Here is a 223,819-nt window from a genome sequence, read left to right as displayed (position 1 = left end):
CCCTCATCCTTGGTTAAAGACGAAGGTTGTACGGACGGTCTCGCCGATGGTTGCCTTGTCCGAGTCGATCTCTTGGTCTTCTTGGACGAAAGCTTGGACGAAGTGATTAATCTTGTGCTTGGATGTTCTGGCCGAGCTCTTCGAGCGAGTGGTTGCACCGGGAGTTATCCTAGGCATGCTGGTCCGGAGTTGTCCTGCGGGTGATCCGAGTGTTCCAATGGTGTCCGGGTCTTGTGCGAGTGTTCCTGGTCGGATGTCCGATCCGGTGCTCACATCAGTTAGGGTCTCTCCACTTATTGCCAATTGGTTTTGAGTTGGAAGCCCACAGTAAAACCCGAATTTAACATGGTATCAGAGCAGGTTGATTCTTGGACCACCCGTGGATGTTGTTCACACATATTCCCACGCTTCAGATGGTAATGCCTGACCCACATATTCCCACGCTTCAGATGGTCATGTCTGAGCGTGAGGAGGAGTGTTAGTGTAAAATATCTCACATTGAAAAAATGTGAAGGGATTTAAATAATATATAAAAGGTTAGGGTCTCTCCACTTATTGCCAATTGGTTTTGAGTTGGAAGCCCACGATAAAACCCGAATTTAACATTTAGCATCAACTATTCGAATTCTTCCAACACGACCGACCTATTAGTGGTGGAGATGAGCATAATTTTGAATACATAAAAGCCCAAATCCATAATTGGCATAACGCTCATTTTAACCCAATCAGTTATGTTAAAACGCCGTCCTGTGTAGTATGAGGTTAAAAATTAAAATTCTGCTATAGGGAATGGGCGAGTGATACAGTTTGATATGGACATGGAAAAGTGAAAAAACAAAAAAAAAAAATCGTTTGTGTGTGGCTCACACATTGAAAAAGCTATATATGATGTTCAAATTTGCTTTTCACATTAATTTTTATTCCATTTTAGGTCCATATAAACTTAGCGGTACAGAAAGATATCGACTTCAATCACATCTAAAACCAATAATATTTACTTAAGGAAAAAGTTGATGATTCTAAATCTCAATCATGAAAAAGATGCTAAAAATCTAACAGTCAAGCTGTATAATGGAGGAGGTCCTTTCTTATTGATAAAAATAGAGGGAATAAAATTTTGATTTTTTGGTGTAATCACATCGATAGGCTTTACTTTTTACTTTTTCTGGCTTTTGCTTTTTTACCCTAAAAGTGAAAAAACAGAGATTCGAAAGATCTTTGATATGTCTTCATGATACGACAATCATCATCGTCTTCTTGCATGAATCCCATGTACTGCTGATTCTGTGCCTCCAAGTTTAAATACAAAAAAAACTTTAAAGAATAATTCAAGCCTTCAAGGGTCACGAATATCATTATCATCATCATGATGATTCATGATCGTAAGTTTCTCTACTTTTCTTAGTCAATCATTTTCTTAACTTCTTGTCTCTCCTAATTTGTTTGTAAAGGCTTATGTATATCCAATAGGTAATATGGTGATTTAGACTCTGACTGGTGTTTTTATATGTGTCGATGCATAACGATATAATATGAAAAACAATTGCTCACTAATTTTTTTTGGCTCTATATAATTAAGAAAAGAAAATCATAAGTCAGACAAAACTTTAATCATGTTAAAACGGTGGATTAAGGTGAAATAATAAACCAACAACCATTTTTTTAATTCTAAGAAACTTTTGCCAAAATTAACATTTAAACACTTTGTTTGTAGGGTATATTTAATGTAGAAGTTTGTGCAAAATAAATTACTATCTACCTTAACAATAATAAAAATAACCTCCTCGGTGAAATTAAAATTACTAAAACCAAATTTCAACTGATTGGCATGCAAAACAGGAAAAACGGGTAAGAGACTGCATGAGTGCATGAAACTAGCTCATACGAGCAAAGTACTCGCGATGATGTGGATCTGACTCGCTTTGGTAATATTTATATTCGAATAATAATCGATGAGACAGGAAATGCCAAAGTAGAATTATCGTTAAAGTGAATGCAAACCATTCAATTCAGTAAACAAACAATCATGAGAAAGCTTGAAGTCATCGAAGCAAATCATATTTCATTATTCTTTACAGAATTTATATTTTCCTACAAAGACATCATTCTCCATGAGACATAAAATAACAAATATGTTTTGTTAAATTATATGAAACTTATTTTTTATTTGGCTTTAGTTTTAAGGAAATTATTTTACTAAAGAAATTAAAGAGGACAACATTAAATAACCTACCTTACCAATATTATTATACTACAGGGTAAAGACTTACCAATGTTGCTTATTTTTTTCTTCCACAAAATTACCGATAATGTAAATGTAGGTTCCATCATCATCAAATTCTAATATATAGGAGTATTCTGTAGTTTTCGAAGTACTTATTATCTGAAACGGATAATACCAGTCTTATATGCATGTAGTATACTATTAGTAGGCTAGATGTGGGCATGTGGCAGTACTAAAATTAAAAAGGAAGACAGTGTTGTTGAAACAAAATCTCGACTGATGGAATAGAGCTTGGAACATGGAATACTTAAGCACGTGAGGATTTATTAATCAGAGAAGAAATTGGTATGTGGCAAGGACATAGAATAAGTTTAGAAATTTAAGGAAAAAAAAAGTTACAAATATTCAGTGGGCGTTTTTGTTGGTTTGGGTGTAAGAAAGAAAAAATATTTGAGAATTTAATTTTCATGTGATGTGATAATTAATGCAACTAGGTTTGGTATTAATTAAGAATAAGCTAGACAGACTTTTCAATGAGTTTCTTTGAAAATGGATTCCTTCTTTTATGAATGCACAAAAATAGCTGAAACTAGTACTATGTTTGCTTACCAAAAAACTAGTGGCGGATTCAGTCAGACAAAGTCCCTCCAATTAGAATTAGCCAATTAGGTGTTCGACGACCTCCTTCACATGACTCATACCTTACGATAATTGGTTGAAATGTTTTCAGCTATATATCTCACAACTAATCAATTGCTTAATTAAGGTTTATAAGCTACTTCCTCTTTTGTTATTAGGTTTGAATTAAGGCCATCACACACAAATCCTCTATATGTTTTAGTTATTTTTTTGCATTACAACGCTAATTAACAAAAAAGAAAGTAGAATTTTATTTTATTTTTATTTAGTTTAATATGAAAAAAGAGAGTAAAAAGATCACACATGAAAAATTAGAGTTTCTCTAAATGTGTCATAACTAAAAGTTCAACTATATTAGCTAGAGGATGACTCTTCTTCGATCCTCCTTAGGATTTGATTCACAGCTGCTGCAATATCTTCCACTGTATTCAATTGGCTACCTTCTTCAACCTGAATAAACCCATTATTTTTTAAGTTAGAAAAAAATGATTATTAAGTTACACGAAAAAGGTTGATATAGTAACTCAAAAAGTAAAATTATAATAAAAGAAAATGTTATATATTTCGAGGAAGAAGCTTATGAATGTGTCCTAAAACAAGTGGCGTCATTTCGTTCTGCCGTGCACAGTGCATCCACAGTTCTGTGACCACCAAACTTCCACAGTACACACATATATATACACATACATTCACACATGTGTAGGCATATGTCATCTTTTTGGTCCCTGATTCTTACAAGAATCAATGTTATGATAGTACTCATTGTTTTCTTTTTTTTTTTAATAAATAAGAAACGATGATTTTGACCCCCCAATAATTGAGGGCAGCCCTAACCAAGTAAAACAGAACAATTTTTATTATTGTTCCTCGAAAACCTTTTCTGGCCCAGACAAATAAATCACAAAATGTACTAATGAGAGACACATTAAATGAACAAAAACATTTGTGACTGGGAAAAGAATCATTGAATCATATATTGACCCAAAACTAACAATGACAATAATGATTAGTCTCCCATTAATACCACTTTTATTCGGATATGCAAAATCAACCCACTAACCCTAAAAAACGGTATTATATAATCACTCTAATCTCGTTAGTTAGTAAAAAAAATGACGAAAAAGAGAGAGAAAAAAAAAACATTGTACCTTGACGCTGATGGAGTAGAGGACGGAGTCATCTCGAGTGGTGACGTTGAGATGAAGAAGAGTGAGCCTTAGGCTCTGTATTGATGCGACCAGTTTAAGAAGCTGCTTCGGTCGCTTCTTCGCAAGTATCTTCAGACTTGCATGGCTCTCCACCATTGTCACCTCTATCTCCGCCATCCCTTCAGCCGCTGCCGCTGACGTAGGCTGGCTCGAGTACTGAGGAAATGCAAAGAAATCCGAAAATGGTCCCGATGAGCTAGCAGCGACGATTGTGTTGGTCTGGTCGCGGCCGGTTTCGTTGTCTTCTGCGGCGGTCTTCACCGGAGGCTCAATTGATTGTAAATGATGCTCAAGCTCCTTTAAGTAGCTAATGGCTCCGCCTACGATTGACGCTTGATCTCCCTTTAACCACCAACCATAGGTTAGCTTAGCCCATAGAAATTGCTAAAGGTTTTGCAAAAACAATCAAACATTTCTACTATATTTCGTACCTTATTTTTTATATATTTAAATATTATGTCACCATTTCATCATACATCTATAATCTGTATAGTCCTTTTTGGGTGCAATGATGTTCAAGACTTTATTTATGCTCCCACAATTCCACTAACTAAATTTTCATTTTAGAGACTACATGATCTAATATTATGAAAAAAGAAATAACGACTAACTTTGTATATATTTTTTTTTTTGTTTGTCATCATATATAACGGCTTTCATTCATCCATCATCATTCTCAAATTTATGTTTAAAGCAAATAAACATGCATACATGCATAGCTATATATATGAACATATAGCCTATCTGCCTATGTATGTCCTAATTAGCTAGAAGTCTAGAACATAGGCTTTGCCTTTTTTTTTTTTTTAATCTTTGACACGTCAAGAAATTACAGCTAAAGCTAAAGCACTACTGAAGATATCACGCGCTCACACACTTATATACATATAAATGTTGTATGTAGAGACTAACCCTTTGAGCGTAAGAAGGTGGCATGAGAGAACGGAGAACGGCGAGGTACTCATTCATCTGTTTCCGGCGATTTCTCTCAACGGCGATGTGAGTCATCCTCTGGTTCTCGATCTCTTCCTTGTTCTTGCAAGACCTCGTCCTTCTCCTCTTCCTCCTCCCTCCTACCGCCACATCCAACGGCGGAGGCTGGTTCTTGGTATCGACGGCAGATCCATAAGGAAGGTCGTCTCGTGGCCATTGAAGATCCTCTTCGTTGAAGTTATAATCATCACTGTTATCTCCGCTTTTACCGTTGTAATTATTACTTGCAAACCCATGTTCTTGTCCTTGCCCTAGCTTAATGTTGTTCTTGGTGTCTTGTGGATCTAGATCTTCTTCTTCTTGAAAGTACAAATCGTAAAACGGGAAATCTTTGCAAGAGATGTAGGAGAATGGATCTTGCGGGTAAACAACAGCCTCCAAGGCCATAGTTAGCTAGAAAAAATTATTGAAATATACACTTGAATATGAAAAGGGTCTGAGCGAGAGAAAGAGAGGAAAAAAAAAGAAGACAGAAAGTGTTTGTCTTTCTCTTTTTGTCTCGAGAGGGAGACAAGGCAAAAGGTAAAGATACACTAGGGAAATCAAACTTGTTATTATCCCTCTACAAGATTTTATTTATAAAAAAAGAAATTCAGAAATTGAAGAAGAAAGGAAACAGAAAAAACTCAAAAAGTGTGGTTTTGATCTATGGAAGAGACGAGAAGCTTGTGAGGGTTATAAAGCTGATATATTTTTTAACAATAGAAGCTCTGAAGAAAATCGAAAAAACAATTGAGTTCAGAAAAAGTAGAGATATAGAGAGAGGTTGTGTATTATTTGGTTTTGCACGTGAGATTGTAGACCGGTCCACAAAACCAAAGAAAAGATTCTGTGTGTTTTTGCAGGCTCTGGGGTTCGTCTTGTTACACTCATATTCGATGAGAGAGAAAATTATAACATGTTTAAGTCTCAACTTTATACGTTGCCATGTATTTAATGTTTTTTTCGCCGTATATGATCACATGTGAGTCAATGTAATAGAGAATGAAAGCTCTTCATTACCCCTTTTAATCCCAAAGTTTGGAATGATGATAATTCTGTTGTATATCACTTTTTTAAGTGTTCAAATAATATTTTGCTTCTATACGGTACGGTGCGTGTGTAATGCGTTATTGATCGACAGAGAGAGAGGGGGAGAGAGCTTGATGACAAAGTTTGTTTTTTTTTTATTGTTTCTATGTATCAGCCGACGTCAAAGCTTTATAAATTCGAAATCTTAAAGGCTTATTTATACGAGTATTTTTCCCCGAACCATGCGGAGACAATGACCGCTGATTTATTCTTTTTATGAAATCATATCGTTTATCACATAACCCTACCCGTAATGGAATAACCGTAAAAAACATCAAAAACCATGCATGGGTCCGAAAGCATATTTGCCTTTACAACTCTTGGAAGCTAACGATTTATAGAGTGAAAATTAATTATAAATGAATACATTTGCTTAATTAATTGTACAATCTAGCTACTTGTTTTGATTTGTAAATCATACTGTAGTAACTTTTAGTTTTCGATTTATTTTTTCACAAAACAACAAAGTATTTTTGCTTTATATATTTTCGATTATTCATAATATACAAGGTTTCATCGTATGAACGGAAACATTATACATGGGCCGCACTCGTATCTGTATTTCTTTTTCTGTAGAAATACACTATATTGCATAAAACGATAACACTTTTTCACTGCAGAACATGTATGAATTATACGTGCCATTTTTTAAAACACTGGCTGTACCAACTTTTGTTAACGCCAGTTTTTAAAAAAACATTCAAAGAATATATTAGATTAGAAGACATTAAAAATATGTAAATTCGTCTAAAGAGAATATACTTTTAACCATGTCTGGTTCAAACGTCTTTAATAACAAGAAATATTATATACTTAGCTAAACCGAAAACAACACTAAAATCATATAAGTATATACCCAGATTGAAACAACCTACTTGCATATTAATTAAGAAAAAAATTGGATATAAAACTTACCTTTTCACCGTTTTCGACTCCCTAATACTGGCCGCCACATACTTCCTTTTACGTTTTATTTTTCATTTAAAACAAAAGCAATATGATTTTTGTTCGTTACATCAAAATTACTCGACTATATATCTACGTTTCGAATGTTCGTAAAACAATTAAATTAAAAACCTACCCTCCAAAAGTGATAAGAATTAAACACGTCTCACATTTGCCATCCGATCCATTTACTCGGTCAAATTTATCACAGAAAAAATCACGGAAAAAAAATTAGAAAAACATTTCGGCGTGTGGGGTATATGCTTTATCAATGTAATCATGTCATGTTTTAAACAAAGTATTCTTGATGTTGACATATGTGATAACTAAGAGATGATAGCCCAACTTAATTTGTCTATTAACTAGGTGGCATCTTTCTATTAGTCTGATTAAGCACAGTATCATTAATTATGACCGAACTTTTATGCGGAAGAGAAGATATTAGAGTTGGATGGCTATGATATGACTTAGGGTTGCTGTGTAACAAAGTTGGTTGGTCGCTTGAGCCAATAGAGAGAAACAACAACTTAAATGTGATCCAAAACGTACAAAATCTCAGATAAAAAATCATCTGATCAAGAATCCTATTTAGAAACACGGTGGAAAATAAAATCTAAGGCTATGATACTCTTGTCTCCTTTAAGTCCGTGTAACCTATAGTTTTTTTTGGGACACAAAAGATACCACAATTTCGAAACCATCCAAAGGTGTACTATAGTAGGAAAAATAGTCCCTCGACTGTAAATTTCGGCAAAATACTTTAGATACTTTTTCAAGGAAGCATTTACAAGAATTAGTGCAACGTTAATTTGAAAACAAAAAGAAAGTCAAGTAATGATTTAACTTATAAAGCAATAATAAGGAAAAGACTACTAGCTCTCATAACAAAAAAAAAGATTGATTTTATAAGTCCTATGACTCGAAAACAATTACAATTATATATATATATATATATATATATTGATAATACTGAAACAATGTTAATAGAAAAGTATAAGAAACACTTGTTCCACTCACATATTTTTCTATCCAATTAATCAATTAGTTGTTTTATTTACCAAATTTAATTAAATGCGAAGAAGATGCCAGTTCCTCTCGCTTGAATTCCAATTAGTAGTGTTATATTGAAAAATCATACTGATTAAAATTTTATTTTTAATTCATATCTAATTTTTAAATAATAGCCTTTAATCAGTTTCTAATAATTTTTATAATTAAATAACTACTTGTACTGGTTTTAAAATTCCAATTCGGTCGAGAATACCTTATTAATTTATATGTTATTTATGAGTAATATGTATTGATTAAGTGAATTAAAACTTTGGTAATGACATAATAATGGTACTAGCAATAAAAATAATATACTGGTCAATGCATGAGTAGTTTCATGTCCAAACAATTGATAAAGATTTGTCCCGACGATATGGAGGGATGAATTATTTCTAAAATAGTTTTCGATTCATCTAAGATAAATGATCAGCCCGACCAAAAAAAAGATAAATGATCAATCCCGGCATATAATATATACATAAACGATCCAACATATAATATCTAAAAGGGCCCTATGCAAAATCATGACACACAACGACACAATTAAACCCGTGGCATAAAAGAACTTGCAAGAAAAGAACTAAAACAACATATAATCATTGTTTACACATATTAAAATATTATAATGACGCATGCATTAGATATTTTAAACACTTCATATAATATATTGTGTTAGTTTGTTATAAATTTATCACCAAACTTTTTTTTCTATGAAGTTAAACTAGATATAGTTATATTATTAATTGATCAATATATGACCTCATTGTTTTTGTATTAGTGTTTCAAGTTGTATTGCAACGTTTTAATTTAGTGTCTAGTTATGTTTTTTTCTGTGGGATTACAAAACTTCCAATATACTAATCATATATCAAATAATTGAATAATACGAAAACCATCCAGAAATAAATTGAGTTGCTTTTGATAATTCAAAAAAAAATCAAAGCATCAATTTAAACGATTCTTTAACAAAATGAAGTCTACCTTATGTAAGAATGATATGGCGGTGAGGGTCAAAGAAGTAAAATTGAAACAAGAATGGGACGAGACTGAGCCATGTGACCTCACAACACGCTTCGCCTCTCTCTCTCTCTCTCTCTCTCTATTGATCTCAAACATTGGCTTCTCTCTTTTCGATAACACAATCCAAAGCTCTCTCTCTCTTTCTCCCTCTCTCCTCTCTCTCTCTATTTCCGATCAAAAAGTTGAGTAGCTTTCTGCAGCAGTACCATTTCCAATGTCTTTGTTTCCCATTTACTTTTATCTCATCCTTCGGTTCCATTATACTCCTACTTGATCAAATCATGCTCAGTTAATATTGATTCACATTAAAAGTAAATGTTTTTTTTTTCTTACAGCAAATGGCGTAAGTATCTCAAAGAAAGATTAATGCCTTCCGCCTTACACTCTCTCATGTAATTTTTATTTAGATTTTTTCACATATATCAAAAAATGAAAATATAATTTTTTTTTCTAAATTTTAATTTAATTTAAAATGGAAATTAAGTTATTTGGAAATTCTCAAAATATAATATACGGCACAACAAAAATACAAGACATGCTATCATAGTACCAAAACCAGTTGTTTCAGTAATCGGTACATGTAAATATCGTCACCCGACAGCGTGAATACATTATACATATATCGTTTTCAATCGGCTCGATACATTTGAAATTTTCGATAATGACTCTATTTTCCAACAAGACATTCCATACGGTATTTTGGTTTTCTGATGGTTTTGGGGGTTTAATATTTATAGTATACAATTTCCATGCACATTTTTTTACTAAGAACGAAGAGGTTTTTTCTTGGAGAATGTAATAGTTTCTGGTATATATGGTGATTACTTTATTAATGCAAATTTATCAGATTCTTGTCCAACTTGAATTAAATTATATAGTATACTACTATGATTTAACCAAAAAATAATCTAGGGACAAGCTCAAATAACACGTCGCAAGTTCTCCTTTGTCGTAATGTAGTTAGATGCACGCTCTTCTACAACATTTGCATGTCCTTATTAGTGAAAAATATAACGACGTACTTAATTATTTAAGTTAATTAATACATGTTCGTACATGATTCTTGATGCCCTGGCCATATCTTCGTCGGATTATGGCACGCATATGTTTAGAATTAATTATTTATTTATCGAGTCTGACTATATGCTTTTTTGTTGGTCTTACTGCACTTTGTAAAAAAGTGAAATGATCTGCTAAAAGTCAAGTTTTACACTAGTCTGATAGGTTTTGACCATTTTTTTTTTTCCAAAATACTTCTTAGGATAAAAATTTCGTATATACACACCAATGACCTATCAATTTTCAATTCATATCAAGATATGGGTTAAAACTTTTAAAAATTTGAGATAATTTTGCCGTTTAGTAACATTTATTTATGAAGGAAAACAAATAAAATATTGCTGTCTTATTATAGAAACCTGTGTTTTTTCAAATCAAAGTTTTGTAGCAAGATAACTCTGGCAACGTCATAAGCCCGAAAATGCTAGAATTTGCAATTTGCTGTCATTAATATATCGGAGCATCCATTTTTATACTTTTGTGGTGATAATTAAAAAAAAAAAAAAAACTAAATAGCTTACAACTAAGCAATACTGGCAACAAAATTAACACCCTAATCTATCTACATTATAAAACAAACCTCTGAAATTAGCATGTGGTTGAAGCGGAAACCCCGCTACCTGAAATTCTAACTCGAGGACTGTACTTGTTCAAAGCATATGTTCGTAATATTCTAAACCTTAATTATTATATATATATATATCCTTTGTCTTAAGACTAGCTAGATTGCGATAGATATGAATCATCGTGTTAAAGTTCTAATTTGCTCTGGCCCATACGTACTAGAGCGTTTGTTTTTAATTTCGAGATTTTAGAAAAACACATTCTCTATTTCTGAATTTGGTGTTTCGTTTTGTTATTCAAGATACAACAATAGTTCATTAACAATTCCACAATGTATCCCTTTTAAGCTCAAAACAAAAGGAAAACAACAAGAATATTATCGATAGTACGTAAAGCTAAAAACAGTTGCTTGTAGCGAAAATCATCAACATAACACATATACGAATTCAACTTTTTCCTACCACTTTATTGAATATGATGGATGGTGTGATCGTGGGAAGATTAGGATTCAATGGATCTTAACTTCCTATTATTAAGAGTGAAAATGAATTCAAATGTTAAGACGACTTAGGAGGGAACACTAATTATAGTTTTTTTTAGAGAGTGTGATGTTATGAAGTTTTGTGCATATTAATAAAATCTAAAACAGAGAATCTCTCTTATATCTTTAAAAATATATATATCATTATAACCAACCAATAGTTCTATATTTGAAAATATTGTGTAACTTACATAAAAAAAGAAGAAGACCAATCTGTATAGAGAACTCTAACATCAATTTAAATAGTGAAGTGAACATTAATCAACTACTAGTATACCGTGAAGCAGGTAATTAAAAGGCTAAGATGTGTCCCCTATGCCTACGTATTTATTTAATCGGTCCATGATTTTGTTAAATTTAATTTTCCTCTTATTTATTTAACCAACAAAGAATATATTGTCATTATTTAAATTTATTTTCTTGATAGGAAAATTCAGATATAATTAATCATATTTACGACTAATATTATTAACTTAGCGGAACATACTATAATTAATATCTTCGGGTCAACTAACTTTTCTGCACGGATTTGATTCGTATATATGAGACTGCTTGTTGCAGCTAAATTAGCTTATGAAGCTTACTTTATTAAGAATTTTCAAAATTACAATACTAATTGTTTTCCTTGGAGAAACAGTTTATGTCTCCACCCTACAAACTTTTTATGTCATAAGTGAAATTGACACACTTATAGATTTACATGACTATACATATATAGACCCTTCAATTATTCGTAAGTAAAATGTTCGTATAAGCGTTTCTTTAGAAAATTCGAGAGCCAAAGTGGATTTTCTTTTTACGCTTTATCTATCTTTTTAAGTTCTCATATATAAAAAAGAAGAAATTGGCCATTATGAAATTCTCATATTAAGCTTAGTCTATACCAAAAAAAATAAGGGTAATATAGCTTGCTTAGCTGTCTCGGCGGATGTATGATGTATCATATGTCGATATGTAGTAAACAAAAGTACATGTACATGGAGTCATCACATGCTATAATAAATCAATGGAGTCCAATGATACGATGGTGGACTAATGATCTTCGTAGTTCAATATTCTACAAGCTTAGGAATTGTAGGAATCTTATTCTAAAACTATATGATATACGAATAGTACAGATCATGGTTATAGCATGAGAGTTTAGGTAGCTATAAAGCGAGAGAAAATCATTCTTAATTTATATTATATATTTTCCTTGAAACAGGACATGTGTAACTATAAGTCTATAATAAATAGATTTGTAGGGTTTGTGTTTCTTAGCTGAAGAGCAGACCATAGTTCTGCACTTCTATTACACGGTCTTATATAAAAATGAGTGAATCAGTAAGAAAAAGATATTGGTAAATATTATGTGCGTGTCTTCTCTGTGTCACATAATACCATAGATATATCAGACATCAACCCATGTGAATGTGATTTCAAAAGACGCTAAGCGAGGCTCACACGGTTGAGTAATGGGGCTTGACTGATACAAAACTTAGAACTAAATGGGCCTCTCAGTATATAATCTGGAACAATTCTTAGAGGTTGTTTATCGGGGGCTCATAAGAGAGTTTTTAGTGTTTTGTTGGAAAAAAATTAATCAGAAAAAAAGAAAAAATGCAAGGGAGCCTCTTATATAGAAACCCCAATTCTGTTCTAAGAGACGAAACGTGTTAACCTGTTGTTGGCCAGGAAAAATAATAGAGAAGGGGAAAAAAATTTGGCTTGCAATTAATTTTAGATTTTATTTGTTTCGTCTCTCTCCCTCTTTCTCTCGCTATCGAAGACTCGAAACGACAAAGGCGAGAATTTGGAGTCGAAGGTTCTGGAGGAAGAGGAGATGCGTAACGGAGGCGAAGGAATGACTCGGCCGTGTCCCATCGTGATGCTTGAATCGTCTCCGTGACATGAAGCAGGCGATTTGAATTCGGAGTCCACTCAATCAGAAGAGATTGAGTCAATTGGAATCAGAGGGTAAGTTTCTCAATACAATAGATTGTAATCCCGATTAGTGTTTTATGATTAGGGTTCTTTGATTTCGGATCCCAATTTATGGTTATTTTAAGTGATGCCTTTGATCGATGATCACGATCTCCTTGGAAGAGACAGTTTTTGATATTCTTGTGATCGCCTTATATTATTAGCAAATGATGTTCTCTCTTTGGTGTTGTTGTTGATGGTTCTGTTCTGATATGGGTGTGTGTTAATGTTATGATCTCGTTTTGATTATGTCTTTCATGTGTGTTGATGCTATCTGATTGATTTATCATCAGTGTCTTGTGGGGACTTCCTTTTCTCCTTGTTTTTTGTCAACCGGTGGTCTTCATGGTTAACCTCCTGGTCATCTCGGATGCAGAGGGATTTGAAGTTCTCCTCAAGAAAACGATCAATGTCGGACAAGGTGGCGGCGTGAGCGGAGTCCTGGTAAACGGGTTTGTCTTTGTTGAACCTGGTCTTGCTGTTGCGTCGTCTGTGCTTGAAGGAGAAGGAGAGCTTCTTGGGATGCTTACTAAGCACCCAATTCTTAGAGGATGAGAAAGAATGGGAAGACGAGAGTTGCAGCTTCTCTGTCTCTCGTTTGATCTTTGACAGGTAACCATGCAGCGATTTCTGCAACGGGTTTGGCATATCTATCCTCGGATTGGTTTGCTCTACAAACAACTACGCATGATGAAAACAATCTCTCAGATTCTATTCTCTTTTTCTTTGGTGATTGATATACGCAGGAAGGGAGGAATGGTAGCAGGGTTAATTAGTCAAAATCTGAAACTGTTGTTCAACGCTTTTACGTTGTTGGTAATCTCATTAATTAATAGCAAGTTATTTTCTTCATTCTTTGTGGTGCATATGTCTACTCTAATGATATGCGCAGGAAGGGAGGAATGATCAATGCAACGTCTCCCTCGTCTCCAGCCTAATTAGTGTCTTCTCTTAATACTTTACTCTAATGATCTCTTTTAAACTCTTTGCTTGTAAAGAAGAGGAAACATGTAGTTGTTGGTTTTATTGGGCTTATTCTGTTATCAAGTTTGCATATTCTCATTTGTATAAGTTAGAGAAAACAAAAAATGAGAGTAGTAAAAAAAAACATAAATGGCCGCCCATACATCTCTCCACCAAAATTTACTTATTTCTTTCTTCACAACAATAGTCAAGAAATCTCAAATATTGCTAAACCATTGTCAATTCGTGGTTTTCTATAAACATTGTTAATGTTGCTGTAATGTTTTCTCACCATTTTGTGTAATATATGTGCTCCATATTAGTTGCCTATGATTCTCATTTACAAATCTTTAACAAAACAGATGAAGAACCTCTGTTTTCAAAGTTTTTCAGAAACAAAAAATATAATTCTAGTTTTGTATCTTTGAAAATTAATTAAAATGCAATATTTTTAAATTTTATAAAATCTTAAATGTTTACACATTTATACCATTTCTGTTCTATTTAAAATTTTAAAAAACAATATTTTTAAAAATAAGAGACCCAAAATAAGAACCTACCAATAAAAGAGAAAATTTTATCTAAGAGATCATGGATTCTTATATTCCAAACAGTACACAATTAATTCATAAAAAAATTAAGAACTCCCCTTATATGAACCTCCCAATAAACTTGCTCTTATAGGTTAGAACTTACGGAACATCTCTTTTTTTATCACATATCCAATCAGTATCCCATAGAAATAGAGGCTCTAAAAACCTTTTATCATTTTTATAGATAATCTACAACAATGAGATGCAGCCTATAGACTTATTCCCTAATATACATAAGAAGTTCATAACCTATAATTGGAAAACGACGTGATGACGACATGGGACGACGCACGATGCGAAGACAAATTAGTGATCACTTTCACGTATTAAATTTATTTTGTTCGTCAACGTGAAACTTTCATGCGTGATTGCGTTATAAACCCATAGTGCATAATGCAAAATTCTCTGCCAGACATACAACTTTTAAAAACTTATTTGACCAAATAGCCACCATCTCACACACCCCACTGGTTTTATCTAGAGGTTACCATAATGGTTTTTTTTTTTGTAAAACTACCATAATGGTTTTATACGATACATCAATATCTCTGTAATGACATTATTGTTCCTTATATCGAATTGATTCACTTATATTATTGTTCGTTTAAAATATTTAAAGGCATTGACATTAAACTGAGATAAGCCTAAAATATTTTGGAATATAGGAAGGAACTGCAAAACTACGTAGAAACTAACAATTATAGAACCATCACATTAACAACAAATCTTAGCGATATTTGCACTAACCGGTTGCTTCGTTGAAAGATACATCCCAACTTCTTGACGGAAACATCACAATCACATCGTATATTTTAAACAAATCTGTTAATAAAATATTCATTAGTTATGCCGTCAACATAAAAAACCAAAAACATATTCATTAGTTATATGATGCATCATCTTTTAAATAGTGCCATGGTTCAAACTTCAAAGTCAACCTACCAACCCACAAACCCTTTGCAACCATTGAGCAACCTCAAATCACATTATCTCTTTATGTTCCTAAAGTTTTGATGAGTTCATATCATATCCACTTACTTTGATCATACCAAACAAGAAAAAGAAATATATAGACAAGGTTATTGGTTTTTTTTTTCATTGCATGGACCGACGAAAGTTTGGTCCTCATGAACACCAAAGGTATAATTAATCTCAACCGTTCAATCATCGGTGGTCATGATCATGGTTCCATCCTCCAAGTACTCCTCCTTTTTCTACTCCTCTTCTCCAACCACGGGGGCTTTCAAATCGCCGCGGGTCAAGCCAATCCCGGTGGTTCAGACGTTACCGGGGATAGCTCTCGGTTTGACCCAACCATGGCAATACTCATGATCATCCTCGTCAGCATCTTCTTCTTTCTCGGGTTTTTCTCCGTCTACATCCGAAGATGTCTCGAGCGAGTCATGGGGATGGACTACGGAAACACAGAGGACGCCGCTAACTGGCTTACCCTGAACCGTCAACCGGCGCGTGGACTGGACGCGTCGGTCATCGAGACGTTTCCTACCTTTCAGTACTCAACCGTGAAAACGCTTAGGATCGGTAAAGAAGCGCTCGAGTGTCCTGTTTGCTTAAACGAGTTTGAAGACGATGAAACGCTGCGTTTGATACCTAAATGCTGCCACGTGTTTCATCCTGGTTGCATCGACGCTTGGCTCCGCTCTCACGCTACGTGTCCTCTCTGCCGCGCTGATCTTATTCCCGTACCGGGAGAATCTATAATTCAAATACCTGGTTTAACCAACGACCCTCCCGGTTCTGATCCGACCGGTGATCGGGTTAGAGTTTTGGGTTCACCAGACGCGCGGTTGCTTGATTCAGTGGCGTTGACCTGTAACCAGAGCATGCCACGTAGGTCAATGTCTACCGGATGGAGTTTAGCCGGAATATTTACCAATCCTGATTGGACCGGTCATCATTCAGAAAATCTCGACCGGTTCACACTTAAATTACCACAAGATATTCACAATAAGATCGTGAATCCTAGCCTTTCAAAAGGCCACATGTTACCTCAGGTAATGAGTTCAGCGAGAGGATACAGAACCGGAAGCTTAGGAAGCGAGAGAAATTATTTCTACTATGAACGGTTCGACCACCAAGATGGCCGGTTAGACCGTAGACCATTCTCGATAACTCCTCCGTACCGGACAGGCTCGATCAATAATAACACGTCTCCTCCAGACGGCAGTATTGATCAGGTGCGTGCTGCTTCACCCAAAAGTTTGCTTCTAGCGATGAAATCACCGTTCGATCGGTTGTTTCTTGGAAAGAACAACAACAACAACAATAACGTCGGTGAACGTTCGTCGGATCATCTCCGCTCCGGCGATGCTACTCCGTCACATACTGTGTAAATTGGTTATTAAGAACGTCTCTTGTACATAATTTTTGTTTTTTCTGCATTCTTCGTTTTCGTTTTTTTAAACGTTACGTTACGGAACAATCGAACATACGAGGTCCAGCTCCGTGTTTTTTTTTTCCCAATTTCATTAGGGTTTAATATGATAATTTATGAAATGTTGGGGTTAAATTGTAATAAACTATTTATACGGGAAATGACTTGAAATTATGTAAAAGTTTTAATCAAAATAATTAGCGTTTGCAAAATTGTGTGATCTTGAGAGTGATGATGACGATAATGTACAAAATCGCCAAAGCTACCTTACGAAACAGGAACTCAAGCTTCGCTTCGCTACTCTACTCTCTCCAGGCTCGTTCTATCTCCAGGTGAATCAAAAAAATTCAACCTTTGTTCTCGAATCTTAACGGCTTCACTATGAATTTGTAGATCTATTACATCAATTTTGGATGTTTTGTGATGTTGGTTCAGGCAAAGTAAGCCTGAGAGAATGGTTGAGACAAATGAGATGAATGTAACTCGTGTTCTATGTTGCGGTCCTTATTTTCCTGATGCCTGCAATTTCACCAGAGAATATTTGCAACCTTACCCTTTTGTTCAGGTATAAACTATTTTGATTCCTTCTAAGTTGTACCAATAGTTAAAGTTGAAAACTTTACTCTCCTAGACGAGTTTATTGTTGTGTAGGTGCTACTGTTTGAGATTTGGTTTTAAACTGTGTAAATTAAGCTCCTTTAGTTCTGTAGGACCGTGCGTAAGAATCCTTTGTTGGTGTTATTGTAGTAAAAGTTCTTATCTTGAGATGGTTGTTGTTTATTTTTTTATGGTTTGGTTTTACATATAGGTCGATATTGTCCATTACCGTGATGTCCCTGAGGTTATTAAGAACTATCATATATGTGTGGCAATGACGATGAAAATGGATTCATATGTTATATCTCGTGCGAGCAAGATGAAGCTTATTATGCAGTTTGGTGTTGGTCTCGATGGTATCTTTCTCTGTTTTCTTATGCATTATTAATACATGATTAAGCTCAAGTATTATACCTCATAGACGGACCGTTTATTTAAATATTTTTCATGTAATTTACTTCTGGCAGGTGTTGACATTGATGCTGCAACTAAACATGGGATTAAGGTGGCTAGAATTCCCAGTGAGGGTAATGGAAATGCAGCATCTTGTTCTGAAATGGCTATATATCTTATGCTGGGCCTTCTGAAGAAACAGGTGGCTTATTTATTTGATTTGCCTCTGTATGGTTTCGTTAGTATATCTCTTAATTCCCCAAGTGCTAGTTCTGATATTGCTTTCTTCGTTATAATTACTTCGTAACGAAATGTTATTTTATTGCAGAACGAAATGCAAGTATCTCTGAGAAGCAGACTACTTGGAGAACCAACCGGTGACACGCTTCTCGGTAAAACAGTGAGTCTCAGTGTGTCTTAAATCTGCATTTGATATCTTTGGTGTGTATCCACTTACAAAAAAGTTTTCTTCTTTCTTTCTATTATACAGGTTTTTATCTTAGGATATGGAAACATTGGAATAGAGCTGGCTAAACGGTTGAAGCCATTTGGGTCGAGAGTAATAGCCACGAAAAGAAGCTGGCCTGCTTCTATCACTGACTCAGACTGTATGGGCTCTCTGTTAACTCCTCTGTTTGCCTTGACAAACCCAATCCTGAGGTCTAGTAATTTGTTAACTTGTATCTTCAGCCAGCCTTCTTGATGAGAAAGGTAGCCATGAAGACATTTACACATTCGCTGGCAAAGCTGATATAGTTGTTGTTTGTTTGAGGCTCAACAAAGAAACGGTAATGTTACCACTTCTCCTTCATTATAAACTTATCAAGTACATGGCTATATATGCAAGAATTGTTCTTGGCTATATATACATTGACTATAATTTCTGGATGATGATCTTATAACTTTCAGGCGGAGATCGTGAACAAAAAGTTCATATGTTCAATGAAAAAGGTGATTACTAAGAGCTATTCATATATGAAAAAAACGAGTTGGATTAGATTGTAATGACTGATTACTGTTGATGTCTCTTTTGTTGTTTCAGGGTGCTTTTCTTGTAAATATTGCCCGAGGTGGTCTGATAAACTATGAATCAGCTTACCAGAATCTGGAGTCCGGTCATCTAGGAGGCCTTGGAATTGATGTGGCATGGTCTGAGCCATTTGATCCAAACGATCCTATCTTGAAGTTTAAAAACGTTATTATAACCCCTCATGTCGCTGGCGTTACCGAATACTCATATAGGTCCATGGCCAAGGTAAAACTATCCAAGGAAAAGATCCACTCTTTTTGATACGTCATTCGGTTGAGAATGGATACTAAACTCTTACTGTTTGTAAAATGTAGATTGTGGGAGACCTCGCTCTTCAGTTGCATGAAGGACTTCCTCTCACTGGAATCGAAATCGTTAATTGATGAGATTGCATTTTCGTCACAATGTGATTTAATAGTATCGTTTATTATGTTTACTGAAGAACTTATACTTAATCCATGTCTCGTTATGATAGATAACTCTTGACATTTCACTGCAAATTTATAAATATGAAAAAACTAGTCTCTCGAGTTTTGAACAAACCCATACTCTTGTGAACAGGTAACCAACTTAACCCGTCTATATATAACTAATTAACTAACCTATACTGTAATCTTCCCTGTTCTGTCAATAGAATTGGAAACACAGGGATCAGCGTCGTCAAGCTTTCTCACGACCTCTCTCATGCTCGGTCTGAGATTCGGGAGCTTTGTAGTGCAGAGAAGACCCATCTTCAGAACTCTAATCATGCTTTCTTCTACGTAAGACGACAAAACTTGATTGTCCAAGACGTTTCGGAGGTTCCTCCGATCTTGTTGAATCTGAGAGTAGACATAGTCAACAATGTCTTTCCCCTCTCCAAACTTGTCTTCCGTCGGCCGGAGACCGGTAACTAGCTCTAAAAGAACCACACCGAAGCTGTACACGTCACTCTTCTCTGTCGCTTTGAAGGAGTAAGCCAGCTCTACAGTCATTACATCACAACAAAAAAGAATCAGTTCCAGCTATCATCACGTGAGACAAAGTTGAAAGAAAGGTAAAACTCACCGGGAGCCATATAGCCATGAGTTCCAGCAACACAGCTCCACTCGTATCCCTTGTCTGCAACTTTAGCAACTCCAAAGTCTGCGATTTTCGACTCGTAATCTCCATTAAGCAAAATGTTGCTGGACTTAATATCTCTGTGAATGATCGGTGGACAACAATCATGATGCAAATAGGTGATTCCTTTAGCCGCTCCCACCGCGATTTTATATCTGTTTATTGACAAGAAGAGGCAAAACAGTTATAGGTGATCCATAACTTGAACCATTTGGAATGGTTGTTAGAGAACAAAACATTTACCTCTTGTACCAATCCAGTTCCGGTAATCCACCTTTGATAGTCTGGCGAAGAGCATGGTACAAGTTCCCATTCTCCATGAACTCAAACACCAAATAGCTAGAACCTCTTCCAACTAGACAAGCGTAGAGCTTCAGCACGTTTCTATGTCTGATCTTCCCAAGAATCTCCATTTCCGCAACAGAGACCTCTGCTCCATCAACTTGCTCATCTCCTCCTCTCCGCAACCACTTAACCGCCACTGTCCCGCGACCCTTTTTCAAATCAACACGGTACACTTTTCCCGCGCTTCCAGCTCCAATCACATGATCTTCATCCAACCTACATATCTCCTCAGCATCAAGCTCCATTTGATGAAAAGACGCGATCTTCCATTTCGCATCCGCTTTGCTAACATCTCCGTTTTCTGATTCAAGCTCACGTATCTTCGCCACTCTGTAACGCAACGCTAACAAACCAGTCACAAGCACTACCACAACGATCGCAAGAGCCAAGAACAAGAGTGTTCCATCCATTGAACCATTCCTCCGCACATGTTGGTAGCCACTGCAAACACTCAGCCCCAAGTTCTGACTTGTTCTGGCGTTTTGGCTATCAACACAAAGCTTCTCGTTATTAGTGAACGCGGTGGATCCTCCCACCGCTAAAAGATCCGGTGGTATTCTTCCTGAAAGTTGATTTTTAGACAAATCTATGAAACTCAGCTTCAACTTCACAAGACTCGCTGGAATCTCACCCGTTAGCTTGTTCCCTGAGAAGTCCAACGAGTTTAAAGAAGCAACCTGAGATAAACTGTTCGGTATTTCACCAGTCAAGAAGTTCTTGGCGAGATTCAGATCAACAAGTTTGACACAACTCATCAATCCAAGAGGGATAGATCCTGTTAACGAATTGTTTTCAAGATGCAGAGATGACAACTCTTTCAACTCTCCCACTTCTGTCGGAATGCCTCCGGAGAAGTTGTTGTCGCTCAGATAAATCCTCTCTATATTGGTCAGTTTACCAAGCTCACGAGGAATCTTGCCGGAGAATCTATTGTTCTGCAAAATGAGCTGGCTCAGTTCAGTTGAACGTCCAATCACTGGAGAGATCTCTCCGGTGAGTTCGTTCTCGCTGAGATCAATCATCTTAGCAAGTGGTAGATCCCAAAACCCTTCAACAACATGACCACTAAGACGGTTCTTGTTAATCCTTAGTCTCAAGAGAGACTTACACTCAGCGTATGATCTCGGAATCTCGCCGGAGAAACCGTTCTGCAAGGCGAGCAAGAATAGTAGTTTCTTGTTTTGGCATAAGAATCTTGGAAACGGACCTGTAAACACGTTTTCAGATATATCAACCGTGTCCAACGGCGAGAACTTGCCGATGTTAACAGGGAAGTCACCGGAGAAGTTGTTTCTGTAAATGGAAAGAGAAGTGAGGTGAAGAAGTTGGCCGAAGCCAGAAGGGAACTCGCCGGTAAAGTTGTTTTCATGGCAGTGGAAAACTCTGAGCTCTTTCAAGAATCCGAGTTCTTGAGGTAAAGAACCGTTCAACTGATTTGAAGAAACATCGAATTCGCGTAAACGAGTCAAGTTCTTAATCTCCGGAGGGATTTCACCGGTTAATCTGTTGTTGAACAGCTCAATCTTTGTGAGGTTTACTAATCTTGTGATCAAGAATGGGAAATCACCGGAAACTGCGTTGTTGGCGACGTCGAAAGTGTCGAGACCGTTGAGATCAAAGATGGAGTTTGGTATCTGTCCTGTCAAGTTGGAGCGAGCTAAGAAGAGCCAAGTTAGTTTCTTTAAACGTCCAAGACTCTCTGGAATCGTACCTTCATGGTAGTGGTTGTTTCCGAGACCGAGAGATACCAACTGAGTCATATTACCAATCCAGCTTTGAAACTCTCCGGTGAGAAAGTTTCCGGAGATGTCGAGAGTCTCTAAGGTTTTTAGAGGAGAAAGGTTTGGGATTGTTCCGGAGAGTCGGTTTGAGGTGAGATTGAGGACTTTGAGGTTTGTGCAGTTGGTTATCTCCGGCGGGATTGTTCCGGAGATGAAGTTGGATGGAAGTGATAACGTAGTTAGCTTTGTGAGAGCTGAGATTGATGGAGAGATGGTTCCCGAGAGGTTGGCGTTGGCTAGTGATATACCGGTGACTTCGCCGGAGATAGGATCGCATGTGACGCCGCGAAAGACGCAAGGGGAATCGGATGGTTTCCAAGATTGTAGAACGTTGTGAGGGTCGTCGAGGCGGTTTTTGAAGCGGAACAGAGCTTGTTTCTCAACGGTCGATTCTACTACATTTGGCGGGAAAACTGAGAGGAGGAGTGTGACGACCACAATGGTCATCATCATGCCTCGTCGGAGGTCCGGTCTTCTCGACATTCTACGGTGATATCCGAGGGTCAATTCGAAGCTTAGGTCTTCATCATGGTTGATGGACTGTAATCACTTACCTACATAGACAATTATTTGAAATCAACAAACCAAACCATTATATATTTCTCTTGATATGAAAAGAATATAATTAGTCGCAAATTGCGACTCGCAGTAATCATCCACTCAGTCAGGCCTCAGGGACTCACTTTAAAAATAGATTAAAAAAATAACAGTGGGATAAAGACAATTTAATAGGAAAATCTATCAATGTCTATGTGGTAATTGTATTATGATGATTTTGCCAATTGTGTTTGTGTGTATTTTTCTATTCCGTACATACATATATGAATTATTAATTATTATTATTATGCAAAAATAATGCAGGTTTTGTAAAAAAAAAAATGGGGTCATGTGATTCTTCCATAATTTTCTATAATTAATAAATTGAATTTTGTAATATAGTTATAGATTAGGTATAAAATAATCATTTCTATCTCAAAAAACTGATTGGTATTATACAAAGAATATATAATTATAAGTAAATGGACAGATTAGGTACTAAAACATACAGAAACTCCATAAGTGAGCTTTAAAGGTACTCATTACAGTGCAGAAAGAAAAAAAATGACTAATTTAATTATTTGGTTTGGAAGTAAAGCAAATGATCTATCTTTCACTCTCTCCATCTAAATATGTGAATAAAAACTTCAAAAACATTGAACCTTTACTGAAAAAAAGAAAAGAAAAAAGAAGAACCCAACATTGAGTATAGATTAAGGATTAATGATTATAAAGTAAATAAAAGGGAAACAAAGTTTAAAATTATTCATACAGATTGTAGTTAGTGGATAAAGTAATTATGTTATTAGTACAACTACTAACCTACACATTTTGAAAGTTAGAAATTCATAGTAACTTTTTTTACAGAATCTATCCTTTAAAGAAAACAAAGAGTGTGAGGCTTAAAGATTCAAAACATAAAACCAAGAAAAAAAAGCAACAAATTAAACAAAAGATTAATGAAAATACGTACCTAATAATAGTCGAAAACAATCCAGAATCACTCAGGTTATGATGAAGGTAAATCTGTGAGAGGATTCAAAGAAACAGAATCCAAAAGAGAGTAATTGAAAAGATTTTGATTTGTGGTTTCCAGAGACCTTTTTGTTGTGATTTTCTTGGACCACTTTCTAGGAGAAAATCTCTAGGTAACAAGAAAAAGCACAAGAAGTTTTGATCTCGAGGGGTTTGCTTCGATTACCAACTGATTTTGTAGATAACTTGAATGAAGAATTATATATAAATATTCACTTTTGTTTCTCTCAAAAGAACAATTACAGAGAGAGATGTCTCCAAGAAATTACGAGAGAAAGAGAGAGAGAGACTGATTAGAGAAGATGGAGAGAAGAAGAGAGAGGAAGAGACAGACAAGATAGAGTTGTCGTTGAGACTTGGAGCCAAAAAGGTTTCATCATTTATCTAATCGACTACTCTCTCCTTCTCTCACCATACAATTCATGTTTCGTGAATATTATAAATATATGTTTTAAAAGTTTAATAAAAAAAAAATCATCTGACTAATACTGATTTTGACATATGTTTGTGATGATCTTTCTTAATTGTCCGATTCTATAATTAGTTAGTACAAAAACATTCAACAAAAAAAAGTTTCATCGATGTAAAAACATTCAACTTTCGGTTAATGTTTCTAGATGGATTTGATACTATAATAAGTGGAGACTTATTGTAATAAACATTATTCGTCGTAATACGTGAAACATTTACATTCATATTGTAGTTCCTACTGTTACTAATGGTAACAAGAAACTATGGCAGTAGTTGAAAACTTGGAAGAAAACACAAATGAAGGTTATTAGAGTTATAATAAAGAACGAATCGAATTGATCCATAATATATAGTTAGGCAGATGAAAAGAACCATTTGGTTTCTTTATATATGTACTGTTAATATTCCATTATAGCCTGGCAAAAGAGGTTAAAGAACCTAAGAAATAAAGGGAAATGAAATTGTTGTTGCGTGGATTACCCTTTTAAGTGAAGTTTGATAAGAATCGTCTAACCGCATCAATGTCCTTTTCTTTCTATATTCCTCTCTCTCTGATTGTTATCCTCTTTGATCTGAATCAATTCTAAATTATCTCCAATTTTATATCACACATTTAGTTTATTATGAAAACTAATCATTGGTTAATTCTCTTTCTGATTGAGATATCGAAGAATGCCTATGACATTGTTTAATCATTAAAAGTTACAACATAATAAACTATTTAACTAATTTGGAAAAATAGATTACGATACGTAATTAGGAAAATAGTAAATCAAGAAAATATAGAAAAATATTCCATGAAATCTTTCTTAGAAATACAAAAATAATAGATGGTAATATTACTATCCATATTATCGTTTTCCGTTGCACAAAAAAAAAAAAAAAAATTATCGTTTTCCTTATGTAATTTTGTTTTCATGCTTACTCTATTGGGTTATTCAATCGTACATACCATATCGAAGTTACCAATTATAGTAATAGTCCTTTAGAGAGTTATTATTTATCCTACATGATATTTTTATATATTTTTACGACAATATGGTATTTCTTATTTTATCGAAAGAAGATCTAAGATAACTATTTCAAAGTGAGACAATACACGAGAAAGAAATCAGAGAAAATAAAAATTTATATAAAAAAAGACAATAATTGTAGGAGAAACACTAAAAAAAAACCTCTCCCCATACTATTTGGCCAAAATCAATAATGGTACTAGTACACTTGATCATCAATAATAATATTGTTTGCGTAAATGAATTTTAATAAAACACTAATGTATATAAAACGTTGCATTAGATTTAGAGTTCAATGAGGAAAATACCTGGGCCTCCCTGAGTTGTTTGGGAAGAAGAAGAAAGATCTTTTTACCCAGATAATAGACCGCATTCACCAACGAGCCATTAGCTGGTCTTCTCGTTTCCTCTCTTCGGCTGGGAAACTCACACTGCTAAAATCAGTACTTGCTTCCATGCCTACCTACACCATGACTTGCTTCAAACTCCCAAATGGCCTTTGTAAAAGAATCCAATCTGCTCTGACTAGATTCTGGTGGGACTCAAATTCAGGAAAGAAAAAGATGTGCTGGATATCCTGGAGAAGGATGACACGATCTTTTAAGAATGGCGGATTAGGTTTCAGAGAAATTAAAACTTTCAATGATGCCTTACTTGCCAAGCTCAGCTGGAGAATCCTCACTAACCCGAAGTGCCTACTCGCGCGAGTGCTACTAGGGAAATACTGCTCAACTGACCCGTTCCTGGAATGCTCAGTTACAGGATCGGCGTCTCACGGTTGGCGAGGGATTTGTACAGGTCGAGACCTCCTAAAGCAACGTTTGGGACGCGTGATAGGCAATGGATTGACTACCTCTGTATGGTACAGCCCTTAGTTATCTTTAGCTACTCCAAAATGCCCAATGGGACCACCTACGGCCTCTACTTGCAACCTGCAGGTTACAGATCTGATTCTGCAGGAGACCAGAGATTGGAACCTGCCCCTGATCAGAGAAATTTTACCAAGTTATGAGAATGATATCCTGAAAATCAGACCAAGTACAACAGGGGGAGAAGATACCTGGGCCTGGCTCCCAACAACTTCTGGAACATACACAACAAAATCAGGATACTACGAAACATTAAACCAACGAGAGAGAGGAGACAATGCTCAAGTACCCCCACCATTAACAGACTTTCAGTGGCATTCAGCAATATGGTCTCTCAAGTGCTCACCAAAGATCAAAATGTTCCTGTGGAAGCTAGCACAAAAAGCATTGCCCCTGGGATCTAAACTAGTACAGAAGCATATAACTGACAATGCTAATTGCCCTCACTGTGGGGCGGAGGAGACACCACTGCATCTATTTTTCCATTGCCCTTTCGCGAATCAGGTATGGAGACTCGCACCTCTGTCCTCTCGTATTGTGGCAACAGAGGCTACAACAGTCAAATCGGGCATCACCGCTTACAATAAACTGGCTTCTCTCCCACCCACGGGTATTAGTTTGGGTCCGCTTGCTCCTTGGATCTTCTGGATAATCTGGACAACAAGAAACCGGCTTCTATTTAACAAGGAAAGAACCCTGGCTTCAGACGCCATGACTATGGCTGTAGTGCGTTGTCGTGAGTGGCAAGAAGCACAGGGCACCTCCAAGATTGTCCCTTCCTGTTCACGGCAGAGATTAGGCTTCCCAAATCGTGATTCAGCTATTCTAGCTTGCTCGGACGCCGCATGGAGAGCAGATGGACACGCGGGATTTGGTTGGGTATTTAGTAATCCATCTGACCTCCCACTCCTGGAAGGGGCGACGTCGTCTATGAAGGTCACCTCTCCGCTGATGGCCGAAGCAATAGCAACTCTGGCGACAGTGAGAGTTGCCATTGAATCGGGTTTCACCAACATCATCTTCGCTTCTGACTCGTTAAACCTTGTCAAAGCACTCAATCGGGAGACTCAATCAAAGGAGCTCCATGGGATTCTACATGATATCCTGAATCTATCGATGCAATTTACTTTCTGCTCTTTCAATTTCTTGCCTAGAGACCTTAATCGTCGGGCTGATTTCCTTGCAAAGGAAGCCCTCTTGTATTATGAACCCTAATTGAGAAATGAGAAATTAAATGTTTGACCAAAAAAAAAAAAGATTTAGAGTTCAATGTAGGAAGATTTGATAATTTTCAGTGGTTTTGCTCTATACATAACACATCTATATATTTCATAAGGCTTTCTTGTTTGAACTAATACTTTCTAGCTAGTTTAAATAAGAGAATGAAGTATTGGCCGTGAGGAAGTTTAAGTTACCTACTAATAAATTATCTTGCGATATGTAGTAGGTGTCGGTTTAATGGGAAGAGATACGGCTTAATAAACTATGCAAAGTGAGAATCAAAGAAAGATCTTGGATTTGGATGTTGACTTCCCCAGCTGTATCCCTTCCCCTTTCTCATTTGGCTCCTTTCTTCGCCCAGTCTCTTTCCATATGACAAAAAAAAATTCTATTGGTGGAGACATTTGAGAAGTTTAAAGTTAATGTCACTAGATACAAACACTAGACTATATTATACTCATTCATCTTGGACTAAAACATTATTTATATATGTATATACTACTTAGATATTCGTTAAAAGATCGACACTTTACAAAAGTTCACGAAACTTTTTATCTCGATATCAATCTACAGAATTACAACAATAGAGATCAGTGATCCTTACAAACATCAAGTGAAGGGTGTTTCCGTTAGAACGTTTTTTTTGTGTACCAAAATATATGTTCATAGTCTATCGAACATAACATTGAATTGTTGAGGTCTCAGTTTGAAGAATAGCTAAGCTAATAGTGAGAGTAGGTCCTGAAGGTAGCTAATAATATAAATATTTACAATAACGTAAACGTGGGTGTCTATAATTTGTCGAGTAGGACCGTCCAGCAATGATAATAATATTGATCGGTCGAGAGAAGCTGATAAGAAGAGCATATCTGTCCTCCATACCTGTATATAATAACTCAACGTCACGTCAAAGCATTATTATACATTTGTTCACAAGACAAGAAGATTATGCAACTTCATGGGCAATTTTGCGTATTTTACTATTTATATACTTCTGTGTAATACCCCATAACACCAAATTCAACTCCATTAACATTCTTTTTGTTTCTTTCTGAAAATGTGTTTGCCTTAAAGTGACAAGGAATGCTAATGAAGCTGAATGATGAAGAAGAAAAATAAGCGAGAATTTGGTGAGCAGTGCATTTATATTGATGGCCAGGACAAACGATGGATTTAGGCGGTGAGTTCTCAGTGGAGCAACGTCAATTTCGGAACATGCACATGAAAAAGATGAGTCTATCACGCGTATATGTGTTTTTGGGTGTATACATGTGAATAGAATCCACGAGCTGTACGTGTCTACGCACGTGTGACCGTGTTAAGACAAAATATTTGTGGTTCTATCTTGTGGTCCACTCATCTATGACACATTGTGTTGTCTCTCTATGAATGGAAAATATGTTCAACGGTTCAACACTTGGGAGACTACTAATAATAAGTATTTTAGGCGAAACCATCAAAAAGACCTTTTGAAAATAAACCAAATTTTATACGTTGATGAAACTTGTGGTCTTGTGGACATAGATTCTTGTAATACCAAAACAAAATAGAGTAAATTGCAAAGTTGCGTGTGAGAATCTCTAATGAACTACTTAAAAATCTACACAACAACAGTTTTGGCCAATAAAGATTATGGGATATATTCAACTATCAATGAATGTGAAGATCGTAATAACCCGTGAAGACTTTTCAGCAGCTACTGAATTAACACCTATCACGGTTTATAGAAGAGGACCACTAAATTACTGATCTGTGGATGAGAGAATTGAGATTGAAATAAAGTATCTGTTCTATTAGTATGATCCCATCACCATCACCCATGTCAGAGTTTCTCAGTCAAATGGTCAAACCATAATAAACAAATTTGAGTGGAAGGGTCAAAAAGACTAGCGTAGAGGAAGTGGTAGGAAGATGATTGATATGTGGTTCAAACCTTTTTTTGTGCTGTGATCCTATCATCACACATTTCAGTTTTCCTTAGCCAAACAGAACAATTGTGTATTTGTAAAGAGAAGGGATAAAGACAGAGGAAAAGGTAAGCACATCTCTTAAGGGCGACACATTATGTTGAAAACATTCTTTGATTCATGAACCGGCATGACGGAAGTAGAGAACAGAGCGGTACAGGGCAGCAACATGGAGGAAACAAATCAGGGCTATGAGAAGATCATCAAGCAAACCGACTATCCCCAAAACTCCTATAAGAAGTTAGTTAAAGAAAGGATTTGTGAGAAGACAGTGAGACAAACCTAAGATAGGATTTATGGGATTAGAAAGATGAATCACCTTCTGGAATGATATCTATTGGACTGACTATGTAAATAGCACTGAGAAACATCTGCACCCAATGCAAAGAAACTGCGTTACTCCCAACGGTTTAACTCCAAATGGAACAGTAACAACCTAGAACATGAATAATCACATAGTAATCAGAGAGAGATCAAGATCGAACTTAACTGCGATATAAACCCGAGCCCGAATCACAAGTGGAAGCGTTCTTTGTGGATCCATCATTTCCCGCAACAACCTTCGTAGTAAGAAGGGAAGGTCTTGCATCCTCTGTCAAGTAAACAAGAATTCCTTATGAGAGATTTGACATTACAGCTCTACATATCTGGATTCAAGGATCTCTTATCTATCTCAAAAAGTTAACTTTTCCACAAAGACCAAAACAAAGCAACTTTAAAAACAAAGAGATAAAAAGACACACCTGAACTAAACTACTTGAATGCCCGCCAAAGAGTCGGTTGTACGTTTCAAGCTTACCAAGAACCTCCGCAACTGAACGGTCTCTGATTGTGTCCTCTGAAGGAACCAGTAAACTAATTGGACGACGACACAAGGGGCATTTACATGGCAGTAATGTAGATCCATGCGTCCACACCAGCATAATGCAATCTCCTAAACATAAATTGAAAAAGAGTTAGAGAGACAGAACAACCCCAAAAAAAAAAAAAATCTCCCCATGCTGCAATGCAATGGAACTGTGAACATGAAGAACAGACTAACCACAAAGATCATTGCCTCACAAACTCAGGGTAAACAAAACACACAGCATCGACCATACAGAGATTGAAACCAAGATAAAAAGTAAAGGGTATGTAGATAAAGGTCCAAAAACTCTGAAACCACCGAGTCAACCCAAATACAAGAATCTGTTAAAACAGAGAGGGTTCACAAAAATTGTTAAAGTTTGGAAATTTAAAGATTTAGGATAAATCTCCTAAATCCCAGTTGAAATAATCATATTTCATTCCAAATTCTGCAGTTGGATTCTAAATGCAAAACGATCAGGATAGAGTTCTTAGGCAATAACGGTTAATAACGGATACGTTCAGGTCAAAATCGTCCGATCTCATTGAACCGACTTAGCAAAAACACAAGAGAAACCTAATCAAGATACTAAGGAAAAAAAAAGACTAGTAAGGATTGATCAAAGAGAGAGAGAGAGAGAGATGACCGCAGAACCAATGGGAGCAATTGGCTTGACAAGGAGCGGTGAAGTGGGAATGACATATCGAACAAAGATCGTTCTCCGGTGGACTACTCATCTCTGACTCTTTGAGTTTCTTCTTCCGTTAATTCTTCTTCTTCTCCTCTGGTTCGTCGCAGGCTTTTTGTTTAGTCGGTGACTATGGCGGTCCATCGGAACTCGGATTGGTTCGCTCTTTTTTTAATTAGCACTTCTTCGCATGTAGGACCGACCGGTTATTTCCGGTTTTGCAAATTTTCAACGCGGAAGATAACGACATCGCTTGGCTTGTGAATAACAGAATAAATGACGCCCAAATCAGAGTAACCAACCTTTTTGATGTAACATCTTGAATTTAGTTGTTCAAAAACCACCGTGAGTAAGAGATAGAACAATTTTCTTACAAAAGGAAGGTGTTTACATGTGAAATCAACTTAAATGACTTGTCCTTACAGGTTTAAGGAAACAATTTAACAATCATTGCGTGATTCAAAAGCTCTGTTTCTAGATACCCAGATCTTTGCATGCGTTACTAACTTCCGCTTTTATAGTCATTTGTCTACTCGTCCGCAGCCTGCAACAAAAAGTAAATAAGATTTGATTGTTCAGAGATAAACCAGACGAACGGTATCTATATCTTTACTCAATGGACACTGATCATTAATGAACCATTAGGAGGTCTGCACTTGCCACCCATCACCCACACATTCAAAACTAAATTTATCCTTCTACTTTTTGTTGTTGTTGTTGTTGTGTTATTCTACTTAATCGCACATTACAAATTTGTGGACATTAATAATGGAAGTTGTAAGAGAGAACTGCTTTTGTACCAAAGTTACCACTATATGCAAAGGGTAGAGAAACCTAAGCTCCATATGTTGTATTCACCAATCTTTAGTTCAATAGCAATCACTACGAAAGTCATGTAATGTTTTTATCTAATGGGAAAACCACAACACTGTCACTATGAACAATGCGCAGAATGTGGAATTAGCGACCCCTGCTCGATTTACTATTACTGTCACCATAGGCAAAGATATTTTGGTTCTTCTATCCTTCAGCTACACTCAAAACATTTGCTTCTTCCTAGTATCAATTTTTTACCCAAACTAATAATGTATTGATTCCCCTCAAAACAAAATGCATATACCAAAAGAGATTACAACTAACCTGATCATGATCATCAAGAAGTCTCTGTAGTAGTACTCTTGGGAGCTGCTAGATTGGCTGAAGGCGAAGAAGGTGCGTCGAAAGAACGAGAGCAATCAGTGTAAGCAGAGCCAATACCGATTCCAGCACCCAAAGCTATCGATGACCATCTTGTAACCGGACTCCCTAAACAAAATCAGAAACTAGGTTATAATATAATATATATATCAATCTCAGTATAAGGGAGAGAATACAAACTCAAACAACAATTGGGACAACATATGATTCAAATTGTTGAGAAATTAAACACTCTTAAAACCCTATTTCAACTCAATTCTCAGAATCTAACTCCGTAATCACACTACGTATCTAATCCTCAAACAATCACAAGTAATCATCATCAAACTGAGAATCTATATGATTAAAATTGGAGAAATCAAACACTCTAAAACCCTGTGTAGTCATCATATATCTCCATTTATTCTAAGTTTGTGACTACGAATCTAATCTCAAAACAGATAAAAAAAAAGTAATCAGAAGACGAGAATCGAGTAATAAGGGGATAGTGGAGAACCGAACTGAAGAGAAGAAGACCGGCGAATGCGCCGCCGAGGGAAGAGTAAACGAAGCGACGGACGGTGAGATCGAGGCATGCGTCCCACTTAGCATTCACATCGTACTCCGGTGGCACAGTCTCCTTTTTCTCTGTCATAGCTCCGATTGATTTGATTTGGTCGCTCTCAGAGATTTTCTTTTTTTTTTTGTTCTTCCGTTTGTTCGTGAAGTTTCCTTTCTCAGCTTTTTTACCACACAAGAAACTTGGGCTTCTAATTGGGCTCAGTTGATGAGACAGTATCACTATTAGGCCCAAATCTTTTTTTTTCTTTTACATACGATCTTGTTTTTCTGTTTGGTGAGAAAGACTGAAAAGTGAAAATTACATACTAGTATTTAGTATTTACAGAGAGACAAAATAGAAGAATTGTTTTATTACAGTGTTTGATAGATACGTGGAGGCGGTGTCAGAACGTCAAAAGAAACAAACGAAAATATCACCAAAAATATGAAATTTTCACGTGGATCTGTTCTGTTTTTATTCTTCTTTCAAAAAAATTGAAAAGATAAAAAGGCATTATTCGTGAATTATCATTGGATTCCAATTTCAGCCCGGTTGTTTTGTCTTTGTCACACACTAAAACAAGAAAAATAATCAATGTTTAATATACTATATATTTTTCTAAATTAAAAACCAAACCACAGTTGAACTAGTGTCGCATACTGTAAATGTCGCATGCTGATGACAACAACAAAAACAAAACAAAAAAAAAAACCGGTTCAATCGGCGTGACCAATATACCCTTTTGTACTTCGACTAGTCTCATCATGTCTCAACAACAACACTATAAACCCAAAACTCAATTTGGCCCAAATTTAGGAACAAATAATCACAGAACAGAACAAAGACGGCAAAGTAAAAAAAAAACATGGCGGAGGAACCTATCACCACCACCACCACTCTCGTTACACCGGAAAAGGAACCATCATCAGAAGCATCTGCCTCTACTCAAGAAGTCCTACCGAAAGAAACCGAAGCTCCAAAGAGTGTGACTGAGACTGATCTACCGGAGACGGCCACCAAGCCGGAAGAGCATCATCCGCCGACGGTGACGGAAACAGAAACTGCATCGACGGAGAAGAAAGAGCTCGGAGATGAAGAAGCATCGAAGAAGGAAGTAGCTGAAGAGAAGAAGAACATGATTCCACTGAATCTTGGTTCATTCAAAGAAGAAAGCAGCAAACTTTCCGATCTATCGGACTCCGAGAAGAAGTCACTCGACGAACTGAAGCGTCTCGTGCGTGATGCTTTAGACAATCACCAATTCGGCTCAACACCTAAACCCGAAAACGCCGCCGCTAACACCACCACAACGCCAGAAGAAGTCAAGATTTGGGGAATCCCGTTGCTTGAAGACGATAGAAGCGACGTCGTATTGCTGAAGTTCCTTAGAGCTAGGGATTTCAAAGTGAAAGACTCGTTGGCTATGCTCAAGAACACGATTAAGTGGAGAAGAGAGTTCAAGATCGACGAACTTGTTGAGGAAGATCTTGTGGATGATCTTGACAAGGTTGTGTTTATGCATGGACATGACCGAGAAGGTCACCCTGTGTGTTATAATGTCTATGGTGAGTTTCAGAATAAGGAGCTTTACAACAAGACGTTTTCTGATGAGGAGAAGAGGAAACATTTCTTGAGGACTAGGATTCAGTTCTTGGAGAGGAGTATTAGGAAGCTTGATTTTAGCTCTGGTGGGGTTTCTACTATTTTTCAGGTTAATGATATGAAGAACTCACCTGGATTAGGGAAGAAAGAGCTTAGATCGGCTACTAAGCAAGCTGTTGAGTTGCTTCAAGACAATTACCCTGAGTTTGTCTTCAAACAGGTATACATTTTCTAGATTTGTTTCCTTAGGATCCTGTACTTATGAAACAAGGAACATGGTTCTGCTTGTCCTGTTTTATTGTCTTTCATTGGTATCTGAGCATCTTGTCTTTTTGGCCCTTCTTATTAAGACATGATTGAATTTTGTTTCAGGCTTTTATCAATGTTCCTTGGTGGTACCTTGTGTTTTACACTGTGATTGGTCCGTTCATGACACCACGATCAAAGAGCAAGCTAGTGTTTTCTGGTCCTTCACGTTCTGCTGAAACCCTTTTCAAGTAACTTTTAGAACTATTTTTATTGAGCCTTTACTTAAACCGTTTATGTTTAGTCTCTTATCTGAACTGTTTGGAAAAATGTGGACTGTAGATATATTTCACCCGAGCAAGTTCCTGTACAGTACGGAGGATTGAGTGTAGATCCTTGCGACTGTAATCCAGACTTTTCTTTGGAAGATGCAGCTTCAGAGATCACTGTTAAGCCCGGAACAAAACAAACTGTTGAGATCATAATCTACGAGGTTAGTGTTGTCCTTACATTTAACAATTGCAAGATGAAACAAAGGTCATCATTAAGTCATGATGCTTAGTAAAATCCTGTAAGTCTGATTTCAAGCTGTTGTTGGCGCAGAAATGTGAACTTGTGTGGGAGATAAGGGTAATTGGATGGGAAGTGAGCTACAAAGCAGAGTTTGTGCCAGAAGAGAAAGATGCTTACACGGTTGTTATACAAAAACCAAGGAAGATGAGACCATCCGATGAACCGGTGTTAACCCATAGCTTCAAAGTGAACGAGCTTGGTAAAGTTTTACTTACAGTAGACAACCCAACCTCTAAGAAGAAGAAGCTCGTTTACAGGTTCAATGTCAAACCTCTCTAAGTTTAAAAACAAACAACAAATCTTTCCAAACTTGTTTTTTTTTTTTTTTTTTTTACAAAAATATGGTTTCTTTAAACAGAAGTGAGATACGTCTTATGTGTGGTTGTTGTATATGTGGAGAGTGTTTGTTTTATCATCATATATCATGTAATTTATGTGTGGTTTATAATACAATGGAGCTTCTGCATCTTTTGCTCTTGTAATCATTTGAGGAGAATAATAATTTACATGACTTTCTGAAATAAAGATTTCTTTTTAAAAAAAATCTCAACCAATTTATTGATTGTGTCTGTTTATGAAATCAAGTGTATACGTCTTATTAGGTGTCGTGCAAACATCAAGTGTATAAATCACGAGGTTTAATATATATTGAATTTCACTTCAAATAAAAGATTCGTAAAGGCTGTTGATTTACACGTTGGAACAACTTCTCCGACACTGACATAATGTTGTTGTCTCAAGACTGGAGTGGGTGGAAGAGGTTCCATTTGTGTCTTGTTTACACTAAATCTGTTGGCTGTTGCATCATTCAAAATAACAATTATGGGTTGGGATTACTAATTCAAGATTTCAAAGAGCTTTAATTATGAATAAAGACCATTATTTCCACCTATTAATTAAAACACACGAAATGTAGTTTATCTGTAATTACTAATCAAGATTTAACAGAGTTTTGAAGAATAATATCGATGAAAATTGAAACAATACTTGTCAACGTTTATCACTTTTTATAGTCGCTCGTTGCTAAAACTAAAAATGGTCAAATGAACAAATCTATGCATATGAATGAACATGCAAACCCTTATTCAGTCATAAACATATATGTATACTTTACCACTATATTTATGGAAGTGATCAACTAACCACAAGTATTGTGTAATTCAATTGTGTGAAAGTGATATATTATTATTTTCTTTTTAAGAATTATAATAGAAAAAAACAAAAAAAAGCAAATAGAAAGTGAATGAGGATTGAGGAATTGATGAAGAAGCACATGCGAAGACTAGGGCAGTAGTGAATGAGCCTGTTCGTTTCGTCGTCGCAAGTACCTGCGGCTGCGGCAGCCGCATGTGTTGTTGTTCGTTTGGTTGCCGCAGGTGCTTGCGGCAAGACGCTGCGGCGAACGCTGATTCTAATTTTGGACGTCGATTAGTTGCGGCGATCAAAAAAGTTGTGTTTGCCGCAGTCGCAGCCGCCTGCGTCAGACAAACGAACACGCTCAATATGTTCAAATTGCATTCATGGCTGTTTGTGTTGTGTCGGTCCACGCATGTCCCTCCCTTTTCTATTGCTAGATTATTTATGCATTTTTTCATACGAACTCCGAACTGTCTTCGGACCAGACATTATGATCACTCCCATTTCTTTTTACATCATATTTTATATTTACATAGTATTATTTAATTACGTAAAACCATTACAAATTCATGCTTTCTACCAAACAATAAAACCCAACTTGAGCTGTTTTCAGGTTTGACACTCTGTATTCTTTTCAACTTTCAATGTTGTTGGTGGATCTTGTTAAAAAAATCCAAATTCTGAAGACACGATGTTGGCATCTATTTTTGGTAGCTTTCAAAAATTAGATGATATTCTATTTAGAATATTTCGAAGAAAAAAGTTGGCCATTTTTAGTATCCTCATCTCATTATGAATATATTTACTATCATTTTCAAAATGAATGACGCAAAGTTGATGAAGAAAAATAAATAAATAAAGGAAATTGACATGTATACAGTATACAGTTTAGTTTATAAATTAAGATGAAAAGATTTGTTTTGATCATCAGGGTAATAAGGGCCGTGGTTGATATTTGTTTAACTATAACTTTGATAAAACATGCGGATTAGACTTGACAAGTCACATGATGTTAACTTTAGACTTATTTGGATTTTTAAAGAATGAGTAGGCCATGGACAATTTAGCCATTATTAGTTTGCATTTTGTCAACATTCACACCTATCCCAGCTATTATTTATGTGTGTGTTTTCTTATGTTTTAAGTAATATTCCAATTTCCACGATTTGAAACTACTTGTTAATCTCCATTTGCTTGTCAATGGTTTTTGTTTCTTACTTAACTTTGCACCATCATCCTTTTTCAAAAGATATTTATAAACCATATCGTGAAGATGATAATTTAGGAGGCATGTGAAACGAATCTATCAATATCAGCCAGTTTAACTAGCGATTTATATTCGTTGACTAGATTGGGCAACTTCACATGATAAAGAAACTATTGTATACATTGAGATATTTATGTTTAGGTCAATTCGAGGTTCGACCATAAATCATTTATTACAAACTTCTTTTTTAAAATTGTCATACGTACGGACCATTGTCAATCTAGACTCTAGAGGTCATTATTCTGAACAGACTAAATTATTTCATTCTAATCCGATCTTTATGGGTTGATACACAAATTTCAAACTATAGATATACATCTTTATATTGAAATAACTCACCTAAGAGATTGTCTTTGCCTCTTTTGTCTTCCCAATCCCAAGAGAATTAGATTCGTAAAAGAAAATATACAAATAAAATAGAGTTTACAGTTGAATATCGTTGTTTCTCTTAATGGCCAAATCTAATGTGTGCTTTGGTTCCGTGATCCGTGTCTTATCCACGACTATTAGTCCATATTTGTCAACAAAGAGGGTCCATTCTCATAATATCTCGTCCTTAATGTCTCATTCAGTGTTATCCACTTCAATCTATTTTTATACACAGAGGGATCTTTTTCATATTTATATTCATATCTCTCTATCAATTACTTGATATAACAACAAATCTACAAATCAGCCGTGACACGTCTCTTCTTATCTCTTAAACTATATATATCCACTGAATATATCTATAAACATATGGTATGATATATTATGAACAATAATATCCAATGTAACTTTCAACTCAACTTTTTTCCGAATACTTTATACCAAGAAAACATTAGTTTCAGAATCAATTTCATGAACAGAAGTAAAGAGAAAAGATAGAAAAAAGAAAAGGAATTATGAATTCATAAAGATTTACACAATTTTACAAACAAAAGTAAGGAACAAAAAAGTTAAAGGTAAAAAAAAAAAAAACGAAACAAAGAGTTCTTTTTCTTTTGAACTGTAATCACATATTCTTCTTCACACACAAAAAACAACCCCCAATATCAAAACAAAGCAAAAAAAAAAAAAAACACAACCACTTCTTGAGATTTCAAAATTACATAATAAATAAACAAACTAAATTAATTAATTAAAGTTTGTTTTCCCCAAATAACAAAATAACATTTCTTTTCTTTTGTTTTGCTTCTTCCTTGGATTTCGATAAGATCAGACCTTTGGTTGAGTTTTGAACCTGTAAAGCACTTTCTTCTTCTTGGAAGTCTGGTTATCGATTGTGATCACAATCTTGCCCGGTTCACCCACCTTAAAAGAATCGGTTATCACCGGTTCGTCAGTTGACCCAATCTTCCTGGTTTTAGAGACGATCACAGCATAGCTTCCTTCGGTGGTTGGCTCAAACTGAGCTCCGTAGCTCACGTCTGCACCCAAAACCCTAAGCTCCCATGAGAGCGTACAAGCCTGCCATACGATTTACATTCTTAGTAAACATTCTTAGTAAACAATATTTTTACAAAACCAACTCATAAATTAGTAATCAAATTTCTGAACGTATATACCTCAGAAGCAGGCAATTCAATGGTGTAGTTTCCTGCCGGTTTAACGATGGCCTCGGTTACGGTTTCTACAGTGGTTGCAGCAACCTCTTTGCTAAGTCCGCCATATTTAACCGGGACTTGTTCAGGAGCTATGTATCTATTTCAACCAACATATATAACCGTTAGTAAGAAACATGATAAAAAAATATGAACCATCATATGGTTAAAAGTGAGAGAATGTTTAATTACTTGAAAATTGTATCGGCAGATTTGGATGGACCAGCAAGGACCATCTTGTTCCTAGTCCTTGGCGATGTGATGATAGATCCGAATGTTTTGTAGTATGGAATGTACCACCATGGGACATTGATGAATAGCTGCAACAACAACAACAAGAAAAACAAAAAGTTCTAAATTAAAGAAATAAAAGAAGAATATAACTTATAATATGCAATTTCGGCGTGACCAAATTATACTATATCATCTTTAATTATTATTCTAAAATTTTAATGTTATAACCAGGTTCAAATCTGCATATTGCATGTTGTGTGTGACGGATACGGAAAAATATGATACCTCTCTAGCGGCGAATTCAGGGTAATTGTCTTCAAATTGTTTAACAGCACGTCTGATGAATTGCCACAACGCTCTCTTGCCAAGTCCTGGAGCGTTCCTGAAGTCACTGACGAACACAAACGAAGACTTCGCTTCAGGGTTGCTGAAGTCAATAGCTCTCACACACTTCTCTTGTAGCTGAATCCTCCAGTTGAGGAACTTGTTAAGCTTCTCCTTGTCGGAGAATAGCTCTTTGTTCTGGAACTCACCGTATGAGCTGTAGATCACGGCGTGTCCTTCTTTATCGACACCGTGAGCGAACACCATCTTCTCGAACTCGTTTGCTTCTTCTTCTCCTCCTGATTCGACGAGCTCGTCGATCTTGTTTTCTTTACGCCACTGGACTGTGTTTTTGAGCATGGTTAAAGCTTCTTTGACCTTGAAGTCTCTTGCACGGAGAAATTTCGTGAGGATCACGTCGGATCTCTCGTCTTGGAGTAGTGGGACTCCCCAGATCGAGACTTCTTCCGGCTCAACTGGCTCAGCCTCGGTGACGGCTACGGTCTCTTCCACGACCGGTGCAGCGGCTGATTCAGGTGGTGAAACAGAGACGATCGATTCTTCGATTGCTTCAACGGTCTTTGTTCCATCTTCGTCAGCACCAGAGGCTTTCTCGGTTGTTTCAGTTGCTGCTTTCTCTTCAGTTTTGGTCTCTGCCGGAGCCGCCGCCGCCTCTGATGATGGTTTCTCCTCCGCCGCTGGAACCGCAGGTTTCTCTTCTTCAACCTTCACCTCAGTGGAGGTCTCTTCTTTCTTTTCCTCTGTTTTCTCCTCTGTTTTAGTTTCCTCCTCTGGTTTCTTCTCTTCAGGTTTCTCTTCCTTCACCGGCGTCGGGGGAGCAGTGAATTCTCGTTTGTTCAAAGCCTCCCTTACAAGCTCCTTGAACTCTTCGAGTGCCTTCTTCTGAACTTCCTCAGCCGTTAGAACAATCACCTTCTCAGCAGCTACAACAACCGTCTCTTCCTCCTTCACTGGAACAGATTTCTCCGCTTCCACCACGGGGGACTCCTCCTTCTCCGGAACCGCCTTCTCATCCGAGGCAGGAGTAGCAGCCACTTCCTCCTTCTTCTCAGCCACAGGGGTAGGAATAGTAGTAACCTCCTTATCAGTCATAGGTTTCTCCGTCACCGGAACGGCCACATCAGCTGATTTCTGTACCTCTTCTTGAGCCATCTTTCAAAATTCAAGAAAAAGAGAGAGAGAGAGAGAGAGAGAGAGAGAGAGAGAGAGAGAGACTTGGGAAAAGTGAAAGAGAGAGAGAGAGGGTTTGTGAGGAGAGAGAAGAGAAGGAAGAAGTTTTTATAAGGAAAAAAAGAAACAGAGGAATTTGGCAAAAGGGAACAGACTGGTCGGAGCTGTTTTGACAGCTCATTCTAACACACCTCTCTCTCTCTCTATGGGTCCTCTTTATTTTCTCCCAACGGCCGTCTTTTGTTTTCACTGTAAACCTCTCTTTTAAAACTTCCATTTTGATTCCTTAATTTACCTTATTATATGGGTTCTTTCCATAATTAACATTACATTAGTTACTATAACTACATATTTTGATGATTCTCCTTGATCTGAAGATATTCTACAGCTTTTCTCCTCTTTTAGTCGTCTAGATTCTTCTTTTCTATGTGCATAATTAATGTTTTCTTATAGTCATTTAGTTAAAATAATATCATCAAATCTTTAAAATTAAAGATGATATTTTCAAATTAGATTCAGAAATTAAAGAAAATAGAGAAAAAAAAAAAAGTGGAATCATTTGCCAAACGGTAAAGAGAAAAGGCAGTAGCATGCTAGTCATGTTTTTAATAATTTTTATTTTTAAAAAGTAAAGTGTGCTTCAAATCATGACACCATGTTATATTTCACCACATATGTTAATAAACATACAATTTCTTGTTACATGTTTAAAGACATTTTTTTCTTTCTCTACTTATATTTTAAAGGATATAATTTTATCATGTACGAATAAGATAATCTAAGAATAGTAATCTAAACCAATTTCAAGTTGAATCTGACCGTATCCCATAAGTTTAGTACACAATTCAAACTTAAATTATCAATGTTTGCATGTATTCTAGTACAAAAGCAATAAGTTCATGAAGATTTCAAAAATTAATTCGAAAAAATTTAATGTGTCGAGTAGTAACTAAGCTTAATTGTAACAGTAAAATATGTAACCGCGTTTGAAATGAATAGTTAATAAGTCACGATAGTTTTGTTTTTGTACATTCTTCGAAAGTGTAACCGCCATAATATCAAGTCCCAGTGCCAGAGTCTTGAGGCATGAGAATCCAACTAGTGATGAATGATGTAGACGTTTGATTTTGTCAGGTTTTTCAAAAAGGATTAAACCGCAATTATATATAATCAACGTACTTATTAGTGTGATGATGCCTAAAAATTACATCTAGACACCACTTCGCACGTAATGGAATCCTCAAATAATTGTATTTGGTCATCTCATCTGTAACATATATTGGAACCGTTGTTTGATGCGTTGTAATTATAAACTGAACGCAAAATCTGATATTTAGGGGAAAATTGCAATAGAGACTAGAGCTGTACGTCAACCCTACCGTGGCATATATATATATATATATATATATATATAACCAAGTTCCATTCATGTCATACTACTTTATACTATTTTCTATTGGTCATCAGACATTATTTCTGCCACCTAATCTGAATTCAATTTACATTCTAAAGACTAAATGAATGAATAAATATATTCTGATTACATATTTTAAAAAGTAAAGTTGGTACAATGGCAGAGGACCCAGTGGAATGATCCGTTAAAAATCCTATCATCGGTTTGCTTTTGTCAAAAAAAAAAAAAGAAAAAGAAGAAAGAAAGCTGTTCTTGTTGTTGGTTTGGTTTTTATGTTAATCGCTGTTGCCATCTTATTATTATACATACATTCTTACATTGTATTTAGCTGTTTTTTTATTTTATTTTCCTTATTATTTTCTTTCTTAACCCACTTTAACAATGATTGATCCTAGTTTGCAGTATCCTAATGAAGAATTTCTTATACTTATTTTAGGTGGGGGCTAATTATAACATTATTAGTCTTTTTTCTTTTAGATGTTAAGATCATCGCATCTGACTTTTCTTATTTTATCTACCTATACATATTGAGCATATATTTTTATTTTAGTTAAATTTTATGTTACTGTGTAACAATTGGAGACGTTACAAAAATGGATTTTAACGTTAACAATTAGGGGCAAATTTGCAAATAGCCAAAAACCATTTTCTCTTTTTTCGGGAAAATGGCATCCGACAAATTATACGTTCTCGTAAGTTTTCAGATAAAAAAAATTCGAAAAGAACACAAATATAATCAAACACAATTTTTCTCCATAAATGTACTGTATTTGTTTCTATCTTAGCATTTAAGCTGTAACGATAGAATCTTAGAGTTGACCGAATCTTTTTGAAGCTTGAAAATCTCTTTCTAATTCTGAATTTCTCGTCCTTCTAACCACCTCAGCACCCGACCCGAACTCATCCCGAGTCTTCACTTCCAAAGTGTTAGAACCCCCACACCGCTGGTGACACTTGTAGGATCCAGCTCCCACACTCGATATCCATAATGGTCGAAATGAGTCGGATCTCAAAACCAAATTATGGAGAAAATATGTGTATTATTGAGCTTATGTCTTGAGTAAATATGGAGAAAATGTTACATATTTATACTAAAATATACAATTAATTTCATGATTTATACAATCATTTAACTTAAACGCATCTGTTTTAATATTTGCATTAAAACCATATCGTCCGAATTTCTTAGTTGACTCAATCTCCTTTGAGGCCCAAGAATATCTTTTCAGCTCCTGACTTCTCGTCTTTCTCTCCACCTCATGGTCCCAAGCTCCCTCGATCTTTCGAGATGAACGATTCCGAATTGAGTTCCTTGTCATTGGAGTTTTCACTTTTTAACTACATGTGTCACAAGTGTCTCCTCTAGTCTATGTGTCAACTCTTGACCTCAGACCCAAACCGAGAGGGGTCTTGGGCCCAACAACACATGTCATAAAGGAAGACTCTAAGTCAATACTCTGACCGTTAACTTAGAACCCGAGCGCGAAGGGGTTTTAATCTCAACAATATATTAAATTAATTAATAAAAATAGATTATAATAAAATTTTGTTTTAATATATTTCTGATTTTTATATGCTTGAAAACTAATTAAGTAGAGTGCAATAGTTGCTTGACAACAAATTTTAGTTACAATTGTCTTTCAAAAATGGTACCCCTCCATTTTTTTAAAGTGTATTATAGATGAAAATTTTTTGAGTTCATCCCTAGGAGTGAATCTCTCTTGTTCATCCCATCTTTATTAACCAATAAAAATATAATAATTTTTGGGTTCACCATAGGGGTAAGTTGAACCATTTTGTTCACCTCTCCATATACATTTAAGAATCTGACATGTCATAATACATTTAAGAACCTATTCATTCACCTCTTTATAAGATAATGAAACAAAATCAGTATACATTATAATAAAATTAAAAATTCAAACCGTTCTTTTATAAACCTAAACCGATATATAATTTCATTCTAATTGTAAAATCTAAATCCTAACTATCTCATTTGTAAACCCAAACCGACATAAAATGTCATTCTACTTGTAAAATTTAAACTCTAATCATCTCATTTGTAAACCCAAACCGACATATAATTTCGTTCTAATTGTAAAATCTAAACCCTAACCATCTCATTTGTAAACCAAAACCGACATATAATTTTGTTTTAATTATAAAATATAAACCTTAACCACTTCTTTTGTAAACCCAAACCGATATATAATTTTGTTTTAATTATAAAATCTAAATCTTAACCACTTCATTTGTAAACCCAAACCGACATATAATTTCGTTTTAATTGTAAAATCTAAACCAAGCAACATTTAACTTTCCTTAATTAAAATTATACAGAATTTGCTTTTAAATTTTATTGTGATTTATTTTTTAAATAAAATAATGTATAGAAGATTCTGATTGGTTGAAAAGAAGGAAGTGAACAAAGGGGTTCACCTAAAGAGTGAACCTCAGTATTAATAACAATACTAGGTAGAGGACCCGCAACTACAAATTATATTACGAATGTCACTCTTTGTTATTTAATTTATTTTAACATATATTTATATCATTATTATTAATATTTTTAAGTCATAGAATATCTAGACGGTTATTTTTTTTTCTATTTGTAAATTTTGGTTTTGATTTTATCTGTATATATTTATTCCGCACATAGGGGATGTCATGTCATATCATATTTATAAAATAAATATATAAAAAGACAAAACAAATCAAGGAAATAAATTTTGTAGATTTTTTATTAAAGAAATTATGTTAGTTTGGGTTTATAAAAGAGGATTAGGGTTTAATTTTTATAAGAAAAAACTATATCTCGGTTTGGGTTTAGATTTTACAATGGTTAGGATTTAGATTTTACAATTAAACGAAATTATATGTCGGTTTGGGTTTACAAAATAGTGGTTAGGGTTTAGATTTTACAATTAAACCTCGTTTAATTGTAAAATCTAAATCAAACCAATATTTAACTTTCCTTAAATAAAAGTATTCAGAATTTGTTCATCTTGAAATATACGATGAAATCAAATGTTGAGATCAAATATAAATTTAGAAGATACTCTAATGACGTAGTATGTAAATATGATGAGATCAAATGTTGTGTTCAATCAAATCTTCCCATACATATTGACGACCAAAAATTCATATTTATAAAATATTCATTATGTGTGGTTCATCGTAATTTTGTATCGTCATTTTAATTGTAAAATCTAAAACATAATTTTCATTTATAAACCCAAACTGATATATAACCTTATTTAATTGTAAAATCTAAACCAAACCAATATTTAACTTTCCTTAAATAAAAGTATACAAAATTTGTTTTGCTTTTAATTAATTTGATTTATTTTTAAAATAAAATATTATATAGAACATTCTGATTGGTTGAGAGAGAAGGGGGTGAATATAAAGGTTAAAATTAAGGAAACAAATCTTAATTAAGGAAACAAATTTTGTAGATCAATCAATTTTAAAATTGTTAATACTAATATTATATTACAATTTTTCATTATCACATCTAAACCCTAACCATTTTTTATACATCCAAACTAACATATAATTTTGTTTAACTGTAAAATCTAAACTCTAACCACTCTTTTATAAACCCAAACCGACGTATAATTTTGTTTAATTGTAAAATCTAAACCCTAACCACTCTTTTGTAAACCCAAACCAATATTTAATGTGTTTAATTGTAAAATCTAAACCCTAACCACTCTTTTGTAAACCCAAACCGACATATAATTTCGTTTAATTGTAAAATCTAAACCCTAACCACTCTTTTGTAAACCCAAACCGACATATAATTTCGTTTAATTGTAAAATCTAAACTCTAACCACTCTTTTGTAAACCCAAACCAACATATAATTTTGTTTAATTATAAATCTAAATCCTAACCACTCTTTGTAAACTCAACCCGACATATAATTTTAAAAATTATAAATTTAAACCCTAATCCTTTTTTTTTAAAACCAAACCCGACATAATTTCTTAAATAAAAGATCTACATAATTTGTTTCCTTAATTTGTTTTATCTTTTTATCTTAATTTTGATTTATTTTTTTAAATATGATATGACATGTCATATTGTATTCTGATTGGTTAATTAAGAGAGGTTGAATGAGAATTGTCACCTCCCGGGGTGAACCCAATAATTTTTATGTTTGGAGTATAAGGCATAGTGGACCATGCAGATTATCAAGTCAGGAAATATGTTTCCAATGGAATGTTATTGTTGGTCAGCATTTTTTTTTTCTTTCTAAAAATAAAAGATATTTCCATTTTCTTTTTTTTTGTCAAAAAATAAAAAAATAAAAAAAAAAGATTTTTCCATCATATCTAAAAGATATTTCCATTTTTTTCTAAAATAAATAAATAAGTAATTTCCATTTACGAGAGTAAATAATATTACCATATCTTTGACTATTTAATCATTCTTCAAATGTGATGGAGTATAAATAGATGAGATGTCATAATTTTAAAGTTCATTTTTATAAAACATATACAGTTATTATTGGAAAAATTCATTCATAATGTATGGCTCATCATCATTTCACTTAATATTTTGTGTTATATTCATAGTTTTTCTTTTTGGTGGTTTATGCGAAGCTAGTGTGAATATAGATGTGGATATCATCAATGATATTGGTCAGAATATTCAATTAGGACTACACTGCAAATCAAAAAACAAAGATCTCGGATCACAATCTTTAGCTCCTCATCAACACTGGGGATTTAGAGGATCTTTTAACTTTTGGAGAAGAACTTTATTCTTTTGTCACTTTGTATGGGAAAATCAGTCTAAATGGTTCGATATTCTTAGTTCTGACGATATAAAGAAATGTAAACATCAACCTTGTGTTTGGAGCATAAGACCTTATGGTCCATGTAGAATAACAGGTGGTGAAACATGTTTCCGATGGAATGTTGGTGTTTGAATACCGTTGTAACAAGATTTCATATTTATAAGCCAAATAATAAAAAGTGTTATTTTCTTTTTACTAAACCAACACTTTTCGTCTCTTAAGCCCATCATAAAATGTCAAAACTTTGGACTGTAGAACTTCCCTGCTAGGTCAATTTGAATGAGCTCCTAAGACCACTAAAGAGAAAGAATCTTAGAAGCAAGCTCTAAGTTTGAAGATAATTAACGATTAAATGAAAGATGCACCAAAACAGTTTAGTCAACAAAAAACATCTAATGAAAAATCTCATTATTTTATGTAGCCAAACCGAGATAATTTAGAGATTTGAAAAGACCGTATAGAAATTTGGTTATTTGGCAAATTCACCAATGTCTTGGAACAATACTATGATTATTATGATGTGAAAGGAAGAATTGAATATTAAGGGCAGCCCTATCGGGGGTTGCTCATGTAAATACATTTATTAAAAAAATAATAAAAAGAAGAGAGAGAACAAAAAAGAAGGAGGATCGTTGCTTCTGTGAGAAACTTGAGAAACGTTTCTACGAGTAAATTAGACAGGTATCATTTATCCAATAGTACACATATTAAAAAAAAAAAGTGTAGTAAAAATATATTTTTTTAGTTTTCTGAGAAACGTATCATCGTTCCTCCATTAAAGATGGTCTAAAGGCACAATGTTTTTGTTGTCATTTAATAAATAATATATAATGATAAAGGCACGAATGGGGTGTATTCAACTTGACATTTTAAGTGATTTGTGTAAAATTTGCAAATTCTATGTTATTCAATCATAAATTTTAAAAACTCGATTATAATCTATTGTTATTGAACTAATGATTTAAAAATCAACTTTAGAATCCACTGTTCTTAAACTGATGATTTAAAAATTTACTTTAAAATCCACATTTATTCAAAACAGTTTGTGCATTTGGATTTTAATGATTTTTAGGGATTTTGAAGGATTTGATACTAAGCTATCAATATAAAGGCGCTCAGTCACAACATTAGAAGTCAGATTCGTTAGGCCTAAACATTTAGAGTATATTTTTTTGAGGATAAGGTTTAATATTTTTATAGTTTTGGGTTTAATTTTTAAAATTTTCAGAAATAGCACTACTTACATAATTTTAATATTTTAAGAATTTTTTGAGTTTGGGTTATCTACTTTACATTTAGAGTATGTTTTAAAGGGGGTAAGGTTTAGCATTTAGAGTTTCAGGTTTAATTTCGAAAGTTTAATTTTGATCTACAATAAAACCTCTATAAATTAATAATGTTGGGACCAAGACATTTTATTAATTTATAGTGATATTAATTTATCTATAAATTAATAATTATTATTTTATAATGTAAATTAATAATTATTAATTTATAGGTATATTTTTAATTGTTTAATTTTTAAAAAAATAAATTGAGACAATTGTTGCAAAATAAAATTAGAATTTTGGATGTTGTAATTTTTATAGTATTAGAATTGAATTTGAAATAATTAAAAAATATTATTGACAACGAATTACAAATATTATAGACAAATTCACTTATATACATGACATAAATATTCAAATATATGAATAAGAATATCCATTATCGTATTTTAATAGTTTATCAAACTATCAAAATGTAAATGATGCATATTTAGAAAGTGAAAACTTTAAAAAGTTTTAGCTGATTTATGAAATGTTATAGAATATGGGTTCGAGTATATGGTTTCTCCCAAGGGATGATCGGTTCGAGTTCTAACATAAATTTGTTTTTGGCAAGCTGTTAACGTTGACTTAACTTCTCCGTCAGATAATTTGAAGATGTGTTTATTTTGGTAAAGTCAATAATAATTAACGATCTAATTGGAAAGTCAACTAAAGTTAGCTAATATTTCACTTCAAATAAAGTTTATGCTTTTTTCAATATTTTTGATAAGTTCAGGATTTTTATGACATTTTTCTTAATATAGTTTTACTGCATCCATGTTTTCTATTTTCCAAAAACAGAATTACTATTCTAATAGAACCCAAAAGAAAAAGCTGATCAAAATCTTCTAAAAAATAAAATAAAATTAAAGGTACATTATTTGTATAAAACTCAAACTCAACAAAAAACCGAAAACTATACCATACCAAATCATAAATGATATCTTTCGTTTTCAACATTTAAATCAATTATCAATCCCTATAACCAAAATATTATCACAAAACGTATAAATAATGATTTTAATATCAAAATAAATCGTAAATACCATCTCTCAACGTAACCTTATTCCTCAAGATGGCTAGAGTTTACTTTGGGCTTTTGTAGACATACGACTTGGCGAGATGGACAATGAAAACGAAGGAGATGGAGCTGAGACAAGCAAGTAGCCAATAGAAGTAATCAAGATGTGCTTGGTTCAGGTTATTATCGAACCAGCTCGCTTGACCGGACTGGCTTGTGGCTTTCTCGATGACCGATACCATGAAACTACTCAGGAAGTTTCCTATGCCTATTATGCTTAGGTATAGAGCCAGTCCCATGCTCCTAAGCTCGACCGGGATCTGTCCATAGAAAAACTCTTGTAATCCAACCATAGTGAAAACGTCAGACACTCCAAAGAGAACGTATTGTGGAATGAGCCAGCAAACACTCATTGGGACCGTGGCGTCAGGCGAGTCAACTAGCCCGTGGTCTCGAGCGACCTTGAGTCTTTTCATCTCGACCAAAGCAGCTGTCACCATTGAAATAATTGAGAGGAAAATGCCGGTGGAAATTCTCTGAAGCGTTGTGATTCCTGCTGGTTTATGAGTGAATGATCGTACAATTGGGACGAATAAACGGTCATAGATTGGGATGAAGAAGATAATTCCTAGGCTTATGAAGCATTGGAGTGTAGCAGCAGGGACTATGAGTGTTGATGAGATTGATCTGTCCATTGTAGATCCTTGCTTTGTGAAGAAAGTAGGAGATTGCCCATACACAATGCCAAACACTAAACTACACATCCATATTGGAATGAGACTCAACACAGCTTTTGCTTCCTCAACTTCATGTGAACCGCACGAAATTACCGCTCTATCCAAGAATCTGCATTTGCAAAAAGATTATATTCATTTTTATTATCTTTCAACATGTGAGGCAAGTAACTCACAAATTAAATACAAAAACCCGAAGCTGTGAGAGTTTTTCGAAGATACATATAGTTTTTTAACTTTATTTTCTAGTTCTTTGTAAAATGTAAATTTAAACACTTTTGCTGTGGTACGTATAACGTATGAAATTGAAAAGAGGAAGTTGAATAAAATTTAAAGGATAAGCTGTATAAATAAATAAATATATGCTCGAGCATTTATAGTAAACAAACTAGATAAAAGTGAAAAGGAAAAAAAAATGTTAAAACATGCCACATGAGACGAATAAATATTTAATTTATAGATTGAAAAAGTTTCAACCTTTTTAGTTCGATGATTTATTTTGTCTATGCATTTATATACTATTTAAAGAAAAAGGAGTATTATATTAGGTTTACGGTTTAACTAAGTTTAGATAAGCATATTGACATTAAAAAATACGCAAACCACAGTGTACCAAAGAAACGAAAAAACAAATCAACACACGTATAAACCTAGTATTACCTGAATTTGTTCGAAGTTTTTTCGTTAGGCAGAAGAAGGCTAGTCTCATCAGAAGGAGTTTGTCGTCGGTTTTTGGCTGCAGCTATTAAAACACGGCCAATTCTAACGAAAGGGTTATTATGTTTTTGCCCTTGTCTTTTTTCTCCTTTAGTGTTGAAGCGGTAAGTTTTGATTCCAAGTAAGAACAAGAACAGAGAAAGCATCATGGAGAGACATGGAATCCCATATCCTAAAGCCCAACTTAGATTTTCTTGGACATAATTGATGACCAACCGAGTGGTGAATATACCGGTTGATATCGCAAAATACAACCAGTTAAAGTAAGAGCTCTTGGCTTTGGACTCTATAGGGTCTTGTTCGTCAAACTGATCTGCTCCGAAAGTTCTTAGACATACCTTGAAGCCTCCTTCCCCTAACGCAATCAGATAAAGAGCACAAAAGAAGACTCCTACTTTGACCTGAGAAACGCACGAAACATGTGTTTCTTGATCTCCACAGATATCAGGAATCGTCGCTGAATACGTAAGCAGCCCAAGTCCCTAACATTCAAGATCACACAAAATACAAATATTTGAGATTTTCAAGAATTGTGAGACGATCCGAGCTCAAGAATGAACTAGAAAAAGCTTTTGAGTTAAATTATTACCATTATGTAGAAAGAGGAGGTTACGAGGATGGTACGGAAACGTCCGAGAAACGAGTCGGCGATAGAACCCCATACGAGAGGCAAAAAAGCTGCTGTTCCGAGCCAGAGGTTAACGTTTGACGCAGCAACCGCCGTTGACTCTTGTAGCGGCCCCGTGAAGTAGGTCATCAGATTTGAAGCTACCCCGAAGTAGGCGAATTTCTCCGCCATAAAATTAAGTTATATATATAGTACATAAAATTAACCAAAACTAGTGTTCATATGATATTGTTTAGCACGTGAGTCACGACGATCTAGAACTTTATATTGATTGGTCCATTGATAAATGCGACGCTATAAACTTCTTAGGTGTCAGGGAATGACACACCATATCGAAGTGGTTGGGAACGAGGAGAAATTTGCACAATAGAGTGGTTATTATAATTAATTAAAATAAATGGAAGATTTTTATTTTTTTTGGTCAACAATATATAGGAAGATTAGATTTCAGATATGATGATGATTACGGCCGATAGCCGTGCATGCCTGTCATGGAGTTCACATTAACCAAAATCAGAATGACCAAAATATACTCTAGGCTTTTCATATTATATAACCTGCCAGCGTTTTCCACGTGAGTCACGACGAAAACGCTATTTGGTCAATTAATTGATTAAGCTAATAGCGACTAGACGCTAGAAAAGTCTACGGTTACAGGATTCGCGTAGATGAAGTGGTTGGGGAGGAGCTAGGGATAGTTGTCAAAATTATTAGATTTGAGAGGTCCGATCCGATCTCCAGTTGTTTAATGCATCCTATATTCAAGATTTTCTAGCAGACGCCAGATGAATGATTGATTGTACTCTTCTCATTTATATTATTTTTGTAGAAATTTGAAAACTACATTTTCTTTGACTAACACCATCTTTATAGGGAGAACACCAAGAGTATTCTAAGCTCAAAAAATTAGTAAAATAATGAATAGTAGTTTAAGAATAATTTTTTTGATTTTGAATAAGAACTGATTTAAGCTCAGTTCTTATTGGTCGTGGCTTCACGTGATTGGCCGAAATTTTTTGCAAAGAAAGAAAAAATAAAATGTTTGTATGTTTAATTAATTAAGTAATATGTTTGTGTGTTTAATTAAATAAAATGTTTGTGTGTTTACTTAATTAAGTAATATGTTTGTTTAGTTTTTTTTTTAATTTTATTTACAATGTTTTTTTGTTTCATAAAAATTTGGTATTGTATTTTGAATTTTAGTAAAAATTTTATAAGTTTGCAATTTAAATGTTATTTTATAAGTTTTTATAATTGTAATATATTTAAGAATATTATATTATTAAATCTTATGATCTTAAACATGTTCTTCCAATAATTAACTTCTTAACAAAAGAGCTTAACTAATGATATTATATTATTTTCATAATATTTTTATTTTAAGAATACCCAAAATAGTTCTCCCTACAAAAATACTTTGCCTAAAGCAAATCATTTTTTTTCCTTTTCTTTTCGCTATTGACAAAAATGAGTAAATCATCTAGTTTGTTTGTAGCGGCGACAAGAAAAATCAAAAAAGTTAAATTTCTTATTTGTACAGCTACAGTATATACAAAGAATTTCTATATCGATTTAAAAGAAAATCAAATTCATCAATTTAAAACTTATTAAGTCATTATTGTAATAAACTTTTTTTTTAATAGTTAAGTACCTTTTTGACCTTTTTGATTGTTAAGTAAGATATATTTTATAATAAATTTAAAAATATATGTCGACGGACTGACGATGATGGAGGCAGACACGTCTCATCATTCATCACGATGCCATGTGTGGGTTAATTAATATGTCACACAGCGTAATTAAGAGCTGTATCGCAGTTAATACTTTTAGGTCCAGGGCGCCGGATAACGTTGCATGGGAGAGTTGTGTGAGATAAACATTTTTTTTGGGCAAGCTTTATCCGAGATAATTAAAGGAAACACTGTGTCAAAGCATTACTGAAAATTTAACTTCAAAGCATTTGTAATTGCTCTTTTATTTGCTTTGATAAACTTTGTCAAAGCATTGTTAATTAATTGCTCTTTTATTGCCTTTTAGTTGAGTTCACTTATAATATGATACTCCCTCCGTTCTAGTTTAACTGTCGTTTAAGATTTTTGCAAACTATTAAATTTTATGTTTTGCCCTTTATTAATATATTTTATAATTTTTTCATTGGTTGAAACTTTAAAACAGTAGGGATAAAATTGAAATATTCATCAAACATCTGCATTAAAAATCTAAAACGACAACTAATATGAAACAAAAATTAAATCTTAGAACGACAGCTAAATTAGAACGGATGGAGTACTAAGTAAGAAACACTGGTTCCATTATTATTTTTGATATTTTTAAATAACAGTTTAGTATAGTTATGAAGTATCTTTACAAAATTTTAAAAATCAATTTAGAATTATCTAAATGTTATTTATCTAAAATTATTTATAGTTATCCGAGATATTGGAACATGAATTCAATTATTTTCTGACACTGATTTGTATTATTTGATTTATTTAAAAAAAAAAAAAATTTGACGTGTAAGTTTTAGAATAGTTGACTTTTGTAGTGTGTAATATTTGGAACTTTTTCCATATATAGTTAGTATGCCGATGTGGACTTATTTAGTCATGAAGCCATATCAGAAATGGAAAAAGCTTTTTTCTTTGGACAAAGACTACAAATGGAAAAAACAATTCAGTGTTTTTTAATAAAGCAAGAAAACCATTTACACCTAGATACCGAATATGCTATCACAATTCTCAAAAGCAAATTCAGTTAAAGAAGACTGATGAGTGATGACTATATGACGTTTTTAGAAGTGTTTGGTCTATTGTAGACATACGACTTAGCGAACCACAAGTAGGAGGCTAAACCAGTGGAGCTAAGACAAGCGAGTAGCCAGTAGAAATAATCTAGATGAGCCTGGTTTAAGTCGTTATCGAACCAACTCGTTTGACCAGATTGGCTCGTGACTTTGTCAATGATTGATATCATGAAGCTGCTTAAAAAATTGCCGACCCCGTATATGCTTAGATTTAGAGCCATGCCAACACTTCTAAGCTCACTAGGGACTTGGTCGTAGAAGAACTCTTGCAAACCCACCATAGTGAACACGTCTGCGGCTCCAAAGATAACGTATTGCGGAACCAACCACCACACACTCATCAGTATTTTGACATCATCCCGAGCGGTCTGGAGCCTTTGAGTCTCAACCAAGGCGGCTACTACTATAGCAAGAATGGAGAGGAAGATCCCTGTGCCAATCCTTTGAAGCATTGTGATTCCTGATGGGTTCTGAGTGAAAGATCTTGCCACCGGGACGAGTAGACGGTCGTAAAGTGGGATGAAAATGACCATTGTTAGGCTTATGAAACATTGGAGTGTAGCTGCAGGGACTAAGAGTCCTGGTAATATTGACCTGTCCATTTTGGCTCCTTGCTTTGTGAAGAAAGTATGGGACTGTGCACATATAACAGCGTAGACTAAGCAAGTCATCCATATGGGAACAAGCTTAAGCACTGCTTTGGCATCTTCGATTTCAGCCAAACTACACGAAATCGCTGCCTTGTCGAGGAATCTGCCATAGTAGTAACATATACATTCAGAGAAACCAAGATGGTATAAGCACAAATGTAGCCTTAAAGACTATAAAGAAAGCGAACAGTTCTCTGTAGTGTTACCTGAATTGCTTGGAACTCTGGTCAGCAAGGAGAAGGAAGGTTTCGTTCGGGTTATAAAGATCTAAAGTTTGTTGTCCTCTGTTCTTTAAAGCCTCAATGAAAACATGAATGATTCTAGCAAAAGGGTTCTTCTTTCCTACTCTTGTAGTGTTATAGCGGTAACTCTTAGTTCCAATGAGGAAGAGAAACAGAGAAAGTAGCATGAAAACACTTGGAATACCAAAACCTAAGAACCAATTTAGGTACTCTTGAATGTAGCTAGAGACCAAACGAGTGCTCAATATGCTAACACAACTTCCAAACATCAACCAGTTAAAGTAAGAACTCTTGGCTTTTGCCTCTTTTACATCATTTCCATCCAACTGATCAGCTCCAAATACCTTAATACACGGTTTGTAACCGCCTTGTCCTATTGCTATAAGATACAGAGAACAGAAAAAGAGAATTACTCGGAACTGATTTGAATCTTTGGTGTTTGAAGTAGTCATGGCTGAAAAAGACAGCAACCCAAGTCCCTGTTTGTTTCATGATCAAAACCATCTTAAGAAACAAATAATGAATGACAGATTCTAAAAAAGTTGTTTGAGAGGAAATGGTTATATATATATATATATATATATCATACCAAGATATAGAGAGAAGACGAGATCACAATGGTACGAAAACGTCCGAGGAACGAGTCAGCAATAAAGCCCCAGAGAAGAGGCAAAAACGACACCGTTCCAGTCCATGCGTTGACATTGGCCGCAGCTGCAGCTGTTGACTCCCCCAATGGTCCCGTCAAGTACGTTATCAGGTTCGACGATATACCGCAAAAGGCAAACTGCTCCGCCATTTCAACACCTTTATACAAACAAACAAAACGGATTAGTCTCTAGGATAAGAGTTTAGCAAAGCTAATTTGGTGTAATCAGACTTAATTTACTAACCGATGATAAGCCTAGCCGATTTCCATCCTCCAGAGGATGATCTGCCGGCTGTTTTGTCCATGGAACTCTCAGTGTTGACCTGATGAAGAGTACCTTCAAGCTCATCGCAGGCGATCACCATTTGTCTTTTACAAATTAAAGTTGTCTTTTATGTACAAGAAGATATATAATTGAGTAAGTAGTATATGTCTTTTGTTATATTGAATTTAAATATTAGAAAGTGGCAGGACTTTGTAGTAGTAGGTGGTGCTCTGGTCATTGTTATATTTATTTGGTTCCATTTAAAAGTTCAAGTGTTTATAGATATTTCAATTTATCTGGTTCAAGATATTTTTAAAACATGTGTTACTCAATCCAAGTAGGCACCATTCGATGAAATATATGTTTAAAGAACGACTTTTCAAATTATAAAATTAATTTTATTATAAAAAAAAATCAAACTAATTAACATCAATTTATCGATTTGATTATCATCAATTTCTCTAGTTTGACTGTAGTTATTATTATTTTTCATTTGATATACTTTTATAGGGCAACATAACATTATCATAGAATGATTATTATGTTTTACATGACTAATTTTTCTAAACTAGTTGTATTCAATAAAAGTAACTCCAGCATTGGCTTTGTTTATCCTTATTTGCTTGGTTGTGAAGTTAATTTCAGAAATACAATAATTAAGACTAGTTTAAATGGCAGAACAGAGAAAACAATGCTTTAGAAGGTGTTTGGTCTGTTGTAGACATATGCCTTGGCGAACCACATGTAGGAGGCGAAACCAATAAAGCTAAAACAAGCTAGTAGCCAGTAGAAGTAATCTAAATGAGCTTTGTTCAGGTCGTTATCGAACCAGCTCGTTTGACCAGACTGGCTCGTGATTTTATCAATAACTGATACCATGATGCTGCTTAGAATGTTTCCTGCCCCGTATATGCTTAGGTTTAGAGCCATACCAACGCTCCTAAGCTCACAAGGGACTTGGTCGTAGAAGAACTCTTGCAAACCCACCATTGTGAACACGTCCGCGACTCCATAAATAACGTATTGTGGAACGAGCCACAACACGCTCATCAACATTAGTTCATCGTCCCGAGCAGTTTGGAGCCTTTTGGTCTCGACCAAGGCGGCTATTACTATAGCAAGATTGGAGAGAAATATCCCTGTGCCAATCCTTTGTAGCATTGTGATTCCTGATGGGTTTTGAGTGATGGACCTTGCGAACGGGACGAGTAAACGGTCGTAGATTGGGATGAAAACGCCTATTGCGATGTTTATGAAACTTTGAAGTGTAGCTGCAGGGACTAAGAGTCCTGGTGAGATTGACCTGTTCATTGTGGCTCCTTGCTTTGTAAAGAATGTAGGGGCTTGTGCATATACAATGGCGTAGACTACACAACTTGTCCATATTGGAATAAGCCTAAGAACCGCCTTTGCTTCTTCGATTTCAGCCATTTCACATGAAACAGCTGCCTTGTCAAGGAATCTGCATAGTATCCAAGAGAAAGAAACTATAAACTTTTTCTTTCTTATAACTTTTCACATCTCTGTTAATTATGTTACCTAAACTGTTTGGAACTTTGGTGAGCTTGGAGAAGGAGAGTCTCGTTCGCGTCAGCCATATCATCGAAATCAGGTTGTCTTCTGTTCTTTAAAGCCTCCATGAAAACACGACTGATTCTAGAGAAAGGGTTTTTCTTTCCTCCTCTCTCAGTACTAAAACGGTAAGAGGTAGTTCCAAGGAGGAAGAGAGACAGAGCAAGCAACATGGAAACACTTGTGATACCAAAACCTATTGACCAGCTTAAGTTCTCTTGAATGTAGGCAGAGACCAAACGAGTCGTCAATATGCTAGTACAGTTTCCAAAGAACATCCAGTTGAAGAACGAACTCTTGGCTTTTCTCTCTCTTAGATCGTTACCATCAAACTGATCAGCCCCAAATACTTTAATACACGGTTTGTAACCGCCTAGTCCTATTGCTACAAGATACAGAGAGCAGAAGAAGAATGTCACTTGGAACTGATTCGTCGAATCTTTGTTGTTTGAAGGAGTCATGGCTGAAAAAGACAGCAACCCAAGTCCCTGTTTGTTTTGTTTCATTATAATTATTCATCAAAATCTCTAGTAATAGAAATGTTTTGAGAGGAGAGTATTTTTTATATACCAAGATATATAGAGAAGATGCGATGACAATGGTGCGGAAACGACCAAGAAACGAGTCAGCGATAAAGCCTCCAAGTAGCGGCATAAACGAAACCGTTCCAATCCAAGCATTAACATTTGCTGCTGCTGTAGCTGTTGACTCACCTAATGGTCCGGTCAAATACATTATTAGGTTTGACGATATCCCGAAGTAAGCGAATCGCTCCGCCATCTCCACACCTACAAAAATATTGTAAACAAAAAAAACAAAGAGAATTATCAAATATTATATGGTGACTGTGAGTGTGTGAGTAAAAGGAACTCAGCTGTGCTTACTTACCGATGATGAGCCTCGCGGATCTCCATCCACCAATGTTATTTCCTCGGTTATTAAGAGAACCCTCAGTGGTACTTCCGAGCTCATCTTCAGTGGAGGAGCCGGTGATAGCCATTGTATATGGGATTGATTGGTTCTGATAATATTAAAATATATGTTAATTATTGTAGGAATTATGTTAGTTTGTTTTATTCCTTTCTTTTCAAAAGTTTAAAGACAAGAAAGCTCACACGCCTCACGTTATATGTCTTTCGTTCATGGCCACAAAAATATATCTCTTTTTTAGAAATATCTTATGTTACTTACTACAGGTATATCTGGTATTTATTCCAAAGACAGAGCCGGCTCTAGCATTGAATAGGGCTACAAACAGAGAAATAGTTACAAATGGCATTTATATAGAAACTACACTCCGTCCACACGACGATAGATGTACGACCTGGAAATGAATAGGAACGTAAAGAACCCAACGGCGCTAACAACGGCAAGTAACCAATAGAAGTAATCGAGATGGGCTCTGTTCAGATTACTATTGAACCAGCTGTCTCCAGCGTCTCTTCCAGTGGTTAAGTCGATCAGAGAGATGAGTAAGCTGCTCAATAAGCTTCCCACGCCGAACGCACTTAAGTAAAGAGCCATACCGATACTTCTCATCTCAGTGGGGACTTGGCTGTAGAAGAACTCTTGCATTCCCACTAAAGTGTGCACGTCGGCTAATCCCAGCAATATATACTGAGGGAATAACCACCAGATCGATTTTGGAACAGTTGTGTTCGGTTGGTCTATAAGTCCGTGTTCTTTTGCAGTCTTGAGCCGTTTTGACTCAACCAGAGCTGCAACCACCATAGTGAGAGTCGCTAGTACCATTCCAGTTCCAATTCTTTTGAGTGTTGTGATGCCACGAGGGTCTTTGGTTATTGTCTTTCCCATTGGGACCAAAACACGGTCGTAGATGGGGACAAAGACTATAATTGATAAGCTGATAAGGGCTTGAAGAGAAGCAGGTGGGATCTCTACACCTGGAAACATTGTTCTTTCCATAGTGACACCTTGCTTTGTGAAGAAAGTCATGTACTGTGCGTATGGTATGGCGTAAGACAGAGTTGTAAGCCATACTGGAATAAGCCTAATAAGAGCTGTGGCATCTTCTACATCTCCAGACTTGCATGCAACTTCTCCATCAAGGCAATCATTGGGAACAAGCAATGCTTTGTTGAGACAACTGTCACAAGAAAGTGTATTTAAATTCATAAATCAAGCAAGTATGCAACAAGTAACACTTATGATTGCTATATGTCAAACATACCTCAGCTCCTCTGGAGAATCTTGAGATGGATTTGCCTCAAGCTCAGCTTTGCACAATTCCGAAGAACTCAAGCTTTGGTTCTTGAAAGCTACAAAGAAGACTCTACCTATCCTTGTAAAAGGGTTGGCTTCTTCTTCTTGTCTTCTTTTACTGTACCTATAACTTCTTCTCCCGAACACGAAAAGAGCAAGAGAGATCACCATGAACACACATGGGATTCCAAATCCAAGCGCCCAGCTAACGTATTCCTGGATGTAAACAACCACTAAAATCGCCAGGCTGATTCCTGCACATATAGTAAGAAACCACCAATTGAAGAAAGAGCTTCTGTCACTGTACTCTTGGAGGTTCTTCTCATCGAACTGGTCAGCACCAAAAGCCTGAACACAAGGCTTGTGACCACTTTGTCCAATAGCCACCAAATACAGAGAAAAGAAGAAGAATGCATTGACAAAAGACGATGGTGAAGAGGTCACTTCAGTAGTGTTGGGAATCATAAACGCAGATAAAGTCAGAAATGCTAGTCCCTGTCATCAAAATCCAAATTATGCTCAAGTCAGTTCCTACTTCTAATATGATCGACAAAATCGAAAAAGAAGAGACAGAACAAAGACGAACCAGTACGTAGACAAGAGAAGCAATGATAATTGTTCGGTACCGACCAAGAAAAGCGTCAGCGACAAAAGCTCCAAGAACAGGAAGAATAGTGGAAATACCCGACCAAGCGTTGACATTAGCAGCGGCGACAGCCGTAGATTGACAAAGTGGTCCAGTCAAGTAACTTATTAGGTTTGATCCGATCCCATAGTGCGCAAACCTCTCCGCCACCTCCACACCTGCACCAAAAAAAAAATGTCCTCAAGAGAGATTCAAAAAAGGAGGTCTAAAAAAAATTGTGAAACAGAGCAGCTCGTGATTATAATGATGGAGCTTACCGATTATGAACCATGCAGCTCTCCATCTACCGGTCTTGGATCTTCTAGCGTCGAATCCACGGTGGTCAACGGCGTCGATCACGCATTCTTTTCCAGAACTAGCCATTTGGAGAGAGACTAGAAATAAGAACTTTTTTGTAACGCCTAACAATTTACAAAATATCAAAATACATTTGATATATATATATATATATTCCAATACTATAACACTTGGACTGCAGAATTTGAATTTTCTTGTCTCTTTTTGTATGAGTCTTTATTTCTATTTTATTCTGTATACATAGTTTCTGTATGAGACATGTGTTCCGAATGTCTTTTAAAATTCATGAATAAGCCTAATAAGAGCTGTGGCGTCTTCGACATCTCTAGACTTGCATGCGCTTTCTCCATCATTGGGAACAAGCAATGCTTTGTTGAGAAACCTGTGACAAGATAATGGATTATAACCTCATAATCATTACAAACAAAGCCTAACGTATATATTGAAACATACCTCAGCTTCTTTGGAGATCTTTGAGATGGATTTGCCTCCAACTCAACTCTGCACAATTCCGAAGAACTCAATCTTTGGTTCTTGAATGCTACAAAGAAGACTCTAGCTATCCTTGTAAAAGGGTTGGTTTCCTCATCTCCATGTCCCTAACACAGACTGGTCACCACAAAAAGAGTCTTTCTCATCAAACTGGTCACCACAAAAAGAGTCTTTCTCATCAAACTGGTCACCACAAAAAGCCTGAACACAAGGCTTGTGTCCACTTTGTCCAATAGCCACCAAATACAGAGAGAAGAAGAAGAGCGCATTGAGTAAAGAAGGAGATCACTTCAGAAGTATTTGGAATCAGAAACGCAGATAAAGTCAGAAATGCCAATCCCTGACACCAAATTCAAACTCTTTCTCAATCTCCTTGTTGAAGAACAAGTAAAACCCAAAACCCCATCATAAAGATTCGATTTTTTTTTTTTTTGGTATCAAAGATTCGATTTTTTATAAATCAGATCGAAAGAGAATGAGACGAACCAGAACGTAGATAAGAGAAGCGACGATAATTGTTCGATACCGACCTAGAAAAGCTCCAAGAAGAGTAGCGATTCCAGACCAAGCGTTGACATTAGCGGCGGCCGCTGCCGTGGATTGACCAAGTGGTCCGGTCAAATAGCTAATTAGGTTTGATGGCTCTCCATCTACAAGTGTTAGATCTTCTGGCGGCGAGTCCACGGCGGTCAACGGCGTCGGTGAATTATTCTTCTTTGAGATGACAAGTTTCTCTTAGAAGTCGGCATTTACTTCCTTGTCTCCAACGAAAGAGACAACGAACGAGGTACTGATTTGAGCTGTTCACCTTTGAAATTTAATTTCTCTGTCCTTTACTTTTTTTTGTTTTATTTTTAATTAGTAACTGTAGTATAGTACTTTTCACATGTGAATTTTTAAAGATCTAGTGACAGCACTCAGCAGCCACAGTATATAAAATGAATTGATGTGATAATTGGAGAAAAAATAGTAATTATATGTACATGAATAAAGAAGGATTCACAATCTTGAAGTTGAAACATCTCTTTTAGTTGCTCATAGAAACCATCTAGGATTTGATTATAAGAGGATGATCAATCACCTTACGGAGATATTCTGCATGCTTCCATGGAGTCTCGTTAATATGGATTAAGATAGTACGTAGTATGGAAGTTCATGGGAAGCCTTGGCGTCACGCAAAAATTAACAGTTAGTGTATCGTCAAAATGAATAACAATCTTTGGTAGACTAAAAGTCCATAGCTTTTGTGTACTTCTACAGTATTATTTCACATGACGAAAACAAAAGAAAAAAGTACGCTTTCATCGACCAACTAATTAACTATCAAACATTGACGTATAGGCGGATAGGCCCATTACTATTTCTTACCACATGAATAGTACTGTTATGTCGATTTCGAAAGGCGTGGATACTTTCTCGACAGACACAAGAGTCACTAAACCTTACGTGTACTATTCTTTCACGTCGAGGTCGAGTACTATTAACTTCTGTCTTATTTCATTTTTCTTTGATACCGATCTCTCTTAAATTTTTGGTACAAGAAATATATCTCATGAATCTACTAAAACATAGTTCAGGGTTTAAAAACTGATCCACCCAATCGTAAGGGTTTTTTTCCAGTTAAATTTCGTACCTCAGTTGAGAAACGTATCTCTTTCTTTTTTGTTTTCTCCCTTCTTTTTTTATTTTTAAATTTTATTTATTTTTATGAGGGGTATAGATAGGGCAACTCTTAGCTCCTCAACAACCTCAATTAACTACAACAGTGTCAAATGTATACACATATTTTAATAGCTATGTGTATATAAATAAGCCATTTGCATGTGTACTTAGTAGACTAGTACCATAAAACCGGATATTTAATAAGAGATATGGCAATAGATAGGCAAGTGACGGAAGGAGAGGAGCCGGTAAGTCCATTTGCGCGGTTGTTTAGCTTGCCAGGTCTTGATGTCTTCAACATTGTAACCATTGGATTCAAAACCGAAACCAATCCACCAATCGTTGTGGAAGGCTTAAAGAACACACTGATCAACCATCCACGCTTCTCTAGCATACTGGTGGGTAATTAACTTACACGCATATACACGTTTTTATTTTTTGTATATTAAGTTTCATGACTTCCAACTCAAAAAATATAAGATGAGTGGATCAATCCATATATAATAGATTACGTTAGGGTTCCTTCTAACATCATATGATACATGTAGGTGACTGGTCATGGTGAGCACAAAAGAAAAGCTAAATGGATTCCAACGAAAGTAATAGTAGAAGAGCACATAATTGTTCCGGATATAGATCCCAACATTGAGAATCCTGATGAATTTCTAGAGGATTATACATCTAAGATGGCTCTTTCTCCAATGGATATGTCCAAACCTTTATGGGAGTTTCATTTATTGAAACTTAAAACATCACATGCCGAATCTGTGGTTGTGGCTAGGTTCCATCACTCTTTGGGAGATGGGATGTCTCTTATGTCTCTTTTACTCGCTTGTACTCGGAAAACATGTGATCCCGAAGCGTTGCCTACTTTTGTGGCTCCTAAGAAAAACAAAGCAAAGAATGTTTGTTTTGCTTTGGTTGCTTGGTTATGGTTCATAGTAAGATTTATGTTCCACACTTGTGTTGAAGTTATCAAATCAATGGTTTTTATTTGTTGTGCGAGGGACACCTCAGCTCATATAATGGGTAAACCAGGAGCTACACTCGGTAATAATAAGTTTATTCATCAAATCATTAGTTTGGATGATGTCAAAATGGTGAAGAACGCCATGAATATGGTACGTTTGCTTAATTAGTTTTTTTTCTACAAAGATGAGTTTTTTAAATGATTTCCCTCCTTTCTTTTTTTTTTACATCTTTCATTTCTCTTTTTTTTATTAGACTATAAATGACGTTCTTGTTGGTATGGTACAAGCTGGTCTTTCTCGATATTTGAATGAAAGATATGGTAAATCATTTACTCTTGTTGAATATCATAATATCACATATATAACAATATTCTTACATTTTGTCTCGAATCTGTAAACAGATCTTGAAGACAAACTACATTTTCATGGTGTTGTTTTTTTTAATCTAAGGCCAAACAGAAATATTGAGGTGCTGAACAAGATACCCCAAACGTTTTTTGCTTCCTTTAATGTTTTTTCTTATTCAAAATAATAAGAATTCTAACACATAATTAAGTTTAAATCAGGAATTGGCAAATATGATGGCAAAAGGTTCGAAGTGTAGATGGGGAAACTCAATAGGTTATGTTCTGATCCCCTTGGACATGAAATCGAACGATGATGTATTTGAATATGTTCGACAATCCAAAACTATTATGGATCGTAAGAAACATTCCCTCGAACCTCTATTTTCCCATGTGTTGCTCAAGTTAACATTGGAGGTTTTTGGATTTAAGGTAAGATTTTAAATCAAACATTATCTTAAGATATGCAGTTCCAAATATATATAATTAATGTATCTTGTGTTCTTATCGACATAATTATATGTATCTGTGCATGGGGTGGAAAATAGGCACTCGAAACTCTTATAAAGAGAATTTTTGGAAGCACAACAATGATATTCACTAATGTGGTTGGTCCAGCGGAAGAAATTAGCTTTTTCGGCCATGTGATATCTTACATTGCTGCAAGTACCTTTGGTGTTCCACAGGTACTCTCTTACACAAACACATTCTTCAAAGTTGAAACCATCATAAAAAATCACATTACTTCAGTTGCTTTTGCAGAAGTTAGGCTAATATTAGATTATCTCACCATTATAAATGGATTTGGTATGGGAGATTCAAAGGGAATGAGGAATTTGGTTCGAGAATCATCTCATGGAGTGTGTTATATTCCTTTCGTTTTATAAAAAGTGTCGATTTAATATTTTATTTTTGTTTTACAAAGAGTGTTCTTTCATGTTTCTTTTCAAACAAAATATATTTTATCTATATATATATACTGCATATTAATTTAACTTATTAATTGAGAAAAATGTACAGTATTTTTTTTTTTAAATTTGTATATATATGATTTTAGTTTTTAATTTGTTCAAACATGTAAGAATGAAATTTTTGCATTGTGAAACTTAATTCCATGCCTTTTTTTTTTTAAACAAGGGACTCATTATCGGTACTCAAAGCTATGTGGACAAACTCATAATCAACATCGGAGTTGATGTAGACGTGATTCCAGACCCTCATCACCTCCGCGATCTCATCATCGAAGCTCTCCACATGATGAAGTCTGCTGTTGTTCCACAAACGACTTTTCATGCTTCAGAGGTGTAAACGAAATGGTCGGCGTGCATATCTATGGATGAAACCTATTTACAACGTATAATTTTCAATAGATTGTCTATTTACGTCTCATCCTTTGTTTATCATCTTTATAAGTCCTACACTATCATTGGTTTGTTGTATGTCATCCTTAGTTTATCATCTTATAAGTCCTACATTATCAATAATAATTCATCCATAAATGTTTGTACGAATGTGTTGGATCATTTTACATCTCCGCTACTTAATATGAAATTTTAATTCATAGGCGGCATATAGAAATATACGAATGTTTGTAAAATTTCTTGTACGGATGTTTGTACCGTTAAGAGACTGAAGAAGCTTTGGTGTTGGACAAGGTCTACTTTGCTTCCTTTGATTTCCTGCTGGACCAAGGGTTTAGTGCTTTTTACAGCCACCATCCCCTGACCCGAAATCACTCAACGCATTCTTAACTCTCTGTCACCTTTTCTCTAGTTTTATGAGACACACTCTCTTTCACATCACTTGCCGCATTGTGGAAAGTGATGAAGTAAACAAAATACAACTATATACATAATTATTGTTACTTTCACATCACTTAATGAGTCTTTCTTATATTACATAGTATAATATAATTCTGTTTCCGAAGGTCTTTAAAAAATAATAATTCTGTTTTAATTAAGAGAATATGTCACACAGTACTACAACAAATTTAGAAACTACACTTGGTCCACCTGGCGATAGATATATGACCTGGATATGAACCAGAACGTAAGGAACCCAACGGCACTGAGAACCGCAAGTAACCAATAGAAGTAATCGAGATGGGCTTTGTTCAGATTACTGTTGAACCAGCTGTTTCCAGCATCTCCTCCAGTGGCTAAGTCGATCACAGAGATGAGTAAGCTGCTCAATAAGCTTCCGACGCCCAACGCACTTAAGTATAGCGCAAGACCGATGCTTCTCAGCTCAGTGGGGACTTGGCTGTAGAAGAACTCTTGCATTCCCACTAAAGTGTGTACGTCGGCCAATCCCAGCAACAGATACTGAGGGATTAACCACCATATCGACATTGGAACAGTAGCTTGCGGTTGGTCTATAAGCCCGTGTTCTTTAGCAGTCTCTAGCCGTTTTGACTCAACCAGAGCTGCAATAACCATAGTGAGAGCTGACAGTACCATTCCAACTCCAATTCTTCTGAGCATTGTAAGGCCACAAGGGTCTTTAGTTATCGACCTGGCGATTGGGACCAGAACACGGTCGTAGATGGGGACAAAGATGACAATTGATATGCCAATAAGAACCTGAAGAGAAGCAGGTGGGATCTTCACACCTGGAAATATTGTTCTTTCCATTGTGACACCTTGCTTTGTGAAGAAAGTCAAGTACTGCGCATAGGGTATGGCGTAAGCCAGAGTTGTAAGCCATACTGGAATAAGCCTGATAAGAGCTGTGGCGTCCTCGACGTCTTTAGACTTGCATGCGCTTTCTCCTTCAGCAGAATCATTGGGGACAAGCAAGGATTTGTTCAGAAACCTGTCACAAGATAATGGATTATAACCTCATAACCATACCAAAAAAGGCTTTCTAACCATAGCCTAACGTATACATTGAAACATACCTCAGCTTCTTTGGAGAATCTTGAGATGGATTTGCCTCCAGCTCAACTCTGCACAATTCCGAAGAACTCAATCTTGGGTTCTTGAATGCTACAAAGAAGACTCTAGCTATCCTTGTAAAAGGGTTGGTTTCCTCATCTCCATGTCTTTTTTTACTGTACCTATAACTTATTCTCCCTAACACGAAAAGAACAAGAGAGATCACCATGAACACACACGGGATACCAAACCCAAATGCCCAGCTGAACTCTTGTTGGATGTACACAACCACAAGAATCGCCAGGCAGATTCCTGCAGACATACTAAGGTACCACCAGTTAAAGAAGGAGCTTCTGTCAGATCTCTCTTGAGAGTCTTTCTCATCAAACTGGTCAGCACCAAAAGCCTGAACACAAGGCTTGTGTCCACTTTGTCCAATAGCCACCAAATACAGAGAGAAGAAGAAGAGTGCATTGAGTAAAGATGAAGGTGAAGAAGATGTCACTTCACCTTCATCACTGTTGGGAATCATAAACGCAGATAAAGTCAGAAATGCCAGTCCCTGACACCAAATTCAAACTCTTTCTCAGTCAAAAACCAAAACCCATCATAAAGATTCGATTTTTATCATTTCTCAATCTCCTTCATGAAGAACAAGTAAAGATTCGATTTTTATGATTCAAACCGAAAGAGAATGGGACTAACCAGAACGTAGATAAGAGAAGCGACGATAATAGTTCGATACCGACCAAGAAAAGCGTCGGCGACGAAAGCTCCAAGAAGAGGAAGAAGAGTAGCGATACCAGACCAAGCGTTGACATTAGCGGCGGCGGCCGCCGTGGATTGACCAAGTGGTCCGGTCAAATAGCTAATTAGGTTTGATGCGATTCCATAGTAAGCAAACCTCTCCGCCACTTCCACACCTACAATTCCATAGTATTAAATTTCAGAAGTAGTGTTTGTAAACAGAGAGAGAGAGAGAAGCAGCTCCCAATCTCATCCGGCTTACCGATGATGAACCAGGCGGCTCTCCATCTACCGGTATTAGATCTTCTGGCGGAGATTCCACGGTGGTCAACGGCGTCGGTGACGTATTCTTCTTCCTTGAGAAGAGAAGTTTCTCCACAAGTCGTCATTGTCTTCTCTGTCTCCAACGAAAGCGACAAGGAACGAGATACTCGTTTGAGTTGTTTAACCTTTATTAAAGCTTTTCTCTTTAGTCTTTTTGATTTTTTTTTTTTTTCTAATTAATCAATTTTGTAACTAATAAGTACTTTTCACGTGTGTTTTTAAAGAATTGTGGTATGATAATGTGGTTTCCATGGAGTCTGATTAATAATAATAATATGGGACTATGGGTCAGTTCCGCAAACGAGAAACCAGATAATTCTTTGGATTGATCGGCAGATCCGGAACCGGAACCAACTCTTGGCAATACAGCTCACTGGTGATGGGAGATATACAGAGGGTGTCTATTACTCTGGCTTGCTTCTCGTCCACGTAAATGAACTCTTTTGGTTTTAATCTCTAAGTTTTAATTTGTCTTTCAAACAAATGTTGCACTTCATGTAAAAACGCTAATTTTTCATTTGAATCTAATTAACATTATATTCAAGAAAATAATAATAATATGGGTCAAGCTAGTATTGGATGTAAGGAGGAGGAAGTAGTTCATGGGAAGTTAACTGTGTGAATATGGAAATTGGAAAGCCTTGGGCATCACACAAAATCAACAGTTAGTGTGTCGTCAAAATGACTACCACTCTTTACGTCTTTCACCTACCAACTCCAAACTACCAAACATTGACGTATAGGCCGGACCATTATGCTATTTCTTGCCACGTAAACAGATAAATGCGTGGATTCTCGACACACACTAACGCACCTTTCTGTCTTGTTTCCATTTTTCTTTCTTTTTTTTGATAACGATCTCTCTTAAATTTTTGTTACAAGAAATATACTGTATCTTATGAATCTACTAGACTACTACTTTACAAGAGATAGAAAATGCATAAAAAAAATAACTCCTATGAATAATCTTGTAAATATTTCCAGAATAACGAGAAAATAATCTATCCATAAAATTCATACTACCACGTTGTACTCTGTGTAGGTTATAATAGATGCCATAGAATAGTAGAATATTTTGATGTTTAAGAATGAATATCGTTCATTTAAGATTGGCGCGTGTTGATCTGGATCACTAAATTCTGTTACCATTTTACCCTTTCAGATAATTATTTAATGGTTTTCTAATTGTAAAAATACAATAACATTTTTCTTATATCCATTTATACAGTTAGATAGAAAACGCCAAAAAAAATTAGTTCCATTCATTCAGAAAAAAAAAAACGAAAAAATATGGTTTCATTATATACACACAGCTTATCTTTGTCACTTAATTTAAGGATATATGTCGTTTTTAAAAACCGAAACCATATTTTTTCGTTTTTTTCTGAATGAATGAACAATTTTTTTTAATTGCCGGTTTTAATTGCTGTTTGTATATAAATATGAAATCTGCTGTTGTTCCAAATTTTTTTTTTCATGCTTCAGAGGTTTAAACGAAATGCTCGGCGTGCATATCATATCTATCCAGACAACCTATTTACAACAATTATTCAATATTTTGAGCGTGTCACTAATTTGATGTATTTTAATTTTACCGGTTTTGTGTGTTTGTGTTAGCTGTACAGCCTGTACTCTTGGGTTGGTACACATAACACATACATGCAATCAAAAACATTTTGCGACGAAGCAGACCCTTCGTTCATTACCCTAAAAGAAGAGATGCTAACGGCGTCGGTGACGTATTCTTCTTTAAGATGACAAGTTTCTCTACAAGTCTCATTTTCTTCTCTGTCTCTTAACGAAAGCGACAACGAACGAGATACTGCTTTGAAAGCTAATTTCTCTGTCCTTTTCATTTTTTTTTTAATTAATGAATTAGTAACTAGTATAGTACTTTTCACATGTGAATTTTTAAAGACCTAGAGAGAGCCACAGTATATAAAATGAATTGATATGATAATAGGAGAAAAATAGTAATTATGTGTACACGACTAAAGAGAGATTCACAATTTTGAAGTTGAAAACATCTCTCAGTTGCTCGAAGAACCATCTAGGATTTTTATGAGAGGATGACACAAAGTTTGGAGGCCAGATGATCTTAGCCGGAGAACCAAAGTTGCATCATCATCTCCGCGACTAATGGTTTCCTATGCTCGAGACTCTGTTTCTTATGATCAATCACCTTACGGAGAGATTCTGCATGCTTCCATTGAGTCGTCTCTCGTTAGTTAATATGGATTAAGATAGTATTGGATGTGTGATATATGGACGAGTTCATGGGAAGTTAACTATATAGGTTAGCACTGTGTAAATATGAAAAGCCTTGGCATCACACAAAATTATCAGTTAGTGTATCGTAAAAATGTATACCAATCTTTGGTAGACCAAAGTCAATAGCTTTGTACTTCTCCAGAGTACTGAATCTTTCTCCAAAATGTATACCAATCTTTGGTAGACTAAAGTCAATAGCTTTGTATTTCTCTAAAGTACTGAATCTTTCTACAGTATTACGAAAACAAAAAAGTACGTACCCTTCATCGACCAACTATAAAAAATTGACGTATAGGCGGATAGGCCCATTACTATCTCTTGCCACATAAAATAGAAATGTTATGTCATGTTTCGAAGTTATGAGTGTCACCATCTATTCTCGACAATTGTGAGTGTCACCATCTCTTGAACCCGTCGTCATACCTATATACTATAGTGAGGTAAAAAACATTTAGAGCAGGTTCATCGGCAAGACACGTGACAGTACTCTCTCTAATTTTATTACTGGAATAAATATTTTTTACTAATTGCACTATTAGTTAGGTAGACATGTGTCAATTCAGTCTTAGAATTCTCCGTTCTCTCACCTATTTCATTGGGAATTTAATGAAAAGTTCCCTCAACATTAGTCTAATATTTCCTCCGTTCTAATTTAACTGTCGTTTAAGGTTTTTGCACACAAATTAAGAAAACTATTAAATTTTATGTTTTGCCCTTCATTAATATATTTTATAATTTTTTCATTGGTTAAAATTTTAAAGCAGCAGGGATAAGATTAGAATATTCATCAAACATCTGCATTGAAAATCTAAAACGACAACTAATATGAAACAAAAATTAAATCCTAAAACAACAGCTAAATTAGAACGGAGGGAATATATTTTTGAATGTTCAATTATTTTTTAATAAATAAAACTCTGACCTAAAAACCGCTAATAAATTTAACCTTTTGTCTATATAAGGGGATGGTATTGGATTCTGATTTATGAAGATTTTTGAAGAGTTCTTCAAAATCATTAACAGTGAATAAGTGAAAGATTGATAGAGAGTTTTGTTGATTAATTTTCTAAAATCTTGTAAAGTCCTCCAAACAATCCTTGTATTTTTGTGATACTTTCCATGACTTTATTTTGTAAAGAAAGTGTCTAAAATCATGAACCAATAACATAATAATTAAACTCATTAACAATCCTAAATTCTTTTGTTTTAATTGAATAACACAAAACTTTTAATGACTTTATAAAAGTCTGAATACAATAACCCAAATTTGTTAAGATTTTAAATGACTTTTTACAAATCACAAACTAATAACACTGAACTTTAAGAGAGTTTAAGAAAATCTTGATCTAATAACAACAGATTCTACATAACATTTAAAATCTTTAAAACTCTATTCAAATCTCAAACCAATAACCCCCACTAAACGTTTATATTCTTAATGATTATGTTTACTCTAGTCGAGAATTAAAACAAAACGACTAGACATATATTTTTGCGATCACAACACAATTATTTTGATTATAGTCTTCTTCTATTCCTAAAAGAAATATGAAAATTTACTCATATTTTTTGTAGGTTGTCCAAAAAAAAAAAAAAAACTCATATTTTCTGTAGAACTCTCATTCTGAACCATATTTACAACAATGAAACAAAAGAATTCGATTTACCTTAACATCTTACAAAAATTCAAACCAGATAAACTAGACATATGCTCTCTCAATTCCTCACTCGATTATGGCGACTGATTGAGTAAGGGGGGGTTATTGGATCCTTGATTTTAATGGATTTAGAAATCCTTATAAGATTTGGAAATCCACATGGAATCCATGGATTTTTAAATCAAATAATATGGATTTGAAAATCAAATATGTGGATTTGAAAGTCAAAGAAAGTGGATTTGAAAATCCTAGAGAATAGAATTCAAAATTTATAAAAGGAAAATAGAATTTATAAAAATAATCTCTCACGTATCACTCTCAAGTGAATCAGTCAACATGTTTGATGTTATTGTCTCTCTCCACTAATTGGCATATTTTCTTTGTTGTTCTTGGGTTGTAAGAACAAAGAGAGGTTTGAAAAAAAAGTTCCTAATTTGAAAAAAAATGTTCGTTACGACGCAGTTAAAGTGATTCACCAGTTAGGAATGAAAGAAGTCTTTGTTAGCATGTTGACTGATGAGCGTTATGGTTGGATTAAGCGTAACGTGATGGTGCTAATTATTATTACTGACTATCACTGGCCGAAGAACACCTTTTCTGCTTTCTCATTAAAGAATTTCTTTCTCTCAGTATTGTTATGTCTGGTCTTATAGGTTAAATTCTTCATGATCTTTTTGTCGTTGGTTTGCTATTACAATAATGCAGAAATATTACGTTTAATATTACGATAATATTATGTTTAATATTACATTTCATGATCTGTATGCTTTTACGTTTCATTATCGTTGGTTTAATATTATGTCAATTGTATATAGGCGTACAATGTCCTTATGTTCAATTATTAACAATTGTCTGCATTTGGTTTTGCAGAGCTGTTGCATCTGCTTGACTAGATATGGAGATGACGAAGATGTAAGAGAGCTGCCATGCGCACATGTCTTCCATGTAGACTGTGTAGATAAATGGCTTAAAATCAATATTACGATAATGCAGAGAGGAAAAATATGTTTGCTATTATGATAATTCTGTATGGTTTGCTATTATACGTAGGGGGTGTTTTTTTTTTTTCCAAATCCACCCAAATAACTAGGTGGAGACCAAGGATTTCCAATTCCTATATTTACAAGTAAAACATCTTTTCAAATCCATCCAAATCCAATATGAAATCAAATCCATACTCAAATCTTTAATAATGAATAAGGGGTCATTTTAATTAGGATTTAGAATTCATAGATCCAATAACACAGAATTTTAAAAAATATTTTAAAATGAATGATTGAATAACACATGATTTAACTTGGATTTCTAAATCCATTAAAATCAAGGATCCAATAACCCCCCCTAAGTGTCATTTGTCTTCGAATATAGTTCTGCCCCTCACCCTCGATTAATCATATCTCTCTCGCCTCTACCAAGCATATTTCAGTTTCTCTTTTACAATTTATTCAACATCTTGGGATTTCTGAGGTTTTAGGGTTTCACGATTTGAGTTTTTTTTGTGTGTGTTAAAGTTAGCTTGATTTGTTGTTTTTGTGTTTAAAAATTAACGTGTAATCGCTTTTATTTTTTAAAAAAGCAAATTTTGGTTGCATAGACAAAATCGTTAAGGGTATAAATATTTATATAGATGGAGAGTTAAATTCCCTAAATTTATTAACTGTTTTTAATTCAGAGTTTTATTTACTAAAAACATAAAAATAGATCCAACCAGTGCTAAGGGTTTTCCTATTAAATTTCCTATCTCAGTTGAAAAATATATTTTTCTTTCTTTTATTTTTAACTAGGTGCTTCCCCACGCAACGCGTGGGTTGTGGTGTAGTTGGCACTTTCTTGTTTTTTTTTTTTGTCTTTTTCGTTTTCTCTTTTGTATTATTTTGTTTTAATTAGGCATATACGGGCTTTGCCGTCACTTTTATTTATACACTATATGTTTATACCATTTCGTTCTGATGTGTATAATTGTGGCGTTTATTTTTTATGAATTATGAAGATGTTGTTTCTTGCTTTTGAGGATCTAATCTTATCATTGACTGATATTGTTTCCAATACATTTATTGTATTATAGATTTTCTAATTAACTGCTTATGTAAACTCTTCATACGTTGATGTTGTAATAATAAGTTATTTTTTTAAAATATCTTCTGTGTAAGTGATTATGTTTGTATGCCCATGTTTTGGTCTAATATCAATAAGATCGTTTCTGTTTTTCTTTAGTTGGCTTTGAAACCAATATTGAGTTAAGCAAATAATGTCGAATTATGGTGTTAATAAGTAATATAAATTCTTATGTATATATATTGTATATATGTGACTATAAATTTAGCTAACTAAAAAATTATGTAATATTTAAATACAATCTTGAACATATATATATATTTTTTTATTTGTGGGAGGAATGTATGAAATTATTGGATAGAAGTTATTTTTGAGTTAAATGACCTTTAATGTCTTTAAAGTGAGTTAAATATTAATAAATTTTTATATGTGTCTTGACTTTTTTTTAAAAGAATACCAAGTGTTTCCTTCCAAATTAATTTGAAGTGATATAGTATTTTAGTTTTCTTAAATGATTTTATGAACTTCAATGTAAAAGTTTTTCAAAGTAATAAGTACACTCACTGATTGAATTATAAAATTTTGAGAAATGTTTATTTCGTTTAATCATCTGCTCTTTTAAATTAATTAGATAAGTATGTTGTTATTCCTACAAATAGAACAACATATATTATAGTTTAACCATGGAGTTAAGCAATGGAAATGGAACTTGTGGTTGCAAGACAAAATGCTTATATGTTACACATTGATCGTTTAAAAATGAATAGGAACATCTAATTCTCAAATAAAGTTGATTGTTTTGTTAAAACCAACATATGTGAATTTAAATTTAACTATGCAAATTTAAAAAATAAATATGAATAGATTAGAAAGGCAAGAAATATAAAAGAAATATTTTTATATATAAATAAAATAAAAATTGAAAACAATATTAAATATATATAATACTTTCTACATTAAAATATAGAATCAAACTCTTACAAGTTACAACACATATGAGATATAACAACATTTGATATTGGTAGGAGAGGAGGGGAGAATGTTTATTATAAGATGGTAATCCAAATTAGATAATGGAGATGAATCTTTAAAAAATAGAACAATGTAATATTTATATATATATAATATTTTCTAAATTAAAATATAGAATCAAACTCTTACAACACATATGAGATATAACAACATTTGATATTGGTGGGAGAGGAAGAGATAATGATTACTTATAAGATAATAATCCAAATTAGATAAAGGAGATAAATCTTTTAAAATAAGAACAATGTAAAATATATATCATGTAGTCTCTAAAATTAAAATTTAGCATTAACAATTTACAATGATATTTCATTTTTTTTTTTACAACCCATACAACAAAAATAAGAAATAAAAAATAACAAAAAAAAATGAAAAATGATTTGAGGTATTGTAAAAGAGAATGAGAGAATGTGAAAATGAGATAGTAAAAGAATGTCAATATGAGAGAATGATAGATTGAGAGAATACTTATTTATATGATAAGAAATGATGGAAGTTACATTTAGAACTATGGAGTTACAATAGTAATTTATTGTGTTTGAATAAAATTGAGTGGTAGAATATGATTAATGCATAATTTATTTTATTTTCAGTTATAATTTTATTTTAATGTGTGAGTTAAATGTATTGTGTTTATTGGATCTTAAATATTGTTAAAAGCAATTAGAAAGCAAATAAAAAATAAAAAAAAAAATTAGAAAACATTAAATGAAAATCAACCAATAAGGAGAGACCAAACCTTACTTTTATATATATGATATATTGCTTTAAACTTTGAAATGAGAAATATATTATAAACAATAATTTTACATGAGAAATATATTAATTTAGCCAACCAAAATATGAATATAAGTTTAGCCAACCAAAATAAATAAAAAATATTAAAATTTAACCAAAAATAATTTCTCTTGAAAGATAATAAGTTAGTAAGAGGAATGAATTAATGTATAATTATTGGATAGGAGTTACATTTGAGTTAAATGAAGTTACATGTCTTTAATTATAAATAAATATTTTAATTTTTTATAACCTAAAATAAAAGGAATACCAAGTGGCTGAATCAAAATTCACATGATTTGGTTGTTTGTTGATATAAACTCAACACTTACACATAATATTTCAAAATAAAAAATATTACTTTTTAAGTGACAAACTAAATTAGTTTTCCTATAAAATTATATGAATTCTTCAATCTCAATAATTTTTAAAATCCCAAGGATAACTTATATTTTTTTGGTTTTCACTCATCAATTTAATTTATAGTGCTAGATTTCATACTAATGGTTTCATCTTTAGAGAATTTAGTGAAATGATATTTTTAAAATTATATTTTATTTTTATATTTAAGTTCCAGTTGAATATGTTTTGTTTTTTGGATCATTTTTTATTTTGATTAAAGACACAAAAAAACCAATTGTTTAATTATATTCTTTTTGTTTTCAAAAACCTCAAATCATAAAAAAATAATATATATATATTATATTGATATCTGCAGATTTAACAATTGGATCACAAAACAAAATAGGCTTTATAAATGGATAAATGGATAATTATATTAATCTTTAAATATTATATTGATCTTTATAAATTATTAAAAATGATACATGAATATGTGAGATAACCAGAGACATAATAGATATATTACATATGGATCATTTCAACTTTATAATCTTATTGTGTGGTGAATATTGTAAGGAAGTATGAAAATAATGAAAGATGTTAATATAAAATAGAAAATGGAGATAAACATTTTAAAAGATTAAAATAAATATATAAGATATACATATCATACAAACTCTAAAACTAAGCTTTTACAATGATATTTGATTTGATTTTTTATAACCCATATAACAACAATAACAAAAACAAAACAAAACAAAACAAAAAAGAGATTTGAGAGTAGTGGAAGAAGATGAGAGAATGAAAGAGTGATAGACTAAGAGAATAAGATAATGAGTATTTATAGGAAGAGAAATAATGAAAAATTACATTTAGAAAAATGAGAGTTACAATTCTAATTTATTGTTTTGTTTTAATACAATTGATTTATACAACTTAGTGGAGAAATAAAGTTAATGCATAATTTATAGGGAGAAGGTATAAAGATTTCAGTTTTATATTATGTGAGTTAAATGTGAAATTAATTGTTTTAAATTTGTGTTTTAATATAAATTTTTTTGTTGTTGAAATTGCATTGCCAAATGGACCAATAAAGGGAGACTGAAACTCTACTTTTAAGGGGTATCGATTGAGCTGCTCCTCAACAACCTTAATTAATTACAACAGTGTCAATGTATACACATATTAATAGCTATTTGTATATAAATAACCATTTGCATGTGTACTTAGTAGACGGCTAAAACCAGAAATTAAATAAGAGATATGGCAATAGAAAGGCAAGTGACGGAAGGAGAGGAGCCGGTAAGTCCATTTGCGCGGTTGTTTAGTTTGCCGGGTCACGGTGTCTTCAACATTGTAACCATTGGATGCAAAACCGAAGGCAATCCATCAACCATTGTTGAAGGCTTAAAAAACACATTGATCAACCATCCACGCTTCTCTAGCATACTGGTAGGTAATTAACATTTTTATTGTTTATATGTTAAGTTTCCTGACTTCCTAACTCAGAATAAATATAAGATTATCAATGTATCAATCCATATAATTTATACATTACGTTAGGGTTCCTCCTAATATCACGTGATACATGTAGGTGACTGGTCATGGTGAGTACAAAGGAAAAGCTAAATGGATTCCAACGAAAGTAAAAGTAGAAGATCATGTAATTGTTCCGGATATAGATCCCAACATTGAGAATCCTGATGAATATCTAGAAAATTATACATCAAGGATGGCTCTTTCTCCCATGGATATGTCCAAACCTTTATGGGAGTTTCATTTATTGAAACTTAAAACATCACATGCTGAATATGTGTTCTTGGCTAGGTTCCATCACTCTTTGGGCGATGGGATGTCTCTTATGTCTCTTTTACTCGCTTGTGCTCGGAAAATATATGATCCCGAGGCGTTGCCTACTTTTGTGGCTCCGAAGAAAAGCAAAGCGAAGAACGTTTGTTTTGCTTTGGTTGCTTGGTTATGGTTCATAGTAAGAGTAATGTTCCACACTTGTGTTGAAGTTATTAAGTCTATGGTTTTTATCTGTTGTGCGAGGGGTGCCTCAGCTCATATAATAGCTAAACCAGGGGCTACACTTAGCACTAATAAGTTCATTCATCAAATCATTAAGTTGGATGATGTCAAAATGGTGAAGAACGCCATGAATATGGTACATTTGGTTGATTAGTTCTTTTTTTTTTCCTATTGAAAGATGGATATATTTATGTTTTTTTTTCTCTGCTTTTTTTTTTTATAGACGGTAAATGATGTTCTTTTTGGGATGGTGCAAGCTGGTCTTTTTCAATATTTGAATCAAAGATTTGGTAAATATCATTTACTCTTGTTTAATATCGTAAAATAATATATGTAACATATTCTTACATTTTGTCTCGAATTTATGAACAGATCTTCAAACATCTTCAAAGTCAAGAAAAATTCTAGACAAACAATGTCTTCATGGTGTTGTTTTTTTTAATCTAAGGCCAAATAGAGATATTGAGGTGCTGAATAACATACCCCAAACGATCTTTACTATATAGTTTATTTTTTTCTTGTTTAAAACAGTAAGAATCTAAGCCATAAGTCTATATCAGGATTTGGCAAATATGATGGCAAAAGGTTCAAAGTGTAGATGGGGGAACTCAATAGGTTATGTTCTGATTCCCTTGGAGATGAAGTCAAGCGCTAATGTATTTGAATATGTTCGACAATCCAAAACTATTATGGATCGTAAAAAACATTCTTTCGAACCTCTATTTTCCCATGGGTTGCTCAAATTAACGATGGAGGTTTTCGGATTTAAGGTATATATGTTAAATCAAACAATATCTTAACATGCATGCAGTTACAAATATAATAAATGTATTTTGTGCATCTGATCGACATATATGGATGTGTGGGGGTGGAAAACAGGCACTCACAATTCTTTTAAAGAGAATTTTTGGAAGCACAACGATGATATTCTCTAATGTGGTTGGTCCAACCGAAGAAATTAGCCTTTTCGGCCATCAAATATGTTACATTGGTGCAAGTAGCTATGGTATTCCACAGGTACTCTCTTACACATAAACACATTCTTGAAACCATCATCAAATTAAAAATCACGTTATTTCAAATTCTTGCGCATAAATTAGACTACTAATGTTAGATTATCTCACATTACAAATGTATTTGATAACCAAGATTTAGAGGGAATTGGGAATTGGGTTCGAGAGTCATCTCGAGGAGCGTATTAGAATATTTCATATCAAAGACGGATATAAATCAACCTGTTATTATATGTTCCTTCCATTTCACAAACTATAGTTTAAAAACATTATTTTTATTACTAAGAGTGTTATCTCGTATATTCAATGTAATTATTAAAATTAAAACTTTTTAATTTATTTATCAGTTTATTTAATAAGGAAAATGATATAATTTTCTTAATTTGTATAAAACATGTAAAAATGATAAATTTTTGTGTAACAAAGTAAATGTACCGTACATCCATCCATTAGTTGGGAACCTATTGATAAAACTTATTATTATTATTACTTTTTTGTCAACAAATTGATGAAAACAAAAAAAACCTCAATTGATGAAACTTTATTCTGATGGGTTGTTTTTGCCTTTTTTGAACAAGGAACTCATTATCAATGTTCAAAGCTATGTGGACAAACTCATAATCAACATCGGAGTTGATGTAGAGGTGATTCCAGACCCTCATCACCTTTGCGATCTCATCATCGAAGCTCTCCACAAGATGAAGTCTGCTGCTCCACAAAAGATTTTTCATGCTTCAGAGGTTTAAATGAAATGCTCAGCGTGCATATCATCTATCCAGGAAACCTATTTTTACAACAATTATTTAATATTTGAGCGTGTCACTATTTTTATAAGATTGTCTATTTACGTCTCATCCATGAATTTATCATCTTTACAACACTTCTACTAGACTATTATTGATTTAGTTCACTTCTACAATAATGTATCCGCCGAAACTTTGATCATGGACCTGCTATTTTTAATATGAGATTTTAATACATAGATGGCATAAAAACAACCTCCAACCCAAAAGTGAAGGCATGAAGAGTACGTCAGAAACAAAGACAACAACAACAACAACAACAACAACAAAAATATAGGGTTTCAGACAGCAAAAGTATGGATCAACATGCGGCGCCAAGATAATAAACTATTGGAGTGTCTAGTGTGTGATATACGGAGGTTGTTCATGGGAAGTTAACTGTGTGAATATAGAAAGCCTTGGCAACACACAAAATTAATTTTTGAGAAACTGTGAGAGTTTGTCACCACTGCTTATGCTTTTAGTGTATCGTCAAAATGAAATGCCCACTCATTTGCGTCTTTCACTTACCAACTACAACCTACCCAACATTGACGTATAGGCAGGCCCCTTATGCTATTTCTTGCCACGTATACAGAAAATGCGTGGACTCTCGACAGTCGACACACACTAACGCACATTTTAGCCGTGTCATATTCTTTCACGTGGAGTATTAACTTCTGTTCTATTTTTATGATAACGATCTCTCTTAAATTTTTGTTACCAAAAATAGTACATCTCATGAATAATTTTGTAAATATTTCCAGAATAGCAAGAAAATAATATATATACATCAAATTCATACTACCACGTTGTACTCCATTTATATAGTTAGATAGAAAACGCAAAAAAATTATTGTTCATTCATTCATTCAAAAAAAAAGAACGGAAAAATGTGATTTCGATTTTGTAAACGACATCTATTTTTAAATTAGTCACAAAAATTAGCCATGTATACTAGAAGAAAACCTTTTTTTTTAATCTTAGTATTGTCAATATGAATGAAATTGATCGAGAAGACGCAAGAGCAAGACAGAGAATATGCAAATAATTAGAGACAATCTATGACTGAGTATATGTTGAAAGATGCTACAGATTTAGAAATTCATTAACAGATAAATTTTAGATTTCAAGTTTTGCATTTAATAAAATTGGTACAACTAATAAACTATTGTAGTGTTTGTTTCTGTTGAATTTTTAATAAAATTGCTACGAGCAGCTTTCGTGGATAAAGATGAGGATGGAAGAGAGAAGTGGGTCTTCTTATTTATGGTTTGGGACTAGTCTACTCTTTTATTATATTTATTAGAATTGGATCCGTGCTAGAGCATGGATTGAAATTTCTTCGGTTTATTTTGTAATTTTTATTTAAATCACTATATATGTAATTGTTTTATTTGTTTTAAAAGTCTTTTCTTTTGGGATGAATGAAACAATATGCCATGAAATCATGTTCTGAATATGACTTATGAAATAATATCTATTTTGTTAGATCTAGTATAGTAGATTTAGATTTTGATATGTGGTATACTGCGGGTTAAGTTATTTGTTAAAAAAATAATTTTTGTTGGTTAATTTTTATTTGATTTGTTTAGTTTTTAAAATTAAATATTGTATTTTGATTGTTATTCTATGACTTAACCCACAATATACCACATATTAATTTTAGGACCAAATATGTAACATATGTTTGTCAAAATCATCTTAACCGAGAAAGCTTCTACCACACAACATTATTCCAAATTTAACATTTAATCTGAGAAATCATATTTCTTGAAATTTCAACCCGTTCTCTAGCAAAAAATCATATTTCTTGAATTTTTTTTTCATATTATTGACCCATGCTATAACAAATCAAATTAGAGTGTTTATAATTTTAAAATTTTGATCTATCATATATTTATGATATTCTTAAAAATATCAAATTAAAATATTTTTAAATACTTCAAATTAAATTATTTTAAAAGTTTATTATAGTATATAAAATTATACAATTCAAGAAACGAAATATATGAAATTGAATTTTAATATTCAGATTTTTACTCGCTATTCAGTCAAAAATTTAGTTTGATAGATATTTTTTAAAAGAATAATATTATTAATGCTTGAATATTTTATAGATTGAACAATTTATATTAGTTTTAATAGTATGACTTTGAAGTATGACTTTATAGTTTATAGTATGATTTCAATGCATGATAAATTAAAGTTCATGCCCATTCGTATTTAGAATCATTTTAGTCATTTTTTTATAGTATGACTTTGAATCTTTGCCTAGTTTTCTTTGGCAATATGGTTGAGACATTTTATACATTTTTTTATTCATCAGTTGAGCACAATATGTCTGTTTTAAAAAGTTTAAATTACATCATATGCAGAAAAAATCATAAATTTTATTAACTAAATATATTACATAATTATTTAAAATAATTTAAATATAAAATCAAATAAAAGTGAAAGAAGAATCACATATGTTTGTTTTAATTAGGTTGAAAGATTTCCTTATCTTTTAAATGTTATTTATAATTGATTTTATATGTTACTATATTAACTAAATGCATCTTGTCCCTAATTACCAAAAATCAAACTAACTTGTATATTATGATACACCTAAATCATGAATGTCATAAGTCTATAACCAAAAAATTATATATATCTATTATATAGTCTAAAAGAAAAGTCATGAACTTCCGAAATATTAAATAGGGGATAACTATTTTTCTACGGTAGAGAAAAACTAGAAGAATTTATCCATTTTCAATTCTATTAAAATTCTACTCAAATCTAAAAAAATTATACAAATCATAGTCGTTAGAATCACAAAAAAAAAATTGGAAATCTTTTACGGTACAAAAAGTCTATGAATTAACCACATGGTAGTGGGCTTCCCATCTGTTGGAAAAGTTGTCATGTTGATCCAGGCCAGGGATCAATTCTTTCCAGATGCGTAATTGCTACTCATTTAAAATTTAAAATCAAAAAGAGATGATAAAAGAATAATTTTTTTAAATCTGGAATAAATCTTCTAAATATCTATATTAATTATATTATATATATGGATATTGATATGCTCAAATTTAACCCTGAGCTACTTTTGCAAATTAAGAGATCAATTGTAGTACTTAGGGATCGAATCCACAAGAACTCTAGATTCACACAATATATTTAATATCTTTTAATTATGCTAAACAGAAATATTTTAATTAAATTGCAAAATAAAACAGAAAATAAAAGAGATGTAAATTCAAATGGATTAAACGCTAGGCCTAGGGAAATTCTCAGGAAATCTTGGAAAATCAGATCAATTAATTAAACAAGCAGGATTCAACAATTAAGCACTGTTCTTGAACTCTAAACACAATTGTAAAATAAATCAATTCTCACTGCAAATATTATCTAAGTTTTAAAACCCAAAAATCCAAATCTCTTTGCAAAATTCAAGTTAAAAACCAGCAATAAAATCAAGTTTAGATAAGTTCACAAAATCACTAATCCAAATCTCTTTGCAAAAAGTAATTTTGCTCACCAAAGGTTTTTGTCAGGAAAATCAATTATATTCTCATATCAATCAATAATCCTAAGATCTAAATCCAGATGACTAATCAAAGATCTAGCATTAAGAACAACATATGATGAAGAACAAGAAAGATAATGAATCCTAATTTAACAGATCTAACAATCCATGAAATCCCTAATGAGAAACCCTAAACCTAACAAGCAGATCTACTCAGACATAATTGTATGAACACAAATCATGAGTAAAATAGATAGCATTAAGAGATTAAAGGGAGAAGAAAAGGAGTTCTGAATCTTCTCTGAAGGAGTCTTGATTCTTTTCTCCAAAAGCTCTCTAAAAATCTCTCACAGGGTTTTGCTCTCAAAGTTGTAGGGAAAAATAAAGTTTAGGTCTAAACAATGACCATAAAAATCATATTTATATTCCTAAACACGTCCAGTGACTAATGATGCAAATATGGAAAACTTTGGGGCAGCTTTGTAAATCTTCAAAACTTGTGAGGAAAACTTCCGATTTTGTCTTTGGCCTAGCATCGATCGATGCATATGTTGTGTCGATCGATGCACCCTTCTGAACATGTCTCCCAACTTCGTAGCTCAGCCTCAATGCTTGATTATGCTCCAAATCTTCTTATTTAGCTCCATTATGCTCCCATCCATGTTAAATCCTATAAAGACTCAAAAAAACTCTAAAAATACCAAAAAGACTCTACAAATAAGACTTATATCATGGCTAAAAACACCTAAAAACCATGATATATCAGATATTTAAAATATTTTAATTGTGTTTGGTTATAAAGATAGTAGATAAAGTTAACTAAACTTGTTTGGATATGAATATAAGCATTTAATGGTATTCAATGGTAAATGTTTCAAAAAACATATTTTAGAGCAAAAAATATTACAAAAATACTAGTTTAGATTCCATAAAACCGGAAATAATATAAGCATGTACCATAAAAATCATATATATATATATATATTTATAACTATCTCTCTATAGTTTTTTGGTAAAAGAAAAATATTTCATGAATCTACCTACTTACAACTACAAGAGATAGAAAATGCATAAAACTTCTATGAAATCTTGTAAAATTTTTATTAAAAAAAATCTTGTAAATATGCGATATGTAGAAAATGATACTTATTGAAGGAAATTTCAGAGTATCGAGCAAGGAAACATTAGCTTGACTATTCTTGACAATACAATTGTCACCATTTCTCACTACAAGAAAATAATTTTATTAAGACGAAAGATTTAGTCACAATAAAAAGTATTTAGTCACAATATAAACATTGTTACGAATTTGTGACGATTTTTGAATTGTTGCAATACAATGGTCACAAATTTTTATTTGTAATAAAAACGTCACAAGAGTTGCAACGAATATATTAGTAACAATTTTGTCATCAATAATTACGACACAAAAAGTAACAAAATTGTCTCAATTACAGACTAACAAAACGTCTTTAAATCGTCACAATTCATGTTTCAAATAACGTTTTAATTATGTATCTTATTATTACGAAACTATAGTCTCAAAAAGTCAACACATGATAATTAAAAATTTGTCGCAAAATTTTAACAAATACTCAAAAATCATGATATTTTGTGACTATCATAATGTCCAATCTTATCATTAGAAGTAAGTTTCAAATGGTAAGTTATTACTAAAAAATTCATTGCATATGATAAAAATTATAACTAAAAAATTAATCTCAAAACAATATTATTTTTTAAAATTTATTATCATACAAATTTTTTATAATCATAAACATTAGATATACATTATAAGCTATCTTTATTCTTACAAAGAAAATAAATCACAAATTCGACCAGCTGCACATATTCGATCAGAACTTTCATATTATAACTCCTATAGAAACGATTTTAGGCTCTCTAGAAAGGTAAGACTCAGATCTTTCTAACGGCGGATAGATCAGCTTCTGGTTCAATTTGTAGCAGTGGGAAACGATTTCATAAGATGACTGATGTTAATTCGCGGATCTGCGCAGAATAGGTTTGAGAAATCATGTATAACTTTTAATTTACAAAAAAGGTTACAAAATCCTTTGGGAAAAACTTACATATATGGGTTGGGAAATTGCTCACCAAAATTCGTCCATAAAAGAGTTCGTTTACCCTTTCTTTTCCACCATCTACTAGGACATGTAAGATCTGTCTTTAATCTCAATTGTGGCTCTTTGTTCTCTTTTTCTCAAATGGTTTACTCTCTCTCTCTAGATTTTAGAGGCACGAAAATGTAAAGAATAAAATCCTAATCATCTCTTAAATAAGTCTTATTAAATTAGGGTTAGAGATTTGGTTTAATGGGCTTTGCATAAATTACATAACAATTTACACTATTTTATGACTAATGTTTACTCATTTTAATATCACAAATTGTGACTTGCATATTTGTTATAAGTTCATAACTAATTTGCAACAACATATTGGTCACAATGTAGTTATAAGAGTGACGATTAATATTATTGTAGCATATTCGTCACTATGTGTGACAAACTTTCGTTACTGATTTTTTCCGTCATAATATAGTGATGAAAATACTATGAATTTGTGACAAATAAATTTAGTCATAATATCGTATTTAAAGTGTCACAAATTTGTGATGAAACTTTTTTGTCTCAAAAATACGTCTCAATAAAATTATTTTCTTGTAGTGTCTTGGACCCATCATACATATATAGTGAGATTAAGAAGGATGTAGCTTCTCAACAACCGCATTTAATTAACTACAAACGTCAATGAATCATATATTAATAGTTGTGTGTCTATAAATAAACCATTTGCATATGTACATATTGTAGAATAATACAATAAAACCGGAAGCCAAAATAAGAGATATGGCAATAGAAAGGCAAGTGACGGAAGGAGAGGAGCCAGTAAGTCCATTTGCGCGGTTGTTCAGCTTGCCGGGTCTCGATGTCTTGAACATTATAACCATTGGATGCAAAACCGAAGGCAATGCATCAACAGTTGTTGAAGGCTTAAAGAACACACTGATCAACCATCCACGCTTCTCTAGCATACTGGTCGGTTATTAACGTACACACACAAAAACACGTTTTTATTGTTTATATTTGAAGTTTCATGAATTCCAACTCAAAATAAATATAAGATGAGTGTGTTATTCCATATACCGTATATTACGTTTGGGTTCCTCCTAACATCATGTGATACATGTAGGTGAATGGTCATGGTGAGCACAAAGGAAAAGCTAAATGGATTCCAACGAAAGTAAATGTAGAAGAACATGTAATTGTTCCGGATATAGATCCCAACATTGAGAATCCTGATCAATTTCTAGAGGATTATACATCTAATATGGCTCTTTCTCAGATGGATATGTCTAAACCTTTATGGGAGTTTCATTTATTGAAACTTAAAACATCACATGCCAAGTCTGTGGCCGTGGCTAGGTTCCATCACTCTTTGGGCGATGGGATGTCTCTTATGTCTCTTTTACTCGCTTGTACTCGGAAAACATGTGATCCGGCCGGAGGCATTGCCTACTTTTGTGGCTCTGAAGAAAAGCAAAGCGAAGAACGTTTGTTTTGCTTTGGTTGCTTGGTTATGGTTCATAGTTAGAGTTATGTTCCACACTTGTGTTGAAGTTATCAAGTCTATGGTTTTTATTTGTAGTGTGAGGGACATCTCAGCTCATGTAATGGGTAAACCAGGGGCTACACTTAGGGCTAATAAGTCTATTCATCGAATAATTAGTTTGGATGATATCAAAATGGTGAAGAACGCCTTGAATATGGTATGTTTGCTTTATTAGTTCTTTTTTCTATTAAAAGATAAATTTTTATGAATTTTCTCTTTTTTGTTGACATCCTTTTTTCCTTTTCTCATGCATAGACGGTAAATGATGTTCTTCTTGGGATGGTACAAGCTGGTCTTTCTCAATATTTGAATCAAAAATTCGGTAAATCATTCACTCTGATTTAATGTCATAAATATTCTTAATATATTTCTAATTTTTTTTTCGAACTTGTAAACAGATCCTAAAACATATTCAAAGTTAAGAAAAATTCTAGGAAAGTTATGCATTCATGGTCTTGTTTTCTTCAATCTAAGGCCAAGTAAAAATATCGAGGTGCTAAATAACATACACCAAACCATCTTTGTAAGAATCTAACACATAGTTAAGTCAATATATATGCAGGAATTGGCAAATATGATGGCAAAAAGTTCAAAGTGTAGATGGGGGAACTTAGTAGGTCATGTTCTGATTTCCTTGGAGATGAAGTTAAACGATGATGTATTTGAATATGTTCGACAATCCAAAACTATGATGAATCTTAAAAAAGATTCTCTCGAACCTGTATTTTCCCATGGGTTGTTCAAATTGACATTGGCGGTTTTTGGATTTAAGGTAAGATGTTAAATCAAAAATATATTATCTTAATATATGCAGTTCCAAATATATATAATCAATGTATCTTGTGTTCTTATCAATATAATTATATGGATGTGTGTGGGGTGGAAAACAGGCACTCAAAACTCTTATTAAGAGAACGTTTGAAAGCACAATAATGACATCAAATATCTTACATTGCTGCAAATACCTTTGGTATTCCACAGGTACTCTCTAACACATATAGATTCTTGAAACCATCATAAAGGCTACTAATGTTAGATTATCCCACATTTTAAAAAGATTTGATAACCATGATTCAAAGATGGAGAATTTGGTTCGAGAATCATCTCGAGGAATGTGTTGAATATAGCATATCAAAGACAGAGATTAATCAACAACACTGATACACTACTATATACTCCCTCTGTTTCACAAAAAGAGTCATTTTGGGAGCTTTTCTTTGTTTCACAAAGACTGTCATTTTGTATTTTCAATGTGATTTTTAACATCAAATTTTCTAATTTATCCTTAACCCAAAGCTTTTCTTATTGAATTTCAATTATAAACTACTCATTAAATAGGAGCATATATGTATAATTCAATTTTTTCTTAATTTGTGTGTAGTTGGTCAAAATGACACTCTTTGTGAAACAGAGGGAGTATATTTCTTTCGTTAAATACAATTTATTGTCGTTTGAACTCTTTACTTTGTCACAAAGAGTGTCTTTTCGTATTACTAGTGCAGTTTGTATTTTTTTAATATATATATATATATATATATCATATTATTAATTAGAAAAATATATGTATAGAACGTAATAAAAAAAATTATACTAGAATTTTTCTTAGTTTATGTAAAACATTTTAAAATGATAGTAATTTTTTTGTGTAAGAAACTAAATGTACGAGTTCCTCCACCGTGTACATCCAATTAGTTGGGAACCTTAATTGTTGAAACTTAATTATGATGTCTCTATTTTTTTTCTTTTTCCTTTTTGGGAACAAGGGACTCGTTATCTCTGTTCAAAGCTATGTGGACAAACTTATAATTAACATCGCGGTTGATGTAGACGTGATTCCAGACCCTCATCACCTCTGTGATCTCATCGTCGAAGCTCTCCGCATGATGAAGTCTGCTGCTCCACAAAGATCTTTCAAGCTTCAGAGGTTTAAACAAAATGCTGATCAGCGTGCGTATCCAAGAAACCTATTTACAACATAATCAGTTATTCAATATTTGAGCGTGTCACTATTTTTATTAGATTGTCTATTTACGTCTCATCTTTATAAACACTAGACTATTATTGATCTAGAGCACTTCTACAATAATTTATCCATAAATGTTTGTACCAACGTGTATTGAATCCAGTGCCGGCGCTGACCCAGTGCACAAAGTGCATTTGCACCATGTCACAATATTTTGGAAAAAATTATAAGGTTTTTAGGCTCTTCAATGTTTCATATTTTGATTAAAAAAATCCCAAAATACTGAAAATTTATAAATAAGACCTGTAAATTAGGAGAAAAAAAAAATTTGACACAAGGTGCAAGAAAAGTTTGAGCCGGCCCTGATTGAATCAATGTATATTTCCTCACGTCTCAAACGTGACGTCGCCGAAACTTATAATTAATCATGGACCCGCTATTTTTAATATGAAATTTTGATACATAGACGGCATAATAACAACCTCTAACCCAAAAGTGAAGGCATGACCTAATTACAAATTAAAATATATTACATATAAAATTCAACAATAACACAAAACCATGCTACCGTGAAGAATACATCAAGAAAACAACAACAACAAAAAGTTAGGGTTTCAGAAAGCAAAAGTATGGATCAACAAGCGGCGCCAAGACTCTGGCCGAGATAAACAAAATGCCATGTTAGAGATATGAGCGTCAATCTATTTAACCAAGACCACTAGACAATAATACTTTGTATATATATATTTTTTATCTTATTTTAGAAACTACAGTTGATCCACCTGGCGATAGATATACGACCTGGAAATGAACCAGAGCATAATGACCCCAACGGCACTAAGAACCGCAAGTAACCAATAGAAGTAATCGAGATGGGCTCTGTTCAGATTACTGTTGAACCAGCTGTCTCCAGCATTTCCTCCAGTGGCTAAGTCGATCAGAGAGATGAGTAAGCTGCTCAATAAGCTTCCCACGCCCAACACACTTAAGTAAAGCGCAAGACCGATGCTTCTCAGCTCAGTGGGGACTTGGCTGTAGAAGAACTCTTGCAGTCCCACTATAGTGTGTACGTCGGCCAATCCCAGCAACAGATACTGGGGGACTAACCACCATATCGACATTGGAACAGTAGCTTTCGGTTGGTCTATAAGACCGTGTTCTTTAGCAGTCTCGAGCCGTTTTGACTCAACCAGAGCTGCAATCACCATAGTGAGAGCTGACAGTACCATTCCAACTCCAATTCTTCTGAGCATTGTAAGGCCACAAGGGTCTTTAGTTATCAACCTGGCGATTGGGACCAAAACACGGTCGTAGATGGGGACAAAGATGACAATTGATATGCCAATAAGAATCTGAAGAGAAGCAGGTGGGATCTTCACACCTGGAAAAATTGTTCTTTCCATAGTGACACCTTGCTTTGTGAAGAAAGTCAAGGACTGCGCACATGGTATGGCGTAGGCGAGAGTTGCAAGCCATACTGGAATAAGTCTAATAAGAGCTGTGGCGTCACCTACATCTCTAGACTTGCATGTCATATCTCCATCGATGGGAATAAGCAATGCTTTGTTGAGAAAACTGTCACAAGAAAGTGGATTAACTTCATAATCATGCAAGTATGCAACAAGACTCTCCGAACCGTAACACCTACGAATGCTATATGTCAAACATACCTCGACTCCTCTGGAGAATCTTGAGATGGATTTCCCTCCAACTCAACTTTGCACAATTCTGAGGAACTCAAGCTTTGGTTCTTGAATGCTACAAAGAAGACTCTACCTATCCTGGTAAAAGGGTTGGTTTCTTCTTCTTGTCTTCTTTTACTGTACCTATAACATCTTCTCCCTAGCAAGAAAAGAACAAGAGAGATCACCATGAACACACATGGTATTCCAAATCCAAGCGCCCAACTAAAGTATTCCTGGATGTACACAACCACTAGAATCGCCAGGCCGATTCCTGCAGACATACTAAGGTACCACCAGTTAAAGAAGGAGCTTCTGTCAGATCTCTCTTGAGAATCTTTCTCATCAAACTGGTCAGCACCAAAAGCCTGAACACAAGGCTTGTGTCCACTCTGTCCAATAGCCACCAAATACAGAGAGAAGAAGAAGAACGCATTGAGTAAAGAAGAAGGTGAAGAGCTCCCTTCAGTAGTGTTGGGAATCAGAAACGCAGATAAAGTCAAAAATGCCAAACCCTGACACCAAATCCAAACTCTTTTCTCAGTCAAAAGCCAAAACCCATTATAAAGATTCTATTTTTATTAATCAAATCGAAAGAGAGGAGACGAACCAGAACGTAGATAAAAGAAGAGATGATAATAGTTCGATACCGACCGAGAAAAGCGTCAGCGACGAAAGCTCCAAGAAGAGGAAGAAGAGTAGCGATTCCAGACCAAGCGTTGACATTAACGGCGGCCACCGCCGTGGATTGACCAAGTGGTCCAGTCAAATAGCTAATTAGGTTTGATGCGATTCCAAAGTAAGCAAACCTCTCCGCCACCTCCACACCTACGATTACAAAAAAAATGTTCCTCGTAAATTTCAGAAATAGTGTTGGAAACAGAGAGAGAAGTAACTTACCGATGATGAACCAGGCAGCTCTCCATCTACCGGTATTAGATCTTCTGGCGGCGATTCCACGGTGGTCAACGGCGCCGGTGACGTATTCTTCTGTGAGAAGAGTAGCTTCTCCACAAGTCGTCATTTTTTCCTCTGTCTCCGACGGAAATAGACAAGGAACGATATATGGTTTCTTTGTTTTGTTTGTTTGGAAGACGAATCTGGACAAGTCTTCGTCGGAAAATTGAAACAGTCATCATACTCATAACAATAAAAAGGATTCCCAGATCTAAGGCCTTATTTATCGGGGGTTTCAGGGAAGAGCTCTTAGTCTTTTGTTAAAAAAAAAATAATCAGAAATGAAGAAAAATGGTAAGATCTTCCCTTATATAAGAGACTGAATCTTGGTTTAAGGGGCGGTATGTGTCACCATTCGGTTGGTTGAAAGAATAATACAAAAAGGAAAAAAAAAACATTTCCCCTTCGATTTTTTTCTTTTTTCCTCTCTTTCTCTCTCGCTCTCGCGCTCTCTCTCTCTCTCTCTGTTGCGATTGAATCTAGATTCATGAGGATGCATGAGAGGCGATTTGAATTTGGATTCCACTCAATCAGAAGTTTTTCTTTTTTCCTCTCTCTCTCCGTCGATTGAATCGACGATGCCTCGTCTCCGAGAGGATCTATGAGAGGCGATTTGAATTTGGATCCCACTCAATCAGAAGAGATTGAAGCAATTTGAATCATATGGTAAGTTTATCAATACAATTAGTGATTGAATCAGTCCCGATTAGTGTTTTATGATTAGGGTACTTTGATTTTTGATCGCAATTTAGGGAGTTTTTATGTTTGTTAGAAAATTAGGGTTCTTGGTGTTCATGTGTTCTGATATGATCCATATGTTTAGTAGATGTTGTCTTCTTAATCTCCGATTATGATGAATTTGAAAAGATTTGGCCTTCATGTCTCGCCGATTTAACTGATTTTGTCAAAACAATATCTCTTTCAATATCACTGTTTTTGTAACTGTTTGTGTTCTTGACACATGATTGTATAATTTAAGAGTACATTGCTCTTGTTTGATTTAGCTTGTAGTAATATCAAATAAGCTTGTTTAATTGTTTCTTTTGGTTAGGTGAAACGATTACTTATGGTAACTCTATGGTTCCTGATCATGGTTGGGTTGATACTTTGAAGAACCATAAATGGGATTTGGGTATTGTCAAAGAAGAAGCTTGCAAGTTTTCTGAGTTGAAGCTTCAGGTACTCACTCTCTCACTGGTTTTACAAAAGTTTCTTTATCTCTCTCTAGTGGTTTACTCAATGGTTACTCAATTGCTGATTTGTAGGCTGAAACTGAGCAGAGGCCACACAAGGTTAGCTTTTATGTTGATAAGAGTAAGGCTCAGGAAGTTACTAAGGAGTTATCACGACGGTTTGAGAAACGTGGGGTGAGTTTTTGATTTGATAATGCTATTGTAGCATCTGCAGCTTTTGTGTTGTTCTCTATTGAGGTTTTGTTACTTAACAGATTGTTTATGTTGGTTGTTTCAGTTGGATGTCAAAATCATTTACAGTGGAGGTATGGATTTGGATATTTTACCACAAGGTGCTGGAAAGGGACAAGCGCTTGCGTATCTGCTTAAGAAGCTGAAGACTGAAGGAAAGCTCTCTGTTAATACTCTTGCTTGTGGCGACTCAAGAAACGATGCTGAACTGTTTAGCATTCCTGATGTTTATGGCGTCATGGTTGGTTTTTTTGTTTTCAAATCATGTTCAGCCATCTCTCTGCATTTTCGTTTTCATATCGATGTTGAGAATTGTTAGTTTGTTCTCCCAGGTAAGCAATGCTCAAGAAGAGCTGTTGAAGTGGCATGCTGAAAATGCAAAAGACAACCCAAAAGTGATCCATGCAAAGGAGAGGTGTGCAAGTGGGATTATAGAAGCCATTGGTCACTTCAAGCTTGGTCCAAACCTTTCTCCAAGGGATGTCTCTGACTTCTTAGAGTGCAAGACGGAGAATGTGAACCTCGGTCACGAGGTTGTGAAGTTCTTTTTGTTCTATGAGAGATGGAGACGGGGTGAGGTTGAGAACTGTGAGGCGTACACTGCTAGCCTCAAAGCTTCATGTGTAAGTATTGTAACATAGTACAAAATGATATGTTTCAGTGGCATAATAATATATCTGACTCTTGTTGTAATATGTATTAATGTTTTATTATGTTTTGTATGTTTGAAAATTAATAAAAATGAAATATTTTTTTTATTTTTATAAAATCTTAAATGTTTACACATTTATACCACTTCTATTCTATTTAAAATTTTAAAATTTTAAAAAACAATATTTTCAAAAATAAGAAACAATATTTTCAAAAATAAGAGACCTAAAATAAGAACCTACCAATAAAAGAGAAAATTTTATCTAAGAGATCATAGGTTCTTATATTCCAAACAGTACACAATTAATTCATAAAAAATTTAAGAACTCCCCTTATATGAACCTCCCAAACAGTACACAAATAATCAACAATGGAGTTTTTTTAAAAATTCTATTTTTATGAGTATGATGACTGTTTCAATTTTCCGACGCCTACATAACCGCCTAAACCGCTTAAAATTACATTAATTTAATTTTAATATTTATTTTTGATTTTTAATTATATATATTAAAATTATTAAGTTTTATATCTATATACGTAATTATAAATGTTTATATGTTGTTAATATAACTTAAATAAATGTATTTTTCTTAATTTTGTATATAATTTATATTTATTTTTATTTTTCTAACATATATTTATACATAATTTTATATATATAATGTTTTATGTTGTAGACGCCTAAACCGCCTAAAAACCGTCTAGGCCCCGATTAGACGTTCTAGACGCTAGGCGCTGGATCATCGCCCAGATACCGCCTAGCGCTTTCTTGAACAGAACACTGATATAAATATGTAACACGTTTTGGCGCCTACTGTAGAAGAAACCAGTCGATGCCTCCGAAAAGGAGCCGGTTTAACCGGACGACTAGATTGAATCACAAGAAGAACTTTATAAATAACCGGAGCCGGTACATGTGTTGTTTGCTCATTTTTTATTTAACCGTAGCCGGTACACGTGTTGTTTGCTCATTTCTGAATTTACATTCTTACTAAAGTTCATCTCAACAAAAATAAAATAAACTATAAACGAGAATAGTTGCATACTTGCAGTTGCATCATCATCTTGGAGACGAGAATTCGGCTGCTGATAAAATCACCTTACGGAGAGATTTTGCATGCTTCCATGGAGTGTGTATGGTTAACATGGATTAACTATATGGAGGAAGTTGTTCACCGACGGGAAGTTAACTATAGGTTAGTACTGTCAGTGATTCTGAAAAGACTGAAGAAGACGAATATGGGTGGTTTGGAAGTCTGACGTTCGTCTTACACCGTGTTACACTAGTAGTCAACTAATTACATGCTCGGTTTTGTTGGAAGGTGCAAAAGCGGAATTCTTTGTTTCCTTTGTGTATGCTGCTAATGGTGTTGAAGACAGGAAAGCACTATGGGAGGATTTGAAATTCCATCAAGATTCTCCTCTGTTTCGTAATAAAGCATGGATGGTTTTTGGGGACTTTAATGAAATACTGAAAGGGGATGAGCATTCACTTTCAGATTCTCAACCTATAATATCACAGGGAATGCGTGATTTTCAGGAGGTTGTGCAGCATTGCTCGTTTAGTGATTTGCACTCTCATGGTCCGCTATACACTTGGTGTAACAAGCGTGAATTTAGTCTGATCTGTAAGAAGCTTGATAGAGTTCTTGTCAATGATGTTTGGCTTGCTGAGTATCTGCAGTCCTATGGAGTTTTTGAGGCAGGAGGTTGTTCTGATCATTTAAGATGCCGTATTCGAATTGGAGGTGAGGCACCTCGACTGAGACGACCATTTAAATTCTGCAATGTTTTGGCAGAGGATGATAAATTTTTACCAATGGTCAAGGATTTCTGGGATGGTACGGAGGGTTTATTTCACTCGACTTCAGCAATGTATAAGTTTTCAAAAAAACTAAAAGCTTTGAAACCGCATATAAAGCAGTTAAGTCGTGATCGCTTGGGTAACCTCCAGAAAAGAGCTAAAGAGGCATTTGCACATCTCTGTACTTGTCAGACTAGACTGAAACACTGCAGAGCCCAACTGATCAAGCAATTAAGAAGGAAGCGGATGCTTATAGTCGTTGGTTGTTTGTAGTAGGTTTGGAGGAAAAGTTTTTAAAACAAAAATCAAAACTACACTGGCTAAAGGTTGGCGATGGGAATAATAAGGTGTTTCACCGAGCAGCTAAAGCCCGTGAAACTCGTAATGCAATAAAGGAGATTCGTTGTTTGGATGGTAGCATAGCAGACACACAAGAGACAATTAAGCAGGAGGCGGAGAGGTTCTTCCGTGAATTCTTGGGATATAAGCTACCTAATTATCAAGCAATCGATGAAACAGAGCTCGCAACTCTGTTACCATTTCGGTGCTCGGAACAGGATCAGACATTGTTAGTTAAAGAGGTCACGGAGGTTGAAATACGGGATGTCCTCTTCTCTATGCCCAAGGATAAGAGTCCTGGTCCTGATGGATACACTGTGGAGTTCCTAAAGGCGACATGGCCAGTTATCAAAAGAGATTTTGTTACCTCTGTCCAGTCTTTTTTCCAGTTTGGATTCTTACCTAAAGGAGTCAACACCACTATTCTAGCTCTTATTCCCAAGAAGAAAGTAGTGACGGAGATGAAGGACTACAGACCTATCTCCTGCTGTAATGTGACATATAAGGTGATCTCAAAGCTCCTTGCAAATAGACTCAAGCGACTCTTACCTGCTTTTATCTCTCCAAATCAGTCTGCTTTCGTCAGGGACAGGCTGTTAATGGAGAATGTACTCTTGGCGTCAGAGATTGTTGCTAACTATCACAAAGACACAGTGTCGTCTCGAAGCTCTATTAAGATTGACATCTCCAAGGCCTTCGACTCTGTTCAATGGCCATTTTTGCTTATTATCTTTCGCACTCTGTCTTTCCCGGAACAATTTATCCAGTGGATAGAGCTTTGTGTTACTACTGCTTCTTTCTCGGTCCAAGTTAATGGGGAACTGTCTGGTCTTTTCCGCAGTGCGAGAGGGCTGAGACAAGGCTGCTCATTGTCTCCTTACCTATTTGTGATGTGCATGCAAGTTTTGTCTGCTTTGCTAGATAGAGAAGCTACGGAGAGACGTATAGGATACCACCCACGTTGTAAGAACATCAGTCTTACACATTTGTGTTTTGCTGATGACTTATTGGTATTTACAGATGGAACTAAGACGTCTATTGAGGGCATTCTTCAGACGTTTCATCACTTCGCAGGAGTGTCAGGACTGAATATCAGTTTAGAGAAATCAACGCTGTACATGGCCGGAGTCACGACCACTGAACAAGCAGAGATCCTTCAATCGTTCCCCTTTGCATCAGGCACACTCCCGGTTCGCTACCTTGGTCTGCCCCTCCTAACAAAGCGCATGACAACCACTGATTATACACCGCTTCTTGAACGCATTAGAGAAAAATTCAGTAGCTGGACTGGGCGATATTTATCTTTTGCGGGGCGTTTACAGCTGATTAGTTCAGTCATACAGAGTTTAACGAGTTTCTGGATGTCAGCTTTCCGTTTGCCGATAGCTTGCACTAAGGAAATAGACAGTATGTGCTCTGCTTTTCTGTGGTCGGGTCCATCTCTTAATACAAACAAGGCCAAGGTAACCTGGTCTGATGTCTGCTCACCCAAGGAAGAGGGTGGATTAGGGTTGCGTTCCTTACAAGAAATAAATAAGGTTAGCTGCCTTAAACTCGTCTGGAGACTGCTGACGAAAACATCCATGTGGGCGGATTGGATTCGAGTTTACCTACTTAACAAAGGTTCTTTCTGGTCTATTAACGCCAACACACCATCTGGTTCTTGGATGTGGAGAAAGCTGCTTAAGTACCGAGACTTGGCGGCTAATTTTGTTCGGTATGAGGTTAAAAATGGTGAGAGTATCTCTTTCTGGCATGATAATTGGTCACCACTAGGCCGTCTACTTGATATTGCAGGCCCTCGGGGCACTATTGATATGGGGATTGGCCTTCATGCGACTGTTGCAGAAGCGCTGAACCATCGCCAACGCCATCATCGAGTTGACCACTTGAATCAGTTTGAAGCAGCTTTAATGACAATCCGGAACAGAGGACTCTCTGACTCCTCAGACGTAGTTCTTTGGCGAGGAAAAGGAGACCTTTTTAAACAAAAATTCAACACAAAAGACACTTGGGAGCATATACGGACGACCAGAGACAGGCAGCCATGGGCAACTGGTATCTGGTTTTCCCAAGGCACTCCTAAGTTTTCTTTTATAGTGTGGTTAGCAACACTCAACCGCTTGACAACCGGTGATCGTATGCTTTCCTGGAACTCACGCATTGACGCATCATGCTCTTTCTGCTCTGCAACTCAAGAAAGCCGAAGCCATTTGTTCTTTGAATGCTCTTATTCCTCGGGGGTTTGGACAGGACTTGTCTCTAAGTTACTAGAAGCTAAGTTTTCTACAGACTGGAATAGCTCTCTGCAACTTCTAATTGACACATCTTTGGAACCTGCAACTCTCCTCCTTCTCCGCTACGCATTTCAGTCGACGGTCTACTCACTCTGGCAGGAGCGAAATCGACGTCGACACGGGGAGCAGCCAGTATCCTCGGCTCAGCTCATCAAAAATCTAGACCGACAAGTTCGAGACAGGCTACTCTCACTTCCGCCGGGAGGGAAGCACACCGGCTACATGGAGAAATGGTTGGGCTCACGCTAATGCACCAGACTCTTTTAACATAGTTCTTTCGATCAACTATTAAAAGTTTAATCCCATGTTGCACTTGATGTAAAAACTATATTTTTTTTTAAATAAATTTTACATTTTATTAAAAAAAAAAAAAAAAGACTGAAAAGCCTTTAGCATCACACAAAGTTAACACAGTTAAGTGTATCGTCAAATATGAATACCATTCTTTGCCGATCTCTTTGGTAGACTAATGTCCGTAGATTTGTTTTGGGAACTATGAAAACGTAAAGGCTGTATTTCTCGAAGTATCTTTCTACAGTGTTATTAATAAAAAAATCACATGACGAAAACAATTAAAAAACACGCTTCAACTACCAACTACCAACCAATTAACATTGACGTACTTAGACCCATATGCATGCATTATGCTATTTCTATTTTCTTGCCACATAGATAGAAATGCGTGAATAGCAACGGCAGAGACAAGTGTAATGGAGGGAGTGGTCAACTGACCCCAACAAAATTTAATAACCGCTTACGTTTTTTGTTTTCGAAAACTATAAGATTGACCCCATTAAATTTTGTATATATATTATTGACCCATGCTTTACTTGAAATGAAGATCCAAAACTTACAACTTTTAGCTAAAAGTATATATTTGATTCTGTTAAACTGAACCCAAATCCATAATACAATAATTCATGCCATGTAAACCTTTTAAAATTTGGACTTATAATTATTATAAGAAACATATTTAAAAGAGTGTTTTTTATCTATATAATTTTGACCCAACAAAATTTTGTTATACCTCAGCCACTACTAGTGTGAATAGTTAAGTTTCTCGACACACGCGCTGTGTTCTATCCTTTCGCGTAGAGTATTAACTTAGGGATGTCTTATATTATAATTTTGTTTAACGCGATCCGATCTCCCTCAAACTTTTGTAGAAGAAAATGTATCTCATGAGTTTACTTACAAGAAATATATAGAAAATGCATGGAATTCCTATGAATAATCTTGTAACTATTTCAAGATCAACCTCTTAGTTATATATATTAAGAGAATAAATTATGCATCGTATTCATACTACCATGTTTTACTCTATATATATATATATATAGAGAGAGAGAGAGAACTAAATAGCTTATTAGGTTTGATGCGATTCTATAATAAGCAAACCTCTCCGCCACTTCCACACCCTACCGGTATTAGATCTTCTGGCGACTCCACGGTGGTCAACGGTGTCGGTGACGACTTCTTATTTGAGAAGAGAAGTTTAATTTCTCTAGAAGTCGTCATTTTCTTCTCTGTCACCAACGAAAGAGATTAAGAGACTGCAGGTTTGATAGTACGCTTTACATGTGAGCTACATAAAATTATTTTTTATATAAAAGAAAAAAAAAAAAGACAATTTTTATAAATATTCCTAAAATAAGGTTTTCTCAAAAAATATTATTCTTAATTTTTCTTTTCCAAAAATACCATAAAATTGAAACTAACTTACTAAGATTTAATATTCAATATTAAACTTTAAATCCCAAATACTAAACTTTATCCCTTAAAACCTACTCCTTCCGTTTCAAAATATAGGATGTTTTAACTAAAGCACGCAGATTAAAAAAAATTTACTTTTAACAAGTTCAACCAATTAGAAACAATAATGCATAATATAAAATACTAAACTAATCTAAAAGTTGCATAAAAACTTGAAAACATCCTATATTGTGAAACAAAAAACTTTTCTAAACATTTTATATTTTGAAACGGAGGGAGTATATTCTAAATCTTAAAATGAAAAAAATTACCATCTTTAAAAGTCAACTTTTTATGATTATGGTAATTTGAAAAAAAAAAATCTAAAATAATAATTTTGGTATTTTTGGAAAGTAAAAAAAAACTGAAAGTATAATATTTCGAGGATATCGAACACACAAAGTCAAGAAAAATCAGAAATTCAGAAGTCGACAAAATAAAATAAAAGAGTTCCTTCACTAACCAACAAACAAATATTAACGTATATATATATATATATATATATATATATATATATGCCTATTATGCTATTTCTTGCCATATAAATAGAAGCGTTACGACTGATTGTCAAAAAAAAAAAAAAAGTGTTACGACAATTCCGAAATGAGTGGATAGTTTTTGTTGTGGAGTACATTATATTTTTTTGTCAACCAAACGTATAATTAGAAATATGTTTTTATTTAGAAAGTGGTTTCTCAAACCGGAGTACTTCTGTCTTAATTATATCAAGTTTTTAATTTTATTTTAATATATATTTTTTTCTTGTAACGATCTCATGAATCTCTACATACTTACAACTACAAGAGATAAAAAGTTCTTATGCGATAGATAGAAAGTATGATATCTATTGAAGGAAATTTCAGAGAATTGAGGAAGGAAACATTTAGCTTGACACCATTAATAATTTAATAGGTATGCGATATGTAGAAAATATGATATTTATTTAAGGAAATTTCAGAACCATTAATAATTAAATAGCTACGTCACCATCTCAATTATTTACTAGTCATTTCTTGAACCCAGTGAGGTAAAGAAGCATGTAGCTTCTCAACAACCTCATCTAACTACAATAATGTCAATGACTCGTATATTAATAGCTGTGTGTCTATACATTGTGGAGCAATACAATGTGGAGCAATACAATAAAACCGGAGGTCGTCAAATAATAAGAGATATGGCAATAGAAAGGCAAGTGATGGAAGGAGAGGCGCCAGTAAGTCCATTTGCGCGGTTGTTTAGCTTGCCGGGTCTCGATGTCTTCAACATTGTAACCATTGGATGCAAAACCGAAGGCAATCCATCAACCATTGTAGAAGGCTTAAAAAACACATTGATCAACCATCCACGCTTCTTTAGCATACTGGTAGGTAATTAACGTACACACACATACACACGTTTTTATTGTTTATAAGTTAAGTTTCATGACTTCCAACTCAAAATAAATTTAAGAAGAGTATATCAATCCATATACAATATATTACGTTAGGGTTCCTCTCATTCAGATGTAGTATTACTAACATCATATGATACATGTAGGTGACTGGTCATGGTGAGCACAAAGGAAAAGCTAAATGGATTCCAACAAAAGTAAAAGTAGAAGAACACGTAATTGTTCCGGATATAGATCCCAACATTGAGAATCCTGATGAATTTCTAGAGGATTATACATCAAGGATGGCTCTTTCTCCAATGGATATGTCCAAACCTTTATGGGAGTTTCATTTACTGAAACTTAAAACATCACATGCCGAATCTGTGGCTGTGGCTAGGTTCCATCACTCTTTGGGCGATGGGATGTCTCTTATGTCTCTATTACTCGCTTGTACTCGGAAAACATGTGATCCTGAGGCATTGCCTACTTTTGTGGCTCCGAAGAAAAGCAAAGACAAGAACGTTTGCTTTGTTGTGGTAGCTTGGTTATGGTTCATAGTAAGAGTTATGTTTCACACTTGTGTTGAAGTTATCAAGTCTGTGGTTTTTATTTGTTGTGCGAGGGACACTTCAGCTCATATAATGGGTAAACCAGGAGCTACACTTCGCAATAATAAATTTATTCATCAAATCATTAGTTTGGATGATGTCAAAATGGTGAAGAACGCTATGAATATGGTACATTTGCTTAATCAGTTTTTCTTTTTTTCTATTGAAAGATGAGGTTCTTATGTTTTTCCCCTTATTAAAATTTCTTTTACATCTTTTTTTTCCTCTTTTCTATTAGACAGTAAATGATGTTCTTTTTGGGATGGTACAAGCTGGTCTTTCTCGATATTTGAATCAAAGATATGGTAAATCATTTACTCTTGTTTAATAGTATCATATTTTTAACAATATTCTTACATTTTGTCTCGAATTTGGTAACAGATCTTGAAGACAAACTACGTCTTCATGGTGTTGTTTTTTTCAATCTAAGGCCAAACAGAAATATTGAGGTACTAAACAACATACTCCAAACGATTTCTACTTCTTTTATTGTCTTGTTTAAATAGTAAGAATCTACGAGGGGGTAATGAAACTAGGATTTTAAAAGATTTTGGAGTTTTTCTAAATCAGGATTTGGCAAATATGATGGCGAAAGGTTCAAAGTGTAGATGGGGGAACTCAATAGGTTATGTTCTGATTCCCTTGGAGATGAAGTCATACGATGATGTATTTGAATATGTTCGACAATCCAAAACTATGATGAATCGTAAAAAATATTCCCTCGAGCCTCTCTTTTCCCATGTGTTGCTCAAATTGACATTGGATGTTTTTGGATTTAAGGTAAGATGTTAAATCCAACTTATCGTAATATATGTCGTTCCAAATATAATACATGTATTTCGTACATCTGATTGACATATATGGATGTGTGGGGGTGGAAACCAGGCACTCAAAACTCTTGTAACTAAGATTTTTGGAAGCACAACGATGATATTTTCTAATGTGGTTGGTCCAGCGGAAGAAATTAGCTTTTTCGGCCATGTGATCTCTTACATTGCTGCAAGTACCTTTGGTGTTCCACAGGTACATGACTCTCGATCTTATACACAAACACATTCTTGAAATCGTCATCAAAAATAGTAATACTTTTATCTCTTGCGCATCAGTTAGGCAACTAAGGTTAATTAAATAGATTATCCCACATTATGGATAGTTCGAGAATATATCATCTGGAAGAGAGTGTTAAAATAACTCCTATCAAGTTATGAAATATATTCTTTTTGTTAATTAACTATAGTATTTTTGTTTTACTAATAGTGTCGTTTGAATGTCTTGTCACATTTTCAATGAAAACCAAATCGCTTTTTATCTAAGTATATTATTTCAATTTATTAATTAGAAAATTATTTATATAGTGTACTTATAAATAACATAATTGAAATGTAATATTCCCTGAAAACATGTAAAATTTATGTGAAACAAAATAGATAGTATATAAGTTTATCCACCGTGAATTAGTTGGGAACCTTAATTGATATGAAACTTAATTCTGATGGTTTGTTTTTTCATTTTTGGAACAAGGGACTAATTATCGGTGTTCAAAGCTATGTGGACAAACTCATAATCAACGTCGGAGTTGATGTAGACGTGATTCCAGACCCTCATCACCTCTGTGATCTCATCATCGAAGCTCTTTCAATGATGAAGTCTGCTGCTCCACAAAAGATCTTCCATGCTTCAGAGGTTTAAAACAAAATGCTCGGCGTGCGTTATCATCTTGCTATTTCCAATAAATTGTCTATTCACGTCTAATCCTGAGTTTATCATCTTGTTGTATGTCGGTCCACTTCTACAATAATTCTTCATTCATAAATGTTTGCACGAACATGTTGGGTCACTTCATATCTCCTCATCATGAGGTATACAACGTGAGGATGCCGGAACCTATAATTGATAATGGACCCGCTATTTAATATAAAATTTTAATCCATAGGCGGCATAAAAACAAGCTTTAAGTCTCTTAACCCAAAAGTGAAGGCATGGCCTAATTACAAAATATATTACATAAAAATTTCAACAACAAAACACAAAAACCATGCTACCAAAGACAACAACAACAACAACAAAAAGTTAGGTTTTCAGACAGCAAAAGTACAGATCAACAAGCGTTGCCAAGCCTCTGGCCGAGATAAACAAAATGCCATGTTAGAGACATGAGCGTCAATATATTTAACCAAGACGAGTATGTGTTGAGCTTGCTCAGCCTCTCGCTCAGCTTCTCCAGTTTCCGCCTTAGGGCATATTTATTGGTGGGTTGTTAGAAGGGGAGTTCTTAATTTTTTATAAATTAATTGTGTACTGTTTGGAATATAAGAACTCATGATCTTTTAGATAAAATTTTCTCTTTTATTGGTAGGTTCTTATTTTGGATCTCTTATTTTTGAAAATATTTTTTTTAAAAATTTAAAAATTTTAAATAGAATAGAAGTGGTATAAATGTATAAACATTTAAGATTTTATAAAATTAGAAAATATTCCATTTTTATTAATTTTCAAACATACAAAACATAATAAAAACATGAACATAAAACAAAAAAATTGCTCATTGTGCAAGTATCATCAAGAATTGTTGAGAACAAAACCAAATCTTACAAATAACAAGCACTGATAAAGAGATTAACATAAAACAAAACAAAAAACAGACCTGAATCTCTTTAATTAGGTTCATACTCATCATGTCTACTAGAGCAAGGTAACCTCCAAAGGAATGTCCTAATAGAATAAAGTTGCTGAGATTCTGAGCTTTACGGCATTCCTCTAAGGAGTCGATAAACCATGCCTCAGTTTCTACACAAATAAACAAGGACCAATGCAGTTCCATTACTGGTCATTTCACGTATACAAGCCATTTTGGTTCCAATGAAACTATAGCCACTGAGTCATGAACATTACAGGGGATGAACATAATACCTTCAGTGCTTTTACAAGTAAAATCAGGCCTACTTGATCCACCCCACCTAGTAAGAAAAAGAGAGAACTACCTTATTATACAGTCACAAATGTATACAAAACATGAGAACAAAAAAAAGGTCTACAACAACATTCTCACTTTGATGTTTAAGACAAGAGAACCAACAAATGGCAAAAGCATGAACTCGTTAATACTTAAAGCATCCAAAGCATCCAAAAGGTCACATTGTGACTAATATATTTCAGAAAGAGAAGTTGCATAATAAGCTGCTTACCCAAGTTGATCAATAGCAATCACCCTAAATCGACTGGCAAGAGCATCGAAATTTCTGAAGAAAAAGCCTTGAGAAGCACCATAACCATGAACCATCACAAGAGTGGGAGAGCCCTCCTTAGCATCAAAAGTAACAGTGTTGATGTAACGTGACTCATTGCTGGTAGACCTAAACCACCTGATTTTGGAACCTCGTGGTCCTGAACCAATATTAACTTGTTCTTGTACATAAGGCGTCCTGAAGATTGTTCATCACAAAAGAATTTCAGAAACAGCTCATCTGTCATGTAAAACCTTAAAAAAACCTCTCCTTTAACATTTCAAGCTCTAATAAACAATGTCCCAGAAACAGGGCTAATACCAAATTCCAGAATCTTGAAACTCCTACAAGTTTGATAATTCAACGATTACAAACAGAACAAAGATATTTCTCAAAGAAACACAAAAAAAAAACAAAGTTTAAAGCCTCAATCTGTCGCGAATTCTTAATATTAGAATGAGAAACTTACCATTAGAGATAGGTTCAAGTTCCTCCAATTCAATCTCCTCTGATACCAATCGATTCAATCTCCTCCGATTGATTAGACTCTGATTCCAATCTCGTCCGATTCCATCTCCAACGATTCCGACCGATTCCAATCTCGTCCAATTCCATCTCCAACGATTCTGACCGATTCAATCTCCTTGAGAGATTCGCGATAGAGAGCGAGAGAGAGAGGAAGAGAGAACACGATCAGGCCAAAACAAATTTTGTTCTCAATAAAACTCTTTAACCAACCACTGCACTGACACGTCAGCGCCTCTTATATGAAAACGAGTATACTATATAAGGGGAGCTCTTCCTTTTTCTTTTCTTTCTGATTTATTTTTTTCCTACTTTTCCTTAAAATCTCTCTTAAAACCTCCGATAAACAAGGTCTTAGAGCATGTGCATTGGTTGGGACAAATATTTGGTCCCTTGAATAAATTAATGTTATTTTCAGAGTTTCTTAATTTTGGGATGAGCATTGGTGTCCCTCACAATTGGTCCCCTGTAAAAAAATAATATTATTTTTTTAAATATTTAAATTAATAAGTAAAATCATAGTAAAGTTTAAATTCAAATAAAACATATAACATTAACATTAATAATATAAGAAAATTACAAAGTTACAAAAACTTGGAAAAAAACAAAACATACAATTAAAACATGAAAAAGAAAAACATAAACCGTAAAAACATGAAAAGTAAAAACAAACATTTTATTCTCAGCATAGAATTTTTGTAATTAATCTTCATTATATGGAAGATGTCCAAAGTTTGTCCAAATATGCTCAATCAAATCTTTTTTTAACTGGTCATGAACTTGTTTATCCCGCATATGTGTTCGACGAGTAATCGTACTGCTCATATTTGAACCCAAACTGGCGGCACCGACGGTATATGTTTGATCCACATCTTCTCCGTGTTGAAATTCAGAAACAATGTTTCGGTATCAATCATCCACCAAACAACAAGAAATTGACATTTCAGATGCTAATGAAATCGAATAATTACCTCTTACTCGATTGTTGTTGCTACTTGTCCTGTGAATTCCCGTTATGTGTGGCTTACTTCAGGTGACACTGACGAAAACTCATGAACAACAAACAATTTCAAGTGAATACTCGGTTTAACTTAAAAAAAATCAGACTAACACAAAGAAACTGCAACATTCTTATAGCAAAAAGCCATTAGCTTCTTGTTCTCAACTATTGAAACCATAATCCAAAACCCTAAATCGGAACAAAAATCACATAGGACATATACATAAACAAAGATAGTAAACTATCCAAACAAGAACGATCGACTAAACTTTCGGATCCCCAATTCAATTTCCCAAAACCCTAAATCGAGAAAACAACAAAAAAACTAAATCATCTTAATTCGGAAACGAAATTGGAACACAAACCTCTTTCAATTGGAACCGGCTGATTTTTCTCGAGATCAAACAGCAGATCGCCCTTTGCGTGATGATATTTAGGGATGAAATCAGATCTCTAAACGAATCGCCGTCGAGAGAGAGAGAGTCGGAGACAAAAAATAAACTCGAACCATTGAATTTTTCCGTCTCACCCTACAGAAACAACAACAACGACCCACACGTTCCCACGTGTTCAGAGGAACGATGCAAATTACGTCCCAATTGTAGGAACGATTCTACAATATTAATTTGTTTTTGATTTAAATCAAACCTTTTATTAGTGTGGGACGGGTGAAAAATCAACCAATGCACATGCTCTTAGCTCCTGCTCACTAGTCGTCCTCTCTCCTCCTCTTCCTTCCTCTTTTTCCGCCTTCATCCGCTCAAACATTGCCTATCCACAAACAATACATAACTCAACATTATTTAACTAGAAGATCCAAAACCAAAACCTTGTCATAAAAATTATAATTCAATGTGACCAAAATAGAAGATTCATTAACCAAAACAATTAGATTCTCTCCTTTACATCTGTTAAAATGATCCTTAATTTCCCAAACTCAAACTAATCTGTCATTTTTATGTGTATAAGACTAAACCAAAATTAAATATTAGCCAGGGAGATGTAAACTAACTTTGGTGGCACGTGGCTCAACAAATGATTTGTTAGCCTCAATCATAAAGAAAGAGGACAAGAGGTTAACCCCTTGCCACATCTCCGTGGCGTTGGTGAGCAGTTTCCTCCGGCGGCTAAGCACGTGACCCAACAAACCCACAAGGATTCCCACAGAGGTCGCCTTAAAGTAAACCGGATACAGCTTACTCTGCACTACACCAAACTGTTGCCTCCCCAACACCGACGCTAAAACGTAGCTTGACACAAACGTCACCCACACGCAAGTCCCAAAGGCCGCAGCTATCGCAGTCAGCCCCACCACGCTCGCTACCTTTGTCGGACTAAGCGCCCCCACAGCAGCTGACCCGAACTCACGCACCCCATTCTTAACTCTCTCCCACGCATCCTGGGACTTGTGAGCCACCGTTTCCTTCAATTCGTGTGCCTTTCCCCTCACTCTATCTTTCGCCCTCTCCTTCGATTCATGGGCTTTTTGGGCCACCGTCTCCTTCACGTCATGTGCTTTATCCCTCACCTTATCTTTAGCATCATGGGCTTTATGAGCCACACTCTCTCACATCCTGGGCTTTCTCTGTTACCTTCTCCTTAACATATCGGGCTTTATCAGCCACCGTGTCTTCCACGTCACGTGCCGCATGTGTAACCGTCTTCTTCATATCGTGAGCCTTACGACCGACGGCATCTTCGACATCGGAAGCAGTCTCGCCGACAGTATCAGCGGTTCTATCTTTAGCCCGACCCACCACACTCGCGATCTTCTGCCTGCACTTACCGAACCGTCTCTTGATTCCGTTTTTTTTTTTTTTTCTTTTTTTTCTTTTAAACCATTGGGCCACATTCCTACATTTCGTAGGAGCCGGGACTCGATCTCGGGTGTGACTCCGTTTTTCTTCTTTTTATGATAACGATCTCTCTTAAATTTTTGTTAATTACAAGAAATATATCTTATGAATCTACTAGTACTTTACAAGAGATAGAAAATGCTTCAAAATACTCCTATGAATAATCTTGTAAATATTTCCAGAATAACAAAAATAATAATTTATACATCAAATTCATACTACGTTGTTGGTACTCCATTTATAAAGTTAGATAGAAAATGCAAAAAAAATTGTTCATTCATTCAAAAAAAAAATAATGGAAAAGTGGGGTTTTGCTTTTTAATACGACATATATTTTTAAATTAAGATTAGGCATCTAGACCTAGAAGAATAGTTTTTATATATTTGAAAACTAAATTAGAAAAAACAATATATATTTCTGGTACAAGAAAAATATCTACCTACTTACAACTACAAGAGATAGAAAGTGCATAAAACTCCTATGAAATTGTAAATTGTTTATTAAAACAATTTCTTGTAAATATGCGATAATGTAGAATGATGATATTTATTGAAAGAAATTTCAAAGAATTGAGCAATGAAACATTTAGCTTGACACCATTAGTAAATTAACAGCTATGTCACCATCTTAATAATTTACTAGACTATTCTTGACAATATAACTGTCACCATTTATTGGACCCATCATAGATATATAGTGAGGTTAAGAAGCAGCTTCTCAACAACCTCATTTAATTAACTACAATAATGTCAATTACTCATATTTTTTTTTACGCATGTCAATTACTCATATATTAACAGCTGTGTGTATATAAATAAACCATTTGCATATGTAATTTGCAGTATATAATATCATAAAACCGGAAACTAAAATAAGAGATATGGCAATAGAAAGGCAAGTGACGGAAGGAGAGGAGCCAGTAAGTCCATTTGCGCGGTTGTTTAGCTTGCCGGGTCTCGATGTCTTCAACGTTGTAACCATTGGATCCAAAACCGAAGGCAATCCATCAACCATTATTGAAGGCTTAAAAAACACATTGATCAACCATCCACGCTTCTTTAGCATACTGGTAGGTAATTAACGTACACACACATACACACGTTTTTATTGTTTATAAGTTAAGTTTCATGACTTCCAACTCAAAATAAATTTAAGAAGAGTATATCAATCCATATACAATATATTACGTTAGGGTTCCTCTCATTCAGATGTAGTATTACTAACATCATATGATACATGTAGGTGACTGGTCATGGTGAGCACAAAGGAAAAGCTAAATGGATTCCAACAAAAGTAAAAGTAGAAGAACACGTAATTGTTCCGGATATAGATTCCAACATTGAGAATCCTGATGAATTTCTAGAGGATTATACATCAAGGATGGCTCTTTCTCCAATGGATATGTCCAAACCTTTATGGGAGTTTCATTTACTGAAACTTAAAACATCACATGCCGAATCTGTGGCTGTGGCTAGGTTCCATCACTCTTTGGGCGATGGGATGTCTCTTATGTCTCTATTACTCGCTTGTACTCGGAAAACATGTGATCCTGAGGCATTGCCTACTTTTGTGGCTCCGAAGAAAAGCAAAGACAAGAACGTTTGCTTTGTTGTGGTAGCTTGGTTATGGTTCATAGTAAGAGTTATGTTTCACACTTGTGTTGAAGTTATCAAGTCTGTGGTTTTTATTTGTTGTGCGAGGGACACTTCAGCTCATATAATGGGTAAACCAGGAGCTACACTTCGCAATAATAAATTTATTCATCAAATCATTAGTTTGGATGATGTCAAAATGGTGAAGAACGCTATGAATATGGTACATTTGCTTAATCAGTTTTTCTTTTTTACTATTGAAAGATGAGGTTCTTATGTTTTTCCCCTTATTAAAATTTCTTTTACATCTTTTTTTTCCTCTTTTCTATTAGACAGTAAATGATGTTCTTTTTGGGATGGTACAAGCTGGTCTTTCTCGATATTTGAATAAAAGATATGGTAAATCATTTACTCTTGTTTAATAGTATCATATTTTTAACAATATTCTTACATTTTGTCTCGAATTTGGTAACAGATCTTGAAGACAAACTACGTCTTCATGGTGTTGTTTTTTTCAATCTAAGGCCAAACAGAAATATTGAGGTACTAAACAACATACTCCAAACGATTTCTACTTCTTTTATTGTCTTGTTTAAATAGTAAGAATCTACGAGGGGGTAATGAAACTAGGATTTTAAAAGATTTTGGAGTTTTTCTAAATCAGGATTTGGCAAATATGATGGCGAAAGGTTCAAAGTGTAGATGGGGGAACTCAATAGGTTATGTTCTGATTCCCTTGGAGATGAAGTCATACGATGATGTATTTGAATATGTTCGACAATCCAAAACTATGATGAATCGTAAAAAACATTCCCTCGAGCCTCTATTTTCCCATGGGTTACTCAAATTGACAATGGAAGTTTTTGGATTTAAGGTAAGATGTTAAATTAAACTTATCTTAATGTACAGTTGAACATCTATAAATTAATACCATTTAAATTAATACTCGCTATAAATTAATAAATTCTTTCGGTCCCGAGTTGGACCAGTGTAAAAAATAACACATTTCGATAAAATAATAAAATAATAATTTTTTTGGAAATCATCTGTAAAAATATGGTTCCATCAATATCATAAATTAATAATGATATAAACTATATAGATATATATAATAAAATATAATGAAATATGAGTTTATTGTTGTTTACTTATTTTTGAATTTATATTGTAATGTTCATCTCTAATATTTCTCATTGCATCAAATACTTTTGGTGTTATCTTCTCAAATCACATCAAAAAAATTATGAAAAGTTCTAAGATGTGATAATTACTTCCTTACGTGTAACTAGTTCTAAATGTACCACAATATATTCTTCGACTTCATCATCACTATGAAAGATAGTCGCAATAATTTCTTTTAAACTTCTGAAAATTTATCATTTTTACCTGGATAATCTAATAAACTATTTATACTATTATAAAAGCCACTTATAAATTAAGAAAATTCTATAAAAATGTGAATTATAGTACTAGTATTTTTTTTAATAGAAAATTCAGTATTATAAAAATGAAACAAATCTCTTCATAAATTAATAAAATACTAATTAAAACCTCTATACTTTAATAAAATTTTATGGTCCCGATCTTATTAATTTATAAAGGTTTTATTGTATGTCATTATGAATATAATACATGTATTTCGTACATCTGACTGACATGTATGGATGTGTGGGGACGGAAAACAGGCACTCAAGACTCTTGTAACTAAGATTTTTGGAAGCACAACGATGATATTCTCTAATGTGGTTGGTCCAACCGAAGAAATTAGCTTTTTCGGCCATCAGATATCTTACATTGCTGCAAGTACCTTTGGTATTCCACAGGTACATGACTCTCTTATACACAAATACATTCTTGAATTCATTATCTGTAAGAGCGTGTCAAAAAAAATCGTACTAAGTTATTAAATATATTTTTTTTTATTAAATACTCTCTCTGTTTTATATTAAGTGTTATTTTAGACTAAAAATTTTGTTTCAAAATTAATGTCACTTTGTATTTTTAATGTAGATGTTTGGTAAATTTTCCAGTTTTACCCCTACTAATTTAATGTATTGACCAACAGAAAAAAATATATATAATATATTAATAAAGGATAAAATAAAAAAATTTAATAATTTTTTAATATGTGTGAAAATCCTAAAATGACATTTAATATAAAATAGAGGGAGTATATTCTTTTTGTTTTTACTAATAGTGTTGTTTGAATGTCTTGTCACATTTTCAATAAAACCAAATCTCTTTTTATCTAATATATTATTTCAAATTATTAATTATATAGTGTACTTACAAATAACATAATTGAAATATAATTTTCCTTGAAAACAAATAATAAGTTTATCCACCGTGCATCAGTTGGGAACCTTAGTTGATCAAACTTAGGACGGTGTATTGAAACTATGATTTTGGAATATTGTATGGGATTTAGGAATTTCTGAATTTTGATATATTTTAAGAAAGTTGATATGATTTATGGTAAAAAAAATTCAAATTCCACCTAAAACCATGAGATTTGGATTTCTGTATTTTTAACTAAACAAATTCTCTCAAATCCTCCAGAATCTCTATAACTTATTAAAATTCAAATCTATAAACTGTTTTAAATAATAGTAGATTTTTAAATCATCAATTCAATAACAGTGAATTTTAATGTACTTCTAAAAATCTATATCTTGAATAACATAGAATTTGTAAAATTTACACAAATTACTCAAAATGTCAAGTTGAATACACCTGATTGTTTGTTTTTCCTTTGTGGGAACAAGGGACTCGTTATCTCTATTCAAAGCTATGTGGAAAAACTTATAATCAACATCGCGGTTGATGTGGACGTGATTCCAGACCCTCATCACCTCTGTGATCTCATCATCGAAGCTCTTTCAATGATGAAGTCTGCTGCTCCACAAAAGATCTTTCATGCTTCAGAGGTTTAAAACAAAATGGTCAGACGTGCGTATCATCTAGGTACATTGTCACTATATTCAATAAATTTGTCTATTCACGTCTAATCCTAAGTTTATCATCCTGTTGTATGTCGGTGCACTTCTACAATAATTATTCATTCATAAATGTCTACACGAACATGTTGGGTTACTTCATATCTCCTCATGCCCCTCATCTCAGGTCTGCAACGTGAGGATGCCAGAACCTATAATTGATCATAGACCCGCTATTTAACACCCCATTTGTTTAAAAATATGAAATATTTTAGATAAAACATACATATTAAAAAATAATTATTTTAAAAAAATTAATCAATCATAATCAAGACTGTATAATATAAAAAAACTGCATAGAAATTTTAAAAACATACATTCTATATTACGAAAAAAAAAATACTTCTCGAACGAAATATAAAATATTAATGCATAGGTGGCATAAAAGCAAGCTTCAAGTCTCTAACCCAAAAGTGAAGGGACGGCCTAATTACAAAATATATTACATAAAATTTCAACAACAAAACACAAAAACCATGCTACCAAAGACAACAACAACAACAACAAAAAGTTAGGGTTTTAGACAGCAAAAGTACGGATCAGCAAGCGGTGCCAAGCCTCTGGCCGAGATAAACAAAATGCCATGTTAGAGACATGAGCGTCAAAATATTTAACCAAGACGAGTATGTGTTGAGCTTGCTCAGCCTCTCGCTCAGCTTCTCCAGTTTCCGCCTTAGCTCCTGCTCACTACTCGTCCTCTCTCCTCCTCTTCCTTCCTCTTTTTCCGCCTTCATCCGCTCAAACATTGCCTATCCACAAACAATACATAACTCTTAACATTATTTAACTAGAAGATCCCAAACCAAAACCTTGTCATAGAAATTATAATTCAATGTGACCAAAATAGAAGATTCATTAACCAAAACAATTAGATTATCTTCTTTGCATCTATTAGAATGATCCTTAATTTCCCAAACTCAAAACTAATCTGTCATTTCTATGTATATCGTTCCATGGTATAAGACTAAACCAAAATTAAAGATTAGCCAGGGCGATGTAAACTAACCTTGGTGGCACGTGGCTCAACAAATGACTTGTTAGCCTCAATCATAAAGAAAGAGGACAAGAGGTTAACCCCTTGCCACATCTCCGTGGCGTCGGTGAGCAGTTTCCTCCGGCGGCTAAGCACGTGACCCAACAAACCCACAAGGATTCCCACCGAGGTGGCCTTGAAATAAACAGGATACAGCTTACTCTGCACTACACCAAACTGTTGCCTCCTCAACACCGACGCTAAAACGTAGCTTGACACAAACGTCACCCACACGCAAGTCCCAAACGCCGCAGCTATCGCCGTCAGCCCCATCACGCTCGCTACCTTTGTCGGACTAAGCCACTACACGAAAACACGGCGTTTGGGACTACCGGAATCGTCTCAAATCAGTCGCTAAGTCGGTATGTGCGACAATTGAAGGACTGTTATATTTGGTCGCAAATATTTGGTCGCAAATTTTTTTGGTCGCAAACCAGTCCCTTATTTGCGACGCATTCGAGACAAGGATTGTGGTCGTTAATTAGCGACTACACACAGACCGAAACCTGCCGTCGTAATGAACGACTCTATAGTCACTCACTGGCGCAGTCGTAATTGGCGACTACGGACAGACCGGAATATATCGTCGTAATTAACGACGGTATAGTGACTCGCCTTGGCAGTCGTAATAGACGACTTCTTTCAGACGACATGGTAGTCACAAATTAGCTACGTTTGGAAGACTGACTTAATACCACAGTAAACTTTAAAAATCTGAAATTTGGTCCTAAAGTAGTTGCTGTTTCGTCACAAGGTAGTCGCAAAGGAGTCAGAATTGTTTGTGACGGACTGAAGACTAATTTTGTTTAGTCCCAAAATCGTGACATATAAACAACGAATTTGGTACTTTGTTTGTGTTTATTTAAATTATAAATGGTCGCAAATCAGTGAAAATATACCTAGTAATTTGGGACAGTATACAATAAATTTTGAAAAAAAAACCTGAATTTAAATTAAAATCCTGATTTGAATGATCTTAACAAAAAACATACAAATCATTCTAGATCATATATTAGTCATAGTTTTAGTAGGCTAAGGATCTAGAAACACTACTACACAATCCAAAAAATAGTTATAGAGGCTTAAGAGAGATAGAATTAGTTTGTTAAGCATGAGAGGATGATACTGACAAAGGTGAAGTGGTTGGTGAAGTGGTTGGTGCAGTCGCAGGTGAAGTGGTTGGTGCAGTCGCAGTCGATGGTGAACTAGTTCCTGAAGTGGTTGTTGCAGGTTGGTTGACATTGGTCGCAGTGGCTGGAGTGATGTTGGTTGCTGCTGCTGCTGTGGTTAATGGCGCATTGGCTGGTGGTTGAGTAGACAAGAATTCTGCAAACCCCGGATCACTAGTCTTCAAGTAGGATACGAGCATCTCCAAGGTTGCAATGCGGTTTTGAGCGTCACGATGCTCCTGATCACGTCTAGCATCTTCTCTGGCACGTCGAGCATTTTCTTCATCTTGCTCAGCGAGCTTACGACGAGCAACCTGGAGTTGTTCTTGAATCTCTAACAGCGAATCTGGACTAGAGCTTGGATAAGTAGCCTTTCTTTTCCCTTTGGTGATTATCTCCGAGAGACTTCCAAGTCCAAAGGGGGTTCCCTTGGCATTCGTTACAGTACACTAAGACAAAAGAAGAGATGATCATTGACAAAACAAACATAACAAACAGAAATATCACACAAACCCAGATAGAAATATAATATCAACCCAGATAATCAACATCAAGTATTCTCAAGCATCAATCAAAAGTATATCAATATCAAGGATTCTTAAGCATCAATCAAAATCAGATACTTAGCTTAGCAAAATAAGACAATTATCATAGGCACAACAAATACAATTGTACTGGAAATTACCTTTAAGAAAATGTCATCTTTTTCTTGAATGGGGAGGACGGTTGCATGAGGAGAATCTGGCGAGGAGTGGTCTGTAACATCAGACTCCATTTGAGACATTACCTCCTCTATGTTCTTCTCATATGTCTCCACAACTTGTTTGGCCTTCTGATCAACAAAACTTCCATCTGCCTTTGTATGTGTTGCGACAAACACCTCTCCAAGCGAGACAAGACGTCCCAACTTTTCTTCCTACAATGGATAGAAAGAATGTTAATTGTGGATACTAAACTATTTAAATGAAATAATTAGAGTTAGTTTAGAGCATTTACCAACTCTTGTTGAATTCGCAAGTAAGATTTCTGGCCGGATAGATGTTTGTGGATTCCAAGACCGTCACGATCAGAATTACGGGCTTGGGATGCATTAGAGCTCTTCTCCTTAGCTTCGGGTGTGTCCCAATGCTCCCACATTTGTAACCAAAGTGTAGGATTGATCCAAATCGGTGGCTCATCATATGTCTTTGCTTGACTTACAATTCCTTTCATTCTGTTTTTCGCTATCTTCACAAATCCTTCTCGCACAAGCTCCGTAATCGCAACATCCCAATTGTATTTCCGCTACACAGTAAAAAAATGTAAAAGTAAGTGTCAAGTAAGTAAACAAAAGACAAACTCATTAACTTAGTTTAGTAAAAAAAGAAACTGTTTCTAAAAAGAAACTCATTACCGCAAAGGATCTAAAATATCTCTCCCGTATGTGTAATGGCGTAACCTTCCAGCTGAAGTATGGACCATCGAACTTTCTCCTTAAAATCCCAGAAATAACACGAGATAGCTTTCCTTTGTCTCGTCCAAACCTGTTACATAAATATGAGAGTGTTAAGTTATAAAATATAAGCGAATGGATCACAACACAATAATCAAATTGGACATGTAACTAAACTTCACAACACAATACAACACAACACAACAAACTTTGAAAACAATTTAGAAACTTTGAAAACAACTAAGAAAAGTTACAAAACTTTGAAAACAATAAGAAACTGAACCAAACAATAATCTACTTATTTTATCTAAACTACACAACACACAAAGCGTTTTTCAAATGGGAGCAATGCGATAATCAAATTATAAAATAAAAGAAAAAAATATTTTACCAAATGATAAAATGATAATCAAATGATAAATATTTTACTTATTTATCGTAAGAAATAATCAAATGATAAAATAAAAGAAAAAAATATTTTACCATATGCTTTGAGTGTCGGGGATGGGATGCGGACTCAATATCGGGAGATGTTGTCGACCAGGAAGTGCAAGCAACTCATCCATTTGCTGTTGGAAGTCTTGATTCTGAGCCGGTGGTGGATGCTCTTGACCGTCCTGATTCGGAGGCGGCGGCGGTTGGAATCCTAGATTCGGAGGAGCTGGCGGTTGATACACCGGATTCTGAGGATTCGGTGGCAGAAACCCCAGATCCTGAAGCGGCGGTGGATAAGCCGGATGGTGAAGCGGTGGTTGATATCCACCGTTGTGAAGCGGCTGTTGGTATCCCGGATTCTGAGGAGCCACCTGTTGATACACCGGAACATGAGCATGCGGTGGTGGTGGCTGCTGCATCTGGGAGTGGAGCTGTTGTTGAAAGCCTGGTTGTTGTGGCTGAGGAGAAGCTTCTCGAGGATACTGGGGAAATGAAGCTTGCGTATACCGAGATGGAAGCGACGGTTGAGATTGTTGGGAGTGTGAAGAATTTTCGTTGTGAGAGGAAGGGTTAGAGGAGTGAGACGACGAAGCGACATCTCTACTTCGTCTCGCAACGCCGCCAGATCCACGACCACCACCGCCAGATCTAGCACCACGACCACCACCAGATTTAGAACCACGACCACCACCGGATTTCATAGGAACAGAAGTCGGAGAAGAAGTCGGAGAAGAAGTCAGAGAAGAAGTCGGAATTTCAGAAGAAAACGAGAAGACAGAGAGAAAAGAAAAAAGAGGGTTTCGGGAAATTATGAGGGTTTCGTTATTTCCTAAGAGAACTAAGAGTGTTCAATTGATGATGGGGGGAATAATTAATCTGGGGGGAATAATTACCGCTAAAATTTTTCACTAAAATTTGGGGAAATTTAAATCCGTAAGAAAGTAGTAGTAATTTAAGACTACTTTGTGACTGTCGTAAACATTAAACAAAAATTACACTTAGTGACAAAACAGTCGCAAAACATGAGTTCAGCCACAATATAGTCTCAATTTGTGACGACTTTGTGACAAAACAATATTAGTCTAATTTTGTGTTAAGATTTTTTAACCAAAAACATATTAGACATGACCCTTTGATCATGTATACTCTCCTTTTAAGAGTTTAGTTTTGATAAAATATCAAACATAACAATTTTTATATGTTTTTGTAAATATATACAACCATCACTACTCTAACTTAATTAAAACACATGTAACCCTAATACATGTGTTGGAGGATATAAACATAATTGTCTAATTTGGTGTTTTATTTATGTGATTATAGAAATTTAGTTAAAATTAGATGTCACATATAAGTAAAAATGTATAAGTTGACATTATTTGTACTCAAATTTGTAAAATTCTAAAATTAATGTGAGATACTCGCTAAACCGTTGTACTTCAAGACTCTATTGCGACTGAAATAAACAGATGCACAATCACTTTAGTGACAAAACAGTCGCAAAACATGAGTTCAGTCACAATATAGTCTCAATTTGTGACGACTTTGTGACAAAACAATATTAGTCTAATTTTGTGTTAAGATTTTTTAACCAAAAACATATTAGACATGACCCTTTGATCATGTATACTCTCCTTTTAAGAGTTTAGTTTTGATAAAATATCAAACATAACAATTTTTATATGTTTTTGTAAATATATACAACCATCACTACTCTAACTTAATTAAAACACATGTAACCCTAATACATGTGTTGGAGGATATAAACATAATTGTCTAATTTGGTGTTTTATTTATGTGATTATAGAAATTTAGTTAAAATTAGATGTCACATATAAGTAAAAATGTATAAGTTGACATTATTTGTACTCAAATTTGTAAAATTCTAAAATTAATGTGAGATACTCGCTAAACCGTTGTACTTTAAGACTCTATTGCGACTGAAATAAACAGATGCACAATCACTTTAGTGACAAAACAGTCGCAAAACATGAGTTCAGTCACAATATAGTCTCAATTTGTGACGACTTTGTGACAAAACAGTATAGTCTCAATTTGTGACGACTTTAGTGACAAAACAGTCGCAAAACGTGAGTCGCACTATAGTCTCAATTTGTGACGTTTTTCTGACTATAAAATATTGATAAAATTAGAGAGAAAATATCATCGAAATTTCAATAAATTTATAATAACACTAGTGTTTGCGATTTCAATAAAATTACAAATAAACAAATAATAAACATGAAAATTATTAGATAGTTCTGGATATTCATATCGAATTTGCGCCTCCAACAATCTGTATTTTATCAACAAAAAGTAAATATTGTAAAGTTTACCTAAGAACATATGGTTATAAATATACTTGGTAAATCAAAAATACCTCTCATGTTGCTGGAAATAATCACAATTGCGCAGAACATATGCGTGTGCACATTTATAATCTTTTTCAGTTAACCAAAATTCACTACTTTTTCCGCCTGGACGACCAACTTGAGTGAATATATCTGGTACTGGTATAGGATATACAGGTACTTCACCTTCTTCATGCCGAATTAACCTGTTAAAGTTTATTTTGTAAAACTTTTTCACAATTTTAGAAGTTGATAGAAAAATTCAATAATCATATTTGAAGTTTTACCTTCTTCTCCTTGCTGTAGAAATGTGTGAAGCGAAATAGTGTTCTGAGAAATAAGATATCTCATCATTCAAGTAGGATTGAACTATTGAGCCAGCTGGATATCTTTTGTTCTTCGCTTTCCCTTTTAAACGTTTAAAAAACCTTTCGAAAGGATACATCCACCTATATTGCACAGGACCACCAAGTTGTGCTTCATAAGGTAGGTGAATAGGGAGGTGCTCCATTACATCAAAGAATGAAGGAGGGAAGATTTTCTCCAAATTACACAAGATCATGACAATATTATCCTTCAGAATTTCGAGGCGGGATTGCTCCAATGTTCTACTACATAGGTCGCGGAAAAATGCTCCAATCCCTACAAAGTTATAACATGTTATGTTGTTACATATAAATATAATATCAACAACTAAACCAAATTAAATGTTTAATTTATATACCTGAAATCGCCAGGTGGACATTACGCGGTAAAAGCTCTGCAAATATGAACGGAAGCAATCGTTCCATAAACACATGGCAGTCATGACTCTTCATTCCCGAAAACTTTCCATTTTTCATGTCAGCACAACTAGCTAAATCTGCGACATATCCGTCTGGGAATCTAACATCTTCTTTTACCCATTTTAATAAAGCCTCTTTCGCTTTGGTTTTCAATCTCCAAATAGGGAATGGGGCTCTCCCTTGAGCATCTAGATGTAAATCTTGCCGGGAACAAAATCTTGCAATATCCAATCTTGATTGCACGTTGTCTTTCGATCTATCTTTTACATTCATAGTGGTGTACATCAAGTTATCAAAGACATTTTTCTCGACGTGCATCAAATCCAGGTTGTGCCTTAAATTCAGATCGACCCAGTACGGTAACTGCCATAATATGCTTTCTTTATGCCAATTATGCCATCTTCCGTAGCCTTTAACTTTCTTTTCGTGACCATTCCCACCGCAAATAGATGTTTTAGGTGCTTTGGCTTTCCTTATACGCTCATAGATAGCTTGACTACTCAGAGATGCTGGTGGCTCGTCATTCAATGAATCTTTTCCCTTCAGAAAGTCCTTTTTATTCTTCCGCATCGGATGACTTGTAGGAAGAAATCTCCTATGACAGTCAAACCAACATGTTTTCCTCCCAGCTGGTAATTGAAAAGCACCAGTGTCATCCATACAAATTGGACATGCTAATCTTCCATGCGTCGTCCATCCCGACAACATACCGTACGCTGGAAAATCGCTTATTGTCCACATAAGAACAACTTTCATGTTGAAATTTTGATTTAGTGAGATATCATAAGCCTCAACCCCATTATACCATAACTCCTTTAACTCATCGATTAATGGTTGGAGGAAAACATCAAGGCTGGCTCGTGGGTGGTTTGGTCCGGAGTTCAGAATCGTAAGAAATAAATACTCGCTGTTCATGCACATATCTGGAGGTAGGTTGTATGGAGTTAAGATCACAGGCCACAAAGAATGATTTTTGGAGACCCCAAATGGATTAAAACCATCTGTACATAACCCAAGGTAAACGTTTCGTGGCTCTTGCGCAAATGTGGGATGTAAATGTTGGAAATTCTTCCATTCAGGCGCATCAGATGGATGACACATTACTCCATCTTCTGAATCATGCTCAGCATGCCATCTCATTGATGATGCGGTCTTCTCTGATTGGTACATCCTCTTCAATCTATCTGCAATAGGTAGATACCACATACGACTGAAGGGTATTCTAGTTCTACCCCCACTACTTTTGTACCTTGGCTTCCCACAGAACTTGCAATGCTCCAAATTCCCATCTTCTTTCCAAAATATCATACAATTCTCTATACATACATCAATTGTATGGTATGGCAATCCTATCTTTCGAACTAAAGTCTTTGTCTCGTAGTATGAACCAGTAGCTTGATTACCCTCTGGTAAAACCTCCGTAAACAATTCAGCCCAATCGTCCATGCATGCCTCAGACAAATTATTATCAACCTTGATGTTCATGAACCTAGACGCCAATGATAGTTGCGAATGACCTTCATGACATCCATCATAAAGTGGAGTATTTGCAGCATCTAACATGTCGTAGAACCGTTTCGCCTCTTCAGTGGGTTCTTCATGGATATGATCATATCCATGATCATATCCACTTTCATACTCATGATACTCATTAAAAGGCGTGGTACCATGAAATGCATCATTCACCATCTCAGCATATACATTTCCCTCAAATCCAATTGGCTGACTACCAGGTTGACTACCATGCTGACTACAAGTACTAGTATAATTTGTATTAGGATAATGACTACTAGTTCCTACCCCTAACACGTCATAATCTTCACCATGTTCAGACCATACATAATAATTTGGCATAAATCCTTTACTATGCAAATGATTAGATATTGTCGTACCATGCAAAATAACATCGTTCTGACATTTTACGCAAGGACAGTAAAACGTACCTCCACTGTTTTGTGCCATAGGCTGGTTGTTTGCGAAATTCATGAACTGCTCAACTCCCGCCAAAAATTCTTTAGAGATATTATTTGTTCTTCCATCGATCCGATTATACATCCACTCTCGAGATGAATTCCACATAGCTTTTTTTTTTCTTTTCTTCTAAAACAACAAATCTTCTTTCTCTCTTTTTTTTTTTCTTCTCTTCTAAAAAAAAAAAAAATCTTTTTTTCACTAATTTTTTTTTATTCCGTCTCTCTAGTTAGAAATGAATGAGATTGATATGAATGGAATGGTGAGAATGATGTGTTATATATAGTATAAATTTTGCGACTACTTTGCGACTCTAGGCAAAACAGTCGCAAATAAGGACTCCTTTGTCACTAAAAACCACATAATTGAGACAAATTAAAGCTCCAAACAGCTCAGTACAAACGCAAACTGAAACATTTATCACGTTTTTTGCCGACATCAATAAGTGACTGCTTTGCGATTCTTTTGCAACAAAGAAAGAGTGTGTCGCAAATAACGACGCATTTGTCACTGTTTTACCACGTAATTGAGACTCATAAAAGGGTCACAAAAGTTCAGTACAAACTCACACTACCACATTTAGCACGTTTTTTACCGACATAGTCACCGACTGATTTGTGACTATAAAATTCAAAAGCAAAACAATAGTGGCAAAAACGTCGTGATTTGAAGACAGTTTTGCGACTAACTTTACTGACTTAATCTTCAGTTTATGGTTTGTCATAAATTGCGATTATTTTGCGACGAGCTATTTTTTCACGATAAAATGTCCCAAAGTAGTCGCAGAATAGCAACGAGCTAGCGACTACAATTAGTAGTCGTAAATTTGCGACGCTTTTACGTCAATTGTATTCGTCATCGTTAGTCCGTCGCAAAAGTGTCACACAGTAGTCACAAAAGTTTGCGACTATAAATTCAGTCACAACAAGTAGTCCCAAACGCCGTGTTTTCGTGTAGTGAGCGCCCCCACAGCAGCTGACCCGAACTCACGCACCCCATTTTTAACTCTCTCCCACGCATTCTGGGACTTGTGAGCCACCGTTTCCTTCAACTCGTGTGCCTTCCCCCTCACTCTATCTTTAGCCCTCTCCTTCGATTCATGGGCTTTTTGGGCCACCGTCTCCTTCACGTCATATGCTTTATCCCTCACCTTATCTTTAGCATCATGGGCTTTATGAGCCACACTCTCTCTCACATCATGGGCTTTTTCTGTTACCTTCTCCTTAGCATATCGGGCTTTACCAGCCACCGTGTCTTCCACGTCACGTGCCGCATGTGTAACCGTCTCCTTCACATCGTGAGCCTTACGACCCGCGGCGCCTTCGACATCCGAAACAGTCTCGCCGACAGTATCAGCGGTTCTATCTTTAGCCCGACCCACCACACTCGCGATCTTCTGCCTGCACTTACCGAACGCGTCGCATATGAGTTCCCCAGCCGTCGCGTGATGATCAGGCGCCTCCTCTGTTTCTTCCTTGGTCTCAACCAACGGCTGTGAGATCCCTTGGCCGACGTGTGGAAGATGCGACGCCGTTTCTTTCACTCTCTCTTTCGCATTTTTAAACAAAGAACCTCCCTTCCCTTCTTCGTTATCTCCTTCTCCTTCATCTGCCGATGGTGGCGAGATCGAGACTCTGGTGTTTGTTTTACCATCACGATCGTACTCAACCACCACAACTCGGTGGCCGTCTTTGACTATGACGTCTCCCTCAGACGCCGCCCCGTGGTTGGTGGTCATGGCTGGGCTCGGAGACCATACCTCCGCCGCTAGTAAAGTACTCAAGACAAGACTCAAAGCTAGTAGATTCATCATTCCTTACTTTTATTGGTTGTTCCTTCCTCTCTCTCGAAATCTTAAACTAACCACTAAGCCGTACTAAAACACTTTGGGAGGGATGTGGAACCGTAAAATAACCCTTTTTGTTTTTCTTCTCCTTTTAGCTTCTGAATGACACCTGTCTCCACGTACATTTGTACGTGTCCGCTCTACGAGAAAAGTAATCTTCTTAAATACTCGACGATGGTTTTGCACGGTAACCAACACGGTCGTATAGCTTAGTTTAGAAGAAACTACAAAATGGGCCTCTAGTTTTGATACATTAAGGCCCCAGACAATTTTCTAAGGATTATTTTAATTTCTGAAATTTCTCTTTGTTTTGGATGCAATTTATACAGACGTTACTATAAAATTTTAGTAATTCTTACAAAAGTATCCAATTTTGTTGGTACGCAGCATAAACTGAAATCATATATGCATCCAGATACAAGAACAAACACAACCAAAATCAGAGAACACAAAATAAGAGAAAAAAAACTAGATACTGGTCCTTTTACAACTACTAATCTGCCAGAGAGAGATTTATTGACGCGACAGAACTCTAATTGCAACACTAATAAACAAAACAAAAAGGGTGAGAGAACTTACGAACACTCCACACACAAGTGCCTTATCAATGAAACCCCAATTTGCTACGTTGCTTCTCGGTACAACGACCTCTTGAATCTCCTTCCCTTCTTTCTTTGACTTTACCTTCTGATCATTATCCTGTTTTGAGATATTTTCAGAGATGTTACATGCCTCTCCTGATCTCTCTTCTCCACAGCAGCTCTCAGCAGAGCAAGCGCAAGTCTCACAAGTGCTAACATTCGACGAACAAGGCGGCTTTGCTTTCTCTTTGGCTTCTGTTTCTCTGTTTGCAGAGCTAAATGTCTCAATCACTTCCCCAAACACTGACCATCTCCCCACAGATGTTATCCTCGCCATAGCTGAACTCCCAAGCATACTTTCTGGTCCAGTAACTAAGACCTGTATATATCCCTTCGTATGTCCAACCTACAAATTCAAATAAGAAATGCAAACACTATCAATGATAAAAAACAATATGAGACAAAGTTTGGAGAAACATAACATTGTATGTGGTTTCAGGATGAGCTTACCAAATGAATTCCGTCAGCCGCTACTTCTGTTATCCATATCCTCTCTTCTCTGCCCTCCATCCCGGTGTAAGGTGCAAAAGCCTCAAAGACAGAAGTCAATTCACGGCTTCGTTGCTTCACTATTTTACTTAGTACCTTCTTCATCTTTGCCGCTGGGGTCCCTATATCATAAATGACACATCCAAAATAATGTTAAGACCTATGAAACACTCCCAAATTCCAAATGACATACATAGCTAAATCCTTGAGCTTACCCGGTCTGGGGTAAAACTGAGAAATATGAACTTGAGGAAACTTGTAATCCTTGATAAGTTCAACTGTTTGAGAAAAATCTTCATCGGTTTCACCTGAAATTGGAAAAATGACGAAGTATCTTCAACACACCCAAATTATATGAACAATTAATGTGCTTAAGTCATCGAGCATCTAACTATCCACATCCAAATATTGCATGTCGATGTGATGCTTTTATGTCTCAAAATTAAATGGAGAGGAATATGTAAATATAAGAAAGTAAAAGAACAAATACAGAGTTTAAGGTTTGTCCAACACTAACCAGGAAAGCCGCATATTATATCAGTAGCAATTTGCATTCCTGGCACAAGTTCTGTTAAGGTGTCTACCACAGTCCTGAACTCACTTGCTGTATATTCCCTGTTCATGGCCTGCAACAGAACGTTCAGGTAAGACTAGAACACAATTTTGGCAGTCCTACACAATTCTGGACTCACCGTCAACACAGAATCACTGCCCGATTGTACAGGGACATGTAGAAAGGTGTAGACACATGGGTGACGCAAAACAGCAGCTATTTCTTTCAAATGCTCAAGAATATAGGGAGGATTAGTCATCCCAATCCTTAGCATTGTGCTTTGATCAGAAGGAAGCTCTTTAACAATAGCATTAAGCAGAACAGGAAGATTAACTCCTATATCACGACCTGCAACATTTTAGGGACATTAGCTACTAATAAAAAGGAAATACAAAAATACAAAAGTTAAGTTGGAAAATAAAGGTTTCAAAAGCAACCATATGCTCCAGTGTCCTCGCTGCTCAACCAAATCTCCTTGACTCCTTCAGATATAACAGTTCTCACCCGCTCCACCTGCAATTCAGGAATCTCAGTAGGCAGACAAACAGAAAAGGGGAAAACGCTGGATATAAATCAAAACTTTTTTTCGGTGAAGCTGAATCTGCTTACAAGACTATCCACTGTATAGCTTCCTAAGTGACCACGGGCGTGCTTGGTCTTGCAGTAAGTACAGGCACCCAAACAACCAACATTAATCGGGAGAATTTCAATAAAATTGTTCCTCCGTACCTGCAGTGGCAAAATCACTTATTAATAATCCCCACTAATAGAACCCAGATAACCTCGAACAAGAAATTGTGTGATAAAATACCCAGCAAAAATATAGGTTCCAAAAAATTGTACTGAAACCAAGTTTTTGGCTTCGACTTAATTCAGTAATTAATAATAATCAGCAATTGAAACGTATGCTCACCTTTGGGAGATCAAGCGCAGGCAAAGTCTTTCGAGTAAGAAGCCGCACTTCATGACCCTTCAGTGTTTCTTCAACAATCTCAACAACACGATCAATCTGTTGGACTCCAACTACACTTACACCTTCCAGTTCTTTAAGATCACGACTGCCTTGAGGAACACATCCGGCTATCACAAGAGGCTTTTTCCCACTTCTACCCCTCGTTATAAGAGTAGACATTGCAGACTGACTAGGGGACTTCACAGTACAGCTGCATCAATCGCAGCATATAAGATAACATTGTAAACACAAAGTAAAGCTATATTGTCATAAACTATAAAGTTACAATATTAAACCATGACCAAGTGAACTACATTTTCTAACATTTCACACACTACTCATGAATATCTCAACAGCACAACAACATAGTCATCGAGGCTAAAGCTTACGTGTTAATGAGCCACAGATCAGCATCCTCAGGGACTTCTGTCAACGCATAGCCAAATGCAGTAAGCTGACCAGCCATATACTCACTATCACTCTGAACAACAACCAAAACACGATACCAATTAGCTTATTAGCCTATTCCAGCTAGAAGATTTCACCTCAATCACTAAAAGTAACAAACATGGGAAGTGTATTCTGATGAAGCAATTAGAAATCTATCAACACACCAAAATCAGAATCAAAACACTGAAGATTTGTAAACTGACTTGCCTGATTATGAGAACATCCAAACGTCTTGATGTATATCGTCTGCGAAAAAAGTTCATCGAGACGAAATGTAAGCGTGACAGATGTATAAACCGAGAAAATGTAACCGATAGAGAGAGAGAGAGATGGAGAAATTGACCTGAGTTCCTGGAATCGTCAAAGATGGTGGAGCAAGCGAGTCACGATTCGAAGCAGTAGTAATCTGATCCTGTTTCGAGATACTACGTTTGCTTTTATTCGTCTTCGGATTTATCCCGACAGCATTCAACGGTAATCGGAATCCCGGTGGTGCACCACCGACTCCTCCGGCCAACAAATCCTCGATATCCTCCATCCTATCTCCTCTCGGCGGCGTGTTTACGAAGTGATGACAATGGAGTGTGGGGGTTTTTCGCAGCTAAGCTGGGAGAGAGGCACAGTGAGACTTAATGGGCCTGTGTTGGGCTGAGTTTTTACAAAGACCAGATAGATCTATAGCTAACTAAAGCCCAACTATTATTACTCATATCACTTTACTAATTAATTTATTCAACTAAAACTTTAATCTCATTAGTGTATTTCTCCAAAAAATAGCAAGCAAATAAATGATTTGAAATATTGTCAAAAAACAATTATGTGGATTCAATTTTTTAGTTGTTCAAGGAAACCATTCATTTTTTTTGTAAAGTAATTCTAAGGTGTATCCAAATATTAAAAATTTCTCATGGTAAAAATTTTATTGGTCAACACAGCTTGTAAAATTGTTTTGGAAATAAATTTTCTTCACTAATTAGGCCTTAAAAATAAGTATGGTGATGATGAGATTTTTATTGGTTATTTATAAAATACTAAAAATTAATATATTATATTTAGAAAAACGTTTATAAAATCTATTTGCATGCTAACACACATGTTTGACCATTACTATTTATATTTTTCCAGTTATAATTAACACTTAATAAAATCTCTAAAATTATGAGTTTACTTTAACTGGACATTTTTCTACTTTCTTTTTCTTCAATTTGAGATTATATTACCAAAAGAGGATGAGAAAAACCTCCAAAATATGTATTTTGACAATTTTGTTTTAATTATTATTATTATTATTAAAAATACACAAAGTTACACATTGTGTCTCTTTTCTTTTACATATATATATATATATATATATATATATATGAATACTCAGAAATAATATAAATACATCAAACTGTAAATGTATTATACCTTTCATTTTCACAAAACCTGATATTGAATCTCAGATTACATTGAAGTAAACAAAAAAATTTGTGATATGTCTACTCCCTCAAACATTTGCCCCAAAAAACAAAAGACTAATTCCTCAAACCATTCCACCCAGGTTGAACCAAAACATATGGATGTGGTAAGTCCTTTTCATTACAAAATGTAGAAAAGTTTCTGTTAGATTTCTTTTTCTATCTTTTAAAATATAATATATGTTGATTTATGGAGAATTGATGTTGTTTTCCATGGGATGATCCAAAGTTTTGTATTATGATTTCATTTGTATGATAATTTATAGATCTGTCATTATATAGGATGATGAATCTTAAGACCATATCTGATCATTAGCTTAATATGTAAGCATGTATAGATCACTATTCCCCTGCAAAATTTTGAATAAGATGTTTTTATTGTTTACGAGCGAAATTTTGAATAAAAGATGTTATTGTTTACGAGGGAAATTTTGAATTTGAAATTTTATTGTTTGCGCGCGGAAACAATCGATTACTTGGTCTTCTTGTCTAAGGTAGAGTATTTAATTAAATATTTTAATGATTAAGTTGGAGAATATATATATAGATTTCGCTTAAATTTTTCGTATCATTAACGAAATCATTGTTTAATTCTCAAAACATAGAAGATATTAGAAATTGAGGTGAAACAAAAACTTTGAAAAGACTTTGATACATGCTAATGGTTTATTCATTGTTCGGAAAAAAAAAACAGGTTGTTTTTCTTCCAGCACTCTCAAATCAGGAGATACCACAACATGCATATGGTTCGGTCAGTATTTAAGTATTGCATTTTTCTTTTATTTTTCATTAATTTAGATTATAGTTGAAAGAACATATTTTTGTAAAAAAAATGGATGCTTATGTTATATGTGCAGGGAAAGACTCATCGACGTGGTGGTCGTGGTGGTCTAATTCAAATTGAAGAAGAGAGTGAAGGAAAGATCTCTGGCGCAGTCTCAACTACGGTGGTGCCTCAACATGCATCTGGTTCGGTCAGTATCTAAGTATTGCATATTTCTTGTTCATTAATTTGATTATGGTTCAAAGAACTTATTTTTTTTGTAAAACATTGATGCTTATGTTATGTGTGCAGGGAACGTCTCGTGGTGGTCGTGGTGGTCGTGGCGGTCGTGGTGGTCGTGGTAGTCGTGGTAGTCGTGGTGGCCGTGGTGGTCGTGGTGGTCGTGGTGGTCTAATTCAAACTGAAAAAAAGACTGAAGAGAAGATTGAAGAGAAGAGTGAAGAGAAGATTGAAGAGAAGAGTGAAGAAGAGGCTAAAGAGAAGAGTGAAGAAGAGATCTTTGGTGGATTAGAAGATCTCAACTTTGATATGCCAACTCCATCCTTTTTTGATGATCTTGATTACTGGTTCGTATAAATCTTTACTCTTTAACCTTTTATATATATTCCAAATTATTATACTCAATTTCTTAGTTTTGTGATTAGTGATCAGCTACATATTTTTTATCTTTCAGATTTCGAAAACGAGTGGAAGCAGCGTCAACAACAATGTCGCGGAGTAAACATGTTTTTACAAAACAATGTTTTTAATCTTATTTTATCATTAACAATGTTGGATTATGTTTTATGTTAAATTTGGAGTAATTTTAAATATTTTGGAACTATATGTTATTATTTATGTTGGATTATATTCCTTATAAGAGAGGCCAAACAAAGGAACATACAAAAAAAAATATTAAAATACATCAACCGACATGACATCGGAATGTGAATCGGATAATCGGATATCCAAAAAGACCATACCGTCGGGTACAAGATATAAAAAGGTCCATCATATCTCACAATTTCCCAAAAAGGAAAAGATAAAAAAAAAAAAGTTCAAATGTTTGGTTGGTGAAGAACAAGAAGAAGAAGAAAGGATGATACGAAATATCCGGTTCAGAGCTCCGACGAATCATCCTGGTTCCACCATTCAAAAAGATAGCCGCCGGTTAATACGGTTTCCGACGAGATGCTCGTCATCAGATCTTAGCCATTACACGATTCTTGGTTTGACCCCTCTCGCTTCTCATACCGAAGTCAAACGTGCCTTCAAACGTCTCGCTCTTAAGGTTAGATTACACATGTCGCATTGTCTTTGTTTGTTTGTCGAGTCAAATCAAGAAAAGAAGAATTATAACTAATATATATAGACAAAATGAGTTATTGCAGTATCATCCAGATGTGCATAAAGGACAGGACAAGGATTTTAAAGAGATCAAATCCGCTTACGAGGTCTTTTTGTTTTGTCTTTTTTCTTGATTTAATCTTTTCTTATTAGGCATGGTAATAATGAAATTTTTTAACATCTTAATTATGATTCAATGTAGTCATCACTTTTTTTTTTTTCAGTGTTTGATGCAAAAATTTGAGAAACAAGAAGAAGAAGAGGAGGAGATTACAGAGATGGGTGAAATCGACGAATGGGAGGAATGGATGGGGTTCGAAGGAGGGATTCCATCAGGTTCTTACTAGATTTATAATGGTCATTTGTTACAATGGATAGAAGTAGAATCAGAGGAGAGTACAGTTTTTGGGAGCAAGACAACAATTGCATCTCGGTGGAAGCTTTTCGTCCCCGGAGGAAGAACAAGTCATGTACTCTACTTGTAAGCAATAGAGAGGACAAGCGATCACTGTCTTTGTTTCAGGGATTACTCCTCCTAGAATCGCTCCTAATGGAATTTTTTTTTAAGATAAACAATTGAAACAATGAATATGATCAAATTTTCTGAATGTTTAATTCTTAACAGTATCTTTATCTTGTATGGTTTTCTAGAGTAGCAGAAACTGTACCTACTATTATGAGAGACATCACCCAAATCTTGTGTGTAGCCATGCTTTCTTGGGGAATCTCTGCAACTCCTGGCTTTATAGATTGTACAAGATACTTAAAACCCAAAGTTTTATCATTTTTCTCCAATCGTTGACTTTTGACAAGGTTGAACAATTCAAAGTCTTGTTTACTTTGACCAAGCCACTAAAGAGGTTCACTACAATTTGAAAATGGGACGACAAGAGGACCATCTAGGCTGGCTTTATCTCATGAGTCATCACAAAAACAATAAGGTCTAATTAAAGATGTGGGAGGAAAAAAAGATAGAACACAAATTAGATTACCAATCAAAATTTTACATTACTAGTTATACTATTGTCGTTATTATATTTCCTTCTAGTGGAACTCATACAAACAAATAAAAAGCTTTACTTACACATAACACCTGCCTAGTACTCTAGTAGTCTTGTACTACCTTGTTCTCGTATCTTATAAATTATATAACAAGGCTTGTTGGATACTACTACTAGCAAGTCTCGTGTCCTTCTGAATCAAACCGAGGAGGCATGACCCTCTTTCGTACCATCATTTCAGCTGTAACTTGCTTCCTTTTTCGTCCACCTCTTGGTCTTGATGTGAAATCTTCATCCGTTTCAACAAAATCACCCTGAAACCACGATTCGGTTTTTTTTTGTGAGATACTAGTCTTTGAAGTATGCAACAAAAACTAGTTAGAATGCAGGTTGAGGATGAACTTACGCAGGTATATATGTGGCACCCTGAATTCTCGTGGTTGTTTCTGACATGTTTGTAAGCAAATCTCATGCCACAACCTGGAAAGCCACATATAAAAGGACGGATATCTTCGTGCACTGCTTTCTTGTGTTTCTGAAGATTAGAAGCCTGCAATATCATGATAATGTAATTAGGGATCTGGAAAACAATACTAGTTTAGGGGATTAAGCTATAAGTAGATCAGATTGCTTCTTTACCTTTGAGAATGTCGAAGAGCAACCGTCCACTTCACACTTGAATTCTCCTGGTGAGGAATCTTCTTCATGAGTCCGTAGATGTCTTTTGATGTTCTTTTTCAAATGTTTAGAACCACATATCTCACAGTTGATGTGCTGATGGCAGGATCTTATGTGTGCTTTAAGGCATTCCTCATTTGTAAAGTACTTCATACACCCAGGCTCAGAACAAAACGCCTCCACAGAGTCCAATTTCACTGCATAAGTAAATCCAAACCGTAAGAGATTAAAATTCTGGAAAGATTTAACAAAATATTACAAATACAAGTGAAAACGCTTAGCACTGCTTTCAGTAATAAAAAAAAAAATACACTTCAGAAGAATGACCCTCAGACTATAGGTGTCAGGATGATACAAGCAATGTTTATATGCCCAGGATCCTAAACTGAAGGGCAAATAGAAGTAGGAAGGTGAACTTACCATGAGAATCCTGATGCTTTTGCAGCTGTGAAGGATACTTAAAGGCTTTACCACAACCAATTTCTTTGCAGACATGCGGCTTCTGACCAGTTGAAGATTCAGAGGGTTGAGAATCACCATTACAAGTACTGTCCTTATTACCACTATCGCCATTAGCAATATTTTCCTTATCACCACCACCGCTACCAGATTTGTCCTTACCACTATCGACATTACCAGTATTGTCCTTATCATTGTCATCATTACTATGATATTTCTTAACATGCCTACCAACATTGCCCTGTACTGAGAATTCACTCTTGCAATTCTCCTTTGGACACTTAAAGAGCTTCCCTTTATGGGTAAGAAGATGTCTATTGAGATGATCCTTTCTCCTGTAGGTAGCAGCACAATCATCCACATAGCAAGCAAATGGTCTCTACATGTCGATAAAGTGAAAAAACCATCAGAAACATAGCTCAGCAATGAAACAAAATCCAAAGCATAGAGAGAAATCAAAAACAAGCTAAAGAGCATCAGACCTCAAACTTTTTGCGTGATCGAGGCTTCCATGCTGGAGCTTCTCAGGAGGTCTCCCAACCTGATACTAGTCCAAAACATGTAGCCTCGCATTTTGGAGTTCTCTCTTTTGGGATCCAATGCCTCACGCAATAATATAAGTAAAGCCTTTTGTATTAAACAAAAAAGCCATTTATTTCCTGCAAACGCATAAACTTTTAGCTCACAAAAAGAACAAAACTCAATACTGATCAAAACCCACGAGTATCTCAAAGCATCTCCATCTGTAGTCGAGTTGCACTAGGATTCAATACGTCTGGGGCTTAAACGACTACAACAGTAGCTGATACAGGGACGAGAATGCAAAAATCTACCTCGAGCAAATGGCTCTGCATATGCTGCTTTAAATGAGCAGGCTTCTTAAACTCAGCACCACACTCCTGGCAAGTATGTTTACTTGAAGTCTCTTCCTCAACCTCACAAGCCATATCATCTCTTTCCTCTTCAAGTTCCATCTAAACAAAACAAATCAAACAGCTCCCGATTCAACAAAAAACATCACCAATTCTACAAACTCCTTAACTCGAAAACGAACCACAAAGCAACATATGAGAGATACTGCAATCGAATTAGAGAGAGAGATCTCAAACCTGATGATGAGATTTGATGTGTGAATTGATGAGATACTTTTTAGATCTGCTGATTCCGCAGTACTGGCATAGATAATTCCTTATATCCTTCTTCGCCGATGCTTTCACATCAACGTTAGCTTCTTCCACCATCTCTCTCTCTCTCAGATCGTCTCTACACAAGAACTAGGGTTTATCTCCAAAAGACGCCGCACTTAAGTGTACAAGCTGAACCAAACAAGATAACCTTCCAACAATGGCCGTGTTTATATATCGCCTTTTTCCCCGGAACGAGAGATCTAACCTAATGGGCTTTTAATTATAATGGGCCTTTTCAAGTTTTTAACAAAGGATTGGCCCAAATAAAAGACCGAAGGTGGGTTTTTAAAAAGAAGAAAAAATGATTATTTTACTTGATCTGTGAGGTGGGTTTTCAGCACGTGTCACGTGTGCTACACAATTTAGGACAATGACAAAAAACACCTCATAGACACATCATTACACCATTTTTTTGTTTTTTAACGTATTTGCTCCATAAATAATTTTTATAACGTATTAGTCCCATAACCATATCTTCTAATTAAATTACTTAACCACACTAATGATTTTTAATCAATAAAATTAAAAACCCTAAAACCGCAACTTTCTCACTTCTTCTTCTTCTTCTTCTTCCTCCTCTGTCTTTGCGCCCAAACCAAAACCCCACACAAAAGCCCTCTTCTCTTTTTGTTATCTTCTCTCTTCTGAAACTAGGGTTTTCTAATTTCTCTGAGTGATGTGAAATGCTCGGTTAAGGAGGAAAACGATGCAGAAGATTCTGTGCAAAAGTACTACTTGTTCAACCCCTGTTCTCTCTACTCCGGTGAACTCTTTCGCCGCCGGTTTTATCTCACTAGGGTTTAAGACCCCCGTCAAAAATCTCACTCCTTGTTCCACTCCTAAACCTTTATCCACTTGTTTCTTCTCTACTTCCGCTATGCCGACGAAGACGGCTTCTATTTCTTCAGGCGGTGTTGGTTTCTCTGCTTATCTACAGAGGAGTGTTCGTAGACCAGCAGCGCCGGCGTCGGTACGGTTCTCAACAGCTGGTTACAGGGCTTGCCGGTGTTCAATCGACGGTGATATCCGTAGTACGAACCGGGCTTGGGTCGGTCGAACCGGGACGTGGCGTGCGTTTTTTTGCTCGGAGTCTAACGGTGGCGTAAGCACGGCTAATGCTACTGCTGACGCAGTGGTTGAGAGCGAGGGAGAGTCTGACGGAGAAGATGAAGATGAGAAAGATGAAAAGCCTGTGAGGATGAGCCGTCGAAGTCGGAGTACTAGTGGAAGTGGTGAGTTTATAGGTAACCCAGATTTGCTGAAGATTCCTGGAGTGGGTTTAAGGAATCAGAGGAAGCTTGTTGATAATGGGATTGGAGATGTTGCAGAGCTCAAGAAGCTCTATAAAGATAAGGTATTTGTTTGACAACTTCAATTTTTTAACTTGTGGGTTTTGAGATAGTAATTGGAAGTTTCATTCTTTGATTGATTTGTAATCTCAGTTCTGGAAAGCGAGTCAGAAGATGGTTGATTATCTTAGGAGCTCTGTTGGGATTATACATAGGAACCATGCGGAGAGTATAACAACGTTTATCAAAGAGAGTGTGGATGATGAGCTAAAGGATTCTGGTCCTGAACCTAATCTAAATGCAAAGAAACGTTTGACGTTTTGTGTTGAAGGGAACATTAGTGTCGGTAAATCAACTTTTCTTCAGAGAATAGCCAATGAGACGGTGGAGTTACAAGACCTCGTTGAGATTGTTCCTGAGCCAGTTGCTAAGTGGCAAGATGTTGGACCTGACCATTTCAATATCTTGGATGCTTTCTACTCTGAGCCTCAGAGGTATGCTTATACTTTTCAGAACTATGTGTTCGTCACTAGGCTGATGCAGGAGAAAGAGTCTGCTTCTGGGGTTAAACCTCTCAGATTGATGGAAAGGAGTGTCTTCAGTGACAGAATGGTAACTTTGAAAGCAAATGGTTTATAAAATTGATACTTTTGGAATGTGTGATTGCAAACTTAATATGTTGTGGAACTTGACATTCTTCAGGTGTTTGTGCGTGCGGTTCATGAAGCTAAGTGGATGAACGAGATGGAGATCAGCATCTATGATTCGTGGTTTGATCCGGTTGTCTCTTGTTTACCTGGACTTGTTCCTGATGGGTTTATATACTTGAGGGCGAGTCCAGACACTTGCCACAAGCGGATGATGCTCAGGAAACGAACTGAAGAAGGTGGAGTCTCGTTGAAGTACCTCCAAGATTTGCACGAGAAGCATGAGAGCTGGCTGCTTCCGTTTGAGAGCGGAAACCATGGTGTGTTGTCTGTTAGTAAACCGTCTTTACACATGGACAACTCTCTGCATCCTGATATAAAAGACCGCGTCTTTTACTTGGAAGGGAATCATATGCATTCTAGTATCCAGAAGGTAATAAAGCTATCTCATTTTTGTATGCTTGTGCTAAGGAGTCTAGAGATGGATTTTGCTTAGACTGGTTTATTTGGTTTCAACAGGTCCCTGCTCTGGTTTTGGACTGTGAACCCAATATTGACTTCAGCCTAGATATAGAGGCAAAGGCTCAGTAAGTTCTTCTTACACTACTGTAATGTCACCATAACTTAATTGAAAAATCCTAAATCTTCTAACAGACGTTTTTTTTTATTAATATTATTAAAAGGTATGCACGCCAGGTTGCTGAGTTCTTTGAATTTGTGAAGAAGAAGCAAGAAACATCAACCGAGAAGAGCAACAACAGTCAGTCGCCAATACTGCTGCCTCCTCATCACAATGGAGGTCTCTGGATGGGACCTGAAGGCAATCATGTCCCGGGACTCCCTCCTCTAGATCTTAAGGGGATGTCACTCTTCACCAGACCGTCCACGTGACTGTCCTTTCACTGACTCTGTTTTTTTTGCTCGCTCTAAGGAGCATGTCAGGTTCTCGAATGTCAATAGGTTTGATCGGCTTTTACATCTTTTAGGAAGAAACGTTATCTGCAGCTTTTGCCCACTTAGATGTAGAAAACGAAACATGGTCGTGTTGCTAGTTTTAACCCTTTTGTAGAAAAAGTTTGACGTCTGGATAATTTGCTAGGTATCTTGATGGTCATCTGCAATTTCAGTTTTCAGTTTGGTTGCACTTGCACATGTACTCTGTATCCAATTCGATGGTAGTGTGTTTATTATTGTCAATGCAATGTGCAATGCTAATGTAAAATATACAAGAAGAAAACAGTCTAAGAAAAGCGTTTAGTCATAAGAACGCGGCGTTTTCTGCCGATCCATGTAGAGGTCCACAAGGGATCAGTAGCGACCACGTCATAACCAGCGTTTGAGTACAGATTTCTAGCAGCTGCATCGTCTTCGTAAGCTCTTAGAGCAAGTAGCTTGAAGCCCCACAAATAACACAGAACATCACATGCCTTTAACAATGTACTTCCCATCCTCTTTCTCCTTTGAGCTTTTGAGACGGCTAATCCCGAAACGTAAAGATATTCTTCAACACCAGGGAAATGGCAAAGTACTGAACTTTCAGTCTGAGCTGTGACGTCAACGACTCCGACAACACTAGTGCTCGACGATGTTTCAGCTTCACTCGTTTGCTCCGCCACAAGACATGCATATCTGCCGCATTTTCTTACAACTTTACTAACGTTTTGAAACTATACAAGTATTGTAGCAATGAGGTTTGTCATTTTTTTTTTACCTGTCAGGTGGTGAATTCTTTAGTTTGTAAAGAAGTGCTGAGAGTACCTCTGCCTGCAAAATATAAAAATTAGCAAAATCTTCATTGCATATATAAAACTTAAATATTGAAGCTTTAGCACAGATTTAGAGAATTATGCTAAACAAAACCTGAAAAAACAGAAAGAAGAAATCATTAAAAAGAGCAAGAGGGATGTGGAAAGCATCAGCTTGAACAAGAGACACTCTCCTAATCTCATCCTCGTCGTCTCTATTCAATCTCCTCACGTCCCACCCGTGCTGACTCACCAGATACTTTAACTCTGTCTCCGCCGCATGATTCTGAGTCAAACTCGTTAACGACTCGGTCGATGCGCACCGTACTTTCACAGGAAAACGTCTCCAAGTCAGCTTCTCTTGATCTTTTCCTTGACCGGACCTTCCCTGATAAGTAAACTCTCGCCTAACGGCGGAGTAGAGACTCTGTTGCAAGTAAGCCATGTTTATTTTTCTAGCATTTTTGTTTCAAAAAGAAAAAGAATCTTTATTGGTTTCACTTTCGTGCGTTTTAATATGTACTGTAGAAGATAAGATACGCCTTCTTGGTTGCTTCCATCGTCTGTTCTTTTGTGGTTTAGAATCATCATCTCTAGCTGAGGACCATTCGAGAGATGAAATATTTCAGATTCTTTTTTACGCCACGTGGAGATCTTATAACGTTACTCGTAAGAGCTTGTCTAAAATTTTTAATTTTGACTTCTTAACGATTCCTTTATAATTTAAGGAAATAAATTATTAAAATGCAAAATACTCCTTCACAAAGATTGAAGTTTAGGATTTTACACACATATTAAGATAGAGAGAATATATGATTTATTTTTCTAATACTTTTTCACTTTCCCACCTTCTCACTTTTACACTTCATACCCTCTACAACATCAGTAATCATTAAAACAAAAATTTATTAAAAATATTCAAAACATCAATCTTGTTGGGACAAAGAAAATTCTCTAAAACTTCAATCTTTGTGAGACAGAGGGAGTAATATTTAAAAGCAGTAGAGGCCTTACACATACACAAGGCCATCTGGCAAAACAGTTTGGTTGTTCTTAGCCCAATAAAATAATAAATATATTGAAAAGTGTCCTTATAACACTTTTTTAGTTCTTTATGTAGAATTGATATTGGCTCAGTTCTAAGCTGACGTGACAAAGTGTGAATGGATACAATTTTTTGCAAATAATTTTTCAAAAATTAAAAGACGATTTAATTGAGAATATAAGAAATAATTTTGGACATTAAACTATGTATTAATTAAATAAAATGTTTGTGTGCTTTAATTAAATAATATGTTTGTTTGTTCTTTTTTATCTTTAATGTTTTTTTTTTCTATTTCATAAAAATTTGGTATTGTATTTTGAATTTTAATAAAACTTTTATAAATTTATAATTTAAATGTTATTTTTAAAGTTTTTATAAATGTAATATGTTTAAAATTATTATATTATTAAATCTTAATTTGCAATTTAAAATTAATATGTTTAAAATTATTATATTATAAATATAATTTACAATTTAAATATGTTATCTTTAAACATGTTTTTTCAATAGCAAACTTCTTAACAATTTAACATTATTTTCATAATATTTTTACTCCAAAAATGTTTCCAATAAAAATGCTCTAAGAGAAATTGGGCCGGGCCCAAAAGAAGATGTCGTTGGCCCGTGTGAATATTATCATCATCCCATTTTCTCTCAGTCTCTCCTCTCCAAATAGATTCGCCGTAAAAGTTTTGAGAGAAGTCGTCTTGTTCATTTTTTCTTGTTGTTGTTGCAGTTTCTCGATTAATTCTGATCATGGCGTTGAGCACCAGTATCAGATCTATCTCTAAGATCATTGCTTCTTCCGAAGCATCAGTCTCCAGATCTGGTCAGTACTCTCAATAAATAATACCTGCTTGATTGGTTTCTCATTTCTTCTTTTTCCCCCCCTTTTTGTAGTCTAGGGTTTTGTTTTGATTCCTCAGAAATCGATTTACTCTGATTGATTTGGCCATAGCTTATTGTAAGGATTGAGATTTCCATGTTTCCGATGTGATTCTTCGTTCGATTTCTCAAGCGTTTAATTTTTGGGAATTAAAAATTTTGAAACGCATCTCTGCTCGATAGTTATGAAAAGGCTGAGAAATTGTTATCAATGTAATTTACAAATGTGTATTTGGGTGTTTCACATGTGCTATAGATGAACCTATGCAAAGTGCACATTTTGCTTCTGAAATTTTCATGTTCATGCTTTGATAGGTTTGGTTAATCAGTTAAAGACTCTATTTTTATGCAGTTATGAAACATTTAGCAGCAAAGCTCTAGTACTAGGGATCAGCTTGTTTTGATGTTGTTCTTGTAATTGAATGAGATATAAGATGATCCTTAAAGTGTCTGATGATTGGTACATTGTCAAAAACTTGCTGAACGTTTCTTTGTTATCACTATCAAACAGTGAGCAGAAGCTTCCACTCGACTGGAGTTAAGAAGATGAGCGGAGGGCATGGTCACGATGAGCCATACTACCTCCACGCTAAACACATGTACAATTTGGACCGCATGAAGTTCCAAGGTCTCAAGATGTCTCTCGGTGTCTTCACCGCGTTCAGCATCGGTGTTGGGGTTCCTATCTTTGCTGTTGTTTTCCAGCAGAGGAAGACCGCCTCTGGTTGAAAGTCACTCAGGACGTTTTTGTGTGTTCCCCAGCTTGAATAATTTGTATGATTCCTCAAAACTCTGCTTTTGCAAGAGAGTTTCTTTCTTCTTCCTTTGGATCTTAGCTACAAGCCTTATTGTTATGGTAAAGTGTTTTGTTTTTTTTTTTCCTAATTCTTCCCTCCTTTTGCTGGCAGTTCAATACTGCAATAATGATAATCCCATATGAATATTTTTTTTTTTCTTACTTCTATTGGAATTGGAAGTTATGTCAGAATAGTTTTGTATCAATCGTAGAAATATCTCGCAAACGCCAAGAAAGACGCATCTCTTTCACTTATTTTTGCCAATTTCATGTCGAAAGAGCATAACCAGATGTGATAGAAGGGAGATGTTCCCAGAGGAAGGGCCAAGGCTTCGGCTTGTTGTTCCCCAATGCTCCATACCTAACCGCACTGTGGAATTAGGGTTTCGCAATCTATGAGCCACTCACGACAGTAGAATTAGGAATGTAGGATTAAAGGCAGAAGATGAAGAACTTGAGGAAGAAGCGTTTTCATTATCTCTTTTCTTCTTTGCCTTAAGATTTCTGTTTTCCAAAGTCGATGGCTTTTTCTTCTTATATGTCATCTCATCTTATAATTTGCCCTTGAACTCGCCTGGTCGGTGATTGATATTGGGGTTCCGGTGAAAGAGACACGAGATTTTCGCCGCTTCTTCAGTGCAAATTTGTCAAAATTTGGGGTCACTTTGGAACATTGACGAAGTACTTAACTTCAAATATTTAGCCGCTTCGTCAGTGCAAATTGTTAAAAATTGGTTTTTGGGAGTTTACGACTTTTGGAATTTTAAAATTGGTTTAGTGATTCTAATTTCTCAGAGATGATGGAGTTAGTGATTCGAGATTGGAATAAGACAAGACCAGTGAGACATATCCCACACCAATTTCGCATACCAAGGTCTCTGTAAAGGAAGATAGTTGTATATTTGTATTCCTTGGAAGAGTGTGTTTCAAGTAACAACATCATTGGTTTCGTTAGAGCATCAGCAAGCTGACAGCCTGACACTCGAACTGTATTAGCTCATGTGTTAGTGATAGTCCAATGCAAAATTATCACAACAAAAAAACTGGTTGAGTAATTGATTTGACACCAAGGTTTTGAGAAGCCAACGAAGCACCAAAGTCGTATCAGCAACTGCCCGATACTCTGCTTCTGCTTACCATATAGTCTATCTTCACAGCTTTCAGCATCGGTTTTGGGTCCCTGTCTTTGCAGTTGTCTCTCAACAAAGGAAATAGGCATCTGGTTTGAGTCTCTCATGACACTGTTTTTTCTCAGCTTTTAAATTCTCAAACTCTGCTTTTGATCCACATATGAATCGTAGAAAGATCTCCCAAAATTCAAGAAAGATCAACATATTCACACATCTATTAATCAAAAGCTCACAATCAAAAGGAAAAAAGATAAAATCCACAAAACACACACACACAAAAAAAAACCCCACAAATGATGTAACAAATATGTTCAAAAGCTTAGAAACCACATCTTTGTCATTCAGGCATGGTAGCATTCAACTGCCAAAACATGTTTTAAGACTGGAGTTGCTTGCTAACCGTAAAACCGGAGATCGCGAATCTTTAAAACGCGAGTGTGGTCGGTCGATCATTAGAATGACCCATGAGGTGGTCTTATCACTTTTTATCATCACCACCATTTTCACTAGCTTGAGATTGGTTCGGCTCTTGATGCTGATGCTGATGTTGATCAAGAGTCATAGCCAAACCATCCCCTCTACTACCACCACGCATTGCAGCCGCCATGTTGCTCTCTGCCACTCCTAATCCTAGCTGTTGACCTCCCAACATCATTGACCCCATTGGTGCAGTTACAACTCGTCCTGACCCAACCGGATAATTCCCTGGATTAAACGCCCACATCTGGTGACCTTGCTGCTGCTGCATCTGCTCCCTCCCACCCGAACCACTCATCGGAAGCATCCAGAACGCACTTCCTCCATTAGTAGTCCCTGGCGCAACCGCCCACATAGGTTGAGGCACCACATTAGCAGTCGCAGCAGTACGACCCCCCTGACCTAATTCTTGATCCTGAAACTGACCTTGTTTCTGAGAACTCCCACTTGGTTCCGCTCCAGGCTCCTTGAAGTAATCTTCTCTATAAGACTTCACTAAATTACTCGGAGCTCTCTCCGTCGACATAATCGGCGGATACATCTGATGATGAAACCCGAAAACAGCCGCCGCGTTCTGCGCGGCTGCTGCTGAATTAAGCAACTTCCTAGAAGGATCAACCGATGATGATGATCCGTTAGTACCGTTACTAGTATCCTCGTACAGAGACATTCCGGTGGTATGAAACGAGGAGAGTGGGGAAGAAGCAGACTTTGAAGGCTGAGCGAAGAGGGTAGAGCCACCACCGCGCAAAGAAGCGTTAAGCGTCGAGAAATTCGCCGGAATCGTACCGGTACCAGTGGAAGCGATGATAGCTGGCTCAGCTTGTTGGAGAAGCCACTCGATGGTTTCACCATCGGATTTATGACCTAACTCTCTAGTCAACTGGAAAACTCTAGCGGCGCACATCGCCGGCATACGGATTCGCCGTCCACGGCCGTCGACTTTAGTGTGCCGATCTTTAGAAGGCTTTTTGGCGGCGGGTTTAACAACGGCGAGAGCGGTTCCTGAGCTCGTGCTTGTTGAATTAGACGTGGAAGAACTCGTCGTCGTTGACATAGCTCCGACGAAAGGAATCGAGTGTTGTTTATCACCGGAATTAAGCTGAAGGGTCGAGTCCGATACACCGGAATTCTGATTCGTGTGGAGCTCCATCTTCTTCTCAGAAAGAAAAACAAACCCTTTTTAAAAAAGAAATGATCTTTAAACAAAACCCATGTAAATTCAGAGTCTTGACATCGAAATCAGAAGCAATCGAAGCAAGTGACTGTGGAAGGAGAGATCTAAAACTAGACTAAGAGAGGAAAGCTGTGTGCTTTATTACTAAAGAAAGAGAGAGAAGAGAGAATGATTGAGTTGAGTTGAGTAGAGAGAGAGAGAGAGAGAGAGAGAGAAGGATAAAAACAAGTGGATATGAATTGGTGTGATTGCAGAGTGAGAGGAAGAGGAAGAGGAGGAGGAGAGGAGCAAACTAATCCTTTTCTCTCTTTCTTTATTTCATTCAACCTTTATTGACTTATTTGTTTCCTCTTCCCTTTACTTACACACACTGTTCTTGTTTCTTCTGTCTCTATTAACACTGCTTTTGCCAATGGTTAAACTTTGTTAATTATGTTGAAATTAATAATTAAATGGAACACACTCTTAAAACGAGCTAAATCTTCCATTTAATGTGTAATGGAACACTCATATAGGTATAAGAGCCTAGGTTTTATGGTCTTTGGATTTTGAATGATAGATGTTACACACAAATTATGTGGTAGTTTAACTCTTTTAATTTAGGTGTAGATTGGTTTTGATAAAGACTACGTGATGTTTACTTAGTTTAAGCACTTGTGGTGTAAACGCGAAGGAGAGATTTGTTGGTTTAATTTACATTTGAAATACAACCACGTTGTATATATAGTAGACTATATAGAGTTAGAGAAATTATATGTGCACCTAATTAGGTTAATAATTATTTTAGTGAAAAAAGAAGAAGATCAATCAATCTTATTATAGTTTGATTATATCTGGTGGTTGCTAATACTGATCCACTCACCATATTTTAAAATTGTTTTATTTTTTGTCGATAAAGACGTTACTGGTGAGCGGTGATTTATGTTAATCACTCTCCTTCAACAACCCGTTTTTAGCCTTCTTTTTCATATTCTTATTCCCTCCCTCCAGATGAAAAAAAATAAAGCTACATCTTTTGATATTTTCTTTGGGAGCAACAACAGTTTGATTTTTGATTATTTTTTTAAAGCTTTTCTTGTTTTTTCCATACAAACCGAAGCACACACACATATATATATAGTACAATGAATTGTGTATGTTGGTTTACTGGGTGTGTATATTTGAGATGTATATGGGGCTAAAATTGGATCACTGTTGTGATTGCTATAGGATCATGTCTTACTAGGTCCAAAGACTAATCTTCAGGAACCGGGAGAGATTATGTTAAAATTCGAACCTCTGTGACCAACGCTACTCGTATCCAGGTGGCGGGACTTTTCTCCCTTTACTACTGGACCAAGGCGACTTGGTTTATGGGATTGCTAATTTGCTATATCATGTCCAAAGTTTATCACTAATTTTTTTTGGATTTCAAGTTTCAACTCCATGATAATTGTAATTTGCATACATGGAAAAAGTAAAACAAAACATAGTTTACCGTTTTCCCCACCAAAAGAATTCAAAGAAGAAAAAAAAAGTTAAATGGCCTAAAATCAGGAATAAAACAAGGACACAAAAGCAAACTCGTTGACCCTGTGTCAAGGATAAAAAGTAAACAAAGTGCGATCCAATACTTTTTTTTTTTTTAGAACTATGATGTTGGATCATGAATTTCAGAGAAAATTATGACTACTTACGATTCTTTTCCTAGTTTTTATGAAGTTAGCCGAAAATATTAAGATTAGAAACCCTAAAACATTAGGATATAATATATATATGTATCAGGATATGCTCATTTTGTATCTAGCTAGCTATCTAAGTATCTATCGCTTATGGGGTTCTATTTTATGGATAAAGAATCACTAAGTAATTACTTTATGTGTATAGAGAGGCTCATAGAGTTTCACCTGCTTTTCCATTAGTCTACCTAAATGCACTGAAATAATTTTTAAGAAAAAACTTATATTTTTTTATATAGGCTGTAGCTTTGAGAGTTCACTATTTTTAACTCACATAGACATATTCGAAATTCGAAAACATGCATAACCTAAACAAGTAGCATATATTGGTATTAGTAACATGCGATTTTATTGCGTTTGACGTAGTAAAGGTACCCAAAAATTACTGGAAGTGTGCGTGGGGTTACAGACGTACATGATATTAATCGAATGGTCGTTCTCTGTTTTTTTTTTGTATTCTTTTTTCTAATTTGTTTCTGTCCGATTGTGTATTGTAAGACTTTGATAGGTCATTGGTCAATAGTCAATGGCTCTTTCTACCCCCGTCCCCTTATTACCTGGTGGTCCGTCCGTATTAGACTATGGTACCAAAGTGATCCCAAGATACCAATTCTTGAATTTTCCCCATAAACAAAGTTTGGGAGTAATGAATATTTTTCGTTTTTGTTAATGGTAATTGTAAAAGGCGCTACAATAAATTAAAAAATGCACATCAAGTCCAAGAAGAAGATCTTCTAAGAGGAGGTTTCATATGTTTCTCTTCTTCCATTGAGATCATTCCAACATGCGTTGGATCATCCATCATCATCTTGGCTACCAAATAGCCAGCGGTCGACCATGTCTGAAATTTCCTCGCCTGCTTTCCGATGAACCTTCCCGACTTCCCGTCGTAGTACTCCGGCCATCCATCTTTCAACAGCCGTGCCTCCGCCAAGTCTATTGCCCGTCGTGCTATTTGTGGCCGTCCGGTCTTTATGCTCGCTGCCGTTAGCAACCATAGAAGCACTACATTTTGCACCAACCACATGAGAGACACAACTATATTAGTTAAATGATCATACAAACGAAAAAAAAAACAAAAATAGTCAAATGTGCTTTTAGAAGAATGAAACAAAACATTATGAAAAACATATTCTACTTAGACAGATTCCAAGAGTTGAATATGATTTAACTAAGCTAGTTTTCTTTCGCCATTATAGACGGCAAAATAATCCCAAGAGGCATCGGATTCCCAAATAAATAATAAACCATTGACTATATCTAGTATTTTATAACGAGTACAATATTCTTCAGTCACTCATATGTCTTGACTCTTGCATATTCTATCTTATTTGTTTTCATTCGTTTATTTTTTTTGTATCCCATGTTACTATATTTAAAGTCTTTGAAAGTGGATGACATAAACATATATTCCCAATCAATTTATGTGATTTATATATCTATGACTTGTAAAAGAAGGTAACTCACCTGGCCAAGAGCCTCCATTGTGGTAGCTCCACCTTGTGTTCTTAGGGTCACAACCAGTGACAATCCGCCACTCGTGGCTCTCCATTGCCGGATAACATATTTTCAACGGCATCTCTCCAACAAGTTCCTCCCACCGGGACTCAATCAGGTCCATAATCGCATTGGACTGTTCAGGCGTGGCCAAGGAGGAAAGAATTGCAATACAATTTCCCAACGCAAACCATCTGAAATCCATGTGAGCAGGACCTACGTTTCCGACGAAGTAGCCACCGCGGAGAGGCATGAAGTCGAAGATCCAATCAGGGATGGAGTCAGGGATGACGTTGAACTTGTTCACCGCGGTGTGTGAGTATTCCTCCGTCTTGTAACGGTATATGTCATTGAGCTGCTGGAGATCGAGCCAAAAGTAGCTTCTCATGTGGAAGCTCAGTGCGTTCAGCCGCTTCACAATCTTGTCCATGAACTCTTTACCCTCGGAGTCATGTTTCAGCATAGAGAGTGCAGAACGAAGAGCCATGAAAAAGAGGGCTTGGATCTCTATCGGGTACCCATAAACGCCCTACAATAAAAATCAAGCTTGCATGACTTTCAAAAGCTTGAGACAGTCACACTATACTTAAACGAGTTGGTTTCTTGGATTTAAAGAATGACATATGCAAGAGGATGAGAGCGAGTTTACCATTCTCCGATCAATCATGGAGCAACCATCTGCGCAAAGCAAAGTCGGAAAAGTATCAAAACCCTCAGCGAGACACAAAGAGAGAATGAGTCTCATTCCCTTTTGGCAGTCGGGTCTCTCGGCTAAAGAATGGTCTCCTGTAGACTTAGTGTAAGCTCGGAGGAGAATGATCCACCAAAAGCCTGAATCAACTGGAGCCACCCTCCCAATGGCACTCGCTCCAAAGTCAGCTATGATGGTATCCGTCTCCTTGATAGGGTTATGGAGAACTTTGAAGCTTGCTGGCATTGCACCATCACCAAGCTTGAACCTGTCGATCGTTTTTTTTTGTCCCTGGATGTGAAGCGTCTTCAGGAGAAAATTCTTCACAATTTCTGGCTCTCCTTTCATCAGAAATGCTAGAGCGCTCGGTACAAAATCTCGTACGAATACCTTACAATAGACACAAAAACATATATTGTAATGAAGCAGAACATTTATATCATCAATATTGTAATCATCGTTTGTGAATATAAAAAAAATACTACTACAAATAAACAAAACACAAAACCATACCTGATCATAGTTCGCGACCTCATCGGAAGCAGGGTCGCAAGCGGCAATAGTTCCTACGGGCTTTCCCCGGAAATAGACCTGAGATCGGCACAGAGCCTCCCAAGCTTCTGTGACCATTGGGTTAGGATCAAACGAGTCTTTTATGGAGAAAACCGGAGTATCCCAAGCAGACCTACCGTCTAATGAGTGTGCACTGTCATAGAGGCTTAACGACATGTCATCGTTTGATTTTTTCCGTTCTAGTTTAAGTCTTGGCCGGTCATGCAGCCGAGACAAAAGGTATTCATCCGTCATTTCGGATATCGAACACATCGAGCTCACTTCCCTGATCCCTTCTGCTCCCTTTTTTTCGCCATTTTCGTATATACAGCTCATCGAATACACCGCTCGTAGCTTGTCCCGTTTCTTTGGCCGGTCCATGGAGATAGCTAACTTTGGTGAACAACTAAAACTTTTGTGAAAAATCAAGAGAAAAGAAAAAAAAAAATTTACATCAAGAGAAGGAACTCATATGTATAGAGAGAGATCTAGGAAGCTGTCAAAACGTGTTGAAGGAGCCTAGGCTTGTCGCGGATAGAAATATATATCTCACCATATCAAATTGATTTCCATTGATATTTTCTTTCTTTCTCTTTCTGTACTTCTTGTGCATATCTGTTATGTATATAATATATGGTGATTTTAAAGAAAAATTAGTTTAATTAGCTTAAAAATCTAGCATTTAATGGATAAATACTAGAAGACACATTTAGTATGTAATATTTGTTTGATTTACCAAATGATTTTATGAACTACACGTTTGTGTATGTCATTTAATTTTTTGGTCTATTTACTACAATTTACAATAAGGAACTTTTTCCACAAAAGAAGTAGTATATTTTCAGTAATCTATTAACATTATATCAGAAACAGATCATGAGATAACATTTACAGAATCAGAAACCGCTCTAAATGTAAACAATCTCACACACCTGTAAGGCCACTGGTGGCTTGTCAAACTCCAGCGTTTTTCCCGCCTCTTCTGCTAATCTCTTCGCACAACCGACACGGCAACGTATCAAGACTCACTGCGCGGGTTTTCCCATAGTTCCCCACTAGTCCACACCGCCTCCACGCGTGAAACTCCGAGTAAGCAACAGGATCATCACCGAGCCGTTTCACGTACGTAGCCAATTCCTGCATCGAGCTGAATTTGCTACCGTCGATCATGGAATGGGGAGGGACAAAGTCTTGCACGTTAGAGGCCCCGAAATATATCGGAACAGAGCCTGAGTCGAGCGCATAGAAAAGCTTCTCGGTCACGTATGATTCAGTGACTGTGTTTTCGATTGCAAGGACGAACTTGTAGTGTGACATGGTACAGTGGAGGTGATCGTACCATTTTGGCTCAGCGTTGGACTCGGCAGCACATTCTGGATACATAGAGAGCGCTGCGTCCAAGCCACCAACATTGTTTAGACACTTACCGAAAGAATGGTGGGGAATCAGATCGAGTAGGCTTTTTGCGAGGCGGTCTCTGTGAGGTAGGCATCTTGAGGAAGACCAATACACCAGAACATCCTGTGCAATGGTTAACACTCCAATTAGAAAACAGAGGACATGAAAGAGAAATGCATATAGAATTGGAGTTTAACAGGTTTACTTACATTGTTTTTGTGTCGAGAGATGTGATAGTTTCTGTTATTATGAAAGAGGGCACCCGCGTAAGTTGTTTGGACATCGTCTTTGGCATGGTAGCTGATGAATATATCTTCACGGCCTGAGCGGCTTCTTCCAGCCTCTAGCTCCATGTACACACGAAGCGGATCTCCAATACGTCTCTATGGAAATAAGCAAGAAACTCAGCATCAATGGGATCACAATCTTTGAAAGATCACCTATAGTGACACTGAAGGATCACACATCATATTTGAGAGAAAATAAGACCGTATGAGATTTTAATTTTCCCTGAACATCCAAAACTATGTCCCACTTTCCAAAATCAATACACAAGCAGCTCCATCTCCAAATTGGTCAAGACAAGAACAGCATTATACAAAGTTCATAAAAACCGGACAAAAACAAGAACTTTTTGTAGCACACTTTCGTATCTTTGAGTGAATCCCAAAACCAAAACATCTTCTCTAGTAGCTTGAACACCATAAACACTCAATGGAGAGAACCAGAACATATTCCTCAAAAACTTCATACTAAGACATGACACCACAATCAGATCCATTAAAATGCAGCTCTTCAGACTATAACCCACAGCAAATCCAAGAATTGATAACCTAAACACAACCACATAAGAGCTAGAGTGCAGCAGACATCACAAGTTCAGTGTAAGCTAACCTGTCCTAATCATCCAAATCTATAAACTACTCTCCAAAACGCTTGCTTTAAACAAAACCACCAGAATCAAACAAGCAATATACCTGAAGCGGAGGAGTTGTTGTCTCAAACAACAAAGCATCAGGTGAATCAACCAAAACAGGTGATTTAGTCCACAAACAAGTCATCCCACATCGACAAGAATACAAATTTTCCAAATTATCCGGAATCCAAGTCCACCCTTTAACCAAAACTTTAACATGCTCCATCTTAAGCTTACCACAACCAAACCCACCACCAGGTACTTGCAAAGAACCCGAACTAACATTGCCACGGATCGAATCCTTAAGATTCTCCTTAAACCGAGCACAACCCACTCGAAAGTCCCATTTTTTATAAGCTACGAGGACGTCACTGAACGGATCCGATGCTGAATCAGGTAATTTCGTTGCCGGGTCTGTTGGATGCTCGATCGAATTTGAAGCAGATGGGAATTCCAAAACTCCTGTGAAAGATAGGATTAAGAGAGTAAAGAACATCATTAGTAAAACGGCGACAGCGTTGAGGTGCCTCATTGGCATGGTGAGATTGGTTCCTCAAACCACCGGAGATCCTCGACGACGCCGGAGAAGAATAGTCCGGCCAACGGTGGGATGAAGCTTTTGTCTTCATTCACTTTAAGCGTAGTCAGTTTCTCTACTTGGTCCCAGTTACCAAATTACCAAAATCAACTAAACGGCGTCGTTTTTAGAAACTGGACTCTTTATTGGGCCTAATTTGTATGATTAATATGAACTCTCTATTGGGCCTTATAATTACAGAGTTGTATACTTGAACAAGCAACAAGAGAGAAACGAATATACATATACATACATACATAGCTCATATTTTTCTACAAAGGAACAGAGTTTGTGTATAGTGAAAGTATTAAAATCTCTAACCTAAACCCGAAAGATGTTCATCTCAACCAAAAGAACTATAAAGAGCATCGTTACACACACACACACAAGCACCACACGTACGTTTTCGTAGTAAAAACTCAAAATGCAAAGCAAATAATCTTATATGACCAGAAGTGCAGAACCAAGACCGGTTGTTGTTGGTTTAACAGTCGGGAAGCGAGTTTGCAGAGGCGTATGGAGAGAAAGTTCCAGCTGATTCACTGTAACGTAGCGGATGAAACTGATAATTTGATGATCCGGGCAATGCAGGTGACGCATTGTTCGGACTAGGCCTGTATGGTGACATGTACCTCGTGTTGAAAGGGGAGATAGTCGGGTATCCCAAAGACTGTGGAGAAGCCATATGGGAAATGTATGATGGTGATGGTGATGGAGAAGGAGAAGCTCCTTGTTGCCTTAGATCCACAGAGCTACGACTTACGCTTATTGGAGGAGATCTACGGTTAGAGGAAGACTGGAAAGATTGTCTGATATAGGATGAGCTTGCGTATGCTGGAGAGAAAGAAGGTAATGAGCCCATGGAAGGACCGATCAGTAGTGCAGATGATCTGACGGAAGAGTGTAGAGAGGAAGAGTTGAAGGAAGATCCAGCTGATGAGAGTAATGGCGTGCTCTCTGAAGCTGGAGGCTCGCCTGTGCTTGTTCTTGCATCTCGTTTGCACACTGGACAGAACGTTCTCCAAGAGGTTAACCACGAGTCAACACACGCAGCATGAAACTCTGCAAACACACACACACAAAGGCAGAAACATAAATATATTAGCTAGTTCCAACAAATGTTCCTAAAGTTACTGTATTTATACTCACTGTGGCAGCAAGGTAAGAGCCTAAGCTTGTCTCCAACAGTGTAGTCTTCGAGGCAAATAGCACAAGTGAATGCAGTAGTGTTGTCTTCGTGGAAAGAACTGAATATAAGAGTCGGCATTGCTTTCACCAAGCGGCGGCTCATACCGTGGAACTCACGGACTCGAGAAGACCGAGATGTTGTCCGCCTTCTAATACGATGCCTACGGACAAAGAAACAAGTAGCGAGAACAGCCGACATTGCTAGCAACGAAATGAATGAAACCGCCATGATCGACCACGCAGAGTTCTCAAAACTTGGAACCAACCAAACTTTAGTATCGGGGAAGCCAACAGACTCCTTCAAGGCTTCTCCCGTTTCTTTAGTAACGAATACCGCATGAATCTTTATACCACCCGAGTTACCTGCCACTGAAAACAAAAAACAAAAACCTCAAATGTTAAAGCCATCAAAAGACCAGAGCAGAGGACATTTGAGAATCAAATAGGATCAAAACAGGAAACTAAAGAAGAAAGAAAGGTTCACACTTGCAATCAAGGGTCCATGGTCTTCACTGTTAAAGATAATAGCAGCTTTAAAACCAGCTCTCTGAGCTTTTCTCACTTTCTCTTCAAAACTACAACCTCCTCTTACAATCAACACAAAAGGGGAAGTTTCATTAGAGCTACTCTGCTCTGGTTTATTCATTAGATTCTGACAAGCATCAAGAGGCTCAGCTACATAAACCACTCCAATTTCACCTGTACCCTTCACTGTCGGAGCTGCAACAAAATTTTTTTTGACGAATTTAGCAATAAACATATTAAAAATCTCATCTTTTTAGCGTTGACCCAATTACAGATTTAAAAAACCCCAACACTAATTTTGAATCGGTGCAAACGAAAAAACAGAGGAGGTAAAAGATGAAAAGATGAGATTTTTAAACTAACCAAAATTAGCTTCGATGTCATCGAAAGAGAGAGTGAGGTTGTTCCTGATGAGAATAACTTTGGCTGAAGCTAAACAAGAAACAGTGAAAACGTGTAAAAGTAGGAGTAGGACCAAAGCACGATTCATCATCGTCCCTACCGTGCCTCTTTGTTCTCAAACAAATCGAAACGAACACAAAAAAGAAAAAGAAAAAGTTTCGGTTTCTGGAAATTTTGGCGATAAGGGTTTCAGGAAATTGACACGTCAGCTTCCATTTAGATCACAGATTCTAAACCATATCAAAAGGAAACAAATTTAAAACACAAGACTCAGATCGTTGAATGGGGTAGTTGAAGAGGAGGAGGAAGAGGAGGATCTTTTTTTGTTTTCTGGAGATTTTTAGGGTTCTTTCTTGAGCCGACAGAAAGAGATAGAGACAAGACAAAGAGAAGAAAGAGATGAGATTTGGAAAGCTAAATTTACTTATTTCGTGTAATAAGATTATCTGGAATTCTCCGATTCGTGTTCTGTTAGGTTACTTTGTCAGCATTTTTGTATATTCGCATCTATCCACCGGATGATCTGATAACTGATGAAAACTTTAAAATAAATTATTTAAAAATAGTAATTTACACGTAGTACAAAAGTGTGGAGTCATGAGCTCATTGGTTTTGTTTCCGTGGATCCGTTGGTTGATTCGTTTGGTTTACCATTACCACTCATTGGTTTTGTACTCGTGGATGGATCCATTGGTTGATTGATTCGTTTGGTTTACCAATACCATTCATTGGTTCTGTATTCGTGGATCCATTGGTTGATTGATTCGTTTGGTTTACTAATACCATTCATTGGTTTTGTTTTTGTGGATCCACTGATTGATTGATTCGTTTGGTTTACCATTACCACTCGTTGGTTTTGTATTTGTGGATCTATTGGCTTGATTCGTTTGGTTTACCACTCATTGATATGCAAACAAGGCCGGTCCAGAGCATAACCAACATAAACTAAGGATTGGGGTCAAGAATTATAAGCAATTTGTCAAATATTTGTTTTATTTTCTGATCTTTTATATAACCGGCTCTAAAGATGTGTAAGTTTGATCATATACAAAAACCATTTATAGCAGTAAAATCACACACAAGTTAATGGTTACCTAAATTTTTTATAAAAAAAAAAGTTGTCAATTTTGTCATTAATCATTACTATTAAGTTATACACCTACTAGATGTGTTAGGTCTTTATCTTGTTTTGAATGTTTTCTTCCCGAATAAAACAGTCAACCAAAGAAGTGGAAAGTTGTATTTTTAAAAATAAATTTGAACAAATCCTCTAGATAACTTGTATCCGTTCGTAAACTATTGGAGACAGCGGAACATGATGGTCCCAATTCTATCATTTAATAATCATTAGTTTTTAATAAAAAATTTTTATCCAAAACCATCATACACATACATAATCAGCTCATATCTATTATTAATCGTGGCTTTGTATGCATCAACCATTTTGATTACGAGTTTAACTAGTGTGACTGTGAATTCTTCAATTGGAACTGAACAATAATTCACTTTTTGTTTCTTAACCCTTGTAAGGCCATGTTTATCGGTAGATCACATGAGTGATCTTGGGGCTTTTAAAATTAAAATTTATTGAACAGTACTCATAAGATCAGCCCAATTGATCTTAAATAAGATCAGTTCTTCCACTGATCTAAAGGTGACGTGTCACACGGAAAGCTTGGTTTCAATTTTTTTTCCTTCGACATTTTTTTTTCTTCGACATTTTTTTTTCTTCTTCTCTCGCAAATGGCGACAAGGCGAAACGGCGACTACGACTACATCGCCGATGGATCCTCCTCCGCCGCGAAACCCTATCCATGATTCTGATCCTGAACCAAACACCGTGTCGATTTCTCCAAGCGACGAATCCTCAACCATAACGGGAGTCGCGTCGATGAACCCTCCACCTCCCAGAAACCCTAACCAACCTGATTTGAAGACAACTGAAGTAGTAGAACCCAAGCTAATTGAAGAATCTAAGGACGAATCTGTCTCTATAGACGCGAACCCAAGCTAATTGAAGAATCTAAGGAAGAATCTAATTGTAATTCGTATGTTTTTTCTCTCTCTTTGCAGCTATGAGAAAGGAGCTTACTTGTTTAGACGTGATGATATCTGTGATTTTGCTCTTGAGCATCCCTCAATTTCACGGTTTCATGCAGGTAAGTGGACATCATTTTCTGCACTCTTTTTTTTTTATATTTGAGTTTATATGAATCTACTAGTGTTAGCATCCATCTTCTTGTTGTTGTTGTTTTTATTTTGTTCAGATTTACAGTCAAAGCTACGATTGAAATGAAGGAGGATTCTCGGATAACGGTTTTGGAATGTCTCGGGGATCCACATTCTAAGAAGAAACTCGCAGCCGATATAAATGATGATGGTAACAGGTGAACAGGCTGTATGATCTTTATCCAGTAACAGGTGATCAAATCGTCTTATTTTGTTCATGTTCATAGGCTTTGAGGATTAGTTTTTGATGTAAGCTCTACCTAGGGAGCTCAAAAGGGTAGCCTCTGTCGCAAAATACTCATCTATGTGTAGCGTCAGTTGTAAGTAAAGTATGGTTACCACTTCTCTCTTTGGTTTCTCATTGTAACAGTCACTCAGTGTGTGGATTTAAATAAAATGATATTGGTAAAGATATATCCAGTAGAGAGTTAAAAGGATTCAATGTTTTTAAACTGCTCATTCTCCTTATGTAGAACTAGTAGAAATCACTGAGTTACAAAATGAGGTTTGTCTTGGCCTTAACATCAGTTTCCTGAAACCAACACAACGTTGATCTGTGATACATACATTGCCCCAATATTCTATGATACATTTCAATGTGTGATGATGATATGGCAATGAGAAATGTACCTCTGGCAGGTGATACATATACCGCATAGGCTCATCAGTGTACAAGTTTTTATTGTTGAATCATAGAGCTTACCAGTGGGGGAATTCAAAGCAAATAGTATTGCTTAGTCTGCGGCATTTACAAGTCTATTTGTTTACACAATTGTGCATCATCAATGTGATGAACAACAACTCCTCCCCCAACTGAACCAACATATATAGCAAAAAATGGACTTGTAAACTTGCTCTGTTTGTTTTTTTTAAAAAATTTTATTTACAATGTTTTTTTTGTTTCATAAAAATATGGCATTGTATTTTGAATTTTAATAAAAGTTTTATAAGTTTGCAATTAAAATGTTATTTTATAAATCTTTATAATTGTAATATATTTAAAAATATTAATAAACATTATATTATTAAATAGTATTAAACATTCTTAAATTTTTTATTACATTAATCTATGTATTTATTAAATATTCTTAAATTTTTTAAAAAATATTATATTATTAAATCTTAAGATCTTAGGACATGTTTATAGGGGGATCAGTTAAGAGTGTTCTTAGAGGAGAAATATTGTAAAAATAATGTAAGATCAGTTCTTAAGAACTTTTGTTAAGAAGTTAGTTATTGGAAGAACATGTATAAGATCTTAAGATTTAATAATATAATATTCTTATAGAAATTTAAAAATGTTTAATAAATACATAGATTAATGTTTAATAAATAATTTAAGAATGTTTAATTGTAAACTTATAAAACTTTTACTAAAATTCATAAAAATATATGGATTAATAAATACATAGATTAATGTTTAATAAATAATTTAAGAATGTTTAATACTATGTTTCCATCCTTTGGGAGTGTCCATCCTTTGGGAGCTAGAAAACGGTCTTCGTTGAGGATAGCCAGCGCGTTTGCGAATAGCAACAATCCTTCCATCAGTGTCCAGAAGCCCATGATTATTCTATGGAAATGATTGAAAACAATCAGAAACTATGCATACATTTGTGATACTATATACAAGTAGTCAAGTACGAGCAACTGCATTGATTTTGAATATTTGGTTTTCGAACTCCTAAAGACCTTTGTATCTTAACCCATTTTAGAAGAAAGCCACGAATTGTTGGGAGCAAAATCTTGAACCTAACACATTAATAATGAACAATAATGAACAAGAACCAAATTGCAATACTACTACTATAAAGCTCTGCAGTGATCTCGGCAGGTCCTAGTTTTCATTGTTTGGTATCTTCAAATCTAAAACTATGTTTCTAGTGTTCCAATGTTGTCTTACGATCGCTCCTATTACCATCATACTAACTACCAAGTAACAACACAATCCTCAAGAGTGAAGTAGAATCACATAAAGCAACTACAAAGTAGCAAGAAAACTAAGAATTCTTGACATGGTTCTCTCATGGGAATAGGTTAAACATTGTGAAAACCTATAACTAAAAGAAAAAAAAACTGGATCATCATGTTCAATAGCTGAATCAAAAGAGACTAGAAGTTATCACAGTAGAGTAACAAGACTAAGAGAAATGTGTAAAACGCAATAAGAGGCTAAAAGAGATTATAGTTAAATGCGTACTTGAGTTAAGGAAACTAGAAGTTTAGCTCAAAGTCTTCTTGATAGAATCTCCTTGAACCTGAAATTACCTGCAGAAACGGATCCCGGATTCACTTACTTATAAGACAAATGATATTAGATGCAGAGTAATCCAAATCATGTTCTAGATAAAGAGAGGCTCACACACAATCGTAAGTATAATTTTCTATCGAAAGATCCAAGATTTCTAATAAATTCAATCAAACTGATTGATTGATCGATCACCACTAAATATATAAACCCCAAATCTAGCAATTAGCTTAACCAGAATCGAGGAGCGATTTCAAGAAAAAAAAAAAGATCGAGTTAACGACGACAATCGGTGGACACGAGTTAACGACGGTGAGGGAAAAAAATCTCGTCGTTTCGCCTGCTCGAGGTTTGCGAGAGAAGAAGAAAAAATAAAAACGAAACTTTCGAAGGAAATGAAAAAATAAGGTGACACGTCAGCAGAAGAACACTTGAAGAACAGATCTTAATTAAGATCATTTGGCCTGATCTTAAAAACACTATTCATTATTTCTCATTTTAATAAAGCCCAAGATCACCTCATTGTTTTACCGATAAACATGGCCTTATACCTATTCTCCCAATAACTAACTTTTTAACAAAAGTTATTAAAACCTGATCTTACAATATTTCTCCTCTAAGATCACCCTCACCTGATCCCCTATAAACATGCCCTAAGATTCGTTATCAGTTATCACTATGCTTATCTGAGTTCATATGACAAACACAACATGAATTAAGTCTTTTTAAGAAAACGTCGGCCTTGAACTAAGCCCATGAACTACATGATTTCTAAATTGCAGCATATTATAACCTTAGGGCCCATTTTGTTAATTGAACCTTTACTTCGAGCTTCAAATTACAATTTGAAGTTGCGAGTTGCGACAACAAATAACATTTTCAGAATAAGGAGATTGAATATCCCGATATCTTGTTTGCCATGAATCAGATAAATCTTGTTAGTTTTTCCTTGGTTTACTTATGTGCTACACTACAATGACTGTGTAGTTTGTCTTCAATGAGATGTAGCAGTTTAGATCAATCATCAAATCGTTGTGGATTAGTGTCAGGTGGCTCTATGTTCATCTTCATGTTCATGTTCATCTTCATGTTTATGATTGATGATTAATAATAGCAGTTTAGTCTGTTATTAGTACATATAGCCTAGTTATGATTAATGATTTGTATTAATAAGATTTCTGTTTGTATTAGTACATGTAGACTAGTGATTTGTATTAATGCGATTTTTCATTTTAATGAGTTAGTGGGGAATTCAGACCCGTATAGTATTGATGACTGAACGGACCTAGCTTCGTTATGATTACTATCTACTATCCCACTATCCAGACACCCCTCGTAAATGTATGTTACGAACTTTATTAAATAACCACCGGCTTATGTTTTTGTTGTAGAAAATACTCTAAGTGAAAGAACATTTATCAGCTTGTTTGTCGCTCAAGAATACTGCATTTTCTTGGATTTGATGCCTTCACAATATAACTGGACCCTGCTTCGTGTGCTTCATCCATATTTCATAGATCTATATACAATTTATAAAGTATATTGATTTCCATGTGCTAAAGAAGACATGATCATGGTGTCTTTAGTCGCAAGCTATCTACATATCTCAATCACTTATAGCGGTCCATCTTGTCTCATCCCAATTCCATTTATTATGTAAAAGTATGCACATACCCACACACACACACATATGCGACTGCTGAATATATATATATATATATTTTTTTTATTAATTCAAAGAGTAAATCCCCAGACCTATAGAGGGATCCGAGACTAATCTCTCTGGGGAAGGGCATCCCATGGATAGAGTCCCTCCCGGTTATGCAAATGGGCCGTAAGCAATGGGCCCATACCCATGTGGCCAAAAGGATAAAGCTGAGCAATTCTTGCGTTTGGGGAGAATCGATCCTTACCTAGACCAACATGGCAACTCTTCCACTAAGGATAGAACCACTAGCCCACCACCTCGTGGTTCGACTGCTGAATATTTACATTTATAAGTTTAAGTTATATTTTCTTCCCCTCAAATAGTTACCACTTATTTGAACATTTCAGAATCTGATAGCATACAACTAAACCGACATGCTTTTTTTTTTTTTAATGATTTGCATCAATTTTGGTGGATACCAAATGTGTTCATGATATACTAGTATTGTTTAGGTATCTATATATAATATATTGTTCAAACTATTTGGCGTTATAATATACAGACATAAGTCAATAATGTAAAAGGCACACACGCGAATACATAGCAGACAATGATGAAAGTCTAGTAATAATGTTCATATTATTTATTTATTTATTTTTTAATTGTCAAAGAATTAAATTATGTGTAATAATGTTATTTTTCTTTTTTTGAAAAAGGGCTAATAATGTTATTAGAAATAGGTAATCATTAATATCCCACGTTTATTTAGGATTTAGGTTCTTTGGCTCCCCACTAATTCGGTAATTCCTCTCAGTGCTCCAGCTCCAAACTTAGTGATAACGAAAACAGAAACCTCAAAAAAAAGTTCTTAGCAAATTTCATTATTATTTATGTGCATTTACTTTAGCGAACAATATGATTTATACAAATAGGGATTAAAATACGAAGAGAAGATTTAAAAAAAGGAATAATCCTGCAGTGGCGAGTATTTTAATAATTTCCAATACATTTGCAAACTGATATATCACAAATCTTAAGTAAACAAAGACAACAACAGGTACAAACAAACCTATGGGGAATAAGTTTCCCAGCCTGAAAGTTTTGACATGTTTGAATTGCGTGACACATTTGTCTTATATTTAGTCCAAAATAAACTATTATTTTATATTAATTTGTACGCTAAACCAAACAATTTGATATAAAATGTTCATAATCTATCTTAAGCATGATCAAGACATGTTAACTACAGCGTGGGACATAAAATGTCAACAGCTATTCAAATATTACATCATCTGAGTTGCGTAGCTTTCAGATGTAGAAAACACTCAAAACAGTATTTGTGTATACGAAACTATGAAATGTCACTGATATTTGACTATTGACTTCATTTTTTTCACTGCATACTTGCATATAATGCATAATAGATATTAGTATATTTGTACTACATACTATTTATTTCTTCGGGGTCCCTGCAGAAATTCAATCACACAACCTTTATAACCACACAATAAATAAAGTTAGTAGCACATGTATAAAAACAAACGCAAATAAATTCTCCATAAATATTGGACAAAAAAAATATTCTCAATAAATGAACATAATGTGTTTTTTACTACATTTTTTTCATATGTTGAATCTATGATTATATCTAAAGTTATTTCAGAAAAAACTACGTAGTGAATTTGAAAAAGAGCTATTTATTCATCTAATCTGATCATTTGTACATCTTTAATAGTTCATGTCAAAAAACCAGATATTATTGTCATTACATCGTTCAGTATATTTCATCTTGTCAAGAATAGTAAATATTATTTTAATGTATATTTTTTGTATATATGATTTATTTTAAAAGTTATCAATTATTTGAATACTGTTGTATTTTACTACAGTTTTTATTGTATATATATTCGACCCACTTTATATATATAATTCATTAAAATCAAATTATTGATTGGTAGTTTAGTGGTACGAATGGTATTGTTTTTTTTTCCAGGGAAGTGATTTTGATATCACAAATACAGGAAGGTGGGGTCTATTTTACCCCCAAAGAAGACGAGACAGTGTCTTTATTAACAATAAATAAATATTGAAACTCCATCTAATTAAGAAGAAAATTTTGTTTATAATTTAATGGAAAACGTATAAAAATACTTGGTGCAAAGACATGCATGGTGGCTCAACAACTTTGTTATTTTTTATTGCCTTGTGCTAACAACAATAATGAAAGATCCATTTCTTTAGAGACTTCCAAAACTCTACGAAAAATACTACAACACACCTCGAGTCCCTAGGCATGCTAAAATAACATCATTTACTAGGCATGCTAAATTAACATCATCTTCAAAATAGTAAAAAAACAACAAAATCATATGTCAGTACAAACTCGTGTCCTTGTTTAAAATCCTATAACAAGTTACTCAATGTTACTTTGTATTTATATGCACTATAGCTTAGCTTAGCTTGCTCTCCACATGGAATGGGATTGGAAACTAGCTAGAGATCAATGACAGAACCTTCAAACTTGGTTCCACCATATTTAAATAATTGGCATACGAATATTGTACGATCATTAAAGTATAGAATAAGTTGTCACACACAAATATGTAAGTGAATATGCTTATATGGATTTATGGTTACGACTTACAAGTAAATAAGTTCCCGGAATTATACATTGGTGTTACGATCTAAAGAGAAAAACAAGAAAAAACACAAACCCATATAACCCATAATATGTCACATTCAGGGAAAATATAATAAAGACCAAGAAAAAAAATATATATATATATAGTAAATCACCAAATACGAACAAATCAACGGCGACGACGTGGAAGAAGAAGATGATCGTAGGAAGGAGCTTTTCTTGATCTTGGAAGATTAACAATGGACTCTGAAACTGCACAAGTTCTCCGACAAGAACCGTAGAGATTCACTAACCCAAACCTGTCCCCGATGCTGCTCTTTGACAACGCCTTGCTTGAACCACCGGAATTTCCTCGAAACCTCCGATCTACTTCTTCACCGTCGACGTCGTCTTCCTCGTCGTCACTGTTTGTTCCTTCGTCTTTGGAACATTCCAACAACGCAGCCGCGAAGGGATCTCTCACCGTCACAGGGAAGCTATGCTTCTTACTGGAGCTGTTAGATTTAGGGTTTTTCCCGGTGGCTGGAAAGGAAACACTCCGGTGAGGAGGGAGGGGTAAAAGATTTAAAGATTCGTCGTTTTGACGGTTGTTGTTGAGTCTATGAGAGTAGTCTTTAGGTTTTCCGGGTAGCTGTTCCCATGAGAAAGGGACACCGAGGATACGAAGAGGAGTCGCCGGAGAATTCAGAGGAGAGTCTCCGGGAAAGACAAGGGAGCTAGAGGAGCATGAGGAGAATGATGAGAAAGAAGAAGAGGATGATAAAGATCTCCGAGAGGAAATGGATGACTTCGCCGGAAAGCTAACCGGATCGGATCTTTTGGATACATTTGAAGTTCTTGATGAATCCATGAGAGAAGAAGAGATAATGTGATCCAAAGAGAAACTCTGTTTTTTTTTTTTTTTTGGTCTTTACTAGTTTGGTCTCCTCTGATACTTCTCTTTTTAAACTGTGGAAAATATAAGGACAAAATTGTCCAATTAATTTTGTTTCAACTAATTATACTTACTATAATGATAATTAACAAAAAATGGCAAAACATAATTATCACATCTAAGTAGTATTATTTTGTTTCTAGTCATATTTTCGTAACGATTTATTTATACGCTTGCAACTGAAAATATTAATTAAGTGTGGATTAAGAAAATTTAGGTATGGGAGAAACTTAAACAGAGAGAATTAGATCTTTGGTAGATATGATATGTATTAGTGGAAATTGAGAAACGGCTCGCTTGATTCGTTGAAAGTTCTGAAGATGCAAGTAAAAGATTTAAAGAGTGAGAGTGGCGACCGACCCCATTGGATTGATGGGCTTAGACGTTAGAGATGAAAACGACATAGACACATTTGGATATGAACTTTAAAGTTCAATTAAATAAGATACAATTAATTTTGAATTATCCTGAGTATATGAGTCGGTAAAAACACAAAAGCAAAAACTTGTTATAGATTTGATTTTGACAGTTCTACATGTGAGAGTTATTCACGACATTGAAGGGGACAGTATAATTAGACCATAGTTAGTTACAACTTACAAACTAACATGATTTTAAAATTTTACGTATGGCATATAATTAATGCAAAGCAACCATCACAAAATATAGGTTAGTTTATCCAACGTGATTTGTCTTAAATTCTTAATGGTATAACTATGAAGACAGATTGTGAATATAGTACTTTTATCAGATTGCTTGTTAGTATTATTTGGTTGAGTTTGATTAGTCAAAACGTAATTTGCTAGTTAATTTAGTGGTTGAGTAGTCCTAATTTACAAAGAGAAAGCGTTCACATGTTTATATAATCGTAACAATATTAGCAAACACTTGTCGGTTTTATTAAAGTCTAGTTTTTTTCGAAAAGAACATACAAATATGATATCTTGGTTAAAATTATAAATAGAACCCATAACAATTTTGAGCCGCCTCTGACCCTTACTACTAGATTAACTACATCAACAACTCGTATGAATATGATTACGTCCCTTTGCTAATGGCACGTAACGTGTATCATTTAATTGGCCCTAACTTCTGGGCCTTGTGAAGTTTTGATTGTCAAATTGGTATCGATGAATTATCTGTTTTTAGTTTTCTGCCCATCTTGTTAGTTATAACTTTTGTCCGTTGTAACATTGTATGACCCACGAAAACAAATTTTTATTTCTTATGTAATATTCAAATGCACAAATCTAAAAGATGATTACTGAATAGAATATACTAGATATATATTATAAGGTTTTGGGATTATATGTGCTTTATTATGTTTTTGGTTGAAATCAGTTTGGGCTGTTTTGAGAATAACAGTGGGCTCAAATCGAGATAACTATCTTTATTTAAGCTCCATAATCTTCTCAACTGACTTTTCCTCTAAAGTTCGTTATTACATTGTTGAGGCCGAGGTTCATTGTATGTAAATTTTACATACTTTTTTTTGGTTGTGGATGTCAATTTTAAAATTTATGGTGCAACCAAATTTGAATGAAAACTAATTACTAGACGACTTAATCAAAATCAAATTGTCAACTAATACTTCAATTTCACAAAAGTTAATTGCTATGAACTATTGACATCTTTTAACTTTTTATAGATACCGCACAGGTCGATTTCCTAGTTGTAGTTAAAAGAGAACATGGGTGGGGGTAGATGGTAGACGAGGCTTTTCTTTATTGGATTTTTTCAACGATTACTTCAATGTCAGTCATATAGATAGAGTCCTATATATATTTAGGAAAAGAAAGTAAGACAGACTATCAAAGAAACCCTATATGAAAAAGAAGAAAAAAAGAAGGAATCCAAAACTAATTTATATTTGTCGTGACGTAATTGTCATCATATAATATAAAAGTGTAGTTCAAAAAAAGGAGAATTCAGAATTGGAAGAAGGGGATGCTCGCTCGGTCGTCATGGCCATAAAAGTGGATCATGTGGTCCAAATTCTCTGTACACTACTACTCTCTACTCTCTCATCTTTTATTTTTAATAACACATAGCGTTACATCCACGCGCCGTCGTGGAAGGTGGTCTGAATTAGTAAGTAAACGTTACCCATGGCCATATTCGAATAGTCAGAAAATAGTAAACCCAACTTCGAAGAAAGGAAAAAAGTCTAATTACATTCACATATATACACAACACAACACAAGTAACGTACTACACACAGAGTGACGAATCATGAATGACACAAAACATTGGATCTGAGTTAAGAGAGAAAAGAAAGGACAGTGTTGAGTGGGTCATCACGTGCGAGTGACACGCGTCGCCGTCGTTACTTTTAGAGTGGGTGGGATCCAACGTTGAAACTAAAACTTGGATCCAAGCCATTCATTTGTTTTTGTGTGTGTGTGTGTTGTTTTTTTATGTGATTGTCTCTCTGACGTCCAAGGACTAGAGATTGTGATCCCGAGAAATCTGTTTTTCATTTTCATATATACACACTTTGACTTTAGAGAGAGTTTGAGAGTTTATGGTTTTTTGTACAATTATTACAGTCACGTCATGGTCAACGCTAAGACTCAACTCAATTGCGGGATATTTTCCAATATCGCAGAATATATGATGAGAACGGTCATTGAAACGATGTCGTGACGGCTCTAAAACGCACCACCGTACGTACATTCCCGTAAAAGCACGTCTTCTTCACTATAGATAACAATGTTTACTACACGAACAGAACTTGCAATTTATACGTTTTGTTAGTCGTATGCATCAAACCAAAAAAATGTAACGACCATACACATAATGCACATACATTTTAGCTTATTACAAATTAACAAAAAAAAAAAAAAAAAGGAGGCTGGTTCTAAAATTATTCGCGCAAGACAGCTACGACACATATGCTTTGTCATATTGAGCCACGCAGAATATTCATACAGCTATACTTATTTTTATGGGTGTGCATATCATTATCATGATCGTGTTACATCTTCGTACGTATACCATATTTGAATTGATCCACCCGTCTAAGGAACATTCGACTTCGATCGATCGATACGTTTCTTTCATTCGTCTGAGTCAGGACTTGTAATTGTTGAGTTAAGTCTGACGTGTAAATTTGTGGTTGTCATATTCGAAATTTTCGTTTCACTGTAACACGTTTTGTTTTTCATTTTCTTTTGAAATCTTAAATTTTCTCTTTTTTTTTTTTTTTTTTTTTTTTTAACTCTTATGACTTTATTAATAAGCATGAAATGTATTACAATGTTGGTAAGACATTAGGAAAGATGGTACAAGACTGTAATAAATTAACGATGCAGAAGTTGTGGAAGATTTCTTTGCAAGAAGATCAGCACATTTGTTTTTCTCTCTCGGTGTCCAGCTGAATTTGATTGCATCAAACTTTCTGCTCCATTTTTTGACTTCTCGAATCCAGTTGTAGACTGCAAAGTTAAGACCCTTTTTGTTCAGCAGGTAGACTGCAAATTTTCTCATTTTATGTTCATAAAAAATGTAGTGGAATGGCAACAAAAAGAAAATATCTATTTTTGAAACATCTCCAATATTAACACGGTATAAGATGAATTACATATAGAAAACAACATGGTGTCATAGTCTAGTAAGTCCAAACGGATCTCCCCTATACACAAAAAAAGAAAAAAAAAAGTGATTCCATTCAAAATTATAATAGGACGAGAGCACAATATATAAACATGCATCTTTTTTTTTTTTTACATGCATCTATATAATGAAAAAGGGAAGTGACGAAAGAGAGATGAAACTAACATTTTTTTTCGTCGAAAAGTGATTTATAGTGATGAATTAATATAGTCTGAATACATTTGTTGGATTAGCCAAAGTGCCAAACAGGTGGTCTAAAACATTCAAAATAAAAAATACAGTGAAAACATCTAAATTTTGCCAAAAGATGTGCAACAGTATTACAATTTCTCTTACAAATTAAAAGACAAATTGAACAAAATTAAACTGCGTTTCCCACCATCTAATGTCTTGAATAATCCCTTCAATGGAAATGTCTTTGTGTGTGTTGTGAAGTATTTTTGTGAGTAGTTGACAGTCTCCTTCAAAACAAACAGATGAATGCCTTTTTATCCAAGCTTGCTGCATTGCTGCCAATAAGGTTTTTACCTCGGCTTCTAGCGGAGAGGTTGCTGTATCAAGTTTTTGTGATCCCCAGCCTTTTGAAACACCATTTTCGTCTCTGACTATCCCTATCCATCCTCCTGTTACTTGATTAGTGTATTTGTCAAAGCAGTATCATAATTACATTTCACTGTTGACGCCATTGGTCTCTTCCAAGTTAACAAATATTGTCCTTGGTTCAAAAGCTCTATAGAAGCAGGGGGATTGTGAAGTAGCCAATCCTCAACATCACTCTTAGCTCTAAGTGTTAGTATCGTAGGTGGAACTGTAAGCCTTTCAAAAATATATTTGTTTCTTGATTTCCATAGATGTCACATTATCCACATCGATTGTAAGGCAGTTAAGTCAGTCATTTCAGCCATGTTTTCCATGTCTAACAAGGCCTTTAGGATTCTTTCACTATCATAGTTCATCGATAAGAAAACATCTATATGAAAACTAACATTACTCCAAACATTTGCAGTGAACTATATATTTATATATGTGTATATATATCTATATATATAAAGTTAACTTTGCTCACTTCTTCTTCCTCCACATCAGCATTCACCTAATCATTTTTTTTACATAAAAAATACTATTTTTAATAATAATTCATTATATATTTATTACTTATAATTAATAATAGTAAAAATAAATAAAAAAGAATTAAGTAAGCTTAATTAAATTTTAAAATAGTATAAACAATAATATAATTTTTTAGTAAATAATAAAAATAATAACTATCTAAAAATGAATTAAATAAAATAAATGAAAATTTTAAAATAGTAAAAATAATACTATAAATTTATTTTAGTAATAATGTTATTATTAAAATTATAACCAGAAAATGATTATATTCCAAAATTTTGAATGGTTTAATGAGTTTTAGAATGTAAGTAAGATTTTAATGCATGGTGGATTAGAAAAACAAGTTATGTAATTGGTATTTATAAAAATCTAAACATCAAAATAAAATTGAAGTGAAACATTAGTTTCTAAGAAACATATACCATAAAGAATGATTATTAAATTTTACTTATAAGAAAGAAAATATTAACTACTTAACTTAACTTAACTTAACTTAAAAGTTTTGATCTAAAACAAAAACATTGTAAAAGGGCACACTTTTTTTTGGAAAACTATAAAAAAAAATTTTGAAAAAATAATCTATCTAAAAAAACAAAATCAATGGTCAGAAAATATAAAAAAAATGATATATAAGCCGTTACAAAAGGTGGCATGTGATTTGTGTAGCATATCTCATAAGGTATATTATCAACTGGAGCTAGAATTTTATAACATGATATAAAACATATATCAAATGCTTTTAACCCAAAACATTGGCAAAAACAACATATTTAAAGTACACTGTTTTTTTTTTGGGAAGGCGAAGCTGGGGTTGCATCACAAAATTAACATCTGCAAATAACATATGAGATTTTAGAAAAATATATAACTTGGATTAGTGAATAGATATTCATTTTGGGATTTAAACGTTTCATCATTTAACCATTCTTAACTTACTCGGAAATTCTTTTATGGCAGATGATGCATTTGAACAACCTCATTTTAGCTACATAGCACTAAAACTGTTCATGAAACTTTGTATATTCACATTTAATGTAGGATATCGATATGTTTAAATGGTCTCTATAATTAGGTCAAAGATCTACATTGACGTTAGAACTTTTAAAATTATGTTTTAATGGTATATGAATATGGAATGAACTCTTTTAAAGATAAAAGGTCAGAAGATTGTCGACAATATTATTGCGACACCAGACAACATATATTATATATATATATTAGTAAAATAAGTACGACATTTATATAGATTTATCTTTTAATCTTCAAATTATATTCATATTCAATGATTCTTATTGATAAAAATTTTAACTAAAATCACACGTAAAATCGCAAATAAATATAACAAAAGAATATTATCTTCAAAAATATATATGTTGTATATCACTGAGTAAAGTAAGTTTAGTATTTATATAGACTTATATTCAAAAGTTGGAATGATTATATTTGAGCTCAACAATTTTTATTGATAAGAAATATTTTAAATTAAAATCCTGCGCGTGCGAGGGTACAAATTCTAGTATATATATATATAAAGTATAAACGCCATCTAAAGTCTTTAAATATACTTTCAATAAATTTAAAATAAATTAATGTAAACTAAACTAACAATTAAGTATTTAACTTATATTTTACCAAATTATCTATGTAAAACAATAATTTCCATTAAATGTTTTCATCACTATAATATTAAATAATAGAAATTAACTTTAAAAGTTCTCAAAATAAAATTAAGTAATTTCAACATTATTAATTTATATTAACTAGATAATAAGACCAGTTAATTTCATCTATAGATTATGAAAAAATAAATCAATTACTTTAAATAATTTAAATTTCAATTAATTATTACAAGTTAAAAACCCAAAATAATTATTGTTAACAATTTTAACGCATAAATACATATTACATAGTCAATTAGTATAAACCAAACCATAAAATATACTACTATAATGCACATGATTTACTTTTATATAACTGAGATTTTATAGTAAAGCACAGAGTTATTAAAGTGGGAAAAAAATATTTTATCATTTTAAAGAGAGATATTTGTTGAGTTACAAAATTAGTTAATGATTTAAGAGTTTTGCATTTTATAATCATCAAAAAAATTATATCTCTAGATAGTGTTAAATTAAGTTTGTATGTACTAAAGAGTAAAGAGTATGGAGTTATGTTAAGTGAACAAAAGTCTAGACAGACATTTGGTCAGTTACATATCAATTAAAATGTCAAAATATAGTTAATTTTTTTTGAAATAATAATTACGTGCCACACATTCACATTGTGGGAGACTGTGAGTAAATTGACCAACTTAATTAGTATATTATAAGAAAGAAAAAAGACAATAACACATGTTAACACATAATAAAGTATTTACACTATTATTAGGATGAACAATACATAGTCTTCCAAATATGTCTTTGCTTTTTTCCAATAGGAAAAAAAATATCAGTGGATTCTCAATTTGACAATTAAGAGTGGAAAACACTTATTATAATTCTGTAAAAATAGATAAGTATATTCGACAAAAAAAAAAAAACATAAACAATCTGAAAAAAAAGGCTGGCAAAAAAAAAGGTGAAATTAAAGTGGCTAATTACACTAGAAAGCAGAAAAGGAAAGAAAAGATTAGGAAACAAATAAATGAAAAAACACCTCTTTTATACATATTTTTCAGCAGTTGCCAGCTGGCATTATAAGTTCTGCCACGTGTTATTTTCACTATGACCATTACAATGCTGACGTGGCACCCACTTGCTGGACCTTTCTCCTTAAATAGAGCTCTCACCATCTCTGCCCCTCCCGACGATCTTCTTCTTTGCTTTCTCCGTTTCATCATACTTCTCTCTCTCTCTCTCTTTTAACTCCGTTTATATTTTCCGTCTAAAGTTTACAAAGGAAGACGAATGTCAGGTTTTGACGGCGTTGAAAATCAAATGAACGGTCCAGATTCATCTCCTCGTCTCTCTCAAGATCCTCGTGAGCCGCCTTGCTCATTATCATCTCCTTGTTTCCCAATCACCCTCAAGGTTTACACACACACACTAAACATCATTAAACTCAAATCTTTCAGATTTTAGCACACACTAATTAAAAGTTGACTCTGTTCTTGACTCTTTGTTTTTGGTTTTCTTGAATTAGTTCGTCGATGTGTGTTACCGAGTCAAGGTCCCTGGCATGAGTAATGATTCTTGTAGTTTCAAGAATTTCTTAGGACCAAAACACCAACCCTCTGATGAGACAAGATCGACGGAGGAGAGGACGATACTTAGTGGAGTCACGGGGATGATATCACCCGGGGAGTTTATGGCCGTTCTTGGACCATCGGGGAGTGGCAAATCGACGTTGCTAAACGCTGTCGCGGGGAGGCTCCATGGCTCAAACCTCACCGGAAAAATACTCATCAACGACGGTAAAATAACGAAACAAACATTAAAACGCACCGGATTTGTAGCGCAAGACGATCTCCTCTACCCTCACTTAACTGTACGTGAAACCTTAGTTTTCGTCGCCTTGCTTCGTCTCCCTCAGAGTTTAACCAGAGACGATAAGATCAGAGCCGCTGAGTCGGTTATATCTGAGCTTGGTCTAACGAAATGTGAGAACACTGTCGTTGGAAACACTTTTATTAGAGGGATCTCTGGTGGAGAGAGGAAACGAGTGAGTATAGCTCATGAACTGCTTATAAACCCGAGTCTCTTGGTTCTTGATGAGCCTACCTCGGGTCTTGATGCTACTGCGGCTCTAAGGCTTGTTCAAACCCTTGGTGGTTTGGCTCATGGGAAAGGGAAGACGGTGGTTACGTCGATTCATCAGCCTTCGAGCCGTGTGTTTCAGATGTTTGATACTGTGCTTCTTTTGAGTGAAGGGAAGTGTTTGTTCGTCGGAAAAGGAAGAGACGCCATGGCTTACTTCGAGTCCGTCGGATTCTTGCCGGCGTTTCCTATGAACCCGGCTGATTTCTTACTCGATCTTGCTAACGGTACGTTCCCGTTTCAAATCCAAAATTTAGATTACATTTCATTAAGTGTACTAATTAACACAATTGTTAACTTAATTTATTCTGTGATTACCGTTTTATATTTAATTTGCGTGAAAGTATTCTTACATGATTTGACTGATGATAAGTTAAAAAAAAAACTCAAATAAAAAGAAAAAGAAATCATAGTTATACGTGTATTTGAATACGTATAATATGGATCTTTGATACTGAAACCATGCATAATACTCATGTGGGAAGGGGTAGATATTTGAGTAGAAAAATACTATGAAAATAACAGCTCGACCCCAAAGAAAGAGAGAGTAATAAATGCATATTTATGATCGTTATAGCCGACGTACGATGAGAGCCAACTAGTCTAAGCCTTTCCGTTGATGTGTCCCTCGTTGACACTGGTCTCGTCGTGGTGGCTCTAGGTTTTTAATTACTTGTTTTATCGCTTTGTGTGTCTTTGGAGTTGAACTAGCTAGTGCTAATCTATTGTAGCTATTATTATTACATTAGTACGGCTCTCGTCTTAGATTAATAAAATACTAGCATCCTTTTTTTCTCACCGTTTTTTTTTCAAAATAATTGTTTATTCTAAAGTTAATAATTAAAAAAAGAAAGTTGATAATTGAGGGTGGCTTTTTTTAGATGTTAATAATTATGGGCATTTGGGATACGTGTTATGTCTTTCTTTCTCTTTGTTCGAGTATGATTTGTTATGTACCACAGATTTTTGGGGTCTAAAATTTTGGCATATTATATATCATCTGAATAAATGTTATTCCCTACTTTTATATAACACCTTATCGTATTATACATTTACACTAATAAAACCATCCTTTATATATATATTTTTTTTTACGGATGATAAAACAAAAGAAATTGATCTTTACTTTGTTTTTATAAAACGGATATATAGGAAAACACCACGTGTCTAACTAGTTACAAGATGACGTATGGTTAATAGCCATGGCCATTGTGTTTTCTGTTTCCTCTTTATCCAACTTTTTTAACAAAAATTAGTTCTTCTTTTTTTATGCACTATCCACACTTTCTCGTTTTATCTCTTATCTTTTTATTATGCTTTCCCAATAATTCTTATTCTCTTTTTTCTTCTCAGCCCAACTTTAAAAACAAAAAACAAAAAACATCGATCCTTTTACGTTCTTCTAATCTTTTTATTCAAAAGCAGTCTTCTTCTTCTTCTTACACTCTTTCTCTACTTTTTATTTTATTCATTTTTCTGTGAGCATTTAAACTCAACACGTAAAATGAGGCGCGTGGTTATAGTTGTCTGCACTCTCGTATTTTGCAAACATCTTTGATTCGGGAAACTTTTACGTTACTGGCTAACCGCCTAAAGGAAACCCAATCACACTCTCGCATCTATAGCGCCTGGTGTTCACTCTCTTCCTCCTCTCAATCCTCATCGAAGCAATAACTCTCTATGCTTTGGGAATTGGAACAAGTAACCTAGTTTCAATGTTTTTTTGTGCTTATTGTGATTACAAGAAAATCTTCATGGGTATTGGCATTATCTATAGTCAACTACTATTTCTTTTAAAAATAATTAATAACAGTATTTTGTTTTCACATTGGAGATAGAAAAGGAAATTTACGATCTTAAATCAAAAAGAGACATATCACTAGGTCACGTTAATTTATTCCAATTCGTCCTTTGCTTATTCCGAAACAAGGTAGTAAGTACCCAACAGTGGTACGAGTGTTTTGACGTTTTAGGAATAAATATGATTTAACAAATGTGGACCAAACTTATGTTCGTTAAGTCATTCAGGAATTGGTACACTGATGATAATATTCATTCGTTTATGGTCCAGATATATACTAGCTAGCTAGGGACATGCATCACACACACATATACTAGCATGATTTAATGTTTTTTTGGGGATTATCAATATAGAGTTCAGGACTAAATTATGTTACCAAAGACAAAACAAATCTCATGACTTCTTCGTTGACTTTTCATTTTTGTGTCTGTTAGGTGTATTTATTAGGGTAAATCTTTACACGATGTGTGTATATGTACGCACATGGTATGCATATTTTGGTGACGCCATAGGTAGAGTAAGAAGGCATTAAAATAAGATGGGGGAATAAAAATGGGCACATATAAATAGTTTGTTGCGCACGATGGCATATATATACAGTAGGATTGAATTTAATTTAATAATATGGTGGGTATTAAGTTCTTTGTCTCCACGAACCATATGCTTCATATTCAATCTGTCTTTGTATTATTATCTTTGAGAAAGAAGTTTCATTTTGTAGAACCTACCATCTACATGCATGACCATTCGATCTATTTCATGAGTAAACTATATAATATATAGTTGTGCATGTATGTGATGTTCCATGTGTGGAAAGTTAATAATCACATGATCTACTAACTACTATGCAAGAATCTTCTTTGACTATTCTTTCAATATTAGAAATGTCATATATTTTTGCTATTTTTTCGTGAGGGAGCTGTTAGGTATTGCTTTCAACATCAAATTACAACAGTAAACTCCACTTGCTCTAACTTATTTGATCAATTTGAAAGAAAAGAACAACAGAATTAAATTTTCTTTTCCAAAATTATTGCTTTTGTCAAAAGCTGGCTTATGACATTTGATGATTACACTTGTCGGGTATTTGACTATGCATTGTTCATTTATTTATTGACTTTCCCTCTTAGAGTTTCAATTTTTTTTTTTTTTTTTTTTTTTTTTTTTTTTTTTTTTTTTTTTTAATAATAATACCTTTATTCATCTTCTTTCTCCAAGGAACAACATTTAAAATACAATATCGATCTAAAAGATGAACTGAAGAGAAAAAAAACCCAGTAGGTGAAAGAGTTAAAGTAGAAATTGAAGAGAAGACAGAGCAAGTTACGGCTAAAAACCAAACCCTAACCCAAGAAGAAGGACAAGCTTCATGCTAAGGTTGTATGAACTGAAACCATGCGGAGAGATAAGTATCATGAAGTTGCTGAGGTGGTGCTGCCACTGAAGAATGCAAAAACACATTTTTTCGATCCAGACCAAGTAACTTAGCACGAATGATGAGCTGTATCTCTTTGACCAAAATAGCTGCCGGTTTTGCATTGCTAGTGTGAAGTCTTGAATTTCTCTCTTTCCAAATGAAGTAAATAGCGGCTTGGAAAATCAGTTTATAGATTACATTGAGCCTGGCATTAGACGTAGGAGATCTAACCCATTGCACAATATCATCAAAAAGAGACGGGGGAGAGAGATTATGATGCAATTTTAAATTTTAAATTATGATGCATTTTTTCGATTAGAGTTTCAATTTTAAAATCCCATTGATGATCCTCGTAAGAAAAAGCTTAACACGTGTTAGGAAATAATAAATATTCACATTGTGTTTGATATAGCTTATCTTAGGAAAAGTTAGAAACTCAGATAAGATAATTTGATGCTCAAACTTTTCTATTTAAATTTCTTTTGGAATCGATGAAGAAGCTAAAATTAAGAATCGTAGTGGCGACCTTATGCTTTCTTGGGTGGACTCTCTCGCCTCTCCACCTTGATTGGTCAGCTTTACTGCAAATCAGATCTCCATTACTAGTATTAATTTAGTCAGTTTTATTAAGTTAAAGATATTTGCTTTTGTTAGATTAATAAAATAATGGGTCCAACATAGTGTCAAAACCTGTTTTAAAATATTTGTTTGGTCGGTCCAAAGAACCTGATTGGTTGATTCGCTCTCACCTCTGTTCGGTTCAATGCCACTTTGAATTGTCTTTTTCTTTTTGTAATTAGGATAATTAAATAATTATCTAATTAACTAGCCAATTAACTTTCGCCTATTTGGATGATAACTTGAGTGGTTCTTTTTCATTTAGTATAGAATTATAATCAGACTGGTAGATTAATTACTAAACCGCCGATATTTTGTATTATTAGTTTATTGTCCGAGTGGCGAGTCATGATAAAATGCTAACGTCAAAAGTGTTTAGTAAAAGCATGAATCTTTCAGTTTTTTTTATAATCTTAATTGCCCCAAATTTATCCCAAAGCTGAATAATTTTTTTAATAATGCAGGAGTTTGTCAAACTGACGGTGTAACGGAACGGGAAAGGCCAAACGTGAGACAAACGCTGGCCACGGCTTATGACACATTGCTAGCCCCACAAGTCAAAACTTGCATCGAAGCATCACATCCTCCTCTAGAGAACTCACGTTTTGTGAAAACGCGAGTAAACGCGGGTGGAATAACGGCTGGTATCACAACATGGTTTAGCCAACTCTGCATTCTCCTCCATAGACTTTTAAAAGAACGGCGTCACGAATCCTTCGATGTACTTCGTGTTTTCCAAGTCGTCGCGGCTTCTGTTCTTTGTGGCCTGATGTGGTGGCACTCTGATTATCGAGATTTACATGTAAGTTATCAAACCATTAGTAATCACATATAACAAAAAAAAAAAAGAGACAAATATTATTTATTTAATTTTGGTGTTATTACTAATAACAATATTGTTATATGTTACAGGACCGACTAGGCCTACTCTTCTTCATATCCATCTTCTGGGGTGTACTTCCATCTTTTAACGCGGTCTTCACGTTTCCTCAAGAACATGCTATTTTCACTCGAGAACGCGCGTCTGGTATGTACACACTCTCTTCTTACTTCATGGCCCATGTCCTCGGATCGCTCTCCATGGAGCTCGTTCTTCCAGCAGCGTTCTTGACATTAACTTACTGGATGGTCGGTCTACGCCCCGGGGCTGTCCCGTTCCTCCTCACCCTCTCCGTGCTCTTACTATACGTTTTAGCGTCACAAGGACTCGGACTTGCCCTTGGTGCAGCGATCATGGACGCTAAAAAGGCTTCTACTATCGTGACCGTGACAATGCTAGCGTTTGTCTTAACTGGTGGTTACTACGTCAACAAAGTTCCAACCGGGATGGTTTGGATGAAGTACGTTTCAACGACGTTTTATTGTTACCGTCTTTTAGTGGCGATCCAGTACGGAAGTGCGGAAGAGATACTGCGGATGTTCGGATGCGACTCGAAGGGAAAGCAAGGAGCGTCTGCGGCGACAACGGCTGGATGCAGGTTCGTGGAGGAGGAAGTGGTCGGAGATATTGGTCTATGGACGAGCGTTGGCGTTTTGTTTCTGATGTTTGTTGGGTACAGAGTATTGGCGTATCTAGCTTTGAGGCGTATTAAAATTTAAACATTAAACAAAAATGAGAGAGGGGAGATAAATTAAATAAATAAATGAGTGGGTAAAATTTAATTTTTATTAGGCTTTAATTCTGAATATTATAAGCTGTTGCTAGTTGTAATTTTGCGATTTGGCAACGGGGTTAGGGGGTTTAATTTGTTCGAATGCTTCAGTTTTTAACATGTGAAAATGAAAATGACAAAGTATTTTTAGTTGATTTATAATAAAATGTATATTTCACCTATTATTACATGTTTTTTTCTTAATTACTTGTGAAATTGTGATATAGCCATATAGGAAAAGACCCATTTATGGCCCATGGGCTAATATGTCTTCGATGATCTTCGGTAGTGCACCAACTATTGAGCTAATCTATATATAATAGCAAACCCATTTTTTAGGAGCTGCTGACGTCATTTTTTTGATCCAACGGATAAGATTGATTTATTTTCTCATCCAACGGTTTAGATATTAGCTGATGTCATTAATTTATTAAATGAAAAGACACTTCTCTTTGTTCCCCAAATCGTCGCTTCTTGTTTAGCCCTGCCGAATCGAGGCTTCTCTATGTAAAATACCTGTTCAATTGCCTTTTTTCAGATCTATATATTTGGAATTCGTTCAACCATTTCAGTTGTTCGATCTGGTTAACATTTTTTCTATATACCTTTCTATTAGTGTTAATTACTGCAGGGAATTTAATTCTCTCTTCTCATCGAATAACTTGATTAGTTTGTCTGGTGGAGATATGCGTAGTCGTTGGTGTTTCAGCAAATGTAATACACAATATAGTTGACCCTTTTGATGTTTCTTATATTTTCTAAGCCCCGTCATCATTAATCTTTGTTTTGTAAACTTTTTGTTTTTTTAAAGAATTTTCAAATTTTGAGGCCTATCGATTTGTCCATGACTTTGATTCGTTGATGACAAGTAGGCCTGCCATGTTTTTGTATGGTAAATGTGTCAATTCTCAATGTGTAGGTTTTATATGTTTTTGTATGGTAAATGTTTCAATTCTCAATGTGTAGGTTTTATATGTTTTTGTATGGTAAATGTTTCAATTCTCAATGTGTAGATTTTATATTTAGGTATTTTTGTATGGTAAAATGTTTCAATTCTCAATTCTCAATTTTTTGTATGGTAAATGTTGCACCTCTTGAGTCATGATTTCGATTTTTTTATTATTATATTGTATTCCTATATGGTATAGAACAGCTCTACAGGATCAAATATAAGATATAATAAATTATTAAAATATATATTGATCAGTTATTAGAAAAATAAAATTAAATATTAAGAAATAATTAACATATGTTTAGCTATTTTATCTGTTTGTGTTGTAACTATAAACTAATAGAAGGATATTATGATCCCTTATTATAAATATTATGGGTAGGGTTGTCATCTAACTCTCTTACCCTTTATGATGAAGATTTTACCATAGAGAGAGAGTAGTCAGTAAAGCATGTATGTAATTAAATCAGTATTTCAAACGAAAAAATATTTCGGAAAGCCCGTCACGAAGTCAGTACGATCACTATGAATCATTTATTTTCAACTGTTCAATTTCAATGAATCAGAAGTTATAACAATAAAGCTGTGAATCTTTTAGAGAAAAATGATTTACAGGCAAAAAAAAATACCTATACGAACATTTTCTAGGACTTTCTTTTTAAAGTAAATTTTGTAAAAATACTCATATTTTTCTTCTTCGTAATTATAGTGATGCTCGATGTGGGAGACTTTTGTAGGAGTAGAACAATGTTACGATTTCTACTTAACATGCTGGCAACAATTAAAATTTATATTTAATCCAAGGGTTATTATACCAATTGAACGAATTTAACTGGAAAAACCTATGTATCTATATACATAAAGTTAACTTTGTTCACTTCTCCTTCCTCCACATTAGCATCCACCTAATCAATTTTCTTTTTACATAAAAAATAGTACTATTTTTAATATTCATTCATTACATATTTATTATTTATAATTAATAAAAAAAAATAAAAAAAATGAATTTAACTAAACCTAATTAAATTTTAAAATAGTATAAAAAATAATACAATTTTTAGTAAATAATAAAAATAATAAATATCTAAAAATGAATTAAGTAAAATAAATGAAAACTTTTAAAATAGTAAAAATAATACTATAAATTTATTTTAGTAATAATGTTATTATTAAAATTATAACCAAAAAATGATTATATTCCAAAATTTAGAATGAGTTAATGAGTTTTAAAATATAAGTAAGATTTTAATGCATGGTGGAGTAAAAAAAACAAGTTATGTAATTGTATTTATAAAAATCTAAACATAAAAATAAAATTGAAGCTAAACATTAGTTTCTAAGAAACATATACCATAAAGATTTATTATTAAATTTTATTTATAATAAAGAAAAGATTAATTACTTAAATTAACTTAACTTAATTTAAAAGTTTTGATCTAAAACAAAGACATTGTAAGAGGCACACTTTTTTTGGGAAAACTATTAAAAAGAATTTTGAAAAAATAATATATCTAAAAAAACAAAATCAATTGTCAGAAAATATAAAAAAATGATATTTAAGCCGTTACAAAAAGTGGCATGTGATTTGTGTAGCATATCTCATAAGGTATATTATCAACTAGAGCTACAATTTTATAACATGATATATATTATCAAATGCTTTTAACCCAAAACATTGGCAAAAACAAAATATTTAAAGTACACTATGTTTTTTTTAGAAGACGAAGATGGGGTTGCATCACAAAATTAACATCTGCAAATAACATATGAGATTTTAGAAAAATATATAACTTGGATTAGTGAATATATATTCATTGTGAGGTTTAAACGTTTTATCATTTAAGCATTCTTGATTTAGTCAGAAATTCTATTATGGCAGATGATGCATTTGGACAATCTCATTGTAGCGACACAACACTAAAACAATTCATGAAACTTTATATATTCGCATTTAATGTAAGATATCGATATGTTTAAATGTTCTCTATAATTATGTCAAAACGTTATAACTTTTAAAATTATGTTTTCATGAGATATGAATATGGAATGAACTCTTTTAAAGATAAAAGGTCAGAAGATTGTCGACAATATTATTGCGACACTAGACAACATATGTTATATATAAATTAATAAAATAAGTACGGCATTTATATAGATTTATCTTTTAATCTTCAAATTATATTCATATTCAATGATTCTTATTGATAAACAATTTAACTAAAAGCCCACGTAAAATTGCAAATAGATATAACAAAGAAATATTTTCTTCAAAAATATATATGTTGTATATCACTGAGTAAGGTAAGTTTAATATTTATATAGATTTATACTCAAAAGTTGGAATGATTATATTTTGAGCTCAACAATTTATACTGATAAGAAATATTTTAAATTAAATTCCTGTGCGTGCGCGGGTACAAATTCTAGTTATCCATAATACAGACAAATCGAGATTTATTCACAATTTTATTTTTCCAATTAACTAAAATTTATTTTCCTAAGAATTATAACAACAATAAATAATAGAAGTAGAAACTGGTACACAAATCAATTTTTTGTTTTAACTGATATTTTTTAAATCTAAAAAGTATATAACTATGTGAATACAAAATATATAATACTTGATAGGAAAACGTTGTTTAGAGAAATCTAAAGGGCAATTCTCAAAAATAGCACTAAATTAGGTTTTTCTTTCAAATATAACATACATTTTCTAATTTTCTAATTCTAACACACAAACTCTAATTTAATATTTAGAAATTAAAATATTTAATTAAAATCTTATTTTTATTTCTATAAAAACCGAGACTTATGAAATTGATGAAACAATTTTCACCATCAACGGAGCTCTAATCGGAGAGCGATGAAACAATTTCACAAAACATATGAACTTGAAGTGTGACGAAGAATTGATTTCCATGAGCCAATCTAGTTCTTACTAAGACTTTGAAGCATCCTAGATCTCTCTTGATTGAATCTAATCGTCGATATGTCGTTGTTGTCGCTGTGTTCGCCTAGCCGTATTCTCGTCGCCGATTTGTCCTCGCCTCGCTTGAGAATCTGATAATAGATAGATTGAGAGAGGAAGCTGAGAAGGAAGAGAAAATGATTTCTTCATGGATCTCTAATGGAGAATATAAAGTTGAAATTGGGTTGCAGAAGAAGAGAAGGAAGAAAAGGGATATTAGGGAGAAGAAGAAGATGACTCTAGTGGTTGTCATAATGGAGAGAGCTGAACAAGAATCAATTGTGATTAAACGTGATTGTTTCAGGTATAAAAGACTGTAATTGAGTGCTATCTTTTCCATTTCAATTACAGTTCAAATTCCAATACCCAACAATTCAAGCCACCACTCATAATCAAATTTCTTTTGTTACCTAACAATTTTCAACAGTTCCAATATTCAACAGTACCCAACAATACTCAACAATTTCCAATAGTTCATAATTCATAATCAGATTTCATTTAATACCCAACAATACCAATACCCAAAGCTTCTTCTTCTTCTTCTTCTTCTTCTTCCCTCCACCTCTTTCTCCGCAGCTATAAACCCAGACCATAGTAGCTCATCCCATTACATTTGGTAAGGAAAGAACATCAGAGCTACAAATTTAATTATGAATCTGATTGGTGATAAATCAATTAGCCATATTCAGAAGCCTTAATATGACAAATTCGCCTAATCCCTCAGTTAAAAGCTATATAGAATCACGATCTCGCTGAGAATTACAAAATCTGAAACTAAAAAAAATATACGAAGAAGAAGAAGAAGAATAAGAAGAAAAAAAAGAAGAAGAAGCTTCACCGAAAGGTTCATCGCCGGAAGCTTCAACACAAGCTTCGCCGGAACCTTCACGGGATCTATCAAAACATAAGTTTAATAATCTCATACGAAATTTTATTATTTAAATTAAATAAAAAATTTAATATACACAAATGCTACTTTTAGAAAAATTGAGAGTGTGTACTAGATTTGGAAGAGAAAGTTATTGATTAGTGCTATTAAAAGGAATTTCTCAAATCTAAATGAAACTATCAATTTTAAAAGCAATAAATACATAAAACAAAATCTAAAAAATTTCATAAATGTGATTTTTTAAAATCTAAAACTTTAATTAAAAATCAATTATTCACAGAATGCTGACAATTACCTTAATATATACGAGAGATGATTGGCTGGTTTATGATTACTTTAAATTGTGCCACTTGGCAGACAACGTAATTACAAAAATCTTTGGAAAAATTATTGGAAAAAGATAAAATAAAATAGCGCATAGGACTATTGTTATCTACATGCCGACATCAGTCACCCGTCAGATTATGGAACAATCATTTGAGACCGTCCGATTTGAGTCGGTTTAAACTATGGAGTCGGTTTAAACTATGACACATAGATGGAAATGGCCCATCAACGCGTATTTCACCTCTGTGACTTTGTCTTATAAAATTGAAAATTCCCAATTCCCAAGAATGCAAAGAGTCATCCTCAACCTCAACCTCAACCTCAACCTCAACCTCAACCTCATCGTCGTCCTCGTCTTCTTCTCATCGCTCCTCGCTTCGATCATCATGGCTGAGACTACTGGAGATGCAACGGTATCGTCTGAAGCGAAGGTTCACATCGTTTACACCGAGAAACCCACCGATGAGGAGCCTAAAACCTATCATCTCCGTACCCTTTCCTCTGCTCTCGGCAGGTTTGTTCTTTGAGACATCTCATCTCAATTTTTACCGGAAAGAGATGATTTTTTTTATTGAAAATATGATTCTTTTTTGGGTTTGATCGCTTTGATTTTTTTGGGTTTTGTATCTCTGAAAAGGGGGATTTTTTTTTTTTCAATTTAGTTAGCTTGAATCGTTTTAAAGATTACATTTTGTTGTCTCTATGTGTTTATTGTTTGGATTGCTTCATCTTCGATTCTACTTGTGGATGTGTGTGTTAAGAGATGGTAATGGATTGTGTTTTTGTTCTTATGCTGGTTATGATTACAGTGAGGAAGCTGCAAATGATGCTTTGATCTACAGTTACAGGGAAGCTGCTTCTGGCTTTTCAGCTAAGCTCACTCCTGAGCAAGTCGCTGAGATCTCCAGTACGTTTTCTTTTCTTTTTTTTTTCTTCTTATATAGATTTCTCGTTATTTGATCCTGCGCTTACTAATAACTTTTGAGAGCATTGTGAATGCAAAAGAATCTAGTAGCGTCATCGTTTGATTTGAAATTATATGTTGGTTGGATTAAGTGTATATCTGGTTGTGAACTTGTGATCATTGCCTGTGTAAATGACTTGTTTAGATCCAATTGTGATGACGGTTCATGTGAATTCCTTTTTTCGCCTATGTTCACAAAATGTTTCTTGATACCATCATGCTTAAATTGTGATATTGCAATGTTTCCATTTCCATCAGGCTAAAGATTGGCGGGTGAGGTTTGAAACCTGTAGAAATAGAGTTGTATAGTTATGAATGCACGATCTCTGAGTGTGCAGGCTTAGGAAAAGCAAGATGTTATTAACTTGATTAGTGCTTTTTGTTGTTTGTTTGCTTGTTCTGTTTTTCTCACATGCTTTTGGGGATTTTGGTGTTTGCAGAGCAACCAGGTGTGATTCAAGTTGTGCCAAGCCAGACTTATCAGCTGCACAAACCTGTTGGTGGTGCTTCCATGTTGACCTAACTTGATTTTGTGTGTATTCAACTTAGTCTGTTGTTGTACCGTTGTGTGACTTCAACAAGTATCTAACTAAAATAATGTCATGACGTTGCTCTATCCGAGTTGTTATGTGTTTTTAAGAATTGAGTTTCTTCAATAAATTGTGTTTCTGTTGAAATGTTTCTTCTAGCCCCATTGTCATCATATTCATTAATTCTGAAGAGAAACAATAATAATAATCCGGCAACCAAAATATTTGATGATCTCTCGTCTTGTCAAATCAGATACAAAAAAAAAAATGTATTACTTCTGTAATTTCTCTCCTTAACTACTCAAATAGAAACAAAATATGACCAAAAAAGAACACTATCCAAACGAATAAGTGTGCCAAGTAAACGAATCAACATTTTTGTTCTGTTGTGTCCTCTAAACATGTTAATTGTATTCTTGTTCTCTGTAAGGCACTGACGGTTAAGCCTGTGTACATTAAAGATACCTCTCCTTGGCTATTCATATATCTTCTTTCTTTTCAATATCGTCGGAAGTATAGAGATGAACCCGATGAGGAAAAGCACTGACAATGTCTTGAAATCATACAGATCTTTCACCGACTTGAGATCTCCAATAGCAAGACCAGCCTGCAAACACAAAAAGAACCAAATATTAAGCATCATAGAGAAATGAAACAGAACAATCTTGAATGATAGCATATCATAAAAAGGAGGGAGCAAAAAGAGCTAACCCTGACGGTAATATAAGCAGCAGGGATGAGACCAATCAATGTGGCCAAAAAGAAGACATGGAAAGGTACATCGACAATGGGAGAAGCAAGATTGATGAAAAGATTTGGCAGAGTTGGTGTTATCCTCAGGAACAACATATAGTTGAGAAGCTTATCTCTACGCTTACTAATCTGAAAAAAAAAAATATATATAAAAAACACACCACAACAACTTAATCAAGTACCACCAAACATGAGAAGATCAAAGAGACATGTTGTTTGTTTGTTTATATATATTACCTCAGCTTGAAAGAATCTTAATTTGTCAGGCCAAAGCCAAGTAATCAAAGGACGACCGATCAATTTGGACAGAAAGAAACAAGAAGTAGCACCAGCAGTAGCATTGAAAACAACCAAGAAAACACCTTTGAAAACACCAAAGAGAGCTCCAGCTAAGAGTGACATGAAGATAGTCCCAGGAATCATAAAGGTCTGCATAAAAATGTATGTAGCACAATACCCTAAAACGAACTGCGTCGGGTACTCATTCGCATAGTTTGCTAAATTATCTCTGAAAACAACAACCACAAGATTTGGGTCAATTCCAACATAAAGATTGAACCTTTGAAGAAGATAAAGGAGGAACATTTATGTTTACTTGAGCAAACGGAGATCAGAGATGCTTCTGGGGAGTTTGAGTTTGCCAAATTCAGCAGCAGGCATGGTGAGGTAGATACAACAGAGACCAGAGGAGAAGACGAGGAAGACGCTGAGAGAAACAGCGAGTTCCCAACGGCTAAGAGGGAAACGATCGAGTTTAGATCGTTTACCAGATGGCGAGTCGTCGTCGTCTGATATCGTCGTCGCAGCACCACCAAGCTCTTCGTCTCTTGTTAGAATCCGTGTTGGAGCCATTTCACGATTTTGAGAGATTGGATCTGATTCTTCTTAATTCATCTGTAGTTTGGGATTGGATTGGATTGGATCTGAGAGAGATTCAGTAGTGTTTGTTTGTTGTTGCTAAAAGAAATTGAATTCACGTTATTGTTTTCTTCAGATTAACAAACGTTATGAAGAAGAAGAAGAAGAAGAAAAATGTGCAAAAACGTGTTGGCCTATTGGAGGAGTCGGAGAGATTTTGACGGTGGCTTATAAGACCTTCTGTATCGAGCAGAAGGTTCTGACTTTTCGAAACCTCTATATCCATAAGAGGGTTTGTCACTTTTTTTTTTGGATAAAATTTTAATTAATTGTTGTTCTTCATTTTTCTTTCTCTTCATCTACACATGTAAATTACATTTGTAATTGTATATATGGTGTCATGGTGGGCATAGATATGATTTTAAGTTCAAATCTTGCATTGTGGTATAATGTTTTATATATATTTGTTGGCATTGTTTTGCCATGTATTGAGGTTTTGAATGCTAATTAGAATTAGTTTCTAAAAACACTTTCATTCTGTACTCTTTTGTTTTTGATATTCCAAAAAAGTGTAGGATCCTCTAGTAAGATGGAACACGAGCAGTGGCAGATCCAGCCAAAGTTTTAACCAGGTGCAAAAAAAGAGCAAAAAATTATTTTGAAAGGGAATTGAACCCTTGACTTCGACAGTTAAGCGGTGCATTCATTATCACTAGAACACTTGTATTAACAATTTTAATGTAAAATCAAACTAGTTTTATATTTCAACTGGTGCTGTTGCACCAGTTCCAACCTATGTGGATCTGCTCCTGAACACGAGACTACCATAGATATATGTTTTACATTGTAGTATAATCATTAACATATAGTGTAAAATAAAGTAATAATAATGGTAACAGAATGGATGAGTTACATAATTTTGGACCACAAAATAAAAATGATTAAGAAAAACCGAGGAATAATTAGATATAAAAGAAAAAATATTCCACCTTTGTGAAAATCACCAAGAAATTTCTACGTAATAAACACAAACTTCTTTTACTAATAGACAGTTATGAATGTTATTTTCCAGATGGAAACAATTAAATCATAGAATACAAATCAATATAGAAGATTTTTTTTGTTTTTTAATTAATTACGAGTCAGGGAAGCATCCAAGAGAATGATGAATATTAGCTTCGACGTCATTATAGTTTTGATGCATGGAAGGGAAGCTTGGTCCCGGAATATACGACTGCGTTTCGAACGAAGACATAAGGACATTAGGGTTTTGTGAATGTGTGACTTGTGTCTCTAGCAGGCTATCTAGTGTTCTCCAGTCGACACAGTTAAAGCTCTTCTCTTCTTCTTGCTCAAAACCCTCGTTCTGATCTTTATTCGTCCCTAGACTAGGCGACAAGCTTGGGCTATCCAGTTGCGGGAGCTCGATGTTGCCATATTGATGCATCGAAGAGGATGCATTATTAGGATTGTAGTGGTTGCTGCTCATGAGCATTTGATTAAGGTTATGGCTTGATGAAGATGCACCGATATGATGACTCGTGTTCATTGTCGCTGAAGATGGGTAGTTGTTACTATTCTCCACGTGGTAGAGCTGGTTCTGCCATGGCTCGTACCCTAATGGCCTTTGGTTTGGAATTGGCTTCCTAAATGCTCGACACACAACCCATCCTTCCTCCTATAGTTCACAAAACATATCAAATTAGTATCAAGATGACTGATTTACTGATTTCGTCCGGTTAGGTTTGGTTGTTTAACATTATTGGATCAATTTTACATATGTAACATGTTCATCTTTGTCGATCTCAATATGTTATCAGAGTAAGACTTATATGAAATAAGTATTATATTGTGTGTGTACCTGAACTGGCGCAAGCTCGGAGTTTTGGAGGCGGTATTCATGCATGATCCAATCGGATTTTCTTCCATTAGGAGCTCGACCCTTGTAGTAAACTAGTGTCTTCCGCATTCCTATGACACTGTTCTTTGATAGCACCGCCTTGTCTCTACCGGTGGCTTTCCAGAACCCAGCAGCGGTGGCTCTATTAGTCCTAGTCCCGGTCGGGTACTTCCTATCCTTGTGGCTAAAGAAGTACCACTCGTTTTGCTCTTCATACCCTAGTTTGCATCTCGCTGCAATGTAACAGTAAATATTAATCTCATACTTTTTTGCCTCACAAAAATATAAGGAAATTAAGTAAAAAAGTGAAAAAAAACTTTGCACACAAAAAAGGGGTGAAAAAACAGATAATGAATGTGGTGAATTGTTATTTGGAATAATATGATATGATTATACTCTCCTATTTTCAAAAATAAAAATACAAATTTAACTTTGCTTAATTTCAAAAGAGGTATTATGATTTATGATTGTACTACATCTCTTAATTTTCTTTGCAGATTATATTCTTTTCACACTCCGTTTATAAATCTTACAAGTCAAAAAGAGTAGGCTCTCTCGTTCACTTCTCATGCCAGATTCATCGCATGTAGTTTTTGTATATATATCATATCATATAAGTAGACAATTAACTGACATTCCATGCAAAAGATTTATTAATGATAATCATTATATTTATACACAAACCCCACGTTGATTACCTTGTATATCCCATGGCTCCATTTTGTAGAGATCAATCTCTACAATGACATCTAAAGCACTCTTCATTGAATTGATCTTCCTATCAAGGTAATAACCCACAAGTTCTTCCTCTGTCGGATGAAATCGGAATCCCGGTGGCATAGACGATTGCATTATATTATCCATCCGAGATGATCCTGTAAATGTATGTAATTCGGGAAATTGTTAGAGAAATGAGTAAGAAACGAAATGGAGAAAAATGGAAGAGAAGAAACTGATATGAAGGAAATGTATTGTATATAAACATAAAACATAAGCGTGTCTTTTTGGAAGCTATTGCGAAAACCTTAGACAAACAAGGCACAACCTTAAAGTTTTGTTTTTGGGACCAAAACCAAAGCCTATTACAAGCTTCGTTATATTTAATTATAAGAAAGGGATCGGATGACTCTTGGGTCCAATGAAATTCCAAAAGCTGTGTGTTGGGTAATGATAGTGATGTTACACACGGACACACACGATAATATATTATATACCTATAAATATTCAAACACACATATAAGAATTCACATGTAGTTAAATATTATATCTCGAAAAGCTTGGATCTTTAAACTTAAGGCTATCGCTATTATATGCTGCTGATGATGGTTATGATGTATTTCCAGAGGACCACCCAACAATGGAGGAGCTCTTACTATTTTAGAAGAGAGAATGAATAACAAAAGCTTGATAGTGGGTTAAACCAAAAAAAAAAGTTTGATAGTGATAGTGAAAGTTTTTGGATTTCTTTTTCTTATAAAAAGAAATTCAGAAAACATTAGGTTTAAAGGTTTGTTATTCGCATTCAACATATGGAACAATGCTTACATTTGAAAAGATTATAAGTTTGTATAATATGTACTCTATAATATACCATTAATATAAGATCAACAATATATAACACTGTGTATATCTATATAAGTATATGTAAGATAATTGTATATAAAGGATACATAGCCGGAAAGCTTGACGGGTGGAAGTCACTGAGGTTGATGTTCCTTTGAGTGTATTACACACTCTTGTCTTGAGTAATATTCCTATACTATCTTATATAATATAAATTTATAATGGTGCAACAACAATTAATTTCGAAGAAACAATAATATCTTAGAAACACATAGATTCCGAAATCCCCACCATGATTTCAGTACCCTGGTTTACTCTAATATTTGTGGGTCAATATCCTCAGGACCACATACACACATATATACACTATTCAAGATATTAAACTTCATACAGCCTACCCATACACAAACGATGAAACGATGATCACATGACAGAAAAAAATGCTAAACAGAAACGCCGATGCATCATCATGGTTCATGCATGTAGTGTGTAATGAAAAAAAAAACCTAAAAGGAGCAATGGGGTGAAACTTACGAGCTAATACAGATTGGACGAGATTTGTCGGAAATAATACGTTACTTGCAAGAGATATTCTCAAGGACGATCTAGAAAAGAGAAGCAAAAGGAAGAAGGAGAAGAAGATTGAAATCTCCGGTGTGGATTAAATGATTGTTAATTTATATAGCAAAGACAAGGAGAGCTTGGCTTTTGATTAGATCACATGCATATGGACCAGCTAGAAATCTTAGACGACTGTATATATAGGTTTATGTGCATTTATGTGAGTAAGCTTATTTATATTTTATATATGGGAAGTGTGTGACATGTGGGTGCAAAATGATGATATAAGGAGAAGAAGGAGAAGAAGGAGAAGGAGATGAAGTGAAGGGTTTGATTGCGCGTGGGATAGACACATCTACGGCTTGTTTTTGGTCGGCGTCTCTCTCTCTCTCTCTCTTACCGCAATTTTTTGTTTAAAGTTTTTCCAATCTTCTCCACTTTACCGGCAGTTACTGCACAACTCAAACCTTTTTTAAAATTCGTCTATTTTGCTTATAAGTTATTACATCAGACAAGATAAAATCCTTTATCTATTACTACTATATATCAAAACTATATATATATATATATATGATAAGCGGTTCATATGTGGCATTAGGTCAAATGGTAAAATGTTCCCAATATTTCAAAAAACACTTCAATTTGATTGGATAATTTACTAAGACTATTCCGTTTATTGAGCGTTAAACATATAGATATCTACTGCATATTTATAAAATGTTCTCATTTGCATTACCTTATGAACTTGAAGAGTTAACTTCATAATTTATTAATTTCGTGGTTACCATTATGCAAAGCCGTCTCAAATTATTTTAAAACCATGTGCAGAATTTTTAAATTAAAATTATATTTAATATTTTCTTTTTCAAGAAAACATTAGGGCTGCTGTTGATGATATACTTTTTTAAAAGCATTACTTGTTTTTTTTTTTTGTCTAAAAAACAACTTGCGGTCTTATTTGAATGCACTAATTCATTGCACATGCTAAATACCTATACATATATAAATGATTATAGTTGAATTCCTATATATATTTTCAGTAATATATTCTCAGTTATTTATAGGTAACTGGAAATTCACAATTCAAGAATTAAAGGACTGGAATTGTAAATCCACCCAACCCAAGGATGAACAATAGAAATATATATTTTCTATTATTGTTAAGACATATATGTTTGCTGGATCTGGACTACTGAAAATGTGTCTTATTTTTTTTTTATATGTCTAATATTATCCCATAGACAAGACACGTAAGTAAAATATATGAAGATAAATGGATTTACAATTAAGTATATCTCTCAACGTCGAAAAGATTTACACGCATGTACATTAATTAATGGATTACTACGTAAATCTCACTCAATATATCACCCCCCATCAAATTATATAATGTGAGTCTATAGATCCACTCGAAACCACAATCTCTAATATGTTTTTTTTATTATTCTTTTTCTTAGAAGAATAAAATAAACTTTCAGATTTATAGTAGACCTAAAGGAACGAACTTTGGCCATTAAAAGAAGACGAATCGTGTATATAAGAACATTATACTATAGAAAGAAAAAGGAAAGAGAAGAGTAAAACAGAGGAATATGATTCATATAGTATATGTTCTTAAGTCTTTCTCCAGCAATCCAGCTCCCATTGTCTGGTTTGGTGGCGCCGTCCTTAATACTTGTCATTACGCGTGTAAGACACGTAAGAGTTCAGACCTGTTTCTATCACATAACTAATCATTTGTTCCTCATCTGATATATCCGCTTGTTCGGGTCCACCCCAAAGCCGTTGGCTCTGGCTGTCGTTTTTTCTTATTTACCTCACCTTTCGGCTTAAGGTGACGTCATCTCAGTAACTCATTGACCCTAGTCCAAAGAAAAATCCAACAAAATAAACATATGACAAGGTAAACACAAAATTCGAGGAGAATATGGATATATAAAATACTAAGAAAATGCTAATATAAATGGGGTACCAAAAATAGAAAAGGCAAAGAGCTAGCACTCGATTTTGGAGTCAGTTTCACATGCATGCCTATTTGTCTACTGCGCAAGGGAGAGAGAGCCTTTTGTTCAAATCCCAAGACCAATCTACCCACAAACCCTTTCACACCATTCACTTTTTCCGATATATAAATGTCCTCGATCCCTAATTTTTCTTTTCTCTAATCATAATGTCTCTAGCTAAGTCTCATTATGAATATATATATATATATACACACATATATAACACTATATATATCTAATCTTTGCACTCAAACCATATTTAAGGACTTGTTTGTGAATGTCCTATACGACTGCCCCATGTAGAACGAATTCGCCTTTTGTTTTTCTTTCTATTTTGGTTTAATTTATTACTCATTTTGGATATATATATCACAAAGCAACAAATCATATATACGCATGCCCTTTTTCTCCAAAAAAGAATGATTTATAATATGTTACGTATATATCGGTTTTACAATAGGTTAGATCATTTCATGAAATAGCACATGTGTTTTTCATATATTTACAAATTATCAAAGCTTTTTGAATTTTACTTGTATCAGTTTAATCCTCTATAAACATGGTGTATTGATCAACTATATACATGGATGGATGGTCACAATCATGCGGGTGCAATTGCCACTCTTCACTAATTATAGTTAGCGTTAACGTTAATTAGTGGGTTTAATAACTTATAACTATTTAGTCAAACAATTACCGATGTACTAACAATTTACCTTTTGACCTTTTTCCACTATCAGAGGTCAACGTACGTGCTACTGAACCTAACTTGAAATTCTCATCTAACGAAGTCTTTTATCCACTAACAAAAAAAAAACTGTAGAAGATAGTGATACCATTGTAAACTAGTCGCTGATTCCATCCTAACTATTGGCTGGCCGGTTCAATCCCTACGATATTTTATTTATTTATTTTAACTGAAATTTTACTAGATCTAATAATTAGATTAACAAATGAAATGCTTAAAGCACGAGAACAAAAGTAATTGACACATTAGACGCACGGTTTTTTTTTGGAGGCTGTCACTTTACCGTCCACGAATTAAAAGGTTGTCAATATTACTCACGCCAATATCTTGAGGATACATTTGGTCCAAAGTCTAGATGCCTTTTTATCTATTGTAGAATTTGAGGGAACATATTATGATCCCTAGAGATATTAATTCCATATGTTCAAAACTATATTGCAAAAATATCCCAATTCAGTTGAGTTATATATAAAAAAAACACCTGGCTCGTACGTAAAGAATTATGATCCACAAGAAAAAATTGAACTATTTAATAGTCTACCAACAAATATATAAGTCTGTCATGCATGTTCATTCGATATTTGTATGCATGATTTGTTTGTATACCACTCTAATTGGTTAATTACAGATTTATGGGGAAATGTTCGTTTAAATGGGTCCATATTCATTAAAACTTAAAATGTAAATCATGAACTTAAACTGATAAAATCATTACAATCTGATGTGATCTACCGACCTTTCACTTTTTTTTTTTTTTTTAAATTTCTTCATATTGTAGTCCATTTTTATTGGACTGCTCATCAAACCGCCAACATATAATTATATATACTGTACTATAATATTATGGCCGCACACATCTCCTTCCATTGGTCCCTTCGGAAATTTGTCACATAACTAAAATTATAGTAGTATTATACTAGCGGAAATCAACCAGACTGACTTTAATTTAACTATACTATGAACTGGTCGTTGAGGACAAATGGTTCTCACAGTTGATATATACTCTGATGCTTTTACAGTCTTGTTGATTTCTTACTATGTAAACGTAACGATGCATAAAAATAACTACAAATGTTGGGGAGTTTGTATTTTCCCCAACTGCAGCAACTAGCAGTGTTTAAGAGATCGATTGAAAGGTTAAATATTTGTTTTTCCTCGGTGATAAAGATGAATGAATTAAATGAGAAAAGAAAGTTTCCCGAAAAAGAAAGTAATAGATTTGCTTTGGCTGAAAGAGTTAGCTTAGGATCTTGTCTTAGATTCTATCCTAACTGAACTTTGACAGCGACCTGTATCTAGAAACAACCGTCAATGGGTTTCTTTTATTTAGAAATTTTATAATATAGCAAAAGTAACATGACTTTTAATTTTATTTTCAAGACTGATATAGCATCAGATATATGACAAAACAAGTTTTCCCCAAGCTCAGCAATTCGCTTTGGTGATTGTTACTAGTTCAATTTTTTTTTTTTTTTTTTTTCAACTTTGCTTTCATGTTTTGCAGTTTTGTGTGTGATTGATCACCTTCTTTTTTTTTTTACATATTACATGAGTGTATAGTGTATCCATTTGAGTATTAAATTCAGAATTACAAATAATGGGTAAATCAAGTTCGCGCAACCGGAGCTCTGAGCTTTATATTCTGTTGTACCTTGTAAAAAATAAAAGTAGTCACCACTTGTAACCATTTTTGTGCTTATGTATTGTATATACACTGTACATATAATTCGCTCATGTTTTTCTCCAATATTCTCACAGAAATATATTTGAACCCTGAAAGACATCATATCCACCAATGAATTATTACCAGCTGATATTGGTGACTCAATAATTATTAGAAAACAGTAAGTCATAATTAGTGATACTCATAACCTAGGTATATATTAATCATCGTTTTTTTTTTTAAATCTCGTAGGCATTGATTTCAAATTTGTCTTTATTTGATAAGGTTCGGATATGTTTTTTTTTGTTGGGTGGGAATGTTCGGATTTGTTTTCTGTTTATGAAAGTATCGCAACTATATCTGTAATCTGCGAAACCTAATGTTTATTTCTTTTAGAACACGTCGAGTCATTGGTACCAAATTCGAGTTTCCGTTACAAATGGAAGATTTATCCTTAAATATTAAAGTACTAACGAAGGTCATCTGTTAAGGTTGATAGAGAAATTAAAGAATTGCGTTCATAATGATTAACGAAAGTTTTAATAAATATAGTAATATACTTAGCCGCAATTAATGATGAACGGACGGTGGATTAAGATCGACCACTAATTCTCCAAAGTGACCCCTACGACCTCCTCTACTTGTCTCCCTATTCCACATCCTATTTGGTAACCATTAAGTCAAGATCTCCCATTAGCCTTCCATTTATAATTTTGATTATCATTCGTTATCTTAATACCACTATGTAGATATTTAGTACGTCAAAAGATGTTAAAATGTACAAAACAATTTTTAGCTTTGGGGCGGTTTAGTGGACTGCTCATAAAAATCTTGGGATTTCATTTTAGTTTGGCGACAATGCGTCTCTATCACAATATGTATCAAATAATAGTTCCATACTATTATAATAATTATTATTAAATTACTTTAATTATTTAAATTATTCTACTTTTAGAAAATTTTAAAACTTTTCTCATTATTATTTTATCATTTGTTTTTTTGTATCATGCTGATGAGTAAAATCAACGACAACATAAAACCGAGTAAGACCTTCCAATACTCCTTTTTTTTCTTTTTCTTATATATCCTTGTATCATTTCTTCGTGTACCGTACAAATATATAGTTTTTGAATGTATGTACAATTATATATTCTTAACTCCATTTATTGACAAAAATGGCGGGGTTTTACAATGTTGTAAGATGTACTCCTGTACGGTTAGGTTATGGTCTTATAAAGCTTAATTAGTAGTTAACAATACATAAAGCTTGGGACACGCGAAATTTTTTTATGTCAAATCAAATACAATATAATGCCTAGAGCTAGTGATATATATTACCTCAAATTTTGATTTATAATCATATAATTTGGGACCTCAAAACAAATATTTTGAATCTTTCAATTGATTGATAAGTGGAATTCAACAGTTATCCAGAAACCACAAAATGGATTAAACAAAAAAAAAAATGTAATGATGAGAGAAGCAAAAACTTCTAGAGGTTTGAATGGTAACAGAGAGGCTGATGATGGCATGTCGACCCACACCCCCCAAGTTGTCTCTTTGATCCTATTGCTTCCCTCATACTTATTCATCTTTTTTTTTCATACATTAATTTAATTCATAGTTTTCTTTTTGTCTTTCTTTTAGGTTCCTTTACAGCTTAATTATTTAAAAATTAGAACTTTTCAAAAAATTAATTAGCTTTTACTCATAATGAGATAATACTTTGATGGCTCTTCTTGGACAAGGGACAAAATTTTGATTTAATTTACTAAAATACTTTATAACTAGTTTAAGGTATTATATATATTTATGGATTGGACGTAAGAAGACAGCATTTTCTAACTATCTCTTTTTTTTTTTTTTTTTTTGCTTAATAAACATTAGGTGCTTATAGTTAACTGCAATATGCATCATCAAAAATTATATAAAATAGTTTATAATATATTTTAAAGATGTCACGAAAAATAGTGAAAGAAAAGAAATCACTTTTACTAATTTGTTTAGACATATTTAAAAATGGAGTAGGATTGTAACACTTTGGGGACTTATCAACTATGAAGTATGAACTATCAACAACATACGTTTTTGATTTAAGTCCGACCCGACCCGATCCGATCCGCATAACGTTTCAGTCTTATTGGGCTTTATCAATAAGTTTTACAAATGGCCTTAGGCCCTTTATTAAACCAATAAGTACAAAAGAAGAAAACCCCTTATTTAACTGAAACAATGAATCCAAACAATGAGGAAACAATACAAGAACAACTCAGTTTTTTTGTTTTTGTTTTCAAGAACTCCAATCAAATCGTGTTGGGAGGGAGTGAGAGTCAATAAAATTGCTTGAGACAATCCATGAGAACATCAGTGTGTTCAGGCTTGCCAGCAGAAACTCGAACATAACCTTTAAGCTCCTGACTGTTGTAATGACGAACCATTACACCCATTTTGGCCAAATCCTCTTTCAGCTTCTTGGCGTCCATGCCAGATGTAACCTCACAGAGAATGAAATTCGAATGGCTCGGATAAGGATTCAAGAAAGGGACTTCTTTTAACAGCTTGAAAAGTCTCTCTCTTTCCTGCACCAATGCATCTCTCACATCTTCTAAGTACTTCCCGTTTGAAAGTGCTGCTAATGCAGCTACTTCCCCTGCAACAGAGACATTGTATGGTTGTTTTGCTCTCCACAGGTACTCAATTATGCTCAATGGAAACGCTCCATATCCAACTCGAAGCCCGGCTAAACCTGAATTATCATCATAAGGAACTCTTCACATGCAGACTACATTTATATATATTGTTTAGATGTCATTATCCACTTGTGATATAAACCAAAATTTACCAGCTCGTTTGCTAAATGTGCGGAGAACAATTAGGTTTTCATACTCCTTCACCCATTTCATCCTTGATTCAAGTCCTGAGAATTCAATGTAAGCTTCATCAAGAACAACAAGAATTGGCATCTTTAGAATCCTCAGCAGATCGTCCTCGCTGATGACACTGTACAAAACAAAACATCGGATTAATCAAAGTATTTACTTTATATTTAGAATAGACATTAGAGTGGTGTTTTACCTTCCATCTGGATTGTTAGGAGAAGTTAGGAATATACATTTGGGCTTTTCTAGTTCTACAACTTCAGCAATGCGGTCTACATTCAAGCTGAAATCAGGGTTCCTTGGAACTGTGAAGCAAACAAAGACCAACAACATGTCTAAGACATATACAAAGAAAGATATAACGAAAATCAAAGAGAGTGAAACATGTAAAATCATAAATCTTTCACCTTTAATAACACCTGCTCCATTCACAGCAGCATCAAACACATACATTGAGAAAGTTGGAGGGCAGTCTATAATCTTCTCCCCAGGATCCAACACACATCTGCAAAACAGAGTTTAAAAAGGGGTTTTCATGGGAAAGAAACTCAATCTACAGAAAAAATCAAATCTTTCAAGCCAAACCTCATGATCAAATCGATTAGTTCGTCAGCACCACATCCTACAAGTATGTATTCAGACTCAAGACCAGAGTCTAGAGCGAGTGCATCACGAAGTCTACGACTTTGTGGATCAGGATATACATAAGGGAATTTCATATTGCCTAGTGCTTCAAAAACCTACACAGAGCTTCTGAAACCTGAAGTCAGAGAGTGGACAAACTAACTAAAAGGATTACTCTTTTTTTCCAATCATCAATGAGTGAAAAAGAAAGATATAAACTTGCCTCTGGAGGAGGTCCATATGGGTTCTCATTTGCATCTAGCTTAACAATATCCTCAGGCTTTCTTCCTAACTGAGCAGACAATACCTAATCACAAAACAAACAGAAGATAAATCCAATCATCTAAACAAGTCAACCCTCAGGGCAATCCAATCCAATCCAATCCAATACAATTAGAATCATTACCTCAAAGGGCAAAATAGGTTGATAAGCAGACAATTGCTTCAAATGAGGACGGATAAAAGAGTCTCCTCCCATGGTAATGTTCTTGGGTTCGTCTACAGCTGCACTTGACGACTGAACACAATAAACCCTACTGATGCTCTTCCTCAAAGCTCGTGACTTTCGAAGATTTGACTCTGAAGAATGAATAGAGAACGATGGAGCTCCCTGAACATTGATCACACCCATCAGTTTTCTCTGCGCATAATATCAAAGGTGGAATCAGTTCAATCTAGTCACATCCAATTACATAATCAATGTCAAGAGTCACAAGACATGTAAGTACCTGAAAGTGTAGCAAATGGCTTCAACGAGAAAACCCTAAGTAGACACGAGAAGGGGGGGCGTAGCGAAAGACTCAGACTTGTGAGAGAGTGAGATGATTAGTCAACAGAAGCTACAATTTTTCGATGACCCACTTGCGAATTCAGGACAAAGTTGGGATTTTTATATTCTGAGTCTAATTGGTTTTGTTTTGCCTGAGTGACTGAAGAAAAAATTCAAGTACCGATTTAGGGGTTTATCCGGAATTGAAACCGTAACCCGGTTCTGAATGTTTCGGGTCGATTGGGATTGGGATTGGGAGAGTTAGGTAAAGTAAGAGAGTCGTGGCAATAGACTTCTTCACCTTATAGAAAAAAGTTAACAAGTCTTCCAAGTAACTGTTAAATAAAAGTCTACACTTTTTGAAGGTCACCTACCTAATTTCTCTTCCAATCTTTCCAATGATTCCGGAGATACCTATATTTGTGTTTGATATAGTTCGGTTTAATTGGTTTATCTTACTAAAAATTGGTTTAATCGGTCATCAAGCTTTTGATACATTGCATTGGATAGAATCATATTGGTGTAGTTAATTTTATAATGTAAAACTTGTTTTCTTTGAAAATCTGTTATAGGCAGGGCTGGTTCATGGCATGAACCAAGTGAGTAAGTGTACAAGACTTTTTGACAAATTTTGAAAACACTTTTTGATTCATAATAAGTAGTTCTACTCCATTACATAAAAGACTCATTTTTGTATGATAAAAAAAAAAGATCCCAAAAAGTTTTTAGTATGATAAAAGTCATTTTTAGAGGGTACAAATATTTCCTATCACACATTTTAAAAAGTGATATCAAATAATCACACAAGTGGAATGTTTCAAAAACAGAACTTTAAAAGTTTTTGGGCGGTAATATGATAAAATAGTAACTTTTACCTTCGTTTCTTTGAATATACAAGATTCCTAGCGTTACTATTTGCACACTAACATTTTGACTCTCTTTCATTTTTCACCTTATAAAAAACATACATATTCAAATTAAACCCCACGCATCAGGCGAATAATTAACCCAAAAAAGACTACACAGAGTCCAGAATGTGTTATTAAAAAATTTGGGACCCTAAATTTTAGTAATTGTTGTAAACCACCCTCAAAACTACAAATAAAGCATTTTCAGATAGTTACAAAATTTCTCCACAAAAAGCCCCATAACTTACGAATTCTACAATATAACCCCTCTCGAATTAATCATCACGGCGGTGGAAGATTGATGATCACCGTGGATGAGTTTTCACCGGCGATCTATGAGACGAACTCCTCAAAACAATAAGTTTCTTCAAAACCCTCATCAACACCAACACGTTCAGATTCTTCCTCTTCTTGTTCTTCTTCGGTGTACTCTTCGACAACTTCATCCCCGTCCCGCACCCCACGGCAACAACGGCGGAGCTCTCATCGGAAAAGAAAGAAGTTTTCTTCTCTCCTCCACCATCCCCACCGGATACAATCCTCAGGCTTTGGCTTCTCGGAGGCAAATCTTCATTGAGATCTTCCCATAACATATCCATTTTATCCTCTGCTCTGTTGTCCTCGCTCCAACGTCTTCTCATCTCCACGTGAGAGAAGCTCTTTGCCTGATCGTGGTGGTAATGATCACCTTCTTTTCCGATGAGTAGTCTCGGGAAACCAAAGTCGTAATCTTTCCGGCGGGAGGAGTTAGCCGGCGAGTGTTTCCATAGAGGAGGTGAATCGAGACCGGAATGGTGAGAAGAAGCAAGAGATGGGAAGCTAAATTCTTCAGAAGACACACTGCTCAGAGCCATTTCTTCTAATGATCAAAGAAATTAAAAAGATTTATTTAAAAAAGAAGAAAGAAGTGAGGACCAAAGAGAGAGAGACACACACACACACAGTTTGTGTTTTGTTTGGTGATGTTGGATTCGTTTACTCTGTTTTGTTCTGCTTCAACTGCTACAACAAGTTCTCTTTTTTTTTTTTCTTTTTTTTTGTGTCTTGAGGAATTTAGAAGTTGCAGAAGAAGATTTTGGTATTTATTCGAAAGAAATCTGTAATTATGGTTACAAATTAAAAATATTTGTCTCTTTTTGGGTTCTTATTTTTACGATATTTATAGGCGATTTTATTTCTCAATAAGTCAACTTTACTTTTCTTTTTTAGGTGATTTATAGTTTTTTTTTTTTTAAGGTCAAAGGTGATGTATAGTTTTATTTGTAAATTGTTGTAATGCAAATCAGATTAGCTTTGATCAGTTTTTTAACAGAGAACAACAGCAGTTATTATCTGAAAGTTGGAACTTTCAAGTTAGAGATTTTTGTGCAATTATATACTTTTAAACAAAATTGGATTTGGATTAGCTATAAGATAAGAGAAATGTATAAAAAAGAGTTTATGAGAGTGACAGAACGCAGTTTCAATTTTGACATCTCATCTACCGGTGGGGTGATTGATTGATTTGAGGAAAGATGAACATAGAAGGTTGTCACCATCTGTTATCATCAATGTTATAACTCCACCTCATCTGATAACACTAATTCTTCTACGATTTGACTAATTTAAACCAACCAACGAAGAAAAAATAGAGGGTCAAACAAACAAACAAAAAAATATATTGCAAATCTTGAATTGAAAAACCTTTTTAGTCATTATATGCTTGTAAGAACAATTTTAAGCAAAACCCATTTCTGTTTCTAAAAAAATTTTAACGTCACAATAGGGTTTACGCGTGGATGTGTGCTAATGGCGTGTGCTTAATAAACTCACAGCATATTTACCAACATTTGGAGAAGATGATGATCTCGTCTTAGTTGCTCCTCTTTCCTTCCTCGATCTTCTTGAACCATTTTGTATTTGTTAGACAGAACCACGGTCCGTGCTCATAGTAGGTCGAGATAAGGAAAAAAAAGAAAAAAAAGGTTGATGCTCTGGTTTGCAGTTATCACAGTGGACCAGAGAAAGCATAGCAAAATGATTTTTAAGGTGCCCGGAGAGATTCTTGACGTCTAAGTGGAATGCCTTCTTCTTCATCAGTATGCTTGCTTATACGTAACGGTAATATTACCGATGAACCTGCAATAACATAGTGAATAAAACTCAGTTGCAAACTCTCAGAATCTTCAGAACCAGAGGTGTATACAGACACTTGTTGGTGTTAAGAATGTATGAATACAGCAAATGGCAATCCTTTTGTCAATCACAAATGACAATGTTTACCAAATTCTAGCTAGGAGTGTGTACATACATCTTTAACATATGTATAAATATAAAAGAGCACAGATGCATAAGAAGTGCCATTAATGAAATAAAGGAACTCACCCTCTACCATGTCCTTCGTTCTGTGGAGAAGAAAAGTGCCTGAAAGTATTGTAACAAATCCACACATTTCTGTGACAATTTGAGTACCGTTTTGTCGATCCCAGTCCTGTTCACAAAATCGGGTGATTTGAATCATGTACTGAAGCAACACCCTTATTACAATCATGTGTACATTTTGTGGGAGAAGACGCTACCTTAAACATTATGACACTGGCCAAAATAGTTAGAGATGTGAACATCACGTAGTATATAGGAGATACTATAGCTGTATTGAATGTATCAAGAGCCTGCAAGTGAAAAGCAATACAAATTGCAAGTCTTTTAGTAACAAAGGTAGACAACTAAGTACCCACGACGAATTCTAAAAATCGTATATAGTTACCTTGTTTAAGTAGTTCAGTTGGGTAATCACACAGGTAAGTACGACCAAGGTGAAAATCCATGTTTGAGGATAAAATAATTGATTTGTTCCTGAAAATGTCAGCTTTAGTGCTATACCAAGTGCTTTAACGCTCATTACCTGTTCACATGTTTGACAATATCATTTCCGGAAAAGTGAATCAAGATTCCTTTTTAAGGATAAATAGGGTTACAAACTGGAAACAGAAGAAAGAAAAATACCGATAATGATCCCACAAGCGAACAAATACCGATGTAAACCATAACGTTTGTTTGCCCATATTGGGGCACAAAACGGAAAATGAGAAATACAGCAGCTCCAATTACCAGACTCGCATAGAACATGAATGCTGCAACAAACTAGACGAAGTTAGAAAAATTGAATGGAAGGAGAAAAAGAATCCTGAGATGGTTCAAAATTACTATCTCCCATACAACGCACCTGGTTCTGTTGCAAGATTCCAAACTTCAAGCACAGAATCAATTTCACGTTCTTGAGGAGCATGTAGGACAATTGTCGTGGAACCAACAACACATAAAGCACAGCCAAGAATTCCAAAGATGTGTAGTTTCTCTCGTAGTATAATATGAGCTAAGACAGCACTGAGATCCAAATAACAAAGTGTATGAGAAAAGAAAGAAAAAAAATCACCGATTTACTCAGCACATAGAAAAGTTGATAGAAGAGTCGCTCTCTTGCCTGATAATGATACTAACAGCACCTAGAGGAGTGACAAGAATAGCTGGCGCAAATGCATAAGCAGCAAAATTGGCAATTTCACCAAGTAACACTGAAAGTAGCAGAAAGCAATGAGAGGTAGATAAACCAACAAGGCAACAATATAGTAACCACTAAGAAGAAGATTGAAAAATCCAACACCAAGGAAACAAACAAGACTCACTCGTTGTCATGCCGATCCACCAAAGAGGCTCGTAAAGATAAGAATACCCACCAACACCTACAAGCATCAGAGACTGAATCATATACTCCTGTATGAAAGCAAACCTAAAGGAACAACATTTACACGCCACAATGTAATCACTACAAGGTAATACAAGTCTTGAAACAAATGTGGCTATTAAGTTCCCTTAAAAGTTCAACAGAACACACAAATCTCCAATATGATGTTACACAACCTCAGAATACCTTAGCTAAAACTAAATCCTTATAAGTTCAATTACAATTAGAGATCCCAATTCCACATTAGCTGCTAGCTGAGTTGAACACACTCAAAATCCACAATTCAAGCACCAAAATTGAAAACCCACATTATCAGATTTATAATGTACCTGCCCTAGTGCCAGTGGAGGCAGCTTTCTTAAGACCTTTCTTCTTAACAATGAAACTAGCTCCAATGAATAAACTAGAAGACAAGGCCAAAACCAAACCCTTGATGTTATCAGAGGACATCCCTTTATAAGAATCTCGCCAGCTTCCACCACCTGATTCCTCCATTCCAAAAAAGAAACCTTTTTTATATCAACCCAGATGAGAAAAACCCTAAATCCTGACAGATCCGGACTTCAGATGTAGGCAGATCGAATCAGCAGAGAGAAATCGCCTCTTCTCTTCTCTTCTCTTCTCCCCTTTATTACTAATTCCTGCTTCTTTCTTCCCACCACTACGACGAAATCAGAGTAGGGTTTGCCTGTAGGAAAGACACGAGATTTGCAATCGGAGATTGAGGGAAGAAGAAGATCTCGTTAAAAAAGAAGATTTGAGGACCAAAAAAGAAACGGTGAGAGAGTTTATGACTGACCCCTACGGTCACTTTCCGGCGCCACCACCATGCTCCTTCTTTTTTTCACTCGATATAATTATTTAATTAAAATAAGTTTCACAATTTTTTTTAATATTAATTCTTTAAAGATAAATCTAAATAATAAAATTATAATAGCTTATATTTAAAATGTATTTCTAAATTATAAAATAAATACTCCTGTTTTTTTTTATGATTCTAGAGTAAAAAATTTGTTTTTCAATACTTGATAGTACCTTGACAGATCCGGGAAGAAGAATTCATGCTGGAGACAATTACTCTGGCGGCTCCACTCGGTAACATGAATAAGAGATAAATATTAATTTATTGAATCTTAAATAACTTAGCAGGTTAAATTTTAATTTATCAATAAGCATATTAACTTAGCACGTTAATCTAAATATTATCTAGATAACAACTATATTATCTATGTTAAAATATTAATATTAATTTATCAAATATTAAATAACTTAGCATGTCAAATATTATTTAGCACGTTAACCAAATATTTATATACTAAAATTACAATATTTTTATCATATTATTCCATCGATATCATGTGAATAGTGTTATATATCAGTTTATGAACAGTGACGCCAATATATTACATTAGAAAAGAGTTTATTGCATCAGTGGCATTTTATGTGATTAAGTTAAAGAAGAAGTATATTTATGATTTACTTTTGTTTTCTCTCTCCTATATACTTAATTTTGAAATTATGAAGGCTACAAAACTAATAAATCATTTTTCTGGGGTTACAGATTAATATAACATTTTTAATATAGTGAAAACTGCAAAAAATTGATTTATTTAATATTTACTAGAAAAAACATGAACTTTTTTTCTTGTTAAAAAAATATTCAAACTATTTTATAAAATTATAAGTGATAAAAACTACATAAACTATCCTGAATTTTCGATTTTCCACTTATCATGGTATGATTTTTAATAATGTTCATGCAATCGTAAACACCTTTCTAATTACAATCTTATAGAGAAATTTTATTTTTACCATATCTTAACCTTATATTCAATTTTTGTTTTATGAGTTTCAAGTTTTTGTTATGATTAGAAATTTAGAAGAAAGAATAAGAAGTTAATAGTGTTTCTAATAACGTTAATGTCCAATCATAACAACGATATGTGAGAATTTAGAAAATCGAGATAATTAATGTATTTTTTGTCACCTAAAAAATAGTGTGAGTATTTTTCTGGCAACAAAATTCGTATTTTTTTTAGCAAATATTAAAGAAGTTATGTTTTTTATTATTTTTACCTTTTAATATATTAGATATTCAAAGACATGAGAATAGTTATAATGTATAATTAATAAGTTTCGTAAAAAGTGACTAAAATTTAAGGAATTTGACTAAATTTACTTAATGTTAAATATTTTCACCAGTAATTGCATTGCCTATTATATAATTTTTAGATGAGAAAAAATTATTGAACTTTATCTCAATGTATATAAATTGCCATTAATTTATGATCAGACTTCTTTTTCTTGGGATTGGTTTCTCTAGACTGATATTTTATTTGACAGTTACACAAAATAGTGAATTTTTAAAGTCAAACACAGTATTTATTGATGGACAAACAAAAGAAAAACAGATTCTCTTTTAAATAAAGTTCAGGTTACAAAATAAAATATTTTTTAAAAAAAACTAAAGGAAATATGAAACATAGACTCAAGGTTTATTACATTTTCACACTTCGTCCATTCTTTCATTTTAGGTTCTTCATATTTGCTAAAAGACAGTAAACTAATGGAATCCCATAGCCCCTGTCTGCATAGGTGCATCCGGAGGTAGTGAAGGTATAACAGTTAACGCTAGTACTCCACTAATCACCGCCGCAACTGCCCCAACCACGAATGCCGGTAGGTTTCCACCACCAAATAAGGCGTCGAAAGGTCCACTTCCAAATGATATTATCATTTGTGGTATCACAATCGCTATATTCAAAACTCCTAGTGAAAGTCCTGTAATAAAATAAAATAAAATAACATTTTTTTTGGTTAATTTAAAAATTAAATATCTAAAGTTACAGTACAAGATAAAACTGTTTTCGTTTCAAACATTTATGGTACATTGCATACGCATGAAACCCATGTAGATAATCAACGGATTACATTAAAGATGTCAATTAATCAACGGATTACATTAAAGATGTCAATTAATAAAATTAAATTAATAATCACAACCTATTAAATGCTAAGGATAAACTTGTATATTATTCACAAAAGAAGAAAGAGATTTTGAAATATTTACTTTTTGATTAGACATGCATAAAACTGGAAACATAATCCTCTCAATTAATTTATTCAATTCAAACATTTCAAGTCAATAAATGCTCTAAGATAACCATTTTTGGTCCAACATCATCAGAAATTCAGAATCAGTCTAATTAGACTTATAACTCAAATTTGACAAAAAGTTACCTTGGCCAGCACCGGAGCTGTTGGAAAATATGGACGCTAGTGCAAACGGGACACTGAATGTAATCTGTAAAAATAAGACTTAAACTTGTAAAAAACTTTGATGTAAAAGACAAAACCCCAAAAAAATGACAAAAAAACAAAAATGCACTTACAGCTAATGGGATACCAAGAACGGTAAAGAGACTTAACGCTCCAGCTTTGATACCAGGGCTAGGTCCGGCGAAAGGACCAGCGATTTTCCGGTGCTGCTCGGCCGCTTTTGTGACGAGAACCGTCATGGCTAAAGCAATGGCGAGGATGAAATTCACCAATCCCCAAAGCCGTTTCGCTCCTCCCAATTTCCGACCAATCCACTCAACACCAAGTGAGACAAAACCAAGAAGTATTGAGTTAAACATCAATCCCAAAGCACCAGCGTGAACTCCTTGGTTGTAAAGAGACTTGGATGTTTCGTTTCCATCTGATTTACCACCGTACACTTCACGACCCATCCAATCGGTATCGTACAAAATAAAAGGGAACCAAGCGATCCAGTTAAAAACCGTAACGATTAGTAGCATCCACATGGGACGTTCCATGACTTTGAGAGCTCTGACGATTTCTCCAAAGAAAAAAACACCTGACGTTTTCCCGTCGTCTACCGGTGGCTTAGTCCATTTTTTTTCTTTAACGTACGTTAGAGACGTGAAGGTGACGATGAGGAGAAGAGTGATGGACAAGAAGAAACAGCTTTTGAGATTCGCGCAGTAGATATCGCAAGCGTTGGTCATCGTGAACGGGAACATCTTGTGGATGTGAGGGTAAGATCCAGCAGCGTAACCCATAACGTTACCGACCGCCATAAAAAAGGAGAAACACGCGTTGGCGAGACGCGTTTTTTTGGCGTCTCCGGCGGCTAGATCGGCTAAGAAAGCACGGCATGGTCCTTGTAAAGTGTTGTTCGCCACGTCAAGGATCCAAAACCCGACGGTGAAGATGATAATGGCTCGGGTCTTTACCTTATCATCGATTTTGTCTCCAAAGCTATGTCCAAGATCCGCCGAGAATCCGATGAGGAACACGGAGATGGCTACGAGTACGGCTCCGACGGCGATGAACGGACGACGACGACCAAATCTTGACTCGCATCGGTCACTGTGGTAACCGACGATTGGTTGTACAAGAATGCCGGAGATTGGACCACAGAGCCACATGTAAGCGGACCATTTGTGAGGGATCCCGAGGAGTTGCACGTAAGGTGTCAGAAGAGAGAGCTGTAACGCCCACCCGAACTGCACACCTGCGGCGATGGATGCGACGGAGATGATTTTACGCAGTGGAGATGGTTGGTTGAGATCTTCCGGCGCCGACTGTATCTCTAACCCCGCCGCACCGTTGGCGGCTCTCATTGCTTCGTACTCTCCTCCCATTATGAGAAAAAAAAAACACGTACAGACAAAAAAACGTAAATTTTAGAGCAAAGAAGAAATATTATATTCCTTTTTTTTTTTGGTTGTGTCTTTGTATCTTTTTTATAAGAGAGAGTTTATGTTTTGTGATGTATGAGATGAAAGATTAGAGTTGTATTTATAGGGGAAAGTCCTGTAAGAAAAGTATCGTTTTGCGGATATTAAGACACGTGGCAGTTAACTTCTGTGTTTTGTTTATCTGCTGTGTTATTGTCATGTTGACTACTAGTTTGTTTATAAGTCTAATTAAGGGTATTTTATTAAAAAAAAATACATATTAAGTAAAAGTTATTCAACTTTATAAAAAGGGGATATATTTCTTTTCTCTAATTGATTTTTTTTCTTTGTTTACCAAAGCAGTCAGTGTTACTAAGGTCACACACAAGTTTTATACACACTTTAACTATTTGGTTTTCACACAGTAATATTTGTATTTGATGAGTTTTGTGGTGGTGAAGGTAAAACAGTTAAAGCTAATATTCTACTAATCATTGTTGTAACTGTTAAAGAGGATAAACGCCGCCGATAAGTTTTCACGGCCGAAGAGGTTCAACTTAAGTGATAACAATCGTTTATGGTAGCGCCAAATTTTGAGTATTACGATTCAATCATTTGTGGTAAACTGACTAAAGGGAATGAAAACAACCTGTGGATAAGTAAAAGATATATGAACGGATAACAAAAAAGATACTGATTTACATGATTTAAGTTAATGAATCACGCCATAGTAAATTCTATGGCTGAACTTGTGGATAATATCCACATGAAGATTTTAAAAATAAACTCTCCAATGAAAGTTTATATGATTTAAGTTAATGAATCACGCCGTAGTAAATTCTATGGCTTAACTTGTGGATAATATCCACACGAGATTTTGAAAATAAACTCTCCAATAAAATCTACATTTATTTGGTATATATGAACTAATATACATTCTTCTTGGCAACAAAGGCAAATCTACATTTAATTATATATGAATAAAACACAATTAACTGTTCAAATCTTTGGTTTTATGATGGAAGATTAGACATTTTATTTGTATGGGGAAGACAAAGAAAAAGAGAAAAAAAATGGATATTAATCTCTTAAAGATTATTATTTTTTTGGATAAAAAATATAGTTAGAAAGTAAAAGTTTTGACTCTCCAAAGACGAATTTGGTAAGCGAATCAGAGAGCTTATATAATCCGTTACTTACAAAGTAAACAAGATATTTGACCACTCTACCAAAACAAAACAAAACAAGATATTTGACCATAAATAAAAAAATAAACAAAGATTCCAAGAACAAAACAAACAAGATAGTTGACCATAAATAAATAAAAATAAACAAGAAGACAAGATTTACTTTTTTCTTTTGGACAATATTTGCTTTTTAAACGAGTGATTAATTACGTTTCCAAAGTGATTATCAAAAGACTGGGCTCTTATTCTTTAATCTTTAAGAAGAGTTTTTGATCCATGTCCAACTTGAAAAGTCTTCAAACTTGTCCAACGATTGAAAATTGATTTTGTTTTTTATGTATCCAAAAAAAAGTTTCTGGCCCAAAGGCCTTCGTAATTATGTTGCGCCAGTCTTGTTTTTGATCGTTTGCACAATACTGTCATTTGTTGTTTTGATGTGTCTTGATATATCTAATAACCTTGGCCAATTGACGAAGTCGTGTGACCAATGAGGCAATGAGTCCGAATTGTGTAAGATGGATATGGACTATCTGTTCTCTTACTCACAATCATCATTAAGCAAGGTATGAGCATTTCTTACGTTTTAGGCAAATACAGTATTGGATTTTTAAAGAAAAATTATGGAAACTCTTATATATATAATTTTTTTTAATCACTATCACATAAAGCATGTTGTTGACGAAACAAATACATTATAACTTAATGATATTCTAAAAATGATATAATCATATACATATAATGTATGATTATATGTATGATCTTCAGAAAAAACATGGGTTATAATTGCCTAGTGAGAAATCATCAGGTTGTTATGTGTCATTCTATGCTAAGTAAGAAACAGATAACTATATTATAAAAAAATGTGTTTCTAAAATATAAATAATAATAGAAATTGATTAATAAGTGTTTTCAATTATACAAATCAAATTGATTAATTTAAATACTAATCATATATTAATAAGTGTTTTATATTTTGTAAAACAAACTAGATAGAAACCCGCGGTACACCGCGGGGTTAATTTAAAAAAAATATATCTATATACTTATTTAAGCAACCCTTTAAACAAATAACTCTACTCCATGTAAAATATTACACAAAATGCCACTGTATTTTAATACAAAATATAATAACAGAATCTTAATATTAATTTGTTGTAACCTGAAAATGATTATCCAAAAAAATAGTAATTATTAATTTATTAGATTACAAGAAATTATTAATAAAATAATTTCGAAATTATTTAATAAAATAATAATAAAATTATTTCGAAATTATGTAATAAAATAATTAAATAGATTCTATTTATTGTTTCAGAAATCTTAGGAAACAATAACAAACTCTTTAGAAAATTATAAAACTTAAATTTATTTATAAAACTAAGATTAAATATTTACATATCCAAATCATTTAATAATAACAAATATATATTAAAATTAGGGTACAACATTCTTTCTATTTTTAAAATATATCTATATACTTATTTAAGCTATGTTGTTAAAAATTTAACCAGTTCTAATGTGACATATTACAAAAATGCTATTATATTTTAATTATTCTAATAACTAACAAAAGAAAAGTTTAGATTTGTTTACAAAATAATTAACTCTATTTATTGTTTCATAAATCTTAGGAAATAATAACAAACTATTTAATTGGCTAAAACTTAATTGTTTATACACAATATTCACTATATAAACAATACTAAGTGTATAATATTGATAATATACATAACCTAATTGTAATTTTCACCTATAAAATTAATATACAACATGTTATACCAATAACTTCAATTTGTAAATTTGGTATATTAAGATCTCTAAACACGATCACATCAATTTGTAATACCAAATCACGGGTCAATACATGTTTTGTTTGATTTTTTTAGCTTTACCAAATGTATAATTAACGAATTTGATATTGCACCAAACCAAAATAGTAGTACCAACTACGGGTCGAAATCAGAGTATGACCTTAAGTAAATTAAATATATGATTTTATAAAATGTATAGAATTAATAAATTTTCTACTATTATTTTGTAATAAACAAATCCAAATTTACATAAATATTTCCTCACGCTGGTAACATTATTCTACAAAATATTAACGTGTATTTATGAGTCGGGTAATAAAACGGGTAATGAGACGGGTAACGAGACGCTCAAAAATTAAATTAATTTCCGATACTCGATCATTATTCATGGATAATATAATTATTATACCCTTCACTCGACCCTAAAGCTGCGGGTACCTTTTTCGGGACGGATACAAACCGAAAAACGGGTCCAATACGGGTATCAGTAGTAGTTTACAGGCCTACCTATTAGTTGTTTAATATGAATCAAAATTCACCATATAGTACTATATTATATAACATGTAAATGAATGATACAACATAAACATAATATTAACAAATAACAAAAAAAAAAAAAAATTCCCGCGCTACCAGCGCGGGTTATTATCTAGTATAATATTAGTTTAGTAAACTTATTATATATATAGTTAATATTTTATATTTATTAAATGTACAACTCTTTATATCTATATATTATTTATATATTATATAGTGTACAATGACTATGTGGACTACTAAGTAGCTCAAGTGTGGGTCGATTCTTATGGTTGTTATGACCATTTCTACGCAAACCTCTGATCTTCTTTACTTGTGTGATGCGAGACCTCTAACCTCACGATGTTTGTGAACATGGTTATCCAGTTGAACCTCACGATGCTTGTGAACATGATTATCCAGTTGATTCTCGTTTCCTTACAGACTGCGTTATGACCCGGAAAAGGAAAAGACGGTGAGGAAGAAAAAATAGAAGTGTTAATAGTAGTTCATCAATCGGATTTTTAGACTCGACTCACACTTAGAGCTACGTAAATGGTTTTGTTTAGTTAACATAAATTATATGTTGATTAGATAAGTAACTTAAAGAATCAAATGAAGCATAGAAAGAGAGCAAGATTTTTAAGTTCTAATCATCAACCTTTATGATTACCTTCTTCACCCAAATGTCTTGACGAGAATCCAGTCACCAACATAAAGCCTATTCACATATTTGGAAACCAAATCCTTCTTTATTAAGGAATGAATTTTTGTACCCTGAAATGAATAAAGAAAAACTGTATTAGTAGTCGTATTTAATAGGTAGATCTTTACCTATTCATCTAACAAAACCATCTTCCATTGTGAAGAGAACTAAGGCGATCTTCAAGGTTCTAAGTAAGCTTTTGTGTGTTTTGTATTGGTGATGAAGGTCATTGGCGTGATGGTTTAGAGTATTTATAGGCTAATCATTAGGTCGATAATTCTTATAATCTTTCAATGCCAAAATCACGGCTTTCGAAACAAAATTAGGTATAAAATCTTTTGTAATCGGTTTTATTTTGGAAAATTGAAGGAATATTATACTCTTTGGCATTTATCATTGTTTCTTTAATTTGATTTTTACAGATATTAGAGGAAACGATGGTAAGAGATATCTTATAATATCTGGTTTGTTTCTAAAAATCATTTTGAAAAATTCATGGAGAGAAGCCGTGAATCCGTGATATCGGCTAGAAAATCTTGTACTCGACAATTAATTGTGTTAATGTATAGAATTCTATAAAATGTAAATCTTGGTTGTTAAAATTTATACATTAAATTATAAATTAAAAAAAATTAACCCAATGGCATCCCTGTAAATAAGTACCAAGTCCAGGATTTTTTTCATAAATGTAACTAATTTAACTAATACTATTACTGAATTATTGTGTTTTTCACCATGGATAAAGTAAGTTGCCTAAGTCATTCTAGATTATAAAAAATTATTCAACTTTTTCCCTATGTATAAAATAATTGCCACAAATTAATATCAGTTTTTGTTTTCTGTCTGGAAGTATTTTCACTAGTTGGATACTTCTTTTACGCGCGAAAGCAAAACAGTCAAAAAAAAAAAAAAAACTATAGTCACATACATCACTTACTGACGACCAAACAAAAGAAAAACAAATTCTATTTCAAATTCAAATGAGTAACAAAGTAAAAAAAAAAAAAAAAAAAAACTAAAGGAAGGGTGAAATACAGATTACCCAAGGTTTATTAGAGTTTTATCATTTTATCCCATTCTCTTTTCTTTTCTTTTTTGGGTTTTGCACAATAATACTGTATTTGATCATGAGTTTCATAAAAAAAAAAAAACATAGTAATTTAAACTAGTGGAATCCCATGGCCCCTGTCTTTAAAGCAGGTGCGTCCGGTGGCGGTGAAGGTAAAACGGTTAACGCTAATACTCCACTAATCGCTGCTGCAATTGCTCCAACGATAAACGCCGGTAAGTTTCCACCACCGAAGAGGGCGTCGAAAGGTCCACCTCCTAGTGATACTATCATTTGTGGTATCACAATCGCCAAATTTAAAACTCCTAACGAAAGTCCTGTAATAATAAAATAAAATGAATGGTTTATAAGTTATATGGACGGACTAGATAAAGTAATAGTATAATTTAACGATTACGGTCCCACGTTATAATAAGAATCAAACCAGTACAAAACTATGTAAGTTGAATAAAGTTAAAAGAATTTTACCTTGGCCGGCACCAGAGCTGCTTGAAAATATGGACGCTAGCGCAAATGGAGTACTGAATGTAATCTGTGATAATAAAATAAACGAATCGGTTAATACTAAACAAAAAAAAAGAAAAAAAAAAGAGTAGAAAACAAAAGTGTAATATACTTACAGCTAATGGAATACCAAGAACAGCAAAAAGACTTAAAGCTCCAGCTTTAATACCACTGCTCGGTCCGGCTAATTGACCGGCGGTTTCCCGGTGATCATTGGCCAATTTCGTAACGAGAACGGTCATGGCCAAACCGGCGGCGAGGATGAAATTGACAATTCCCCAAAGGCGTTTAGCTCCTCCTATTTTCCGACCAATCCATTCAACACCAAGTGACATGAAACCAAGAACTATCGAGTTAAACATCAATCCCATTGCACCAGATTGGACTCCTAGGCTGTATAGTTTCTTCGACCGTTCGTTTCCATCTGAATCTCCACCGTACACTTCACGACCCATCCAGTCAGTATCGAACAAGAGAAAAGGGAACCAAGCGATCCAGTTCAAGGCCGTGACGATTAGAAGCATCCACATGGGACGTTTCATGACTTTGAAAGCTCCAAAGATTTCTCCGAACAAAGGAACGCCTGAGGTCTTCTCATCTTCGTCGGGGTTTCTCGCCGGCGGAGACCATTGCTTGTCTTTCACGTACCAAAGAGACGTGACGGTGACGATGAGGAGGAGAGTGATGGATAAGAAGAAACAAGTCTTTAGATTAGCGCAGTAGATATCGCAAGCTTTGGTCCTTGTGAAGGGAAACATTCTGTGAAGGTTAGTGTAGGATCCAGCAGCGTAACCCAAAACGTTTCCAACCGCCATAAAAAAGGAGAAAAACGCGTTTGCGACTCGCGTTCTTTTAGCGTCACCGGCAGCTAAATCGGCTAAGAAAGCACGGCAAGGTCCTTGTAAAGTATTGTTGGCCACGTCAAGGATCCAAAACCCGAGAGCGAAGATCCCAATGGCTCGAACCTTTACTTTCTCTTCGAGCTTATCTCCCATTTTACTACCAAGATCCGCCGCGTAACCGATGAGGAAAACGGCGACGGCAACGAGTACGGCTCCGGTGGCGATGAAGGGACGACGGCGACCAAATCTTGAGGTGCATCGGTCACTGTGGAAACCGACGATTGGTTGAACAATCATACCGGAGACTGGACCACAGAGCCAAATGAGGGATGACCATTTGTGAGGGATTCCAAGGAGTTGAACGTAAGGTGTGAGAAGAGAGAGCTGTAATGCCCATCCGAACTGTACACCGGCGGCGATGGAAGCGACGGAGATGATTTTACGAAGGGGAGATGGTTGGTCGAAATCTTCCGGCGACTGTTGTGTCTCTAGAGCCGCCGCATCTTTAGTGGATTTTTCTTTTTCGGTGACTCCCATTATCAGGAAGTTACAAAAAAAAAAAAAAAAAACACACACACACGAATAGACAAAAATAGAAAACTTTAGAGGGTAAAAAAAAAAGAAAAGAAAATTTTGTTTATTTTCCTTTTTATTTTTTTTTTTTTTTGATTTTTCTGTCTTTTCTCTCTGTTTTTTTTTTTTTTTTTTCTAAGTGAAGGTTTTGTTTTTGTGATGTAGGAGACGAGAGCATGGAGTTGTATTTATAGGCGAAATGAGATTTTTTATTACACTTGGAGATGATTATTTTTCGGATAAGAGACACAGTTACAAATTTTTTTTTATTGTGTGAGTGTATGGCAAGGTAGGGACATGTGTCAGTTAGGACATTAACTCCTCTTTGTTTCTGTTTTTTTACGGGATTTTAATTGGTTTCGCCATTTTTCTTGCATCAAGTGTGACTTTGACGTTGATTCAATTTCTCTCTCTCACAGTTTACTTTTCTCCTTTTTACTCTCTTTTTTTTTTCTTCTTTAAATCCGTTTTGTTTGGCTGGAAAATAATGCTTTCGTGATTCCGATTGGGTACAAAATTTAATAATTGTGAATCAACCTAGTTATTTGTGTCACAAACTTATGACTCGAGGCACATAATTGATCAAGGCAACATATAATATATATATATATATATACTATTCCGGATCGTCTTCACTCTTCACATCAGCTACGATATTTAGTTAATAAGTTTTGTATTATCTGACGTATAAAATAACGTGGATCAAGTCCTAACAAATCTGGCTCCAATCTCGGTCATGGATGCCAAATATCCCCTGATACCACCTCTAGATCATGCCATTATGATTCCGCCATGGCCCATGTTCATAGTCGAGAGAGTCTCTCACACAAAGGTCCAACCAGCTACATATTTTACAAAAATGATGCATGCGGTCTTATCCGAACATCCCCAGAGATGGTATGTTATCTTTGACGTCCAAGACTTTAGAACAAAACGTTATGTCCAAGCCTTTAGACGACCAAACTTTCAATTTCTGCTTTGTAAACATGACAATGTAATCTTATCAGAAACAATAATACAAACAAAAAAAACACATGGTTTGTATATGACCGTGGCGATTTTTTTTTCTGCGATGTTTTTACGAAAAAATTAGTGTTATATTTTGGCTATGTTGTTAAATGTTAACTCTAGTGTTATCAAACTTAATTTCATAATTATATAAGAAGTCAATCGTAAAAATGTCTCTAACACCCAGTTCATCATTAGATTTATTATATTGGTTGATGTCGCATATTTATACAACTATACCAATTTTTATAACGTAAAAATAGGGTTCTGCAACAGAAAATTTCACCCTAACACTTTGTTTCTTATAATGTAAGATATGATCCTACGATCTCAGTACTCAAAACTCCATTTATTTTGGATTGGTTGTCCGACCCGCCATTAACCGCTTTGCCTTATTTCTTTACATTTTCTTTGTAGAACCGAAAACTCCATATACATTCTTTTCCATTTTTTCAACCGGAAAGACTTTGACTTGAGAAAAATACAATTAAATAACTAAAACATTTACTTGTAGAACTCTTGGATTTTAGTTGTCTGTGAACTAGTCTCAAATGGCTCTTATGTTTGTAGACTGGATCACATGTTTGTCAACTCCTTACGCTGTCTTTCTACCCCTCCAGTCTAAACTACTTGGACTTAGGGTTCATATATAGTTATAAAATAGTTTGATAAAAAAATGTATAGTTATAAAATAGCTAGTATATAATCCCACAGAAGAATCAATATGAAAAATAAGATAAATCATCAATTAATTAATTTCAGAATTAATTAGGTAGATAACCAAATTCAGGAATATAATTAGGCAAATATCTATATATATATATCTATAATATAAATACCATCAAATGGATTTGTCAGAAGTATAAGACTACAAGAGACATTGGTTAACCTAAATCTGCAGTATTAAACGTCATAGGTCTTACGTTACACAGTATGACTTTAATTATGTTAGCCAAACTATAGAAATTGAACATCACAAACAAGGTTCAAAACATTTACATCACTTTCTAACGTTTTTAATATTTTTTTTTTAATTTACTCATGACTCATAATAAGTGACGGAAAAATTACATCCACTTATTGAAAGGAAATCAATGTCTCCCGCAAAACAAAGCGGACACTAGATCAATGCAATTTATTTGCTTATAGTTTCAGGGGCATGCCAATTATATAAGTAACATGAATTAAATAACCAAGTAAGAAAATTCAAAAGGTTTGTCAGAATGAAATTAGTTTATAGGGTCGGGGATCGGGACCCCAAAAGAAGCTTATAGTTTGTTAGCCTAAAAAAGATTGTGGTTCGCACCATCATTATGCACTCGTAGTTGAACATGACTAGGCAATGAGTAGTTTTGCTTAATTTTAATTTGAACTATTCACTTTATTATTCTATGAGATTAGTCAACATATTAATCACTGGAGGATCGAATATTAATAATATCAGAACACTATAGAAATGTAAAAGAGGTCAATACAAATAATGCAAAAGAACAACAGAACGAAGAGAATGCTGCTGACAATAATATTCTCAGAGAGGGAATGGGAAAATATTTCAAAGCTGTCATCGTCGCCCAACTATTGAATATATCACTCTGCACCACCTTAGGGATCGGATCTCGTTGAATGAGTCTATTCAATAGTGTCTATGTTTTGTTTAGCTTCACATATAATGTTTAATGTTCAAATTTTTATTTAGGATTTGAATCTGCTTCAACAAGAATCAACGACCACGTACTCTTAATAATCGGAAGAAAAATGATGCAATAAGGTGCATGTGGTAGAATATATTTGTCTACTCTAAAATGGATTTATGAAATCGGTTTGGACAGCTTCCAAAACCAGCACAACACAAAAGTAGTTCTTAATAAAAGGTTTTACTTATTTTCAACGAACACAAAGGCCAACAAAATATAGTTATACTAAGATGATAATACTAATAAAATATGACATATGGCGTGGCGTAATTAGGATGTCGGGATTGGATATCATTGTTATTTAGAGAAAAGAGAGCGTATAATTGTCAAAAAGGTAACGATAGAAGTTGTTGACTCATTGACCTCTCTACTACTAATTACATATACTCCAACTACACATGTTCACACTCTTATCTTTCAATTATTACTATTATTTTAGTTCATGTATCTAATTTATTATTTATCTATTGATTAACACTTGTCTTCTTCTTCTTTCTTCAGTTCAAATTTTACTGTATTAGATAATCCCTAATTACATTACATCTCACATAAGACATTAACAGAAAGAGTATAACCATTTATAACTTAAGCAAAATAAATTATCATTTACAATGAGAAAAACCAGTACCCAAGATATTGGTATGGAAAGGAACCAGCTTTTACGGTCAGAGTTGCTAACAAATTATATTATTGTGGTTTTGAATAGATATAATTCGGAATAGAATGGATAACATAATCGTTTATATTGACATTAATTATTGTTTGAGTTTAAATCGTTTATATTAACATTTAACTATTACTATTTAAATTTAAATCCGCATATTACATGTTACCAACAAAAATGAAATACAATAAATACATAGATTATAGGGATAATATCTAAATAGTCAAAAAAAAAAAAAAGAGAGTTGATTTCTCAAGTCTTGCTACAAAGTTCACGTAACAGAACCACACCGCATAATAGAGAAAAAACAAAAGGTGGCAAGGAAGACTTGTAGCGAACGATTAGTGCCAAAAATACCTATCTGATTGTTAATATGTAGCCGTTTATTTTAAACTATCGCCAAAATAATTGGAGTTGAATTTGTATTGATATGCGTTTAATATTTGATGTACTCACTTCTAAGTTGACAGTTTGAAACATCGCATGGACTTGAGTTGTATCTTCTGTTGTTTTCCTGTTGTTCTTTACTCTAATTTCAACTCTTGGTCTCAGATTCCCATATCTTTTGTCTTTTGATGCTATCATCAAAAATAATATTCGCTGGATTTTCTATCATTATTGTCTGTATAATTCTTTTTTTTTTTTAAACATCAACGATAGTGTAGGTGAAAATTCAAGGCAAAGAACGTGTGACCGTCCATGCATAGGCCTCATAGACGACACAAACGTTTGTTTGCATTCTTTAAAATATGTAACTATGGCATTTTAAAATGGGAGAATTGCTAAATCTGTTCGATGTCGCATATGATTAGTTTGTTTGATATTTTCAAAAAAATGATTAGTTTGTTTGCAGATATTTAATTTTAAAAAGAAAACAACAAGACTGTACCAGTAAAACTGCGTACATGCGAAGATCGACGTAGATATTGAATGTTCTAAAAAATAAACATTTTTTGTAAACAGTTCTATTCTGTTCGGATTATTAATATTATGCGCTTAGTTGTGTATATTCATTCATACGAATTTAGATATTCGAATGGATATCAGATATGTTTCAATAAAGTAATAAAACATATAAAAGTTATTTTAGAAAAGATAATTACAACAGATTTGGATCATAAAATACTCTGGTAGTAGAATGGTCGGTAGAGAGTAAAAAAAAGTTTAAAAAGAGGAAGAAAAAGGAAACAGCGTCACACATTCTTTTGGAGGCGACTTGCAATTGGAGATCAAAGATGAGTAGAAATGAAGGAACACGACGGTAGGTGAAATAGCCGTGTAGCCTACCCTACCGATGGACATAACATTGGTCTCGTTTTTATTGATATTAATTTGCCTTCAAATTTCTAAGAAAACTTTTAGTTACAAAAAAAAAAAATTTAAATTATCACTTGAAATATTCTATTTTACATTAAGTATTTAGATGCATATATTTTAGTTAATAGGTTTAGATAATATATAGTAATGAACTTCTCCTTTTTTATTTTTCTAAAACTATGTTTTTTAGTTTCCAAAATAGCCAAAACAAAAAAAGAAACATGGGACCAAGCAGAGACTTGGTTGACTTTTAAAAGGACAACAAAACAGACAAAACAAACCCACTCTCCATCACATTCTATCAATGTCTAATGAGAATTGAGAAGAGAAGTGTTGTGTCTGAATTGAATCTGAAATTAGCCAACTTGTTCCATGGATTCGTCCTCATGCGCCGGATTTTCCCCATCCTTTCCTTCCTCATCTCTGACTTTTCTTCCCTATCTCATTTCGATTTTTATAAAAATCACATAATATCTTTTTTTTTAGCATATGAAAGTTTTTGTAATAAAAATCTTTTTTCGATTCTACTATTGTCCTTGGTTTCTTTTAGCATGACGGATGCATGACCTACTTACCTTCAAATCAATTATGTTATATGTAACGATAAATCTTTGTTTGTGATAAGATACAATTGTTTGTGTTGATTAAGGGACTTGTGCATCTGAATTAAGACCTCAATCCGATTTTTACATGATGCAATTTAAAGCACGTTAGCATACGTGAATTGTAAGAGAATCTTATGATCTGTTATAACTAACTATAGAAACAATACCGGTGTGTTAAGTGTTAACTACAACTATAAATTAAATTGGTACCAAACTGATTTGTTTATCTCATCTGTTTAGAAAGTGTAAACAAAAAGCTGCCTAAGATTCTTAATTTTAAGTTCTTATATTAGCGTGAGCGTTAGTTTTAGATTCATCGAACCAGCACAAAACCAAGTTGAATCATTCAATAATTGTTATATATAAATTAGTGTGAGCATCTTTAAGCTAGCCTATTTCGTCTTCTCTCCAGACCCCTCACGAATTTCATATAGATTAATTTTAGTAATCGTTTATCTTTATATAGATTTTAGTAAGAAAATTCCTGTCCTCGTAAAATTATTGAGGAAATTTGCATAAATAAATATATTTATATATATTAAAAATAATTTAATCGAAGTATTGTAATTCGTAACTTTTCTTTATTTTTGTTGTCTTCTTCTGTCGCATTGTTGACCTAACTTGGGTAAATATATATTTTCTTTTTTAACAAAGAGTATTAAAACTTATCAAAAAACAAAGAGTATTAAAACTTATCAAAAAAACAAAGAGTATTAATCGGAAAAGAGATAAAATATTTTAAGATATTTTTTCACCATACCATATATTAAGAAGTATAGTGGATGAGGAAAAAACAAAACTTATATCATTATCGACTTTGTGGTTTAAATGTATTCTATTACTACAAATAAATCAAAGATAAAAATTATCAATATATTTAGGATTTCAAAATATGACGTATCAAATTGACTGATTCGAGAATACGATGGTACGATAATTAGAAAGACAAAAGTATTAAATTCATAAAAGAGACAAAAAAATATTTAATTTGATCAGCAACAATAAAACAAAGAGTATTAAGAAGGCTGGGGTATGTTCGCAAATTTCCAAACGGTTTTTTTTTAAGATGGACCATGTTTATTTGGCCATGACGAAAATCCACACAGCTCACTAATTTGTTTCTTGTTTCTCCTTTTTTTTTTCTTAAAAAGAAAAGAAAATAAAAAATAGATTGCTATTCGTGTTTAAAAATATATATATCAAATAGTAAGGATATGACTTTTTTTTTTAAGTTAGGTCTGAGATTTAAATTCACAAAATTATAGAGTATACAAATTGGTGTGGACTATATAGAGTTCGATCATCCTAAAGATTCTAAATTATTCTAAGAAATTATCTCAAAAGATTCTAATAATATAAGAAATTGATTGAAGAAATACGTAACAAAAATAGGGAAAATTATAAATAAATGATTTTTTTCCAAAAATTTGGTCATCTACACTTTTTTTGGAAAAGTTTGGTTATATAGGGTTTTGGATATAAAAATAGCCAATTATACCCTTAGTTATATTTTCAGATAGAATTTGTTGTTTTTTTATCTCCTGAAATTTTAAAATCAGTAAAAATCGAAATAAGGAAAATTGAGAAAATAAGTCTAGTGGGCCTAATTTTTCGTAATGGGTCTTGAGAAAATAATGAAATTGTGACTTTGTCTCGACAAATTAAGAAAACAAAAGAGATCGAGAAATTGAGAAAAAACCCTTCGAAATATTCAACCTTTTTTACCATTGAATCTTCCAACTTTAAACAGCAGCATCACCAAGATTAGCATCAGTACGCTTTTCTAATACAACATTAGTCAGCTTAGGTGAATTCCTTGAAATAATACCTAATGATTTTCCCACATCAACTTCCACATTACAACCATCGCTACTATCAGCTGGGAACTTATTCAGATTGAACTGGACTTTACTCCTATCACCATCAACTACTCTTAACAAACAACCGAATCATGTTTATCTTTCTCAGATATGCAAGAAATTTTTTCATACCTCTATCATTTGTCAATACAACAGGAGGACAATCAACTTTAACCTCTGTGGGTAGATAACTGAATTCCACATCAAACATATTTTGCTCTATTTCATAGTTTTCTGAAACCATAACCTTCAACTCTTCAAGAGATGTAGTGGGTTGCAAAGTCAGTAATCTAGCACGTTTTTCTTCATCATCAATAAATCTCCACTCCTTCTTGGCATCCAGTGTCTATACACCACAAGTAACATAGATTTGCATCATAAACAGGTAAGTGAAAGCTTTTATGGAAGGTGGAAGAGATGGTGACCAATCACGTTAAGGTATAATGTCGATTTTTCTTAATTTGTTTATCTTCTAAATAATTTAGAATACGCATTCTAAAATGTATTAGAACAAATCTAAACAATAATTACGAAATCTTAACCATAAATTAAGAATATTTAAAAAATATTTAAAAATATTCACTTTCCTTATTTAATTTATTTTCTTTCTATTTTTAGGGTATTCTAAGGTTTACAGATTACAAATTCTAAAAATTTCTATGATATATCTTCTACTTGTTTTAGTATATAGGATAAAACGTAGAAAACGAATTCTGAATTGATGTAGAATGAAGAAAAACGTAGAATACATATTCTTAATTTTGTAGAACATACAAAATTCAGGTTCTGAAATTTTTAGAACAAATTTTCCGTCTAAACTTCGTAGAACATTTACAAACTGTAGAATGAACAATCTAAATGTTTCAAAAAGAGAAAAAATCGTAGAAAATCTATTCTAAACAATTTAGACCATAAATCAGCAATTTACAAACTGATTTTTAACATCCAAAACATTTTTTTTTTCAAATTTTTTTTCACGGTTGTATACTAACATGGGTTTTCTGTTTGTTTATTGGTTCAAACTCCTAAAAATTTCACTATTTCTATTAGTAGGGGTATTTTCGTCACAATTGACAATCTTTAAAAAAAAATGTAGATGGCCAAATTTTTAGAAAAATATCCTTTATTTATAATTTTCCCATAAAAATATATCCAATCAAGTTTTTTTTTTTGGAACAAAATCTAATCAAGTATTTAAGGATATCATTTTTGACGAAAAAATAATCTAGAGCTATAAGCAATTAATTCAGTGTCATCTAAACTAAACACATACGACTACTAAACTAGGTAGCATATGTTGTACAGCAAGAAATAGAATGTATGGATTAGCCACGTTTTAAAATTCAAAGGTGCATTTATGTACAACGATGTACTTTTTTTTTTTTTTGAACAAAACAGAGCCTTACTTTCATTCAACTAAACATAGTAGCATGGTTACAAAGGATAAGAGTTTTCAAAGCAAAGCTTGATAGATAAACATGTGCAACAAAGATAAAAATAGATAGATCGACCAACATGTCCAAGAGATGTTGAAAATTTGAGCAAGAGAGCATCAAACTGCAAGCTAAATCCAGGGTTGTCGACGCCACATTCGCTGATACAGCAGAAGAGTGGTAGATTGTCCTTATCGAAATGACATTGGAACGTTGAAGGTGTTTCCATGGCCGAGAGACTAGATGGTTTGATCTGCTCATTGGCGAGGAGGTTGGTGGATGGAGAGTAAAGGTTGAACATGGCTTACTTGAAGAGATTCCGGTAACCAAATCCCATGGAGTTATGGTCATAATGCCGACACTCATCAAACTTTGCCAAGGGGAAACATACTTGCGGACATTGATGGATTGAACTTGGGAATAAGCAGGTCGCAGGGAGAGTATGTATAGGAGACTGGGAAGGTGTCGGTAACTTTCTCTTCTTGAAGAGAAAGTCATAATGCCGATCTTCCTATATCTTCCGGTTTCAGCACAAATAGAGCAGAGATGCAATTGAGATAGTTCAAGGAACAGCTGAAACAAAGAGGTTAGACTCAAGAGGGACCGGTAACCATCGCTCTGTTGAGCCGAGGTCATAATGCCGGTCCTCATTAGTCTTTGGTGGTCAGGGGTAGGGACCCTAAGCAAAACTAATGGCAGGGTTCTCAAGTAAATGTTGCAATAACATAGCACCGATGAGTGATTATGTTCAGATTGCAGTCTTCGGACAATTGAAACAATAAATCGACACAGAGGTAAGCTACGGGACTGCAATTGATGACTTGGAACAAACCTGGGTTTTTTAAGAGCATAGGTTGGGTCTTGGGGACTTGTCAAG

The 223,819-nt window shown here is 34.5% G+C and overlaps 46 protein-coding genes, 3 long non-coding RNA genes, 1 other non-coding gene and 4 pseudogenes across 64 annotated transcripts; 17 read left to right on the top strand and 37 right to left on the bottom strand.

Moving 5' to 3' along the window:
- Window positions 1-3,090: 3,090 nt before the first annotated feature.
- Window positions 3,091-6,091, bottom strand: LOC104712814 (transcription factor bHLH96). Its single transcript, XM_087467700.1, has 3 exons — window positions 4,984-6,091; window positions 4,012-4,413; window positions 3,091-3,313 (listed from the first exon to the last, which is right to left on the bottom strand). The coding sequence occupies exons 1-3, from the start codon at window positions 5,449-5,451 to the stop codon at window positions 3,218-3,220; spliced, it is 966 nt and encodes a 321-aa protein (XP_087323826.1). The 5' UTR covers window positions 5,452-6,091; the 3' UTR covers window positions 3,091-3,217.
- A 7,455-nt stretch (window positions 6,092-13,546) lies between these two features.
- On the bottom strand, window positions 13,547-13,924 carry LOC147939151 (transcription repressor OFP14 pseudogene; annotated as a pseudogene).
- Window positions 13,925-15,959: 2,035 nt separating this feature from the next.
- LOC104712810 (RING-H2 finger protein ATL11-like) lies at window positions 15,960-17,439 on the top strand. The gene has a single exon (XM_010429782.3). The coding sequence runs from the start codon at window positions 15,960-15,962 to the stop codon at window positions 17,184-17,186; it is 1,227 nt and encodes a 408-aa protein (XP_010428084.1). The 3' UTR covers window positions 17,187-17,439.
- On the top strand, window positions 17,423-19,789 carry LOC104700934 (uncharacterized). Of its 3 annotated transcripts, none has more exons than XR_015565871.1 (10): window positions 17,429-17,559; window positions 17,663-17,792; window positions 18,036-18,180; window positions 18,292-18,419; window positions 18,546-18,609; window positions 18,708-18,825; window positions 18,908-19,005; window positions 19,127-19,168; window positions 19,260-19,472; window positions 19,562-19,789. XR_015565871.1 is itself a non-coding variant. In XM_010416539.3 (10 exons), exons 1-10 carry the CDS (start codon window positions 17,459-17,461, stop codon window positions 19,628-19,630), a joined length of 1,116 nt encoding a protein of 371 aa, XP_010414841.2. In that variant the 5' UTR covers window positions 17,429-17,458; the 3' UTR covers window positions 19,631-19,789. The 3 variants fall into 3 exon arrangements, 2 of the variants coding, with proteins under 2 accessions (XP_087320715.1, XP_010414841.2); XM_010416539.3 differs by having other exon boundaries at window positions 18,546-18,617; XM_087464589.1 differs by lacking the exon at window positions 18,036-18,180 and having other exon boundaries at window positions 17,423-17,559; window positions 18,546-18,617.
- Window positions 19,655-25,081, bottom strand: LOC104700935 (receptor protein-tyrosine kinase CEPR2). The gene is made up of 4 exons (XM_087464588.1): window positions 23,985-25,081; window positions 20,592-23,028; window positions 20,295-20,503; window positions 19,655-20,211 (listed from the first exon to the last, which is right to left on the bottom strand). Exons 2-4 carry the CDS (start codon window positions 22,955-22,957, stop codon window positions 19,850-19,852), a joined length of 2,937 nt encoding a protein of 978 aa, XP_087320714.1. The 5' UTR covers window positions 22,958-23,028; window positions 23,985-25,081; the 3' UTR covers window positions 19,655-19,849.
- A 543-nt stretch (window positions 25,082-25,624) lies between these two features.
- On the bottom strand, window positions 25,625-27,743 carry LOC147939150 (uncharacterized). Its single transcript, XR_015565870.1, has 4 exons — window positions 26,695-27,743; window positions 26,591-26,613; window positions 26,185-26,513; window positions 25,625-26,107 (listed from the first exon to the last, which is right to left on the bottom strand). It is a non-coding gene; the product is annotated as an uncharacterized LOC147939150 (long non-coding RNA).
- A 1,778-nt stretch (window positions 27,744-29,521) lies between these two features.
- On the bottom strand, window positions 29,522-31,281 carry LOC104712808 (uncharacterized). Its single transcript, XM_010429780.3, has 5 exons — window positions 31,081-31,281; window positions 30,331-30,521; window positions 30,078-30,179; window positions 29,907-29,958; window positions 29,522-29,818 (listed from the first exon to the last, which is right to left on the bottom strand). The coding sequence occupies exons 1-5, from the start codon at window positions 31,169-31,171 to the stop codon at window positions 29,706-29,708; spliced, it is 549 nt and encodes a 182-aa protein (XP_010428082.1). The 5' UTR covers window positions 31,172-31,281; the 3' UTR covers window positions 29,522-29,705.
- A 144-nt stretch (window positions 31,282-31,425) lies between these two features.
- Window positions 31,426-33,025, bottom strand: LOC104712809 (MICOS complex subunit MIC10). The gene is made up of 3 exons (XM_010429781.3): window positions 32,821-33,025; window positions 32,263-32,427; window positions 31,426-31,666 (listed from the first exon to the last, which is right to left on the bottom strand). Exons 1-2 carry the CDS (start codon window positions 32,951-32,953, stop codon window positions 32,276-32,278), a joined length of 285 nt encoding a protein of 94 aa, XP_010428083.1. The 5' UTR covers window positions 32,954-33,025; the 3' UTR covers window positions 31,426-31,666; window positions 32,263-32,275.
- Window positions 33,026-33,454: 429 nt separating this feature from the next.
- Window positions 33,455-35,825, top strand: LOC104712807 (patellin-3-like). The gene is made up of 4 exons (XM_010429779.3): window positions 33,455-34,682; window positions 34,835-34,959; window positions 35,051-35,201; window positions 35,312-35,825. Exons 1-4 carry the CDS (start codon window positions 33,726-33,728, stop codon window positions 35,558-35,560), a joined length of 1,482 nt encoding a protein of 493 aa, XP_010428081.1. The 5' UTR covers window positions 33,455-33,725; the 3' UTR covers window positions 35,561-35,825.
- A 2,726-nt stretch (window positions 35,826-38,551) lies between these two features.
- On the bottom strand, window positions 38,552-41,277 carry LOC104712805 (patellin-1). Its single transcript, XM_010429776.2, has 4 exons — window positions 39,788-41,277; window positions 39,461-39,588; window positions 39,233-39,368; window positions 38,552-39,134 (listed from the first exon to the last, which is right to left on the bottom strand). The coding sequence occupies exons 1-4, from the start codon at window positions 40,997-40,999 to the stop codon at window positions 38,883-38,885; spliced, it is 1,728 nt and encodes a 575-aa protein (XP_010428078.1). The 5' UTR covers window positions 41,000-41,277; the 3' UTR covers window positions 38,552-38,882.
- Window positions 41,278-46,954: 5,677 nt separating this feature from the next.
- On the top strand, window positions 46,955-47,437 carry LOC147939149 (S-protein homolog 20 pseudogene; annotated as a pseudogene).
- Window positions 47,438-49,382: 1,945 nt separating this feature from the next.
- Window positions 49,383-52,015, bottom strand: LOC104712804 (protein NRT1/ PTR FAMILY 5.12). The gene is made up of 3 exons (XM_010429775.3): window positions 51,609-52,015; window positions 50,963-51,501; window positions 49,383-50,414 (listed from the first exon to the last, which is right to left on the bottom strand). Exons 1-3 carry the CDS (start codon window positions 51,816-51,818, stop codon window positions 49,634-49,636), a joined length of 1,530 nt encoding a protein of 509 aa, XP_010428077.2. The 5' UTR covers window positions 51,819-52,015; the 3' UTR covers window positions 49,383-49,633.
- A 2,247-nt stretch (window positions 52,016-54,262) lies between these two features.
- Window positions 54,263-56,765, bottom strand: LOC104712803 (protein NRT1/ PTR FAMILY 5.11-like). Its single transcript, XM_010429774.3, has 4 exons — window positions 56,236-56,765; window positions 55,932-56,149; window positions 55,307-55,821; window positions 54,263-55,203 (listed from the first exon to the last, which is right to left on the bottom strand). Exons 1-4 carry the CDS (start codon window positions 56,354-56,356, stop codon window positions 54,426-54,428), a joined length of 1,632 nt encoding a protein of 543 aa, XP_010428076.2. The 5' UTR covers window positions 56,357-56,765; the 3' UTR covers window positions 54,263-54,425.
- Window positions 56,766-56,895: 130 nt separating this feature from the next.
- Window positions 56,896-58,950, bottom strand: LOC104712801 (protein NRT1/ PTR FAMILY 5.11). Of its 2 annotated transcripts, none has more exons than XM_010429773.3 (4): window positions 58,717-58,950; window positions 58,399-58,616; window positions 57,796-58,316; window positions 56,896-57,718 (listed from the first exon to the last, which is right to left on the bottom strand). In XM_010429773.3, exons 1-4 carry the CDS (start codon window positions 58,826-58,828, stop codon window positions 56,953-56,955), a joined length of 1,617 nt encoding a protein of 538 aa, XP_010428075.1. In that variant the 5' UTR covers window positions 58,829-58,950; the 3' UTR covers window positions 56,896-56,952. The 2 variants fall into 2 exon arrangements, with proteins under 2 accessions (XP_010428075.1, XP_019084972.1); XM_019229427.2 differs by having other exon boundaries at window positions 57,796-58,291; window positions 58,717-58,893.
- Window positions 58,951-58,971: 21 nt separating this feature from the next.
- On the bottom strand, window positions 58,972-62,392 carry LOC104712797 (protein NRT1/ PTR FAMILY 5.13-like). 4 transcript variants are annotated; one of them, XM_010429770.3, is made up of 6 exons: window positions 61,973-62,392; window positions 61,448-61,826; window positions 60,955-61,376; window positions 60,638-60,855; window positions 60,020-60,546; window positions 58,972-59,935 (listed from the first exon to the last, which is right to left on the bottom strand). In XM_010429770.3, exons 3-6 carry the CDS (start codon window positions 61,058-61,060, stop codon window positions 59,119-59,121), a joined length of 1,668 nt encoding a protein of 555 aa, XP_010428072.2. In that variant the 5' UTR covers window positions 61,061-61,376; window positions 61,448-61,826; window positions 61,973-62,392; the 3' UTR covers window positions 58,972-59,118. The 4 variants fall into 4 exon arrangements, with proteins under 4 accessions (XP_010428072.2, XP_087320712.1, XP_087320711.1 ...); XM_087464586.1 differs by having other exon boundaries at window positions 61,448-61,603; window positions 61,973-62,321; XM_087464585.1 differs by having other exon boundaries at window positions 62,017-62,292.
- A 435-nt stretch (window positions 62,393-62,827) lies between these two features.
- Window positions 62,828-65,974, top strand: LOC104712799 (wax ester synthase/diacylglycerol acyltransferase 2-like). Its single transcript, XM_010429771.3, has 7 exons — window positions 62,828-63,546; window positions 63,697-64,269; window positions 64,373-64,439; window positions 64,521-64,588; window positions 64,686-64,895; window positions 65,012-65,149; window positions 65,601-65,974. Exons 1-7 carry the CDS (start codon window positions 63,358-63,360, stop codon window positions 65,769-65,771), a joined length of 1,416 nt encoding a protein of 471 aa, XP_010428073.1. The 5' UTR covers window positions 62,828-63,357; the 3' UTR covers window positions 65,772-65,974.
- A 337-nt stretch (window positions 65,975-66,311) lies between these two features.
- LOC104712800 (protein NRT1/ PTR FAMILY 5.14) lies at window positions 66,312-68,883 on the bottom strand. Its single transcript, XM_010429772.3, has 4 exons — window positions 68,349-68,883; window positions 68,045-68,262; window positions 67,363-67,901; window positions 66,312-67,277 (listed from the first exon to the last, which is right to left on the bottom strand). Exons 1-4 carry the CDS (start codon window positions 68,473-68,475, stop codon window positions 66,461-66,463), a joined length of 1,701 nt encoding a protein of 566 aa, XP_010428074.2. The 5' UTR covers window positions 68,476-68,883; the 3' UTR covers window positions 66,312-66,460.
- An 8,793-nt stretch (window positions 68,884-77,676) lies between these two features.
- Window positions 77,677-80,469, top strand: LOC147939148 (wax ester synthase/diacylglycerol acyltransferase 2-like). Its single transcript, XM_087467615.1, has 7 exons — window positions 77,677-77,997; window positions 78,140-78,712; window positions 78,800-78,866; window positions 78,949-79,043; window positions 79,137-79,346; window positions 79,456-79,593; window positions 80,168-80,469. Exons 1-7 carry the CDS (start codon window positions 77,809-77,811, stop codon window positions 80,333-80,335), a joined length of 1,440 nt encoding a protein of 479 aa, XP_087323741.1. The 5' UTR covers window positions 77,677-77,808; the 3' UTR covers window positions 80,336-80,469.
- A 6,253-nt stretch (window positions 80,470-86,722) lies between these two features.
- On the top strand, window positions 86,723-89,616 carry LOC104712795 (wax ester synthase/diacylglycerol acyltransferase 2-like; annotated as a pseudogene).
- Window positions 89,617-89,990: 374 nt separating this feature from the next.
- LOC104712794 (protein NRT1/ PTR FAMILY 5.13) lies at window positions 89,991-92,400 on the bottom strand. Of its 3 annotated transcripts, XM_087464584.1 has the most exons (5): window positions 92,061-92,195; window positions 91,771-91,988; window positions 91,149-91,675; window positions 90,860-91,053; window positions 89,991-90,762 (listed from the first exon to the last, which is right to left on the bottom strand). In XM_087464584.1, exons 1-5 carry the CDS (start codon window positions 92,182-92,184, stop codon window positions 90,758-90,760), a joined length of 1,068 nt encoding a protein of 355 aa, XP_087320710.1. In that variant the 5' UTR covers window positions 92,185-92,195; the 3' UTR covers window positions 89,991-90,757. The 3 variants fall into 3 exon arrangements, with proteins under 3 accessions (XP_087320710.1, XP_010428067.1, XP_010428068.1); XM_010429765.3 differs by having other exon boundaries at window positions 89,991-91,053; window positions 92,061-92,400; XM_010429766.2 differs by lacking the exon at window positions 92,061-92,195 and having other exon boundaries at window positions 89,991-91,053; window positions 91,815-91,953.
- LOC104712793 (putative sucrose-phosphatase 2) lies at window positions 92,393-94,310 on the top strand. The gene is made up of 5 exons (XM_010429764.3): window positions 92,393-92,783; window positions 93,169-93,296; window positions 93,383-93,484; window positions 93,588-93,782; window positions 93,874-94,310. The coding sequence occupies exons 2-5, from the start codon at window positions 93,195-93,197 to the stop codon at window positions 94,180-94,182; spliced, it is 708 nt and encodes a 235-aa protein (XP_010428066.1). The 5' UTR covers window positions 92,393-92,783; window positions 93,169-93,194; the 3' UTR covers window positions 94,183-94,310.
- Window positions 94,311-101,415: 7,105 nt separating this feature from the next.
- LOC104712792 (wax ester synthase/diacylglycerol acyltransferase 2) lies at window positions 101,416-104,189 on the top strand. The gene is made up of 7 exons (XM_010429763.3): window positions 101,416-101,747; window positions 101,921-102,493; window positions 102,603-102,669; window positions 102,746-102,813; window positions 102,935-103,144; window positions 103,250-103,387; window positions 103,886-104,189. Exons 1-7 carry the CDS (start codon window positions 101,457-101,459, stop codon window positions 104,051-104,053), a joined length of 1,515 nt encoding a protein of 504 aa, XP_010428065.2. The 5' UTR covers window positions 101,416-101,456; the 3' UTR covers window positions 104,054-104,189.
- A 273-nt stretch (window positions 104,190-104,462) lies between these two features.
- LOC104715813 (uncharacterized) lies at window positions 104,463-109,654 on the bottom strand (annotated as a pseudogene).
- On the bottom strand, window positions 104,819-106,203 carry LOC104712788 (1-acylglycerol-3-phosphate O-acyltransferase-like). The gene is made up of 5 exons (XM_087464073.1): window positions 106,104-106,203; window positions 105,854-105,932; window positions 105,550-105,786; window positions 105,275-105,321; window positions 104,819-105,151 (listed from the first exon to the last, which is right to left on the bottom strand). The coding sequence occupies exons 1-5, from the start codon at window positions 106,201-106,203 to the stop codon at window positions 104,907-104,909; spliced, it is 708 nt and encodes a 235-aa protein (XP_087320199.1). The 3' UTR covers window positions 104,819-104,906.
- A 132-nt stretch (window positions 109,655-109,786) lies between the features above and the next one.
- On the top strand, window positions 109,787-113,660 carry LOC104712789 (wax ester synthase/diacylglycerol acyltransferase 2-like). 2 transcript variants are annotated; one of them, XM_010429761.3, is made up of 7 exons: window positions 109,787-110,039; window positions 110,213-110,785; window positions 110,895-110,961; window positions 111,038-111,105; window positions 111,227-111,436; window positions 112,248-112,385; window positions 113,328-113,660. In XM_010429761.3, exons 1-7 carry the CDS (start codon window positions 109,851-109,853, stop codon window positions 113,493-113,495), a joined length of 1,413 nt encoding a protein of 470 aa, XP_010428063.1. In that variant the 5' UTR covers window positions 109,787-109,850; the 3' UTR covers window positions 113,496-113,660. The 2 variants fall into 2 exon arrangements, with proteins under 2 accessions (XP_010428063.1, XP_087320707.1); XM_087464581.1 differs by having other exon boundaries at window positions 109,811-110,043.
- A 241-nt stretch (window positions 113,661-113,901) lies between these two features.
- On the bottom strand, window positions 113,902-124,708 carry LOC147939144 (uncharacterized). The gene is made up of 3 exons (XM_087464583.1): window positions 123,697-124,708; window positions 114,565-114,894; window positions 113,902-114,307 (listed from the first exon to the last, which is right to left on the bottom strand). The coding sequence occupies exons 1-2, from the start codon at window positions 124,545-124,547 to the stop codon at window positions 114,873-114,875; spliced, it is 873 nt and encodes a 290-aa protein (XP_087320709.1). The 5' UTR covers window positions 124,548-124,708; the 3' UTR covers window positions 113,902-114,307; window positions 114,565-114,872.
- Window positions 114,098-114,864, bottom strand: LOC104712790 (uncharacterized). The gene is made up of 2 exons (XM_010429762.3): window positions 114,565-114,864; window positions 114,098-114,307 (listed from the first exon to the last, which is right to left on the bottom strand). Exons 1-2 carry the CDS (start codon window positions 114,862-114,864, stop codon window positions 114,098-114,100), a joined length of 510 nt encoding a protein of 169 aa, XP_010428064.2.
- On the bottom strand, window positions 115,519-117,037 carry LOC147939147 (uncharacterized). Its single transcript, XM_087464582.1, has 3 exons — window positions 116,757-117,037; window positions 116,446-116,676; window positions 115,519-116,209 (listed from the first exon to the last, which is right to left on the bottom strand). The coding sequence occupies exons 1-3, from the start codon at window positions 116,970-116,972 to the stop codon at window positions 115,697-115,699; spliced, it is 960 nt and encodes a 319-aa protein (XP_087320708.1). The 5' UTR covers window positions 116,973-117,037; the 3' UTR covers window positions 115,519-115,696.
- On the bottom strand, window positions 117,103-119,057 carry LOC147939146 (uncharacterized). Its single transcript, XM_087464071.1, has 2 exons — window positions 117,676-119,057; window positions 117,103-117,283 (listed from the first exon to the last, which is right to left on the bottom strand). The coding sequence occupies exons 1-2, from the start codon at window positions 118,326-118,328 to the stop codon at window positions 117,103-117,105; spliced, it is 834 nt and encodes a 277-aa protein (XP_087320197.1). The 5' UTR covers window positions 118,329-119,057.
- Window positions 119,998-123,692, bottom strand: LOC147939145 (uncharacterized). The gene is made up of 3 exons (XM_087464070.1): window positions 120,703-123,692; window positions 120,266-120,620; window positions 119,998-120,184 (listed from the first exon to the last, which is right to left on the bottom strand). The coding sequence occupies exons 1-3, from the start codon at window positions 122,840-122,842 to the stop codon at window positions 119,998-120,000; spliced, it is 2,682 nt and encodes an 893-aa protein (XP_087320196.1). The 5' UTR covers window positions 122,843-123,692.
- Window positions 124,709-124,951: 243 nt separating the features above from the next.
- LOC104712787 (uncharacterized) lies at window positions 124,952-128,259 on the bottom strand. Its single transcript, XM_010429760.3, has 11 exons — window positions 128,009-128,259; window positions 127,873-127,911; window positions 127,605-127,696; window positions 127,177-127,426; window positions 126,873-126,992; window positions 126,701-126,776; window positions 126,403-126,611; window positions 126,228-126,336; window positions 125,926-126,018; window positions 125,672-125,832; window positions 124,952-125,567 (listed from the first exon to the last, which is right to left on the bottom strand). The coding sequence occupies exons 1-11, from the start codon at window positions 128,201-128,203 to the stop codon at window positions 125,094-125,096; spliced, it is 1,818 nt and encodes a 605-aa protein (XP_010428062.1). The 5' UTR covers window positions 128,204-128,259; the 3' UTR covers window positions 124,952-125,093.
- A 782-nt stretch (window positions 128,260-129,041) lies between these two features.
- Window positions 129,042-130,765, top strand: LOC147939143 (uncharacterized). The gene is made up of 5 exons (XM_087464580.1): window positions 129,042-129,232; window positions 129,820-129,876; window positions 129,983-130,099; window positions 130,201-130,475; window positions 130,583-130,765. Coding segments are annotated over exons 1-5 (540 nt in total). The 5' UTR covers window positions 129,042-129,142; the 3' UTR covers window positions 130,584-130,765.
- Window positions 130,766-130,788: 23 nt separating this feature from the next.
- LOC104712785 (uncharacterized) lies at window positions 130,789-131,862 on the top strand. The gene is made up of 3 exons (XM_010429759.3): window positions 130,789-131,179; window positions 131,280-131,342; window positions 131,460-131,862. Exons 1-3 carry the CDS (start codon window positions 130,823-130,825, stop codon window positions 131,580-131,582), a joined length of 543 nt encoding a protein of 180 aa, XP_010428061.2. The 5' UTR covers window positions 130,789-130,822; the 3' UTR covers window positions 131,583-131,862.
- LOC104712786 (proteinase inhibitor PSI-1.2) lies at window positions 131,545-132,059 on the bottom strand. The gene is made up of 2 exons (XR_015565869.1): window positions 131,904-132,059; window positions 131,545-131,782 (listed from the first exon to the last, which is right to left on the bottom strand). It is a non-coding gene; the product is annotated as a proteinase inhibitor PSI-1.2 (transcript).
- Window positions 132,060-132,204: 145 nt separating this feature from the next.
- Window positions 132,205-134,816, bottom strand: LOC104712784 (transcription factor IIIA). The gene is made up of 6 exons (XM_010429758.3): window positions 134,483-134,816; window positions 134,207-134,347; window positions 133,335-133,752; window positions 132,876-133,111; window positions 132,643-132,786; window positions 132,205-132,550 (listed from the first exon to the last, which is right to left on the bottom strand). Exons 1-6 carry the CDS (start codon window positions 134,612-134,614, stop codon window positions 132,410-132,412), a joined length of 1,212 nt encoding a protein of 403 aa, XP_010428060.1. The 5' UTR covers window positions 134,615-134,816; the 3' UTR covers window positions 132,205-132,409.
- A 181-nt stretch (window positions 134,817-134,997) lies between these two features.
- On the top strand, window positions 134,998-137,693 carry LOC104712783 (uncharacterized). Its single transcript, XM_010429756.3, has 5 exons — window positions 134,998-135,914; window positions 136,003-136,461; window positions 136,552-136,929; window positions 137,016-137,083; window positions 137,180-137,693. Exons 1-5 carry the CDS (start codon window positions 135,267-135,269, stop codon window positions 137,385-137,387), a joined length of 1,761 nt encoding a protein of 586 aa, XP_010428058.1. The 5' UTR covers window positions 134,998-135,266; the 3' UTR covers window positions 137,388-137,693.
- Window positions 137,656-138,847, bottom strand: LOC104712782 (GCN5-related N-acetyltransferase 10, chloroplastic). 2 transcript variants are annotated; one of them, XM_010429754.3, is made up of 3 exons: window positions 138,357-138,847; window positions 138,208-138,260; window positions 137,656-138,125 (listed from the first exon to the last, which is right to left on the bottom strand). In XM_010429754.3, the coding sequence occupies exons 1-3, from the start codon at window positions 138,684-138,686 to the stop codon at window positions 137,738-137,740; spliced, it is 771 nt and encodes a 256-aa protein (XP_010428056.1). In that variant the 5' UTR covers window positions 138,687-138,847; the 3' UTR covers window positions 137,656-137,737. The 2 variants fall into 2 exon arrangements, with proteins under 2 accessions (XP_010428056.1, XP_010428057.1); XM_010429755.3 differs by having other exon boundaries at window positions 138,495-138,825.
- A 1,047-nt stretch (window positions 138,848-139,894) lies between these two features.
- On the top strand, window positions 139,895-141,156 carry LOC104712780 (uncharacterized). The gene is made up of 2 exons (XM_010429753.3): window positions 139,895-140,115; window positions 140,683-141,156. The coding sequence occupies exons 1-2, from the start codon at window positions 140,043-140,045 to the stop codon at window positions 140,898-140,900; spliced, it is 291 nt and encodes a 96-aa protein (XP_010428055.1). The 5' UTR covers window positions 139,895-140,042; the 3' UTR covers window positions 140,901-141,156.
- Window positions 141,157-142,283: 1,127 nt separating this feature from the next.
- Window positions 142,284-144,228, bottom strand: LOC104712779 (transcription factor TCP22). The gene has a single exon (XM_010429752.3). The coding sequence runs from the start codon at window positions 143,725-143,727 to the stop codon at window positions 142,576-142,578; it is 1,152 nt and encodes a 383-aa protein (XP_010428054.1). The 5' UTR covers window positions 143,728-144,228; the 3' UTR covers window positions 142,284-142,575.
- Window positions 144,229-146,062: 1,834 nt separating this feature from the next.
- LOC104712778 (putative alkaline/neutral invertase F) lies at window positions 146,063-148,818 on the bottom strand. The gene is made up of 5 exons (XM_010429751.3): window positions 148,763-148,818; window positions 148,171-148,615; window positions 147,616-148,047; window positions 146,937-147,495; window positions 146,063-146,474 (listed from the first exon to the last, which is right to left on the bottom strand). The coding sequence occupies exons 1-5, from the start codon at window positions 148,780-148,782 to the stop codon at window positions 146,182-146,184; spliced, it is 1,749 nt and encodes a 582-aa protein (XP_010428053.3). The 5' UTR covers window positions 148,783-148,818; the 3' UTR covers window positions 146,063-146,181.
- A 134-nt stretch (window positions 148,819-148,952) lies between these two features.
- On the bottom strand, window positions 148,953-151,220 carry LOC104712777 (alpha-(1,4)-fucosyltransferase). Its single transcript, XM_010429750.3, has 3 exons — window positions 150,585-151,220; window positions 149,817-149,990; window positions 148,953-149,730 (listed from the first exon to the last, which is right to left on the bottom strand). The coding sequence occupies exons 1-3, from the start codon at window positions 151,059-151,061 to the stop codon at window positions 149,164-149,166; spliced, it is 1,218 nt and encodes a 405-aa protein (XP_010428052.1). The 5' UTR covers window positions 151,062-151,220; the 3' UTR covers window positions 148,953-149,163.
- A 106-nt stretch (window positions 151,221-151,326) lies between these two features.
- On the bottom strand, window positions 151,327-153,859 carry LOC104712776 (receptor homology region, transmembrane domain- and RING domain-containing protein 2). Its single transcript, XM_010429749.3, has 4 exons — window positions 153,177-153,859; window positions 152,775-153,008; window positions 152,250-152,657; window positions 151,327-152,162 (listed from the first exon to the last, which is right to left on the bottom strand). The coding sequence occupies exons 1-4, from the start codon at window positions 153,304-153,306 to the stop codon at window positions 151,585-151,587; spliced, it is 1,350 nt and encodes a 449-aa protein (XP_010428051.1). The 5' UTR covers window positions 153,307-153,859; the 3' UTR covers window positions 151,327-151,584.
- An 842-nt stretch (window positions 153,860-154,701) lies between these two features.
- On the top strand, window positions 154,702-156,408 carry LOC104712775 (uncharacterized). 2 transcript variants are annotated; one of them, XR_015565868.1, is made up of 3 exons: window positions 154,843-155,374; window positions 155,483-155,636; window positions 156,084-156,408. It is a non-coding gene; the product is annotated as an uncharacterized LOC104712775 (long non-coding RNA). The 2 variants fall into 2 exon arrangements; XR_755551.3 differs by lacking the exon at window positions 156,084-156,408 and having other exon boundaries at window positions 154,702-155,374; window positions 155,483-155,854.
- Window positions 156,409-156,795: 387 nt separating this feature from the next.
- Window positions 156,796-158,114, bottom strand: LOC109126519 (uncharacterized). 2 transcript variants are annotated; one of them, XR_015565866.1, is made up of 3 exons: window positions 157,807-158,114; window positions 157,645-157,712; window positions 156,796-157,017 (listed from the first exon to the last, which is right to left on the bottom strand). It is a non-coding gene; the product is annotated as an uncharacterized LOC109126519 (long non-coding RNA). The 2 variants fall into 2 exon arrangements; XR_015565867.1 differs by having other exon boundaries at window positions 157,811-158,114.
- A 3,830-nt stretch (window positions 158,115-161,944) lies between these two features.
- LOC104712774 (uncharacterized) lies at window positions 161,945-162,973 on the bottom strand. The gene has a single exon (XM_010429748.3). The coding sequence runs from the start codon at window positions 162,829-162,831 to the stop codon at window positions 162,151-162,153; it is 681 nt and encodes a 226-aa protein (XP_010428050.1). The 5' UTR covers window positions 162,832-162,973; the 3' UTR covers window positions 161,945-162,150.
- Window positions 162,974-170,437: 7,464 nt separating this feature from the next.
- On the top strand, window positions 170,438-177,068 carry LOC104712773 (ABC transporter G family member 25). 2 transcript variants are annotated; one of them, XR_015566281.1, is made up of 4 exons: window positions 170,438-170,672; window positions 170,785-171,625; window positions 174,418-176,036; window positions 176,147-177,068. XR_015566281.1 is itself a non-coding variant. In XM_010429747.2 (4 exons), exons 1-4 carry the CDS (start codon window positions 170,550-170,552, stop codon window positions 176,831-176,833), a joined length of 1,989 nt encoding a protein of 662 aa, XP_010428049.1. In that variant the 5' UTR covers window positions 170,438-170,549; the 3' UTR covers window positions 176,834-177,068. The 2 variants fall into 2 exon arrangements, 1 of the variants encoding a protein (XP_010428049.1); XM_010429747.2 differs by having other exon boundaries at window positions 175,699-176,036.
- Window positions 177,069-182,126: 5,058 nt separating this feature from the next.
- Window positions 182,127-183,663, top strand: LOC104712772 (subtilisin-like protease SBT3.4). Its single transcript, XM_010429745.3, has 3 exons — window positions 182,127-182,536; window positions 182,832-182,929; window positions 183,427-183,663. Exons 1-3 carry the CDS (start codon window positions 182,223-182,225, stop codon window positions 183,507-183,509), a joined length of 495 nt encoding a protein of 164 aa, XP_010428047.1. The 5' UTR covers window positions 182,127-182,222; the 3' UTR covers window positions 183,510-183,663.
- Window positions 183,664-183,721: 58 nt separating this feature from the next.
- Window positions 183,722-185,371, bottom strand: LOC104712771 (putative membrane protein At4g09580). The gene is made up of 4 exons (XM_010429744.3): window positions 184,865-185,371; window positions 184,507-184,777; window positions 184,228-184,398; window positions 183,722-184,123 (listed from the first exon to the last, which is right to left on the bottom strand). Exons 1-4 carry the CDS (start codon window positions 185,119-185,121, stop codon window positions 183,992-183,994), a joined length of 831 nt encoding a protein of 276 aa, XP_010428046.1. The 5' UTR covers window positions 185,122-185,371; the 3' UTR covers window positions 183,722-183,991.
- A 767-nt stretch (window positions 185,372-186,138) lies between these two features.
- On the bottom strand, window positions 186,139-189,491 carry LOC104712769 (NAC domain-containing protein 30-like). Of its 2 annotated transcripts, none has more exons than XM_010429742.3 (4): window positions 189,125-189,491; window positions 187,726-187,902; window positions 186,989-187,260; window positions 186,139-186,805 (listed from the first exon to the last, which is right to left on the bottom strand). In XM_010429742.3, the coding sequence occupies exons 2-4, from the start codon at window positions 187,889-187,891 to the stop codon at window positions 186,263-186,265; spliced, it is 981 nt and encodes a 326-aa protein (XP_010428044.1). In that variant the 5' UTR covers window positions 187,892-187,902; window positions 189,125-189,491; the 3' UTR covers window positions 186,139-186,262. The 2 variants fall into 2 exon arrangements, with proteins under 2 accessions (XP_010428044.1, XP_010428045.1); XM_010429743.2 differs by lacking the exon at window positions 189,125-189,491 and adding an exon at window positions 188,073-188,335.
- A 6,271-nt stretch (window positions 189,492-195,762) lies between these two features.
- On the bottom strand, window positions 195,763-197,940 carry LOC104712768 (histidinol-phosphate aminotransferase 1, chloroplastic). Its single transcript, XM_010429740.3, has 8 exons — window positions 197,797-197,940; window positions 197,475-197,708; window positions 197,292-197,375; window positions 197,030-197,184; window positions 196,852-196,949; window positions 196,641-196,749; window positions 196,408-196,565; window positions 195,763-196,311 (listed from the first exon to the last, which is right to left on the bottom strand). Exons 2-8 carry the CDS (start codon window positions 197,697-197,699, stop codon window positions 195,896-195,898), a joined length of 1,245 nt encoding a protein of 414 aa, XP_010428042.1. The 5' UTR covers window positions 197,700-197,708; window positions 197,797-197,940; the 3' UTR covers window positions 195,763-195,895.
- An 825-nt stretch (window positions 197,941-198,765) lies between these two features.
- Window positions 198,766-200,048, bottom strand: LOC104712767 (uncharacterized). Its single transcript, XM_010429739.3, has one exon. It carries the CDS (start codon window positions 199,597-199,599, stop codon window positions 199,051-199,053), a length of 549 nt encoding a protein of 182 aa, XP_010428041.1. The 5' UTR covers window positions 199,600-200,048; the 3' UTR covers window positions 198,766-199,050.
- Window positions 200,049-200,419: 371 nt separating this feature from the next.
- LOC104712766 (putative magnesium transporter NIPA4) lies at window positions 200,420-203,344 on the bottom strand. The gene is made up of 10 exons (XM_010429738.2): window positions 203,269-203,344; window positions 202,799-203,157; window positions 202,411-202,467; window positions 202,209-202,299; window positions 201,951-202,111; window positions 201,731-201,858; window positions 201,492-201,629; window positions 201,304-201,396; window positions 201,110-201,215; window positions 200,420-200,863 (listed from the first exon to the last, which is right to left on the bottom strand). Exons 2-10 carry the CDS (start codon window positions 202,962-202,964, stop codon window positions 200,769-200,771), a joined length of 1,035 nt encoding a protein of 344 aa, XP_010428040.1. The 5' UTR covers window positions 202,965-203,157; window positions 203,269-203,344; the 3' UTR covers window positions 200,420-200,768.
- A 1,485-nt stretch (window positions 203,345-204,829) lies between these two features.
- On the bottom strand, window positions 204,830-207,292 carry LOC104712765 (sucrose transport protein SUC5-like). Its single transcript, XM_010429736.3, has 3 exons — window positions 205,862-207,292; window positions 205,710-205,773; window positions 204,830-205,250 (listed from the first exon to the last, which is right to left on the bottom strand). The coding sequence occupies exons 1-3, from the start codon at window positions 207,116-207,118 to the stop codon at window positions 205,033-205,035; spliced, it is 1,539 nt and encodes a 512-aa protein (XP_010428038.2). The 5' UTR covers window positions 207,119-207,292; the 3' UTR covers window positions 204,830-205,032.
- Window positions 207,293-212,325: 5,033 nt separating this feature from the next.
- On the bottom strand, window positions 212,326-214,546 carry LOC109124398 (sucrose transport protein SUC1-like). Its single transcript, XM_010417602.2, has 3 exons — window positions 213,064-214,546; window positions 212,912-212,975; window positions 212,326-212,760 (listed from the first exon to the last, which is right to left on the bottom strand). The coding sequence occupies exons 1-3, from the start codon at window positions 214,324-214,326 to the stop codon at window positions 212,540-212,542; spliced, it is 1,548 nt and encodes a 515-aa protein (XP_010415904.2). The 5' UTR covers window positions 214,327-214,546; the 3' UTR covers window positions 212,326-212,539.
- Window positions 214,547-223,819: the final 9,273 nt, after the last annotated feature.

This window comes from Camelina sativa, chromosome 9 (genome assembly GCF_030686135.1).
Source record: "Camelina sativa cultivar CO46 ecotype springtype chromosome 9, ASM3068613v1".
Classification (NCBI taxonomy): domain Eukaryota; kingdom Viridiplantae; phylum Streptophyta; class Magnoliopsida; order Brassicales; family Brassicaceae; genus Camelina; species Camelina sativa.
Note: the sequence above shows the minus strand (reverse complement) of the source record. Positions and strands in the feature narration are given on the sequence as shown.

Excerpts from the sequence above, each read along its gene's own strand:
- LOC104712782 (XM_010429754.3), bottom strand. The coding sequence starts at position 138,686 with ATGGCTTACTTGCAACAGAGTCTCTACTCCGCCGTTAGGCGAGAGTTT. Across the intron at positions 138,261-138,356 it reads TCTTCTTTCTGTTTTTTCAG|GCAGAGGTACTCTCAGCACT; the intron begins GTTTTGTTTAGC and ends TATATTTTGCAG. Across the intron at positions 138,126-138,207 it reads AAGAATTCACCACCTGACAG|ATATGCATGTCTTGTGGCGG; the intron begins GTAAAAAAAAAA and ends AAAATGCGGCAG.
- LOC104712799 (XM_010429771.3), top strand. The coding sequence starts at position 63,358 with ATGGCAATAGATAGGCAAGTGACGGAAGGAGAGGAGCCGGTAAGTCCA. Across the intron at positions 63,547-63,696 it reads CACGCTTCTCTAGCATACTG|GTGACTGGTCATGGTGAGCA; the intron begins GTGGGTAATTAA and ends TGATACATGTAG. Across the intron at positions 64,270-64,372 it reads TGAAGAACGCCATGAATATG|ACTATAAATGACGTTCTTGT; the intron begins GTACGTTTGCTT and ends TTTTTTTATTAG.
- LOC104712801 (XM_010429773.3), bottom strand. The coding sequence starts at position 58,828 with ATGGCTATCACCGGCTCCTCCACTGAAGATGAGCTCGGAAGTACCACT. Across the intron at positions 58,317-58,398 it reads CATCTTCTCTATATATCTTG|GGACTTGGGTTGCTGTCTTT; the intron begins GTATATAAAAAA and ends CAAAACAAACAG. Across the intron at positions 57,719-57,795 it reads CAAAGTTCCAAACAGTTTAG|ATTCCTTGACAAGGCAGCTG; the intron begins GTAACATAATTA and ends GATACTATGCAG.
- LOC109124398 (XM_010417602.2), bottom strand. The coding sequence starts at position 214,326 with ATGGGAGTCACCGAAAAAGAAAAATCCACTAAAGATGCGGCGGCTCTA. Across the intron at positions 212,976-213,063 it reads TTCTTGGTATTCCATTAGCT|ATTACATTCAGTACTCCATT; the intron begins GTAAGTATATTA and ends TTATTATCACAG. Across the intron at positions 212,761-212,911 it reads CAGCTCTGGTGCCGGCCAAG|GACTTTCGTTAGGAGTTTTA; the intron begins GTAAAATTCTTT and ends TTATTATTACAG.
- LOC104712804 (XM_010429775.3), bottom strand. The coding sequence starts at position 51,818 with ATGGCGGAGAAATTCGCCTACTTCGGGGTAGCTTCAAATCTGATGACC. Across the intron at positions 51,502-51,608 it reads CCTCCTCTTTCTACATAATG|GGACTTGGGCTGCTTACGTA; the intron begins GTAATAATTTAA and ends CTTGAATGTTAG. Across the intron at positions 50,415-50,962 it reads AAAACTTCGAACAAATTCAG|ATTCTTGGATAGAGCGGTAA; the intron begins GTAATACTAGGT and ends TTGCAAATGCAG.
- LOC104712767 (XM_010429739.3), bottom strand. The coding sequence starts at position 199,599 with ATGGCTCTGAGCAGTGTGTCTTCTGAAGAATTTAGCTTCCCATCTCTT.
- LOC104712810 (XM_010429782.3), top strand. The coding sequence starts at position 15,960 with ATGAACACCAAAGGTATAATTAATCTCAACCGTTCAATCATCGGTGGT.
- LOC104712772 (XM_010429745.3), top strand. The coding sequence starts at position 182,223 with ATGACACATAGATGGAAATGGCCCATCAACGCGTATTTCACCTCTGTG. Across the intron at positions 182,537-182,831 it reads CTTTCCTCTGCTCTCGGCAG|TGAGGAAGCTGCAAATGATG; the intron begins GTTTGTTCTTTG and ends TTATGATTACAG. Across the intron at positions 182,930-183,426 it reads GCAAGTCGCTGAGATCTCCA|AGCAACCAGGTGTGATTCAA; the intron begins GTACGTTTTCTT and ends TGGTGTTTGCAG.
- LOC104712779 (XM_010429752.3), bottom strand. The coding sequence starts at position 143,727 with ATGGAGCTCCACACGAATCAGAATTCCGGTGTATCGGACTCGACCCTT.
- LOC104712808 (XM_010429780.3), bottom strand. The coding sequence starts at position 31,171 with ATGAGTAGTCCACCGGAGAACGATCTTTGTTCGATATGTCATTCCCAC. Across the intron at positions 29,959-30,077 it reads GGGCTCGGGTTTATATCGCA|ATGTTTCTCAGTGCTATTTA; the intron begins GTTAAGTTCGAT and ends CATTGGGTGCAG. Across the intron at positions 29,819-29,906 it reads AATAGATATCATTCCAGAAG|GAGTTTTGGGGATAGTCGGT; the intron begins GTGATTCATCTT and ends AACTTCTTATAG.
- LOC104712788 (XM_087464073.1), bottom strand. The coding sequence starts at position 106,203 with ATGGAATTGGACGAGATTGGAATCGGTCGGAATCGTTGGAGATGGAAT. Across the intron at positions 105,933-106,103 it reads GGAGGAGATTGAATCGATTG|GAGTTTCAAGATTCTGGAAT; the intron begins GTATCAGAGGAG and ends TCAAACTTGTAG. Across the intron at positions 105,322-105,549 it reads ATTGCTATTGATCAACTTGG|GTGGGGTGGATCAAGTAGGC; the intron begins GTAAGCAGCTTA and ends TTTTCTTACTAG.
- LOC104712765 (XM_010429736.3), bottom strand. The coding sequence starts at position 207,118 with ATGGGAGGAGAGTACGAAGCAATGAGAGCCGCCAACGGTGCGGCGGGG. Across the intron at positions 205,774-205,861 it reads TTCTTGGTATCCCATTAGCT|ATTACATTCAGTGTCCCGTT; the intron begins GTAAGTGCATTT and ends TTATTTTTACAG. Across the intron at positions 205,251-205,709 it reads CAGCTCCGGTGCTGGCCAAG|GACTTTCACTAGGAGTTTTG; the intron begins GTAACTTTTTGT and ends ATTTTATTACAG.
- LOC104712778 (XM_010429751.3), bottom strand. The coding sequence starts at position 148,782 with ATGGAAATCAATTTGATATG. Across the intron at positions 148,048-148,170 it reads AGGTCGCGAACTATGATCAG|GTATTCGTACGAGATTTTGT; the intron begins GTATGGTTTTGT and ends GTCTATTGTAAG. Across the intron at positions 146,475-146,936 it reads CAATGGAGGCTCTTGGCCAG|TGCTTCTATGGTTGCTAACG; the intron begins GTGAGTTACCTT and ends TGCAAAATGTAG.
- LOC147939145 (XM_087464070.1), bottom strand. The coding sequence starts at position 122,842 with ATGTGGAATTCATCTCGAGAGTGGATGTATAATCGGATCGATGGAAGA. Across the intron at positions 120,621-120,702 it reads TGTCCACCTGGCGATTTCAG|GGATTGGAGCATTTTTCCGC; the intron begins GTATATAAATTA and ends ATAACTTTGTAG. Across the intron at positions 120,185-120,265 it reads TCTACAGCAAGGAGAAGAAG|GTTAATTCGGCATGAAGAAG; the intron begins GTAAAACTTCAA and ends AAACTTTAACAG.
- LOC104712785 (XM_010429759.3), top strand. The coding sequence starts at position 130,823 with ATGACATCGGAATGTGAATCGGATAATCGGATATCCAAAAAGACCATA. Across the intron at positions 131,180-131,279 it reads TCAAACGTCTCGCTCTTAAG|TATCATCCAGATGTGCATAA; the intron begins GTTAGATTACAC and ends GAGTTATTGCAG. Across the intron at positions 131,343-131,459 it reads AGATCAAATCCGCTTACGAG|TGTTTGATGCAAAAATTTGA; the intron begins GTCTTTTTGTTT and ends TTTTTTTTTCAG.
- LOC104712769 (XM_010429742.3), bottom strand. The coding sequence starts at position 187,891 with ATGGATAATATAATGCAATCGTCTATGCCACCGGGATTCCGATTTCAT. Across the intron at positions 187,261-187,725 it reads GGAGCCATGGGATATACAAG|CGAGATGCAAACTAGGGTAT; the intron begins GTAATCAACGTG and ends GTTACATTGCAG. Across the intron at positions 186,806-186,988 it reads CCGAGCTTGCGCCAGTTCAG|GAGGAAGGATGGGTTGTGTG; the intron begins GTACACACACAA and ends TGTGAACTATAG.
- LOC147939144 (XM_087464583.1), bottom strand. The coding sequence starts at position 124,547 with ATGATGAATCTACTAGCTTTGAGTCTTGTCTTGAGTACTTTACTAGCG. Across the intron at positions 114,895-123,696 it reads GGGTCAGCTGCTGTGGGGGC|TGGCTTAGTCCGACAAAGGT; the intron begins GCTCACTACACG and ends GTTTTCGTGTAG.
- LOC104712774 (XM_010429748.3), bottom strand. The coding sequence starts at position 162,831 with ATGGATTCATCAAGAACTTCAAATGTATCCAAAAGATCCGATCCGGTT.
- LOC147939148 (XM_087467615.1), top strand. The coding sequence starts at position 77,809 with ATGGCAATAGAAAGGCAAGTGACGGAAGGAGAGGAGCCGGTAAGTCCA. Across the intron at positions 79,044-79,136 it reads GGCCAAATAGAGATATTGAG|GATTTGGCAAATATGATGGC; the intron begins GTGCTGAATAAC and ends AGTCTATATCAG. Across the intron at positions 79,347-79,455 it reads TGGAGGTTTTCGGATTTAAG|GCACTCACAATTCTTTTAAA; the intron begins GTATATATGTTA and ends GGTGGAAAACAG.
- LOC104712803 (XM_010429774.3), bottom strand. The coding sequence starts at position 56,356 with ATGGTGATCGCCTGCGATGAGCTTGAAGGTACTCTTCATCAGGTCAAC. Across the intron at positions 56,150-56,235 it reads ATCGGCTAGGCTTATCATCG|GTGTTGAAATGGCGGAGCAG; the intron begins GTTAGTAAATTA and ends GTTTGTATAAAG. Across the intron at positions 55,204-55,306 it reads CAGAGTTCCAAGCAATTCAG|ATTCCTCGACAAGGCAGCGA; the intron begins GTAACACTACAG and ends CTACTATGGCAG.
- LOC104712776 (XM_010429749.3), bottom strand. The coding sequence starts at position 153,306 with ATGATGAATCGTGCTTTGGTCCTACTCCTACTTTTACACGTTTTCACT. Across the intron at positions 152,658-152,774 it reads CCATGGACCCTTGATTGCAA|TGGCAGGTAACTCGGGTGGT; the intron begins GTGTGAACCTTT and ends TTTTGTTTTCAG. Across the intron at positions 152,163-152,249 it reads GCTCTTACCTTGCTGCCACA|AGTTTCATGCTGCGTGTGTT; the intron begins GTGAGTATAAAT and ends GTGTGTTTGCAG.
- LOC104712773 (XM_010429747.2), top strand. The coding sequence starts at position 170,550 with ATGTCAGGTTTTGACGGCGTTGAAAATCAAATGAACGGTCCAGATTCA. Across the intron at positions 170,673-170,784 it reads GTTTCCCAATCACCCTCAAG|TTCGTCGATGTGTGTTACCG; the intron begins GTTTACACACAC and ends TTCTTGAATTAG. Across the intron at positions 176,037-176,146 it reads CTGATTATCGAGATTTACAT|GACCGACTAGGCCTACTCTT; the intron begins GTAAGTTATCAA and ends TATATGTTACAG.
- LOC104712766 (XM_010429738.2), bottom strand. The coding sequence starts at position 202,964 with ATGGAGGAATCAGGTGGTGGAAGCTGGCGAGATTCTTATAAAGGGATG. Across the intron at positions 202,112-202,208 it reads GCTGTTAGTATCATTATCAG|TGCTGTCTTAGCTCATATTA; the intron begins GCAAGAGAGCGA and ends TTTGGATCTCAG. Across the intron at positions 200,864-201,109 it reads AACGAAGGACATGGTAGAGG|GTTCATCGGTAATATTACCG; the intron begins GTGAGTTCCTTT and ends ATGTTATTGCAG.
- LOC104712793 (XM_010429764.3), top strand. The coding sequence starts at position 93,195 with ATGGTTCCTGATCATGGTTGGGTTGATACTTTGAAGAACCATAAATGG. Across the intron at positions 93,297-93,382 it reads TTTCTGAGTTGAAGCTTCAG|GCTGAAACTGAGCAGAGGCC; the intron begins GTACTCACTCTC and ends GCTGATTTGTAG. Across the intron at positions 93,485-93,587 it reads GACGGTTTGAGAAACGTGGG|TTGGATGTCAAAATCATTTA; the intron begins GTGAGTTTTTGA and ends TGGTTGTTTCAG.
- LOC104712809 (XM_010429781.3), bottom strand. The coding sequence starts at position 32,953 with ATGACAGAGAAAAAGGAGACTGTGCCACCGGAGTACGATGTGAATGCT. Across the intron at positions 32,428-32,820 it reads CGCCGGTCTTCTTCTCTTCA|GGAGTCCGGTTACAAGATGG; the intron begins GTTCGGTTCTCC and ends GATTTTGTTTAG.
- LOC104712790 (XM_010429762.3), bottom strand. The coding sequence starts at position 114,864 with ATGGGGCTGACGGCGATAGCTGCGGCGTTTGGGACTTGCGTGTGGGTG. Across the intron at positions 114,308-114,564 it reads TTGAGCCACGTGCCACCAAG|GCAATGTTTGAGCGGATGAA; the intron begins GTTAGTTTACAT and ends GTTTGTGGATAG.
- LOC104700935 (XM_087464588.1), bottom strand. The coding sequence starts at position 22,957 with ATGTCGAGAAGACCGGACCTCCGACGAGGCATGATGATGACCATTGTG. Across the intron at positions 20,504-20,591 it reads GAACTGGATTGGTACAAGAG|ATATAAAATCGCGGTGGGAG; the intron begins GTAAATGTTTTG and ends GTCAATAAACAG. Across the intron at positions 20,212-20,294 it reads TCATGGCTATATGGCTCCCG|AGCTGGCTTACTCCTTCAAA; the intron begins GTGAGTTTTACC and ends TAATGACTGTAG.
- LOC104712787 (XM_010429760.3), bottom strand. The coding sequence starts at position 128,203 with ATGGAGGATATCGAGGATTTGTTGGCCGGAGGAGTCGGTGGTGCACCA. Across the intron at positions 127,697-127,872 it reads TTGGATGTTCTCATAATCAG|AGTGATAGTGAGTATATGGC; the intron begins GCAAGTCAGTTT and ends GTTGTTGTTCAG. Across the intron at positions 126,337-126,402 it reads GCAGTGATTCTGTGTTGACG|GCCATGAACAGGGAATATAC; the intron begins GTGAGTCCAGAA and ends GTTCTGTTGCAG.
- LOC104712789 (XM_010429761.3), top strand. The coding sequence starts at position 109,851 with ATGGCAATAGAAAGGCAAGTGACGGAAGGAGAGGAGCCAGTAAGTCCA. Across the intron at positions 110,962-111,037 it reads ATATTTGAATAAAAGATATG|ATCTTGAAGACAAACTACGT; the intron begins GTAAATCATTTA and ends ATTTGGTAACAG. Across the intron at positions 112,386-113,327 it reads GTACCTTTGGTATTCCACAG|GGACTCGTTATCTCTATTCA; the intron begins GTACATGACTCT and ends TGTGGGAACAAG.
- LOC147939143 (XM_087464580.1), top strand. The coding sequence starts at position 129,143 with ATGTCTACTCCCTCAAACATTTGCCCCAAAAAACAAAAGACTAATTCC. Across the intron at positions 129,233-129,819 it reads AACCAAAACATATGGATGTG|GTTGTTTTTCTTCCAGCACT; the intron begins GTAAGTCCTTTT and ends AAAAAAAAACAG. Across the intron at positions 130,100-130,200 it reads CTCAACATGCATCTGGTTCG|GGAACGTCTCGTGGTGGTCG; the intron begins GTCAGTATCTAA and ends TTATGTGTGCAG.
- LOC104712768 (XM_010429740.3), bottom strand. The coding sequence starts at position 197,699 with ATGGGTGTGATCAATGTTCAGGGAGCTCCATCGTTCTCTATTCATTCT. Across the intron at positions 196,950-197,029 it reads CTAATCGATTTGATCATGAG|ATGTGTGTTGGATCCTGGGG; the intron begins GTTTGGCTTGAA and ends TCTGTTTTGCAG. Across the intron at positions 196,750-196,851 it reads TGGAGCAGGTGTTATTAAAG|TTCCAAGGAACCCTGATTTC; the intron begins GTGAAAGATTTA and ends TTTGCTTCACAG.
- LOC104712771 (XM_010429744.3), bottom strand. The coding sequence starts at position 185,121 with ATGGCTCCAACACGGATTCTAACAAGAGACGAAGAGCTTGGTGGTGCT. Across the intron at positions 184,778-184,864 it reads TCTGATCTCCGTTTGCTCAA|AGATAATTTAGCAAACTATG; the intron begins GTAAACATAAAT and ends TGTTGTTTTCAG. Across the intron at positions 184,124-184,227 it reads CTGCTTATATTACCGTCAGG|GCTGGTCTTGCTATTGGAGA; the intron begins GTTAGCTCTTTT and ends TTGTGTTTGCAG.
- LOC104712797 (XM_010429770.3), bottom strand. The coding sequence starts at position 61,060 with ATGGCTAGTTCTGGAAAAGAATGCGTGATCGACGCCGTTGACCACCGT. Across the intron at positions 60,856-60,954 it reads AGCTGCATGGTTCATAATCG|GTGTGGAGGTGGCGGAGAGG; the intron begins GTAAGCTCCATC and ends TTTTTGGTGCAG. Across the intron at positions 60,547-60,637 it reads CTTCTCTTGTCTACGTACTG|GGACTAGCATTTCTGACTTT; the intron begins GTTCGTCTTTGT and ends TTTTGATGACAG.
- LOC104712792 (XM_010429763.3), top strand. The coding sequence starts at position 101,457 with ATGTCAATGACTCGTATATTAATAGCTGTGTGTCTATACATTGTGGAG. Across the intron at positions 102,670-102,745 it reads ATATTTGAATCAAAGATATG|ATCTTGAAGACAAACTACGT; the intron begins GTAAATCATTTA and ends ATTTGGTAACAG. Across the intron at positions 103,145-103,249 it reads TGGATGTTTTTGGATTTAAG|GCACTCAAAACTCTTGTAAC; the intron begins GTAAGATGTTAA and ends GGTGGAAACCAG.
- LOC104712805 (XM_010429776.2), bottom strand. The coding sequence starts at position 40,999 with ATGGCTCAAGAAGAGGTACAGAAATCAGCTGATGTGGCCGTTCCGGTG. Across the intron at positions 39,369-39,460 it reads TCTGCCGATACAATTTTCAA|ATACATAGCTCCTGAACAAG; the intron begins GTAATTAAACAT and ends TGGTTGAAATAG. Across the intron at positions 39,135-39,232 it reads TTGAATTGCCTGCTTCTGAG|GCTTGTACGCTCTCATGGGA; the intron begins GTATATACGTTC and ends ATCGTATGGCAG.
- LOC104712814 (XM_087467700.1), bottom strand. The coding sequence starts at position 5,451 with ATGGCCTTGGAGGCTGTTGTTTACCCGCAAGATCCATTCTCCTACATC. Across the intron at positions 4,414-4,983 it reads CACCTTCTTACGCTCAAAGG|GGAGATCAAGCGTCAATCGT; the intron begins GTTAGTCTCTAC and ends TGGTGGTTAAAG. Across the intron at positions 3,314-4,011 it reads TCTACTCCATCAGCGTCAAG|GTTGAAGAAGGTAGCCAATT; the intron begins GTACAATGTTTT and ends GGGTTTATTCAG.
- LOC104712800 (XM_010429772.3), bottom strand. The coding sequence starts at position 68,475 with ATGACGACTTGTGGAGAAACTTCTCTTCTCAAGGAAGAAGAATACGTC. Across the intron at positions 67,902-68,044 it reads CTTCTCTTATCTACGTTCTG|GGACTGGCATTTCTGACTTT; the intron begins GTTAGTCCCATT and ends ATTTGGTGTCAG. Across the intron at positions 67,278-67,362 it reads GATTCTCCAAAGAAGCTGAG|GTTTCTGAACAAATCCTTGC; the intron begins GTATGTTTCAAT and ends ATCTTGTGACAG.
- LOC104712794 (XM_010429765.3), bottom strand. The coding sequence starts at position 92,184 with ATGACGACTTGTGGAGAAGCTACTCTTCTCACAGAAGAATACGTCACC. Across the intron at positions 91,676-91,770 it reads CTTCTTTTATCTACGTTCTG|GGTTTGGCATTTTTGACTTT; the intron begins GTTCGTCTCCTC and ends ATTTGGTGTCAG. Across the intron at positions 91,054-91,148 it reads GATTCTCCAGAGGAGTCGAG|TTTTCTCAACAAAGCATTGC; the intron begins GTATGTTTGACA and ends TTCTTGTGACAG.
- LOC104712807 (XM_010429779.3), top strand. The coding sequence starts at position 33,726 with ATGGCGGAGGAACCTATCACCACCACCACCACTCTCGTTACACCGGAA. Across the intron at positions 34,960-35,050 it reads TCTGCTGAAACCCTTTTCAA|ATATATTTCACCCGAGCAAG; the intron begins GTAACTTTTAGA and ends TGTGGACTGTAG. Across the intron at positions 35,202-35,311 it reads TTGAGATCATAATCTACGAG|AAATGTGAACTTGTGTGGGA; the intron begins GTTAGTGTTGTC and ends TTGTTGGCGCAG.
- LOC147939147 (XM_087464582.1), bottom strand. The coding sequence starts at position 116,972 with ATGAAAGGAATTGTAAGTCAAGCAAAGACATATGATGAGCCACCGATT. Across the intron at positions 116,677-116,756 it reads TGCGAATTCAACAAGAGTTG|GAAGAAAAGTTGGGACGTCT; the intron begins GTAAATGCTCTA and ends TATCCATTGTAG. Across the intron at positions 116,210-116,445 it reads AAGATGACATTTTCTTAAAG|TGTACTGTAACGAATGCCAA; the intron begins GTAATTTCCAGT and ends CTTTTGTCTTAG.
- LOC104712780 (XM_010429753.3), top strand. The coding sequence starts at position 140,043 with ATGGCGTTGAGCACCAGTATCAGATCTATCTCTAAGATCATTGCTTCT. Across the intron at positions 140,116-140,682 it reads AGCATCAGTCTCCAGATCTG|TGAGCAGAAGCTTCCACTCG; the intron begins GTCAGTACTCTC and ends ACTATCAAACAG.
- LOC104700934 (XM_010416539.3), top strand. The coding sequence starts at position 17,459 with ATGATGACGATAATGTACAAAATCGCCAAAGCTACCTTACGAAACAGG. Across the intron at positions 18,420-18,545 it reads TGGGCCTTCTGAAGAAACAG|AACGAAATGCAAGTATCTCT; the intron begins GTGGCTTATTTA and ends ATTTTATTGCAG. Across the intron at positions 19,473-19,561 it reads CATATAGGTCCATGGCCAAG|ATTGTGGGAGACCTCGCTCT; the intron begins GTAAAACTATCC and ends TGTAAAATGTAG.
- LOC104712777 (XM_010429750.3), bottom strand. The coding sequence starts at position 151,061 with ATGCCAATGAGGCACCTCAACGCTGTCGCCGTTTTACTAATGATGTTC. Across the intron at positions 149,991-150,584 it reads CAACAACTCCTCCGCTTCAG|AGACGTATTGGAGATCCGCT; the intron begins GTATATTGCTTG and ends TTATTTCCATAG. Across the intron at positions 149,731-149,816 it reads TCTCTCGACACAAAAACAAT|GATGTTCTGGTGTATTGGTC; the intron begins GTAAGTAAACCT and ends ACCATTGCACAG.
- LOC104712784 (XM_010429758.3), bottom strand. The coding sequence starts at position 134,614 with ATGGTGGAAGAAGCTAACGTTGATGTGAAAGCATCGGCGAAGAAGGAT. Across the intron at positions 133,112-133,334 it reads AAAGCATCAGGATTCTCATG|TGAAATTGGACTCTGTGGAG; the intron begins GTAAGTTCACCT and ends TTACTTATGCAG. Across the intron at positions 132,551-132,642 it reads GGTGCCACATATATACCTGC|GGTGATTTTGTTGAAACGGA; the intron begins GTAAGTTCATCC and ends TCGTGGTTTCAG.
- LOC104712783 (XM_010429756.3), top strand. The coding sequence starts at position 135,267 with ATGCAGAAGATTCTGTGCAAAAGTACTACTTGTTCAACCCCTGTTCTC. Across the intron at positions 135,915-136,002 it reads AGAAGCTCTATAAAGATAAG|TTCTGGAAAGCGAGTCAGAA; the intron begins GTATTTGTTTGA and ends TTGTAATCTCAG. Across the intron at positions 137,084-137,179 it reads GATATAGAGGCAAAGGCTCA|GTATGCACGCCAGGTTGCTG; the intron begins GTAAGTTCTTCT and ends TATTATTAAAAG.
- LOC147939146 (XM_087464071.1), bottom strand. The coding sequence starts at position 118,328 with ATGAAATCCGGTGGTGGTCGTGGTTCTAAATCTGGTGGTGGTCGTGGT. Across the intron at positions 117,284-117,675 it reads CCCGACACTCAAAGCATATG|GTTTGGACGAGACAAAGGAA; the intron begins GTAAAATATTTT and ends TTTATGTAACAG.